A 253289-nucleotide genomic window follows, 5' to 3' on the forward strand; every position below is an offset into this window, starting at 1 on the left:
CGAGTTATGAGAGGTTGTGAAATGTTTTTGTGCTTTTTATAGAAAGCTCCGGAGAGGAATATTTACTCCAAATCTCTTGACATGGAGATTAATCATTTATCAGTCCGGATTTTTAAAATTCACAGAAAGCCAAATGATAACTGCGACACATGCGAAAGCTTGAGCTGTGAAGACAGTGTGACGAGTTAACTTACATCCACTACATGGCCCACATGCTACTCTGGGCTGCAACACATTTATGTTTTATTCTACATTCCATAAGTCCACTCAACAGACTCTAAACCGTGGCCTCTTGGGTTCATTTTCACATGTGTGTCACATACCAAACCCCTCTCCTAGAAGTGCTGGTGATCTCTGCCCCAGAGCCTGAGGACGGAGCTGACGTCTCCATTGAGAAGAGTCCGGCGAGCCAGACTCCCACCCAAAACCCAAACCAAGGAGAGGTTGAGACCGCAGAAAATACCCCAAGCGATCAGACATCCATCCATGGCAATGAGGTCATCACTCCCACTGATGAAGCTACGCCAAATGACCCTGTCGTAGCCGAGCCTACACTTGACAACTCTGTGAAAAATGTTGAGGTTGAAGCCCCTCAGGCGGAAGCTAAGGGACTCGGGGAGGCCAATGAGCAGATAGAGGATGCAGCTGGATCCACAGGTAAAGACCAGAGCAGAAACAAATTCTCTCTTAGTTTCACAATAAAGATTTCAAGGTGAATTTAATTCCTCATAATTACTCTGCAGTGCGGTTTCAAAACTGCTTTTCCAACGTATATATAGAGCAGACTTTCTGCAGCTTAAAACTTGGGTGGAGAAAAGAAGAGGAAAACAGATCAGCATCATGATTCTGCCAACTAAATATGCAGATGGCCAACTTGATGTTGTTCCATTTGAATAAGCAGTGGAGCAGGCTAACTACACACTGTGATATGATGCTCTCAACTTCCCAGTCTACCCCAAACAGTACATGTGATTTTTAGTTTCTGCTTAAGCAAAATGGTGGAGGATTATTAACTTCATACTAATTTTACGCTCTTATTACAGGGTTCCTACAGCTCAAGGCAAGTTAAATTTAAGACTTTGGAGACAACGTTGGAAATCAAATTTAAAAACAAGTTGACAACGAACCACAATTAAAACAAACAAAACTAACAAACAAAAACACCACATGAATTACCTGGGTTAGAGGCAATTTTGACCCAATGTTTATTTTACATACAATATCACTTTTTACCTTTTTACCTAACCCCATTTTTACAACTTTATGCCTATTTTGCCCCCATTCATTTCTTTTGGCCACTGTCACAACCATTTTTGAAATTTTTACATGGTTTTTGAAATTTAATTTCAAATTTAATTCTCAATTTTGCTGCCATAATCAATTTTTCTAAGTCACTTTTGGGTTTTTTTGCCAATTTTTCCTCATTTTTTTCTCTCTCCAGGCACCCTAGGTAGAACCAAGACGTGTCTGTTTTAACAGCTTCTGGTGCAACCACATCACCGTCTTGTTAGTTCCGCTATTGTGGTTACGCGATGTTGCCACGAGAGTAAATCAGGAAATTATTTAGAAAAATAGAAAAACGTTACTTAATATATTTTTTTTACCTCAAACTAACGTAAATCTTACCAATGTGTTAAAATTTTTAAGACTTTTGAAATTTGGATTTAAGACTTTTTAAAACCAATTCAGGCCTTATTTTTAGAATTATGAATTCAATGTCTTTTAAGACTTTTCAAGGATCCGCGGGAACCCTGTATTAATCACAGGAGTTCAAAGCACTTTTCAAAAAGCTTTGTTTTCTGTTGATTCTCAAAAAAAGAGTCATCACATGTGATTTAATGTATCAGATTTGAGGTCCTTATGAGTGAGGTTCAGCTGCCTCACCTCCTGAGTCTCTGAGCCCTTCTTTTTTGCTCTTTCTCTCTCAATGTGTCTCTTTTAGACATGAGTGAGCTTGGCCTGGAGGCATGGAAGATTGGAGCCATTTCTGCTGCTGTTTTCCTGGTTTTGGAGACAGTTATCATCATTTTCTACGTCCTCAAATGTCGAAACAAAAACAGGTTGGTAGCATCTGACTGTGAGCACCTGGGAGCACTCTTTCAATTTGGTCAAACAGTCTGTGTTTCGCCAGTACTTTATTCTTTTCATTTATGCAACCAACAGCCTCATAGAAACACAGATTTCCATTAGAAAACTAATCTTCCTTGTCTGTAGCACAACTTTGCACCGCGGCTCAGTTTTTAAACAAACTCTTGCCTGTTCTTTATATATTATGGGCAAAAATCAAAATAATACTTAGCCTGCACTCACACTAGCAGCAGCCATATCCCAGTGCTTCTTCTCTAATAGCTGAAATAAGCCATCTGATTGCTAGCTGTAGTACCAACAGCGCTACAATCACAGATGGGACTTACAGCAGAGCTGGTACATGATTGCTTCTGATGTTGCCCAGGCTGCAGCTCACATTTCCACAATGATAGATGATGACATGAGGAGACTGCACTCAGCACTGGTCCACTATTTCTCTCAAAAAAGAGGATTGCGTTTCATCAGTTACATGCTGTACTAGTTTTTCATTATTTTTTTGGTGTGGCTCAATGCAACATGTAGTTAATTTGTAGAAGGGCAACAGTCAGCAACAATGGTAATATCTGAGATTTTGTGTCTCTTTGTGTGTGTGTGTGTGTGTGTGTGTGTGTGCGCAGTGCCCCGTCCGTGCAGCGAGCATGTGAGGAAGGGTGTGTTGAGCCAGAGGCAGCTACAGGAGGTGACTGCAGCGACGACACACTCCCTGCAGGCAACGGAGACACGCAACAGTATGTTCACATATAAACACCGTCCCAACATTAATAGTGGTTACAGCGGTATCTGCATGGATAAATTCATACAGATGGGCTATGAATTAAAGGGAAAGCCAGGTGTAATGGCCCGCCACACGCTGCCAGAACAGCTTCAGTGCTTCTGAACATCAATTTTCTTCCACTGGAGAGGTGGACATCATTCTTCCAAAATCTATTTGCCAATTTGGCGTTTTGATGATGGTGGTGGAGAAATCTGTCTCACACATCAGTCTGGAATCTTCCATAGATCTGGGGACTGTGAAGGCTGTGGAGTGGTGTGTGTTACACACACTTAAAAATCTCAGACGAGGTATCCACAGACTGCACCAACAGCTCCTAATGAACTGAATTAGGCACAGCGCTCCTCTCATTGTCAGCCAAGGACAAACATTTGTAAACATCAGATTTATGAGACCTCATCTAAAGTGTTTCAACTTTCCATTTCAAGGTTGACATGATCTCACTCAGCTCAGCTTGTAACTCTCTGCAAAGATTTTTCCCCCTCTTTCTCAGACTCCCACCTGCAGTTTGATCTTTCTCAACCAACACACTGACTTCAACATCATAAACCTCCATGTCACTAACACCAGACAGATGTCAGACGCAGCCAAAGCTGGACAACAAATGGAGTGCACTGACCTGAAAACTTATGGTTCACAGGAACTACCAGTTATGCACTTCTCAGCTGATTCCCTCCTGGCTGTTTAGTAAGCTAGGCTGCTCACCAGATCACATGAAAGTGTGAGTCTCGTGAACCCAAAGCACAACTGGGTAATACTACTATGGGTGCTAATAAGACTAGCAGGCTTGGATCAGTAATAAGCCAAAGGTGTGTGTATGTGCTTGGGGTGTTACCATGTGAAAGAATGGGGTGAGAATGTGGGAAAATATGAGAATAAAACAAGTCAAAAGTCAAGACAGAGACCAAGAGCATTTGAGCATAGGAAAAGAAATCTGTCTGCTGCTTGTGCAAGTGAACGTGTGCAAGACACAAAGAGGGATCGGATGCGTGCCAAGCACAGAAGATAACAAAGCAACACTGAATTATTTAACAGTCGTCAGTGTCATCCTGAAATGTGTCCTTGTTAAGAGATTTTATTGCAGCAGTGACAATCCAGTTGTCATTGGAAGAGAGAAGGAGTAAAAACACTTCCAAGAAACCACAAAAGTCACTGGAATACGAGCTAAAAGTCACATCTTTAGCAGCAGTAGCATCTCAACAATGAAAGCAAAAGCGACTGCTCCTTGTTCATGCAGGGATGCCTGACACCGCAGTGAGCGGAAAGCAGATTCAGTCTATGTAGATGACGACTGTTAGCCAGATAAAAGCTGAATGGAGACTGTGTTTATCTTAGAAATTCTCTTTGACTCTTTTTTTTCTGACAAACACAGATTTGGAATATAGCAGCAGCTGTTTTTCTCAAAAAGATGAATGGTAGTATGAAAACTAAAGATATTAATATTCACACACTACTCCTTTTTTTTCTTAAGGCATGTTGCACCTTTACTGAACTTCATACTGCAATATATCCTAAAGCAACTTTTCCTTCATTACCTCCGCCAAGGAGGTTATGTTTCTAGGAGAGTTTGTCTGCGAACAACATAACTCAAAAAGTTACAAACGGATCTTGTTGAAATTTTCAGGAAATCTTCAAAATAGGATAGGGAAGGAGTGATTATATTTTGGAGGTGATCTGGATCACTGTCTGGATCCAGGATATTTTTTAAAGTATTCTCTATCACTGTGAGATAGGGCCGTTTTCACCATCTGTGTATACAACTCCATGATAAATGGTTAGATTGCTTTGCAAAACAATACAAGACAAGGCCACCATAATTTCTGACAGATGTAAAAGTATGATCCAGATCCTGCCAATATGCTGAATACTAAGATTCTGAATATGAAATATGTACTAGGTAATCATAATTTTCAACACCGTCAGATAACAAATCATCGTACAAACCTGCAACAAACACCAAATAGTATTTCACTGCAACTTGATTAAAAATGTGGCATTTGAAGGATTTGAAATGGAAAACACTGATAATGAAGCAGAACTCATAACATAAATCAAAAAGGTAAGACAAAGCTGATCAATTTAGTAAAGGCCTAAATCTCGTGCGTTAATTAAACAATGAGTCCAAACAGTTCTTACTGGATCCTGAAAGTGAACTCCTCTGAAAGGATTGTGGATGGCAGAGTTTTAATGTGCAACATTTCACACAGCAGCAGAAAAAAGTAATGAATGACCGCACTACATGCTCGCTAGGATAGAGCACTTCATACACCTGAATGGCACACAGGTTAGTGTTTCAGATACCCTTGAGGCTAAATCAACTCGAGCATGCAACACTTTCAGAAATTTGTACATGTGGGACACTGTCACCTGCAATTAGTCAATAATGTCAAGTGATCTATTTATATCTGGTGGTGTCATTGAGTCCCACTGTAGCTTCTTGCAACACAGTTTATAAGCTCCTCCATCTGGTGTGGGAGTCATTAAATAAACAGAGCCTATTCCCATTTTCTCACAGTGCTATACTCAACAGCAGCTCTGCAGCTGTTATGAAGACATTAAATTAAGTTGTGTTTGGCTCTACCGGACCCTTTGTGTCCCCACAGAATGGGCTTATATTTGCTTTCATGTAAAACAAAGCGGACCGTGCCCCTTTATATTTTCCTGGATGAAAAAAAGGGATAAGTCTAGATGGTGTCTATTTATATTTTTACCTTACAATGGACAAATCCTCATTTCTTGCCTTAAAAAATGTATTTTCTTTCAACTATTAATTAGCTGCTGACTGCTCCACTGTCCTCTCTTCCAGGATGATATCGCTTGACGTATCCGGTGAGGCTTCAACTCTGGCCCAAAACAAAGAGAAGCAGGAAGAAGAGCATGCTATAACCATGTCCAATCTCTCGCCAGGCTCCACTGTGGAGTCGGGCACCACCGGAGCAGATTCCTCGCAAGACTTCAGGACTTCCACTCTCTAGGGGTCCAACTGTTCCTCAACCGTATCACAAAACCCAAAAAAGCCACTTACCATGAATCACCCCACATTAACCAAGCCAACACAGACTGCCTTAGATAATACAGAATATGGTACACATTTGTGTGTGTGCGAGTGTCAGAGTGTGAGTGTGTGAGAGTGGGTGGGTGGTTGTATTCAAAGAAACAGATATGATAACTCATTTGTCATGTGTTTGAATGTGTCAAAGATTGCATTGAAAGGTGAGAGCTCCTGTGTGAATAAGTGGTAAAAAAGACAACACTCTTTATGTTTATGTAAGATGATAGTGTTAATGAGGAAAACAAAACATGTTTCCGTTCCTTTTATGAGTTTAGAGGCAAACTCTTAGGCTGAAATAGAACTGTTTAGGAAGTTTTTTTTGTACTTGATACATCAGTGATGTTGTATAAAACTGATGAGATAGATGTAGGAACAGTTGTCCCCTTTAATCAGCAGTTAAACTGGATCTATCACAAAGTGCTTTGTGGGAACCATAGAGGACTTTGCTGAACAGCAGCCAACAAGTTCTTATTTTTTAATGATTGAGATGATGTAGTGTAAAACTTGATTTGTATTCTGAATAACTCCTAAAATGTGTAAGATGATTTGAGAAATTCCACATTAAAGTGATAACACTGAACCTGTCCATCAGTCTGTCTCCAAGAAGGATTTCTTTTATATCAACTTAAGCTCTGTGAAAAAATCACGATGAAGAATGCTAACAATGCTGTCACTTTGCTGAAACTGTATTAACACACTCAATATGACTTAAGCATGAATGCTAGTTCACAGTTAGGTCTTTTACTGTGAACCAGGACTGGCGTCACTGGGTTGGGATCACAAGGCAAATGAATGAGAAAAAGCTACAAGCCCCAAGTGTTTCTATGTGTATTGTGTCTCCACTGTTTTTGTTCATGTGTGTATGTGTGTGTGGCTTACACAAGCTCCACAGGGGTCTGGTCATGCGCTTCATCGCTATTTAAGCCAAGAGAGGGGAGAGGGCCGACTCTTGGGGGGATACAGATCTGCAGACAGAGGAGCAGCATGCACAGTCAGAGGTAGGGGAAACAATGCATTAATGCTTTTTCAATAATAGACTGTAGTATTAAGGGCCTACAGACAGTTTAAAAAATCAATTACAGCGCATGAGAATAATATCCAATTAAACTCTTTCAGAAAATTATATGACAAAAGTGATGTTTCAGATCACACAAGGATATGAAACATGAATGAGCCCAGTTTTCGTTGGTGGTCTATGAGTGTAAAGTGGAGCATTTAGTCATTCATAATATGAAGATTCATGGGAAAAAAAACGTTAAACACTTTTTTCCCACAAGTTCCTTTCTGTGTAGTTATCATTTTTTTTGTTGTAAGATAATTGCTCCTGCCAAATTATTACTCATTCCTTCATTCATTCCTCGTCAACAAGCTTCAAAAGACGAGCAAATCGTCACCAAAATAAAGGGTTGGAGCAGATCATCTCTCGTCGTCTATTGTTGAAAGCATTTCTGAGCTTGTGAGAGTTGAAAGCTAATGGCTTTGTGAATTATGAATAATGACTCGTAGTGCCTGCAGGGGCGTCTAAGAAGTGAAGCTTCAGAAAAATGTTAAGACAATTGGCTTTAACATGAGAACACAAAGCGAGCGGGATGTTCTTGAGCTTAATTGAAGTGTATGTCTGCAGTGTATTGAATTTTTTTGTCTTTATTTTACAAAATGTAAGCTGGGATAGACTCTGGCCCCTTGCCACTGTGAACATGATAAATGGATTAGAAAGGACGGATGGATGGATGTAAAACAAGGAGTCTTCAGCGTTCCTAAAACTTCTAACACTCTTAATTCCTGGCCTTATTCTACTACACCTAATGTACCAAAAATTCCCCCTACTCACACTTTCTCCTGCATTTTTGGCAGCATGTGGACAGCGGGTCTCCTGATGGTGACCCTGTGTGCACCGCTAACCCTGGCCCAGTTCCCCCGAGTGTGTGTAACCCCCGAGGTGCTGCTGAGCGGCCAGTGCTGCCCGTCTCCCACAGGGGCGGTAGGGGATGAGTGCGGCATCAGATCAGGGAGGGGGCAGTGTGTGGCAATTACAGCCGACAACATGCGATACGGACCCCAGTACCCCTATGCTGGGCGTGACGACAGAGAGATGTGGCCACTGAGATTCTTTAACCGCACTTGCCAGTGTAATGGGAATTTTAGCGGCTTCGACTGTGGGAAGTGTAAACATGGGCTTACTGGACCAAACTGTGATCAGAGGATCCCTGTAGGTAAGAAAACCGACGTGCTCTTAACTTTGCATTGGCAACCCTAGTATTTTGTGTTTCCAACTTTCCCCCAACGTACCATTTAACATCTCAGTGGGCCTGAAAATGCACAAAAGAACATCACTACAGAGGAAGAAGAGAACATTTTGTTGGGAAGAAAAATGCCTGTTTTAATGTTTTATACCATTTTCTTTCCCCTCTCTCCTTCCTGATTTCTCCCTCATCTCTACAACACCACTCTCTGTCCTCCACCAACCCATTAACCCTGCTCCAGTGAGGAAAAACATCATGCAGTTGAGTCAGGCTGAGAAGCAGAATTTTGTGAATGCTTTGGACCAAGCTAAGAGGACTGTGCATCCTGACCTGGTCATCATGATAAGACGGTACAACACATAAACTGCATTATTCCAATCATACTGCCAGGCCTGGATCACATTCAATGAAGACATTCTGACTCTAGTTTGGCCTGCCTTTGCTTTTATTTGGGTTATGAATTGAATCAACAGCAGAGTCTAGCCCAAAGACCTACTGGCTCGGTGTGGGTGAATCAGATTTTTAAAAACAAGGAATTATAAATATCAGGGAAATCAACTCATTTCTCATGGTAGCTTTGTGTTAAAGCTGCAGGTGGAGGAGCAAATTATCAGTTTAGGTGCAGGTAAATGGATTTAAAATCTTCTAAGTAACAGTACATAATCTGTGAATGGCATCCTTTCAAGTCAGTTGGGGATTATAGTAGATTAATTTTTGAGGCAATTCAAGTAAGGGCTTAGCTTCAGGTAAGAGAACCCTTTAACCTTTTCACAGACTGATAAAATTCTCCAAATTTAAACAGCCAAGCACAGGATATTAGCTAGAGGCCTTATAGTAGAGGCCTAGCCCCCTCGGGAAGCTAAAAAATGTAATGTACGCATGGTGTCGACTAATTTATAGTCTGACCAGAAGAGAGTCTAGTGCAAACTCCAGCTAATATAAGGTGTAGACTGATGTTTATGGGATAAAATAAAGGTGAGAATGAGCGGGAGGGATCGTGGAGAAGAACAAAATGACATTTGCTCTTCTGTTCTCCACCTGTAGATATCCAGAGGTGCTCGGGCCGGATGGTAACAGCTCACAGTTTGAGAACATTTCCATATACAACTATTTTGTGTGGAGTCACTACTACTCAGTGGCCAACACCTACCTGGGGGCGGGCCAGCCGACATTTGAAGGTATAGACTTCTCCCACGAGGGCCCTGGTTTTGTCACCTGGCATCGCTATCACCTGCTGCAACTGGAGAAAGACATGCAGGTGAGTCTAAGGAGAAGGGGAAAAAAGGAAAGTAAAAGAGGAGGTGAAGGAGGCCTTTAGGGTGATGAAAAGATAAGGGAGGTTTAGGATAGGAGAAGGAGGAGGGAGGGACCTAGGGCAGAAAACCATCCCAGGAGAGAAAAGGAAGGAGAGACTTAGTTTCAAGGGCAAAGAGGGAAATAAAATTGAAGAAAATGACAGTTAGTGTAAAAATGAAGAAGTTATAGAACAGATTATAAAACCAGATCTAACATCCTTTATCCCATGAACTGTTTTCAGAATATGCTCGGTAACCCCACCTTTGCCCTTCCATACTGGAACTTTGCCATCGGAGGCAACGAGTGTGACATCTGCTCCGATGACTTGATGGGAGCCAGGAGCTCTTTCGATTTGAACTCCATCAGCTCCAACTCTGTATTCTCCCGGTGGAGGGTGGTCTGTGAGAGCGTGGAGGACTACGACACTTTGGGCACCATCTGCAACAGTAAGGACGGTTGTGAGGAGTAAACTCGACAGTACACCGCAGCATGCAGGAGCGCAGCGTTGATATACGGCACAGTCTCAGCTGCATTAGAAAAGAGGGCAAAGAGCTCATAAAGGGAGCATGGAGAACATAAGCTGCTATAAATAATACCTGACAGCTGTTGTGCTGCATTGGATATTGTTTGCTATTACTACAGTTTGTTTGAAACTACTCAACTTGTTTAACAACTTCTTGCTGAGTTGCTGAGTGCATCCAGTTTATAGCACACATTTTGATCCTTTTTTTTTTATTTTCACTCAGTGGCTTTAATAACGCTGTGGCAGACACTGAACATGGAGCAGTTTTTTGAGCGTTAATTCCCAGAGGGGCCCGGCAGTTTAAAGCAGAATAAGGCCACTTAGTGTAACCCCAGTTATAAGCTGGACCTTATGTGATCAGATTTACAGGGATTGGACCACATTCCACGCTGGCACAAGATTACACTAAATCACCAGTTAAACGACCAAATTCACACTTTATTCATCTGGTTTTTGTGGAAAAGAAGAATGTCAATCCTCTTTTATTGGGTTACGCTACTATTAAAACATGAAGGCGTCGTGACTTTTAGAACAATTGCTTTGGAACAAGAACAAAGCTGAGGGAATTTGGGAACAGGTAGAACATGTGAGCTGCTAACGTGTGAGTGCTCTGTCTCATTAATCCCCTTAGAGAGTCATGACAGGCCTGGTATTTCCTGCATCAACAAGCAACGTCTCCTGAAATGGGTTGTGTGTGGGGGGGGTTGCTGCCTCATTTGTGCATGAGCTTGTTGAAGACAGGAATCTCGCAGTCTACTGGAACCTTTGATCTGAGGGTATAATCTTCAAACACACAGACAATTCAGTTATGTAGCCTTCTGTTTATGTGCTCGAACGCCTTTGAGTGTTTGTGTACACGTGGGAGACTAAAGAACAAAAAGAGAGAAAGAAAGAAATCATGCAAGCAAAAAGGGGGAGATAACACTTCCGTTGAGTCTCAGAGCTCTCACTCACCACTGTTGACTTTTCTTTAATTATTCAAAAAGAAGGCTGCCAACCTGACATGTTTTAGAATGATCAAACCAGTCTAGACCTCCATGAAGAATTGAAAAGGAGTTTAATAATACAACATTTCTAATTGTCCTTCTTTCTGTTGAGTCTGAGCTGTTATCTAAATAAGTTTAGACTTAGTGCAGAGGGAATTATATTTCTTTGAGTTTGATAACATTATCTATCTCTGACCTTGACTCCTGTCTGCACCACACAGGCACAGAGACGAATCCCATCAGGAGGAATCCAGCTGGAAACGTGGCGCGGCCCATGGTGCAGAGGCTGCCAGAACCCAAGGATGTGCTGGACTGTCTGGAGCTCAAAACCTTTGACACGCCGCCTTTCTACTCCACCTCCTCAGAGAGCTTCAGGAACACAATTGAAGGTCCGCAGTGATGCGTCACGGGTCAGAATCAATGCAGCACTTAACATTTCACATCCTCCAAACTACTGCAGAGTAACAGTCATATTCAGGGTGACAACAGAGCTGCTTCAGTACTGTGAAAATGCATGTTTACAAAAAAGCAAAGTAGACTGTCCACCCACGCACATACACAGCATTTGGAGCGAATTCAAGTGAATCATTTAATGACTGTAACGGTGTGTATCTTCTAGGCTACAGTGCCCCACAGGGTACATATGACCCTGTGATACGCAGCCTCCATAACCTCGCCCACCTCTTCCTCAACGGGACAGGAGGACAGACTCACCTCTCGCCAAATGATCCCATCTTCGTCCTGCTGCACACATTCACTGACGCTATCTTTGACGAGTGGCTCAGCCGACACCAACCAGGTCCACACTCTGAACTAGATCTAAACACAGAAACATAACACAGACAGAAGAATGAACAAATAAGTTAACTTTATATTCTTATTCAGCAGGTCAAGTAGTTTATCCCGAGGAGAATGCTCCCATTGGGCACAACAGGAGGTTCAACATGGTTCCCTTTTGGCCCCCTGTCACCAATGCTGAGATGTTTGTCACAGCCCCAGCAAACCTGGGATACTCCTACGAGGTCGAGTGGCCAAGTGAGTATCAGCAAACACCCACGAAAACAGTACCTAACAGCTTCTGGTGATCTGACTGGTTTTCTCCCACAGCTCCTGGCTTCACCCTGTCTGAGATCATCACCATTGCCATTGTTGGGGCAGTGATTGTGGTGACGGTGGTGGGTGGCATCATTGCCTGCGCCTTGAGGGCCCGCTCCTACCGCTCATCCGAGGCCTTGGAGCCACTGCTGGGGGAGACTTTCAGGCGTTACTCAGAGGATGACAGGAGGTTGGATAAATCACAGTCTGTTGTCTAACTGTACTCCATCATAGCCAGGCCCTGATGTTTCCCCTCATTTTTAAGTTTTTTTAATTCTTTTTATTCCCCCGCTTCTTCTAATAAAGTTGAACTGGCTTTCAACCTGGAGTTTCAGTGTGTGTTTGTATCATTTAGCAAATAGTGTCGCAGAGATGACAGAAGTCACAAGGTGAAGCTGCCTGGAGGAGCTCCTCTTACAATGAACAAGAAAACTGCTTTAAGCAGACAATGTAGGAACTACAATGCTGCCTTTTATCCAGCTCCTGCCATGTTGTGTCTGTATCCATGCAGAGACAGGACATTGACCTTGGAAATGAGCAATCATGTAAGTTTTCATGAATGTTGCACTCTATAAACAGGCTACTGACAGGCCTTTTGCTGCAGGGGCAGATTTGCTTGTCTGCACCCTGAGGGTATGAAGCAAATCAAACGGCAAGTTATATGTGATGCTGCCTCTCATTGATGGGTCAAGTGGAGACCATGCAAATGTCTTTATACCAGCACACACACCACCCCCATGTGGAAGAAGCATATTACTGCAGCAGGAAGAACTAGATCAATTTATGAGTCATGCACTTTTCACCCCATCCTACTCCAGAAAAATGCACAAATCTTTGTTTACATCTCCACAAGGCTGAAAATGTGATAAACACTAAAAAAGCAGTGTGAGTGTCAGTGTCAGGAACGGCCTGTAACAATTGGTGATGAACAATGTCAGTCCAATACACGGATCGGCCATGACATTATGACCACAGACAGGTTAAGCCGGTAAAACTGATTATCTCTCGACTATAAAAGCTGTCAGTGGGTAAGATATGTTAGTCAAAAAGGGAAAACTTGATCCTCAAAGTTTAAGCACAAAACCAGTCAAAAACGAGGATATAAGCAAATCTGTCGGGGGCTGAATTGTAACAGCTTTAAATGACTGTGTCAGAGAATCTCCAAAACTACAGCTTGTGTGGGGAGCTCCCAGTCAGACATGATCATTAACTGTCAAAAGTGCAGAAACAAACCAGCAAGTGGTCTGATCCAGCAGAACTACTGGAGCTCTATATACTGAAAAATAAATGTTTGCTCAAGTGGCATGCACAGACTTTTTAAAGGGCAGGGGCAAAAAGGAAGGAAGTTTATCATGTTTTAATCAGCCAAGGGGGCATTTTAGTGAGTTTTTACCAACAAAGGAGGCACTTTAGTGTGTGTTTTGACTCCCAAAAGGTCACTTAGGAACATGTTCATCAACAATTGGGCCAAGAGGTGGGTGACCACCCCCTGTGCACACCAATGGTTGGCTCTGATGGAGGGGTGTCGGTCGGAATAAAGTGCATCACACAGAAACAAACTGGTCATCCCTGCTGAATTTAAAAAGCTCCTGAGCACAAACATATCAGGATGCAGTTGTCTGATGAGGGCAAGGTATAAACTTGGTCTCCATCAATCAAGCATTTTGGGAAATGGATTGAAGAGCCATGGTTTCTTGCACGTAGGGATGGGTACCTTTCACATTTAAACCAATACGATACCGATGCCCGGTACCTGGCAATCGGTACTGGTACTCAACGGTACCAATTTTCGGTACTTTTTGGTGTTTATGTGGTAAAAAAAATATCAAATTGTTTAATTATTTTTTTTTTCAGTTTAACATATTTATTCTTCAATATATAACCTTGCAATGCTTCGTTCATGTCCAGCATGGAAAATTACCTACCCTTCCCTCACAGTCACAAGGATGCATTTAGGTACCTAAACATGGTACCTTTTGATTGTACATGAAGCGGTACCCGGTACTTTTGACAGAATTCGGTAGATACCTATAAAAGTACCTGATTCGGTACCCATCCCTACTTGCCCCGCTATACGATTACAGTTTTACAAATAGTGTCTTTACTTTAAAAGAGTAGCAGTAAACAATGTGGTAAAAAAAAAAAAAAGAAGAAGATGAAAGAAGACCCTTCAGTCACATACATGTTACATGGTGCTTTGTTCATAAGAAACCGCGGTATTAACGTTAACTTGTTTTATATCATTTCTCACCAGCAGCAGTAGATACTGTAGCCTCCGGTGAACCAGCATGTTGGTTCACCGGAGGCTGCTGTTGTTATATAGGACGTAAAACTGAAATGAAGGTGATGTTTTGCAAATTGTTTTTAATGTTGTGTTGCGGGACCATGTGCTGGTATTTAGACGTGAGATAGAGAAATAAAACCCTGAGTGGAATATTCTGGCTGTTACTGACATTAGGTAAAAGGCAATTTGCAGTTGAGCTTAGCAGTGTGCGTGTGAGTTCGTCACTTACCACTACACGCTGCAGTATTGTCTGTCTACGACTTCGAACTCTACCCACTGTGCTAGTTCGCCTTGCTAATACTGTGTGGAAGTGTTCCTTTATCATTTCTAATTAAGCAAGAAAAGTAAACGCCCTTTCGTAAACTGTAGTCTCATTTAGGTCCTCTAGTAGCCTCATGACCACAAGGAGCCTTCGACACCTGTCAACTATGCTAGCTCAAGGGGCAGCGAGCAAAGCGTCACACGTTGAAGGCCGCGCCCATCAAAGGGAAACTCCACGCAGAAGTGAGCGTGCACTAGTGTAAGTTAGTGTAAACCGTAAACCAGAGACGGAGCCAGGATTTCAGTTTTAGGTGGGCCAAACTCATTTCAGGGGTGTGCCTTAAATTAAAAGAGTTAGTAGATAAGTATTATTGTATAGACATGTGCTGGTACTACTTCGAAGTAGTAGTCTATCGTTTGTCATGCTTCTGTGGACAATGCTCAAACTTTTTTTTTTCTTTTAAGGCCAGTTCAAGAGGGATGAGGACACACCTGACCGGACATGCCTATTTCTGCTCCCATTTTTAAATTTTTATCAGCTAAGAAGGAATGAAGACACCAACTGGGCAAGAAATTCCTATTGCAGCACATTATTTTTATTGCTTGTATTTTGCTATCTTTTCATTGCCTTGCATTGTAATTGGTTTGATTATTTTTTGTTGTGTTAATTGTATTTCAATATATTGTAATAACAAGTCCTACTAGACTTGCATTTTCATCCACTACTGACTTCTTGGTCAAAGTACAGGTAAAAAAAAAAAAAAAAAAACAATTATGGGGTTTTAAAGGTGGTTGGGCACTTTCAATACAAACAAAAGATAACCAAAAACTAACATTCCCTAAAGGTTAGGAGAAGGTTAAGAGATGTCAATTTAACCAAAATTACATGTCGGGGGAACTTTGGGAGAACCAAACATCTAACCAACACAGTACGTTTAGAGAACGTAACGCAAACTTTCCATGGGAATGTAGGGGCAACCTGAAATCAAACCCAAAGACATCTTTCCGGGAACATCAGAGCTTTTGTTCCTAGAACATTCTGGGAACCAAAAATTGTTAGTAGGGTCTTCTAACTACTCCTACTACTACTACTACTACTACTACTACTACTACTACTACTACTACTACTGCTACTACTACTACTTGTTTGTTTTAAAGCAGATTTGGATGCTTTTTACTCCTTTAATATTTGATTGCTAATGTTTGAGTGCATCAGATGATCTTAGTGTCAATTACTCTTCATGCTAATGGCCAAAGAGTAAAACACTAGTGGGCTGCACAGCCTCAACTTTCCTGTATTGAAAGTTCTGAGAGCAGTAACATCCCAGCAGTCTTACTGGTATGACATAAAGTTGAATGTTTCAAAACTCTTTTTGATTTTTTTCCCCCCAACAGGCTAAAGATTGACACAATCAGCTCACAAGACAGGTCATCCAATAATAACAAAATGATGATAATACAAGGACAAAAATTTAGTTTACAAAATTCATTTATAACTGTTTTTATTTCCCGAAAGAAAAGTTCAGGGTGGGCCGGTCAGAAAGTGGGTGGGCTTGGGACCGTTGGGCCAGCATATAACGCTGTAAACTGTTCAACATCCAATCAAACTAGCTTCTTTTGTTGAGTTTAGCCAAGTAACTGACTTAAGGGATAGGGAAATACTTGACCTGGTGCCCAAATTGCTCTTATTTTTCTCTTACAGACGTTTTATTTATTAATAATTTAATTTTGCAATACACTTGCTATTTTCAGCTATTAGCCAAGGGTGCAAGCCATTTGTTGTAGAGCAAGCAAGGAAAGAATTTCAACATAGACAAAGGCTTAATGATGACACCAGTTGTCCTTTGCTGCACTGCACTCATACACAGTAAATATATCACAATCAGAGACTAATGAATCAGAATCAGAAAAAAAAAACTTTATGAATCTGCAAGGGGCAGTTAAGGGAGCAAATTAAAAGCAGAAAGAGAAATACACAAGGTTAAAAGCAGTATGTATGTTGTTTCTTATTTCTTTTATGCTGTTTTTGTTGTTTTACTGTTTCAGGGATTTTTTACTAAAATATTATTATTTCACTGGTTAGCTGCATAACTTGGGGGTCAAAGAAAAAAAAAAGAGCTTCATATAAAAGACAGACCTAATGTTCCAAAGAGCATGTTTTCATCAAGGCTACTGCTGATGTTGCCCTTAAAATATGCATTTTTGAATGTCATGGACATAATTTTAGCATACAGCAATAACAATGCATTATTCAGAGTCCTGTGGCTGCATTTACAGTAGAGATTCTTATTTTCATGAGACAGACTGGATTAAAACTCATACACAGATGATTTAGCATCTTCTCCAGAACTGCATGGCTGTGTCTAATTATTTCTTGCTTCAGGCTTTCCCATTCAAGAAGGCGTAGGCTTGCATTCTTCTCTGTGCCAAAATTTCATTTCAGCTCATTTGCTTGTGTCAGCCGAGACTCAGTGGTGACGTGAAACTGGGGGCATCGAAATGACAACTATAATTTAGTATAACTACACCTACAGTTTGTATGCTGGCCATAGGAGATCTCCCTGCATGAATATTTTTAACTCAAGAAAAGCAGGATTTTGAGACTCAGCACCAGACTAAATTACTCGGGATTGGCAGTTTTGCAAAGCAGGCTGCTTGAAAAAGAATCCCAAGGGACTGGATAAGGAAGAGGGGTATTTTGGATCCCCCATCAGATGACTGTTCACCGACTGCGGTAGCAAGGTGCGGTGACACAAAAAAGACAGTCCTGTGGATTTATTAATAGAGATAGAGCAATCATCCGGCTACCTTCTAAGAAGAGAGGATAGTTAGTGCCTTTCATGTCAAGAGTGCTCTCATGAAAGTCATCTTACTGTCATCCAAAGAGGATTGCAAGGCAGTGCTGCAGTCAGTTGTCACCCTGAGAGAGAAGTGCTGTGTGGACATTGGAGGGAACACTCTTTGTGGCCTGTAAACTGCAGCTGTACTCCTGCAAGAGCTGTGTGAAAGTCTATGATTTAATGAAGAGTAAAAATATTTTGGTTGGTTCTCTAATTGAGAAGAATAAAACTCTGATAAATGCTGCTTGTTTGGCTTTGGAAAACAATTATACTGTAGGTAACATTCTGGTTTGAAGCACAAAAAACTTCTCTTTAAACCCTTGTTATGCCAGCCTGTTGGGAAGCAGTTGTTCAGCTGGAGAAGGATAAACCAGTATGTGATGGCAGGGTTTCAATAAAGCTAGCAATGTGAACAGATGGCTTTGATTAATGCGGAGGCTCTAGACAGGATCTCCCTAGATGCTTCCTATTTTCATAAATGAGACATTTGTGTGCAAATGTATTGTTTGTGAGGTTGTCACTGGTAAATCTAGCAATTAAAGTGAAAGTTGTGCAGAATTCTGAAAACAAAAACACAGGTGTAAGCCCCTGTCACATGATGAGCACACCTTGCCCTAACTTTATGCTCAATGCTAGCAATACCTGGATGATTTACTTCCTGACTCATCCTCCTCCTACCTCTCTGGTTGTCACTCTTATTCCACATATGTGATTTATGCTACCCTGTCATCCTATGATATACCACATGACGTGCACTTCTTCCTGCACCTTGACTAAAGCTGATCCTGTACATGTATTCATGTCTAACAAAGACAGAGAGACAGAGCAAGCGAGAAAAAGAAAAAGAGCATAACCACCACAATAAAACATCTTCAAGGCAAAAAACTCAGCTCACTGGTTTGGAACTAGATGCAGAAATATGCAAAAATTGCAAAAAAAAAATTCTTGCGTCTATCCTTAAAAATATATCTGCAGGCACAGACGTCCTTGCTTAACAGCTCAGGAATCTCAGATTTCTCAAATACTTCTTTTCTGGGCCACATCTGTGGGCTTTGGAAGTCAAACTATGTAATATCCACTGGCTAATCCTTTTAAACACTATTCCTGAGAGACCGCACAGAGCGGCAACGGAAAGGCATCCTGTGTTGTTGTTATCCTAGATTCAAACTCGACCATACATGGGGTCAATGCACGTTTTAGCCCAACATTATACAAATGAATAATAATGTGAGTGAAAAAAGTGCACAAAAAACTCTACCAAATGAGCATTTAATAAGATCACTTACAATATATTCAGTTAAACATTGTTACACAGTGCCAAAGCAGAGCGGCTCTGAGGGCTACAGACTCAAATGAAATAAATAACTGGAGGAAAACATACATTCATCAGTAAAAATAAATTAATAAAAAACAAACATAGAAGTTTTCTAAATAAAGAGTGTTCTAGCACTTAAACAATTCTAATTTGTAGTGCTAAAAATATAACATATTATGTTGGAAGAAGATGAAAACAGTAATACAGTGTAAGAAGTAAGTCAGTCGCTGCAAAGCTGTTTCTTACTTCTTTCTTTGTTTTGTACTATTGTACCTGGCTGAGGAGATAGTCTGTATCATCTTTAGAAGTTGGGTTGTATGAGGTACTTTTCAATAGTAGGTTTATTATTCAGAGATTCAAATCAGCTGGTCTGCTTTATTAAGAAACTGTCTGCAGATCCAACACCGAAGCTACTGCCCCTGCAAATGGGGTCAACTCTATCACACAATGTAGCAGTTTATAAGGAAGTTAAAAAGGCAATAATACAGCCCAACTAAAAGATTTTTGAGTCTCTGGGTGTGCATCATAAGACCCAAACAGATGATCAGTGTGCTGCAGGCCAAAGAACATGAGTGTGTTCAGATAACAGAAGAAAAATGAAAAGCTTTGTGATAGTAAGGTCAGTCACTTAAAACTGCTTTTCTGATACGCTTACGTACACAGTGACATTCATTTTTAGGTTGTACCTTCTTAAACTGGATTTGTGGTAAAGTTGACCCAGCCTTCCTCTCACTCTATTCCTCAGACTAGACCAGTACTTCATACAACCCCACTTTAAAAACAAAACAAAACACTGACCAAACCATCTTCAAAATAAAGTGAACATCTTTGTTGATTATAACTACTTACTTGAGTAACCATGACATACTTGAAACAATACAAATACGTGAGATGAAAGAAATGAAAGACCTTCAAAGCAGTTTTCCAAACTTGATGCCACACAAAATATTGGCAGAAGCACTTGGCATGTTTTGGGTCTTAGGAGGGGTTATTTGTAAATTAACTGAATACCTGTGACCATGTGTATTACGATTTGTTTCTATGGGCGGCCTATTTAGAGAATGAAGGAGGGTAATGTTGGTGTTTAACTGTGACTGCTTGACTAACGCCACTTAGTAATGCATTGTTAGTCAAGTAAGAAGGGTATTTAAGACACATTAGATTTTTTTTTTCAATTAGGACACTGTGGTATGGCGTGTTTAATATCTGCTTAAAAAATTCCAGATGTATGAATACAGAGCTGTTCATGGTTGAGACATGAAGACTCAAGTCACACATTAATTTAAGTAACATTTGTATCAGGATTACTGTGTGACAGTACAGGCCCAGGTTGTGTTTGCAGATAGAGGTAGCTTCCCAAATGTAATACAACATAATGAAAAAAGGTTGTCTGCTCTTCTTACACAACACTAGTATTAGCGCTATAGCCTTCAACATTCTCCTTTAAGATTTGTGTGTAGTAGGCTAACCCAGAGCAGCTAAGACTTAACAGTGACACACAAACAGCAGTGGTCTGTGTCTCAGGAGAGTACAGTTAGGACTACGGTTCCCTTGGTTTTCTTTAGGATGTCAACAGCTTCAGCGTGAGTCACACCCTCCAGGCAGTGTCCATTCACTGCAATGATTTGATCTCCACGTTTTAGCCTGCCATCCTCTACGGCCGCCCCCTGCAGAGTACAAAGGTCCATCAGCATAAGCAGGTCAGATATTGCAATTATTTCACAGCATCATCACAACAGCGAGAGATGCAGACAAAAAGGAGGAAATAACTTCCTGACTGCAACAATTCTGAAGGTAATAAGCTGTGATGAAACGCTGAAAACCTTTATGATATTAACAGAATATCCACACAGTATGATCCACATACGAACACTGTTTGTCCTTTGTATGTGAGTAATTTGGTGTACATACACTTGCTGCAGTTTAGCTACACCCCTGTTGAGCTGGAACCAGATTTCTGTATTCTGTAGATTTTTCTATGGAGGAAGCTTTCTCACCTTGTTGAAGATTGTTTTGACGTAGATGGGCAGGTCTCCATGTGGGCTGCCAAACCCTCCGACAATGCTGAAGCCAAGACCTGACGAGCCTCTCTCCAGAGTGATAGTCTTATACATGCGGAGACTGAGGAAAAAAACATGATGGACAACATAGGTGAGCTACTGTGCATGCTGGTTTTCATACAGCAGAAATGTTGAAATACCTTTTATTATGGGAGGGGAATGTCTTTTTTACTGTGTGGTTCACAATAATGAGGCATACAAAAATTGTGTTTCCAGAGCCACAGACTGTAAAATGCACAGATGCGATCTTTCTGGTTTAAGATGTAATCTTGGGATTCCTAACATTATTCAATAGAAAAGCTTGAAAGAGAAGTGTGGTCAACTGCATCAAATTCTGCTTGGACCAGGACGAGTGCAACAAGGACTATAGCCTCATGGAATGCCAACTGCACTGCACTGAAGGTTTCCTTTTGATTGCAAAATGATGAGGAGATAGAAATACACTGCCTGGCCAAAAAAAAGGCACCACCAAAATGATGAAAAAATGATTATGACACACATTGGCTTATTAATTTCCATCCAGTGTTGTATTAATTTTTCACCAAAATCTTGCATTGATGATGGTAGAGTCCGACCGCTGCACAAAGCCTTCTCCAGCACATCCCAAAGATCCTCAATGGGGTTAAGGTCTCGACTTTGTGGTGGTCAATCCATGAGTGAAAATGATGTCTCTTGCTCCCTGAACCACTCTTTCACAATTTGAGCCCGATGAACCCTGGCATTGTCATCTTGGAACATGGCTGTGCCATCAGGGAAAATAAATCCATTGATGGAATAACCTGGTCATTTAGTATATTCAGGTAGTGAGGCTTGGACAAGAGGCACTAGGCATGATGGGTGATCACTTCATCTGCCTCTCTTCTTACCCTGATGCGCTCATCACTCTGGAACAGGGTCAATCTGGACTCATCAGACCACATGACCTTCTTCTAATGCTCCACGGTACAATCTTTATGCTCCCTAGCAAATTGAAGCCTTTTTTCCCAGTTAACCTCACTGATTAGTGGTTTTCTTAATGCTACACGGCTGTTCAGTCCCAATCCCTTGAGTTCCCTTGACATTGTGTGGGTGAAAATGCTCTTATTTTCACCGTTAAACACAGCTCTGAGTTCTAATGAAGCTTAGCAAAAGTTCAGTCAGGAAGACTGGGTGCTCACACTCTTCTGTTCCTTCACTCACTTTTTCCTGCTTCTCTCTACCAGCTGATCGGGGGGTGTGCCAACTTTTCTCTACCCAATTACAGTGACTCTGCTTCAATCGTAAGCCAATTATTTCATTGCTGTCAAAGTTTAAATGCCTTTCAGGCTCTCATCACGACCCTCGTCCTCCCCAGGCACCTCCGGTCTCCATCGCTCACTTCTGCTCCTCAGCCCTGCAGTCCCCAGCGAATCTTCCAGATCCAGCCTATTCAAGACTCTCACCACCACCACCACTGTCTAGACTTCATCGGGGGACATTCATAATTCTTAATGCTTTTGTCCCCCCTACTTTGATTATTTTGCTCAATGCCTGATGGAGTTTAACCACCAAACTTTCTTTGCATTAATTCATTAAATCTGTTTATTACTCTTTGTGTGTATAAGTCTTTCCTGATTCAACTGTTGTTTTTCTTTGATTTGATTTCACCAAACGTTCAAGTGATCACTGATCACGATTATTCAGGATTTTTTTCTGGCCACATTTCTTCTGCAAAGACGACGGGTCCCCACTATCCTTCCAGTTTTTCATAATACGTTGGACAGTTCAGAACCCATTTTTTCTGCAATCTCCTCAGTTGTTTTCTCTGCTTGATGATTTGACCTTTCTCAAACAGACTAACATCTTTTCCACAACCACGGGATGTGTCTTTCCACATGGTTTAAGAAATGAGAAGCAACTTATTTCACCAGCTGGGGTTAAATGACTTTAACTTTAATAATTATCCATAAGGAGGCTTGTACCTATTTGCTCAGTTGAATCCAGGAGGCAACTTTTTTTGGCCAGGCAGTGTATGTTGTTTTTCTTTTACATATTTATCCCATCACAATGTCGGTATCAAAAATAAAGGAACTCAACTGATTTTGAAAATGTGTCTTTTTGACTCCTCTAGATGAGCTGCAGAAAGAAATGTGTCATTTTCATAATAAAATTTAAAAAAGCAACTCAGTGCCCGGTAACTCAGGCTGAATAAAAAATACACACATACACACACACACACAAAACAAACTCTGCAGCTCATTTTGGACAAATACCCAGTCGTCCCAATGCTACTCACAGTGGCTGCACTTCCTCATTATTGAGGGGACCTGAGTCTGCCTTTCTCCTGATTTAGAGAATAAACCAGGAGGGAGCCAGATAGTACAACAGCAGGAGACTGTCAGGAAACTGATTCTTACCACAGATTGTTGTGGGAGCAGGGCAGGCTGCTGGGCTGGCCTGATGACCGGGCATGCACATCATTGTGGTCCTTTGTGCTGCACCCACCAGAACCTGCTTCCACCTTTAGAAACACACACACACACACACACACACACACACACACACACACACACACACACACACACACACACACACACACACACACACACACACACACACACACACACACACACACACTGATAAACACTATCTTAATTGTGGAAATAAACAAACACAGTTTTGTTCCACTAATGACTGTAGTCAGCCGTGAAATGTTTGCACGATGATGTGAAGTCCTACTCTTGTAATACTGTTCTGATTCTCCAAAAGGTAACAGAAACCACAGTAAAAAATTCTGTTTTTCTCTTTTTACACACAGACCAGCAGATATTTGCCTCCTAATGAAACCTTTTTGTGTTTTAAACAAAAATCAATGAAACAAAGTAAGTTTGAAATGGTTATAACTGTTATATCTGGTTAAAAAGGTCACATTAAACTCATATGCTTAATGTTAAGTTAAGTGAGTTTTTGAACAATAAGAGAGAAAAGATAGAGAGAAAGAGGAGGAGCAGGATATCGTGATACCACCTCACTCTGACAGCGCAGAACAAGAAACTTGCTGATGGTAAAGTAACTTAATGTTTCACAGACACTTAGGCCTAACTGCAGTGTCTCTTACGGTGACATTACCTGCAGAGTGATGCTTCCAGTGGCGTTCTTCAGCAGGGCTCCAGCCTGGACATGAGTCATCCCTTCGGTGGACACATCATTGATACTGAGGATCCTGTCTCCTGTCTGGATGACACACACAGACTCACTTTTACAGCTATTTTTGTGCAGACGTTTGGTGGAATTACAAAAGTGTTTCTCTGTAAATGTTATTCAAGACTGCTATATATTTCATACAAGCTATTACCAGTCCTCAAGTAACTGTTTTTCTTTAAAAAAAAATTATGTAAACATCCCTTCTGTTTGATTTGTTCTAGCTTTTGATCATCTACTTATCCTCCTTGATGAAAAGAAAGGCCTATGATGTATGAACTCCTGATACCACATATTTTGTGTTGTGTCTGTGATGACTTTTAAGGCGCCGTTTTTCTTTATGAATATGACGGATTGAGTGGGCTGAGCTGTATCATGGAAAAAATCCAAACAACACAAGCAGTGACGTCAGATTGGTCTTATCCTTTCATTCATGAATATGAATATGCCATAATGAGTATACAGATTAAGCTTTTATTTCACACAATCATAATTCAAACTCTGAAGTCACGACTAACCCCATCAGGACTGACTTTTTGCCCTCTGATGGAAGTCGAGTTCCTGCAATGAAATGGCCTTTACATGTCTCCACGTATTAATTAACATAGCAGACAGGCATTTATATATATCAACTCTTCTCACCTGCAATTGCTGTGTTTTGGCAGCTAGTCCTTTGGTATCCATGGTAGCTATAAAAAGAGGTATGTTGTCATGGGGACTACCCACTCCACCTGCTACACTGATGCCCAGAGAATCGAATGGACCCTGCGGGAATACAACACAGACACATTGTTGACATGTTAGATGTTACCAGAAGATCAATGGATGGCAGGACTTGCATCTGACAAAGATACCCAAAAGTATGCATGAATGGAGTCCAGTCATGTCAGGATTTCTCTTATTTTTAGGTTTTCACATGAGGCACAAGAACAAAAGCACAAAGATATCACAACATATCAAATATATCAAAGTATTGGAGATCAGTTAGGTAATTTTTGAAGCTTTGGCACTGTACCTTTCTTATTGTTACTTTTTTGATGCCGGAGTGGTCCTTGCAGGCTGGAAGGGAAAGCAAATCACATCACAAGCTTTAGATCTAACCTCCACTTAAGGTTAATAAATATGTGTAGCTCAGGTCAAGATTGAAGATCAATGTATACATATACAGCGCTCAACAAATTTATCAGACCACTGCCCAGTGTGAGGTGTTAGCCACTGCTGCCCTTAATTAACAGCTAATTGCTGGTTACCAAAATTTCTCTTTTTATGTTTCTGTAATGGTTAATCAACCAGTTTGTGTATATATTTAATCAAAATGATATCCTTAGTGCTAAAATATAATTATTGTTGTTATCCATGTATTCTCAAATGTACAGTTCAACAAAAAAGCAGGAAAAAGTATAGCACATTTTTATTTTTTGATTGACTAATTACAGTTAATTACTTTCATGCCTGAGCCAAAAAAAAAAAAAGTTTAAGTGGTTGTTTGTTATCCCTGATTAAATTCTGACACCCTTGGGCATAAAAACATGATTTCAGTTTGAAGCTCCTCACTTCTGTTCAAAATAGTAAAATGCGGGGAACTCAATGAGAAAGACAGTCTGAATTATAGCACTCCATGATGCTGGCAGCTTTACTCATTTTTATGACAGGTGGTTTAATAGATTTTATAAGTACTGTATATATCTAAAAGCACAGTAGGTTAATGATTTCAGATAACATGAGTTGACTCACAGTGGCTTCCAGGTCTGTTATCTGTCTCCCTCTGGTGGCCAAGAGATGCATCACATGCACTTGATGGGGTCAGGGTGGAACAGTCAGAGTCTTCGCTCTGGATAAAACACAACTTAAAGTACTCCTAAGTTCAAAAAGTACTGTTGTTAAAGAGTAGCTAGAACAATGTAGCTGATGATATAAAGTCAAAATATGTAGTTTAATAATGAGGCTTTTTTTTATGGCCTCTCACAAGCTGGACACAAAGTATGACGGGAATCTGTTTACCTGGCTCCGCTGTGTGGACTGCAGACCAGCTTTAAAACGAGCCACCTCCAGGTGGGTGGTTCCACTGCAGCTCTGAGAGCAGAGACACATTAATTCACACAAACACAATCTATTAAATTTTGACTAAATACTTTGAACTAGTAAGCGTGCACATGTCACACCTGTAGTAGCTTCTGTGCATGCTCCTGCGAAGCTGCACGGACATCCTCTCCGTTGATTGACAGAATCTGGTCACCTAGCAACAACCTGCCATCTGCATCCGCTACGCCTCCTCTGATGATGTCTGACACAAAGATACCCGTGTCATTGCTGTTGGAAGAAAACAGAGGTCATAAACTGTCTTCTCCAAGCTTATAGATTTAATTATGTGCATAATGTCACACTTAATTGTGCAAATACATGAAGCCACGTGAATATCTGCACACAAGAAAAGTCTGTTAAAATAAAGTCTTCAATGTCCTCCCCATCTGCACCTCTGACCTTTACAGTGCTCATAAGAGGACTCAAAGAAGTAATGTTGGTATGAAGTAATTTTACTTGTGTCTTTCACCTATTTTCATTACACTAAAGGTCACTGTGGCTAATGAGTCTTTAACTTCTAATGAGAAAGATCACAGCTCAGGAGCTCTCTGATATCCAAAGTAAGTTTAAAGTTAGTCACATCTACAGATTTGTTTACCCTTTTATTACACTTTTGATTCTCCAGTACCACTGAGGAGGAGTTAGGGAAGAACAGACACAGCTGTCTCACTTATTCAGAAAAAAAATCAGCCTAAAAAATGTTCTTTTGAAATACATGAAAGAAAATGATGCCATCTGAAAATGCATCAAAAAGTACTAGAACTCTCACCTCACGGTTACACGTCTCCACAAACCTCTCAACTTTGTGATAACTACTGCACCTTTATCTCTCCTTCTAAGAAGAAGACCTGACAGCGTCTGACAATTCTCCAAAAAGGAAAAGTGCTGCAAAGAAGCTCCTAAGAATTGTGAATGCCTCAAACACATCTTGAGGCTCGCAGCTCGGAATATCTATTAAACCACAACAGTTTCAAGACTGCCAGCCAAGATTAGTGTCTCAAATTCCTTATCTTACTATAGCCAAAATGTAGTCAGAATTTCCCTTTAGCAAGCTTTCTCTGTTCAGAATGGATGTTCAGAGGCTTTATCCAATGGTATGCATTAAGTTTGGGCCACCTGAGCAGCCAGGACCAAACAAAAACGGATTTGCAGGTTTGTACAGTCAAGCAATACTGGTTAATGAAAGCTAAATGTCTATTCTTATATTTTTTTAACATTAAAATACATGGTGTATTTTATTTTAAGTAATATGCAGGCTGTATAAGTCATATTTTATATTATATTTGTTGACTTCTTCTGTTACCATTAAATACTCTTTACATAATGTTGCTTAAGGCTGCCAGGGTCAAAAAGTTATTCTTGCCGAGTCCGGACTTGTAAAGTTACCATCATCTTTTTTTTTATCAAGCTTGTTTGGATGTGAAAAGTGAAAGGAATAATTTTGCACATTCAACAGTAACATGTGGAGCCAAATTGTAATATCATATTTGAGTTCCATAGAGTTACTTAATGTTTATACCTCTTCCCCACTGTGGTGAACCCCAGCCCCTCTCCAGGACGAGGCTTCAGCTGCAGGCCGAACACGTCCCACAGGTCCTCCTCCCTGTAAGCCTCCTGGTGTCTGAAGACACACAGGCGGACACGCTGAGTGGCCAGCCGCAGCACGCCGATGGCTTCATCATGAGTGGCCTGCCGCAGGTCTATACCGTTAACCTGAGGGAAGAGTGGAAAGTAAGATAGGGATGAAAGAAATGTGTAGCAAGTGTGCTTGTAAATCACAGAGAGTGGATGGATTTCATGTTGACTTATTACTTAAATGCTTAACAACGTTGGAGAATAATGCACTGATATAGAAGCAAGTTACTGTATTGATCTCTCAGTGTTCTGTTGCGTCTTATTGCAGGATTTGTGCACTCTTATCCTTTTATGTCACCATCTCAGCTTACTAACTTGTGTTTTTATTTACAGAGTATAATTTTGTAAAACGAGGCTGCATGGTGGCGCAACGGTTAGCCCTGCAGCCTTACAGCAAGAAGGTCAAGATTCAATTCCCAGCCTGGCCAGTGGGCCTTTCTGTGTGGAGTTTGCATGTTCTTCCCATGCATATGTGGGTTCTCTCAAGGTCCTCCGGCTTCCTCCCACAGCCCAAAAACATGCTCACTGGGTTAACTGGTCACTCTAAATTGCCCATAGGTGTGGGTATGTGTGTAAAGGTTGTCTGTCTGTCTATGTATCAGCCCTGTGATTGGCTGGCAACCAGTCCAAGGTGTACCCCGCCTCTCCCCCAATGAAAGCTGAGATAGGCTCCAGCCACACTCAACCTTGGATAAGCGGTTCAGAGGATAAATGAATGAATGAATGAATGAATGAATGAGTTTTGTAAAACCTTTAAATGTAGTGAAATGAAGAAGTTACACCAGCAAATTTATAGTAACAAGTATCTAAATTAATGACACATTCAATTTGAACAAAATTTTGTAATAGTACAAATATGAGGACATATTTCTATGACAATTCTGGGGCAATCTGACTCCCCAAAAAATCGGTATTTATGAGTTTGGAAAGAAAACGGAACACGACATAACAACATTCACAGTCTCATTGCGTAACCTAGCAAATTTGGATACACACACAAAACAAACTTTATTCTGTAAGTGACACTAGAGTCTGTGTGTACGTGTGTGTGTGTGTGTGTGTGTGTGTGTGTGTGTGTGTGTGTGTGTGTGTGTGTGTGTGTGTGTGTGTGTGTGTGTATGTGTGTGTATGTGTGTGTGTGTGTGAACTCCATGTACCTCTAAAATCTGGTCTCCAGCCTGCAGTCTTCCATCTCTCTGTGCTGCTCCTCCATCATTGACTTCATGGACTATTACTGCCCCCTGGTGGAGTAATAAAAAAGCACTTAACATTGCAGAGACCACACTCCCAGCTTCAATGACAATTCAGTGTTGCCCAATTTCAGAATCTTATTCTATATCATTACATATTTTGGTTAATTTTCAAAACTTATAATGTGTTTTTTTTAAAGGTAGGGTTAGCAAAAATAATGTCAAAGACAGCCAGTGTCCCTTTGGTTGATCAGATATTTAATGTCAATGTGTTGCTCTCACCAGCAAAGTGTCAGATCCTCCTACGATACTGAGACCTAGGCCTACATTTCCTTTACAGATCTCTATTGTAGTTTCCCTGCCAGCCACAATCTGACAGCTCACGAGGTCTGAAGTTGAAGCTGCTGCTCCCTCCAAAAGTGTACACCCAGTTTGAGAAGCCTGCGTGGTGGTAAGTGATGAAGAAGTGGAGGAGGAGGAGGATGAGGAGACAGGAAGGGTCGGAGGGGACACAGAAGAGAGGGAGCAAGGCTTGGACAGAGATGATGGGAGAGGTAGAGTGGAAGAGGAGGAGGAAAGACTCTTGGAGCGGCTGATGGAGAGCTTGACAGTGACCCTGTGTCTGAGGATCAAACTGGACACCTGAATACAGAGAAGACAGGTGAGTCATAAATCATCAAATCAGCGTGACCTTGTCAGAGGAAAGAGTGTTTGTGTGTGTGTTTATACCTTGTCCACTGACAGCGCTGCCACTGGTTCATCACCCACAGCTATGATTCTGTCTCCAACCTGTATCCTGCCATCCTGCATGCAGACGGAAACATGAATGAAATGCATGATGAGGAGAAAGTCAACAAGAGAGTGCATCAGAAGGATGAGGAGGAATGAGATCAAAATCAAACACACCCTCTGGACAAACATCTGAATAAGTTTTGCCTGGGGTCCTACATAAAAAATATTAATACATGACAACATCACTTAAAAAGAAGACAAATAGCTTCTGTGGGTTAAACTGGATTAAGCATCATCTGAACTGCTAAAACATGGGGCTATTACACCACAGGTTAAAGCTCTCTTTATGGTCCAGTAATGTGAGGCTCATTTGTACCTCGTTAGTGTGATTGATTATTGATTGCTTCAGTAACCGTGAAGCCATTGGGGCTTGGTAGGTTGGAAAATATGATGAAATTCAGGGTAACCTGTGTGCTGAATTAAAATTGAATCAAGGTTAAGGTGTGAGCTGCTGAAAACACAGAAACTTTAGAACAGTAGAGTGTTTGTAAAATAAGATTTGACTATTTAATGGGAAAAGCTTGGGCCTAGCAAACCAAGTAGTCTAGGTTGCGTGTCCAATGAGGCTTGAGTGAGCCTGGACTGGACTGAATCCAATCTGTGGCACCTTATCCTCTCTAAATAAGCCAGAAAAATATGATGTTCAAATATAGGGACGGTTCATTTTAAAGCTCTGGTGAAGATCTTTACAATTGTTTTATTGGTGGCACCCCCTGTAGACAAAATGAAATTGATCTTTTTGCAGATCTTGCCTTAGCAATTTGCAACCTGCAACTGATTCTTTCACAAAGCATTGTAACAGTATTTACAAACATCAATAACTACAAAGAGGTGATCCTCTTTTGTGGCACATCATTTAGAAAGATCAGTACTGTTTTGAGGTTGTTAGAAACTAAAAACTCCTCAAAGCTTTGAGTTATTCCCAAAAAGCTGTGGTAGAAATATAGTGCAGTGGTTTTCAAAGTGGGGGCTGGCCACTAGGGAGCACAAGGGGGTCCTCAAAAAATTGGAGGGAAGGGGAAAAAGTAGAATCAAATTATTTATTCATTTTTCCATTTGTAATTATGTTTAGGGTTTTTTTGTAAACATTGGTCCTGAACATACAAAACGTAAAGTGCTGGGTTCACAATTTGGATTGTACCTATCCCCACCTTGTGTGACAGCTGCAACTTCAGCATGACGATGTTGTGATCTGTATTGACCTGGCGGTTTGCCCATATTATTAAAAGACTGAACTGAACTTTGAGGCTCTCCCCCTGTCTTACTACTGGGTACATGTAAGAAAGCAGTACCCCACCTTGGCTGACAGAGCCCTGAAATGCCTTCTCCCTTTTGCAACAACCTACTTGTGTGAGTCTGGCTCTTGTAATAATTTCCTGTTTTAAACAAATGTAACAATTATTGAAAAGTTAATCAAAGTTTGAAAATACATTCTCAATGTTGACATTTCGTTACATATTCTGAAGCATTGTCTGTTGGTTTCCAAAGGGGGTCTCTGGCCAGGAGCAAATGGTTTTTGGGGGGCCTAGGCATAGTAAAGTTTGGGGACACCTGATAAAGTGCACCTACATTATAGATGTTAAATTGTACTTTTGACAACTTTTTAACAGATTTTTCACACTAAGTGTGAGTGACCAGATTCTTAAAAGACATCACAATGGCCAAAACTATGGATAATAAACTAATGCCTACAGTACCAATAATAACAATAACCATACAGAGATTAGTGGCACAAGATTATCTAAAACTAAAAAAGGGTCTTATAAGGTTTTTGCTCCTGAAACAATAAAAACATGCGACTGATTTGTGAGTTAGTCCCTGAGTCTGAGGACTGATGCAGCAGAATAAGAGGTCACCTTCACTTTTAAGTTTTGTATGCGGTATCAAAGTAAGATCAAAGTGTTTATCCTGTGATTGAATGAGCTGTGAGAAGCTGTGTGATGTTAACAGGAGCTGAGTTATTTAAAACTCTAAAAGTTATTGAAGTATCCTGAAACAAGTACCTGGAATCCAATCAGGTTGAACAGTAAGAGACCTACATGCCTTGGTTATAGTAATCCAATAATAGAACACGACACTCTGACAGGGCCAACTGTATTTCTGTCAAGTACAATTGAACATTGCATCTCCTCAGTTCAAACAATGACTGCATATAAATAATAAATGAAGAAGTGATGATTCACTCGGGCTTCACTAAGTACTGTTTTTCCTATGCAAGCAGACAGATTCATGTTATTGATGAAGATGTGGAGGATGCTACTGGTGATGTCACACCTTACTGGCGGTACCGAGCGGAGTGAGGGACCTTACAACTACTCCTTCTTTGGACTCGTCTTCAGCCATGCAGATGCCAAGACCAGCATAGTCCTGAGGGATATGAGAAGGTAGAAACAAAAGTAAACAAGAGCATGAGTGAGTGTTTTTTATGGGAGCTGCAGTTCCTTTCAAACAGCAAATACGAAGTGGGCAGGTTTTACACATCTCTTTGCAAGAAGACCTTTTCCACAGTGAGAGTTTGCTCCTACTCTGGTTGTTTGAGTTGTGAAATGCAGCAGCAGGAGGCCTGACAACAGTTAAAACCAAAGTCTAACACCTGAGGTAGGATGATGTGCTGGATGTCTTTGGATAATCCTCCACACCCTGCAGAGTCTCCTCTGGAGTCCACTGCATCCTCACACCTGGCTGCGGATCCCTGGGTTGTTTGACCTGGAGCTGTTTTATTCCTAGCAAGAAAAAATAAATAAATAAATGAATGAAAGAAAAAAGAAATAGCGGAAATATAACACCATCAACAAAACCCCTCTGCATGTTACCTGATGAGAATAATCTTGACCTTAGATGGAGCATTATTGATGATGGTGGATGCGTTTTGATGACTCCGGCCATACAAGATCTGACCGTTGATCTGGAAGGAAATTCAGGTCAGTTTTTGTTTTTCTTGTTTGTTTCGGTTTATTCCATCCATCCCCACATTCTCTTTACTTTTACCATGTTTCTCCTCACTCCCCTCCCCCTCTTTGCTGCCAGCAGCTTCTCGATTTTCCTCATCATCTCTATTACATGGTTCCTCGTTGTGAGAATCCAACCCAGCACCAGCCATCTTTCAAATGGTAATTTGTCTGATAAATTTCCCGTGCTGGTACTCGAAGCTGTCTACTCATCCATGCCTCCTACCCACAACCCACTGCTCTCTTTATGCTGCTCTTAATTTTGACTCTGATATTTTGTCTCTCTCTAGGATTGCATTCCTTCCATCCCACAAAACCCCTCCCCATCTGTTCATCTCCCCCTTACCTCCAGTAGCTCGTCTCCAACCAATATCCTCCCATCTACACCAGCAGGTCCTTGAGGATCTATGTCCGCCACATAGACCGCCATGCGGGCCCTGGAACCCTCCTTGTTCCCTGTGAGGCTGATTCCCAGGCCGTGTGCTGCAGGGTCCTTTTCCAGCTCAATCATATGGAGCCTCCCAGACAGGCTGCCATAACGCTGAAGCATCTTTTCTAGGAGAGGCAGAGATAACCAACAAGAGGTTGTTAGAAAGAAGACATGATGGGTACATAAAAAAAGTGTAGAATGCTACATGTTGACTGACACTTCATGTGGAGAGGAGGCATTACAGCCTAGAGGAGCTCAGTGTGAGGGTGTGATGCTGCAATTTGTCTGGGAGGGATGATGTCAGTCATGTTGAGAGAAAGGTGACAGATGTCTGTGTCTTTGTATATAGCACATACTGTATATAGAAAAACTGGATTAGGCTCATGTGCGAAAGCTCGTGCTCGGTGTGGGCATTTGTATGTGTGCATATGTGATCTGTCATTAAAAAAAGGATGATGAAACTGTAAATCTGTGCCAGAGTGGGACTGGGAGTGTTTGATAATTAATCAGTGTGTTCAAGCCTGCATGCTTGTCTATGTGCTTTTGTGTAGGAGCACAGGTATTTGCATGATTCAGATTAACATTTGAGTAAAATTAGAATGGTTTGCACAGTCTCACTTAAAGGAGCCCTGTGGACTTTTTGACCCTAAGTTTATGATTCATGCATTTATGAGGGAACCGCTTCTCTTTTAAAGCATGCATGTGCACAAGTACGCACCTGAATGAAAGGATTAATGTTGAATTTCAAATAGACATTCACCATCATGGAAAAGACAAGATTTTTTCAAATACTCAAGTCAATCACACACTTGAAAGTGGCTCTCCATGAACATATTAAGGCCTGGGTCAACTTCCTCAGAAGTCTAATTCATCTTTCTCCAATTTATGAGCACCTGGTTGACCTTATTCAAAAGAACACGGGAAATGAGCACAACCATGTCATATACCTCTTTTAATTTCATGAGGCACAGGGGAATTAGCATAATTTAATCAAAGTGATGTCAGATGGGGTCTTAAATACTTTAAACATGATTGAAACAATAGAAAAAATGCCAAGAAAAACAAAATATAATTGTGAATATTTCTCGAAATAAATGCAGTACAATAATACCCAAGACATTTGACATCCTAGGTTCTACTTTGACTTGGGAGACAGGGAGAAGTAGAATAAAGCATGTGGATATCCCTGATCAAAAAAAGTATTTAAAAAAAAAGAAAAAAGAAAAGCCTGGTGCTTTTTTTATATTTAACTTTTTGTCTTCCTGTAATTATGAATGACATTATACACGCATAAAAACAGATGTGTACAAAAAAAAAAAAAAAAAAAAAAAAAAGGTCATGCAGTTACTTGTTTTCACCACAAGGGGAGCCCTCAGACCGTTGGAAAGAAGGAGATGGCTTTGAAGAGCAGGAGTTTATTATCAAAAGATTTCTTGGAGGTCAGCCAGTCTAAATGAAGCAAATGAATGGTTTACTGACCAAAACAAAGATGGCAGCCTCCCATAAGCACTCTCAACTAACAGGAAAACATATTTTTTACTCCAATTTAACAAGAAATCTCATATTGCCTTTGTTTTTGGAGATGCAAGGTTGTAATTGTCTCTGAAAACATTTTGATTTCAAAGAAAATTCTTTGGATTTCAGAGAAACAAACAAAGATTATCATTGGAAAGCCATGGGTCTCATGGAGCAAGGTTTTGACGGCAAGTCCCTATAGCGCACCATTTATGTTGATTGTGCCAGCTTTAACCTTCTGGGGTTACATCAATTGCTTTTTGCACTGATTCCAGTTTACTAATCATGTGTAACGTCATGCATCTTTGTTTATGTTTGACATTCTATATATTGTAGCTCCCAGTTGCACTCCCACAGATATGAACCACTTTAGAGCAAATGAAAAGTATACGATCATGGAGATGTTAATATTGTCCAAAGAACAAGATACCAACAAAAATGAGTTTTTCCTCATTTTGTGGAGTGAATATTTATGCTTACTAATGTAAACTGTTAACTATTCATGTGACATGTAACCATATTCACATCAAGTTCCTGTTTTAGGGACAGTGAGAGAAGTTTCTCCCAAAGCTTTCACCTCAATCTGTTCTGACCACCTTGATAAAGTGTGCTTCATTTGAATGCAGGAGTGACTTCAAAAAGGGTTCACTCTGTGGTAGAGTGGAGGTAGGGAGGCAGCAGTTTGAGCATGAGTGCACACAGCATGTTTTGCTGAGGGCTACACAGGATCCTTGTATATGTCTGTGTGACATCTTTATGCTGCAGACTTACTCCTGCCAGAGTTGTCCTCATCTTCAGCTGTAGCTGCAGTTGGTGTTGTGACCATTATGGGGCTCCTGCGATGCTTTCTATCGGATGTCGGAGAAGGTACCTTTGGGAGAAGCCTTGCATTATTGAACAGGCAGAGTTAGAGATGCCTCAAGGGTCCTTCAGGCATGAGTTGGACTACCCCTGAGGCCTGTTCACTGTGCTTGATGTAGCAGTAGGAAAGCTGATGAACAGGATGAATTAATGAACACAGATTTAATGCTGGCTAAAAATAACATGAAAGATGACCAGAATCATGCATTATTTTGTAACCAACTTACAAGTGCAAGAAAAAATAACATCAAACGAATGTGCCGTCTATTTAGAGACTTAGGCATCTCCACCAAAGAGAAAAAACAAAGGGTTTAAACAAACAAGGTAGCTGCAAGGGACTTTGAACTATAAGGGTTCTATCTCCAAATATGCACGTTAATTAAGTTTTTGGAAGTTGGCTTAGTGCAAATGCTAATGTGAGACTTCTTTTAGGATGCTGCATACCCATGATAACACACTCGCACACAGAGATACACGCACAAACATGTACTAACCTTAAATGGGGTTGGAGTGAAAGGGTTTGTAGAGGGGAGACTAAGGAACAGACCACTGAGCGTTCCTGATTCCTATGGTCAGGAGGGGGAACACAGACGGAGTCCCAAAAACATCAAAACATAGCTCTACCTCTCCAAAAAGCCGTTAAAGCTGTCTTTTTTAGAATACCATGTGGGTGTTTCTGACTCATCACTCTATATATAATGTAGTGTATACCCAACATTCTCCATACAATAGATACACAGCTGAACATCAGTGTGTGTGTGGGAACAGAAACTGACAAAAAGGATTTACAGCTTGTCATCTTTTCCAGAGAAAACTAAAGTAGTGATCACGACTTAAAACCACAAAAAACAAGCTACTCTTCTTGGACTTATAACAAAGTAAGTGATATACATTGCAAGCCATCTATCTCCAGTACTATTTGTATATCATCTAAAACATGCAGAACTTTTTAGACGTCAGTTCATCTTCTTAAAGCAGCGGTTTGAAGCTCAAGTATCCAGTAGATCAGTGTTACCTTGCTGCAGTAGGAGTTGGACTGTGGTGTAGTAAGTCTCTCATGGTTGGTGAGCATAGGGGACTGTGGGCGAAACACAAGATGCAGAGTAGGAAGATAAATATCTATACGACTGTGAAACAAAAATCCTTTAAATGGTACAACTAATGTTATCCAGTAAGCTTTGTGTCCAGAGGACATTATATTGTACTGCTACAGCCTCCCACACATAACCTTACAGAAACTTCTGATGGAGCTGTCCAACAAAACATAAACTGCACCTTCTGTTTGCATCTACTGAAAAATGAATCAGTGTGTAAGAATCTCTGCCCTGAAGAGAACCCAGTACAATATGGAATATTTTACATACCTTAACACACATTACACGCTTGAATCTGAGTTTTTTCCTGTGTTTTGCTGTGAGCTATCTTCTGAGAGACAGTACCTGGGATCTGTGTTTTCCAGACTGTACCAGGAAGACCATAGAGAATCCAGCCCTGCGAATAGCCTCCACTGCCTGCTCATGGCTGGCATCTCGAAGGTCCACACCGCTCACCTTGGAAGTGTCAACAAACATGAAGCAGATATTAAACTAAACACTCCTGTTTGTTTCATGTCATTTACAAGTGTCTCAAAGAAGTGTTACATTTTAACAAAATGCAACACTTTAGTCCTACTTTAATGTTATACTCCATTTCAGTAGAGTGTCTGCTACAATTTGGTGTTAGTTGCAGGTTTGTACGATAATTTGTTACCTAACAATGTTGAAAATGATGATGACCCAGTACATATTTCATATCACGCATCTTAGTATCCAGAATATTACCAGGATCTGGATCGTACTTTTACATCTGACAGAAATTATGGTGACTTTGTCTTGTATTGTTTTGTAAAGCAATCCGACCATTTATCATGGAGTTATACACACATATGGTGAAAACGGCCCTATCTCACAGTGATAAAGAATACTCTAAAGAAGTCCTGGATCCAGATGTTGATCGAGATCGCCACCAAAATGTAATCACTTCTTCCTTATCCCATTTGAACATGTCCTGAAAAATTCATCAAGGTCTGTCCGTTACTTCTTGAGTTATTTTGTTCACAGACAAACAGACAAACTCACCCAAAAACATAACCTCCTTGGCGGAGGTGAAAATAATCAAATCCATATATTCAGCTGAAACTAGTGCACAGTTAGCTTAACAAAAGCTAGACACAATGTTTTTTTTCTTCAAGAAAAATATATGCTAATTTCAAAACTGATGCCAGCAACCTGTTCCCACTGACACGGTTAGCTGAAGGTCTCCAGTTCAAAGGGTCACTCTTCAAACTGAGCTGACAGAGACACGTTCACAAAATGTCAGGCTCAAAGAAGACAGTTGTTAAAGAATTATCAAACAAATCAAATCACAGCTGTGTGTGGTGTTATTGCAGACAGAGGGTGAAATAAAATAACTGCTCAACCAGAAATGCCAAGCTTGCAGACCTTCCTAAACTTTTAGTACCACCCCATTAACCTCCAATCCTAAATTTAGATCCCAGTTCCTCTGGTCAGAAAACCACACGGTTCCTCCCTTTTACAAGCTCTTGCTTTTGCAAAAAAAAAACAGCTGCCATCCAGCTGCATATGTTGCTCCTATGTCAGGTAAAAATAGGACAACATGTCACATTAAAATCTCCAGAAATTGGTCTCCTTGGCTCCCGAGAGATAAACAAGTATTGTTAAAAAGAAGGTGATGCAACACTATGGTAAACATGGCTGTGTCTTTACTCTTCTGAAACATGGTGTTGGGATCCATTTTCATAAAAACAATAAAATCAGTGTTTGATATGTTGTCATTGGATTAATATCAAAGTATATATGGTTGAAATATTTCAAAACAATCAAATTTTTCAATGTTTAAGCAAATATTTTTTGGAAATTGGAGTTGTGCTTGTTTACAGCCTGGTACAAAAACAGCTTTTGCCTCTATGACTCATTTTGTTGATTTTGTCAACCCTATGGGAAGGATCTTTTTTGTGTGTCTCATCGGTATGATGAAATCAGGGCTCAGAGCTATGCAAAATTAGGCATACTTTTATGTAAATGGCTGATTTGACTGACAGGCAGGCACACTGTAGCTGATTGCCAGGTGGCCTCGACACTACCTATTTGTTTCTTGCTTAGCTGGGAGATAGCTCCATCTTTAGCCTTTCTTTCTCCTCAACAGAAGCCAAGAGGTGACGTGGCTGAGATTACATCCATGTTTTATACAGTCTATGATTAGAGCACATGCAGCCTCGAATCAGCCATGGTGAAAAGCGTAATAACAGCTGCCCAAGCTGTTTTGCTACTTTTTAGTCTGTTTGCCACTTACAGGCCCTTATCAAGTATGAGGAGCCATTTATACACACAAACACACACACAAACACACACCCCCACACACAAAAAACACTCTTGCACTCTGCTGTTCCTAATAGTCTGTGCCTGCTTTACACAAACACACATATACACACACACACACACACACCCACTCACACACACCTCGAGTATCCTGTCTCCAGTCCGGAGGGTGCCATTATGTGCTGCTGGGCTGTCGGGGCTGATGCTCTTGATGAAGACTCCCCTCATCATCTCTCCACCGCTCAGTCTGCGGCCCATTCCTCTGCCTCCCATTATGCTGATACCCAGGGACTGACCCGGTGCTCGAGTCAGCTGCACACTGGAACACACAGCAGGAGACGAGGAAAATCCACACATATTCTCACTGAGCTAAAAAAAAGCCCCTTTTGTTAAGTATTTGTGGAGTGATGATAAATGCACTGTATGTCTTCTATATGCCTCATGAGGCACGACTGGGTTGAAGCATTACAGCAAAAATGCACAAGACAGAGAATTAATCCAGTGCTTGTGCCTCTTTTTTCTTCCATGATATCCTCTGCTTAGGGCTGCGGATGGAGTTTCAGAGATTAAGTCAAAACAATAGATTATTATACCTGCCAGGGAGAGACGCACAAAAGCCGATCTTTGCATGCAGTGCAGCTTATGTGATTTATCCGAGCAGGATGCAGTCGTAAACGCGATAAATACAGTGTGTGAAAGTACTTGCTTTCTCTAGGTCAGAGAAATATGAGCGTGTTGAGTCTGCACTGGTGCTACTCTACCCCTCCTGTGAACATAACCTGAGCACATGAGGATTTGGCTCAGCCAAGTAGAGAGAGGATAAAGGACATCATGGGCAGAGGGTAGATAAAGTAGGAGAGAATCTGAAATCTGAAAGAAAATGTATTAAAAGAAAAAAAAATTACTTGATACTTACATCACGGAGTCACTAACCTTCTAGGTTGATCCCAGGATGTTGCTGTATGAGAAAAAAACTCCTCTTCTTCCTGGTACTGACCATCCACTTTTACCTCTGGCTTTGGTACATGCCCACCTCCACTTGTTTTGTCCTTTGGTGGAGATTTTGTAATCTGCCAGCTGGTGGTCAGAAAACAGAAATAATTTTAGGACTTGGACTTTGTGATGTGTTATGGAAAAACAATATCTGTACAAGTTTTCCTCTTTTTTAATTTTACATATTTTTATTCTGTTATCAAAGTAACCGATAGAATAGTAGTACTGTAATAATAATCTGATTTACTAATGGTTTAAAAAAAATCTATTTTATAACTTATAAATCATTCAAGACAATTGTATTACTCAGTGATAAAATATATTTCCTCTAGCTACACGGATGTGAGATTTTGCTGCTTGCCTCTGCTTTTCCTCTTATTTCAGCATAATGTTGTTGACTTTTCTAGTGCTGGTATTAAAACAGACATCTGATGATATTACAAAATATTCTTAGCCATGTTTCCTTGTTTTCTGACATACTGCCATCCTTCTGATCCCAAATTATTGAAAATAATAGTCTCAACCCTTTCTCTGCAAGTTAAGTAGCATCCCGCTCGATCACACTTGCAGAATTTCTGTGGATAATAAGGCATCCTGGTGTACTTTGTAATTTTTCAAACTCCAGTCACACTCTGACACTTGGCCAATGGTGACTTTTATTGGCAGGCCTTGAGAGGATCCACTGCTTTAGGTCCAAATAGCCCTGAAAATGCACATTTTCTGCCAGCAAGGTCACATTAAGGTAGAAAATGTGTGCATGTGTGTGTGAGGGGGTGTTAACACATACATTTATATATAGAGTATCTTTGTATATATACACCGTGTATGTGTGTGTTTGAAAGTGTGAAAGAAGAAGGTAGAGAAGGAGAGAATTTTTCATGAATATATTTAACGGTGGAGGGCTGTAATAAGCCCGTGGAGGTGAGTGATAGTGGTGCTATCTGCACAGCAGGAGCCTATAGCCAGTTAAGTTACAGAAGAGGCCAGAACAAATGGTTCCACCAGGCCTAAAAGAGAGCAGCCAGGACAGGAAGAGCCAGGCAGGGAGGAGGGGCAAAAATGAGGTAAAGAGAAAAAGACCAGAGCGAAATGACCAACGGTGGGAGAGATGAGAGGCAGGATGTAGACACAAAAGAGTCAAGAGAGAAGTCTAGCAGAGGAGGAGACAATGTATTGAAAGATAAGAGTGAAGAAAAGGCTGCTGAGAGAAATGAGAGCGAGGGGAGGAGGGAGAAAGGCAGAGGCAAGAAGATGGAGAGAAGGCAGCGACAGACAGAAGCGAAACAATTCATTTTCGCTGACAGTCAGCACTGAGATCCATAAGTGAACAGCTAAATATAACTCAGAGATTCAACATTCAGAGAAGCTTGTGCCTTTAGCTCAGAGAAGAATGGAGAAAGGGAAATTACAAGCTGGAGGAGCCTCGCACTGAGCTTGTTGCAGTCACTCACTGAAACACACAGTTCCCTCACAGACACAGTTAAGCAATGTGTCAGATAATAACTCAGATCATTAGTACTGTTTAATTTGCAGGGTAATTGAAATATGTGATGTGTTACAGCCATAAAACTATTGCTGTTGTAAAAATCAAAAGCCTGAGGTGAACACACTGAAAGGCAGACTGTATGGTGTATTTCAAAGGGAGAATTCTCTGCAGCCAACAACACGTAATAAACTGGAGCCTTGAAGTCTAATAAACCCTGAGACAGGTTTATCTCACACTCAGGGGCCCGAGTAAGGATTAGGTGACCATAAATAATAGGCTGGGATCCCTGAATCTAACATTACCTTGAGTCAGGGGCGGGCCTGATGGTAGGGACCACAGCTGAACCTTTGGAGGGAGCGCTGAACGAAGCAGAGGCTCTGACAGCTGCTGGATTTGGAGCTGCAGGTTTAACTTTGACCGAGGCCGAGGGTTTGAGGGCAGACGAGGCTTCGGATGGTACCACAGCTCTGACTGGACCTGGGGATCTGACCAAGGCTGAGACAGGCTCTGGAGAAGGTGGGGGTGGAGTGGGTGAGGGGGGGCTGCTGTCAACTAAGATTGATGCCAGAGGAGGTAAACACAGACGGCAGCGGTACTCGTCCACCTGGTGGGCTGGGACATAGGTTATACTGAGGGGAGGGGTGTGGGCAGAGAAGGGTGGGGTGGGGTGAAAATATGAATATTAACATGACTCATCTTTTCTGATTCTGTTTTTTTTTTTACAGTTAAACTTAAACTGAGGAATGTGATGACAAGGCACAGACAAATTAATGGTTTACATGCAGGATGGATTAGTAACTGCTGGAAAAAGAAGGTATAAAATGAACAAGTATCATTTTCATTATCTTAACGTCAATTATAGAGGAAGAAAAAAAATCGTAGTAATATTTGATTAAGAATATTTGAGCCTGACAGACTGCAGCCAGTAGATGGTCAGCTTATCCGAGTCTAAAGGTGGAAGAAAAGACATCTAACCTTGTTCAATCAAAAGGCACAAGACTGTTTCTGCACCCCTGAAGCTCATTAATCAGCACATTGATTTTTGTTTGGCACATTAACTGGGAATGTTTCCCAAAGTGTCAAAGCTGAAATATCTGTTCCTTTGTTACTGAAAACCTCCAAAACAAACAAATACAGATACACCATGATATTTGATTAATCTCTGAAGTTTCTGTAGGTTGATCAGAGTTCTTGAAACAATTTCTCCTCTTCTTTGAAAGGCTTCTTCAGTTCTGACCAGACTAGTATGGAGCTAGAAATATAAGCCTTGAAAATTATGGAGATAAGTGATATCTTCGATGGCTCCTGGAGGTGTCAAGGACATTATTTGTGTTAAGCTTCAACCACCTTCCCCTTACAGAGATGATTGCCTAAAAACTACTTATCTCCAACTAGGGTCGCAAAATTCCCAGAATCTGCAAAGTCAGAAACTTTCAACAGGAATTTATGAAAGTTAACTGGGAATTTATAATGAGGAACTTTGAAATAGCCAGGGTACACATACTCTTGCATAACTTTGGCTATAACAACCACATTTAATGCAAGTTCACTTGAATATCTATGCTATTCCTTGATCACATAGCAGCACTTGGCTGACTGCAGGGCTATTGAGGCTGCCCACAGCACATTATCATTAAAGGCACTACCTGAGGACAACATCGAGTCAAGCAAGTTTTGATAAAAACAGTTCAGAATTCCCTAAGCTTGACTTTCCATGGAAAGTTTCTGTAAATTTACTGGAAATGTTCCATTTCTTCGCAACTCTTACCCCAACATATAACATATAACACTGTTCTGAAGTGTCTACCAAAGCAAGTTGGGTCAAACAAACGGGGGGTCGACAACCCTTACAATAACCCCATGTAACAACCATTGGCACACTGATGGCCCTTGGAGGCATACATTTTCAAACTCCATCAACCAGTCGGTTTGGGAAAAAGGTGAAACGTCATCAAGAACAGTTCAGTTACTCTTTAGGATTAAGCTCATATACTTGGTATACCAGTATTTCTATGATCAATAATAAAGGGGTCACCTTTGCAAATTGGCATTAGAGGTAATATTTGATTGTCAATTGACCAGAGCAGAGCGACCTGAGCTAGCAGGTTAACACGGGCTAATGGTGCTAGCTCTGCTAACAGTAGCCTTACTCTGCTTCACAAAAATTTAGCACAAAAGGAAGGTGACCTGTGTTTGTTAGGTTATTTCTTTGTTTCAACAATACTTCTAAGCATTAAATCTTATACCACTGCAAAGTATGTTTATTACATCTGCCATGGAGGTTACATTTTAAGGGGAGTTTGTTTGTCTGTTAGTATGTCTGAGAACAATATAACTTAAAATCTAACAAACGAATCTTCATGAATTTTTCAGGAAGAGTTCAAAATGGGATAACGAGGAAGTGATTACATTTTGGAGGTGATCCAGATCACTGTCTGGATCCAGGATTTTTTCGAAGGATTTTTTTTATCATTATGAGATAGGGCCATTTCCACCATATGTCATTATAACTCCATGACAAATGGTCGGATTGCTTTGCAAAACAATACAAGACAAGGTCACAATAATTTCTGACAGATATAAAAGTAAGATCCAGATCCTGCAATATTCTGGATACAAAGATCTGGAATATGAAATATGTTCTGGGTCATCATAATTTTCAACACTGTCAGGTAAGAAATTATCGTACAAACTTGCAACTAACAACAAATTGTAGCAAACAGTCTGCTGAAAGGGAGTATAACATTAAAGTAGGACTAAAGTGTTGTGTGACAATCACAATATGCTTGACGGAGGTCTGTGCTCTCTAAGTGCTTTTTTAGTTTTGCTTTTAAATGGTGGGTTAAGATGAGGGAAGTCTTATTATCTTGTTGTGTTGTTGGGCCTAAGTTAACAAAATAAAATTTTATTTACATAAACAGGTTAATAAATTGGAAATTGTCCCAAAATAACATCCGTTGGAGTTTAGCACTGAATGAACATTGATTGATTGATTGATTGAAATGATGCCATATTTGTAAAGAACATGCATTTGTGTGATGAGCAGCAGAGCTGAGTATGTGGGCTGCACCCATGAAAAATTAGCAAAATTTTCTCCGCCAATGCCAAACCGCTTATTCTACCACTTTTTTTATTTCAAAGAAAACTAGTGTGAACTATTGAGTCTTGTATTCCAGATTTTACAGTCAGTCAACTTTTCTTGTAGTCAGGAATTGTCCAGATAGTGATCTGTGTTTCCTGTATGCATTTTTGCACATTTTTCTTTTGTCTCCAACCATTACATTTACTCACTATAGACTGACACCTGAAGCCATTTTTAATAATGATAAATCATTATCCTAGACCTGGAAACATAATCCATGAGCGACCACTCACAGAGGCGACTGTCTTACATGTCAAATGTTTTGAGGTGCTTTTATATTATGAATGTGGCCCAATTTTTTAGCACTGCTTGGGAAAGTGGGGAACGGGAAGAAAAAAATGTAGCATTTAATGTCACAAAGAGTCACATTTTTGATTCATGACAGCAGGTTGGTTAAAAAAAAGAAATTATGGTAATTTGTGTTTTGCATAAGCCCAGATCTATGTGAGCTATGGTGTAAATGATGTCATATACCTCAAGTGTCAAGGACGCCATAGAAGCCTCCCCCTCCTGCTTCCATTTTTGTATGACACTACCAGAAGACATGTTGTTTGGATCAGCTGAAGGAGCCAATCTCTGTCTTCCACTTGTGGTGGCAGAGTGAATATGGAGGTCTTCCACGCTAAGCTGTTGTGACTGAGCTGTATGGACAGCCTGTCTTGTCTCAACAGAGGCAGTTTGATGGTGACAAGCCCTCGCCCTTCCATGTCTGTCTTATTCTGAGGCTGCCAAAGCAACTCATCTGCCTCCACTCCTCTGCTAGTTTGTCTGCAGTGCTATCAGGAGGAGGCAGTGTGTGCGACTGAGTGTTTTTCTGTGTGCGTGTGAGAGAGAAGATACAGAATGAGTGTGTGTTCAGCTGCGTGTGTGTATGCATCTACGAGAGGCTCTTTAAAAAGCTCTTTTATTCAGAAGCACACTGTTCAAGGTGAGATGAGTGATGAATTATTCAGAGATATTTCCCATCGCGGGAAAAGGTGTTTTTGGAGGTTAGACCATTGAAAGTCTGTCTATGTGTGTGTGTTACTGTGCATCTGTGTGCCTGTAAAAGCAAGAGAGACAGGGAGAGAGCGAGTGGGTGTTTTGCAGGGCGGCAGGGTGGTGGAGGTGGGGCACATCTCCAATCAGCCAAACAAGTATTGTCAATGTGGAGCCATAACTGCTGATGTTAGAGCAAGTAATAATTTACCCACTTCCCCCTCGGGCAATCTTTAAAATTTCATCATCTAATCTAATTTAACATGACTGCAGCGCCTCAGTCAACTCTGACTGCAGAGTCAAAACAAGGTGGTGATGGAGATCCAAAGTGAGATCATTTACAGGAGACGATGCAGTGAAAGCCATGTTTGTGACTGTGGAGGAGATGTATTTATAAATTATGATGCACGTATACTCACTCAGTCAGGGCACACAGACCATCAGGATCTGCATGAGTAGATCTAGAAAATGTGAGCAGTATTCAATTATTTAATGTCACTGGCTGATTGTATTACTGCATTACTAAACAACATTACGGTACTTTCCTCGGTCTCTCTGGAAGAAAACATCAGCTGTCATAGTTTGAAGGCGAAGATCGTTTGAACCGTGGGAGAAGTTCAGATAAACAGAACATGACTGACTGACTTGTCATGTTTTTAAATGTAGCTGCTACATCTTTTTCCAAGTCTCAAAATCTTTAAAGAGCTGAGAATCTGAAACCAAGAAGTTCACAGCCCTGGGGCCATTGATACTGGTTCCTCTCTGGCATATATATATATACACAATATATTTATTTATTTATTCATTTATTTGAAACACGATTTGTACTGTAGTCCATTACTCAGCTATATTTAGCGCTACCCACAGTCCGCTCTGAGACCTGTCTGTAACATTATCGGATCCTGGTTATGTCCTACCATTGCTCATCTACCAACACCAACCTCACCAAGCAGAGCTAACGTAACCTCACTCTTCAATTTACTGATTGACTTTCCGGTTTGAACAGACCACTGCAGAATAACTGCTCCATATAGGTTGGAAAAAACATTATAACAAACAGTTTAATCCGTGTTTCAGCCAGTGCTCTATCTATCTCCTGTTTAGCTTTCTTAGATACAGAGACAAAGTGGAAGTGCTAAAATCTGCTGCTTATTGAGTGTCCACTTGAGGCTGGCTCTGGAAGTACCAGAAGTCACATACACACCAAGCCAAAGAAAGACATTTTCAAAGCAGAAATTAACCTATTTACAGCCTGGTTCAAAAAATGTCTCCTGTCTGAGTCGCTAATTTTACTGTCTGCACACACTGTACGGGGGGATTAATTTTTTTTCTAACTCTGCAGTTCAGAGGATATTAGATTGCAAGCCCGCCCAATCAGAGGCACAGCTCAGGTCATGTGACCGACAGGCGCCCTATAGCTGTATGCAAAGCCCTTGCCACTACCAATATGGCCTCAATAGCTGATGTGCTTTATTTTCTGTTTCAGAAACAGACAGGTGACGTCGAGGAGACTACGTCCATGTTTGATACAGTCTATGTATAGTACAAAGGTGGTACCAGTTAAAAAAGGAAATATCTATAGCCACATTTCTTTTACTTATGTCATAATTAAAACAATTCATTACAGGGCCAAACAGCTTTAAGAGACAAAATATGATGAATGTTGCATTTTGAAAAGGTTATTTTAAGATAAATAAAGAGGAACATGGATTGAATAGCAAAACCAGGTCAATACCTTAAACCCATCACAATGTAACAATACCAAGTGATCCCATTGATGTAGCACAGTAAGGGGGAGAAAGGGTGAGAATCATCATTGCAAATCAGATCTGTTCTTCTGTGCCTCTGAAAGCAGTTCATTTCCTGTGATGGGTTTCTGATGGTTTCATAATACTGAGGCGAGATTAAAAACTTACTTTGCCAGCCACAAAGACATATGGGACACACAAAAAATAAAAACAACAGCAAAAATAATTTAGAGGAGGGGAGATGATGTCCCCTGCTAAGCTGAAGTCACATTTCTTGTGATAATGTCATGATGTTATCTGTGTGTGCTGATGTCAAGTTGTAAAAAGGCACAGAAAGTATTATAACCAGTATGCACAGCAAGCATTGTATGCATGTACGAGCTCTGCTTCTCTTATTTTTTGTATTACACCTATTGAGGTTATTTAAATCTACCTGTTTCCTTTGCTGATTTCTTAGAAATGTAACACAGCCTCTTCCAACTGCAGCAAATGTCTAATTAGTCAGAATAAATGATGAAAAGAAGAAACATAAGGCACTTTGACATGTTGAGGCAGCAAAAAACACAGGAGCAAATGAGAAAATAATCACAAGCTTGGATCTATTTGGCCGCTATTTCATGATCTTAGCATTTTCACTGAAATGAATCCAAAGGTTGTTAGGAACACCTGTGCTTTTATAATTATCACAAGTCAAAATGTTGCCTTAACCGTACTCTATGTTTTCAGTTTCTACGAGAAACAAAAGAGGAACTCTGATGGCCATGGAAAACTTCAGCTCACCTACATTAGCTTTTCACAGCTCTCTGCTGAAATGACTACAGCTGTACTTCATAATGTCATTGGCTGCGTCAGAGTCATTTATCGTACTCTGCTTTGCAACAGTTAAGAAATGTGAAAGTTCAAGTGGCACTTGGGCCACTGGAAAGAGGATGACGCACACAGTATTGCGAATCCAGCCAACCTGTTCTCTTTTGATACGGATTAGGGATTATTGCGAACAGGAAATCCATCAAGAACTCAGCTCTTAAGAGTTGTGAGATCCACACTGTGAGGTCACCGTATGAGTCCACTGCTCATTTGTCAGCCCAGAACAAAACTCACACATACTGTAAAGCTGTTGGACAGAGACTGGCTCCTCACCTCATCTCTGGCCCTATGACAGAGAGTCTGCGGAGCATAGCCCGGGCCCTGGCGTTGGTCAGATTGGAGGTAGGTTCTCCATTGATGGCCAAGATGGCATCCCCAACCCCCAGCCTGCCATCCTGGCTAACTGAGCCCCCCTGGACCACACTGCGCACCAGCATGCCTGAGCCGTCCTTGATAGCACTCACCGACATCCCTGCCAACACGCGCACATACATAGACACAGACACAAACACGAGCACAGGTGAGTGGAGGGTTGGCTAAGGCTGCGTTGAATGTATGCCAAACAGACAGTCGCCCCAAACAAACACCTGACAGTGGTATAATCAGCATAATCAAGACAGACACTAGGCAGATTAGCACACAAACATGGCTACACATGCTTGACATTTACACAGCATCATCCTTCAGTCACACTGGCATAGGGTGCACAAACTCAATCGCACGCACACACACAAACACAGGGGGACAGGTGACTTTAGGGTGAACACATGCCAGCTGCACGGACACCTGACTTTGGCATTATCAAATTGGACACTAGGCGGATTACTCAAACACTTCATTAATGCAAACAGGCAGAAGCAGGTAAACCAGACAACACACACACACGCATACTCACACACCCACCCACACATACACACAACATGCATGCACATACACAACCTGCAGTCTCCTGCTATCTAATGGCAGACTATGCACACCCACACACTATGGTCGTACATAATTTGAATTGGTCAAAAAAAGACTTTGAAATGACTTTTTTTGATTAAATGAATAGTTTATTGTATTTTTGAATTACATTCAAATTACAATACAATCATAGTGCATGGAATACATTCATACTAAATACACAAATACTGCTGCTGACGGAAAAAAAAAAAACATGAGACACAAATATCAAAGACACCAGAGGAAGTCTACAGAGGCTAAGATTAATGTCTCTTGTGTTCAGGTCTATTACACAGCATGAAAATACTTCTCCTCTATGGCTAACATTACTGCAGCAAGTTTATATTTTGAGGTGTGGTTTGTTGCCCTCAGTAAAACCTCTCTGGAAAACAAGAAACTGACAATTACTGCGATAAGGTTACAAGATTCTCGAGGAGAAACCTCAAAATGAAAATGTTCATGTTTTCATTAAAACAAGGCAAGAACATTAGATCTCTTTTTAGTCCATAGAACCATTTACTTTTATCAATCTGCTCTGGGATCAATTTAGTCCTTATGGTGCAACCCTACCCATGTCCTTTCTCTAAAGATGGGCGTTACAGTAATTGAAATTAAAGCAAAACAAATGGTATGAAGTTATTGCTCATAAAAAATACCATCTTATGTCAGCCTTACAATGACCAAAACTCAGCCCATACAAAAAATATTACTTCCAAATTTCAATGAATCAAATCAACCCAAATAAATAAAAATCAACAAACCTCTATAAACTGTACTACATGAAATATCTGCCAAAAAAACTACAACATTTAAACAAAACCAAATAATGCAGTTAAATAAGGGCTGATCTTGATTTTCTTCTGTCTGTTTTTTCCAAACAGATTTTCATCCCCCTCACAAACGTACACATGCACACACACACGTACAAATCGCGTAGGTCCCTTTGCTTGTCTGGAGAAGAAAGATGAGCGCCTTAGCCCCTGTTGTGTCCTCTCTGTTATTTTTGAATAGAGAAACTTGCTTTTAGAGCAGCAAGATGATGTTTTCTGAGCAGTGGACAAAAACTGGTATAATGAGCTCAGCAGCCAATGTATATCTACATATTTTTTTAATCCAGCTCTGAATATTGCTTTGCACTATTTTGACCTTCAGACAGAATTTTGACAAACAAATGACTCTCACACAAACACCACACCCACACACTCTTAGATATAAGAGCCAATAACCTTCACCACTCCTCTTCAGGGCAGTCTTCACCACCACCGCCTATCAGTGTCATTAGCGCCATGCCAGTGACGTACACACACCAAGAAACCATCACCATGAGAAAGACGGAGAACATACCAAGGCTACGGTTGCCCCGGACAACAGTGATTGTCCTCTCAAAGCTGGTGCGGGGGGGCAGGGGCGGCGCTTGCTGCCTGCCATTGTCTCCCATGATGCCGAAACGACGATGAAGCTCGCTTTCCTAAAAGAAAGAGGTAGAAGGTACACTCAGTGACAAAGTTCCTGACGTAACAACAAAAGCAAAATAAAAAGTCTACTGCTAAGCTAGCTTTGAGAAATGTGCTAACCTCTAAACGCTAACAACATTGGAGAAGCTAAAATATAATTAGCCTGTTTCTTTAATAAGTTTTACTTTGTAGCATCGATGACATCATCACTTTGATGACATCATCACTTTGATGACATCACTCTTTTGACGCATTCCATGGGTGTGGTAATTCTTCTGTTTTTTTTTTTTTTATTTATTGTGTGGGGTGGCGGGAATTAGGAACAAAGCAGTGCAGACCTACAGAGAACCGAGCTAAGATATTTTTTGTTGACCGTTACTTTTATCATCCTTCACATCTTCTATTTCGCCTTAGTTTTTTTGTTTAGTTTTCATCCAGTGTGGTTTTCTTATTTTTGCCTTAAATACATGTTGGCTCGTTTTGGATTTTTGGAACAGGAAACTCTTTACACTGATCACCGAACCCTTTCCATCTTTGGACGTGTCACAAAAAAGGAAGAGCTTAACGTCGCAGTTGAACTTGAGTGTCTTACTCAAGTTCAACTGCTACGTTAAGCTCTTCCTTTTTTGTGACACGTCCAAAGATGGAAAGGGTTCGGAAAAAACAGCATGCTGAACATGCAAAAGATGACAATGCTAGCAGGTTTCAGTTTCTACCCTGTTAAAAGTCTTAGTTTAGCACATTAGCAAAAATATGCTTATTAACAGAAGGAAATGATAACTTCAGAAATCAAAAACAAAAATCTACACTGACAGAGTTAAATAAATTAATCCATGAAAAAGTGAATATATATTTTTAAATCCTGCTGAAGTAGTTATTTATCCAAGATACAGTCATTCATTCATCAGTCAATCATCAGTCAAGACATTTCAGTCTGTTCAAACACCGATGGGTGTGTACAGTCTAAGGGTGAGCTGCTTATATTGACACATGAGGCTCCATGCTGTTGGTCAAAGTAACAAACGTTGTTCAGCACCTAATGTTCTTACATCCTACAAAATAAAAGTTAAGTCCCCAACTGATGTTATCACAACCGATTAGATTTGTGGTGTGACAAAACATTATATATATTTTTCAAAGAAGTCTTCTGCCTGAGGGCCCTTTGGTATAACTCTAAGATGTAAAACATAAAGGAAACGAGACTTTGTGGTCCCATGTGCACGACCCAAACAAAAAGGTCTCGTCTTTGAACCTTCAAAGATGTAAAAGTAGCACTGAAGTTCTCAAGCTATCTTTGCAACAAGCCTGTCTTTGATGAAAAACTGACACTCTGCGCCTTGAGTCTTCTGAGTGTTGTGTGGGGGATATTGACGCAGTTCTGCGTGCCCTTGTGTTTAGATCAGGTGCCAATGTTGTGTGAGCCGTAAGTGCTTTTCATTAAGAGGCCATTGTTGGTAATTAAGCAGGAGGGAGAACAAAAGGCAGCCTCAATAGGATTGAGTTAAGACCACAATGGATGAACAAGTCTTTGACACGAAGCACTTTCTCTATACCTGACCCAGTGATACTGATACAGCCCGCTCTAAGCTCTCTTCTCTGCAGGATACACAGAGAGGACACACAGTCACACACGCACACTCCTCTTTCCTGGAGGAGCTAAGATGGCTACCAACAGAACGCATGGGAATGAGCAATGCTTCCTGTGTGATGGACTGCAAGGTTCACACCACAGCCGTGTTACTTTAACTGTCGCTGCAAAGATACTCCCTGCTGAGTCTTAGACATCAAACGAATAGAGAATTATAAAAGTATTTTCTCAAACAGGTGAGCAGAATTTTGTAACATGCAAACTAGTTTTTGGGCAAAACGGCACGTTTGAAAGTTTTGAGGAGGGCTGCACACAGCAAGAAAAGAAAATTGTAAAAATTTTGAAAAGCTTTTTAAGTTGCTGAAAATTTAAAGGTAGAAAATACAAAAAAATAAAATAGCACTGAAAGTGACTTTTTGTACAGCCACTGTAGTTTTTTTTTTCACTTTAAATTTTGTCAAAGACGCAGAAACTTTAAAAACAAACACTAAAAATTTGAAGAGATTGAGGGAATGTTGTTATTTGGGTGTAAAGATGGTGTTGTGTGACGTACCGTTGTAGCGTAACACGGGTGAACGATGCTGTTGTCCTCAAAGTTGCAGGTGTAGCTGCTGATGTTAGCCTCCGCCGTCTCAGCTAACAGACCGACCTGAGCGTGGCTTTCTGTGTCATCGCAGGATGCTCGGGTGCTTCTCTCTGAGATGGGTGTCAAGCCACCACACAACTCCAGCTGTGAATGCAGAAAATCCCAAATGTGAAATTCGGAGAGTTGAAAAGTAAACTGTGCTTAAATGAGAACAAATTCATATGGAAGTAAACAGGCTACAGAGGGTGACTGTAAATTAGACACCCTCTTCTCCTCTCCCCCTCTGTCTCCATCTGTGGTGTCGTTCAGCATTGTGTTCCTCTCTCAGCTGCATTAAATATTCAGACGGCCTGAAACTGGATTCTCTGGACCTTGTTACTAAGCCACAGTCCACAACAAAAAGAGGAGGAAATACTGTACTCACTACAAGAAAAAAGCACATGGACAAGAATTTTTCTTGTATACCTGTAGAGTATGTGTCTATTTTAGTTTGCAGATATGACATTCAAACACCTTTTGGTGCAGGAGGCCAACCAGGGCCTTACACCAGTTCAATGAGCATAAAAACCTTGAAGCAGTGGATTTCTATTCTTGACTTTCTTTTTTATTATTTGTGTTAGTAGCCAAAACGATGTCAATGAGGTTATCTCTAAAAATGTTCTTTCAAGTATTGCCCACTTAAACTGAAGAGATAAATAATATTTTTCTGTAACAGCTCCACACAGCACAAAAGGAAGAAAATACACTGAGATCGACCTTTGAGTATTTGAAATAATTAAAATCTTTCAGCATACCGGCAGTGGTTTGGCAACACCAATGCGGACAGGGCCATAGCCAGTGGACTTCAGGATGTGCACAGCGTAATCCAGACTGGAGCCTTCTAGATCAGTCTCATTGACAAACATGAGTCGGTCACCAGGAAGCAGACGACCATCTTGGTCTGCTACACCTCCAGGCACCAAGGACCGGATCACCAGAACTGTTTTTGCAGCATCCTCTGGATCCTGGAGTTATGTCAAATAAAAAGGGAGATTATTTATTGCAAATACATGCATAATATTTTAGTTAACTGACATTTATACAGATCCATTTTGCTAAAAAATGTGAAGCATTTGAAACTTTCATTTAAATCTGTTAAAGCATTCTCTGGTCTAAACTGCTTAGCACACAAACAAACAATTAAACAAGTCAATATGCTGCAGTCGTGTCTAAGTGTTCACCCTGACTAACCCTGCACTGATAATCTTAGAATCCATCTTATTACGGTCTGTTCTATTTGTGGAAAGGCTCAGGGGCATGGATCTGACCTGGTAGTCCAGGATACTGAAGCCCAGTCCTGTTTCGCCTTTCTCCAGCTCGACCACCTGAGCCTCTCTTTCCCACATGGCCAGGGGAGGAGACATGGGGGGCACGCCACGCTTGGTGATGTCCTCAGCTGTAGGACAGGGGATGACACAACCCTGATCCAGCTGGGGCGCGCAGAGAGGGAAGTAAAGACACAAGGGAGAGGGGAGGTTTGCATGAGAGGAGCTGATCACGAAAATAAAATGTTACAAATACAGAACTAACTAGAAAAGCACACAGAGAGCACAGACCTCTGCCAAGCATATTGTGATTGTCCCGCCACACTTTAGTCCTACTTTAATGTTATACTCCCTCTCAGCAGACTGTCTGCTACAATTTAGTGTTAGTTGCAGGTTCGTACTATAATTTGTTCCCTGACAGTGTTGAAAATGATGATGACCCAGTACATATTTCATATTCCAGATCTTTGTATCCAAAATATTGCAAGGATGTGGATCGTACTTTTATATCTGTCAGAAATTATGGTGACCTTGTCTTGTATTGTTTTGCAAAGCAATCTGACCATTTATGGTGGAGTTATAAACACATATGAGGAAAACATGCCTATCTCGCAATGATAAAAAATCCTTCAAAAAATTACTGGATCCAGACGGTGATCTGGATCACCTCCAAAATTTAATCACCTCTTTCTTATCCCATTTTGAACATTACCTGAAAATTTCATCAAGATCCTATCATTACTTTTTGAGTTATGTTGTTCACAGACAAACAAACAGACAGACAAACTCTCTCCAAAACATAACCTCCTTGGCGGAGGTAATAACTCACAACTCACAAACAGTCTCATTACCTTATCATTAAACTCAGCCAGCAGTTCTTTCAGTGTGAGACCAACTTCTTCGTCATCTTCCTCGTCACTGTCAGGAATAACAGGGGCCACAATGCGACAGCACACCAGGCAGACATTCACTGGCAGCTCCTTCAGGATGTTGACCACCTCCTTATGTGTCTCTCCAATAAGAGGGATTCCATTTATCTGCCAGAAGAAAAATTACATAGAAACACAGAAAGATTTGAAGTGACAACAGCTTACAATTTAGCACATGAAAAGAAGAATGATCAGAGAGTTAGCTGTCAACGGCTGTTTATCCTCATGTCAAACTGTCAGTGTGTATGACAGTTTGTATCTTTAACTTCTTGACTGCCCAAAAAGTGGATTTTTTAGTGGTGTTTCAGTTTCGGGTATCATGCAGCAATTAGTGGCTGGAAAACGTGGAGCTGCAGAGAGAACAATTAAAAGCTGAAAGCGACGAATAAATGGAGCCAGGCTCATTTAAAAACGGAGATGAACAATGGCTGCGCCACGCTGATGCCGTCTGAAAGAGATCAAAGGGTTGAGCTGCATTACAGATGTTAGCTGAGCGCTCAGAGATATGAGGGGCACGAGCCTGTATTCAGTGTTTTCTGTACTGCATGCAGAGCTACTTTATGTCCAATGATTAATCAGACTGCTAATCATGATGAGTGATATGAGTGGGTGATGAACTTGCCCAGTGGAGGAGGTGGAGGGCAAGCTCTGCCCCTGCAGCAGAGGAACAAATGCACTGAGGTACACAGACTCACACCCACCTTCTTATGACTGTTTTGCAGCCCTGAGGGAGAAAGTTTCGAACTGCACAGAGACTGCATGGTGTTAACTGAAGTCTACACATCTACAGTGTTCATGCACATGTTTTTAAATCAAACTTGACTATTTGATTCCCTTTAAGACTAAGAATTAATACCACTTTAGCAAAGCAGAACAAACAGCAATTGGCACGAATGGGGCATTTGAATGAAAGATATTCGAATCTAAAGGCTTTTTTTGCATATCATACACCTCATAGTTTTTGTCCATGCTAACCATTTATTCCCAATATTTGTCATCCTAAAGCTAAATCTTCTGGGGCTCAGATGTTCTCATTTTCCTCTCCCTCTGTATCTGTTTGGGGTTTGTAAATAGATCCATAAATGAGCTGCCATATTTACCATCAAATTTAAGACTTTAAAGACTGACTCACAACATGCCGCATTCTCAAGTTTTAAGTTGCAGGCTAGAATTAATTTCTTAATTATAGCAAAACAGACAAAACACAACTATTATTGAAGGTCTACAGGCACAATTAGCAGTTCAAAGACTCCCCACTTTCCAGAATCCCAAGAAACTCTTCTAAAGAGAGTCTCTTGGATTTTTTCTTGGATCTCTAAGATTGCATGTTTTTACAATTTGAACCCTTTTTACGCACAGGAAGATTTTATTAAAACCTACTTCTAATTGTTTAAATGAAAATCAAAGTGTGGGAATCTGAAGTGTAAATAAACCACCAGGAAGCCTATTTGTTAATAAAAGGGGTGATATAAGTCGCATTTACCACCAACTTACCTCAAGTATCTGATCTCCAGCAAAGATCTTGCCACTTTGTCCTACAGGCCCCTCCGGTAAGACGGAGCACAAGTAGTGATGTCCCGCCCGAGCCTCTAGACTTATGCCAAGACCACTTGTCTCAGCAAACCGCTCAACTTGACACACCTAAACAGAGGTGTAAGGAAGAAAATCAACTTCAGTGACATCAAAATGTAAAGTAAACGATTTTCATTGTGTTTTCATTACAAAAAAACATACAATGACTTCATATCGTGGTCCCACTGCATGCTGCCACCACCTCCTCAGATCTTCTGCTTCCCCGGGAGAGAACTTCACACCTGTAAAATATGCACCTGGATGTGACTCTGATGTCGCATATACACACAGAATGACAATGATGCCCGCAACCCACCCACATTAATTCATGTTGTTCCTGTTCTCGTGTCATCCAATCAGTAAGAAAATGATCCTACGAGGTATCATCACCTCTGCTGTTTCATAAAAAGGAGCCAACATTATCATCCTCGTTGCAAAGCAAGATGTCATCCCCAACCACTTAAGACTCAAACACACACGTGCAGGCATATTCACACCCACCATCTTGTGATTTCTTGGCAAACGAATGTTTTTCCCTGTTCATTTATTAGAACCTCACAGCAATCAGGGCATATTTGGCTGTGCTCTCTAATCAAGCCTAAAAATCCTTGTCTAAATAAAGCCATATATGCGAGCGGGACTAAAGACAAATCATCTGGAATGAGCTGAATGAGTTAGATAAACACATGACTGCACATTACTATAAATAGACTCTCATCAAAGAGCATGCTTCATTGCCACATTGCTGTTCCCTGAGCCCAATCAGCATATCAGACTAAGTCCCATGATCCAGTTCCAGACTGCATTGCAGCATGAGAAAGTGGAGCTTACCGTTTCTGGAATCATGTTGGGGTCGTCTGTTAGTGTATGCTTGCCGGCAGATTTCACGCAGCGAGATGATTCCTGGGAGACGGGGGAATTGTGCTTGAGTACACATGAAGAGATCCCAACACTCATGCAAACACTTGGGCTACAAATATAATGATTAGAAATCCCTGGCTAACTTTGTGACAAAGAAAACATGCACAACATAGCAAAGTTCATTACCAGGAAAAATGGAATCAACAAAATATGTTCTGCTCCTGATCTGAATAAATTTAACACGACAGTGCAGGAGGCTTATGTGGATAATTACTCACAGACTGAATTCCAGTGTGGATACCTTTAAATAACATGTCAGCTATTTGTTTAGTTACTTCATAAGCAATCCCCTAATGATAACAGTGAAACAACCACTCCCACACCTGTCTCTTGAATCTTGTTGAGGCCCACTCTGTAGGGATTGCCCTCATGAAAGCTGTGTGAGTGCCTGAGAGGCTGCAGGGGAGGAACTGGAGGCAGGATGTGACTCAGACGGACAGCCTTCCTGAGCAGCTTCAGCCTGACTAAAGGACCTGTCCTCCTCAGCACCTCCATGGCACGCTGCTCACTGCAGCCCTGCAGACTCACCCCATCCACCTAAAAGAGGAGATGGGATGTTAAAGTTTCGGAAGGAAGAAGAATACAAAAGAAAATCAGGTTTAATGGAGACAGAGGAAAACTTTTTTGTAAATAGATTGGAGGAAATGGGGGTACAAAAACTGCAGGTAAATAAAAAAACAAAAATCAATAGTAATCAAAACAAAAAAAAATACAGCAAGATGAAACACACAGGTAACAAAAGATGTTGATGAAACAGAATAAAAGTGAAACTAGACCCATTCCCTTTCATCAACAAAAAAGACCCTAATTGGTGTATGAAAGTACTTCAAGTTGCAAGCTGTGCAGAAATTTCAAGATGCTGAAATCATTACAGTTCAGCAGAGAATATATTTGAGACCACAAGGTATTCATCAACTGAGTGCACTATGAAAAAAAAACATATCTTGGAGCATTTTAAAGGAACTCACGGCTAAAATGATATCTCCAACATGGATACTTCCATCTTGATCCACAGTGCTACCTTTCACGATGCTCTTTACTATTACACCAGCACTGTAGACTAAAGAAAGGATGTATCAGGGGTCAGTAAATTTTGACACAGAAATTATTCAAAACTGTTCCATGAGAAATAAATAATTTAGAATTTCATAATTTAAGGAGGATTTTTTCAAAAGGTTAAGACCTAGAAAGTAATTACCTGAGTTTAGGTCACCGATGTAGCTTGCAATGGTGAATCCCAGTCCCCTGCTGTTTTTAGTGAACTGCACACTGAACTCATCATCATACACGTCGTTAAGCTGATAAAGGGCAGCAGCCAGAAAAAAAACAATACACATCTCAATATATCTATAAATATCCAATATCATTCTCGCTAATTCTACATAAAACTCTTCATTTGACTTGTATCAGATACAGAAACACACATACACAAACCATGTCGTCAGAGCTGTCCTGGCCAAGGGCAGGAGAGGAAAGGTGGTTGTCCTTGGTAACATCCCTGGCGATAAGCAGTTTCACCTTGCTACCAGCATTTCGCAGTACCTGAGCCAGGTGGTCATTTGTGAAAGAATCAAAAAGCAAAAGTGTGTGACATGAATGAAAATGACATTAAATGAAATGTCTCTTCAGGGATATCAGCCCAGAAGAGACAGAGAACTACATGTGGAAATGTCATGTGGACTGCATGGGTGATAGTCCCAAATAGCTGCATGGCATCAGGTACTCAGTTGTCTGTGTGTCAAGAATGGAGTCAGAATTCAGTTTTTCCTTTTTCTAACTTGGGTCATTACTGTTCTGAAGCCAGTGGCAAGCACACAATGTTGGTACTCGGATGCTGGTCAGGAAGGGTTTTTTTGTTTAATGGCCCACAAGGGGCATCTGAGGGCATATTCAACACCCAACTGACACAGCATTGCAGTGTTTTTATACAAAGCCAAAAGCAGTCCCTCAGTTCCAACAGTCAGAAACAACAACAGTATTCTTATCAACCTACTTCCACATGATCACATTGTCATTAGAACAGCTTACCTGTGCGACCTGCTCGCTGTTCATGCCCGCCAAATCTGTATCTCCAATACGCAGGATCTGATCTCCGCTGCGCAGGCGCTTGTCCTGTAAAACCCAATCACACCATTTTTTAAAATATATTCTGCTGTATGTCTCTGGAAAAGAAAAAGGGGTTTCATGGTTCTCATCCAAACAGAACAGTTGTCAAAAAACATCAAGCTGTTCCTTAAAGATGCTATGAGGAGGATCTGTTTTAATTGCACTCCCTTGCCACCTTGTGGCCCGGAGTCTCCGCACACTGTCGCAAACTACTTTTAGCAAGGCATGTGTTTGTGTTGGAATTAATGGAGATTGGATCAAAACAAATTTTCTTTGTTCAAGACAACTTTTTACTGGACACACTGCACCGAGGTAAGGTATTTAGAAGTACAGTTACATGGTGCTACAGTTTGAAACGTGACATCAAGCAAACGTAGCAGCTATGTGTTAGCGACATCCGCAGCCCGGTGCTCAAACATCTCTGTAGGCTATCGTGGCAACAAGTAAACACTGTCAGTTTGTATGTAGCGCAGCTTGCAGTCTGCTGCTATAAGACATGTCCGTAATGTGTAACATTAGTAAATCCTGATTAGCTATGTCCTGCCAGTCATCTACTAAGCAGAGCTAACGTAACCTCACTCTTCATTTTATTGAAAGACTCCCAAGTTTAAACAGACCACTGCAGAATAACTGCTGACTGTGGGTTGGAATGAACACTATCACAAACAGCTAAAGGCTAATTAGCCTCTTGCTCGGTCTGTATCACTCTCCTGTTTAGCTTTCATCTATTCTTCTGTCCTTTTCTGTCTGACATTTAGGCTCCTGTGTCCACCATCACTACAAAATTATTCATAGATATTGTTTCAGCAGAGAAAAACACAGATCTCTGTGTGTTATCACTTCTCACTAATAAACTTTGTCAGCCAGTGTGGTGTTTCATAGAGACCTAGACCTGCTGTAAATCAATCCAGTCCTGGTTGACCCAAACTGGAAGCTAAGAAGTAGCAATTTTAAATAACCTGTAACCAGCAATATTGGCACTGATAATCTCATTTCAAAGTGTGGCTTACGATCAGGCATATATCTAGAAAGGAGACTTTTTTAAAAATTACTTTCAAACCCCTCACAGCCCCTTTGAGTTGACGATTTATGGTTTAGAACTGTGATTGCTTAACAAGTGGATTTACCCGTCCAGCAGCTCCACCAGGAAGAATAGTCTTGACCATGACGCCTGTGCTTCGCCCTCCAATGATGCCAAAACCAAGCCCTTTCCCATCATTGATCAGCTCGATCATTTCCACATGGCGCCTCTAACGTACCAACATGAGAGTACAAGGAAAGGAGCCACCAGAGAGAGAAGAGAGGGAGATAATATCTCTTACTTAGGTGTCACAGATATTTGATTCTGTCGTTAATACACATCCATAGACTCACACTTCGGGAGTCACTCTACAGCTACTATACCTCATGAGCAATAGCAGACAGGTTCCTCCCCATCGACATGGTGCGGGATATCCGAGGAGGAGTGCAGTACTAAAAAATAAATGTCATGTGTAAAACAAAAGCAAACTTGAAGTGACATTGAGTAATCTGAGCAGGCAGTTACGATCAAATGAAACCCTGAGACAATAAAATATCCAACTGTGCTTGAGTTTTATTACACAGTGTAATACTCTCAAATGTAAAATGTGACATTTAGAATGGCGATGTTACACATTTTACAGCTGAGAGGAAAAATATGATTTGGTTGTTTCATGGGGAGAGTGCTTTAAGAATAAATTGTTTCCTGTTACTAAAACCCTCTTTAACGATCCTTTATTTATGATGAATGTTTTACTCACCTGTGATGCTGCATGAAGGCAGTTCTCTGAGTAAAAGTCTGACAAGGACAGTTCCTGCGAGTCCAGAGACGAGACGCTGCTTTCCTTGTGTTGGGATCTTGCGGTGCTGGGCCTCCGGTTCTCCATGGCCCATGTGTAGGAGTCACTGTGGCTCAGCGTTTTCAGGCCCAGCATCATGCCTTTGCAGGTGCCACTGTTCAAGGAAACGGATTTGGAAACTGCCTTGCCCTGGTTGGGCTGACAGAGCAATAATGGACGGATGGAGACAGGAGGAACAGAGAAGATGTGTAAAAATGGTAAGTAAAAGAGATTGATTGTTTGGGATAGAGAAAACAGATGAGTGAGAGGAGGGTCGAAATGTAATGGAAGGAGGAAAAAAGATTGGAAGGGGAATGGATGAGGGAGATAAAGAGATGGGAAAATGGATTGATAGAGAGGTGGAGACATTAATTGAAGAATGGAGATATGGAGACAGAGAGAAATAGGATGGGGGTGGGAAAGTGATGGAAAATGGAAAGGATAAAGAAATTGAGGAAAGGAGGGCATGTGAGACAATGAAGAGAGATGTGGGAAGGAGAGCAGGGAGGGGAAGGGGAGAGATGGTAGAAGTGTGTTAGCCGAAAGAAAAAAGTACAGAAAGACAGGTTTAAAATGGAGCAGGGAGGGAAAAGATAGGAGAGCAGGAACATGAGGATCTGAGATAAACGCTTCAGTTCAATACCCCCAAAACCCACAAAACTGATCCCTTTTGTCTTTTAAGGTTTTAGGTTTCACAGTTTAAAAGTGAGTCTCAGAAGATGCTTAGTTCTGATCTGTATGCTATTCAATTCCTACAACCTTGACACCTGTTAAAATAGAAGTTGTAGAATAAAAGACGAAACACTATCAAAATACTAATGGGCAAATCCACACTCCTGTGATTTGCAGACTTATTCTTAATGCAGAATATTGAAACTTGAGGATTTTACTTAAACATGAACTCAAAAAACTCTGATTAAGAATCCAGGAGCCTTCGATGTAATCCAGTGCCATGTTTCTTGGAATACAGAGGAGCTAAATGACTGCTGGCTCACACGTTCAGCTAATGTAATAATGTAGATCTGTAGTGCTTATGGGGTTTAACCTATTACAGAGCACCACAACAGACTTATAAAGCCAATGATAGCTGTTTACAAACACAGTGAATACCTTGATGGTGACTTATTGTTGTAGCACAATGTGTGTGGGCACAAAATGCACATGTGTTGGGATTATGGTGGAGAAGATAATCATTGTTTGGCGACATTTATGAGCCACCATCAGTGCCAAATCCCACACACATATTGCAACAAAGTTATGACAGTGTAACAGATAACTTGTGCAAACTCCCTGATGTGGTTGTACAGCCACTTTGTCCTTCCCCCATCTCTCTCCTTTCCTCTCCCTCTTTCTCAGGGCTTTAGTGGTAAGCTTAGGTAAGCTGATTACTCATCCAGTTTGGTTTCTGCATTCAGTATTTTGGGAACGATTCCGGCTCCTTTGCCACCATTCAATATACACCAAACACCCACGCGCTCATGCTCACGCTGTACCTTCACTGCCGGGGGCTTCCGCTGAGCTTGCTGTAAGCTGAGTATATGATGGAACAGGGGGCTCTGCAGGACAGTTTTTAGCAGGGAGAGTTTCTCTTGTGCGGGGGCCTCTCCTCTCTCCTTCAGTTTGGCTTGCAGTCTCTCCACAGCCTCCAAGGCACGCTGAGTATCTGCAGAGGGAGTGTGTATCATTTGTGACATTCAGAATCAGCATTTCTCTTATCTGGCTCTGTTTGAGCCTCCACATGTTTTAGCAGTGACTGAGCAACCCTGACATAAACCCAGACCTTTGAGACGAAGTTTTAAACCAAAATTACTTAACTGGGACAAGTGGGAAAAATCATGAAAGTTTTCTTAAGTCTTGAGAAGTGCGTTTTTTAAAATCCACATCTGTCATTTGAATCCAATATGGCATCTTCTGTCAGGATTGATCCACAGTGAGATGTGCAATAAAAACAACCTGTGTGTGGAGGTTTTAAGTAGAATAGATTTGTATTCATCTGCAAAAAATATCCCTGAACTATGGCTTCCAGTGTGAGTTCTTTCAGCAGCAAAGTTTTTTTTTCCTAAATGTTGTTCCACTCCTGTCCTTACCAATTTCTTTGCAAAGCTATTAAATTTCAAACCGCAAATTTTGAGTTTACAAAGCAGAAGCAAAATGATCCTTCCACATGAGACTTACAAAAACTTTATCACGCTACAATAGATAGTGCTAAATGAGGATGTGATATCCAATCTTCACCGCTTAAAGCAAAGGCCAAATCTCAAAGGTTGCGTCAGGACATACTGCCCTTGTTTATTTAGTGGAGCAGCTGCTAATGAGCACAAGCTACAGTTGCAGTAATTGCATGTGGCAGAGGGTTACGACCTTGTAAACTCTTCACCACAAAGTTTTGCCGATCGAGCAGACTGTGAGTCCTGTGCCACCTGCACATGTCGCTTTCCCCTCCTGTCGGGCTGCAGCCGCTGTGCTGAGTAGCCTAATTGTAAGCCTCTGATGGCAGTTGCAGGGAGTCTAACTACGGTTAACGGGAGATATAAGCCTTAAGAACGTTAATACATCTGCATAAACTTACCCATGATCTCCATCATAGTCTGGCAGATTTTTCAGCTTTTGTGCTCTCTTTGCGACAAGTTGTTTGGGTTACATGTTATTCTTCTCTATTTTGCACCTGCAACAAGAACAACAACAAAATGAGTATTATGCTTTAACATGACCTTGTACAGTATCTACATTTCTGACAGTACAGGCTGAAATTGACATTATATTTATGGAATAAAAGTGCCAAGGTGAGAATACTTATTTAAGATCTCTCCTTCTCAGAATAAGACAATTATGACAGATTGTGTACATGCATAATTAAAGCATCGTATTATATTTAACATCTGTTCTGCAGCATGTATAATATAACCTCTTTGCCCTGTCGTTCAAGGCCTTGGCCATGCTTGTTTGCAAGCACCTTGCTTGTGGACTTAAGCTCTTTAGCAGGATTTAAATCTTCTCCAAAAGGCTTTATCAGCCTCTGATGGTAATTAGCAGGGACACATGGCCTCCCGACCATTCTGACTTGAGGGGGAGCCTGTAAAGCATCAAAGCATGATGCCAATGACATGATTTGATTTGCAAAACGATGGGCTGGAAATGACAACGTCTCATCTGAAATCTAATTAGGAGGCATTGATAGGCACGAGGGGTATAGCTATAAGTATGCCCTTCACGGAAGCCTAATGAAATCTATATCTTATACCTGTTGATGTTAAAGCGATAGTGACTGCTTCAGAATAAAAATATCATTACACATAAATGATTTACAGTAATTACACAGGCCTATTAGCAACCAATTTGGTATGTGATCTGGAAGACAGATTGTTAATTTCTTTAAAAATGACCGGGGCGCATTAGAGCTATTACTGTGACGAACAGACGGACATCGTGGACAGCTCAGAATCGCTTACAGAAAGCCTCATCTCACCTCCATAGCAGCGCCGGTGGGCTATCAACAGGTCCCCACTTAGCTCCAAGCACAGCACATCCACCTCCTCCAACAGTCCGCAAGGAAAGTTTACGTGTACCGAATACAGAGAACGACACTCTCCTGACAGGACAAGTCATAACAGCTTATTGAAGGTCGGCAAGATATCAAGAAGCAAGCTGAGCGCTTTATTTTTCAGCATTGTGTCCGCGGCTTCGGAGCACTCCATGCAGTGCGCATGTCACCCTGTGATCTTCAGGATTCAGAGGGTTCATCCCTCTGGGAAAGGAAGTAGCCTCCAGTAATCCTGTAATACATGGCTGAGGGGTACAGTAAATTTTCGTTTTCAGTGGGATTTCAAGCACGATCACTCAGTTGATTTAATCCATCCTAATCATTACTAAACCATTTTTTTTTCTTTTATGAAACAATAGCAGATTTAATAAAAATATCGAAGAATGAGAATATCATTAAAAAAACAGAAAACAGCTCAAAATTACAGATATTAAGCCCACCGGTCATCTTAAAAGTTGCACTGACAGTAAAACATAGTTCATATATTTCTTTTTAAAAAAAAATATTTTTAGTGAATTTACCATTTTTAAAGAAAATATGTCACCGATGAATCGTGATTTGACAAATAATGTACAAATAAATGAACAAATAAATACATCTTTTTGCTGCACCGCGGTCCCATGGTCGATTCGAGTACCGCTACTACCACAATTTGGTAAAAGACGCGCACAAAAATTCTTAAGGGCAGGTAGATCTTCTGCACCACTCCTCGCTTGAACGCCGTCCTGAGTCTAACGTAAAAAGACGCTCCCCTTTACATACCCCACTGAGGTATTGTTGTTGCCTATCTTTATGTTGAATGCATTTCTGAGTAAAGCTGACTGACTGCGTAGCGACAGGTTACTGTAATTCGTCACGGATTGCAGGGCGTTAACACGTATCAGTGTGATTTAGCTAACCTCAATTGCTTGACAGGAAAACGCTGTCCTCGACCGACGACAGAGCCGAAACCTTCTTCATTGCTTGAGGATTACTTTTTCTGGAGTTTCGGAGGAATTTCCGTTCTATATGACGTCGTTTTGGCATTTTACTTTGGAAGTTAGCTGGTTCGCATTTCTTTAGCATGTCACCACTGTTATCTATTGTATGAGTTGAACGGTGAGCGACTCCTGGTGGTCAGTGAAGGAACTGTTGTTTGCCGGGACTTTATTTTAGGGGCAAAGGAAGACAGAAAAACAAAAAGTCATATTTTTTTATTATAATACAGTTTATGTTAAATTCCTTGGGGGGTCTTGTCTTTATATTTGGCTTGAATATTTTCATTAAAAATGAAAAATCCACGTTAGACCTAAATTTGTCCCCTGTTATCTGTTTTTGTCACTAAATTAAGAGTGACTCATGCACCTGTGGAACTGTACATAAAGATATCACTCGAAAATGCCATTATGTTAATTGTTAACCACCCCTGTGTTACAAAACATTTCTCACTCCAGTTCATCCCTATTGAAACTCGTCTGCAGTGGATGTCTGATCCTGTGTGCCCTCTATAACCCGTTCCTACCGTCGAAACTTAAGGAGCCCCTGTGTGTTTTCTCACGGCAGGTGGAGCCCTAGGTCCAGAGATTTAGGAGCCAGATCCAGTTCCACGTTTTCCACCAGACACCCCCACTTCATCTCTCCCTCTTTTCTCTCTCCGCATCCCCCAGGCAGGAATCATCACCCCCTCCCCAACCCTTCTCCCACCCTCGGCTCCCCGCCCGCCTGCAACGCAACGCTCCTTTCGCCGGGCTGCGCTCGATCAACCGAGCATCCACAGCGCCTCCAAATTGGTTTGTCATTTCTGACCCCTCTCTCTCTCTCTCTCTGTTGACCACGGTCCTCTGCTCTGCTGCGCCCTGCGTCTGTGGACTTCAGCAGAAGTCAGTAAGAACATAGAGGCAGCAGACAAAGATAAAGAGAGAGAAAGGAGAGGGAGGAAGGGAAGGATACAGACTGACGGATAGAGAGAGAGAGATACGCCTCTGTCCTCCTCCAGCACTTCACTGGACTTAGTGCATTTGGAAGGACGCGTTACATCCTCCCGTGTGAGCGCTGATCGGGATACTGAGCACGCAGCTATTGGTTTACAACACCCTCAGCTTTATCTCCATCCCCAATTTTTCTCCACGGCTTTTGGTGCGGCAGCAAGACTAAACACAAACCCGGATTCGAGGCGTCAATCAGTGAAATTATTTATCGATTGGAAAAGATATAATTCTATCCAACATACGCTGTGGAGACTGTATAAGAGAGCGCAGGAAGGGTAATTCCTGACTCCTCTGTGCGCTGGATGTGTATAAATGCGCCTTCATCGCTGCGACTGGTGATACGGTAAGGATCCACTCTTTATTCCCAGCACACATGATGTTGATGTTTTTGCAGACGTCGCTTGTAAACGCTTCGGTAATGTGTCAACCTGTGTCTGCCTCTGACCTGTTCAGAAAGCTAGATAACAGCGCCGACTTGGGTTCTCACGGATGCCCATGGGAATGTGGCCTGCGATTATTGCACTTAAGGGGCGCGGAAACTGGCCCTAATGGACGAGGGGGTAAAAATGTAAAGACAGGTTTGGTGTTTGCTCAGATGATGGTCCAGCGACTTGTGGCTGGATGGGCGTCGCTCGGATGGGATGCTGCTTAGGCGAAGCAATATGAAATAACACCCATTATCTCTCCGTATAATAATCTATGCAATCACATTATCCCATGACAAAGGTGTACACATAATTATTATTCTGGGTCCGCGATCTGCCTCGCTGCAGGGCGCAATGCTTTGGCATGATGGATGACAGATAGACGAAGTGTGCACCTCCTCAGTTTTTTTTCTGTCCTATTTTTACGCAGCTGTCACTGGAGCATACAGGAACGCTGTTAGCTTATTTGGAACTGTGCGGGGTTGTCAGCCGCAGTCTAAAATCCAGAGTAAATCCAGCCACTGTAAGGAAAAAGGAGCATCAGCAGGCCAGTGCACCCCAGGATACGTCAATCATGCGGCTACAGGAGTGAAAGCTGTGGCACTTATTTACTGATGAGGCGTCCAGGGTTGCAGATGACCTTGATGTGCGACTGAAAACTACTGAAGGTTGTGCACTTCTTTGATCTTGACCTAAAGTGAACAGAGCTCCCTGTTTCAGCTGTGTGCTACCACAGATGCACACTGTCCTCTTTGTAATAAGCCTCTCATTTGACAAAGAAAAACATCCCCATCCTTTGTGCCCCCATACTGATATTGTACTCGGTGGTTAATCAAAAGTGTACAGCCTGACAAATAAATGCAGGTGTCTGCTAATCAAAGCAGCCCTCAGTAATGATTAGCTCAGTGTTTGTGTGTATGTGTGTGTGAGAGAAAGAGCTGTGTGCTGGCCCATTTCAATATGTACTCACAATATCAGAAAAAAAGCTCTCAGGCAGTGGTATTCTGTTTAAGCTCTATGTAGATTTCATTGTACAGTGGTGGTTTAAATGAGGGCACTGTAGGTCGGAGTGCTTGACAATATGTGGACTCATCTGTCAATGCTGCAGTTAAGACAAAATGCTCCAAGGGATCCACGGAGCAGGTGGGAAAATGGTCAATGTAGGCAGTTATTGGTTTGATTTTTGGAGACATTTTTACATCCACTGGCTCAGCTGCCATTTCAGCAGCATCTGTTAAAGCACAGGCTTGTCTCCAAGGAGATTATTATGTTTGTGGATGAGATGAATATCACTAAATCAGCTGTCATCAGTGCATCTGTTTTTCTCTAAGTGATCCCACAGTTTCCTGGTTGTAGGGAAGTTGATTATTAGCCGCAAATGCTCAGAAAAAAAAAAAACTTGCTGTAGATTTTAGCCGAGTTATCTGTTTTGAAACAGTGGAGACAATGTAGCCCCCAAAAAAGTAGGTGTGCATTGCTGTCTCAACTTGCAGCAGTCACAGTGGATGTGTTTGGTTTACTTTTCTGACAGGCTCACCAGAGAGCCACAAGATGTTTGTCGGGTAACACACCATGAATGCGAGGCATGTCAAAGAGCATTTCGGGTCACAGAAAGTTATGACACCCACACAGCAGTGACTTCGCTACAGCACCTGAAGCTGTTTAATGTGCAATGGCAGCAATCAGGCGTTGTGCTGACTGCAGGTCTGTCTGTCCAACTTTAATTAGGTCACTGATTCATATTGCTTGTGTATGATGCACTAGAAAGACACAGCTCCTTGTTAAGCTGGGACTGCAGTCTGCGCGTCACAATGCCTGCTAATTCAGATTGTTCTGCTTGATTGGCCAAGGGTTGACTTTCCCTGCTTGGAGCTGTCCATGTAACAAAATATTTGCCTAAGATTTGGATGGCTTCAGAAACTTAATCCAGCCCTGTAATGGGAGCAGTCTCTTAAATACGAGATCATATGTTAAACATCTTGTGTGCGCATTGAATTCTTGAGATAATGAACACAAACCCCCTGAAAATCCTTTTCAGGCAAACAAAAACAATCACATACAGGCCTGAATATGAAGACAGGCATGTAATCAGTTGTATAAGAAAGGGAACTGCTGGATACTGAAGTCTCTATTTCCATTGGAGTCGAACTTCAACACTTCTGCAATTATTTCTTTTTAGTAGGCACATAGAACTTCAAGGCTGATTCCCCAGAACCATTTTAACGAGCATTTCCCAAAGAATTTGCAGTTTCCAGGATCCAGTCCTCTATTAAGTTAATTTATGCATAGCAAGGTAAAGGTTTGTGTCCGAGAGCCTTGTAGATAAACAGAAGCTGGTGTGTTTATTATGCTCTCAGAGACAACCAACCCTTCCTGCATAAATAAATTGTCACTCTTGTGGCTTATGCTGTGAGGAATAACCAAAACAAATCATAATGCTGCAATAATAATGTGAAGTTTCAGTGAAAGCAGAGCTGCTGAATTTCACTCCACTCTCCCCTATAATACGATGATTCGCATTCCTAGTCTCAACCCCACTTTGTGCGCTCAGTTTAACCTAATTCAAAAGCCTTTTCCTTTCTTGCACTAGACGAACATCTCTCTCCAGTATTGGAATAATGAGGCCAGATTCTTGCCCGTCTTCCTCATCCACCCCAAGCTCTCGGTCATGTATTAACACATCCTTCCTCCTCCCCTCCCTTAAAGAATAACCCCAGCTTTCTGCCTTTTCCGCCATTGACTGGAGCTATCAGTTCACTTCACCTCCCCTAATGTGTGAAATTCACCTCCCATATCACTCATCCCTATTAGAAGCTAAAGCTATGTGAGAGGACTATGCAGCTACACTGCTACCTGATTGGATGTATGTGTAAAAGAGGAAAAGCTGGAGCAGACGACTGGCTGTCAGATTTCAGGGTATTCACTGACTCATTGCTCTTATGGTTCCGTCTAGAATAACCCTCCAGAGATAGATGTCTTACTCTGCCTAAATATGGAACTGTTGGAAGGCGTCATGCTTTAGCTATCACAGCCTATTATCCGTCTGTATTTTGAGGCAGGTTTAAAGAAATGTACACCAGTGGTGAGTGTGTTCATACTGTCAAAAGATTTCATAATAAGATTAATTTTGAGTTATATGTAAATTGTTATCATAGAGTTGAATTACATTCATGAGTGCAGCGATGATGCTTAATAGCAGTGGTTGTAAAGTGTAGGTCATTGCAGGGAGATGTTTCCTTCAGGCACTGGATGAGAAGTTGTAATTTGAGCTGAAAGAGATGATAGCATTGATAGTATTTCATCCGTTTTACAAGTCAGTTTGGTGCTTTTTTTCTTGATGTTGATTTGCAAAGTGGCATCAATGATTTAATGCTCCAACTTTTGATTATTTGTACCAAATACCAAACCCTCCTTTTGTTAAAGGGGCTGTGAGGAGTTTGAAAGTGATCATGAAAAAGTCTCCCTTCTAGATAAATGCCTGATTGTAATCCACACTTTAAAATTAGATTATCAGCGCCACTATAGCTGGTTACAGGTTATTTTTGAAATGCTACTTCTTCTCTATGACAACACCATGCCAGCTGACAAAGTTTAGAAGAGAGAAGATGGATCTGTGTTTTTCTCTGTTGAAAACGATTTCTGTGATTACTTCTGCAGGCTGGGACACGAGTTTAAGGCAAAAAACAGGGGCGAAACCGTTTGTGATGATGTCCATTCCAACCCACATGCTGCAGTTATTCAGTGGTCTGTTCAAACTTGAGGGTCTATCAAAAAATAAAGAGTGAGTTTACGCTAGCTCTGCTTGGTAGATGACTAGCAGGACACAGCTAACCAGGATTCACTAATGTTAAACTGCCAGCTGCACCAAATATAGACAACTACTAAACTAAATTGACAGTGTTAGTTTGTTGTCATGTCAGCCTACGGCTACGTTGGAGCACCGGGCTGCCGATAGCGCTACACATAACTGGCTACTACATTATTCACTTGTTGACAGGTTTCAAACCGTAACGCTACGTAACTGTACAGACAAATACCTCACCTTGTCATATTGTATCCGGTAAAAAATTGTCTTGAACAAAGAAAATCTGTTTCCATCTGATCTCCTTTAAATTTTGAAACAAGCATACACATCGCTCAAAGTCATTCTGACAGTGTAAGGTGGTGAGCAGTCCTATTAGAACAGATCCTCCTCATAGCATCTTTAACATATTTAAACAGTGTGTTAAAAATGAATCAACAAATTCACCAATTAAGTTAAATTTGATTGTAAAAATGTTTACTTATTCAGTAGCTGTATTTGCAAACTGAATGTGTTTAGGTTTACAGTTTTTGGTTAATCAAACAAGGCATTCATAGTACTGTCAATGAGAGTTTAAGTAATTCTTACCCTGATTGTTTTAAAATAGATGCAGTCAAACTGATAATGATAATGATAAGACTGCAACAATCACAATAATCATTTTAATAATTATGACACATTTGTGTCTCAAAATGCTCATGAAAACACAGCAGGAAGTATTAACAGATAAGCTGTTAAACAAAGTGAAAATTCCTCAGACCTCCTCACAGGTTTGATTGCATCTAATTTTTAATCAAGAGTTTTGTAACAGCCGTATTAAACAAGTCTTAGGACCCGAGGTTGTGATCCATCTCACATGGGATAAAAATTACTGAGAAATCAATCAGTGTAAATTAATCCTCAAAGTACCCCACAGCCATTTATTAGGATCTTAAAATTGTGGTGATGTGTGATGTCTTTGGCTCTTTCCCACTTTACTTTCCAGTTATGAAAATCCTAAAGAGAACAAATACTGAAAATTAGGAACACTACACACACACACTGACAGCTTGTACAGTGTAAGATATCAACAGGATTTTACAGTTTTTAACCGTTATATTTCAAAAGACATTACTTTAATAACACCAGCACGGTTTAACAGTAATTCTATGGGTATGCCAACTTAAAGAATACAACAAAGGGATACAGTTTTTACAGCATAATATGTGCAGTAAATGGTTGCGAAAAGTTTATGATGAAATTGCTGTAAATTTACAGCTAAATATTTTGCTGTGTACTTTTGCTTACTCTCCTTCATTTTCCTTTGGAGTGATCAGTCTGAGAAGCCCTGGAGGGAAAAACTGACATCAAAAATGCATGGTGACTGTGTGAAACTGTTTCTATTTGTTTTTCTTTAACCAATCTGACATTTTAATTTGAGAATTTTAATGTCCAGCTTTATATCATGGTGGAGGATCAAAAAAGCAATTGAATGCTGTTCTGAAGAAACCAAATCTAAGGAAAATTAGGGTTATTATTATCCATTTCTGAAATGGACTGAAGAAGACTGAAAAAGTGAATAGGTTGATTTTTGACATTATCTATGCAATTACACAAGGCAGAAATCAGACTTTGATGGCTGTATGAAGCGCTTGAGACCATCGCTGTCTAATTTTGACATAAACCATGCTGTGCATGATTAAAAATAGACCTGTAAATATGGCAGCTATTCAAGCCCGAGCTGTGAAATAAGAAAAAGCCTTCCTGTTTTTTTGTATCTACTGCTCACTAAACAGATGGCCTTTACCACCAGCTCTTGATTTGTCTCCTAACTACATGTTTAGGCAGCTGCATTCTACATCAGCTTCTATATCCACAGCCTATTGTTCTTTTCAAACCTGTCACTCACTAAGTAGTTGTTATTTTCTGTTTACAAAGGGCAAGATAAAATCGCTTGTTCCTCCAGTCAACACATCTCCTGTCCGCACTTCTCCTCAGTGCCCTTCACCTCACCTCGCCCCTCTGGAAGCTGTCACCACTCAATAAGATGCACATACACACACATGCATGCATTTCTTCCCACTGATACTGTAAACACACATGAGTGTGGTACACATCAATTACCACTCTCTCTAACCCCCACACACCCACACTCATGCACACACATTCACACTTGTATGCAAGCATAAATGTAAACGCTCACACACCCACAGAGAGAGCCGCACATAGACATCGCCTGCAGCTGTATATTTAGTGACACACACAGTGCCATTAGGGAGCTGAATGGAGAATCAGTGTACAAGGCCAGAGTGATTGTAAGAAGCTCACTCAAAGGTCTGCTGATTATTTTGGTCTCCACAGGAAATCATTTACAATAGCACTCCCCCCCTCCTCCCTTTCTTCCCAGTCCCTTCCATTTAAACAGGGTGGTGTTTGTGTGTGTGTAAGTGTGTGTGTGCTGTGCATTTATGCAAGTGTCAAGTCAGTATCGATGGGGGTGAATTCTTTGCTGCGTTGTTTGTGGGGCTGAGTCTATGGCGTGCCGAGGAGGCCACACTTGTTAAGAGAATAGGGTGCTTGGAAGTGAGTCATACACAATGTGATGCAACACAGCGGAGCAGATTTGAATTATGGGGCAATGAACAATGAGGTCATCACAGGGCTCGGGGCATTAATCTCCCTGTACTGTGGCATAACACAACATTTCTTATCAATGGAGGAAACTATAGCCGGGTTTGATAATGCCTTATTGTTGAAGAGTCTTATTCAGTGTTGCAAATAAAGGATGGAGCTAGTTGACTTCATTGGCTGAGACAATGGACGGGAAATTCAATGCTATTGTTTTAAGTGTGGTTTACTTTATAAGTTTACAGTAACATTTTTGTTAAGATCATTTAAAAATATACTGCATTCTTTTTGAATGATAAAAAAGTTCCTTTCCTCAAGCTTTTTGTTTCTTTCTCCTTCCTCCTTCATCCACTGGGCTGCATTCAATGATATTTTCCATATCTTTTCTCTCTTCAGCAGATTGTCCACAATCAGCGTCTGCTGTAATACCATCATCCCCAGGCCCCTCTTAAATTTCCTGCTTACTGGGCTTTTACTTTAACTGCATTACATACATCTTCCACTCCCTGCTCATCTGGTTCCTCTCAGCATAAACCACCCTGAAAGATAGATCTAACGTGTAGTGTCTTTTGATGCGACTGGTCGTTTGAGGGCAAATTTGAGAAAATAATAATATCGTCATTTATTGTGCCAGTTCAGTGGCACAGCTGCGGTCTTGATTGATATCGAATGGTGTTTTCATTCCAAGTCTTTGAGAGTGAGAATATGTGCCAGGGAGTATTGATCTAGAGCTTAGTTGATGGTGCAGTGTGATAGGCTGGAGGAGGGCGAGGATGACTAGATGGTCATGCTTGATGGAACAAAGATATTAACAGACATAGTTGTGATCAATGTCCTTGTAATGTATGTTTACATCATCACACGCTGCTTTGTGTTTTTACCTCCATGTTATTGAGCTGACTGGCCATGTCCCTGGTGTAATTATAGCACCTACCTCCGCCTAAGGTTAAATCCCCTCTGACTGGCTGCTGCTGAGCAATTCTGATGTGAGGACACTGTTCGAACCTGCGAGGCTACAGCGCATTCACAGCTCCAGCCAAACACAATACCACTCATTTGAGATAAAAGCACCGTGTCCCTTTGGCGTGTATCAGCAGCCGTCAATTGGTCTCTGACGTATCTTTCACATTTTGCAATAAAAACCATTTTACCACCTCTGTGTTTTGCAAGGGAGCCTGATAGTGTCACACCAAGACGGATGAGCAGCACTCTGGCCTGTGAGCCTGCAGCAATAACTTACATGGACCGCGTGTCTGCTTTCTAACCATGTAAGAAATTGTGTGCCTGTTGCCCTGCAGTGTGCTTACGTGTGTTTTGAACCCTTTGATTGTGTCTCTTTCAGATGGATTTGTGATAAATGAGATGGCATCCATCACATGTATCAAGATGAGAGTGAGGGGGAATTGGACAAGGCTCTTTATTGTAGAGCGAGGCTGTGCTGAAAGCATCCTCTGATAAATGGTATTTGGTATTTTTGAACCAATCTTTGTGTAAAAATCATGTCAGGCAATTACTGAAGGCTGTTTTTATGGTTAGAATGATATATGTTGGCAGGTTTGTCCCTTGTGTGAATGCGTGAGTGCTTGTATACTTGAGTCCAAGCTTCAGTTGACTAAAGTTCAGTGGACCACAATTCAGACAAATCAACCTTTTTTGTTTCAGTTATACCCCCCCTCTTCCTTATCCCCCTTTTTCTTTCTCTTTTCTTTCAAAGATTTATGTGGGGCCCATAGACAAGAGTCTTTAATTTTACGCCTGGGTACACCATACACACTATTGCTCCATACTCTTCATGCTAGTATTGAATCTGTCCAAGCCCAAGGCGAGTTTGTGGTTTCGACATGAAGATATAGGGGACCCCACCCTTTAAAGGAAGGCACCACATTTCTTCATTTGGGAGCGCCATAAATCTCACCCAACAGGCACCAAGACAATTTCTGGTGTCTTATGGTGCAATATGTTGTCTGCAGCATAATTACAAAGGGTAATACACGGGAAGCCATCGTGAAAGCATGGCGTAGAGTCATCCTAATTACATACAGCAGGCTCATGAGTAATGGGGGTGACACAGAACATCAATACGACCACTGCCTCTCATAATAGAAAATACCATTGTTTTACTGTGAGAAAATGGTCAGCATCTATCATGTAGAATCGGTTCCTTTTTTTTGTAAGAGGAGAACATGAGCCAAGAGACTTTAAAAAAGCTCGTCATCATATCCATCTATTGTTCGGTCACCGTCCGTACAAAGCCCTCTCAGCTCTCACTGTGGTGTGTAAGCACTCACTATTTCACCTTTGAATCTCCTGATCTTCTCCTTGTCCCTGCTCCTCAGCTGGTGACTCCCGGAGGAGCCCTCTCACCTTGGTTTGATTAAAATCTCTTGTCTGCACATGCTGTCTTAGTAATTGTACTACATAGTGAAATTACACATTTTGCCCATTTTAGATTCAGGTGATTGGGGCTGGAGCCACCTGTTGACCTGAGGACATTCATTTTTGAGATAATCCTACAAAAATCAGGATCATGTTTGAATGTTTAGTACCATCTGTGCAGGTTAACACTAGGCCGGGAAAGTGCAACTAGAAAAAGATTGTGCCCAAAATTTAGCCAAATTTACAAAGTCTGGGTGTTAGCTGCAGGCTCCTGCATGAAATATGAATGTGTTGCACTCATATATCCATTCCAATATCAATCTCCACACTTACACACTGCTTCCTGCTGAGAAGCACTCAGTGTTAGACATAAGCATAGTGCAAAAAAGGGCACTCTATGTTTGGTAGATTAATTCTTTGTTCTAACAATGTGTTTTGGCAATAAATCTTACACCATTGTAAAGCCTGTTTATTCCCCTCTAAACGGTGCCACGTTTCTAATGAACATACATTAATGGGATGAGCAGCAGTGCTCAGTATGTGGTTTGCACCCTAGAAAAATCTGCCAGATCTTCTCTGCCACTGCCAAACAGCGAATTCTGTGGCTGCTTTCACTCCTCTGGTACCTCAGGTGCTGCCATTCAGGTGCCTGATTTTCACCTATGAGCAAGGGCTCTGCTGCAGTGATCTGTAGTTTTCATCCCATGTTTAACTGATGTGGATAGAGCCTGTAAGATAAGGAAGCTTCTAACAGACACAAGTTGCTTTACCTTTCTGCTAGAGGTGTGAAAAATTATCCATATGGCAATATATCACGGTACTTTGACCTGTGATAAAATATCTATATTTCAAAATGTCAATACTTTTATTAAAATAAAATAAAAAAATCATAGTTTAGGTGAGCTGGAAGTATATTACGTCTTCCACACCTCCACTGCGGAAGATGACGCCGAAGAGCTGCTTCGCTGCTTGTTGCCCATAAACCTTATAATAAATATAATCTCAAAATATTTTATTCCTAAACTTCATGATGTGCCGTAAACATGAGGTGCCGATTTGATTTAAATTCTACGATATTTACGTTTTTTGGAATTTTTAGTTTGCTTTTTTGACACCAGACCATGTGAAAAAGTTAAATGATGACCATGTCTACAGACTATGTCAGGAGCCATGTTTCCCCATAAAAAAGCACATCAGGAGAGTCAGAGAGAAACATTTCAACCTCTGCTGGAGAAAAGTGGTAACTTTTTTTCCAATCCAGTTTGAAAAAAAAACCAAACAAACCATATATACATATATATATATATATATATATATATATATATATATATATATATATATATATATATATATATATATATATATATATATATATATATATATATATATAGTTTTTTGTTTTTTTTGACAAAGAATCACAATTTCGAAATTGTCAAACACGTAAACATCAATGTTTTTTGCCCTATTCTTGGATCAGTTGGTTTAAAATCATTTTAAGTATAACTTTTACACTGTAGTAGACTGAAAAAGTAATAATCATAGTTGTGTTTTGCGCAATATAAGATTTTTCTGGATTAACATTGGTTACACCAAGTGACATTTTTCAGTTTTACTAACTGACCAGGTCTTTCACCCAACAATTTTTTTGCAACATTAGTTAAATATCACTGTAGTTTAAGTGACAAACTTGACACACTTTATTTTTCAAAGCTAAAAGAATGTTTGAAACTACATCTGACTTTCATTATTTCAAACACAATAAAATAGAATAGTTGTTTTCAATCAAATAGTTAATTGTTTATGTCATAATATGATCTTATTATTGTGACCCATGTATCATGATGCATATCATATCATATTGTGCGAATCTTGCCAACACTGACCCTACCTTCTGCAGAGTATATTGCAGAGTATAAAATCAGTTAATTTTAATGTCATTTCTTGGTGATGTTCTGCTGTTGTTTTGGTAGCATGGAAACCTGCTGGCCTGTTACTTTTAAAAGAAGAAAATAGAACTTAATTAGGATTTAATGAAGAATTCCTCTTAAGGGATGAAAAACATGATAGTGCACTTCTGATGTTTATGCATGGACTCCTACAATGCCTGCATCTTTAATCTGATCTTTCCCCCGCTGCACTTGTTCACATAAATGAGTCCTAATGAAAAAACTCATTCCCTTTTCTTAAACCAACTTGTTCCTTCATCACCCAGCCTGTGCTTCCACATATCAGATTCTTTTCCACTTCTTGTGCTCAATTCCTGGTTCATTGATCCCCCCACTGTTGACCAGCTCGCTGTGAATAATGTATAACGTGTTCTGAGAGAAGCAACAAGGCTGGAGCGAAGGTGCTGTATTGGTGGGGGGAAGGTTAGCTTCTAACTTATTTCTTGCTAATACTCTGTTGCTTCAGGCAATTCTCCCTCATTGTAGTGCATGAATATATAAGATTTAAAAAGGTTGAGCTTATTTACATGCATATCCTGTAAACACATGTAAATACACATGTGGACACAAACAGTCCTCTAAATCTTTCTTTTGTTGCAGTCTCTGACCACCCAGCCATAGAGATATTGCTCATGGCCCCCTGCACTGGCTAATAGACCCAATTACTGCACAGTCCTAGCTGAGAGCTCCATGGAGGTCCGGACTTTGACACTTTGTATGGATGTGTGGGTGTGTGTGTGTGTGACAGTACAAGGATGCGCTTGTTTTTCTGCTCCTATGGAAATCTTGCATGGTGTGCACACAAAGTATGAAAGTGAAAATTCAAGGCCAAGCGATAAGCTGTTGGCACAGTCTGGTCAGTGCTCTCAGTAAACAGCAAAACACACACGTAATAAAATAAAACAAAATAAAAAGAAGTTTGCATGCCAAGAGTTAGACACACACACACACACTCACAAACCCATGCGCATCATCAATCACGATATATACAGAGTCACACCAGGACAAACTCTGGTGAGGCTGCAGAGTTAAACCTCAAGAGGAAAAGATTGTGACCACTGAACAAACTGTAGACAGAAAAAGGGAGATGGAGTAAATTGTGGGGGGATATGTTGATAAAAAAAATGGGAGGATGCAGAAGGAGGTAAAGAAAGAAAACAAAGCACAGATTGAGGAAGATATAGGAGACATTCTAACTGAGCATAACTGCCACTCTGCATTCTAGAAACAGAGCTAACAATTTCCTTTTCTGAAAAGTGTCTCTGGCATTTGGCTGTGAAATGCCACCCATATAAACCAGTTATCATGGCATGAGAGAGCTTTTTAGCTGTAAACTGCCAGCCAGCACAGAGATGGACCATTATAGACTTTGATACCCTGACACTTAAGAGGTCATTACCAAGCAGAGCACACACACACAGACACGGGCGTGCGTGTAAAAGCGTGCACACGGACACACAACCGCTAAACAAGCAATCAGAGGGCGAAAGTGGCTTGTGAACTGTCTGGTTCTTATGTTTGAGTGGGTTATGGCTATTCACACAATCTGGAGGGGGCCATTATTCACACTGCACCCCACATTCACTACATATCATGGCTATCTGTCTCTATTGTGAAAAATGACAGGGACTTCAGTTCACTGAGCTTGAATAACCCCCTCCCTTCTTTTTCTCTCTCCCGCTTTTTCTGCTTCCTCTGTATCTCTGTCTCTTCAGGACTAGGACGTCCAGCTGCCATTGAGATGTGATTCTCTGGGGTTTCATTTCACTTTAACAAAGGAAAGCACACTTTAACAGGTAAGAAAATGTGAATTTGAATACCAAGCCTCCAACTCTCTGATAATGTTTGACCTTATAAACACTGTTTTTGTATTATTTAGAAGGAAACCTTACTTACAGCAGGCTTATTTAGGCCTGAAGCATAGTCATGCATTTACACACCTGGTGTGTTGTTTTTGTCAACTCTACAGTTCCTATTACGCTTTTTTATATCCCAAGTGCTCTCCCCTGAGATCTCAGGGTTCCATCTGTGCCAGGAAGTGCTCTAATTGGCCCAACAAATGTGTCCTCTCGAACTGCTAATCCAATCAGATATGACCCAGCGAGCTTCAAAAAAGAGGAAACGTAACCGCATACTTCATGCACAAATGCAACAGCAGAATGGGAAGAGAATCAGTTGTTAAAAGCCGATCTGAGCTGCTGGCTTCAAACAGAAAAGAAATTGGAGCACAAAGATGAAACATACATCAGATTAATTTCAAACGGCATGCTGTGCCTTGAAGGCATCAGCAGGAGTTAAACCACAAACGTAGACCTTCATCTGCCCATGAAGCTCTTTCTTCAACTTATTTACAGTGTATTTACAAGCTTAGCCGGGCCTGTAAATGTTGGATTTACGAGCTTCCTTTTAATTAGAAATACTGTCTCCTAGAGTAGGGCTGATGAATTACACATTCAGTTTATTGACGATAGAAGAGGGTGCAGTTCTTGGTTATTGACAGCTAGTCAGAGTATCCCTGTTGTACATCAGCTCTTCACTGAGAGGTGAAATATGTTACATTTTTGTTGCATGAAAACCTCAGGCTATGTTCTCGTGTGGGATCATATTCTTCATTGATTAGTCTGGTGGAAAGATGTAAATGAGGAAGCTCCTTCTCTCTGTCTCTCACTTTTGCCCTGATGGTTGTGGTAGTTTTCTCTCCAAGTAGTAAAGTTTTATCTTTTTTATGGCCAAGGTCATGTCAGTGAAGTGTAGTAGTGCTTGAATAAAGCTGTATAAGAAACACAAAAGGACATGTGTGGGACACGGTTTCATAATATCAGCACTTTATAACAGAGAGATGAGCCAAAAAGGAAAAAAACAAAGATTTTCGTTAGGTTTTCTGTAATCTCCAAACATTACCAAAGGGCCTGTGAGGACTTTTAACAGTGATGTTTAATTCAAATCATTTTTGTATATAATTGTCTGTTCATGATCCAAATCTAAAACAAGATTACTTCTAAACAGTATTTCTCAGTATCAGTGGTCAGGATGGATTTTCCCAAGAGAACACAAATAATTTTATGGCATATAGTCCGAAAGTCCCTTTGGCGACACTGCAAAGGCTCGCAAAGTTTAGCCACATCCGTCCTCTCTTTTGAAGAAAACAATTCCTTGGATTCCTTTTGTTGTAATGGTGGAAACTGGAGCAGGACTGGCCAAAAGAAAAAGGACAGAGCAGAAGAAAGCTAAACAGGAGAGTGATACAGCACAGGCTAAAACACGGGTTAAGCTGTTTGTAATAATGTTTGTTGCAACCCACATGCAGCAGTTATTCTGCAGTGGCCTGTTCAAACTTGAGAGTTTTTCAATAAAATGAAGAGTGGGGTTATGTTCTGCTCTGTGAGGTTGTAGATGGTGGATGAGCACTGGTAGGACATAACCAGTAGGGCTGGGACGATATGCTATTCTCATGGTTCAATTCTGTTACGATTTTTGGGGTGTCAACTCGATTCAAATTGCGATTCTTCGATATTTACAATTTTTGCCATCTTTATTTGCTTTTTCAACACCAGACCATGTGAAAAAGTTAAATGGTGATGACAGACTATATCAGGGGTCATATTTGCCCAAAAATGCACATCACGTGAGTCAGAGATACATTTCACCCTCTGCTGGAGAAAAGTGGTAACTGTGGTAAATGAAGAAATTGAATTTGAAAATTTTTCCCTCCCACCCCTAATAACCGGTACAATTGAGCCGCGTTTCCACCAAGCAGTCCAATTCGGTTTATCTCAGTATGCCGCGCATTCGGGGCGTTTCCACTGACTTATCCTGGGAAAGATCCCCAAATAACCAAGAGGAGCCGTCCCACTTTTTGAGACCCTTGGGTGCCAGACTGAACCGATCCGCTCTCGGAAGGTGGAGCTACAACACTGTAGAATCGTCACTTACCCTGTGACAGCGGCTGCATTTCTCCTGGTGGCACACGGTCTTCTCTGAAACAAAGCTTGATTGCACTTTGTATCAAAGAGCTACATGCCAATCACAGAGGACCAAATGCTGGATGTCTTCCATCGTTGCTCTTTGTTTACTGTGTCACATTTTTCTTCTTTGTTGGATTTGTTAGCGGGGTATACTATGCCTGTGCCACCCACCACGAGGGGGCACGGTCGGCTGTGGTAACACAAACAAGACCAAGCTAAACTGTGCCATCCCGTTCCAAACCGCACTGGTCTGAACCAGACTTCTTGGTTGATATGAGGCTTAGGGCTACATAATTGTGAATAAATACATTACCCAGTCACTTTGCATCCCAGAAGAAGTCGCCATTAATGAAGAAAGTAGTGTTAAAAAAACAATCTGATCTCCATTAATTTTCAACAAGAAAAATACGTGCTTACAACAGTAGGTGATAGTGCTCATAGGAACCCAGAAAAATACCAGTTTCTGACCAGTTTTAGTCAAAAGTCCCACCGTGATCAGAGTCATTTTAACTACCAGTTTTTTTTCTCTGTTGTCAATTTATTCATTTATATATTTAATTGAACTTTGACCTAGAGCCTGATATTAACTCGCACATGCACGTTTCTGGCTTACATGTGTGCATGGTGAATTGTATTTGTGTTTCCGTTCTCATACACTTCCTGTTCAGAGTGTGTCACCGAGCATGCTTTCCTTCCTCAACTCTCGTATAACTCTGACCGCTGGCTTTTGAAATCTAATTCTGTGATATCAAGGCTGCACTCGGTCTTTATTTCACTGAAACAATGAGTGAAAAGAAAGAACAACAGGAAAGGGGATATATCATTCTTCATGGGGGTGGATGTGTTTTCTTTTTGTCCATGTGAAACAGGTGTTTCCCGCTCTGCATGCACAAACGCACAACCTTCATTTACCACGTTACTAATGAGAGCGCAGATTGAAATACAGCCCGTATCAGTTTCGTTTGGTTAAGCAACAATTACATGTGCTGTGAGATGCACGGCAGCACAGATCACATCTGTATTGGTAGATAAGCACAAAGATATTAGGCTTTTTCAGTAGGGGTGGTGAGGGCTATGAGAAAGAAACTTTTTCACATGTGAAAAAGGTTAAGAAGTGTTTAAGGATCTGTTTCCTACAGCCCAGGATGATTTTATCTAACATTTTACACATTTTCTACATAAATTATTAAAATCACCTCAGCCCTTTTTGAAATCACCCAACAAAGAGCCCCCCTCCTTTTTTCTGCTGTCAGCTCCCCCCATGAATACAAGCTTTTGTCTTAAAATGTGACCTTTGCCTTGAGTGGAGAGCCTTTTGTCCTAAAACAATAGAGTCCATATTGTGAACCATACCAGTCAATGCCGTCCACACAGCTGCCACAGACCGGGTGCAGATCGTCCAGGGTGTTCATGCTGAAGGCTTTGAAGAAGGCGCTTGTGTCCTACGCCTGTGTGTGTGTGTGCCTGTGTATTTTTGTCTGTACTGTCTGTGTCTGTAAGAAGCTCGCCTGTTCTCCAGAATCAGCAGATGGGCCTGCGCAATTAGACGCAACCTTCCTCCCTTGTGTGCACACATGCACAAATGCACAAAAACAGATACACACAAACCCACACAGACGAAAGTAGACACATACACACAAAACACACACCCTACCCAGGACTGGGCATGAAGCAGATGTCTCTGAAACACTAGACCTGACACATACTGTAATGGATGAGAAAACTGTGGAATGAGAATAAAAGTGCAAGGGCAACCATTACACAAGAGTCAAAATTTAATCTGCCCTGCCTTAGTCTGTTTTTCCTTCTATCAATCCATCTGTCTACATATCTGTAGTCAACTTAGACTGTCTCTGTGCAGCGTTTCCACATTTAGCTGCATCACTCATGTATTGACCTGTACTCACAGATCGGCTCAGATGAAATGTGCTCGTGCTTAAAGGTCACACTTTAAAATCCAAGTAGTACAGTAGCCGTGTAATCCCTAGGCCGTTTAAATGTCCAAACAACTCTGTGACCTCTGGACACCAAACCTTTAACTGTTCCAGCGTAGTAGCTCAGTGGCCAATAGGGTGAGACTGTGTGTCTGGCTGAGCCGTGCAGGTGTGACAGCGTTAATGTGTGAACACGCCTCAGCCCTTCTCCTGCTTAGCCATACTCCATCTCCTTATTCCAAGCCAGTTATCCACCCTTCTTATGACTTGATTGGTTGCAAATGCGAGGCATATTTGATTGTTACAGCTTTGGACTCCTATTTGGCATGCAGCATTGGTATCAGTGAGGATAAATTCACTTGATCTACTTTGTTTCTTGTTGATGGATTGTTATTGTCTGCTGCCTGGTGGCTGAGTATCCTGTTTACTGTTCTAAAGATACCAGCCTGTCCCCAATGAGCCTTTTTTTTCCCTTTCCCTAGATCCAGACAGGCCAGCGGGGGAGCAAACACACACGCCCACACACCTATGTGCACACCCAATCAAATCCACGCCTAGTGATGTCAATGCACAAGCAAAGACTCACACTTACACCCCTGTCACTCACTTACACACCAAGCTACCTGAGCACTGTGGCACAATCCCCTACATACCATCTACAACACACCCGCACACACTTGACAACAGGGAATAGCCCACAGAGATGCTCTTTGTCAACAACTTGGAAGTAAGCAGCTATTTAGGGCCTCTGTATTCCTGGAAGAATAGGCCATCCTATTTGTGTGAGAAAAAAAAAATCCCAGTTACTATCACACTCTTGCTTCCTTCCCTACTGTGCCTTCTCCTGTTTGTGCCGTTGTGTTCATGAACCAGTGCTAATTGTGTGAACTGGAGTACAGCATTGTGAATGTAGATTTCCAAGGGGCTTGTCGTGATGGTGAGCAGATGCATCCACAGATGTTTTTCCTCCGTGTGTCTGTTTACCAGTTCAATTATCCCTAGTGCATACTGCAGAGATTTGTTGATCTATTTAGGTGCTTCAGCATAGATTCCAAAAGAAACACTAGTTAGTGAAGGATTACAAGCTTGTGTTAACATAAGTGGTGCCGGCATCAGAAATTGTTGCTGTTTTGACACATGTAAGGTATGAAACTCGAAAGAAAAAAAGCTGCAAATGTCAAACTGTAATCATAATGTATTCCACCCTGTTGCATTATGTAACATGTTATTTAAGAAAAAGGCATCTGACTTGGTCAGAGATTGCATTAACAGCTCTTGTAAATACTGTGGAAGCATATGCGTTGCTATGCCAACTTTTAAGGAGGCCGTTGAGTTCACGTCTTCAATTTTAAGTAAAAATATACAAACAAAGAAGTCAGTCTCATCCTCCGTGAAAAGGACTCAATCACATTCACGCTTGCTATTGTGAGACAGATGCCACCGGCTTCTGCATGTGACCCTAACATTGTTCTGAACTAGTATCGATCCAGTATTTTAATTTTAAAAAGGAAATCTTTGTTTAAGACTCCCAGCCATGATCTGGATTTGAGATCTGAGCAGCGTATGATAAATTTTTGATCAAATGTTTCCCGCTGGCTCAATTAAGCATTGACTAAAAAGAGGGGTGAACACAGCGGAGCACACCCCAGTTTCTTTTGTTTGAACTTTGTGAAAATGAACCGTGCTCCTCTTTTTACTGTGACATTTTAGAATACAGAGCTCAGTGTGTGTGTGATGTAAAATGGATGTATTTATACAGATGAAATGACAGTCTGTTTCGCTGTTCAAGCCGCGGCATTGTATAAAGCAACAATAGGATGTGCTGTGTATGAAGTGTGACATATTTTACATATGTCAGGGAGAGATACACATTGAAAAATCTTTTACAGAATAGAGATACAGAGTAACATTTGTGGTCCACCCACTGCTCCTTTGAATTACTGTGTTTTTTTTCAGTGCATCTGCCTGCTTCGGTTTGTTGATTGGAATACATCAACACACCAGGGATACGAAACTGCAATAAGATCCAGACCTCCAGCCTGCGTGATTTGAATATGAAATGATTAGATTATTGATTTTGGTTATTTGGGTCTCCCGCCCCGAGATGATATTGTGGCAGCGCAATCACCGCAGCTGACATTTAGCACTGTGTTTACCTTTGCTGTCTGCATTGATTGCTTCAAAATCACCACCCATACATCCCGCTGCAGCTCATTGTAACACCAGTTTTATGCTATTTCAGAAAAGTGATGGATGTAGCTTATCAAAAATGCAACAGTTGTGGTCTGTGCTGGTGCTGAAAATAACCACATTGCCTCGCAATCATGGAACAGTGGTTCTTACAGGCTTGCATTTCAAACACCATTGAATATCACTGTAAAGAAGATGCTTTGCAAATAGGGAGGGTGAAATAGGCCTTTAACATATGTTTGACAGCACAGGGATGATATTTATAGCTTCCTGATGAGGGCTGGAATTTAAATCCAGTGATTTAAAGCTGAAAAGGTACAGCTCAGCCTCAGCCCAGCAGGGAACAGCAATAAGTCTTGATTTTTTATGTATTAATGTTCCAGGTGCGCTTCTTACACTGAGCAACCACCACTGCACCTCTTTAATCCCCGTAAACTTTGAAGAAAATCTCTTCTTCACTTCAGTTTTTTCGATTTTTGTTCCCAGAGAAAAGTGAAAATGTAATATCTTACAAAATGCATTTGCTGACAAATACTCCCATATCACTGTGGACATCTGTCAGGAGGCATTTCACACACATCATCGCTGTGAGCAGCACAGCCGGCAAAGTGACTCTAAAAGATTGTAGCTTAATGCTACTCCTCTATATCTTTGTAGGAAATGTTTCCAACTGTGTGTTCTCCTGCACAGGAGTCAAGGTGAAAGCCTACAAATGATTGCATGCTCATCTCAGTGAGATCTCTGTGTTGATCTGGCGCCACATCCTCAGCAGTTAGACAATCCGGCGTTAAGTGCCTTCTTTTATATTTATATACCAGTGTAGGTGCTTATGCATTATTAAATTATGAACAGGGCCCAGTAAATGCCCAAGAAAAGCCTTTTTGAATAAATATTTCAAGACTCTGATATACACAGTCCATATCTGCTCTGTAATGCAGGAGGAAAAAGTTTTGATATCTTATGAACAAATCCCTGAATCATCTGCATACAGTCAGTTTTGAACTTTAATTAACTGATTTGAAAAAAAACATGCAAAGTTTTCTTGGGTACAGTCCAGTAAAGGAACAAAAAACTCTACCTAACAAAGGCAGATGACTCCACCAAGTCTTTGATGAAAGGATTTTTTGAAATGCAGACCATAAAGTGGAGAGGACCTTGAGGTGGCAAGTGTTTTCTTTCATGGATTGAAAGTGCAGGTTAAAGAGGGGACAAAAGATGCTGTATGAGACAAACAATGAGGAAGCAAAGGGGAAAAAATGGTTAGATGAGTGAAGTAAACAAGACTAAATGGAGGATAAAAATAGGGGGAGTAAAAGCTCAAACACAGGAGTCGGCTACATGTGAATATTTGAGTGCTCTCATTCTAACCCAGCCCCGCTCTTTCATGAGAGTTTAAATCTAGGCCATGAGTGTCAGATCCTGCCATTTTTTCCGTCTCCCCCTTTGATGCAGCATCATTCACTGCTGAGGTGGCTGTTCTCTTTACTGTACAGGACAACTTTCTCTTCCTCTCTTTCTTTCTATCCCTTCTCTCTTTCTCCCTCTGTCTTTCTGTCTCTTCGTCTCTCACAAACACAACCACGCACACACAAACTTTGCCTCTCCCTTCCTCTGGCTTTAAGGCACTGCGCTGACGGATCCATTGTGACAGTACTGGGTTCAGAGCACAGTGACAGTGTAGGGAGAGAGGAAGGGAAAGGGTGGTATGAAGGGGGAGACAGATGATTCAAAGGGAGGACAACAACAGCGGTGGCGGTGGAATCAACATCACTGCGTCGCTAGTTGACATAATTGATTGTATCAGAAGCAGTTTTGTAAACCATTAACTTCCCCCTCATGGTTTCGTCGGCTGCTCTGCCACACAGGAGAAGAGACTGAAGGTGCATGTGTATCACACTGTGCTTCTGTCATTGCATTACTGCGAGCCATAGATGTTGATTTATTTACTTTTGTTTTTTTTTTTCTTTATAATTAGCTATGGATTCTTGAATTTATAGATCCACTCATATTTAACAAACCTAAATCATTTATGACTATTTTTCCACCGCTGATGTAAAGACAAACAGCAGAAAGGAAATAAATATTTTATGAAATGAGGCTTACTCAACCATTTTAGTTAGTAGCAGCTGAAAAAGCATCAGACAAAATCAGATACTGTACTCTGTATCAGTGTTTCATGAATAGGGTTGGCACTGCCACCTTGAACTGAAGGGGTACTTGAGAATTTTCTTTTGGAAATGTCACTCTGAAAATGTCAGTCAAGCACATTCCCACTAAATCTACTCTGTGTGAATCAACAAGAGTGAAATAAACTCCATTAAATTTACAAGCTCTGCTTTCATTGAAATCTTTTACATAGTCAAATCTTAATACAAGTGTGAACATTTATGATGATATATGCTTTGATGTTGTTTGAACTCATTAATTGTGGAGGGAAATTGGACAGCAGGTGCACTAAGTGAGTACACCCCATGAGGTGTTTTTCAATTGCAAGTTTTTTATTTTTTATTCGCCTGCTGCCCATGCAGGTCTTTATGAACTTCCACATTTAGCCCTCACTGATATGAAATCATGGTGGTTGGGATGAACTTGATTGAAAAGATACTTCAGAGTGGTGACATGATCACTTCCCTCTGTGCTTGTAAAATTAAATATCATCATAGCTCAACAGGTTGTCATGAAGCAGGATTCATCTCAACAATTAGTTCTGACTGAGTCTAGTCTATACCAAAGTCTAGACAAAATGAGCTTTTACTGTATACCTGATGTTGTTAAAGAGGGAGCGTTATGTTTTATGGACTTAATACTGTCCCTCTTGTACCCTTGTAATAGCTCATCATGATATACAGCCAAAAAAAAACATTATTTTTCTCTTGCTATAGTTTTAGAAAACCCTTATTGAGCCTCTTTCTGAAACACTTTGTTTTATCTGCTGTCTCTTTAAGGCTCTCCATTCCATAAACCCCCTTCCCTCTGATTGGCCAGTTTCTGGAGGCCTTTTGGAGACCAGGGTGTTTGAGGCTTGCCCCTCTAATGTGTCATAAACCAGCGAGGACATCCTTATGTGATGACCTCATTATTTCAGCAAGTCTCCCGAGGATCCCGCGAAAGAACCGTTTTGATCAGTTTACCAAGAGATTCAGAGAATTATACAACATATGTTTATTCCGTTTATTGAAAATCTGCACTTGTTTAGTAAAGCTGGTGGTAAAACATCCAGCATTGCAACTTTCTATCTATGATTCAAATATAGGAAAGCAGAATAATCCCTCTTTAATATCACAGCAGAGATGTGTCTGGATTACTTTAAGCTTAACCTACCTACCTCTTAACCTTACAATAAACTCTGGTATCACTAGTTTATAATGTGTTGTTGATTCACAGTTTATAACGATGAAGCGCTGCTTGGTGAATTGTTGAATCCTTTGAATAAAAGCAATGCTACAGTCAAGGTCATGATGTTGTTATGATCTTTATCCTGCAGCCTCATACCTCCAACCAAACTACTGCAGCGCTAGTATTCAGGACTACATCCCTTCATTTCACATGATGTTACTTCGCTAGAAACTCAAACTCAAAACTGAAACTAGAATCGGGTCAGAAGATTTGTCTTTTTTTAGATTTTGGTCGGGTAAACATTTAAAGATGGATTTTAAATAAAGTCAGATTTTCCCTATTGCTCAATTGTGAGTAAATAAAGAGCTTGATACGGTGTTTGCAGGAAAGTGTTTTTCCTAATTCAGCTATCATTGAGTTTTTGTTTCATGAATCATCGAGGGGAAATAATACTACTTATGGTTAATATCTTGTTTTTACTCTCCCTTAAACTCATTTTGATCCTTTTAGTATTCCCCTTCCTCCCATCATCTCTGTCTCCGTTTCTCTTTAACTCCACCTTTATCCCATCTCCCCTCTTGTAACATCCTCAGCATTTTTCAATCCTGACCTCATCCCTCAAACTCCTCCTTTATCTTCTCCCCCTTCCTTTTCATATCCTTCATTTTCCCTCTTTTCCCTACCTCTCCCTCTCCTCCCCTTCTCCTCCCTGCTCTGTTCTCCCTCGCACATCTCCGCCTCAGCCAGGCTGTCTCATGAGGGAGGCAGGGCGCGTAGAGTTGATTAGACTGGAGCATTAGAAAGTTCAGAGCAGAACAGAGCGTCGTGCCTAGCCGCCAGGCGGTGAGGAATCAAAACAGCAGTGCCTTACAGACGAGGTCGTCGGCGGTAGATTTTCAGGGTGGTTTTGGTGCATCGGATTTCTGGGAGCGTCCTCAGAGCAGCCAGAGGCAGCCATGCGGAAACAGCAGTGGTCCGGTCAAAGCCGGAGTCTCCCCAGACGCAATTCTCTGACGGGCATAGAATGTCTAACATGGAGGGAGAGGATGAGGTGCACAGCCCAGAGCTTTCAACTACTTTAGTGTGGAAATGATCTTAAAGGGAAAGATCTCTTTAAAATGAAAATGAGTATTCCTTCAAAGGTGCAGGAGAGGCCAGATTTAGTCATGTCTGGTCTTGTAACACCACTGTTCTCAATCAAAGCATGAAAAGATGAATGTTGTCATTATAATATAAAGGAGTACTAAAAAAAAGATGAGAAATTTAAAATTCACGATAAATCAACTAACACATTACATTCAACAAGACAGCCTCATGGTGAAGCTGTTCATTTTTCACCGTTGACTTTGGATTGAGACTACAATGACCAAAACATGTCACACTGATGTAGGGGTGACCTATACCTTTAAGGCTCGACTCCAGCACTCTGCAGTTCTTTGCTGTGAAGCTGCACAAAGGATTTATAACCAGCGCTGTATGAAATAAATTGCCGGCCAGGCCACTTGTCTTCGGGGCACAATGACAATGGCGCACATTCCTACAGTGAAACCACCCCTCACCCCAATCCCCCTTCACACACATGTGTGCACACGCCTGTGTATGTGTGTGCGAATAGACTCTCCATGTTAGAAAATAGCCAGTGGGAGCAGCCTCGCTGCATCTGGCTGAACCAGCAGAAAGGATAGCTTCAGAGTCAGAGACAGAAACTGACGTGACTGTTAGGACTTGAGGTGCGTAAACATGTGACATTGACTCGTCATTAATTATGATTTTAATCTGGAGCGAGAGGACTTGTGTGTGACCCCTCTGCTTCCCAAATCACTCGGTTACATGCAACAGTGCCGATCCATGTTGTTAGTGACATGTCATGACATTTATAGTGTTGGTGGTTGACAGTATGTTTTTCTGAGCCTGCAGTCACACTGTTGGGCCACTCCTTGCTAATCAGCGTCTTCATCTTCGCCTGCAAATTATAAGCCTGGACCCTCTATTCACTATCACTCATGCTGGTGTGAGGTTTCATGTTGTACTTGTGTCTTTTCTGTTCGTACAAATGTGTGTCCAAGGTGCTTGTTTGCACGTGAATGAGCTGCATGTGTTTTGTGTCTGTTATTATAGGCCACAGGCCAGACTCCCACCAAGTCCTATCCTGATTAGTCATCTCTTCAGCTCCACACAGCCAAATTAGCTACCTGAGTATGTGTTTGTGTGTCACTGTGTCTGTGTGCTTGGTCACTCTAATCAACATTCTCTCAGCCTGTCTACCTGTGCTGGTGATAATTTGCTACACTACCCATAACCACTCGCACTCGGTCACCCACACAGCCTCATTCCAACCCTCTCCATCGCACACACGCACACATATACACAAACACAACCTCACACAGAAGCGGTCCGTGGTGGTTAAACCTACCCTAGCAAGCCAACTGGAGGTAATTTACCGTAGCTTGGCGGACACATGCCATTTTAGTGAACACGGTGCATGGCCCCCTGAGCTTTGTTCTGCTCAGACTTCTCTCCAGCAGAGCAAAGAATGAACAACTGAAGATACTAAAACGAGGGAGGAAAAGAGCAGGCAAAGAAAAACTAAATGAAGAAAAATGGCGAGGGCGAAAAAAAAAAAAAGAAGGCGTATGCTGTGAGCGTCTTCCTGTGCAATTACAGCTCCTGCACAATGAAGTGGTATGAATAAATAAATAATGTTAGACGATAAAGGCTTTAGGGTGTTATTATTTTTGGACAAACACATCAGTCGTCACTCTAAACAGTTGACAAATATAACAAAAAATAACAGGTTTCACTTCTGATGAGCAGGCTTTCTTTCAAACTGTCACAAGTGAAAAATTGTATCTCCTTTTCTTCTACTTTAATTAGACTGAACATTTACATACAGTTACACATGGACTACAAAAGAGGAACCTTTGTTTTTTAATTTGGGTAGTTTTTCTTTTGTTTTTGAGACACATACACACACACACGCTTGGGTATGTCCACATGTCTTAAGCACGCATACACGTCAGACGACCGTAGACACATTTGAGGCTCCCCGCCAGGAAGCCGAGGGACTACAGGGCATCTGGCCTCTGAATGACAAGCATGTGTATGTGTGTGTGTGTGTGAATCTGTTTCAGTGTGTGTGTGCATGCTTATGTGTATGAAGGTGTGACATGCATTGACAAGGTAGCCCAATCCGGTCAGCACTCATTAGTGAAAGAGAGAATCCCCGGATGAGGAGTGCTGTGACAGGCAGGACGCTCGTTAGGGAATTGTACACTCACACACACTCACACACACAAACACACACGGGGTCAGACTGCCTGGGTGCACAGAATCAGCCCAGCATCAATTAGTTCATGCGATGTGTAGTGTGTGAGTGTAGGGGCTCCGGCAGCAGCTCTTTAAATGCCCGGCCCTGCAGGAAAAGAAGATTCAGGGCAGGAAAATTTAGGACATAAAACAAGTCGCTAATGTATGCAAGACTATCAGGGAGCAGACTGTCCTAGTGGTACACTAAATAACAGGTTGAGGAATAACTCATCATAATAAGGTCACACTGATACACTCTAATTTAAAAATCCTTTTTCTCACATATTGTGAAATTTATGAACTATAAACTTTGAGGGTACAGTGTTCTGAAAAGAGCATGGTGAATGGCAACAATAAAACACAACACTGCAGATCTAAATTTGAACAATTAGCTTACTCCATAAAGGGCTGTAAACTCTAAGAGCACATTACCAGATGAAATGAAATTAATTCTTGTTATAATATTGTTCATATTAAAGGTTTAGTGCTGGCTTAAAGAAAAGCAGAGCTGCGCTCATTTTTAGCTTATTGTGCTTTAATTTGCTCATTTGGAATCTGTTTAATGTTGTTGTGTAGTTTTTGCTTTCTCTCATCTAGTGTAGTGTTCTTTTGTTGTTGAGTGCTGTATTTTCTTAACTATAAATGTGTTTGAAGTAATGCAAAGGTTGTTGAAAAATATCAAAAGTTACACCTCAGTATTATGTTTTGAATTAGCTTTTTAATTACTCTCCCTATTAAAAAGTAAAGATTAAAAAAAAAAAAAAAAGCCTGCTTTAAGAAATGCACCAAGCAGCTGTAAGTGGGGCAGAGGTGGAGGGAAACAGCAGGTACAGGAGAGGACTTGGATTCAGGGGCAGCTATTTGTTTGGGTCTGATCCTGCTTATTAGTCGATGTTTTGCTCACTTTCAGGCAGATGCTGCTTTTCTGCCAGAGAGGGTCTCCAAAGACTGGCGCAGGATAGGAAATATTGAGTTCATTTAGACTATATGCCTCCATCATTCCTTCATTTTAAGCAGTGAGTAAGCTCAGACGGTGCATGTGACATTCGCAAAACCTTATGTGCTCAAACAGCCGATGAATACAGGGTGTAATCACATCACATATGTTCTGATAATTAGCACCATTACTGCCTGTTTATTCATAATATATTAAGCAGTCAGCGCATTAAGCTAATGAAAGGAAACAGGTTAGAGAAACATGGAGCGCTCAAGGCGATCACCATTGTTTGTGTATTGTGGACTCTGTAGATTAGACATGCTTTAACATTGCTATCTGAGCATATGGGAGAATGCAGCCCTGTTGAATTATGAACACGGCTCGCTTGATTTTATGTTTAGATTATTCCCGGTCAGCTCCAGGCTGTCACGCAACCATTGTCTGTAAAGGCGCTGAGAGTGTGGTGGAAAAGAGAGGGTTAATTAACTGATGGGTGAGATGGTGGCGCGGCATACGGGGTGATGGAATAGCTTTTGAATTATGGAACAGTGGAATGCTGTGGCTGGTGGCGTCCGGCCATATGTCAGCGTATGCCTCCTGTGTCTAGCTGGGGACAGCTGGTCAGATTGCTCATGTTCAACCGAGTTAGGGACCAATCAATCAAAAGGGGGGCAGCTTGTTGAGTTGTTTAAGCAGGGGGGCAAGAAGAAAAGCAAGGGAGTCCATTGTGATTCTATCACTTTGGTGCCAGTATGGATCTGTCAGGAAGTGTTGCACCCCCTGCTATCTGGAGAGGTGTTTTGAAGTTAAGTGTTCCAGGTTATTTTCAAAATGGTGTCACAAAAGGTCTCTGGTCATCCAAGCTTTTATTCTGGAGTGTTGGGATAAGAACTCCTCGTCTTTCTGTTAGTCCTGTTTTATTTGTATTACAAGACAAAAAAGAGCAATTTGACAATCAGCTAAATTGAGGTCACACACACACAAACCAATCATAATAATTAAAGAGACACAGCATCTTTTTCTGTTTCTTACAATTGCAGGACAGTGGTGTTGTTCATTCAAACCTCTCTGGCTCTTTCTTTTACCCTTTTGAGTTTTGCCAAATGAAAATATAGATTTGTGTCCGTCAAAAGGAGGTTGTTTTTTTTTTTGAGTTCAAACCAGTCAATACAAATACATTTTTTTCTCTCCATCTTAAGATAGAAAATGATGCTTTCGATTCTGGTGATATGTTGTACAGAAAAGCCTTCGCAGTTTTCACAGCTTTGACACGGTGCATCACGGTGCTCTAAGAGTTTGTTCTCACTTTTGTTCTTTATATTCCACAAGGCAGCTGCTGGTATGTCTTCATTCATAAAAACAAGTCTGTGCAATTCTCCAGACTACTAAATCTTAAAGAATAAAATTCATATTAGGGGTGCACCGGTCACAATTTTCTGGCTGATTACCCATCTTTAAAAAGCCTGGCCTGCCAATACGGATTTGGGCTGATACAGATTTTTATTTTTTATTTTTCACAAGTGACAGCATATTCATTCAATGTTCCAATCTTATTTTACTTCACAATACCTGGGAAACAATAAAATCTTTATTTTTTTAACTTAATTAACCAATTAAGTGTCCTGAGCTTTAGGTCACAGAGCAAAAAGCAACGATGGCTTGCTGTCAGACCTTTCTGGAGGTGTATAAGATCAGTTTCATATGTAAGGATGGGTTGATCAGCGATCCCCCTAAATTAAGGAAATCAGGACCGATCAATTGATCAGACGGCTGATCGATCGGTACATGTCTAATTCATAACCTTTGTTTCTTGGGCATTAAGGTTGTCACAATAACAGGTTTTCACCTTATCAATCTCATGGACCAAAAACACCCTAATTGGGAAACCACTGATTTTTAATGGAAAACTTGAAAAAACTGTATCGGTCAAAATTAAAGAAAAGGACAGACATGGATGGAGTGACACGTTACTTCTTAAACTCATTATGTTTTGAGCAATATGTATTAAGATTAGTTGATTCACTGATTGACAGTTCATGAATGTCTTAAGAGCTTAATGGTTCCTGTCCTCTGCAGTAAAAGCTGCACACTACAGCAAGGTCTGTCCTTAGTCGAGGTTATCTGAGCATACATTCTGGACATTGTATCATACTTTATTTTATTTCAAGTTGGGGGAGTCATGGTCTTCCTGTAAGCAGATAAAAGGAAGAAAAATCCCTCTTAGCTCACCTCAAGCCACAGGAAAGTCTGACTAGTTAAACCATAAAACCTTCAGATAGTCGGTCCTTTGTTGACTTTTGTGGGAAGGATATAAATTGGTTTAAAATCATCTAAAAGTTTTAAAAGTTAAAGTTGAATAGTTTAACTCCTAGCTCACTAAAACTAACCCCCTTAGTTCCAGTGACATCTGTCTGCTTTTTTTTTTTCAAACACAGCAATTTTGACTTAATTATTTTCAGTTTCATAGACTTGTTTTGACAGCCTTAAAGACCAGAATTGATCTAACCCTAGTTGACTCCACAGCTCTGATCAAGCTGCTGGTCTCTGGTCTGTGTCTGTTTTCTGAGAGCTTCAGATTCTGCAGTGCACATGCCTCTGGGTATATCTGTCTATCTCCTGTCTGCAGTAGGAGGCTTTTTGTCATTGCAGATGATCATAGGATGCATTATGCATGTCTCGTATGTCTTCGGTGGTTATAGAAAACTCTGCGTCATCCTGACAGATTCTAAAAATAAAACTCAAATCTTGTTTTCTTACATCAGGAGTTGTAGTCGTCCAAAAATATCCAAGAGGGGAAAGTGTGCCAAAGCAGCTATTTGCCTTCACAGCGTGGCATGATGGAGATAGCTGGCTATTGTCTCAGCCTCTGCTGTGCCAAAATGATATGGTCACTCTGATCAATAGTCTCTGTTACACATGATGTATTTCCCAGGGCACCGGCTGTCTGCTTTACTCCATCTGTCCCTGGCTGTCGCAAATTTCTGCAGTCCCTTCCTGACTCAGTCACACACACACATACGCGCACACACACACAAAACACACACACATTTGTGCCTGTTTATTTAGAGCTGCTTTAGTTCCCTTGAGAAAAAGGGACATTTATGAGCAAAAGTCCTGTTGTTACCTTTGAACTAAAGCCATGAAAAACAACGTTTATTTGACTTTAGCGAGGATGATTGCATAATGAATTCATGCTGCAGCGACCCCGCTGTAGAAAAGATAAAACACACACACAACAGGGATGCTAAAATGACCAGAAATGTTAGTATGTCTTCATTAAAAGTCACTGTGTGAGTGGAGAAAGTAAGTGGATGTGTTAGTTTGTACGCTGGGAAGAAGGGCGAGTGATTGAACAACACTGGTCAGCTTAATCAGATAAAAAAGATGCAGAAATGATGCTTATCAGTGTGTCACTGCTATAACTAATCTCAGAGACCATCCACTTATTAATTGTTTATCACTGATGGACCATGAAATGAACAATTAGATAGGAACATCAATACATTTCACACTTAGATGCTGATGTGGAATACCAAGTGAAGTGGATCCTAACACAGACAGCAGCATCATTATACAAACATTAAGCACCATTTTATCTTGTTTTTCACTATTTTTCCCCTCTTACAAGGCCAACATTGATCATTTAGTCTTGCATTTCCTTCACAGATTCGCTGTTTATGGATTAATCAGTGTATGGTCTGTTGCAGTGTGAAAAATGCATTTGAACAAATGTTCATTGTCCTTTTAGAATCAGTATTATCCATGACTTCTTCCAGCTGTATCATAGCTATAAGTACCACACGGATCACCTCAAGAGTTGTATTCCATGCGTGAGGATTTCAGGCCCTTAAGACAAAGAACAGGTTTGAGGAAAGCTTAATGATGGATGAACTACTCAATTACTTATCATCAAATTCCCCTTAGCCTTTACATAATGTAAAATGTTTGCATTCTAAACATGCGTAAACATGAACTAACTGTTATATTGATGTACAATATGTTGTTCTTCCTGTGTCACCCTTGAGCTGTTATTGGGTTCCATAAGAAAACACTTCAGTTAATGTTATGCTTCTTAATCACTCTATGCTCTCTATATTTCCCAGCATCATTAATGAAAATTATTGATTCCTGTCTGGTAGTCAGTGACATAAGTCTACAGGAAGCTGCATTGACCCAAGTTAAGTGCTGTTTGTTAAAGCATCAATCTGCCATATGCAAACAGAGTAATAGGATGTCAGAGAAATTATTCTCATTGCATAAGCACAGTTTGTTATTCAAGCAGTTTTTCCTTAATAATCAGGAAGCTAATTTGTGGCTTGAAAGAGAATTTTCTCGGATGCAGTTCTAGAAAACAGTGCTGTTGGGTCTCTGTCATCAGCGCGTGGTAAACTGTTAATAAATCTCAGCCAGTGGTTTTTTGAATATGTGAAAATTCACAGTTTACCACAAATTACAATAATTAGACATCAAGTGTTTGCTGATGATATCCGCATCTGCAGCTGAGGAATTAGAGGAATAAATACAGTGGATGTGACTAATACAGATACGTCAAATACATATAAAGTCACCCCAGTTCGTTTGGCTTTCTGATCTGAATAAACAAACCCTCTGTGTTGCTTTTTGCAGGTCTGTATGGTGTCAGGGACACTGAGCTGTGACAAAAACAGCTCACCACAGGAGCGTCTGGGCTCAGCAGGAAGTACCTCCATATCTACTTCCAGGTCAACCTCAGACGTCATGTGGATCAGATGCCTGCTCTTCGTCTGCACCTTGTTTGCTCCCATTGCCATTGGTAAGAGACAACACTCTCTCAGCACAGACAGAAACACCCATTTACACCAGAGACAGTGACTGACAGCTCTGACCTGCTGTTGTGCTCCTGTTTTACTCAACTGCTTGATTGATCCTTTATTGATTTATATGCCTGTTATAAATGAGGAACCAAAGTGGGGCATTTACTGAAAAAAATCACTCATTTAGTAAGATAAATAAAGGTTATCTGTAAAGTGTTAACAACTTCAGCATTGCAAACAGAAAAACAATATTAGACTTTTTAGAGCTAACTAAGGTGGCAAGTTGCTGTAGATAAGCGGGTTTATAACACATATATATGTTGAGCATCTGGCACTTTCCAGCTTTAAATCCATCCACCCTATATATTCACTTCATGCAACCAATGGTTTAGCCCATAAAGCATCCATCTGTCCATCCATCCATTCTTTCACTCATCAATTTATCTATCCATCCATCCATCCATCCATCCATCCATCCATCCATCCATCCATCCATCAATCAAGCATCTTTTCACCCATCAATCCGCTCATCCATCCATCCATCCACCAACCTGTTTGTCCACCCAAAAATCCATCAACCCACCTGTTCTGACAACATCTTTTCATCCACCCACCTATCAATCCATCTATCCATCCATCCATCCACCCATTGAACCACCCTTTCATCCATCCATCCATCAAACCATCAAACCATCCATCCACCTATTGAACCACCCTTTCATCCATCCATCTATCAACCCATCATACCATCCATCCATTCTTTCACTCATCAATTTATCTATCCATCCATCCATCCATCTGTCCATCCATCCATCCATTCATCCATTCATCCATTCATCCATCCATCCAATCATCCATCAATCAAGCATCTTTTCACCCATCCATCCGCTCATCCATCCATCCACCAACCTGTTTGTCCACCCAAAAATCCATCAACCCACCTGTTCTGACAACATCTTTTCATCCACCCACCTATCAATCCATCCATCCATCCATCCATCCATCCACCGATTGAACCACCCTTTCATCCATCCATCCATCAAACCATAAAACCATCCATCCACCCATTGAACCACCCTTTCATCCATCCATCTATCAACCCATCATACCATCCATCCATTCTTCACTCATCAATTTATCTATCCATCCATCCATCCATCCATCCATCCATCCATCCATCCATCCATCCATCCATCCATCCATCCATCCATCCATCGAGGCATCCTCCAACTCATCCATAAATTTATTCATTCATCCAACCATTTTTTATCCAACCATCTGTCCTTACATCCACCTATTTGCCCATTTATCCATCCATCCATTCACCAGTCTAATGATTCACCCATGCATCCTTTGACTTATCCATTCATCCATCCATCCTCTAAACAGCATTTTCATCAAGAGCCATGGTTTCATACATCTATCTATCCATCCATTTGTCTATTCACCTTTACATCAATCCACCCACCCATTTAACCATCTATTTATTTCTCCATTCATCCACCTATTCCAGTCTACTCACATCCTGCTTGGGACTGTAGTAATCCTGACTATTAGACATGGAGTACATCCTGCACTGGTGGCCTATTACAGGCCCAACATGTCACAATGTGACACATTCATGCTCACACCAGTTGGCAGAAAACTAAAAACCGTATCCTTGGACTGTTGGACACTGGAAGTACCTGAAGGGAAACCACAGATGTAGGAAACAGAAAACTTCACATCGGAAGACCCCCTCCAGGATTTGAAAAAGAACCCTCTATCTGGGAGGAGGTGTTCACAGAAACCACTGTACCATCATGCTGCTCTTACCATCAACAGTTAAAAGAAAAAACTTGACCCAGATCAGCTTCATCCTTGTGCTAAAATTTCAGTTGTAAATTGGCTAATTATCTGTACTTCAGGGAAACGTGGGTCAGACGACCAAGTGCATGCCATGTGCAATTAAAGGTGTTACTTCAAAATAAAAATAACAACATTCACACACAGCAAGCCTGGCCTGGCAGTGAAATGAGTAACATGGAAATGGTCTTCATGCTATAGTGTAGGTTTAACTCTTAAACATAAGAAATGGGGCATTTTTAATGAATGAAATAAGTTTTAGTTGAATTTCTTTGTAGGAGTCGGTTAGTAAAATGGTATATTTGTTTTTTAGCCAGACTTTTGATGAGTCCAGAGAAATGTAGCACAAAGCACAGGTACACTATTATTTATTTTAGATTCTCTAACCTTAAAAGAATTTCAGGCATGGTTTCACTGCACCAAAATTCAAACATATAGTGCTTACCTGTGATAAACTTCTGTTGAAACATACATCCTCTGTCAAAACCCAGGCCACAAACACCCTCCTATTTAACCTCTGGAGCATACATTTCTTCTGAAAACACACACACGCACAAGGTGCAGATGCAGCCCCAGCAGGTTGTCTGTATGTTTCCTCCTCTCCCTTGTGGTGGTGGGCTTTGAAGACTCCAACAGGGAGCTCTGGCCCACTTGGACTTAATCCTATTAATGGCTACTGTCAATCACACTGTTGAGAAGAAAAACTGCCGCACATGTGCAGCCACATGGAACTCTCTCTCTCTCTCTCTCTCTCTCTCTCACACACACACACACACACACACACACACACACACACTCACACACACACACACACACACACACACACACACACACACACACACACACACACACACACACACATAGTCAAGTATGTACTTGTCTGTGCTGCTGACATGTGCACAGTTTACATACTGTTCAGCAACATGGATGCAGAGTAAAATCCACTTGCATTAGCACACTGCAGCACACAGAGGTAGTGCTCACGGGCGGCTCCTCAGATGCATGAACATTACGGGCTTTGCTTCAGCACCAAGAGATGAGTTTCAGTCAAAGGTATTTGCATCAGTGTTGAAAGAGTAAGTCGACATATGCAAATCGCGCTGTTTATACTTAGCAAGGATTAGCTGAAACAAAGACAGTTTAGCTTGAGGACACACACCAGCAAGCACTCCATCTTTCCCACCGAGCCGTGCCTTGTCATTATTTCAGGGTTATGTGAAGACAAATAAAAGGGAATAGAAAAGCAAGGATGTTTGGACCGAAAAAATTACATTTTTTTCCTGCAGTTGAGAGTTTATATCTGGCAGGAACAGGTTTTAACCTGATAAGGTGGCCTTGTTGATCATGTTTGTTCTCGGAAAAATGCTACTACAGCACAAAAGTTATTGTCACTGCAGAGGACCTCAAATAAACTGTGGTAAATATATGAGCAGTTTACAGAGTTAAAGCTAAGGCTGTTATTGTTTTATACTGTATTTATTCTGTCAACAGATACCACAAAAAGACAACAAACAACAATATATTTGTCCCTTTCCTTTGAAATTTCCTCCCTTGTCTTTGGAAGTCGGCCATCTTTTCTATTTGTTCCCCCTAAAACAAACATACTAGATACAACAGACTTGGTAACTTTTTAAAGCAATTGGGAACTTCAGTTTTAAGCTAATGCTACTCAAACGGGAATAAACAGAGCATTCCTGGGAGACCAGTTTTAGCAGAGGGATAAAAAAAGCACATTCATGGTGACTAACATAAAACCATAATAGCCACTCTACCTTTGAAGCTTATTTATGTGTTTTTAATAGATTTCAGGCAGTAACCAGCTTACAATATCTGCGAAATCCATTATTTTTTTTCTCTTTAGTCAGATACCCTTTTTTACTATTCCAAAGGGAAGAGGGTCCCTGACCATAACTTTGCCCCATTAAAATAGCCAGTCAGGACTGTGTGAATGGTTCTCCTATCATACATCAAGCACTGCCCAGCTTCTCCAACAAGCCTCATTTGGTGAGCACTGATCTTTATACTCTTGACATAAATTGTTTTTGGACAACAGTGGACTTCTACAAGGGAGGGGAAAAAGCCATATCAGGCTCTGTTACACAGGCCGTAATTGTTTGTAGGGTGGGATATTTTTGTTTTTTGGGGATTTATTGCCAGGAAGGGAAAACAAAATTTTCTCTATTCTTTTAAAAAATCTTTTGCACTTTAAAAATTATCTTGTTTTCACTTTAACTCAGGAGACCCACATTTTAGACAGCAGCGACCAAACGCTTTGGCAGTTCAAGTGAGAGATCACCTTTTAAATCTCTCTCCTCTTCCCTCTCACCCTCTCCTTCTCCTTCTCTACATCTATCCACCTCTTTCGCCACTCTCTTGTTCTTGGCCCAAATGTAAAAATCAATATCCTTTTGTTTCTGCCCCCCAAGGCAATGAGAGTGTCTGAATAAGATTGTCTGTACAGTCCAGCGGCTGCCAACTTTCTGTCACTACTTACACAACTAATGATGGACACATTAACATGCACTTGTCAGCTGTGACATTATTGCACACGTGCAGACAACGGGGGCTAAATATTGGCTCTCGGGTTGGTCGTGCGTTTGTGTGGCAGCTCATGCTTGTTTGCAAAAAGCGACAGGGTTATGTGCAGAGGAAGTCGTTTGGTTTAACACTGCAAAGTTTTATAGGTGAGGCAGCTGATATAAATGCATGAATTATGGGGTCAAGACAAGACAAGCTAGCGTATGCAAGAGGAGCATTTACTGCTGCTTATGGAGGCAGAGTGGCTTTTAATTGGAGGACAGATAGACCCGTTATTTGAAGTGTGTGTGTGTGCATGCGTGTGTGTGTTTGTGTCATAATGCTCCCTTTATGCCCAGCAGGGACCCTGTAAGGCAACACTGTAAGACATCTGATCTGAAGCCAGTCTAGACAGCTGCCTTACAATACTGTGTATTGATCCCCGCACGCTTCAATTAACCCTCTCTTCACAATTTACATTCATGCTCAGGGAAGCAGACGTGAGGCAGCCATTGAAAAACTAATAAACTAACACTCTTATTAACACAGTAACGACCCACTGCCCTGAGCACTGCCCTCTTACATGCACAAAAAAGTCCTTCAAGTCTCTGGCTGCTGCTGAGACACACATCTAATCAGAATGTGTGCTTACAGTCTCATCACAGCCCGGGGTGAAATATGTTCGTTCATGAGGGGGGAACATTTTCAGTAAATGTCATGTATATATCAGTCTTATCTCTAAGCTAGAGCATGCATTTAATAGAGTAGAGCCCTCAGGTAGCACCACGCAGATATTGGGAACACTTGCTATGAATTTAAGCATTTACATGTAATCTCAGAGTATTTCTATGCATATGTGAGTGTCTGCGTGCGTGCCTGTGTGTGTGTGTGATGTAGTGAAGGGAAGTATTAAGTCGAGCCCGGGCAGAGTGTCACTGAGCTCATTCAGATTCTTTGCTGCACCCGTGTAACCATGATGCTCCTCTCGCCAATCAGAGAGCCAAGGGAGGGAGGACGGGGTTGCTATGGTTATAGTGACAAGGAGAGCAAGGTAGGTGGTGCTGTGACATGCTTTTCAGGGATGTTGCAGGTCTGTTTTTGATACAGTGTAGCTCATAATGCACATGTGAATGTCTATGTGTTGATAATGATTTGGACGGTGTTGACTGGATTTATTCTTCAATAAGAATGAAAGTGGCACAGAACAACAAGCAGTCCCAGTTACTGGGCCAGCAGCCACATACTACAGGCTATATCAGATTTAATATACTTTATTAGTTTATTCAGCTGAGACAATGCATATCATATTTACTGCTTCAGATATAACTAAAGCAGACTACATAATAAAATCTCAGAGAGAGTCTTCTGGCAGGGGTAGTGGACGACATACAGTATGAAGCTGTGTGAAATAAAATCTACTTTACAATTACAGTGCTGCTCGGTGAAAACGAAATAGAGCAACACGACTGAACACCTCAGCTGATAAACAATCTATCAAGGGATGAAGGCTGAAGCACACGGGGATCATTGCTTTCCAGAACAGAGAATAACAACATCCAAGCTGCACCACAACAACCAAAACCCCAGGGGGCCACCAGCCCCACACCATCAGTATCACAGCAGTCCTCTGTAATCACAAAACTCTACAGGACAAAAAGACAGAAATCAGAGTCACATCTTTGTTTCTTATTTTTTATTAAGTTGAAAATGGTCAGACAAACAGTATGTTCTTGGTATGACATTGGCGACAACTGTACAGACTGTAATTGTTCAGCAGGATAGTAGTTTTGATATATTTTTCTACCTTGATATCAAGGTAAGAAAAGATAAAGAACTGCTCGTTCTCCAGTATCAAAAACATGAAGTGAGTTAGAAAGAGAGTAAACTTTTTTTTGGTTGGCTTTGCAGTAGTGTTGTTCCCACTTGCACTAAACGAGCATACAGAGCTACATAACCCATGCATGAACAGAGATTTTTACATTCACCAGCCAGTTCATATGGTACACCTTGCTAGTACCTGGTTGGACCCTTTTTTTCAGAACTGCTTCAGTTGTCATAAATTCAATGAGGATCTGAAAACATTCCTCAGAGATTTTTCTCTATATTGACTTGATAGCATCACACGGCTGCAGCAGATGTGTCGGTTGCACATCCATGATACAAATCTCCCACTCAACCACATCACAATGATGCTTTGTTGAATTGAGATCTGGTGACTGTGGAGACCATTGAAATACAGCAAATCATTTTCATGTTCAAGAAACCAGTTTGAGATGATTTGAGCTGTGTGACATGCAGGTATACAGCTGGAAGTAGGCATGGACATCCTCTGCAACAATAGTCCTGAACCATTGATACAAGGCAGGATGGATCCATGTTGTTTACCTCCAATTCAATCTTCTATCATCCAGTTCTGGTGATCCCAGTTAAACCCCAGTTTCCTGTTTTTAGCTGACAGGAGTGTCACCTGGTGTGGTCTTCTGCTATTGTAGCCTGTCTGCTTCACGGTTGACCATGCTAACATGACCAAAAGCACTGGGTTTCTGTCATCTGATTGGCTGATAAGTTGCTTGCGTTATCAAGCAATTGAACTTATTGAACATAAATTTTGCAGTTGGTTCCTGATCTGCTGGAAAAACTCTGTGACGATACTCTTAAGTGATACACAAAGTGTTGTTTTCTGCTTATTATGTTTAGTGAAATAATTCCTACTGACTAATCACAAAAACAAATAAAAATTCTGAAATATATCTAAATTGCAAATAGCAGCTGATAACTGTCATACAGTACATCCAGTGGGATTTAAATTCCAGATTTAAAGTACCTAACATGCAACAAAAATTTTCAGATTTTATAACAATACTTTGTCTGCAAACTTAAAAAAAATCCCCTGACCACACTGATACAGAAAGAAAATCACACCTGCTACTGCTTTCTGTTTACATGACTTGGTCTCAGGCTTTTGCATTTTGCATGTTGGTGCTCCATCATCGTTTACTGGTAGACATGATGGAGCTGAGAAACACGCTCTGTATCACAAAATATGTGTGTAGTCATTGTACCTGCAGCAAGATAATTCATCACAGAAAGAAAGAAAGAAAGAAAGAAAGAAAGAAAGAAAGAAAGAAAGAAAGAAAGAAAGAAAGAAAGAAAGAAAGAAAGAGAGAAAGAAAGTAAGAAAGACAGCTCATACTCCACGCCTCTCTGCTGCTCCTTTTTGAAGATTGCTCTACAGCCCATAAGATTGCCAGACATTGACCTTATGGGATATCAAGACTCATTTCGACAAAATTAACTTGATTTCTGTTTAGTCTTGCAGATGTTTCATCATCCACGGGGGCTTGGTATTATTGGAATTAATGGCATGTTTCCTCGTTCAGCACAATAAGAGCGGAAGCATACATTGAATTTGCAACTTCTGTGCATAATTAGGCATTGCCATCTTTTAATAATCTTGCACAACTAAATGCTGGTTGAAGTTGCCAGGCAATTACTCTCTATCTAGAATGATGTCTAAAACTGCTCACTGCAAAACAGTAATTACCAAGTGGGTTCACTTGCAACAGTGGACATGGCCTTATGAAAAATCTTCTCTGATGCTATTGTTTTCTAATACTGTGGATAATTAGTCTATATGGCAAGATTACAAATGCAGATTCAGTCAAACACAATCTGTGCCTGTACAATCCAGGCCTCCGCTGCAAGAATTAAAAGGCCACCTCACAAGATGTCTGGTGTTCTAGACAGTTCGAGAGACAGTTGTCATTCATTGAAAAACAATCTTTGTACAAATGCTTTGTTTGTGTGTCCAGCCTACGGCCGTGCCCCCATCCCAATGGCAGTGGTGCGCAGGGAGCTGTCCTGTGAGTCTTACCCTATCGAGCTGCGCTGCCCAGGGACTGATGTCATCATGATTGAGAGCGCCAACTACGGCCGCACAGATGACAAGATCTGCGACTCAGACCCCGCCCAGATGGAAAACACACGGTGCTATCTGCCTGATGCATACAAGATCATGTCACTAAGGTCAGTATGAATACATCTCTCTGGATTGATTCGCAAAGCACCAACAGGGTACTGCAAAATCAGAAAATGAGTGAGAGTTTTAGCAACTGTGGGAACTCTGAGAATGATTTACTTCTTATAAGCTCAGAAAAAGGCATCAAAGAGATAACAGTTACAGTAGGAGTGCAGCTGTTTTTCTCCTTGGAGTGTGAGGTTTTACATTATTCACATGTTGACCCACTTAATAAAAATCTGACATCAAACCACATGAACAGCATCATAATACTGCAACATGCCTGACTGATGGCAGCCAAAAAAAATGAATTTGTTAAAAACTGGTGTAATCTGTGCACTCAACACCCCTCCCTGCTGTTATCACATTCAGAACATGCAGTACAATGTCTCACAATTGCAAAACCTTATCAGACAGGGGAAATTACTCGGGTAACACTTTCTCAGCTGGCCAGAGCGATGGCCTCCTCTACTCCGTTACAGCATGGCAAACCAAGCTACAAAAGCTTGTTCTAAACTAGCCTCAGTATCTCATCATGCTTTACTTTCTATTCGAAGAAAAAAACAAACCTGATGTGCTGGGGAATCAAGGTTTTCACACGTTCAGCGTCAAACATAATGGATGTGTGTTCTTTTTATTCAACTTGGTTAATTAGAGCTTTATAGAGCATGTTCACGTGATTTTAGGATTGTGGATTCAGGCATTTGTAATTGCAGTGTCAAATTACTGGTTGAATGTTTAACAGGAGAAAGAGCGCTGTTTAATTTAGTGCCTGAGTGTTGGAAGTATTTTGTTCTTGATGAACAATGTTAACACTTCAGTTGACAAAGATTTTTTTTTGTGTGTGAAGTCTCAGTGGTACAAGACACAATAAGACGGAGGAAGTTTTATGAGTAGTGTTTGGATGCATGGTCTTTATGCTTCTACTGGGGATGTGTGATGCAGGTACGATGATGAAAACTTACTGAAAATAATAGAAGAAACAAAAATAGCAACCAGGGGAAGGAAGACGCTGTGTAATGAGAACGTCGGGTATGAATAATTCATTAAAGTCACCATTAGTATCTCAGTTTTTCACATCACATGTTTCTGACTTTGAGTGTTTTTTCCCACTGTCCCATTATTCCCCCACTCATCTTGTGTTCATTTCACCCACTCTTCCTCTCTTTTTCTTCCCCCTCAGCCTCTCTATCAAACCACCTGTCCATGTCATGCCGCTCGGCTCTGATTGCGATTGCTTTGGCCTAGCTTGGGCTCTCCACTCACTCTGGCAGCTGCAGCTTGTGTGGCCACTCTCCTCCTACAGCCCTTGCCATCCATAATTTATACACACACACACACACACTCACACAAATGCGGATACACGCAGCATGTGCCACACACAGCATCCACTGCCCAGGGGCTACAGCAGACTTTAAGCTCCAATTAGCAGAGCCAGAGGCCAAACTTAATCTTAAACGATCCTCTGTGGAGGTGACTCAGACCAGAAACAACTGTTTATCACTTATATATCTGTGCATGTGTGTTTCAAAAACCAGTGAGTGAGCTTATGTGAGTATCAACGCACTCCATACTCTATTAATGCAGTTAGATATGCTCATACACACTGTGTGTTGTGTTTTTAAAGTGCACCCAAATGCACGCAGGGAATCTATTACTGTGTGCTCTTGCTCACATCTAATGTGCGTTTTTCTGCACTAATGTGTGTTGAAAGCTGGATTGGGGGTTTTGCACACTTCGCAGTGTGTGCTTTTGGCTCTTTCCCAGACTCACACAGCCGCTGTCTTCAGTCTGTTTCAGCTCGTCTAGTTTCCACTCTGTCACTCCCTCTATGTCTGTATCCTCTCTGGTTTTCAGGCCCAGCTCGACTGGCTGATAAAATCAAGAGCATGTTCCGCCTGCCCAGTGTTTCCTCAGTATCACATTCTCTCTTTGTTTTCCTCTCCACCACTCTCCAAGGCTAGGGAATGTGTGTGCGCGCATGTGTGTATGTGTGCGCACGCCCATACCACATAATTGGTCTTGATATCAAAGCCTCATATCTCCAGAGGGTCTCACAAGGCTTCTCAGGCAACCTAGAGAGGACCTGATATCGCTGCATTTCCCAGATTATCTCCCCATTGGGATACGCTGGGTTGAAGGGGAAACAAAGCCGTGGCCATGAAAGTTACGCTTAATCTGTTTTAGCGATATCCTGGCCCCAGTTCAATGACTCACTCCGTTTTATCGTGTTTTGAACTGAAATGCCTCTATTCCAAAATGGCTACCGAGCACTCTTTGTTTGAAGGTCTGCTGTAGCCTAGTTTCCTTTTGTCCTTTTTATTTAAAAATGTCCGTATGATTACAATCGTTGATGTTCCAACAGCTTACCCCAGTTGCAGAGTTGTCCTCCTCTCAAGCTCGATGTCATTGTATTTTTCAAAGCCCAGTCGGCTACAGACAGGGTGTGGTTGTGTTGAGTGTACATTAAAGTGTCACTGGGGAGAGTTATATGAGGACAACAGAAGCATTTGGGGCTCTGGGTTGTTCTGTTCTGCACAGACGAGAGGAGCTACAAGCCCAAATGGTGGAATGCCTGCAAGTTAGAGCGATCCATTGACATGAAAGTGACTTGATGGCTTCTACCGAGATGCTTCACAATGCACTCCTTGTCCCTCACCGATACTTGAGTGCTTCATGGACTGAGTACCTTTCAGCGCACTCTCTCCCTCATTCTCTCCCCCTCCATGCAGCACACATGCATTCTGCCACTTGAGGCTCCAAGTGTGGACGCCGAAGAATGTGTAGACATTTCACAAAAGCACACAAACTCTGTTTTGCTCTCCTCTGCCACAGCGACCATGTAAGAAAATTACTTCTGCACTTCAAACAGACTGGCCCCCCCCTGACACCTCTATACCACCTGTCCCACCTTGTCACCTTGCTTGCTCTTTCTCCTTCCTCAGTCTCTGTTGCTCTCCTCTGTTTCCTCCACCTTTCCTCCTGAAGACATCCCTCAGCGCAAAGTGAAACTGCTTTGATAAGAGAGACGAGGATAGAGAGTTATACCCCCCTCTCTCATGATTTCCCTCTCTTCTCTCTGGTGTGTTTTAATAAATGTTAAATAAGAATATGCTTCATCTAATATTCTTCTGACTGCCACTGTTTGATATCACTGTTTTTGTATCTCCATTTTCATTTTTTCCTCCCACCTCAAATTACTTCTCACCGTCACTTCTCACCCTCACTGTCACTTTTCCTCCTCCCTCACCTTCACTTTTAGTGTTATCAGTTATCACCCTTTCCTGTTTTTTCATTCGCTTTTCTTTTCCCTGCAGAGGGTAAAGGTGGCACCTAGAAAAAAGTGCAACAGTTGATGAGGTTCGCACATGTTAGCTTTACTTTCACAATATGTAAATATATCCATTGCTTAACAAATGTATCAGACTACCTGTCTTTAAACCAAGAAACCCATTGAGCATCATGAAGTGCTTTCATTCAGACGCTTTCTTTCTCAGTCAGTATGTTTACATGCACAGAGCAGCCCAACTAAGGTCGTAGTTTGATCGTAAAGTCACAGCTGGGGATCTCGTCAGTGTATACATGCAGAAAACAGAACAAGAACGTTTCACCTCGTTTCGAATGGTGGTGCCATGTTCTTTTTGATAAGCAAAGCTTGGCTTTTTGACTTCTTTGCAGTGGCTCTTTGTAGCTTTAAAAAACACATTGAAATAAAAAGATTTATCTTCCTCACAGAGGGTATTGATTATTAAAGACCGTGACACTAAATACAATCTTGCATTAACATTTTATTGAACTAAATATCCATCATATCTTGAAATAAAGCCTGCCACCAATAAACCTCACCTCCTGCAACATCAACAGCCCACCAACTTTCCATGCACCTGTGGCTAACCCCTAGTTTTAAACCCCTAGTGAGATAACTAAATCAACAAAGAGACAAACTTGGAAAAAAATACAGATTTTAATAGATTCATTTAACTGACAACATGCTGGCTTAATAAAAACATGCTTGATATGTGGCAAGACATTAGCAAACAACAAAAAAAGTAAAAGTTGAGCCATTTCATCAACATTTGTTATCAAATTTAGTTATTTGTTTAATTTTTTTTTTCTAGGAAAATTTTTGTTATTTTAAAAGTCATTCATTTTTTTGCAATTTTTTTTTTATTTTTGCAAATGTTTTAAATTTTATTTTTTTGAATTTTCTGGCAAATGTTTGAAATTTTAAAACTGAAGACAACTGAAGCAAAATTTTTGCTTTTTTTAAATTGCAAAATATTAATAGATTCATGCAATTTTTGCAGTTTCAGAAAATGTCTTCAATTTTTGCAATTGCATCACAAATAAAAAAAACTAAGACATAGCATGTACTCATCCATAAATTAGAAAAAAAAGATAAATCTTTGTTTAGAGAAGTGTTCACTACAATTTAACTATTTAATGAATTTTATCCACTTTTTTGTCTTCATTGTGAAGATGAAGCGTAGCAACCAAATTTGTCATGGTCATCTGCTACCTCTACCAGCTGAATTTGCTCACACTGAACGCTGAGGTGTACCGAGACCTGCCGAATACAACCACAGTCTGATAGCAACTACATTATCTAGGTGTCAATAGAGCTATGCTTGCTCCATTTTCAGTTCGGACTAAGCTGTTTACATGCTTCTTAAATATTTGATCTTTTGTCGACCAAGCTCATCGTCTGATTTCTCAAACTGCATGTAAATGTACTGAGCGAGTTCCCTGTGCCTTATAATTTTGAACAGGAGTGAGGAGTTTTAAAATGAATTCACCTTTTTATTCCCAAATTTGAGATAGCTCTCAAAATGTTCTGTTCAGGATTGAAAGTAAAAAAAAAAATCTGTCATGTATTCCTCCCTTTTTTGTGAAACACTACATTTGAGAATTTATATATAACAACACTGATTGTATTTGAGCACTAAAGGTATGATTTTCAGTGAATAGCTTGCACATACTGGCGGATTAACCGTTACAGAAGCATACAAATTATGTTGGTCTTTAGCAATAGATACTGTTTATTAAGGGCAGTGGTTGCAAACATCTTACACTGAGTGGTGGTCTAAATTTGTTAAGCACTGTGTTAGCCTAGTTTGACAAAATATGCAGGCTAAAGGCATAAAGACACAAAGGTCAGAATAACCACTGTAAACCCACATCTGCACCAGCCATAGCTGCACACACACATACACATACTCACACCAATAATCACACATGCATGCATTCAAGAACATTCTTCCCTGCTCATGTGAGCATGCTCAAACACTTTGTTATGCTCACAAGCACACATTCAGAGACACACTGAGCGAGTTTCTCATCCGTTCCCAAGCTTTGTCAACTTCTTCTGGCAGCCTGTCTCTTCAGAACCGGGCCTCAGCCTTCAAAGCACCAGGCTAGTGTGTTACTGTGCGCCCTCATTTCTGTGTGTGCATGTGTGAGCGTGTACAGTGTGGTACAGTATGGTTGTGTGCCTTTGTATGTGTGCACGTGTGCGCCAGCATGTTTGAACCATTCACGCAAGAGACTGAAAGAAAAGCCTGTGAAGTTCTTCTTCTTTGACTCTCTGAATTATGAAAAAGCACATGAATCATGGACTGCAATCTGGTGCTAGCCATGTGTAGAAGTCCAAGACTGTGTAACCAGTGAACTATGCCATACGGTCTGGCACCTTTTTTATTTTTTTTTTCCAGACATACCTGCACTTCATCTGTCTCATTCAGTTGAGTCTAATCAGTAAACACAGGAGGAGAGGAAGGAGGGAGTGAGGTGTAACGGATATAAATAAATAATCTAAGTGTTACATAAATCTTACATTTTTAGTCATTATTCCAGCTCTGTGACTCTAAGCACAAAAACAACATTATGTTCTAAATTCCAGTTTGGCACTGAGGCATTGACTACTGTGTGTGTGTGTTTGTGTGTGTAAGGCTTTGCAGAGGTGGACTCATGGATATTTATAACAATTATGTCTGGTTATTATAGCCATCCATCTTTTTTCTTTCTTTATCTGTTCACTTTCCTCTCTCCATTAAACCTTTCTGCTTCCCATTGAATCAGGTCTGGATATGTCCCACTTAATGTGTGTCTGTTGGTATGTGTAGGCGTGTGTGTATATGTGCGTCCGTATACATGTGTGTTTGTGCGCACTGCCATCCTCATAAGTCTCCACGGTTACAGGAGATGCCCTGAGGCACCCTGGGGGCCTAACTGTCACCCTTGCTCGGTGCGGTAATTAGGGCCCACACACACACACACACACACACACACACACACACACACACACACACACACACACTCACACACACGCACACACACACACGGATAGATAGCTTATACAACAAGGTATGTACAAAGATGGATGGATTTTGCCTCACTATCGGTCCTAAAACAGAATTTTGAATTTTGAGATCATATTAGTACCTTTGTATTCTCATTGAAAGATATCATTAAACTTAATTCTGAATCAAACGTTCCAGTGTCCAGCTTACATTCATCCTGACCGACAGCTGTGCTGCTCACCTAAAACCCAAACATGCCAGCATGTCAGAGTCTCCAGTGTCTGACCCTGTTCTCCTGTCGCCACAGCTCTGCTAACCTTAGTTATCATGCTTCACCAAGCACCTAAGCTACATGGCTGCATGATGATGGTTTCAGAATGGTCTAGACAGCTCACACTCCCTCTACGTCTTGAGTGCGCGCACACACACACACACACACACACACACACACACATATACAAAAACACACAAAGCCTGACACTTCCAGAGACAAGCATGTGAGTCAGTGCGTCAGACACAGAGTGACTTCCTGTCTGACTTCATGCTTTGACTTTGACATTGAAGCACAAAACCAAAGCAGGACAAAAAGAGCAGCCTTCCTCCCCCTCTCCACATGCACATACATGCATGCACACAATGGCGTGCCTTTTTTTTTCTTTTTCTTTTTTCTGTGCCATGAGGTGAGGCTGACTAAATCCCACAAGACAGTGTCTCGGTGTGGCGTGGCTCCGTCTTCTTGCCGGCGATGGTGTTTTACACGCTTCTCTGCGTTCCGCCAACCAGGAGCGACAGCCCAGCTGTCTGAAACGCTACTCGTCTTTTAGCTTTTAGGAGGATTTGGAGTTTGTGCTAGCAGGTGGTCTTGGATTAAACTGTGGAGAGAGAGGTGTCACATAGGGAAGTACACACAAATGCACACACGGATGTAAGCCGAGAGAAACACAGGGATGACAGCACAGGAATGTTGCTAGGTGGAATCAGGAGGAAGACTCCCTGAGTGTGTCCTGGAATTGGGCGACGTGGAAGTTGCTATGGCAACCAGGGGAAGAAGAGAGGGGAGGAGAGAAGAAATGGTGGAGCTTAAAACTGTACTTGGATGTAAGCCTGCTTGCAAAAAAGAGGACATAATGTGTTTGTGTGGCATCCTCATGAGCCGTTGTGTGTAAGATGAAAAATACAGCAGAGGAGAACTTTTCTCTGTGAAGCAGTTCCTCATCCTAAAAGCAGATGTCCTGTACTATTCAAATTTTATTAAAGCCTCAAAAGATCAATTTCAGGGAAAATTAAGCAGCTAAGTTAAGTTCTTGTCATAATTAGCCTTTCTGAACAATTTCTATGACATCTGAAATTTGATGTTAGATCTTGTGACATTCAGTAAAATTTTCAAATCAAATGGCATGGGCAATTGCTAAAGTGTTAGCAACATAGTACTCATCATCTGTGTAAACAGTTGATATCATTAGGTTTACAATGTCTACACGTGTGCCACAAGTTATATTTGAAAGTATGGCTCTGCTCTTGTGGTTTCCTGCCCTTCCATGTGCCTATGTAGAGTGCAAAGGCCAGAGGTGGGAAGAGCACACCGACCCTCTCTGTCACATGCTTATATTAACAGTAGGGATGGGTGAATACTGGTATGTGGTATCATGTTGATACCAGTTTTATTTCAAGGAATCAGTACTTGTGAAGACTGCTGATACCATAATCAAGGCAACAAAATCTTACGCCGAGTAAGTTCTCTCCACCGGTAGCTGGCGCTACATTGCTGCAGTTTGTCACTACAGCAAATGTGTGTCAGGTCTTTTTCAGACAACATGAGTGAACCAGGGAGAGTTAACAATTAAACTGTTTTATTTTTCACTTCAGTTTATATAGAAAATCACTAAAACTCTGAGAGTTGTTATTTTTAGTTTGCACTTTTGTTAATCTGTGAAAAACAAATATTAAGCTCAGAGAGATTTGTTTGTGTTTTATTTTGAGCTCAGTCGCAGAGTGATTGTGCTGCCTTTGTTAAGAATGATTTGTCACTGTTAATTGAAATTTTGTGGTATCAAAAGTTGGGATGTCCAGATCAGATCACATGGTTGGAAATCAGAGCTGATCACGTGGTTACAGACTCGATCGGAATCAGATATTATGTCTCGATCAGGTTTGGTTGTGTATATATAGATATATATAAATTTGTATTATTATTTTTTTTATCAAATCGGTAATAGTTTAAAACAAATGGGAAAAATAACATCTTAGTATTTCCTATGGCTGTGTGGTGGTACAGAGTCAGACCGTCTCAACCCCGCACAGAAATAAGGCAGGGCATGACATCACAACCGTGACACTATTGGTTGAATGCTGTAAAGTAGAGCAGAACATGGCAGTAGCTTTAAGCTGGTAGCCCGATGTATCAGAATAGTAGTATTGGATCGGAACTCTGTATCAGCAGATACTCAAAATCAAATGACTTGGACTCAGACTCAGGGGGGCAAAAATACCTGATCGGGACATCCCTAATCAGAAGTACTAGTGGTGTAGGTGAGTACCCAAGAGGGAGCACTCATACTGGTATTGGGCTGGAAATTGTCCTATCAAACATCGCTAATAAAAATTCAAGGAAGGTAGAGCAGCAGCACATCAGAGCAGTGTACACACCACTGACAATACGTGTCATTCAATCTGTCTTTATTTATATTGCACCAAATTACAACATGTGTTATCTCAAGAGTGTTATTTCCAACAGGTCAAGGCCTGCTCATGTTATATTATCAGCAAAGAGTCTTATCTTATCCTAACCCACCAGAAGTGGAGCACTTTGCAGCATTTATCAAGTTACACTTGTACTGGCAAGGGCAAACCCACTTTTAACAGGCAGAAACCTTGAGCAGAACCAGACTTATGTTAGACAGAAAGAGAGAAGTGAAGAGTAAATATGACACTGGAAAAATCCAACAACAATAAAAGAGGAGCGGGGGTGGATTGCAAAGTGGTTTTTGAGGAGAGCAGCAAGAGTAGGCGGGCCGAGGCACTTTAAATAGAACACCCATTTAGCTATTTGCCAACTGGACGCATAGGCTCAATATTTGAAATTCAGAATCTGCTTTTATACTTCCCCCTGATTAGAGCTGTTGACTCATTCAGTGCCTAGAGTACAGGTATGGCAGTGCGAGGTAAACACACAAAAGCTAAAGACAGGACAAGCATCATATACATGCTGGTGGTACACACATTTATTACATGTCGAAAAAGGAAGTTGACTTTCTCAGAAAGAATGGGAGAGAGTGACATCCTCCAGCCAAATATTAATAATGTAACACATCTCAAAGCTTTTTCCCAGTAGGAAAAACAACATTATTTTACCTGTGGCTTGTTTGACAGCCAGCTCGAGAGCTGACAGAAATGCATTCAGGGACCGCACAGGAGTGCGTCAGTGTTTGTGTGTACGTATATATGTGACGGTGTGTGTATGAGTATGGGAGACAGAGAGACAGATCTGTCACAGTCCATGGCAGACATATATAGAGACTCTCTCTCACACACACACACACACACTCAGACACACACAAACACCTGTCTTGTGCTCCTCTTCTTTCACCCCTGTCAATCACACACTCCAGCATCCATCTTCAATTACTTATTACACCTACTTCCTCTACATCCTTTCACAGTTTTTAGTCCTTTGCCTGGACATCTGTTCTTACCCCTCCTTTTCTTCATCTCCAAACAGTCCTATACTCTATATATGTGTGTGTAACTACATAAGGGAGCTAATAAAGCAGAAACAAGGCCAGTGCCAGCAGAATCTCATATGTGCTGTGTGTATAATGTATGTGTGTATTTGGAAAGGGGGGGAGAGGAGTGTGTTGCCGGCTTAACAGCTTTTTATCCTGTGGCGAGATACAGTAACTTCACTTTGTCTGCTGCTAAATGGGTTTCCTGAGCTCCCACAGGACATAAAGAGCCCCACAAAATCATCCCTACTTGCTTTCTTGTATTTTTACAAACTGTCTTTTAATTTTTGTTTTTCAACTGCTCAACTCCCTGTGCTTGTGTTTTTCCAGCATTGGGATTTTATTTGGATTCATGATCAAAATATGCTGTATCTTTCAAAATCTGTTTTCAGTCATCAGGAATATTTTTAATCTATTTTTTCCTTACATTTTTTTGTAAGAATAGTTTGATTTAGTTTTGAATCTAACCTAGTCATTAGCAAAAATGTATAAAATAGAGAAATATATCAGTGATCAGAATGAACAAATGGCTGAAGAAAGGTCAAATAAACATTCAGAACCTATTTTTCCTGAATGGGTCCTCGAGTCAAAAGCAGAAAAGACGTTTTTCTTCTCTGTTACCTCACAGTGGGGTGGAGGAGCTGAGAAAAATAAAAGGCTGACTTTTCACGCACCATTAGTCCATATTGCATGTTACAACAAAAAAAAAAAACTCTCAGAGGAACCTATATAGAAACGTTTTTAAACCATCATTGTGTTCCTGCTGTGAAAATAGATGTAAAGATGAAGCATGCACAAGTTCAAACTTTGTAAGCTTCAAAAATGTGAAATGAATTAAAAAGAACAGTTAAAGTAAAGTATAGGCTTCATTTAAAAGTCAGTGCTAATGTGTTTCAGCAGCACACTGTTGTAACACATAATTATAAGATTTTTATTTAGCCCTTCAAACCGTCAGCACAATAAAAGTACAAGTCTATTTAACAGCTTACTGCAAGAGACAGACATTACAACAATACAATTACAAGAAAATATACAGTTAAAAATAGCATAGGCTACTTTATTAGGTAGATTGGTTCAACTGATTGTCAACCCAAATATCTAATCAGCCAATCACATGGCAGGGTATCGGTTTATATTAAGGTCCTGTAATAAGCATAATTAAGACCTTTGTAAGTACTTAGAAGATGCTTATTAACATTATTATTTGTTTATAAGACTATATAACTGCGTAATAAGTGTTTGATAAGGGTTAGGCCCCACAGGTTAGGTTTAGGCATGGGGCCCTGAATGGTTAGGTTTAGGGAAGGGCTGGGGTAGGGCTCATGAGAGACAAAAGCAGAAGACAAAAAACAAAGAGGGTTAGGGTTAGGTTCCATATAGCTTATAGATAAAGTTTTCTTGTAGTAACTATTACAATGACCTTATTAAACACGTATTAAGCAGTCATATAGTCTTACAAACAAATAATGTCAATGAGCATCTTATAAGAAAGGTCTTATTAATGCTTATTACAGGACCATAATATAAAGCGTTACCCATGGCAGCAACTCAATGCATGTGATCATGTAGAGATGGACAAGACCACCTGAAGTTTTTACACACAACCACCTCTAGGGTTTACAGAGAAAGGACCAAAAAGGCCTTGTTGATGTCAGAGGTCAAAGGAGAATGGTGATGATAAAGAGACAGCAGTAAGTCAAATAACCACTTGATATAACCAAGGTATGCAAAAGACCATCTCTGAACACACACAACAATCCAATAGAGCACCTTTGGGATGTGTTGGAATGGGAGATTCTCATCATGGATGTGCAGCTGACAAATCTGCAGCAACTTCATGAAGCTAGTTTGTCAAAACAAGTCTGCTACTTGTGCCTTACATTCAAACTTTGAAAAGCATCCACACCTCTCCCTCAAGTTGGTTTGATCCAAAGACGCTGCAGGTGCATTAGATTCTCTCTGACTTCAGGTTACCCAGAGACGCACATATGTGGCTGTTTGATGTTTGTTGCCGAAAAGTTTATTTGAGTGTCGGCTCTGTGTTAAAGACGTGTCAACATGGTTGCCCTCATCATTACTAGTGTGTCTTCCCACTTTCCCCCACATTTTATTTGCAGCTCCTCTCTTGTGCCTAGCTGAGTGAGCCAGGTTGGATAAATAGCAACGCACCTCATTTCACTGTCAATAACAGGAATGGTGTTTGAAAGTTTCAAAAAGTAATTAATTAGAGTACCCGTTACTGGAAAAAGTAACGGTGTTAGTCACACTGTTAGTTCTAACGTTGTTATTACCAACACTGGCCATGAAGAAATAAGGCCGTTCTGAGGCAGTGGAGGCTGCTGGTCATTCAAGGAGGGGAAGCTCATTGTTTTCCAGCCTACATCATAAATTTGTTTATTTATTTAAACGTAATTTCTACCCTCCATTCCTTTTCAAGAAAATAATCTGTGACCCTCGTACCAGCCATGTGTTTTTTCCAGGGATTTTACCAGTGTTCTCTCAGTGCTCGTTGTTTTTGAGAAAGGTAAACTCGCTTGGGATCAGTAAAGCCTCCGGATCAGTCCAGAACAACTAAGAAGATGCTCTGGTGGAGGTTTATACTTCAAGATTGCTGACTGGCTCATTTCACTGTCAATCAAAAAGGGATTCGGCCTCAAACAGATCATCCAATCATCATGCAGAAGCCCAGCGTCCAGGCCAGCCTACTGTCTTATAGACCCCCAGAGACGCTAAGTGTCAGATGGGCAGGACAAAGCCCAGTGTTTATCCAATGACCGTCCAGTTTCCACAGTGGAACAACCCACTCTGCGCTTCCCCGCTGAAGTCAGAAGACGCTGAGCGTCCCACTATGTTAAAGCGCTGGGAGTCTGCGGGGGTGAATGAGAAGGAGGTCGAGCCAGACACCTGTGATAGGTAGCTGATTCTGAACAAAAGATGAAGGAATTCTAGCGCATATTTTGTCAATGAAATGTACACACAGCAGTACACATCACCACTTTTTTTGGAGAAATTTTAGGGGAAGCTGAGCTTCCCTTGCAGTCTTAAAGCAATCACCACTATTTTGAGGCCACCATGACATGAGCAGGGTGCACCCACCTATTCATAGACAAGTTGCAGCCCAGTAGTAAAAACACAACATATTTGAAGCAATCATGTGTGTAGCTACCGAAAGTATTGGAAAGATGCAGTGTATTTTTTATGTGCAGGGCTTTACATGAGCAGTGCAATAGGAACTCAGTTCTGAGATGTTATTCCAGCTCTCTAGAAGGTTAATCTGTCTGTTATTGGACTGGATATGCTGTAAATACTTGTGTCTGTTTGTGTGTTTGTGGGTTAGCGTGTGGGTTTGCGTGTTTACAGCCCTCAGACACAGTTTCAGAAAGTTTGCATGTGTTTAGGATGTTCACACGGTGCGACAGATGACTCAGACAGTGTTACGGAGCGGTTCGACTGTATTCAAATGTTGATTCCAGAGGACTGTGCTGAGGCTTTGTGCGTCACTCACTCTCAGACACCTCTTTCAACTCATGAGGATTAGTTCCCAGCTCTCACTTGCTCTGTAATTATATACTCCTTCCACACATCTGCAACGGGGCGCATAGACACATGGTGACAGAAACGCACACTTTTACTGCACACAAATATTGATTCCTTTCTGCATCTGCTGCACAGACACACGTGTGTGCTGTCACAAATGCACACATATACCTCACACACACACACGCACATGCACGCAAGCTCTCCATCAGCAAGCGTCAGCCTCATCAAATCATCAGTCAGTTATATTTGTATGAAGGAGAGAGACAGAGACGGAGTGAAGGGAGGTCTGCCAAACAAAGTGAAAAACATCAGAGACAATAACAACAGCAGCACCCGCTGCAGCATCGGAGCTCTCTCTCCCTGCCTGCCACAGCTCAGCTTTGTTAGTGAAGAGTTTGTTTGTGTGTGTGTGTATCTGAGCGTGTGTGTGTGTTGTGCGTTGCAGGGAAGAAAGCCAGCAGGCAAGGCGGTATCCAGGCCACTGCCTTGTTTTGATGTGGTCATGCTAATTAAAAAAAGGGAGCTTTTCTGCCAACATAGAGAAAAAGACACAGGGAAAATATGAACTGTACCGGTGTTAAATGCGGATAAAAAAGGACGAGGTTCCAAAGGTGTGTGGTGGGAGTACAGATATGCATTTCTTCATCCATATTCATCGTGCAGCGCAGGAGGAACATGAGTTGTGCATTTTTGCTGATGTTCTTCTGTTTTGCTCCCGTGCATGAACACATTTTCAGAGGCAGAATGAAAGTAAAGGAGAAAGAGAGGGGGGGAGAAAACAGCGTGGATGCTGGGGACATAGGGGAGTCTTTTTGGATCTGACTCAGACTACTGGCTCAGACAGAATGGTGACGTCAGCACACAGGCTCAAGGAAGGACGGAGGAGAGATGGAGGGAGAAGCAGAGGGAGGCTGGAGATGACACCCTGGGGGAGGCAGGGATGAGAAAGATATTAGGAAAGGAGAGAAAGAGAATATGCAAGGCCCTACCACACATATATCCCACATATTGAGAAACTGCAGCTAAGTGGGTTTTAGGCAGATAAACAGACAGGAGAAAAAAAAACAGGCTGGCAGAATGAGGGACAAAGAAGAGGGAACGCAGAGGAATAATTCCTTGGTGGGAAGGATGGAGACAAAGGCTGAGGAAAGAAATTAGTTTATTATCTGGGCTTAGGGAGTGTGGGGAGAAGGAAAAGAAAGGTAGTGCAGACAAAAATAGGCAGAGAGAGGGGGAAAGCACATGAGAGATTATGTCAAATCTTTACTCTATACCCTCTGTTTAAACCAGCAGTCAATAACCTTCAGTTCTTTATGACTGAGGCGTGAAAGTCCCCAGGATTCAGGCATTTCTGCTGTATCATAAAGTAGAAATGGACACACACATACACACACCCCCACACACACACATTCCCCTCAGCTAGAGCACAACTTACATTTTCTCCTTCTGATTCTTTTCGAACACATTTGCATCTTCCTCCTGCCCTGTCTGCTCCCTGCACCAGGGCTTTTTTTGTGTGTTTTAATATATTATGTTTTAGTTACTTATTCATTTTGTTAGCTTTTTGCGATGACTATTTGATGTCATGTGCTTTCACTGCCCAGCTCACAAGCATCATCTTTTGTCACTTGGGTTTTTTTCACAAGCTTTCTCTTGTGGGATTTGCCATTTCTTGGTGTTAACAGGTTTGCGTGTGGAAATAATTAATACTTTTGCTTGGTTTTGAGTAAGACTTGTCTTCATCATCTTGTCTGCTGTGCTGGGAAATAACTAGATGGGACTTCTTTCTTGTAATTTTGCAGGGTCATTAAATGGTGGTTAGGGGCTCTGATTCAGCACCGTGGGCCAGCCAGTGGCATTCAATGGTGGGTGTTGTGAGCAAAGTTGCGGCCTGTGTCAGTTTGTGTCCCCCCAAGTCCATGACTTGCACTGATGACAGGTGACCGATGATGAAAGCACCGGGGCAAGAAATTAAAAAGCACAGAGGCGAGAAAAAAGAAGGGAGGGAGGGAGGAGAGAAGACTGGTGGGTATTGTTATTAGAATATGACAGACATTGCCCCACATAAGAGCTTTAAAGACCTCACTTGACCATGCATAGATGCGTTGGTCAGCGACAGACACCGATATAGGTCACAGGAAGTGGAACTTGTTGCCCGTGTTAGTACTCTGTGTCTTATGTGAATATTAAACAAAAAAATTAAATTAGCTCTCATGCATATTTCATTATGCAAATTGTTGAATGAAACTGTAAGAGAAAGGCTAGAGGGGTTTGCCGTGCTCATTAAAAATATCTCAGTGGGAGAATCTGAAGTTTTAATGTAAATGTCACCTGTTTGACAGGTGCGCAGAGAGGGAGAAGGGGAGCGACAGAGCAGTTGTACTAATTGAAAGAAAATATTCAGATTAGAGGAGAGATAGATCCTCAGCCCTTGTTCTTCTTTGTGTTCTTTGTATCTCCAAAGCACATTTCTCATTCACCTCATTCAGATAATGTATTCAAACCGAGACAAAGTGGCACGGCACTTCTCATGGGGTCGCATTCTGTGTTATTACATGCATCTATCATGAAAGTATATGCAGTCAACCCTTTCAAAGCATTATTTATTAGATAAATGATATAAACATGTGTTTTATTACATCTTTAAACCTACATGCCTACGCACCACCCAGCACTGTCACATAGAGTGCTGACTGCACATGACCTGTGTTAATAAGAGTGAGAATTACTTACTTTTTGTGTGTCAGAAGAGTGGGCCCCTGTGGTAATTAAGATTAATTATATGTAATCTGGGACAAAATACTCTGAAAGCCAAAGGTTTTCTGCTGCACACACACACACAAACACATGTAGTGTTTTTTCCACACCATCCCAGTTGTAAACCACCTGGTATACAAGGTCCAACAGTTCCATTAGTGTAATACTCTCCCCAGGTCAACCACCATTCGCATATTGTCTGCTCTTTTGTCAATCCCAAGGGTCTTTGCGTTCAGATGAATCTCAAGTGTCAAGTTGAATACAGCAAACCCTATGAGTGGATAGTACATCTCATTGTATTTCACATTCACACTCTTCATGTCACAGTCTTCGTGCTGTGACCTTCAAATACGCATGTGTGGATTATTCAGTGAATGGATGTTTGGCTGACAGCCTGTGTCTTTCCTGCGCAGATGCAACAACCGTACCCAGTGTGCAGTGGTGGCTGGACCTGATGTCTTCCCTGACCCCTGTCCTGGGACATACAAATACCTGGAGGTTCAATATGAGTGTGTCCCCTACAGTAAGTACCTTTTGAAAAAGAAATTCCACACATTTTATATGAGGTTGATATTAGCAGTGATAGAAAGGGTTATCTTTTTCTACTGGTGCCTGGCTGTAATACAGTAATCCCACCAGAAGGTGGTTGAAGCACATCCTAAAGCTGTGAGCCTACAGGAGAAAAAGAACGGGGACAACATGAAAAACTTTTTGCTACAGTCCCTGGGAGTGCCCACTGATTTCTGTGAAATCCTGAGTAAAGTTTGCCATCCTATGTATCGTGCCAGTTCAGCTTGCAGTGTTTCTCACAATGCACAGCTCCTAATGTTGTTAATCTTCTTTCTCTATGTGTTGATGGTGGCTCTCAGTTTTAGGCTTAGTACTGCCATCTATTGGGATGAGTTAGTATTACAACTACGAAACAGCAACACTATTGACTTACGTCGCACTTTTTTCTGTAACGACTAATCAAACACGTTACTTTTTCCAAACCAGTAATCAGATTAAAGTTACATATCCAAGGCACTGTCTGTTACACTTTTTCCATTTTTCTTAGAAAAAAAAATATCTTTTTTTTTTTTTTTTACCTTGGAAGTGACGGGAGTTGCGTATTCGACAAGTCACGTTTTCAGCATAAACAACTCACATGCAGCCAGCTACATGTAAACACAGCAATGGAATTGGAGAGAGATGCGCATTTAAATTTGTGTAAGCTAAAGATGATAGTATTAAGGTTTGTTGAACACCCTGTGCTGCCAGTTTGCTTGAGAGAACTCCCTCTATTCTATGAGCTGAACCCTCCATGAAGCACAAACCCATCATTAAAATGACCAGAGCAACATAACGTAGCCCACAACGAGACACCCAGTGGCAAGCAGGGGCGTGCCTTGACTTTTTAGATTGGGGTGCCCTGAGCAGGGTACTGAGGATTATGCAAGCTCTCTAACTCTTTAATACCATTTATTTTTGCTCATTTGTACTGCAACTACAGGTTCAACAGGCTACAGCTTTAACAAAAATGAGACTGATAAAATCCAAAGCATTTTAAAAAATAATTTAAATCTAAAATTTAACTGGACAGTTCTGTTGTGCACCAAAATAGTGCTGTAAATGCTTTCTTTAGTTGTATTTTGAAATTCAAAATTTATTTTAAAAAATAATATTTTTATTTTTGATATTTTTAATATTTCATAATTAAACAAATTGATATTTTTTACCATATAAACACAAACTAGTACCGAAAGTTGGTACCATTGAGTACCAGTACCAATTGCCAGGTACCGGGCATCAGTATTGTATCGTTTTAATTGTGAAATATACCCATCCTTACTCTGCATATTTCTTTAAAACAAAACATGTAGACTTGTTATTTTTATTTATTGTAATAGTAATCACAGTTTTGCCAAACCATGCAGCTGAATATGTTGTTGGCGTCGCTGAATGTATCTATTTAAGTAACTTGTAACTAAATTAGTTACTTTTTTAAATTAAGAAATCAGTGAAGTATCTAAGTTACTTTCTAAAGGAGTAATCAGTAATCAGATTACTTTTTCAAGGTAGCTGTGGCAACACTGTTTCTGACAGTTGTAGCCCTGAAAGAGGTGATAACTATCTCACAGGTAATTGTTCACTTCTGCAAAATAGATAAACCAGTTATTGACTTTTTCAAACTTTATGTGGATTCTACACATGTTGTTTAAGTCTGTACGTAAATCATATTACAACCCTGTGCAATACTAGCCACTGAATTATATTGGAATACATCAAAGCAAAAGAAAAAATAGTGCCATAAAGGCGTTGAATGGTATTGAGGCTTGAAATGAAAATACTTTGTCTTATCCCCAGTAGATATATCTGATTGTGGAAAATGTGGTTTGGAACAAATTTGGTGCTATACTTCCTGTGAGAGACTTTCAGTTTGAGTTGAACGTGGACTGTTTTTGTCCTCATTGTGCTTTCTCTTAACAGCCAAACAGTTCACTCACCATGAATCTTTGCTGTTAAAGCGTGTTTTTACACACTTTTCTGACACTCTCTCAGCAGAAGTTATAAGCATTTAAGTACAGTTAAATACAGCTTGATTTAATTATTCAGAAAAGTTCTGGCACTGATGACCCCATGTGCTTTTGTCTTATCTGTATTCAATGTGAAGTTTTAGTTACGTATTAGATTTATTGTATTGTGTCCCATGATTAAATTGTGAAGAGCCTGTTTCATGCTGACGTTTTAAAGACACAGCACTTTGAATGACATCGTTCATCGCTGGGAAAGTCCGTGGGAGGAAGCACAAGAAAAAGGGTTGGGACAGGCTCCAGCAATGACAGATGGTGATATGACCTTTGACAATGTGATAACAGACTTGAGAGGTTGTATTCACTGGGGTACAACATTCATGAGACACAAGCACAAAATATCTCAACAACAAGGAAATGTTTTTTTAACAGTATAGTTTCTCACCCAAATCTGGGTTACAGCTCAGTGCACAATAAATATTTAACGTTTCAGGGCTGTGACTTAGTGGATTTAGAAGAACTTAATCGTCCTTAATGTTTATGTCACTCTACATTCAAGCTGACAGGGTTTGTGGGCCGCAGCTTCTTTTCTGTTTCATCGTTGTGAAGTGATTTTTCAAGTCCTGACTCTTTTGGCAGTTACCCCTCTCTCACAAGAGGCTTTAGAATCTAACAAGAAGTGATGTTTCTGAGGGTCACTCTCCTGACCACAAGACTGCCAAATGAGAGAAAGTCACTCGGTAAAGTAAAAAGAGAAAAAAATCTTTGTGTAAATATTTTAACACATTTAAGATATAATGAGAGAGGATACTTGTCTCGTATTGTGAAAAAACACTATCTTCAGTGCAGGAGACCTCATGCACCTCTTTCTTGGCAGATTAAATTTTTGTTTTATAAATAAAAGTTGAACTGAACACTTACTACTCCATCGTACATGACCTTGATACTTGGTCTTTTTTGTAAAGATCACACAAAACGTGGATTCACAAAGCAGCGTGGGTGTTGGGAAATAAAAACATGTCCATTTTTGTCCACATGATGTGCTGAACAACTTATTGTTGCCATCACAAATATCTCTGCAGCACAAAAACAGGAAATGAATTGGAATGGAGCAAAAATGTTGTTTGCTTTTTGTTGTTAAACGTCAAAGAAATCCATCTTCAAACGTCGATTAAGTTCTGTCGGTAAATTTTATTGCTGCCAAAAACAATTCAATCAACAATGAAATATTGGAGTGAGACTTTCATGTTTTGAAAGGATTTTAAGAAAGATTTTGTTTAAAGAAATATGCCCAACTGTTTGAAGGTAAATTGTGTATTGGGGAAAGTTTTAAGCTTGAATATTGAACACTTTTTTTTTTTTTTTGCTGTCTCTGTTCTTTATTGTTGAAGGATTAAACCCCATGTCAGCAAAGATGAAATTTAAAGTTTTCCTGCTTCTTAAAACGACATGTCCTCCTTGAGTGAGACCGATAACAAAGATACTCATTCAGACCTTTTGTCTGAGAGTTCAGCCCTGGCACCGCGGTCCATACAGGCGGCCAAGGTGATCTCTCACACTGAAGCATTCAATTATGTCTGGCTAAACAGCTCTTGCCTGGCGTCTAGAATGACCAGCAGATTAAATAATAGGACTATCAGAGCCCTCTCTGGAGCAGATGGAAACACAACCTGATACCTGCTTAATGCCCCACCGAGTGCGCGTGCACACACAAAAACACCGCACACTTGCATACTTAAAAACCTGGTGTGTGTGCATAGGTGTGTGTTTTCACTCTTGCCTCATCCATTCATTTGAAACTTGTCTGTATGTTCTGCCCTAATTGATGTTTTAGCTTGAAAATACAACGCTTGGTTTGCGCAGATGAATCACGGTGAAACACAGCGGTTTAGGAACAGCTGTAGGGAGATGAGTCGCATTCTGATCTGATAAACAATTGGTTGGCTGGGGTAACGTTCCAGTCCCCCCCTCCTCTTCCCCCTCCTCCTCCCACGGCAAAAAATAGACAGCATCTGAAACCAAAGTCATCAGAGAGCTCAGCTAACAGAGGGAGGGACACAGAGGGAGCGATAGCAAGGAGAGACAGAGAGAGATGGAAAGAAAGACAGGGATAGAGGTAGAGAGCCTCTGACAGTACATTAGCAGCTTCCGTGTACTGACTAAGTGTTCAGGCTGGATCAGGTAGCGCTGTGATACACTACCTGGCTCCTGTGGGTGTTTGGCCAAGAGAAATGTCGCACAATGTATCAAATAAAAGTGTTAATAAAGCTGGACGAGGATACCATGAATCCATATTTTTCCATATCACCTCTGGGAATACCTTTACTTTTACGCCCTCTTATGGCATCCATCAGGTATTCCTTTAAATTCAAAAATACATGAGTCACAGAATAAGTTACTGTTGTTTGTCGATGTTCAGACCCGCAATCCAGATGGCTGTGATCAAGCTGGCGTGCTTTAACACAGCAAATCAATGCTGTCAGCTGCATTCCTCTGAAAGATACATTTTGTAAGACATTAAGTGTTGATATATCTTCAAAATGTTTTCATAAATCAGGGCGGATCAATAATGGAGGCTTGTTTTCTGAAATATATGACAGTGTACTCAAAGTGTCGTATTCCTGAAACACTCACAAGCTACAACTTTAACAAATCATCTCATTTACATTTGGCTTTAGTGCTGTAAATGGCTGTAACATCGAGGGACCACAATAACTCAAGTAGTCGTCCCTGGACATTGAGTGCATTGGTAGCGGTTGTTGAGTGTAGCCACCTGACCTGGAGCCATCACCTCTGCTAATCAGAACCTGATCGCACTGAGGGAAAATAAGCAGAGCTCTTCCTTTCATAAGTCTAGCTGTTATGTTTCCCCACCACATAGATATTGTAAACAAATCGCAAAGTGGGTTGTAAAACAGGTAATTAAATTATGTATGCTTGAGTTTTCAGGGAAATGTTGCCCCACCACCTCCCTTCTCGTTTTTTTTTTTCTTGAGGATTTTTGGCTTGCGATACCTTCACAGCTCTTCATCTCTCCTCCCTGCACTGCAGGTTTCTGGCTGTTTTCCAGAGCTAAAAATCAAGTGTTCGCTCCCCCTTTCTCTCGCCTTCCCTCTCACTCTCTGGCTCTCTCTGTGATATGCGAGTGTGGCAGTCATGTGCCAAACTAGCCGGCTAGCTTTGGCGGTAATTAGCCACCTGTGTATTCTTGCTCATTGCACTGCAGGCAGACTATAAATATCCATACATTAGAACAGGACGGTATAAAGTAATCCATCCCTGACAGCTCTTATACACCGATACATTTAATCTCTAAAAATCTGCTCTCTTGCAGCAAAAGATACAAGATTATCTGCATTGTGGCCATCCATTAAACGCAGCTGAATTATGTCCTATCTGCTTCCTCATCTTGGTGCAGTAGGTGCAGGCTCTCATACTGCTGGTATGAACTAATTATCCCACTACCACATTTAGTGTATTCATCAGAAAAGCAGTGATATGTTATGCAATACCCATGTAGTCTATTTTAGACAAAGAACTTGGCTCAGTTGGAAAGCTAATTAAAAGATAAAATCACCTTCTTGTTTGTCCAATTAAAGACTTCTGTCAGATTGGACCCTTGGAATAACTTCATCATGATAACATGAGGAGCAGCACAAGTATGTGTGTGTTGCCGTGGAGACTCTCAGCTAGGATCATGTCCTTGTGTGTTTGTGTATCTCTCCGTATGTGCGCGCACTCATCGCTGTATATGTGCGCTTGTGTGTGCACATATGCAGACGATTTTTTATGCGTCTCCCAGAGAGAAGGAGGGAGCGAGGAGAAGATGGAAGCGAACCAACGGGACAGAAGGACGGAGACGGAGGGAGAGAGCGACAGCTGAAGTGGAGATAGAGAGAAATAGGTTAGACGAGGCCGGCAGACGAGGAACAGAGAGAATGAATTAACTGATAAAAAGACACAGCATGAGGAGGTGGTCGGAAGAAGTGGTGGAAATACATGCGAACGAGGAGAAAAGCACAGTGGTAGAAAGAGGCAGGTAGGGACGACAGGATTTGGAGGAAGAATAAAATAACGGAGGGTAAGAAGTTAACGCCTGTGTCCATAAATGACCTTGAGCTTTAGCCGGCTGAGCTGATTGGAGATCAGAGATAATGGCGGTAAGGCTGCTGTCGCCACTCGTCTGCAACAGCACGTACGGGAGCGTGCCCAAACCTTTCCTATACACACACACACACACACTCACTTATAAGCACACACACACTGAATTTCCTCCTAGACGAATACCTCCTTAATAAAGCATATGCTTTCAATAAAAATGCTAATTATCTTTACACTGCAGCAGTCAGGTTAACACTGCGTCTGTATGAGAAATAGAAATGGAAAGAGAGAGGAATAAAGAGTCAGAGCTGCTCATGTGATTAAAGAAATTTGGAGGAATTGAGAAGATCCTAGCGCAGATATTAATGAATATTTAAATGATTTTTAATGAATGTGAAACCAGACAGGCGACACATTTTCACAACAGAGCATTTCTCAGGGTGTTTTTGTTCTGCTATTGTTTTCTAATATTCACTCGAAACCTCACTCGGAAAAAACGAGAGTGCCTCATTTTTTTTTAGCTGCTCAACTAACTATCCAGTGGTGCAGTCTTAAGTGCTTTTGTAAATGATCAGTCAAAGATACACAACAGATAAAATCACCGGCACCTCTGCAGGATTCAATTACGAGAAACACTGAGAGGAGACGCTTTCTTGTTGACGTTTTTCATGGCAACAAGGACATTTTCTGGCAACTTGTCACAGTCCATATTTTACCTCCTCTTCTGCTTATAGCCACCCTCTGTGCTGAACTAGCAGTAGCTCAAAAAGACTTCTCATCTATTTCATCATCTTGCACGCTCGAGCTAACCTTGGGAAGACCTTTGAACAAAAATCTAACCGACCCACTCCGGCGAATCCTGAAAGATGAATGACTGTGATTTGAGAAGAGCTTTCTTTCCTTACCCTCGTCATGGAGAATAAAAATAGAGATGCCTCGAAAAAGTATTGCAATGAGGTCACCGACGAAGGCATCTGCTAATCTAGTGAAACAACGAGCAGCAACACAAATTGAATGACATTTGTTTGACATTTTGTGTGCCATTCGGTGCACTTGTTGCCGCTACACTTTTTCATTTTAAATCTATTAGCTGCTGGCAACCTTGAACTCGGCGCGCTTTTCCTTTGTGTCTGGGAGGTTCTGTAATACGCTCAGGCGGTGTGAAGTCCTTGCTGTTCGGTGTCATTAATCCTCGTCTCCTCAACCACAATGTGTCTCTTTGTATTGTTTAAACGTGTGAGTGCCAGTATGTGTGTGTGCTACATCAATATCAGTCGTTCCATCAAGCACACCGCCCCGCTGCACAGACACACTATCTGCTTTCTTTTCCCAGCTTTTCTCACAAGGGATCTGCTTCTTTCCTTGTGGTGAACCATTTTATATCTTCAGCATACACACTCACACTCTTACACACATGCATGTACACACTTGTTTTAGGTTTAACACGATCTCCTTCCAGAGATTGCTTATTTATCGGGAGTTGTGCTAAGCCGCACTAGTTACCATGCATTTTTCATGAGTAGAGGATTTAATGGTTGCCCGTGTTAGTGTGTGTGTATGCGTGTACTTGTTTGTGTGTGTACATCTGTGTCATATGTTTGTATACATCTCAGCTTCTGATGAGTTTTCGCTGTAGTGTGTTGGGGAATTTATGCATGGACTGTGCAATATGGTGTACACTCAGGCTATATATATGAACATGTGGTACCCGGAAGTCACTCCAAATGTTTTTCCCTCAAGTGTCAGTCTCTCTTCTTTCCTTTCCTCTCCTCTTAGCTTCTCTCCTTTCCTCTCCTCTCCTCTCAGCTCCTTTACTCTCCTTCCTTTCTTCCCTATCATCCTCTTCTGTCCTCCTTCCTGCCCTTTTCTCTTCTACAGTCTCCTATCCTTCTCCTCTTCTTCCTCTTCCTTCCTCTTCTCTTTTCTTTCTGTGTCATTTCAGCCCTTCTTCTTTCCTGTCTTCTTCTCCCTCCTCTTCTTTTTTGTCCTCCCCTCTTCTGTTCTTTAGTCTCATCTTCTCTCCTCTCCTTGTTCCTCTTCTCAAGGGACCAGTTCCATTCAGGAGGTCTCTAACGGCCTCAAAAGACACAAGGGCACCGCCTGCAGGATTAGGTTTCTGCCGTGTTCACATTCCACACAGTCCCTCTGGGAACACGCTGGAATGGAATTCATATGTTTAAGAGCCTCCGAGCAAGTGTGCGCATTTCATCGTGGGGCAACATGTACCACCTACTGTCGCAAGCTCTGTGGATAAAGCTTTGAATATAATAGACAGGGAATTGGTGTTAGGGTTGAGGCAAACCTAGTGGATTCAGCGCGCTCCCACCTCCACACAGATGATTGCGCTCTCATACACAGAGTCACACAGAGTAGGTGACACACAAAGCATTTTCTGCTCCCCTACTTTGCTTCAGAAAGCATGTTAATGTGCTGCTTTTGACTGGCCCAGTGAAATGCAATCCTAGTAATGAAATCAATTTTCTCTTTTTCGATCACATGTTGCTGTTGGCACATACAACAGTTTATTATCTCAGGTCAGATTGTGTCACTGTGTTTTATAGGGATAAGGACCATAATAGGGTTTTCCATGTCTTGGCTTTGTGTGTTTGCTCACCCTCCTCCTCTCTCAGTGTCTGCTTGGCTGTTCCCTCCGTGTGTGTGTATGACATATGTGAGATGCATTACTGTCAGATAGCCTCCCCTTTGCAGCGTAGTCTCCACAGACGCTTACGTAATGCTATTACCAATCACACATAGAGAGCATCCTGGCGCTCTCACAAGGTTAGGATGAAATATGAGAACGATCATGGAGATCTGAGATTGTATTATCATGATTTCCTTATTATTGCATCATTAATCTATTTTTGTCTCTTGTCTCTGTCTCTCTTTTTTCCCACCTCCTTCGTATCTTCCGCCTATGGCTCACGCAGAAGTCGAACAGAAAGGTAAGTCTGTAAAACAAGCACAGCTCACTCACAAATGCACGCATGCTCCAAACCTGGGGGTTGGGTGTCACTTATTTGATGGCGGTGCCTGGAGCGTTTTGTACCTCGTGGCAGAATGACATCTCTTTCAAAGTCGCTGCTGCTATTTTTAAGACAGCTTGATCTCAGCCTATAGAGGCAATTTTGAAACACTGGTTCTCATTAGACACACTCCAGGCCTATATTATTCCATGGTATCGTGTAGAATGTCACTTAACAAACTCTCCCTGGGTCGAGCACATTTTCATGATGAGCCCATGAACAGAGAGTTACATTGACATTTATTATTTCAAATGCCTCCCTCTGATAGGGAAATTATGCCCGTGCTTTGAATAGTCAACGAAAATTAAATCAATATTCCCAGCTCTTTCTTTCAGATGTGGATTTGTATTATTGAGGCGAACAGGAAAACCTCAATGCACATCTGGCCTGTCTCGCTTCGCATATGTGTGTGTGTGCGTGTGTGAGACATTCCAGTTAAATTACAAAGGTCCCTATGACTCTGGTCGCACCGACTTCCCAGAATTTACTGCGTCCCCCACATCACTCATAAAAACTGACCCCAGTATTCCAAAATGGGAATACCAAGCACGGAGTGGGGAATGAATTATCGTAACAATTGCAGAAACAGCAGGCGATAAAAGACGTGTTCAGTTCTGCAGCCGCTCCTTCCTGACAGAGACAGAAAGGAGAGAAGAGAAGAAAGAGCTATGAGACTAATGAGGAGCCAGGGAGGGAGGACGGGAGGGAGGAATGGGAATAGAGGGAAGGAGGGAAGTAGAACAAAATGTGCCATTTTCTCTTTTTCCTCATAGCAGTGAGAGCAGGGTATTATCTGTTGAATAGGAGGCATGCTGTTGCTGTGCTCCAGAATGACAGCAACTATACAACATCCAAATCACAACACAGTAAGCCTATCATGTCATCGTCACTCACTGGCGGTTAAGGTTAAGTTAAAACACAATGTAACATTTATGAAAAGAGGCAAACATCTCACAGGCACTGTCAGCAAACCCAGAGAGAGTGGCTGACATTTTACAGCGACTGCATTTAAATACACCTAATGTGAAAACTGTGCCTTTTGTTCCTCAGTGTTTCTGTGCCCTGGCATTCTGCGAGGGGTCTACCAGAGCGAGCACCTCTTTGAGTCGGATCACCAGTCAGGCGCTTGGTGCAAAGACCCTCTGCAGGCCTCAGATAAGATCTATTACATGCCCTGGACGCCGTACCGCACAGACACGCTGACAGAGTACTCATCCAAAGAGGATTTCATCGCAGGGCGTCCCACCACCACCTACAAACTCCCGCATCGGGTAGATGGGACTGGTTTTGTCGTCTACGATGGCGCGCTTTTCTTCAACAAAGAGCGCACCCGCAACATTGTAAAGTTTGACCTGCGCACTCGCATCAAGAGCGGTGAGGCTATCATTGCAAACGCAAACTACCACGACACCTCTCCGTACCGCTGGGGGGGCAAGTCGGACATTGACTTAGCGGTGGATGAGAACGGACTGTGGGTGATCTATGCAACAGAGCAGAACAACGGGCGTATCGTTGTGAGCCAGCTCAACCCGTACACCCTTCGCATCGAAGGCTCGTGGGACACTAGCTACGACAAACGCTCAGCTTCCAATGCTTTCATGATCTGCGGCGTCCTGTACGTGGTCAAAACAGTTTATGAAGATGACGATAATGAAGGGACAGGGAACAAAATCGACTATATGTACAACACAGATAAGAGCAAGGAGATGACAGTCAACATACCCTTCCCTAATTCCTACCAGTACATCGCTGCAGTGGATTACAACCCCAGAGACAACCTTCTCTATGTGTGGAATAACTACCATGTGGTCAAGTACTCACTGGACTTCGGCAACAATGGTAAGTTCCGCTCTGTCGTCTTTCACTCCTGCTCTTAACTTCCTCCCTTTGGTGCTATTTTGATATGTCAAAACAAGGGAAAAGATGCAGGTTTGGTACCTTTGCCCATCAAATTAATGAGACAAGCTGTGATGGGATTCTTTTAATCTTCACATGAAATACCTTGGCATATTTGTAGTGCTTTTAATATTCATTCATTTTAATATTCATAATGATAAACGAGTTTTTTTGTTGTGACATAAGGAATACTTACAGCCGCTAATCTCCTTCAAATAATTAATTTTGCAAAATGACTTAAAAGAGGAAGAAGAAGAAAATCACCATCTGTGCTGTCACGATTTCTCAATTATGACTCCTCGCTCAGCACCACACCCATCAAATCTGCATGTTTGAAGAAGTACAAACAGACAAACTTTGTTCTGGATCTACCCGTGATTGTTTTATTTGTAGACTTCCTCAGAGTTGCTTTTATTTTTATCCCTAATTTAATCAAAGAATTACTGCTAAAGACATCCTAAAGTTTACCTCCAACTCTAGCTCTGGAAAAATGTCTCTAATGAGCCTTACATACTGTCAGTGACTCTGACCTGGATGCCTGTTTTTTCAATGCCTTCTTATACTTTTTTTTTTAAATAATAATGAATCTCTAAAGAAGGTAGGGAAAATAAGCAAATAATGCTTTCTCACAGAGCTAATATAACAATCGGAGACACTTCACCCTGTATTTGACTCATCCCTTTGTTGTTTTGTTGCTGGCTGCGGTCAAAGGTTGTCATTCACTGAGACTCAAATCTGGAAATGTCAGCTCTTGTATATTTCTGCTAACAGGCAAAGAGAAACCTGAACTTTGAATTGAATCGCACATTTAATTAATAAGGATGATTGAAGTTTGGATAGAAAATCAGCTTTAAATCTTCTTATCTGAGATTTGCAGTGTCTGACCCATTTTTATCACAGATGTAAAAGCTCCTACATACATTTTTTAGTTTGTTCATTAAATTAACCAATAATGGTGAAATGGTAATTCTTTGACATTTAAATCATTTATTAAAATCTGTACTTTAACCTCTAACTTTGAAGCATTTTCCATTAATTTTAACGATGCTCAAAAAGGAATGCATAATTTTTATAACTTCATTTATATAGCAGATGTTTGCAAAGTGATTTGACAGACAAAGCATGGCAGAGATAAAGGAGGAAAATAAACTTTTAACAGAGAGAGACAGGCAGTCATTGGGTTTGGACATAAAGAAAAAAGTATTGAGGGGGAGTGAGGGAGGATTTAGGAAAAAGATGAAGAAGACGACAGCACATCAGGTGAAAATAGAAAAAGTTAAAAGTAAGAGTGGGCGATAAAATCAGGATTCTTTGCCATTTTTTTTTTCAAAATCAAATCTTCATTCCAGTCTTTGTTTATAATCTGGATTGGAAAAAAGTTACAACTTTTCTTCAGCAGAGGGTTTCTCTCTGACTCATGTGATATGCATTTTATAGGAAAATATGTCTCCTCATATCGTCTGTAAACGTTATCATCATCATTTCACTTTTTGACATGGTCTAGTGTTAAATAAGCTAACTACAAATCTCAAAAATCTTAGATATTTAAGAATCTTAATCTAAATTGAATCTGAACCCCAAAAAACGTAATGGAATCGAATCGCAAGAACAGCATATCATCTCAGCCCTAGTTAAAGAATGTGGATCAATGAGATAAAGATGAACAAACACAATGATCAGTAGGTGTATAAATAAACAAAAATGTAATGAATTTAAATCGGAGAATAAAAACAGCAAATAAAAGAAATCTAATTATTACAGTGAAATTAAAAAACAAGGATTTAGAGGGGAAATTACAGAAAAGCAAGTCTGTAAGCGAGTTTGATGAAGAACCAGACAAACTCTGTATATGGACCTCGGGCTGCATGGCTGTTTAAGTTTCAACATTTCTACCATATTACTCTGAGCATAACGCAAACAAGTTTAAAGATTGATCAGTAAATCTTAAGCTCAGTTCATAAACATGCAGGGAGCCAGGACAGGAGTGATGGGATGTCACATAAAATGAGTGTGTTGTGCTTTACTCTTTTTTTCAGGGCCTGTATCCGTCAAGAGATTTGGAATGTTCAAAGTTAGTGTATAATTTCTGCGTCCATCTGAGTCCAGTTTGAGATTTGAGCCCGCGTGCCCCTCCCTTTCCCCTCTGGCTGGAAGGGCTTAGGCCCCTGGAGCCTGAAGGGCTATTTGCCCAACCTAATTGCCTTTCAGCACCTTTCTATGGAGTGGTCAAGGCAGTCTGGCTGCGTGTCTTATTAAATGATGTCTGAATTAATGCATGCTCTTACACGCAGTTAGAAACGCAGTACAAGGAATTATGGAGAGAGGCAGTGAGAAACTAAGTTTCTACCGATCAGAGTGTGTGTGTGTGTGTGTGTATGTGTGTGTTTGTGTGTGTGTGTGTGTGTGGGATGGGAGGCCATGCTGTGATGAAAAAAAGTGTCTGTGTGTTCATGCATGCATAACGATGTGCCTCCCTGGGTTGCAAAGAGCTAATGTAGTTACGTATGAGTTTGTGCTTCTTTATTCATGAGTGTGCATACGTGTTTATTGGTGTGCGCTACAGAGTGTGATCACTTTCATAATAGAGCTCTGGGTGTCTCAAGAGGCTCTAACGAGGAGATCAATGGGGATTCAATGTGGAGAATGACCTCCAGTGCACAGCAACAAGCCAGACTGCTGACCAGCAGGAGATAAATACATACAATCAATGCTGCCCCACTCCTTTACTCTCCTCCTCGCTGCGCTCCCTCACTCAATGAAGACAAGGAATAAATTAACTCCCTTAACTGCATGATTTTCTCATTCTCCAGTAAAAAGTCGATCCAGTCAAGTTTGTAATTTTTGTTGTAGCTGGACGCTCTATTCCCCTTGTTATACCTCGATTACTTACAGAGACAGGTGCCTTTCTGTGTAGGATCACTGTGACGATATGCAGCATATCCTGTAAGGTGACTGTGGTCAAACTTATCCAGCCCTGCTTCTTTTTCTTCCCTTTCCTGTGTCAGTACAGGAAACAGGCTGAAGGAAAGGGGCCATTCTAAGGGTTTCCACTCATTACTGATGCTGCTCGCCCTGCTTTTGTTTCAGCTCATATGGACTTCTTAAACGGCAAAAAAAAAAAATGAGACGGGAAATGGGCCGTGGAGTTAGGAAAAGGCCGAGGTAGGCCACTGAGGTTTTAGTGTAATTGGAGTACAACGGAGAAAAAAAAGCACCAATTACTGTGTTTTGTCTCTCCAGCTAGCTCACAAAGCCGCAGCTCTGTGGAAGGTTCAGAAGAGGTCTCGGCTACACTGTCACAGTTTGGACAATTTGAAAGTTTGTACAAATACTGATTGTTTGGGTTACTTTGGTAAACTCAGATACATCAAAGTTTCATAAATTGATCAGATAGCTATTAAATTCAACTTCCAGCATTGCAACACCTTTTTGACAAGGTCTGGCATTGCTGTGTGGTGAAATGTACATGTGTTAAAAAAAAACTCAAATATTGACCCAGCCTTGAAGTTTGTAAATGTCTTGTCAGGCCCATTAAATTATATCAGGTTTTTCTTCGAGCAGGAAATAAAGCATTACAGGGGGAGAAATGGAAGAACAAAAGTAAGGTTCAGTTCACCTTAGGCCAGCAGATAATATAAAGGATTACTCTGTGTATTTCATCTCAGCATTGATGCAGCACACAGGAGTAAATGTCTTTTTGAAATGCATATTCCACCTCCCTTGGTACTTAAGAAGAAAGCAAACTGCCTCCTCACATTTATTGTCTCCTATGTCGGTTTGTGTTTCTTCTCTGTCTGTTTAACACCCATTCTTTTTCTCCTTGCCTCTCACGCAAAAACACACTCACAATGACAGGAATCTTAATATTTCCCCTTCCGTATCCCGTATATCTTTTCTCTTTAACATTTTGTTTTTCTCTGCCAGCCTTATCTCTCGTCTAATCTGCCCTCCTTTTCTGCACACAGCTCTATTCCCACATCACAAAAGGCTATTTCATCAAGTGTCCTTAGATGTATATATTATAGAGTCCTGGTGTGTGCATGCCTTCACAGAGTCGGAGTCAAAGTCACTTGTCTCCGTATTACCCTTTCCTCCCACCCCACGCTCCCTAAACACTCCCCCACTCTCTCTACTGTTTATGGAGCTGTTTCATCATGTCTTCTTACATGCATATTATAGAGGCCTGCCCCTACGCAAGCGGCATGGCTCCGATGAAACATTTGAATAATTTATAACCTCAAGTCTGCCTTGCCACACTTTAAAAAGTTTTCCCAACAAAGTCGCAAAATTATTCATGTTATCTGCATCTTCAGGGAGGGAGGGGTGAACAGGAGGAGAAGTGAATAGTACAAACTGAGTTTCCTGTTTCTTTCTCACCCTGATTTTCTCTTTACTCATCCCCTCTACTGATACTCATTTTCTCTGTACTTTTTGTTCTTACTTCTTTTAAACTAATTTCCCTATACTTTAATACAACCATCTCTTAGTGCTGGCCCACTTTAGCCCTTTAAGGTGATCATCTACTTAATTTCTTAAGTTCAGGTGAGATAATATGAATGCATATCCTACAGGATGAAGCCAACACGCTGAAATTAGTGGAACAGGAAAGGAAGGTAATTGTAAAAGTTTCCTGCACAACCCTGGAGGAACTTTTGTTCTGTCATATATAGACGTTGTAAAAAAAAAAAAAAAGTTCATCAGGGGGAGACAAAGGGAACACTGTTTCACTCCTGGTCACCTGCATTTTGTAGGAATGGCTCACAATGACTGTATGTACGGTCAAAAATCTCAATTTATTCAGCTGTAAGAGAAACAAATGCTGTAACTTGACATTATGTGTATTGTCTGTGTTATCGGTAAACCTGTTCTACTTATTGAGATCAAGCAAGACCACAACTTTTGAATCAGTTAGTCTTGTGTTGCACTAAATTACTACAAATGTTAGCTTGAGACACTTTCCAAAACCATCAGTAGGTCTAGGCCTAATATGTGTAAATCCTGCTACCATTTGGTTTACTGATGTCTAAGCCTAGACCAGTGACAGGCAACCTTTTCCATGACTCGTGCCACTTAAAAATAAAATCGACAGTTGATAGGAAAGTCTCCTTTATTGGGTTTCCTTGCTGAGCGATGCAGTGAGAAATGGTATAACTCCCTCCCGTTGTCTGGTTTTTAACAGTACAGAAAGTTTTGAATGTATTGCTTTGTTTCACATAATTTGCTAACACTGTTTTTGTGTTTCTCTCAAAAAGACTCACAAGATTACAAGAGATTTGTAGTGATGCACTAGCAAGACACATTTGCGCACTTGTAACGTCATGATTTGAATTTATTATTTAATGTTATTTGTTAAATTGTTACGCAAGAACATTTATAGTGTGCTTAATTTCTTGTTAAGTGTTAAATAGAATACAACACAATAGTTTTATTATTTATTTACCACTGAACATCCGTACCTGTCCCAACCTCTCCACCTTCAAAAAACTCATCAAAACCCACCTTTTAAAGACGCTTTTAATGTCTGATTGCCTCTGAATTTACTTTGTTGTTCTTGTCTTTTTTGTCTGGCTTCTTCCTGTTTTTTTTCGGTGTTATTTTATATGCTTTTTTATTATTTACCTGTGTAATGCGTCTTTGAGTACCTTGAAAAGCGCTCTATAAATAAAATGTATTATTATTATTATTATTATTATTATTATCTATTCATTTATTTTGTCTTCTGCCTCATAGTAATTACTTTTAGCGTGCCAAGCACCCATGCCCTAGGTTGCCTACCCCTGGTCTAGACCGTCCACATCAAAATAACTAACTAGTTATATTCTGAGGTACATCTCTGCTCTGGGATCTTTCTACCCTTCCACATGCCTACATGGAATGCCTAAGCCTGAGGTCAGTTAATCTTAGTATATGCCACTTTTCAACAAATGTTATCTCAAACAAACCTTCTGAACACATTAGCAGGTCTGGACCTAACATCAAGAGAAGATAAGGAATCTTATCTCATCTTAATCTGCCATAAGTAGAGCACTTTGCTGCATGTCAGGAACAACTTCCTTTAAACAGGCAGAAAACTTGGGCAGAACCAGACTAATGCACTTCAAGTAGATGACAAAATCTAGAGATGAAAAAAAAAAAAACATTAGTGTTGTAGCAGAGATGATGACGGGGATGCTGCAGTAGCCGTAGCAGCCAAAGTCTGGCAGGTCCAAAGCAGCAGACTGTCAACAGAAAAGATCAAGTATTAAAAAGGAAAGCTTAAGCTTATTAGTAAGGACGACACACCTCCATCTTCTCCTATGGAAAAGTGAAGCCAAAGTTAGGCGATTGATTGGTGCTGACACATTGGCCTATTTTAAGACAAGTCTATTCTCAGATGCATTTGATGTGGTGGAGTGTGGAGGGGACTGATGTCATAACCCTTCTGCTAATCACTGCAAACACTTGACTTCAAAGGACCATCAGATTGGAACAGTCCACAGCAAGATAGTTTCTTGTGTTGATTTGAAGTGCTAGCGCTATTTCTCATAATCAGCCACCAAACTTTTACACAACCACTGCGCAACTCCTTCTCTCCAGCCTTGCATGTTTTTCAAAGAGTTTGCCTTTTTAAAGCTAATAGAGGTTGACTTGCATTTGATTTTAATGATTTTGGAGTAGGTGCTTGAAGAAAATGCAATTAACTGTAATGTTTACAAACTCAGAGGTGTTTGAAGATTTATGTAAAAGACTTAACTATACTTGTACATTATTTACTTCAATATATTATAGGTGCATTATGAGTGTCAGCAGTGATATCCTCAATCCTAATTAGAGAGTAATCACACGCTGGCGTTCTCCTCTAATCTATTGAATACACAGTTATATAGGGGTGACCTCTATTTGCCACTCTGTCAGTTTACGGGAATTTAAAGGTTAACCTTTGAACTCTTAATGGTTGGAATCACAGAGTTCCATTTCCTTAGGAAGTCAAGCATGGACTATCTATTGTCTTAACCCCTCTCCTCTTATTTACACCCACCTCCCCCTCTTCTCCTTTTAACGCTCTTTTCCTCTCATCATTTGTCTTCTTCTCTCCTCTCCTTCATACTTCTCTCCTTTCCTCCACTCTCCTCTCCCCTCTCCTCTCCTCACCCCTTTTTTTCCTTCCTTGGCAGCAGATTGCAATCAAGCGACAGGCCAAAGTAGTGCAGGAAATGTTGGAATCAAACTAAAGTGGGGAAGAAAAACAGGAGTTAATGGCTGAAGTGGGGACCCTCTTTCACCAGATCACTGATTAGTACAACCATCAGCATTTCTGGCTTTTGTTGAGAGTGTGTGTGTTTATTTGTGCATGTGTAAGTGTGCATGCTTTCTGTGTGTAAAAGCCCTTGACAGACCTGACGGGAACCACTCATGATAATTCAGCTCTGTCCAAAATGAAAGCAGGTTTACTTGTTTATGATTGTCTGCAAAACATTACATTAGAATTTGAAATTTGCTTCTCCTCATCCAGAGCTGTATTTGTGTCTTGCTGGCTAACTGCTAGTCAAACAAGTCAAACTGCTTCATACAATAAACACCTGCAATCTGCAATCCCCTAAACAGTATAATACGAGGCAACACAAACACATTGTGTATTTCACACCTTTGTTGAAACCCCTGCTGTCAATTTTCCCCTTTCTCCTCTTTGTATTGTACCGTCTGCTTTCTACCTTCCAGCCTCAATCCCTCTTGCACAAATAGATTTCGACACGGCCGTCTCAGCAGAGACTGAACTCTGCCTCGGAGAGTCTGCAGCACCTGTTCCCTGCCTGCAGTGTGTCCTTATCGATTGGATTGCCCCAGCCAGGCACTCTGTGTGCGTTTGGCCTTGGCACCTCTTCTCTTCTGCCAAAAAGCAGATGCCAAATTAAGCGGGCCTGGCCAGGACAACAGGGTGGAAGGGAAACCCACAACCTCGCAGGAAGTAGATGCAGGCGAGAGTAGCAGGGGGATTGTGTCACCATAGCTGTGACACTGTGTATTTTTCTTAAGTTGACAAAAATGTCCACAAAGCCACCAACAAGGGTGCAATCTTCATCTCCAGATTATAGGCTGTGGTGATAAATTATGGAGGGCAAAGTATTCCATAGCTACAGGCTTCACTTCAGTAATAGGATCTTGTTGGATGCTGACTATATATTAATACTAAACCTGCTTTCTGAAAAAAAGCACTTTCAATATATGTCTGGAAAAAGAAGGTAAATACTGATTATGCCTGCCTTATCATACAGAAAAACAGCCAAAACCAAATGTGTCTGTCCCATTAGCTTTCTTGCTTTGAACGGGGGAGCTTCCCCAGGATGAAGAGAGGAGCATGTAATTGGCAAACATGCTGCAGGTGTCTCTAACCTCAGCGGGGGGATGTCGTGATTATGCAACTAAGCCAACAGGACTGCGCGGTGATGCGTCTGTCTGTGACACATTAGCCGTGGAACGTAGTGGTGCCTGGTGGCCATTTTGAGGGAGGTTCTATTAGTTGAGGTTGTTTTCTATCTGCAAGTATCACTGCTTTGAAGTGCTCCATTCTGTCTTATCAGCAGGCTCGAGCCGCTCGCCACGAGCTCTGTGTGTGTGTATGAGTGTGTTGCAATGGGTACAAGTTGGTGAAAAGTAAATTTGTGCTCAAGTGTGTGTATCTGCATGCACGCATGTGTTGCTTGGTGCACAACTTAGCTATAAGTGTGTGTGTGTGTGTGCTGCAGGCATAAGGGGAGTGCGTTATCGCGGTATGCAGCCATATTCAGTGTCTGCGCTGCTATCCAGCCTAGAAAGCTTTGTGCCCTCCAGATTATCATTTTGCTGTTACCCCTCTGGATTCATCCCTCCTAACTGTTCAGGATGGTGTTTGTGCATGTGTGCGTGTGTGCACACAGTGGCAAGCAGAGAGTAAAGGGAACTACTAAAAGAAACCATCTTGCATATGCGGAAAATGATCCAAGTATAATAGACGCTCAGTCTCAGTTCTATTAAACTTCTGTCTTAATTTAAATCCCTCTTCTCGTTGCTTCTCTTCCACTCGTCCTCCCTCTCACTCTGGCACTTTTTCTGATGATGTGGGAAACTTGCCAGGGGAAGTTCATTTTCCCTCTCCTCTCTCCCCTCTCCTCTCTGCCTTCTACCTTTTGTGTTGTGGATTTACGATCCCTCTGTTTACCGAGCGAGAAGTCAACAAGAGCATTCTCGGCAATAGAGCAGAGGAAGAGACAGGCTGTCTCACCCACACAGAAAAACTTCACCACACACAGCCATATAGACACACACTCACACACACACACACGCACATCTGTCTACATGTCGGATGATCATGTGCTGGTATCCCAGGCTGACTGACATCCTCTCCATGGCCCTGTGAATGTGGCGACAGAAAGACAACTCCAGGAACAAGTTTACTGCCTGCCTGCCATTGTGTCATCCTCCCCTGGGCTTTCTGCAGGTCATGAAAACAAACAATAGAAGAGAATAGAAGACGGCAGAAAGAAAGGGTGATTAAGACTCAGTCTTTATTATTAAGTCAATACCCAAGCTTCCTTTTGTCAGCTCTCTTTATTTACATATCGCATTAATAATCCAGAGAGTTGGCCTTTGGGATTAAGAATAACACTGGTTGTTCTTTTAAGTGTAATATGGTAAATAGGGAATAAGAGATATTGAATTGTAAGGCCTTACATATGATATTTTGCTCACTTATTTTACTTTACATGTCTAATCTAGTTATCAAACATTAATATATTTTTAATAACATAAATTTGATAGGGGCTCTGTAATAAAAAAAAGTCAAAATAAACCTCAATGTGGCTGATTTTTGCTCCTACACTAATCCACTGATTCTGATTTCCCATGTTGTGAAATTCAAGGACTTATTCTAATGCTCAGACTTGCTTCTGTGTTGACATTTCTGTATTAAAAGCTATAAAGGTGATGTGTTTCTGTTGTTGCGGTTAAATTATGGAATGATTCCAGTAAATGTGAAAACTTGTGATTCATACCAAAATACTTTTTCACAAAGCTGTTTTTCAGTTTTATGAGTCTAAGTGTTGTGATCTTGAACTCAACTTTAGGATCAGAGCCGATGCAACTGCTGATAGTTTTTAGAGTTCAGTATGATTTACATCAGTTAAAATTGTAATCCAGTTTAGTGCACAATAAAAAATTGCAAAGAAAAAGGGGGAAAAACACAAGATAGTCTTGTTAATGTCTACTGTTTACATCTCTGCCATCTTGAATCAGGCAATGTCTTGTGGAAGTTTGGGTCAGAACAGTGGCGATTGCTCTAACACTGCAAGGGAAGCTCAGCTTCCCCTGAAATGTCCCCTAAAAAAGTGGTGATGTGTAATGCTGTGTAAATTTCATTGACAAAATCTGTGCTAGAATTCCTTCATCTTTTGTTCAGAATCAGCTACCTATCACAGGTAACTGGCTCGACCTTCTTCTCATGTATCCCTGCAGCGTCTCAGAGCTTTAACACAGTTGGACGCTGAGTGTCTTCTGACTTCAGCGGGGAAGCGTAAAGTGGGTTGTTCCACTGTGGAAACTGGACGGTCATTGGATAAATGCTGGGCTTTGTCCAGCCCATCGGACGCTCAGCGTCTTTGGGGGTCTATGAGGCAGTGGGCTGGCCTGGACGCTGGGCTTCTGCATTATGATTAGATGATCTGTCTGAGGCCGAATCCCTTTTTGATTGACAGTGAAATGAGCCAGTCAGCGATTTTGAAGTATAACCCTCCACCGGAGCACCTTCTGAGTTTTACAGTCAGTTCTTCTGGACTGATCCGGAGGCTTTATCGACCCCCAGCGAGTTTACCTTTCTTAAAAAAGACGAGCGTTGTGTTTAATGTTTCTGTCTCTTTTCACCAATAAGCAGCTACAGCTACAGCTGCAGAACTTCCCCCCCTGTCACTCACACTTACAGCCTGTCTTAGGCTCATGTAGCAGCTCCAGCTGCTAGCAAGCTTGCACCGAAGGTAGAATTTACGTTTAAATAAACAAACAAATTTATGATGTAGGTCGGAAAAAAATGAGCTTCCCCTCCTTGACTGACCAGCAGTCGCCACTGGTTCAGAGCAGCCTGAGAGTTAAGCTTGCTGTAGCACATGCACACAAGTTTGAGGGTCTCATACAGGTAAGCATGTTAAGTAGATTAGAATGTTTTTACAGCAGAACTAGCTGAGCTAAATGAAATAGGCTCAAGACACGTTTTAGAATCAATTTTGAATATTTGTTATTGTTAAAGCACAGAAAAATCCGTCAGCACTTATTGGGGCAAAACTGCATTTATTGGCACATCCTCAACCCTCTTTGAAAGCTGGAGAATATCAAGGTTAAAAAAAAATATTGTCTACTAAGCTTAAGTAAGGATTTTGCTTCTGCAGGGGCTTGTTCAGTCACTACTTTCCAAAGTGAATGATTCCTCAAAAACTGCATGGAAAATCAATACAGAGGTGGCATTAAAAATATGTGACCGTGTGTGAACAGAATCTTAACTGAGTCTGTGACTGTCTTTTGGCCTTGTGTCACATAATTGCTCCCGTGGCATCAGTCTTGGCAAAGAGCACAACGTTTAGGTTAGCTGACATCATGAAGTTGTCAGAGCGCATTTACTCATGGCTTCCAAAGCTTAAACGCAGGAAGATATGTCAGTCCCCTTGAGTACAACCTCTAGCCTTTTTTCCCAATAAATGTTTCATGAAGCTGTTATGTCATGTTCCTGTAGTTCCCTACAGCATCGTACACAGCATCCTCAGCGAGGGTTTTGTCACGTTCTTTAATTTAACTCATTTTCATCCAAAGTGCTGCAAACGAGTCAGCAAAATATGAAAGACACAGGCAGGCGTATTTTAAACTTGGAGTTTGGACAGAAAAAAGTGGGTCAAAAGGGGGAAGAAAGTTATGAGTGAGCAATGAAATCATGTGGAAAATGTCAAGCACAAGAACAGAGAGGAAGAGCGATAGGGATGTACGGGCAGCAAAGAGCTGTGGCCACTTGCCTGTGATGCTCGCAGGCTTTTGTGTAACTTCACCTCAAGCTGCCAGCCCCTGTGTTTTCTCCCCCTGTACTCAAATGACAGCAGACATCAACCTCACACACACTCACACTAACACACACACACACACCATTACTCCTCTATTGTTGTGGCAGAGGCCCTAATGGAGCTTCCCGTTTGAGTGCAGATACACACGCACACACACACACACACACACACACACACACACACACACACACTATTTCATAAGTACACACACACAGATTGACAGCTAGTCCCTGGGCCACTGCTGCTACGCATGATTGATGGCAATGTTCCGTGGAGAATGCATGAGGCAGGGCGGCAGTGATTCAGGAACGAGGAGCAGCACAGTTTAGGTACGGAAACACTCCATTGAGTTGTGGAAGAAGAGAACAGAACGTACAGGAGAAGAGGGATGCTGCACGGCTGTCAGTCATCCAGACGGACAGACAGACTGACAGAGAGAAAGTAGGGGGGGTATACTGTCTTTAATTAAACTTAAAATCCAAAAGAAGGGACAACTTCTGTTCACAGTAAATAAAATAAACACCCACTCTTCCCCAACACCCACACTCTCACACATGTCATTCTCCACACTTACACCTTCCCTAACCAGCCCCTGAGGAACAAAAGAAAAAAACATCAAAAAGTGACAGCAATTAACTAAACGCTGCAATGAAGCAATTTTGAGCACATCACACCCCGTATCAGACATCATGGAAATTAAGTCCAATCAGATCAAGCGCCTGTTTACAACCAACACAGCCTCACAGTTTACAGCACAGGATGCCAAAACTGAGTCCTGTCTTACCTCAATGTAGTCTTTACATTCAAACAGTCCTACCACACAGCTCCATGGAGAAATCTCTGTAAAGCTGTCAATGCCAATGACCAGACTGTGTTACATATTTTGGCCTTAGGCACACGAACCCAAAGAAAGAAACACAAGTACCAGTGCTTTTTCTTTTTCTCTGAAAATCATATATTTTACAGATTCACCAAGAGCAGGGGTTCTCAAAATTTTTTGGTTTGTGCTCCCCCTTTCAAATACAATTTCAGCAAAGTACCCCCTTGTATGGCTGAGAACATTTTTCAAGAAATGAAACAGGAAAGTAACATGAGCAAAAAGAATATATTCCTCTAGATATTGAGAGTGTTTTTAAAAATCACTTTTTTTTTTTGATGGTTTCTTCATCATCCACCTCATTTTACTTAACTGATTTGTCTCGCTTCAACCACCTGTCCACTGTTATCCTCCTGGCCGCGCTATTTTTAGCATGCAAATATACCAGCTCGCCTGCCTACATCAACAGAGAGAGGCTGTAAGTCCAAATGGTTTTGCAAGTAATATTTTTTACTTTATAAATGAATGTGCCTAATTTGGAAATAGTGCCCTATTTGATGTTGCACAGACATAAAAGTAAAATGTTGTTGATTAAGTTGTTTTTAACTACATTTTTTTAATATTTGGTGAGGTGCAACTTTTATATTTTCATCTGTCAAGTACCCCTTGCAGTACTCCTACGTACCCCCATTTGAGAATCACAGATCTAGAGGAATAACATACAGCTGAATTTTCGGCATCTGAGGACTTCAGTTCTTAAAATTGTATAAGCATGTTGAAAGCTTGTTGCCCAGAAAACCAAATGAAAGTTACTGCTTGGCTTAGAAATTGTAAATTCAGCCTCATCTTCAGTTTTTTTGCTGATCTTCTCTGTTTGCTTGGCTTCAAGTGTTCTTTAGAAAGTCCACAAAGAGGCTCCCGATGAGTTAAATACCAAACAGCAGCCTCCAGTTTTGACAAATGAAGCCAATGCTGATGTACAAAAAGCTGGATTTTCTCAAGTGACCTTGAAGCTGAATCCAAAAGCCAAGTAGATTCCATTAACACTTGTTTTTTACAGCGGAAATAAACGTGTGCACAGGCTGTTGCAGTTTGTGATGCATCCCTTTTTGTAGATATTGAGGGTAAATTTTGCTGAACTATGGCTGTGGCTTGGCTGACTGGTTGGGTGCATGGTCTGCTCCTATCTGTCTTTTTCTCAGTTGAGAGATGGATACCAACACCATAGGGCTTCAGAGTGTCACCTCAGAAAACTAACGAGTGACATCACTAATTGTGCCATGTTTCATGTTTTCAACCAATCAGTCTATGTTAATTACTCATGGGACCCTTCATGCTTTGGAAATGGAGAATAGTGAGATCAAATAAAACAGTCATCATCACCTGTAGAGGGTTGCAAGCGAATTTTATTTTGATGCACTAGAAAGACTGAACTCAAAATTAAAAAGAAAAAAAGGAAGTGTTTGTTTTGTTCGTATCGACAAAGTTCCTTCTTTTGTCAAAGAGTGTTATCAAGTGAAGCTGCGTCTTTTGAATTGGGCTTTAGCTGTTTGTGTTATTACAGGTAATGACTTTCTAATCACTTGATAAAACATTTCTGAGGAAAAAAAAAGGGAAAATTGTAGATAATTCCTTCCTTTTACAATCTCTTGGATGCTGCGGTATTGATTTGTTCCATATGCAGTAAAAAGAAACGAGGTGCCCGCGCGTGGACTGAGACGCGTATGTTCACCGTAACACTTCACGAACACACTCTTTGTTATTTTCCCTTCCCTTCATCTCATCCATTCATTCTCCATCTCTGTCCCCTTAAGAGGGCCGCTGTGAATAATTGAGCCTTTTTACGATGAAATATTGACAATAAAGAGTGTGTCATATGCATTTTAGTGGCCTTCCTGCCTCTGTGATGTCATGGTATTGTAAATCATTCATGACAGTGTTTTTTTCTGCCAGATTAGGCAGCGAGAGTCACTTCTGTGTTCCTGTCCCTTGTGTTGGTTCATCACAGTTTGTGCCCTCTCTTGAGTTATTTTGTGGAGTTACCTTATTGCTGTTTTTGGACCAACACTTGTGGTTTTCTGCACCAAATTTTGGTTACAACTGCTGTAATAAGGACCAGCTTATGAAAGCAGAAAAAGCAGACATATCTGGCAAATGACAGCGTTGAGGATGGATGAAAGACTAACATTGGGAAGTCATCAGAAACATGAGCTACTCCCTTGTCAAAGCAATTTATTTCTGTGTAAATGAATGCCCGCAAATGTGTTTGTGTCTGTCACTATAATACTATTTACGCTTGTGGGCCATGGCTCACATCTCTGGATGTTAAAAGCAGACAGTTTGCTTGATCTTGCTTCTTTTTAACTCTTATCTTGGGAGTACATTTTGAACTACTGTCCTGGCATGAGGAAACATAGGCACTCCTGTCATGTTTGGACTCAAAACCCTGCACAACACAGTTTGGATCCTGGCTCTCACTTGAAGAACTCATGTGTTTTCTCTTTTTCTCTTTTATCATAAGACTATCGCCCACCTCCCATGATGCCTCCAAACCGAGGAGGAGGAGGAGTTGGTGGAGGAGGAGGCTCAATCGGTGGTGGTGGTTCCTCATCTTCATCTACCAGCCGCACCACCACCACTCGTTCCCCTCCCTACTTTACCACACCACGGCCTCTCCTCACTACTTCACCTGGCCAGCGTTACCGAACCACCACCACAATCCGCCAGCCCATCCTGATTCCTGCAGGGGGCTCATCATCCGACACCAACCAGATCCCGGATATCAACCAGAAAGCTGGAGGACGCTCCCCTCCGGTGCAGCAGGTCCCTCCTGTTGCCCCACAACCTCCTGCTCTGCCTCCTCAAGACTTCTGCAGTCCAAGGGTGACGGCAGACATATCATGGCCCCGGACGCAGCAAGGCCAGACAGCCAAGCAGCCATGCCCTGTGGGGACTCTGGGTAAGGAAGCTGCAAGAGAGGGTAGACAGCACATGGCAAGAACAATGTGAGGCTGGACCATGGAAAAGTGCTGTTTATCAGCATCATTTATACAACGGAAAATACTTTATTGCCTATAATCTCTGTATCAACTGTGTGTTTAAAAATTCAAACAGTGCAGCACATTTTTTGAGAGTTGTGTGTCACATAATTCAATTTTCATAATCAAATGCAGTCAGGTAAAATCACAATACTTAACTAGATTTGAAAATGTAATTATTCTTAATTTGATACCATTGTAATTGTTTCATTATGTTTCAAATTGTGCCAGCAGAAGTATGTGGATGTTATATTTGAATGTGGCTTTTCTCTGCATCAACTTGAAGTTTCAGCTATTATAAGCTGAAATAATAGAAGAAAGATAGATTTAAAAGTGAAAACATTCAAACATTCTTTATTGCAAAGTCAAACATTTAGATTGAAATTGGATAAATAGTAAATTAAAATGAAATATGATGCATCTTTATATACTGTTTAATTATATTATTGAACTTAAAATATCTAGTAGAGTACATGTATTTAGTCTGCAGGCATATGCAAACCTGTTTCATAAATTAGCTCATATTACAAAGGCCGTTCTTATCTTGTCGCACACACACGCACACACACACGCAAACTGCAAAGAGAGCCCAAGGTGCCCCAGGAGTCTCCGTGTCTCGCGGTGAATGTCAGCGCTGTCTCACCCTGTTTGTTTTGCCTGTCTTCCAGGCGTAGCCACATACATGTGCGTGGCCCACGTGGGCTACTGGGATCCCCAAGGCCCTGACCTCAGCAACTGCACGTCGCCATGGGTCAACCACATCATGCAGAAAGTAAGTCTGAATGCCCCTGCTGGCCCTAGTGGCTCTCATTGAGCCCCAGTTTAAGGCAAAGTGCTATGGATATAGCTCTTCAGCAATTTGTCATGCATGAAGACGCACTGACCACAGGAGGAGATTTAGGCCATGCATCCATCTTCATTTGTTAACCCTAACTACTGTTTGAGATTAGAGGGATCATGCCACCATGGCTGAAGGCGGAGAAAATGTCCAATCAGGTCAGTCACTGATGCTGTAGTCTCATCATGATAGGGTAACAGGCGTCATTATAGGCTTGTTTGTGTTCAAAACGTTGCTTTTGCAGTCAAATGACATGTTATATGAATCTTTGTGTGGGTTTTCTTATGAGCTACAATGCTTTAAAGGTTTTCTTTACAGGAAAGAATATGGTAAAGTCTTCCTCAGTGGGGATGTGCTTTTTTAATTTTAATATAATATTCTCAAGAGGCTGATCTGAACAACGAGAAAAACTGAACAATAATTCCTTGCGTCTCCATGTTCTCTGGTTTTGATTTCCACTTTGTCTGTCCTTCACCTCTCTTGCCCTTTCTTACTCTCTTATTCTACTAATCACACCCTTTTTACTGTCACTCTGTTCTTAATTTAATATGAATAAATCTCTTGTTTCCTGCCATCCCCTCTTTCAGCTCCGCTCTGGAGAGACAGCAGCGATCGTGGCTCGGGAGCTGGCAGAACAGACCAAAGGGCTTCTGCGTCCTGGCGATGTTCCATCCACAGTTCGTGCCATGGCCCAACTGGTTGAACTTCTGGACGTACAGCTGAGGAACCTCACCCCTGGGGGAAAGGACAGCGCCGCCCGCAGTCTAACCAAGGTACTGCAGTGTGGATTATTTGGGTCAGCGCATGTTGAGTGAAATGTAGAGGAAAAGGGATGATATAGAGAGCAAATTGAGAGAAATTACATACCAATCACTGTTTTCCTCAGACTTATTCCTTGAGTATTACAGAGCCACTGTTTCTCAGTTTGACTGAGAACCATACATGACACTGAAGACATCTGGATGAAAAATAGCAGCTTTTAGACATTGTTTATCCACTTTTGTGTGTTTGTCTTGGTAATAATTTTAGCTCAGCGTTACGGTTGATAGATAACTGCTTTTAGTTTTTGGCAGGGTTCCTCCCTTCTTTTTCAAATCAGGACTTGAATTTAGTAAAACTCTCCCTCACCCTGGGACTTCTTCTCATTTAACATAGAGTACTTGAGCTGAAAATAGGCCTGGGAAAAGCTTTACGTCATAGCTCATTGTTTAATCAACTTCAGTCTTTGAGCTACAGCCATGAAGATGCTGTTGACATGCAGGCTTGAGTGCTTACTTCAGGGTTACATTAATGGAAACTCGATCCCAGGCATACAAAGGATCTGTTTTACTACAGTGGTAGTGAGGAACAGAATTTAGTCCTGTACTTTATTCCTATAGGCTTTCAATTAAAGTGAGTTATATCATCAGGGAACAGCTGACTGGCTGTGTTGGCCAATTAACAGCTGATGGACTGGGCACTGTTTTCTGATCTCTGCTGAGGTCAACAGTAATAGGCGGGGTTTAGCATCCAGATTGACAGCTTATGCCACCTCTTATACCGTGAGAACTTTTCTTTCAAGCTTTAGCCTTTGAGACACTGCCTCTCCTTTTCCTGCCTCTTTGTGACTCACTTTACATCTCCTGTGCTCCCCCTTAAGAGGATTCATTAACACATGTGCGGTGAATACATAGTTGAGCCCGTGTAAGTGGAATCAATTAATCTGTGTTGGGCTGTTGACCGAATGGCCTGTTAAAGGTTGAACGTGTAGAAAAAGTCCTCGGCAGAATGGGAAAAGCATTCCTCCTGATTCCAGTAATGGCCCAATTATAAAAAACTAATTGAGTAATATGCTGGCTTATTATGCAAATTTTTGTTAGGAAATCGAATGTGACCAATCACGCACGAGTGGCATTGTAATTAATGCCATCAATTCACTTGACAGTAGATGCAGAGAATGAGTCAAAAGGGAACTGAGGAACAGAGGAAATAATGAAACAACTGGCACGAAAAAGGAAGAAGTTGATGAAAAACAGATGCAACAAAGATGGTTATGGGAAAAGGAATTAAACATGAGAGAATAAAAAGGTGATAATATATTTCAGCAATGCAAGTTTTTAATGTTATGACAGTGAAGTGGGCGTGCCTGCTTTTCTGCTCCCTAGTGCATGTGTGTGTGAGTGTGTGACTCCGTGATTTGAGGTGTTATCTCGCTAACAGCTGAAATGTTTGGATTTGCAGCTTCAGAAGAGGGAGAGGTCCTGCAGGTTTTTCACACAGGTATTTCTGCTTCCTGGTATTGTTGATTACTTTGCAACTCCATGATCACACTTTTTTTTTTCAATTTTTTTCATGGTCAGCATGTAGTCGCAAAGCAGGCTGAATGTATGCGTGTGATCACACATGATGATGCTGTGTGGGGGGTTTTAATTGTATGCTGCAGTGGTTGTTTCACTGTTTGCATCCAAACCCTTTGAGGAGGACTGTCACCAATGTTTATTCCTGTCCTGAAATGGATTGTTCCAACAAAGTTTAAGTCTCCTCAAAGGGTTCGCTGGCATTCTTTTGTTTTTAATCTTTCTTTTTTAACATTCAAAATAAATGAAACTGAAAAGAGGCTTTGATCAATAGCAATAATAGCTCATCTATTTTGCAGTTCTGTCTGCAGAATTGTAAACAGTCCTGCCTGCAAACAAATGACTTACTATCCATCTCCATTCAACAAAATGCCCTCTCTGCTGCTGTATGAGAGAAATAACTGAGTATGATGGATACTCTGCTGCTTATTGCTTGGTCACGGCCTTAAATATTTCACCAGCTTGTGATCGTGGCTCATTATTGCCTCGTGTGTCGTCCGTGTTGGTCTGCTTGTGTTGATGTTTGTTCATGTGGATGCCACAGGTACGTTGTTCAGGCATGTTCCAGGTCAGCTACACTGCCTATTTAGAACATCAAAGGACCCCACCTTCTTCATCCATGTGCCGGGACGGACTGCAGAGTCTTTCTTTTTCTCATTCTGCCTTCTCCGCCGCACACATACTCTCACACTCACACTCACACACACTCACATGCACACCCCTTGATAGGCTCGCTCTTTTTCTCCTGATGCAGCCTTTTTCCACTCCCCCCTGAAAAGTCTTAACGTCAGCACCAGTCAGCAATGTCACATCATAGAACATGGCTTAGGAATATATGCAAGCTGACGCACATATACACACATTGGGATGCACACTTGTGTATGCTACAAAAATATAAATATATATTCAACAATGATCTTATGCCGTCACATCAAAACCATTGGACTTCTTGATGTCTTTTTAATCCAATAAATTCTGCAGCGATGCTTTAAAGAAGAGCAGCTTTCAGACGGCTGGTTACAGGTTACAATCGAAACGTTACACCCCACACCTTTGGTACTGCAGGGGGCTGCAAATGATTGATTATGTAATTAGCCTTAGTTATGTGAAACAAAATTATACCAACAGTCTCCCTGCTCAGGCAGATAGAAATGTGCATGATTAGGGATGTGGTGTGGTGCTGCCCTCTCCTCGTTAATTATCTACAGCACTAATTGTCAAGTGAAGAGAGTGGGCAGGAGGTTTGGGTTCTTAATAGAGACAAAAAATAATTGAATTCTCTTCCTCTCTTTTTCTCCCTCCTTCTCACTCATCACCCCTCCTCCTCCTCTCTTACTTCGTTTGGGGAACTGGGGACTCGTTTCATGTATACTAAATTGGCAATTTATTCATGATGAAGTTGGTGGTGTGGAGAGGCTTTGATGCTGTAGGGTTGGATTGATGGAGGGAGGGTTGAATCTGCAAGGTAGAAACTGTGGAAGAGAGAAAGGGAGGGAAAGGGGGAGGAAAAGGGAAGGGAAGAGATGAGAGTCGCAGAAACACAAGTGGAATATGAGTCGGAGAAAAACAATAAAAGGGGCAGCAAGGAGACAGTGATGCTCAATGACAATGTCTAATTTGCCCTCTATTTATGGATGACGGGTCAGAACACGGCATGCTGTGAATTTAAAGCCTGATTTAGCTGCAAACTCGTCCTGTCAGGGAAGACAAACTCCAACAACAGCTGACAGATAAGCCTGCTCGTCTGATGAAAACATTTTGAAAAACACGCACTCTTCTCTGAGCTTATCCAAGCAGGCAAAAGAGAGAAGAAAACTATTCTTTCTTCTCCTCTCGCCCCTGTCCATACTCCTTACATCCCAACCCTGTCATTTCTCAGAGTGTGTCCTGGTGTGCATGAGTATCCACATACTGTACATTATCCATGCACACGTGCTTGTGCGTGTGCCTGGATGTAGCTGGGAGTAGTAGAACAGCCCAGCTCTAGTCTGTCTTCCTGCTGCTGTTTACGCTGGATTACCCCAACGCTTCAAAGCATCTCACTTCTGCCCCATTTACTGGTGCGTGTGTGCGTGCACGATGTGGGTACATGCACACAGATGCACATGCCTGTATTACATAGACACACATACACACACTTAAATGACACCCTTATCTGTCTGTGCAGAGTCTCTCACTCCTCTTTGAAGACCCCTAAAAAACCTGTCTCCATTTTAGCCCTCAAGTCCTCATACTTGTGCAGATAGAAATGTCACCAACGGCATAAGAGCTTTCAGGCACACCAAACGACACACACACACACAGTCATGCACGCACACACACACACAAACACATTTATTCCATCTTTGAGTTTCTGATGTGGAGATTTCTGGACCTCAAGGAAATCACACCCCTTCTTCTCCTTACCTATCTCTCCTTCACAGATGCAATCTCAGCGCCAGCGAATTAACTTTCAATGAAAAAATTATACGAAATTGAAATTGTTAGATAATCAAAAGTTCAATAAAAAGCAATGAAAGGTTTAATGAGAGTAGAAAAGAGGGGTTATCTGATGCACATCAAAGTGAAGGAGCAGCCCCACTAGCATGAGGGACCGGGAAGCAGCGCCACCGCTGTCATATCTGTCGTGCCTACAGAGCATCCTCTGTCCCTGTCCCTTTCTGTTGCCTGCACTGCTACTGTAAAGCAAGTGGAGCAGAATGATGCACTGCAATGCTTCCCCCAGCCCCTTGTGCAAGCTCACACACTCACACACACTCACGCCCGGACACACATTTTAATGCCAAAGCTCTTAAGAGCACACATGCATTCTATACACTACGAAAACACATACCTGCACATTAAACAAATGCATTGTATGTACAGCCAGCATATGTCAGAGCATATGGACTTCTTCAGGCAAGTCTCCTGCAGCACAAACACCAGAGAGTATAATTATTTCTACGGTAGAAGCTGTTCGTCCTACAGCTAGATCCAGCCAAATGCACTTTAAGCATTATTATGTACATCAGGATTCAAAAAAAAAAAAAACTGACTTGTTTTTTTTCCAGTTTCTCAGCCACTCAGGTCTGTCATAATGGCACTCACCTCATTATTTCAAGAAACCTGTAAATGCTGCAGCCTTTCAGATGTCCAGCAATCAAACAATCATACTTTACAACCCATTTTCCTGTAAAGCTTTAAACCTACTGTTTTTATACAGTTTCACTGTATTGTGGGACTACTCACAATGCTTTAACCCAAATAAAGAGTGGTTCAGGTTGGGCTCAGAGAGTTAAAGTTAAGTCTTCAACGGATAATTGATTGAAAAAGTAACAAAATAGTGTCAAGGATTCAAATTGCAATTTCCATTTGCGCAAGGAAACACAAATTGCTTGTTTATCAGACCAATGTTAAAAAATACGATAAAATTACAATTTAGCAAGCAGCAGCTGAAATGATTACAAACTGTTATTGGTTGTCTTTCAATTGTCAGACCACAAGTGAGGACTTATCTCATTTCTATTATCATGGTAATTATTTTCAAGTTAGTCAATTACTTGTTCTTTTTTTTTAAGATGTCTGTGCTGAGCAGAAGTTTCCCAAAACCTTTTCTTCAAGTCAAAATCAAATCTTTATATAATTTCGTCCAAGTAACAGTCCATACCTCAACCTGAAGCATTGTTATACTGTCATACGTTGCAAACACAACAGAAAATCAGCAACAAGACAAACAATTTACAGGTTATTAAAATATTTTTTAACTTGTTTGCTGTACTAACCAAGATGCAAGATGACCTTATTCCATGATAAATGTGGGACGTGCTGGTTTGGGAGTAGTTGAATGGCATGCTCAGTGTAATAGGATAAAGTGTACAAGGCAGGTGGTCATGAGTTTGATTCCAACCTTTGCCCTTTCACCTAATCTCTTCCCAATTTCCTACTCTGGCTGCTGTCCAATTAAAAGGCATAAAAGGACAAAAAATGTAACAAAAACAAAAGTAAGGGTTGTGTGCTCTAAACCTTGGATGCCAATGTTCATTCGACACAGTAGACAACAGCCACTCATCTGAAAAATGAGCGTACCTCTCATGACTGGGACCAGCTGTCACTCAAGCAGAGTCCCAGCAGGGGAGAAATGAAAGAGGGACACTGTGATCATCCAGAACAATGTAACTCAAAAGTAGGCGAGTTATTCAACAACTGATGCGAAGTCATGATGCAGATTTTAGGATAACAGTGTGGCATTAAGGGACGCTGCGCAACAGTCAAGCTACCAAGAAATATGTTGTCTAAGCAGCTGCTCCCAAATTGTTGATAAATTTGACGGAGCATGGAGCCAAATGGTGGGTTGGAATAGTGTCCACGCTCAGAGCAGTGAATCTGCTTGAGATCACCAAAGAGGCTACACAGAGTTTAACTAAGATTGATTTGTTATTGACTAACAAACTACAGGTTATTCTGATTTTTTTGGTATTAATGATTAATACTAGGGGTGGGAGACAAAACCAAAAATCGATATATCAGGATTTTGTTTGGCAATACCAAAATCAGGATTCTTTGTCAAAAAATCGTTGGTTTATTTTTTTATCAATTTCAAATTCTTCATTTCAGTCTTTGTTTTTGAACTGGATTGGAAAAAAGTTACCACTTTTCTCCAGCAAAGGTTGAAATGTTTCTGTCTGACTTACATGATGTGAATTTTATAGGAAAATATGGCTCCTGATATAATCTGTGGACATTATCATTTAATTGTTTCCCGTGGTCTGGTGTTAAAAAAGCAAACTAAAAATCCCCAAAAATCATAAAAATCGAAGAATCACAATTTAAATAAAATCGGCACCTCAAAAATCTCAAAAGAATCGAATCACAAGAGTAGCATATTGTCCCAGCCCTAATAAATACTGGTTCCACTAGTGCCTGATTTATGCATGTATTTACATTTAATAAACGTTAAGTGAATTGCTTTGACCTAAAAGATGATCTTGCACGGTAATGTTAAAAAATCTTTAAAAATATGCTTTATTTCACTGAATTTTCTTCTTAATTTCCTTTTTTTTTTAAACAGAAAAAAGATTTGATCCTCAAAAATTGTTTTAATCTGACAATACTGTATTGATTTTTATTTGCCTAATCTTGCCTATCTTTTGATTCTTGTGTTTCGGGTCTGACTTTTTTGTGCCAAATTTTATACCTCAATTTTTTTTTAATTGCTAAAACACTAAACCAAAACAGACGTTATTGTAACTTAGAGGTTTCCTTTTCTCCCACTTTTGATGCTTGTACTTTTCAATGAGGTTAAATGATAAGACGCTAATGGAATAAGCTGCTCATGTGTGTATACAGTACCTGTGTGTACAATATGCTTCATATCCAGTCCCTGGTTGTTTGCTGGAGAAGTGGATTAATTAGTTTTTGTTTACATGTAGCCCCCACCAAACTCATCTGATATGCATCCAAACTAATTAGCTGCTTGCACTAAAAGAGGACGTAATATTATCATATTAGCTTGTTGGCAAAGCATCCATTTCATGCGTGATATACTGTATCAACGTAGGAATCACACTCCCAAAATAAACAGGTAGGATTAGCTCCATTTCCAGAGGCCGACTGCACGTTTTGTAACACATGCCACAAACACTTCCATGAGTCATCATTACAGTGTTACAGGCTTTCCTGCTCAAACTACGCACATAAACACAGTTTCCAGAAGAATCGTGTCTTGTTGTTATTCTGCTGACGTCGCTCTGAGTAAAAGAGGAAGAAAAGAAAGTCAAATGGTAGTTGTGTGGAAGCCAAAAAACTGATGTCTCTTCCTCTTCCTTCTTGCCCTTGCAATTCCCCGTCTGAGACCCCTTTTCTTGTATAATGACACCTGTGTTTCTCTTTTTCCACTCTTCCATCCACCTACCTCAAGAGAGATACATGTTGAAAGAGAAATGTGAGGGATGAGAGCCCGTTTGTGGAAAAAGGGCGGTTTATAGTCAGAGCAAGAGAAAGAGAAAATAAAGAGACAGAAAGGAGTGTGAGATGTGTGTGTTTGATAGCACCTGTATTCGCTTTTCCGCCTCCCTTGTTCCCAGCGGATGCCTGTCACCATGGACTCACTGGACTGTTTTATCGCTCTCCCATGGCTCTCCCCTTCTTCTCCCCCTCTCCCTCTTCCTCGGCGCTCTCTTTTTCTCTGTGTTTCTTTATCTCTCCCAGGGTCTTCTGAAAGATGTGTGCGAGTGTGTGTGAGTGTGGTGTTCATGACTGAAAATGAGAAGGTGAATTCTTAGGAGCATAAAAGAATGTGAGCTGGAGACAAAATAAGTATTGTTTCACTGAGAACATTTCATCTATGCGAGCCAACTCTTCTCAGTTTGGTAATATTTTTGGATTCAGAGCTGCTCTGCGCGGCTGGATGTGACCCAGCAGACATTATCTGATAAAACTCTAATTTCTTCTCACTCCCTCAAGCACAAGTTTTCCAACTTAAGATAAGACTGTTGCTTTAAAAAAAAAATGAACCAGGTTTGGGGGTGTAGACACTTGGTGATTGCAATCAGCTAATTAGCTTAGTTTTTTTTTCTTTTTCAGAACATCTGTGATGGATTTTCTATCAAAACAACCCTTTTAAGGACAATTTTGTGGGAAAATGTGCTAATGAACTTGAAAGTGCAGCTCGCAACTTAAGAATTGCACCTTGTCTTTAACAGCTTCTGTGTCTTACCTTTTTTGTGCCTGCATGGGAATGCCCCATTTGCATTGCTATCATTATTTGTTGTCATGACTTATCAACATGATAAATGAAAAGTCATTGCATTCTCAGTGTTGCATCCCACTGACTACTGTCTTCAGTAGTTACGGTGTGAGGATTTTATTCACACCATGAATGGATTTGCATTAATTTTCACATTAGCATCATTGACTGAGAGTGATAAAAGTGTTAGCACTGGCTTCCTCCTTCTGACCTCCATGTTTCTGCCGCTGCTCCAGGCTATGGTGGAGACTGTGAATAATTTGCTGCAGCCACGAGCCCAGGCGGCGTGGAGAGAGCTGCCCACCAGCGAGCAGCTGCACTCGGCCACTCTGCTCCTTGACACCGTGGAAACTGGCGCTTTTATGCTAGCTGACAACCTCCTCAAGACTGACACCGTGCAGGAGACCACTGACAACATCCGTGAGTACTCTTTATCTTTTCTGCCTCTGTCCTGTCCTGCAAACTCAGTTGGATTTTAAGTCTGTGAAGGAGCATGTTGAGATCCCCTTAAGCAAGGCACTTAACCTTTTTTTGCTCTGGTGGAGCCACACAGTTGTGAAGTGCTGTTGGCTAATGCTGCACTCGGCAGGTGTTGAATTGTGGAGTTTAGAGCACAGTTTGGTACAAAGTTTTGTTTAACTTCCCCTGAATACAGTAACTACAGCATCACAGTATCCATAGAAATACGGTTCCTGGAATTCCCTGCTTTTTTAAAATTTATTATTACACTGACCCAATGAGAAAGCTTGATCAAGCTGTTATAAAGATCTAAGAATCTGATGTAACATCACAGTAAGAGCGAACAGTGGGCATTATTGAACCGTCTGCCTCTGATCAATGTTTCATTATACAAACGAGAAGCAGAGAACGCTCTTCAACTTCAAAGTGCAAAAGATGCCGTCATCCTTTCCATGTGCTATTAGTCATACATGATCTGTACATGGTAATGGGTAGTGGGAGAAGAAGTGGTGGAAACTACAGGAGCAACTCAAGAACAGTGTGTACGTATGTATAATATATGTGTATATAATAGTTAAGTTCTGTATAGACCCGATGGCACCAGGGTTCTGTTCATGTACTAAAAAAGATCTTATTGGTTAATCAATAACTTGCATTTGTAATCTCAAAAGTCATTGAGCCCGCTGTAAAATAGAAAACAGGGTGTTTTAAACAATCAGTCAGTAGGAGTTGAAACTATGAGTTTGTACTTGGAATGTCCCGATCCGATCACGTGATCGGAATCGAGGCTGATGAGGTCATTTTTTAACGATCAGGGGAGAGGGACTCGGAAAAAGCCTGGGGCCTTAGTTCTTGTTCTTAATTAAAATGTGTATGATAGCACATCATCATTCATTTTAGAATAGAACTTTGTTTGTCATTATGACAAGTTTTTTTCTTTTTTTTATTCTTATTGCATTGCTGAAAGATCGGGATCAGGAAATATCAGGATCGGCAGATACTCAAAATAAAAAAATCAGAATGTGATCGGGAGCAAAAAATGTGATTGTGACATCCCTAGTTTGTACATTGTGTAAAAGCTCCCCTGGATGCGAGAAGTATTCTTCAGACATTTTAATTTCATGTCTTTTGTTTGCTTCCCTTGTGAGGAGATAATCTGTTTTTTGTGACATAGTGGAATCAACACTTAAGACTTCTTTGCAAACTATAAAAGCATATGTGACTTTAATTGTCAAAATATTTTACTGTTATTTTGTTATTATTAACATCTAAAACTACTACCACCTGAAGGTTCCAGATTTTGTTTTTTCTACCATAAAATGACAAATAGATGTAGCCTCGGTGATGTCACCCATCTGTATATGCTGTGGCGTTTTGAAGTCAAAACTGGAAATGATGAACTCAACCCAGCTTTTGATAAAGGTAATATGAAAAAAAAAGGCAGGCCTCTAACCCCTGGTAGGGATGTCCTGATCTGATTACCCGAAATCTGGGTGGATCATGTGGTTATCATGGTGCCCCACCTGTCAGTCAGGTGAGCTGTGATTGGGCAAACTAAACCCTCTGATCTGCTGAGCATTAAAAACATTCACCCCTGTAAAGTGTGTGCCGCTAGAGAAATGAGCTTTTTTAGACTGGGGTGATTTTTTTTTTGTACCGGGCTTAAAACATCTTTATTTCTGCTCGAAAAAACAGCTTTATTTGGACTGGTGTGGTTTTTGGTTCTACATCAGCCTCAAAGTTTCTGCACACTGTCAAAACAGTCTTTGTTAACATTTTTAAAGCAGGAAAGAAATCAATGAGTGTTACTTTTGACTGTTGAAGGAAAGCAGGATGGAGTTTTCTACCTGGAAACGTATGTCTTACAATTTCAGGACTCAATTAGCACAGAGATGAGAAGACTACTATTAACTACTATTAACTACTTTGTAAAGATCATCACAGTTTTATGCTTTAGTAGAAAGAACAGAAACTTAGAGTGACAACAGAGACTGCTACCATCAGTAAAGACAGCTTCATTCTTGCTGTATTTTTTAGTATGTTTGCAGCTCGTAGCTAAGTGTGCAAGCAGGAAGATGAAAGGAACCGCAGCACTATCCAATTTTTTTATCAACATGGTTTGATTAAAAAGGGCAAAGTGGAATAAATATAATATCGTAACCTTAGGAATTTAAGAGAAAATATTGAGTAGTTCCACTACACTCTAAATAAAACGCAGCCTCTGGCCTTCCGCCAACGTGCTGGCTTTTCTTGACTCAACCCTGAACCTTAAGCTCTAACTCTTTCAATACTTGAAGCTATCAATTAAGACAAAGGATTAATTTGTGAAAATGTCCGACTTTAGTCTTTACAGCTGTGCGGCTCTAATATGACACAAACATTAAAAACAATTCATAACCTAAGCAGCACATGTACGCCAGAGTTTATGTATTCACAGCTGTACAGCTCCTGAGTGGCCTCTTCTATTATGTATATTATTCTGGTAAAGCTGTCAAAGAGAGGTCATGGCGTAAGGGCCAAGCTGTTGTGTGCGAGGCTTTGAGGGGTCAAATCCACAGAGATGCATCCTTGTTTGTATAAAAAAAGCAGGAAAACATCGGCCTTGAGGCTTCAGAGGCAGGGCTGAATTACTTGCCAGAGATATTCATTTTTTATTTTTTATTTTTCCCGTATTTTCTTTCCTCCACTTGTAGGCGGAATTGACAAAGCAGAACAAAGCTAGTTATTATGGCGATGTGCACATCACTTTCCTCCCGTCTCCTGCTTCCCCCTCCTTCCATCATCTCTCCTCTCATCTTCTCGCACTGATCCCCTCATCATTGGGCCGTGGAATAAGGCAAAAATACTGGAGAGAGAAAAACCACTTTGCTTTTCATGCCTTTGGACGATGATACATCTATGAGCCGTCGTTTCATGCACACCCAGACCAGCGAGTTGCACTCACTTATGTTTCCTTTGATTATCCTCCTGTTTACTCTCCTTTTCATTTGATTTTCTTCAAAATTTCCAGCACATGCTATCTCCTCAGGATTCTCTTCTATGCTGCTCAGTCAGGAATGAAGTCATGGTAGAGGAGGAGGAGGAGCAGTAGAAGAAGAAGACGACTGCATGCTTGAGGGTGATGGTGGTGGTGGAATGTTAAATTATGCTCTAAGGGGTTTCTTTTGCTCACTTTCACATCACTAGGCAATGAAATCACAGTTATTTAAGCCTCACGACACGGTGATAACATTTCCGAGCGTTTGCTATCACAGACAGTCGAGACAGGTTCACCAAGTCAGTTGGAGCATCATGGTGTGCGTTATTCCCACTTGAGCTTAAGTAAAAATGTCGACTCTCTCCAGCTGCCATCCTACAGATTTCCTCATTATGTAATTTGAGACTGAAATTATTTCTTCTCTTCTTAATGCGCCTCATAAATAACGTTACATAAACAGTGATCAAGATGTAGGCTAGGCACATTTCTGAAGAACTTAAATCAGGAAATTATCTTTTTGTGGAAATTTTTGTCTCTGCGTTCCTCTCCTTTCTGTGCCGTTAATCTTCCCTCCCAGCTAATCCAGTGGGCAGATCCAGCGTGATTATCTCTTCCTTTTATTCATAACCGGCCCTATACTGCCTCTCATCTCTTTTTTTTATACTTCTCTTATCCTCACTTCCCTCTCTTCTTCTTCTCCACTTTCTTCATTGCACATTTTAAGACCCCCTGTTGTCTTCTCTGAGCAAAGCGAGCGATCGGAATAAATTATTTGAGTGACGCATTTTTAAGAAGCTAGTGCAGCTACTGTAGGTGATATGATGGTGTGAGATTGTGTGTGTGTGACTGTGTTCTAAGCAGATGAACAATCAGTGTTATTATTGGAGTCAAAACAGTGATTTAGAAGAATAACACAGTGTGTGTGTGTGATAATGATAATGAAGAAGTGTGTTTGTAAGGAGGAGGATTGTCATGACAGGGATGCTTTAATTAGATTAAACTCAGTGTATTTTAATACCCTGCTGTGTGTGGGCGTGAATGTGTGTGTGCATGTGCACAGGAGTGGGTGGGTGGGATGGTGTTTGTTTTGTGTGTGTACACAGCTCGGACATTTATTTTGGCTCTGGTGGAAGTCAGGAACACTTAACCAGTGTTTCTCTTTCCTTATGCCAGTATTTGCATATTATCAGTGTCTGTGTTTGTGTCTGCTGGCCTCACTCTGCCTCCGTTTCTTCTCCCAGACCTCAGTATCTCTCGCCTTTGCACCCTATCTGTTGCACTCTGCAAGAGAGCGTAGTCTCCCCTCTACCTATCACCACTCCGGCCTTTTCCTCTCAATGTATCTGCGTGTTTCACATCTCCTCTGCCTTCTCCTCCTCTCACTCTATTTTTTCTCTTTTTATTTTTACCTCTTTCAAGGCTTCTCCTCGACCTCAACTTGCTTTCCTTTTACCCTCTTCTCCCACTCCTCCTCCTCCTCCTCCTCCTCCTCCTCTGCTCTCATTTCCATCTGAGCATGTCCTTGTGTTGTTTATTTGATCAGGGAGCTGTTTTCTCCATGAAAGCAGTGTCTAAATCACCAAATCACTGGGAAGCACAAGATAGCGATACTCCAAAGGTATAATTAGTCCTTAATTAGAAACTTTATCTAATACATTACACGGCCGTAATCGGGGATGCGCTAACGAACCAGGATGATGAAAATTAGATTCCCACAATACAACGCAGAGCGGATTATCTACCTCCATGTGCTGGACTGCTTGCCTGAAGACATGCTTGGCTTTTTAGTATAAGAATCCAAGTTATTTCACTTTGATGCATGTCAGCTTTTTCTTTTTCTTTGTTAAGAAGGAGCCAGAAACGGCTGCAGGATTCATGCTCGTGTTCTGCTGCAAAGCACTTACTGAAAAAACACAGTTATTACAAGAGGCTGCAAAACAAACCTGATGCAACGGGCTGTGCTGAGACTTGACATTGGACTTTGTGTGTTCATGTGTGTGTGTGCGTGCGTGTGTGTGTGTGTAACAGAGCTGGAAGTGGCCAGGCTGAGCACGGATGGGAACCTGGCCGACCTGACATTCCCTCAGTCAGAGCTACACGGAAACTCCATCCAGTTGTCAGCCAGCACTCTCAAACAGCACGGCAGAAACGGTAGGAGAAAAATCTCACACTCCCCCTCTCCCTCTCCCTCTCTGTATGACATGAACAACCCCTTCTTTCTCTCCATCTTTCTCCCTCTCTTTGTTTAACCTACTTACAATATTCCTCCCTCATTCTATCTTTTTTTTCCCATCCTCTGTCTATTCCTGTCATCATTGTTTAATCCAGCAATTATCAAGCGCACCCTTCTCTTTGTTCCTGTGTCTCCTTACAGGTGAGATCAGGATGGCCTTCGTCCTGTACAGGAACTTGGGTGCCTACCTGTCCACAGAGAATGCCAGCGTCAGACTGAGCAGCGAGGCCGTCTACCCTAATTACTCTGTGATCGTCAACTCCCCCGTGATCACAGCATCCATTAATAAGGAGAGCAATAAGGTTTACCTGTCTGAACCCGTGGTCTTCACTGTCAAGCACCTACAGGTGAGAGGGGTGAAGGTGCAAACAATAAGATAATAATTTTCTTTTAGGTAATGGGATAGAAATAAAGGTTAAAGGGTAGTACTACTGTTGTTTTATATTCCTCATTAAGAGAAAATTCCCTGAAAGACTAAAACCAGCATTTAACTAAGAAGACTAATGAGAGTTATGTAAGATGATTTATTCCTCTCAGTCGATGAGTCAGAGATAAGAGAAATATTCCTAAAATGAAAGAGAACACCTCATTTTTTGTATACACTCACCGGCCACTTTATTAGGTACACCTTACTAGTACCGTGTTGGACCCCCTTTTGCCTTGAGAACTGCCTCAATCCATCGTGGCATAGATTCAACAAAGTACTGGAAACATTCCTTAGAGAGTTTAGTCCATATTAACATGATAGCATCACACAGTTGCTGCAGATTTGTCGGCTGCATATCCATGATGAGAGTCTCCTCTATTGGAGCTCTATTGGATTGAGATCTGGTGACTATGGAGGCCATTTGAGTACAGTGAACTCAGTGTCATGTTGAAGAAACCAGTCTGAGATGATTCCAGCTTTTTGACATGATGCGATATCCTGCTGGAAGTAGCCATCAGAAGATGGGTACACTGTGCTAATAAAAGGATGGACATGGTCAGCAACAATACTCAGGTAGGCTGTGGTGTTTAAACAATGCTCATTTGGTACTAAGGGGCCCAAAGTGAGCCAAGAAAATATCCCCCACACCATTACACCACCAGCAGCAGTCTGAACCATTGGTACAAGGCAGGACGGATCCATGCTTTCATGTTGCTAATGCCAAATTCTGACCCTACCATCCAAATGTGGCAGCAGAAATCCAGACTCATCAGACCAGGCAACGTTTTGCCAATCCTCTATTGTCCAGTTTTTAGTGAGCCTGTGTGAATTGTAGCCTCAGTTTCCTGTTCTTAGCTGACAGGAGTGGCACCCGGTGTGGTCTTCTGCTGCTGTAGTCCATCTGCCTCAAGGTTGGACGTGTTGTGTGTTCAGAGATGCTCTTCTGCAGACCTCGGTTGTAACCAGTGGTTATTTGAGTTACTGTTGTCTTTCTATCAGCTGGAACCAGTCTGGCCATTCTCCTCTGACCTCTGGCATCAACAAGGCATTTTCACCCACAGAACTGCTGCTCACTGGATATTTTCTCTTTTTGGGACCATTCTTTGTAATCCCTAGAGATGGTTGTGGGTTAAAATCCCAGTAAATCAGCAGTTTCTGAAATACTCAGACCAGCTTGTCTGGCACCAACAACCATGCCACGTTCAAAGTCACTTAATTCACCTTTCTTCCCCATTCTGATGCTCAGTTTGAACTGCAGCAGATCATCTTGACCATGTCTACATGCCTAAATGCATTGATTTGCTGCCATGTGATTGGCTGATTAGAAATTTGCATTAACGAACAGTTGAACAGGTGTGCCTAATAAAGTGGCCGGTGAGTGTATATTACTATTTTATCTTATATCTTGTCTTTTTTTTGCTACAGTTACATATTTTTGGTTCCATTGTCAAAGCGGCACACATCAGCCAGCTAAAATGAGCAAGTTTATGGAAAATTTGTGGCTGTTTGTGCTCAGGCGTCTCTGCAGACTGCACCCCGCTCCTCATTTGATATTTCCACATTCAGGTCATCCTTTCAAGCCTCAGGTGTTGATTCTGAGATCATAGTGAAGCCAGTCATAATCCGGTTATAGAGCAGTGAAATTAAATGTCTGTTCAACTTCTGTTCACCGGTGAAGTTTCTGGTTGAGAGTGGATGATGTTTTGAGGAAATAAAACTTCTTATCCACAGATATTTCCAAAACAAATTCTTATGTTTCTTGAAATCAGATGTCATAAAGACAAACCTTCAAGTAGAGCTTTTAAATCAGAAACCCTGTCATACTCATCTGGTATAATTAAATATTTTCTGGATTGGGTCAAAGCTAAAAAGACAGTTTGATATACCTTCTGTTTCTTACCCAATTCTTGATTTTATTACTCAAAACTGGTTGAAAGGTATGCTTTCTTTCCTCTTTTATTCATTCTTAATAAAACTTGCAACCAAGTTGGATGTAATGATAATGATAACAAAATTTATCTAGGTAGCACTTTTCAAAACAGGGTTACAAAGTGCTTTAAAAATAGAAATTAAAATACAAGAGAAATGTAGAGAGGATGAAATTAAAACTACAAAAGTAACAGAAGAAAATCTAACAATTTAAAAAAGGCTAAAAACCGCCACCAGTTAAAAAGAAAATAAGTCTTCAGAAAATGATATGACTGTTGAGGTAAATGAAAGAATGATGCTAAAAAAAGTTACTGGATAAAAGCTTCACCTCAGAAATAAAACCTGGGTGTTCTCAGCTGAGCTCCCAGACAACACTGTTGGAGGTTTTGGCACTATAGCCCCTCTCTATCAATAATATTCTCTTTTTTTTCTCTAATGTATCTCTATTGACTTTTTGTGCAAAATACACAAATGAAAATAAACATCTAATTTATTCTTTTCAAAACCAACAAAAAAAAATCCCCAAAACATTTGATCTCTCTGAGCACATCAGTAGTTTTAATTATACACCACTTTTAATGCATCAGACACTTCATAGGGCATCAAAATGTGCATTGATCTATTTACAAAGAGTATTTAAAGTCTAAACTTTTTTCTTAAAAGTTTGTGTTTTATGTTAGAGTTTAAAGGTATTTGATTTATAGACATCTGGCCTTGCACTTGAGTGCCACAGACTTGCTTGGTGAGCTTCTTAGAAATCAAATACTTTTGCTGACATTGGGCAAAAATCACTGTCCTTAGGTTACTAAATGTTGTAATAAAAAGAAGAGGGGGAAAAGGACTTGAGACCAGTGGCGAATGCTCTAAGACTGCAAGGGAAGCTCAGCTTCCCCCGAAATGTCCTCCAAAAAAGCGGTGATTTGTACTGCTGTGTGTACATTTCATTGACAAAATACGCGGTAGGATTCCTTCATCTTTTGTTCAGAATCAGCTACCTATCACAGGTAACTGGCTCCACCTTCTTCTCATTCATCCCGCAGCATCTCAGCGCATTAATGCAGTCAGACGCTGAGCGTCTTCTGACTTCAGCGGGGAAGCGTAGAGTGGGTTGTTCCACTGTGTCCCACCCATCGGACACTGAGCGTCTCTAGGGGTCTATGAGGCAGTGGGCTGGGCTGGACGCTCGGCTTCTGCATGATGATTGAATGATTTGTCTGAGGCAGAATCCCTTTTTGATTGACAGTGAAATGAGCCAGTCAGCAATCTTGAAGTATAACCCTCCACCGGAGCACCTTCTGCAGAGAGGAGCTTCTCCTGTTTAAAGCGGCTCAAGTCTTACACCCGCTACACAATGGGCCAAGGCTGTTTAAGCAGTCTAGCTCTGCTGGCCTTTGAGAGAACACTGGTAAAATCCCTGGAAAAAACACCTGGTTGGTACGACAGGGTCACAGATCAGTTTTTGGAAAAGCAACGGAGGGTGGAATTTATGATTAAATAAACAGACAAATTTATAATGTAGGCTGGAAAAAAATGAGCTTCCCCTCCTTCACTGACCAGCAGCCGCCACTGCTTTAGACACAAGATTTTAGATTTAATTGGCACAGATTTGATTTAACATAACCTTCAAGAGATACTAGCCGTGTTGAAGTCTTACAAAACAGAGAGGCTTACATGACAAGTTTTGAAAGAAAAGGTCAAACGCTGATTCTTTTAAAAGCTGTTCTTTTGACTTCTTAGTGTCTTGAACTGACTTCCAATTTGCTGAGACAGGTTGCGTCTGACTGATGTTGCATTTCCCCAAATAATGTATAACATCAACTCTGGTCTTGACAATACATCCAAGTTGCCTCATGCTGTGAACTCATTTGTGTTGCTCAATGCAACACTTTTAAATTGCTCATTCAACAAGCAAATGTTGATCCAGTTGGTGATCCAGCTTGTTGGCAGAAAAAAAGATCCTCACTGTCTCACTTGCTCAATTTTTGAGAGTAACTGTACAAGCCCAACACACACAGCCTCATCAGTTTACACAACACCTACACTCCAGAAATCTCGCACAACAAGCGCGGACACATCGCCGCCACCTCCTGCCATGGCTCCATGTTTATTTGTTGCTGCATCCTGTCCCTTCTGTTTGTTGTCTTGTTGTTGTGTGTGCTTGACTCCCTCTCTGTGTCTCTTCCTTTCTGTGCTTTTTTTTCTCCTCCACTTCCTCCCACTTTTTTTCTCACTTCTTTTTTGGCTCTCCCACCACTCCATGCTTCTACCTCCCACCTCCCCATGACTAAGTATCTGTTCTTTCTCTCTTCCTGCTCCCCCATCCCTCCTCCCTTTTGGTTCATTTCTCTTTCTTTCTTCATCTCTCTCTTTCTTCCTCCTCATCCTCCTCCTTTGCTCCCAGCATTCGGAGGAGAACTTCAATCCCAACTGTTCGTTCTGGAGCTACTCCAAACGCACCATGACGGGATTCTGGTCGACACAGGACTGTCGTCTGCTGGCAACGAATCGCACACACACCAGCTGCTCCTGCACACACCTCACCAGCTTTGCAGTGCTCATGGCCCACGTGGAGGTCAAGGTAGGAGTTTATTTTGCCTTCCCCGACTGGGCGAGTGGGGTGGGTATTATCAGGGCTCTGTTTTTTCGTTATTTGATTAGCGATGGCTGGCAAGGCTGGCCAACGGTTTCTAAAAATGTAAAAGGCAGGAAGAGGAGGAGATCCCAACATCTGGAAAATAGATTTGAAATCTCCAGACTCTCTTGCTGCGAGTAATGACATTTGGCAGAGAGAGTCATACAATTGATTCGTCAAGCCTGGTGATGGCATTGGGTTGACAGAAAATATGGATCTCAAGTATTCAGTTATGGAGTTTTGCTTAAACTCAGCAGAGAATCTCACACCAGAGATAAAAGCTGCAAGCCCTTTTTTGTGTGAAAATGATATTTGACTGACCAGAAAGTGAAGACAGCTCATTTATTTTGATGTCCTCAAGCTACAGTAGGCAGTGTATAAAACCTTATTGTCCTGCTGTGTGTGGGATAAGTACTCTTTGTCTCCTTTTTTGTTCGTTAAGACTTCCTTTCTCCTCACAAATCAGCTTGTGTAACTCTGAATATTGCGTGACACCCAGTGTCCCTCTCTGGGCCAAAGGATGTGTGTTACTTCCAGAGGGGTCATGGTCAGAGCTGGCTTGGCAGCCCTTAGTGAGCACAGTGAGGGGGTTTGAGCAGTAGATCCATCACAGCAGTGCTGTGTTGAACATTGCTCTGGCTGCCAGGTTGCAGGACACTGATGGATAGAGCCAGCACACCTGTGCAACACAGCGTAACACTGTGGCCCTGAACGCTCAGCGACACACAGCCTGACTCACATAAGTCAGGAGAGAGGAAAGTGTCTGCTCCTGCAGTATGCTCCATGTTACCACAGGATGACTCGTGTGTGTTTACAACAATTTGAGGCTAAACATAGATGCTTTTAAAGAGTGCTTAATTGTCCACTCAGGCTTGTCCTCTTTTCCTCCACTCTCCACAGAAAGCAGACAGCATGCATGACCTGCTCCTGGACGTAATCACCTGGGTGGGGATCCTGCTGTCGCTAGTCTGCCTGCTTATCTGCATCTTCACCTTCTGCTTCTTCCGGGGACTGCAAAGTGACCGCAACACCATCCATAAGAACCTGTGTATCAGTCTCTTTATCGCTGAGTCACTGTTCCTGGTCGGGATCAACAGAGCTGATCAGCCGGTAGGAAGGGCGGGGGCTTTGCGCGGGTTCTATGTGTGAATGAGACGGTGCAAAGCTTGTCCTAAAGTTCTACAATGCCATGTGAGACTTTCTTTAAATCTGTTTCGAACCTCTTGTTTTTTTTCAGTGAAAAATGTCTTTTTAGACTTAACATCAGCCACTATCACTTGAGCAGTCCAGAAAAATGTCTTATTTCAAGACAAAAATTAGGTCTGAATTGCTTGAAACAAGTAAAAAAGTCTGAAAAATGTGCTTTTATTAAGACATTATTCTAATCTTGACAAGCACATTTCTCTTACCCCACTGGCAGATTTTTTTTAAGTTGTTACAAGCAATTCAAACCTTATTTTTGTCTTTAAATAATTTGAAACAAGACACTTTTCTGGACTGGTCAAGTGAATATAGCTCATAGTCTAAAAAGACATTTTTCACTGAAATAAGACAAGGACGCTTGGCAAGGTTTCAGTTTTTTGCAGTGTACGCCTGAACTCATGATAAGCATTTGGTCAAAATATAAGATCTTGTGACTCTATATAAGATGAATATGACTAACCTTACACATGGAAAATATGCTGGAGTGATCATATTTCCAGCATTAGGCAGTGAATCACAGGCAGACGGCAAATAGTGAATTAATTATTTGAATAAACATAGTGATAGGAACACAAACAGATAAGAATTAGATGGGGTGTGATTATCATGCATGGTTGTGTAGTGTGACAAAAGGATGTTAAGGGGCTGAAAACAAGCAACACTGAGCAGGAGAAGAGGGAGAGCATCAGACCAGGTTGCTTTCAGATGCAATGATCAGGACTCAGATGTCTTGATTAGTGTTGCATTGTTTTTTTTTTTCCATCTTGACATAGTTTTTTTATAACAGTATTTTTGTTTATTTTCAAATTTTAGACCAACACACAAACAATACAACGATACATCACAATGAACAAACAAGTTAACCCTGGCCACAACAAACACTCACATACAACAGATAAAGACATCCCACCCTTAAAAACACAATCCCAAATGTCAGCATCAAAGTGTCCATGTGCTAATTGCTCCCAGCTCAATACCCTAGCACCGCGACAGAAGGACATCGACTCTGGGGCAAAACAAAGACCAAGCACACCCAAAAACCAAAACAAAAAAAAGAAACTAGATAGGTTAAATTTACAAAGTCAAATAATGAAAGAAAAGAATGAGAAAAAAAGGAAAATTCTAGTTCTAAACTCCTCACAGACCTATGACCCAGGATTGACATTTTGCCCACTTTGAGGGATGCAATCAATCATCCTCTTTAAGATGACATCTGTAAGTCTTTTACCAGCATATCTTAAAAAAAGGGCCCAATGAAAAAATCCCTAATCTTATATTTAACCCTAAAAGTAAGAAATTCCATAGGAATGATATTAAAGGAATAATCTGTACCATCCTGTAAATGTAGATGGTGTATTATCAATCCATTTGAGCAGCAAATATGAGAATAATAAATAGCAGTCTCTGATACAAATCCTTCATATGAGGACTTGGTAAACCTAGTAAAAAGAATCTGGGGCATTAAAAATTAAATTGAGTTTTTCAACATTTTTTTTGCCAATAATCTTCAATATGGATACATGACCATGCACAGTGCCTCTTAGTGTTGCATTGTAAAAAAAACTGCAAAACACAAGATAAAGTCTGTGCCTAAATAAATAGGCTGAATTTCTTTTTTGGCTAACTAGAACTCAGATACAAGAAGCCAAAATGTTGCCATATTTCACACTCTGATTAAATGAATTGTGATGAATGTTCACCTTTAAAACTAATAATTCTCTGACGTTGAAATTGAATTTGGAACACACACACATTTTGGTATCTACGGCAACTTTGCAGTCATAGTCATGTTTAAAGCAGTGACTCCTGTTCTGTATTGAGTTTTCCAGCTTGAACTTACTTGACATGAACACATCCAAGGAATGGGCCTCTGTTTTTTGTCATCTCATTGAATTTACTCGATAATAGACGTACAGCAGAACAGGAGCAGCAAACTTTAACAAAGTCACGTCAGATCAGCTTGATTTCTACATATCCCTGTACTGCAAATCAAAAATTTCTCCTCAGGGGAATAATTTGCACAGAAAATGATCTCCACTGTCCTCTCTGGAGAGAGTGGAGCATTGGTTTTCTCAAACTTGTCTGCTTGGCAGAGGCGTACAACCGGAAGGCAGTTATCCGTTTTTTCATTCTGTCTTGGCGCAGCTTTGGTATAACTGTCCACTGACCAATACCAGTGATCAGACTGCAGCTTTGGCAGAATAAATTTGTGAAATGTTTACTAACTTGCTGTCTGAGGCTGACCACATTTGCCACTACATGAATAAGAAACAGCAGATTTGCTGCATGCAGTATTCCCAGAATAAATGGGAAACAGAAGTTAGTCTGGGTGGCTGTCAAATGAAACCTTACATGTGTATCCAAAGCAGCCTGGATGATGAAACCATGTCTCATAAATTACTGGCATTGTTTACAGAAAGCACAGTTTAACATGATGTCGGATGGTTTGTGTTCCAGCTTGAGGCGAAATTAGGAAAGATGGCCAACCTTGTTAGAAACCATAACAATAAGCAATGAGGCTATTCTTCTGTGTTAGGTTATCTAAACATAATAAGCATGTAGAGAACAAAAATGTCTGCCCTCCCGTCTGCTCCCAGGTGCAACAGAGAAAAATTAACTAAAGAACTAGATTTTTGCTTCTTGGCTGGATGTTGTGTTGCAGCTCATGTATTAGCTTTGTTTTTAGCTGAGGTTATATTTATGCTGTGCTTCAGTGTTCAGTTGCTTTTGTTAGTCTTTCCCCCCCTCAGGCTATCGTTGCTGCAGTCTATCACTTCTGCCAGGGAATCCCTGTGGTTGTGAGGAGGATGTTTGTAAAATAATAACACGTTCACAAACAAAGCCCATGTGAGGCGGGATTGTGAATATGGGTTCAACCTGTATTTGCCAAAAGAATGCTGTTGTGTTGATTTAGACAGGACCCGAGTGAGCACACATCACTGCTGGACTGGAAAATCAACTTGTTTGAATCTGTCCTGTTCGGTAAACAGTATTATGGATCCTGATTTCTCTTAGAGTGGTGTAGCAGTGTTTATCGTGGATAGTGATTGTAAAAGTGCTTGAAGAGATGAGTAATTTTTCTTTGTTCATATTATAAAAATGTCATGTTTTGCAGGGACAGTTAAATCTGGACATTAGGACGGACAGTTTTCTGATGTAAGGTGGTTGTGCTCATTCTGGGTTAGTGTGTTAATGTGAATGAGCTGTATAGCATGTTTGAGTGAGAATCTAAAAAACCCGAAGCTCTTCAGAGTCAGCTTTGCATTAAATGAACACCATGCGTGCTCTACATCTCGATGGTTGTAGTAGTTTTTAATAATAGGCGAACCTCTCAAAGCCCCTCTGCTTGTATCAGTGATGCCCTCTTTAGAGAAGCAGGCTGATTTGTTCAAATAGACTCTTAACGTGTGATTTCAAAAGTGCTTCTGCTCTCTGCTGCTATTGAGCCTTGTGCAAATAAAACTAAAGCAGACTCCACAAGTTAAACCCTAATTTGTCATTTTCTGTTTTTCTCTCCCACAACCCAAACCTGACCAGATTGGGACTTTCCTTTACAGTTAATGAGGCGTGACGCTTGCTGTTCATGTGGAACTGTGCTCAGCTTTTGCCGCTCACAACTGCAGAAAAAGAGGATGAATAAGAGAATGTGCAGCTAGGTGGAAAAAAAGACCTTACCTGACCTCTCTTGTGGACAAACAAACCCATTCGTTAGCTGAGGGCTTGAGGCATTACCTTGTTAAACAACCGAAAGTGGCGTGTGTGCCCAGTTCACGGGCAGTGGAGATTGAGAATTGTTCCACGTAAATTACAATTCATGAGCTCAATCTGATGCCTGAGGCTGCTTTAACTAACAGTTTGTTCATTTAATTTTGAGTAAAATTGTGTGTTTTTTATTTTTACATTTGAAATAGCAATGTGTACTTTTAGTTCATCAACCTGCAACTTCAAATGTTCCTGATGGAAACAAATAGAAATACTTTTGTGTCGAAGCATCCTGCTACAGTTACTAAAGCTACTATTAACTAGAAAAGCACTCAAAGAGCGCAGACCTCCGCCAAACAAATTGTGATTATCACGCAACACTTAAGTCTTACTTTAATGTTATACTCTCTTTCAGCAGACTGTCTGCTGCTACTATGATGACCCAGTACATATTTGACATTCCAGATATTAGTACCAGAATATTGCCAGGATCTAGATCATACTTGTACATCTGTCAGATATTATGGTGACCTTGTTTTATATTGTTTTGCAAAGCAATCCGACTATATATGGTGGAGTTATATGCACATATGGTGAAAACAGCCCTATGTCACAATGATAAAGAATCCTTTAAAAACAACCCTGGATCCAGACGGTGATCTGGGTCACCTCCAAAATTTAATCACTTCTTCCTTATCCCATTATGAACATTTCCTGAAAATTACATCCAGTTCCATTCATTACGTCTTGAGTTACATTATTCACAGACAAACAAACAATCCCAAAAACATAACCTCCTTAAATGTAAGTGTTCTAAACAGAAGGAAGCTTCATCTCTTGTGATGTGTACTGCAGCTTTTGCTTAAACATCAGTTGACATTGCATTCCAGTCACAGCCAATGCTCTTCAATCCATACTCTCCCATTCAATATGCCAATCATGGATTAGGACTTGGAGGCAGGCTCTTATATAAAACCCTTTGGGTCAAATACTGTGATGAGACATTGTCCTTTAATTCCTCTGGGCAAGGTCTCCCAAATGTAATCAGCATATATTGTCAGGGACTTGGACATGCAGTTGTACCATCACACTGGCGTATGCAAAAAAAAAAAAAAAAAAAAAAAAGTTAGATTTTGTGGAAGTACTTATGGTTGCATCCTGTATCTCCTTCACAGTGTTCAGGCAGCCACAGAGCAGCATTAGCCCTTCACATTGGTCTCATTTTAACTGCAAATGAAGAGTCTAAACCCATTTAATTGAATGTGCTTTGACATTGAGGCTCCCACATTTGTCTTTGTCTGTGTGTTTGTGTTTTTGTGTGGGAGGGATCATGTTTCTTTGTATGAATGTGTGCCGCTTTATTTGTGCATACCATTCTCCTGTTAATTACTGGTGACTATTTGTGACCTCCATTAACTTCCTCAGCGTCACTTTGCTTGCTGCCGGTTAAGCCAGTAATTCCAGCAGGAAATCTAAATGACTTTGCATGAGCAGACGTGTTTTTTTTCCTTTTTTTTCTTTTACCTATGTATGTGTGTGTGTGTGCACTTGTCAGTTAGCAACACTGCGTGATCATTAGAAATGGAAATGAGTGACTCCCTTGCCCCCTCAAGTCATTGTCTCTCAGACATTAGGTAATTGTCTTTCTCTGCAAACCCCTCCATTATAAAAGTCTGTTAGCTCTCCCATTCAATGATTTAGGAGTGACTCTTTGGATTAGAACGTATCCATGAAGGGCCACATCTAACCACTCATTCTTCTCTCGCCTCCTTTTCTTAAGCACCCCTCTTTTCTTCCCGTCTTATTGCCTACATTTTTAATGCAGCTTTTGCTTTGATTACTCTCTTTTATTTCCCTATCGTTCACTTTGGATCGCTGTTTTCTGTTTCTGAGTATTTCTCATCTCCCTCTTGCGTTCTTGTTTAGTCTTTCATTTTTCAGTTGGCCGCTAAAAAGGTAAAATGAAACCCTGTTACCTGTTTCATTGCAAAATTACAGTCATCAGGTGGTGATATTTGCAAATGAAGACTTTGCTTGGACCTCATCAATATTTTGATACGTGGTTTGCTTAATACAGCTCGCCTTATGACTCAAAGTCTGTAATAGTCCCCCTCTCTATATATACAGCAGTATATACTTTATAAGTCCTATCTAAAGTGATGTAACTGCCTGTTTAAGTGCTCCCTAAAATGTGTCAAATTTTATCTGTGCGTTGTCTTTTTCATAAAAAGCTGCTGAGTCATTTTTGCTGCAGCTCCCCTCAGTTTTGCTCGTCCTTGGTGTTTGGGAAAATCATTTAGTATCTTCAAGTGCTCCCAAATAGTTTGTCCTCCCAAACCTCTCTTTCTCTCCCTCTTTCCCTCCTTCTTAAAGAGCTCTGCTTTCTTTTTCTAAAATTGTCATTTAGCAGAATCTGCAGCTGTGTCGTGTCACGTATAGTTACTCATTTTTCATCTCACATAAATGCACATGTGAGAAAGAGATTCAGCTAATATTGCTATCATCAGGATTTTGACTCGTTCTGTCACCTGTAGTCGCTGTTTAATATGTTATGGTTGTAAGTTCCATCTGTTTCTATCTGCTTTCTGTCTTTTTGAGTAATAGCAGCCATTCTTTAATTTCTCACACTTTCTTCCTCATGTGAATATGATACATGATTACTCTGAGTCTGACTCATACCCTTATGGCCTGCAGTGTTTGTGTCTTTTTCCCACTTTCTTTCTCATCAGTGTAAGTGTCCACTAGATTAAATATTTCCTCAGTGTTATTCTCTGTGTGGTGTTAGTGTATTTTTTAAAATCCTCTTCATCTTTTCTCATCTCAACAGATTGCCTGTGCCGTCTTTGCAGCCCTGCTCCATTTCTTCTTCTTGGCAGCCTTCACCTGGATGTTCCTGGAAGGCGTGCAGCTCTACATCATGCTGGTTGAGGTGTTTGAGAGCGAGCACTCTAGGACTAAGTACTTCTACCTGGCAGGATACGGAGTGCCGGCTGTCATAGTGGCTGTCTCCGCCGCAGTGGACTACAGGAGCTACGGCACCGACCGAGTGTAAGGATGGAGGGGTGGTGGTAGAGAGAGAGAGCATTGCGTGGAGGAAGGATGGATGGATGATGGGAGCAAGGGAGGACAAGGGAGAAAGGGTCGAGTGCCTGCTGTCATTTTGGCTGTATGTGCCACAGCGGACTCGACAAGCTGCGGCACTTCTGAAGCATCGACACAGAGAGGTTGAGAGGGGAGAGAGGCAGCGAAGAAGGGAGAAGTAGGGGAGGACACACCACTGAGTGCCTGCATGAGCACCGCAGCGACAATGTGTGAATATGGCAGGGTTTAACTGGCGGGTGGAAAGGGAGCGGTGCACAGGGCGGCAGATTGAGGGAGAAAGAGTGATTTGAGTGTGTGTGAGAATGAAGGGATGGAGCCCATACTGGTTCCCCCTGGAGGGAGAGAAGAGCAGCGCGTGGGTTGAGGGCATACATTAAGAGCACATGGTGTCGTGTTCATGCTGTCTCGATGCTTTCAAGCTGAGACACAGGAAGTAAGAAAAGGAAGCAGGGCTCTCATTCATATTAAATATATAAATCATAATGAGCCACATACAAAAACACTGGAGGGAACCCAGTAACATTTTCAGATGGGTGACCAGTCTACTCTAATCATTCCTGGTCTCTGAAAGGAACTATTTATGCATATAAGGTGCATAATATTCACCTAATGTATACGTCTGCTATACATGTCAGTGACCTCTCCTCTACTTTGTGACTGTATGAAATCATAATGGCTTAAAAGGTCTTTGTGTTTCCTTGAAAACCTTGTAGGTAAAAAGTCTGCCTCTTATTGCTTATAAATGAGCCTCTACATATAGAGAATGGAAAATGACAGGACACTATAGGATTGTTAAATGATTCACAGGCTCAAACATTCATGTTTTCCTCTGCTCAAGGGGCTCTTTGTAGCTAAGACCTCACAGTGTTCCACAAACTGGGGAAAAGGTTGAATTTAGCGGTGTTGTAGCATCAGCCCAAACCAATCCTTATGCTATTGAAATCAATATTTTATTGTGGGATGATCATTAAAACATGAGATTGTGAATGCCAAGCTCTGGATGAATAATCAGGTGACATCATAGTGTTAGTTTTCTTAGCTATCTTCTCCTTGGATGAAAGCTTTTTGTCAAACAGACATATGAAGTGAAGTGCTTTTCTAGGGTCCTTGCCCAAAGAATGAGGGCACCTTCTAGCAAGAGCGAGAAAAACTATTGTTTTTTGTCTATTTCTTTCTTATTATCCCCGCCTCCAGGAAATCGCTTATTAGCTCCCCTGAACATGCTCAATAACTCACCAAAAATTGGCACAGACATTATGAGCGCCGAAAATTTCAGTATGATACCAACCATAACCCTCCAACATCCCATAATAGTGCCACCCAGGAACTCAAAATCACACTAAGATGGCTCTAACGGGCGGTAGGAATGCCCTAGAGAGATGAAACCAATGTCAAAATGTTCATCTCATTGAGAAGCACAAAAAAAGTTCTGGCACCATGGCCCTATCTCACACAGGAAGCCAGCAATTTGCCTTTCAAAATAAGTTTCGCTGCATTTTTGTGGTATTGGCTCCAGAATCGCTCACATGACAGACTAGTCCCTGCTTTACAAAAGCTTCTATGAAAGTTGTTACTTAGGACCCGGTTTTCGAATGGCGCGCCACCAAAGTCGGTGTTCCCCAAAGAAGCCCTCTCAGGTCCCTCCATTAGAATCACTTGGCTTGGAGCCTCCACCTTGCGAAGGGGTTCTGCATTTCGGCCTCTAGACAAAAAAGTAAAACTCATACAGCTTTAAAAATGACATGAATGGATTCCTGACAAAAGTCCCTACAAGAATATTATATTTTTACACAGATTAGATCAATATTCTGGCCTGTATAACCAGTTGTTTCTAAACTTTTGTGAATTTTAATCCTTCCCCTGCTGCAGCAGTTCTGTGATGATGTCACACACTGATTAGGAGTTCCGTGCAGCTGGTCATGTGACTCTGCATAGGAAATAATACATGGTATCAACTGTTGTAGCACTAAAAAGGCCAGAAAGAGATGAAACCCTAACAGTGGAGGTAATAGGTAATATTTCACTCATAAAGTCAATTTTTTTTTTTACTTTGAACTGCCTTCTCCTTCGTCATGCACCTCAAAAGAAGTCGAGTGAGAGAAGTATTTTTAAAGCAAAGTTTCTTCCTTAAGAGCGCAAAATAAATCGTATGACTCATTCATCAATCCAGCCTTGAAATGCCACCACTTATCATGTTTGACATCACACATTGAGACAAAACCTCTGAAAATATCATCTGCCATCCCTGCTGTGTCACCTTGTCACAAAGCGCAGCCCATTCTCTCTCACACTAGCCAGTGGCACTGAGTCTCATTCACCCCCCATAATGAAGGTTGCAATGACTTAGCAAAGGAGCCCTAATGGAGGATACAGTGACACAAGCAGGGACCCATAATGGAGGACTCTCTAATGTGGTGGAAATTGAAAGATTAATAATTCAAAAGCAGCTGGTCATGAATCAGTCGGCCATTTTGCTCCAGTGGTTTTTCTCAGGCACCTCTTTTTTTCCTGCAACCCGTCGGGTCTGACCTCAGTGGAGGGCACTCTGGGACATTTTTTTCTTCTTCTTCTCTCCTTGGCTTACAGCAGGATGATAAGTGAAGATGTTTCTGGTGATATAATTTAGCATACAGCAGTATATCTTTTACTACCAACGCTAAGGTTGTGGTTAGAAATGAACCTGTGTGTGCGGCAGGGTATGTGTGGTCATGCATGCCTTAAAACTCTGAGTGTGTAGGTTGGTGTGTGTGTGTGTGCCCCTCTACTCCCCTCTAACCTCTGCACAGCCGTTCCCAGACTCCATAAATAGCCTTGTATGAGGGCTGCATCCATAACTCAGTATTCAAATGAACTCAGGCATGTCATATTTTGTGCTAGCACAGGATGTGGCCATGTCATATATCTGGGCCCTAAGGGGGAAGTAAAGGTTTATTTATCACGGGTGCTCATCCCTGGCTGTCTCCCACAACTGTGTGATGTATGTTTGAGGTGTGTGCAAAGTCTATTTCCTTCATCCTGCAACACCTTTTTACTGTTCTTCATCTCTTTCACTTTCTTAATCCCCCCTTCCTTCCCTTTTTGTCCTCCCTTTATCCCTCTATGCATTTGATATACTGTATGTCATGTAATGTACTGCTCTCTACCCCCACCATGCCTCTTTGTGCGCTGTGCGTATGTTTATAGGTGTGTGTCACTGTGATGCATGTCCTGTTCTCTGATGGTAAATCCTTGCCACCCCACATCCATCTAAGAGTGGAGCATGTTTTTAATCCCTGTGCACCCCCCCTTGTTTGTCATGCATGATGTCTTTCTCTCACTCACTTATCCTCTGTCTCCCTCCCATCTCTGTTTCTGTAGATGCTGGCTGCGACTGGATACCTACTTCATCTGGAGCTTTATAGGCCCTGCTACACTCATCATTATGGTAAGATACATGAACAATAGGGATGGAACGGTTTAAGGAAAAAATCGGTACCGTTTGGTTTTCCTCACTCGGTTTGTTTGGTTTGTGTTTTTCTTTTTTCTTTATTTTACAGCTCAGTCTGAAGTGAATATGTAGCTCTGATCATACCCATGCGCAAGGCGAGGAGTACAGCAGAACAGTAGCAGGGAAGTGTGTGTGTTGTGTACATGACAAGCATAGAAGACAGAGTTGGAGGGTGTACCTGTGGCGTTGAGTCGTTCTGTTGTCACAGGGCACTGTTGATTCAGTGTGAGCTCTGATGGCAGTGGTAAAAAAGTGGAGGATAAAACCGTGACTGAGTGTTGCCAACTTAGAGGCTTTGTCACTATATTTAATGACTTTTCAGACCCCTCTGGTGAGTTTTTAAAGACTACAATTCCTATGACTTTTTTGTGCTATTGTGAGCCCCTCCTCTGTCCAAAACACAGAGACAGTCCTCCTCGCTCGCAGCAGATGAAATCACGCAAGTGCATGTCTCATTATGGTCACTTCTACCGGTCCCCAGCCCAGATAAAAGAGGGGGGCTGATATTTTGACATAAAAAAACATAGAATGACAGAAAGAAGTTAATTTGTCGTTCTAAACATATTTATGATGTTTTTGCTTTTCTGTCTCTCCCACGTTATTTCTCTCTCCTACAGAGCCCATGACAGTAACATGCAATTGGATTATTATTCAAATTAGACAGCAGAGTCATTTAGTGACTTTTAGTGACTTCTGAGACAGCCAATAGTGACTTTCCTTACTGAGGAGTTGACATGTTGAAAGTAGCAATATTTCACTCAGCTTTTATGACGTTTCAAATGGAAAACAGCCTCATTCTTTCTTTTTTTGTCATGACTATTAAAAATATAACTGATTGAAAATAATCTGTTAATGGTGGATTATTAGGGTATATGGTAATCTGGGGTGTTAAAAACAACAACATGCACACCGAACCGAACCAAAGCTGTGTTAAGAATCAAGCCGTGGATTTTGTGAACCGTTCCATCCCTAATAAACACTCACACACATACACACATACATACACACATGAAAAAGTGTCAGAGTAGACTATCTGCTACATGTTGGTGCAGATGCAGCATTGTTGCATTACAGCAGGGACTTGTTTTGGTGAACTGGGCACTAAACTACAGTAAAAGCTGATTTTACAATATTTGCTTCTTGTCTCCTTTCAAACAATAACACTTTGTTACTTTAAATAAACACGCAACAACATGTTGCTTTGTATCCTGTACACAAGGCGTTATGAACAAACAAAATAGTGTTAAACAGAAGACAGATCTCCATTCATTTGCTTCAAATGCACACTTTGACAAGAGCCATATTCTTACAACAGTAGGTGATCATGGGAAACAGAGTCTTTGTCCTGGAAAAAGAGTACCAACTTTGGCCAAAGATGTGACTGTAATTAATGCTGAGTGAAAAGTTCTTACAGCCCCTTTTAGGAATAAAGATTGAATAAATACTAGTATTGGAGTTTATCAGTATCAATATCAGCTGAAATTATTGTTATCAGTTTTGGAACTCCCTACATTACATTATTTGCTGATCTTCTTAAAGTTTTCCCCAATTTCCTTGCAGCGAAGAAGGATTTCAGTATGGCATAGTTAAAAAAGGGGCAGATTATAATAACTCAACTAAGAGAAGTTGATGTCAGCAACCTTTTTGATAATCCAGACAGAGTATTTCCCCCTGGCCTTATTACCTCAAACTAATTAAAGTGCAAAGAAAGGCAAACACTGTCAATGAACTCAGCCAATGTCAATGACTGATGCTTCATCAGTCAGTGCACTGTTTTGAAGAGCAGTCTCAGTCAGCATACCTTGAACAAGTAAACAGAGACACAAATAGAGCTAGACGACTAGGCAGACACTGGCACAGAAAAAGGAGAAATATATAAAAAAGGCAGGGTTTGGGGAAAAGAGATGTTCCCAATTAGGTGAATGTCAGCGCACACTGAAGCTCTGTACTCATTTAGGGAATGTCAGGCAGGCTATCAGTGATCTAACCGAGGCTGTAAGTGGCAGCAGTGCAGGTGGGACTGCTCTCTGTTATGACTCTTTGCCCACTGGTAACATATACAGACTCAGAGATCCAGCACACCAGCCCAGACAGTCATTATAACACCACCCTGTCTATGCATTAGCAGGCCGATGGGAAAGACAGCATCAGTGAGAATTGGATTTCTTTTGTAACAATGATCCTCAATGGATATAATGACTGCTGTGTTTTCCCTCATGCTCAAGCTGCTTTTTTTTTGAGCACATAAAGAGATGCTGATTGTGGGCTGATACTGTGTCCCCCAAGCCAATTACAGCAGGAAAAGAGAATGAAATGATATGCACTGTTTATGAGTGAGTTGTTGTGGTGACATTGTGTCTTTAATTAGGCTTGTTGTTGCAGAATATTAACTTGTACACGCCCGTTTTCCTGTGTCTTTCAGCTCAATGTTATCTTCCTGGGTATCGCTCTGTATAAGATGTTTCATCACACAGCCATCCTAAAACCAGACTCTGGATGTCTGGACAACATCAAGTAAGTGCATGCGTGCTGTCACACCAGCACTGGGTTGGAAAATGGGTGTGACTCTGCATGCTTGTGGACTTGGATTAAGTTAAAGGAATGATTCAGCCTATTGGGAAATACATTTATTACCTTCCTGCAGAGAGTTGAATCAGAAGATTGATAGCACTCTCATGTCCATCCAGTCAATATGGCAGCTGAAGCCAGCAGCCTGTCAGTTTAGCTTAGCATTAAGATGAGAGCATGGAGTGTATGTAAGAAGTGGATGAAGCCTCTTGTTTTAATAGTAGAGCCAATGCTTTTAGAGCAGCAGGAAGGGGATTCCACTGGTTGCAAAAAAATAAACAAGATGGGAAAATGAATGGGCTTCTCACTTAATTTATGACCTCAGAAACATCTTCCTAATGAGCTAATGGACATGATTCCTCGTGTAGGTTTAACACTGTGGCGCCAGGAGTCCTAATACTGTGCACTTTGTGTGAACATGTAATTATATTTTTCTGTTTCTTTTTTTTGAACTTGTTAAAAATCAAACTGCCTACTAACAGATAAACTACTTACACAGTGGCACATATTCAAATGACTACTATTGATGGCTGGTGTTGACATCACTAGCACCATTTCCCGTGCTTGACTGTGAAACTCTTAAAGTAGCTTGTTTAGACAAATAAATATCGGCAGACTTGAACTTGTAAATAATTTATCTCAGGATTTTTGGATACAGCTTTGAGTTGGCAAACATGAGTGCATGGTCATTATAATTAAGTTCTTGGAGGAATCTATCGTTGTATTTACCTTCATTTAAACACTGTCAGGGAGTTTCTCTAATGATGCTGGGGTCTATTGCCAGAGCTGTTCCCTCCTTTAGCTGTTTACATCTCATATACTCCAGGAATACATTGACTCTCAAACAACTGATTGGAGTTGCTCTGATGAACAAACATTACAATATTTTTAAAGTATGCTGATGCCATTCTGTAAGAGTCTGATAAACAGCTCGACCTTGAATTGATTTTACATAGGTGGGAATGCTTGATCTCATTTTCTCTTCTGGCTTTGTTTTCTTGCGGCTGCAGTCATCTCTTTTGCCTGTCCTTACTCACAGCAATGTAATAAATAATGAAATCAGGCACCTCCTAAAAACCAGACGCTTTTACTTAAATCCTGGGCATTTCTTAAATCATTCATGTTATGGTATTGTTCATCATGTATGCTCAAGTGTTGCCTGTCTGGGTGTACTGATGGACCGTGGATTACATGCAGTTGTCAGTGTTTTTTGGGGGTTTGTAATGATAGCGCATAATAAACATGGATTAGTGTCAGATCAATATAATAATAATTCAGTCAGGAACACTCTTGTCATGCATTGAACCATTTATTGCCAAATGGATACAGTTAGAATTGGCTCTACAGCTCTGCTTTTCAGAGTACTCCCTGGGTTAGATGAGCAGCCTGCTAAAGCTTTCCAGGGAGTGCATAGCAAAACCCCCATACGTATATACAGATTAAAATGATGCATACAGATCAATAGGATACATTCAGAGCCTTAATAGGAGGAAGCTGGGGTGGAGGAGGAATTATAGCAAAGAGGCAGCAGGGATAAGACAGAGTGAAGACATGTTTTAAATATGCCGCCTTGTCGTTAGACACACGCTGTGATTGTGATCACAGCTGGGCGTATGACTTCTGTGTCTTGCATGAACTTAAGCTAACTCCATTAATAATAATAATAATAATAATAATGCAACACAAGAACTAAACAACATGAACTGAGATTAATTTGAAATGAATAAAAAATTAGAATATAAATAAGGTAAAAATAAAGTAAATAGGATTGAACTAAAAAAGAGACTTTAAAAAAGAAATCAACTTAACTACAAAGCTAAAATTTGTCAAATAAAAAAGTGCAACATTTAGGTTTTAATAGAATATTATATTAATATAAGCCAGCATTTATATAAGCCAGCATTACGCCAGAACATAAAGGTGATCTACAAGTAGACAGACATTTCTTGAGCAATCTGTGATAATTACTCAGTTGGATTTAAAAGTGAAATAAAGACAAGTAGTAGTGGAAAAGACCATTTATTTAAAATGAAACAAAAACAAAGGAGTGATGGAGCAGGGATCTGAAGACAGGATCTTTCTGAACAGTGGTGAGTTGGTGAAGTGCAGAGAGAGAAGTCTGGAGGACACTGGAAGGCAAAGGAAACAGAATTAGCAAACTCTACTGAGACACTTAGAAAATCTTTGAGCAGCTTACCAGCATGAGAGCCTTGGTACCACTAGTGGCTGGCTGGAACTGGCAGCTATCAGGAGACAGAGCCGGAGAATAAGAGCAGCCGCTGATTGCCACTGATGATGGACAGCTGTGAGTAATTAGAGAGGCTCCTCTAAACACCACTGTTACAGTTACAAACTGTAACTCTGAAACAAACATAAAACTTCCTCACTGAAACCCCTCAAAAACCCAAAGTGCTAACACAGGAAACACTGGAGTACCTCAACCCATTTAAAAGTCATACATAAGATAAACAAGTATCCAGACCATGTCTCAGTGAAATTGTCTGAAGCTTAAAATGATACTTCCACCAGTTCCAGTGCCTGTTTAATAACACTCATAGAAATGCACAAAATTCAAAAAGAAAAATAACACAAAAAAGTTATTTAGCCAGTTGTTATCCAGTTTCTGACTTTCTTCAATAAAGTGATATTTGTCCCAATGTAAAACCTTTTTCATTAGCTTTCTTTGTGTTAGCTTGTCACATCAAACACATTCCTACTCTGTCTTACACCATTTCAAGATGCCCCCCATTAAATCCATCACATTATTACTCCCAGTCTATCCATTATTACTCATATCACCCTTGGCGAGTGTCACTAAAATATGACTTCATTTCCACTCTCCACTGAAGCTCTGTCTGCTAAGCTAGCTAATCAGGACTGTGCTGTTTGTCATCTGCAGCTCAAGACAAAAGGCTTAGTTTAATTCAAACAATATGTCATGACTCAGAGCTCGGTGCCTTACAGAGGAAAGGAGAAAAAAGTGTCTCACTCTGTTTTATCATTTAAATATCGCCATGATGTTTCTTTCATGGCGCTGGTTTTGACTGAGACATCAAGAGGAGAAAGTTGAGGAAATAAAGATGAAACCAGATGATCTTTGCTTTAGAGCAGCTCAGGAAAAAGTGATCAAAAACTTCAATGAAAGATGAAAATTGAAGACTGATTTGAAATTTGATGCTTAAAGAACTTTTTTTTCCTTCATTTTAATGGCTTTCCTACTTCAATTTGAGCACTCTGGGCTGAATAGATTTTAATCTATTTCACTTCATTAGTCATGTCTCATAGTGGTTCATTTACTTGTTAATCATCATCATGCCCTTTTCTTCTTATTTTTCCTCCCTTTGTTTCTTTTGTCTCTTTAAGTCCCTGCCATCATACGTTGTCTGTGTTGTGGATTGGCTCTGGTAAGGCCACTCTCCAATCATGAAGCTTTTCCTCATCCTGGAGACATTTTGATTGGTTCGCTTGTCGTCTGATTTGTCTGTAGAAACCTACCTAGACTCCGTGCATACCCCTGAATTAACCATTAACCCTCCTTGTTAGAGCTGAATTACTTGTTGACGTGTGATTTGTGAGCTCCTGTGACCTATAGACTTTATGTGCTATTGAAATATTCCAACGGTGTGATGTGAATGAGGGCAAACAGAGCTGAGAGAAAAAGCCATGACTCAAGGGAGCACTGGAGGAGGGGGTGAAACGAAGGGATGGAAAGGAGAGGGATGAGTGTACCCTTTTATTGAAGAGGGTCGTCAGACGAGCTTTATTGGAGGTTCTGTCTCGCCTGAATGGTGCCACAGAGGGCAACATCGAATCAATCACCCCAGTCTCACTCACTTACTCTTCCCCTCTCTCTGCTTCTGCCTTCCTCCTGACTCTCCTAATATCGCCCCCCTTTGCTCTCTTCATCTCTTCATCCCCTCCTCCTTCCTTTCCTAACTCTCTTGGAATTATTTTTCGTCTCCATCCCTTGTAAGAAAGGTGATCACTGCTCGGTCAGCCAATCAAATTAACAGGCATCTTCACGGCTGTGTCAGACCTGAAACTGTGACCTTTTGTGGGAAATGTCATTTATAATGGCTCTAATGTCCCTCTACTTACTGCCCAGTGGAGCCACTCACATGGCTGCACACACACACTCACACACAGGGGACATCTTACAATGCATACACATGCCTCGACACCATCAAATTTCTCCGACATTTGGCCTTTGTGACTCATTCCTGCACTGAATTTATTCAAAATAGAGGTCCAGAGCCTTTAAAACTTTGACTTAATTCCATTTAGCAGGTATAGGCACACTGACACTTCAGTGTCTACTTTTGTCCCTAAAAACATCTTCCGACCTCTGCCTCATTCTCATGGCAGAGGCAGTGATAGAGTTTGGATGTAACTTAGAAAAAGTCCTGTGTGCTTAACTTTCTTTCGCTGACGTCAGCTAACTTATGACCTCCTCCTTCCCTGTTTGAGATTTCATCTAAATGAGCAATCTACTTTTCAATCTTTCCTCTCCCATTTTCTGTAAGAGTATAATTCTTTGAGGCAAAACCTCCCACTGTTTTCTCCATCTCACTCCCACAGCTTTGGGACTTGAAATGAACCCTCTCTAACCCCTTTCTCCCGCCTAGTGCTCCCATATGCAGCAAACTTGGCTTTTCATTAACAGGGAAACCTTATCCTTCTAGATGTAGAATTCATAATATACTTTTTTGTACTTTCTTCTTGTGTTCTGAATGTTGATACTGCTCGTTGGACTCACACTTACAGAATTCTTCATCCATAGGTCTTGGGTGATCGGTGCCATAGCCCTGCTGTGTCTTCTTGGTCTGACTTGGGCGTTCGGGCTGATGTACATCAACGAAAGCACCGTCATCATGGCCTACCTCTTCACCATCTTCAACTCTCTGCAGGGCATGTTCATCTTCATCTTTCACTGCATACTGCAGAAGAAGGTGAGGAAGACAAACTGAGACAAAGCTGAACATAAAGAGACAAGACATGTGACAGGTGGACAACAATAACAAACACACATATACACGCACACACACACATACACACCAAGGCTAGCACTGATCAGCAGGGACACCAGGAATATCTGCCGAGCTGTCACGGCTTTGATTGGTCAGTCAGTAACCCCCACTGGCTGCTCATTCCTCTCACTTTTTCTTTCTCGCTACCTTCCTGTCTCTCTGATTCACTGTAAGTCTCGCCTCGTGGCAGCAGGTAACAAACTGAGCTGCCAGTCTAACAGTGTTTCTGTTCAACCCATGACAGGGAGGGAAGTTTTCATCATTAGGTGGAGTCCTAAAACCTGAAACAACTTGCTGAAATCTTCCAGTCAGTCCTGCTTGTTGAGATTTGTTTGCTTTATTGTCATCACCTTCTTGTGTTGATTTTTCCAAAGCTGGTAATCACACCTTTAAATGATCAGGAGAGTGATTTATGGTGTTTCCTTTAATGTAAACTTTTACTGTAATGAGAGAAAACAGTGCAAATCAGCCCTCAGGATGTGCAGAGCCAAGAGCAATCGATCCCAGATCATAAGATCGACCCTGCTGAATTAATCATTGTGCATTATCATCAGTTTACAGGTTAATTAATTCAATCAATCAGTCTTTATTTGTATAGTGCCAAATCGTAACAAACATTATCTCAAGACACTTTCCAAAAACATTAACAGGTCTAATGTTAGTTTGTCAGCATCGCTCTGAGACGAGATGTGTCTAATTCTCTTGATATTACGAAGATGAAAAAATGCCGTCCTGTTGGATGTGAGCATCAAAGGAAAGGTCCAGATCGAAAAGAACTCCCAGGTTCCTGACAGTGGTGCTGGAAGCCAAGGTGATGTCGTCCGAGGCAGCGATGTTGTTTCTCGGAGATGTTAAGGTCCAAGAACAATGACTTCAGTCTTCTCTGAGTTCAGCAGTAAAACGTTTCTGCTCATTCAGGACCTTACGTCTTTGAGGCATGCTTCAAGTTTAGATAGGCCGTTGGTTTCCTTAGATTTCATTGACAAGTAAAGCTGAGTGTCATCTACATAGCAGTGAAAGTTTATGGAGTGTTTCCTGAATGTAGTGCAAAGAGGAAACATACACAAGATAAAAAGAATCAGTCCGAGTTAAACAACATTTTTTAAAGTTTAACAACTTCTTTTAACATAGGATGAATTTAACCAATTTCATAGCTCAGTTTTTAAAAACCATTTAACGATTCATGAATATTATTTATGCTTTTTTTAAAATCCCATTTTGAAGACCATGCATTACACATTTCCTTTTTGACTTCATGTGCGATCTTATACTTGTCAAACTGAAAACATGAATACACATAAAGTGTAAAAAGAAGTGCAAAAATACAACATCAGTAACTACACAGAGACGGAGAAACAAACTCCAGATTTTTCAAAACAGAGGCACCATCTGAATCCTCTGGTTACAACTGAAACACACTCAATTTAGATATGTTAACATTGATATGCGAATTTATATAGAAATAAATTCTTTTTTTGTATGCATAACAAAGATACAATTAAAGAGAAAGACACACAATGGAAAAAAAAGAGATTCAGACATGATCCCCTTGCATCAGTCTCACCTTAGCTAACACACTGCTCCCCTTGGACAATGCTCTGGGACATTTCTAGGAACATACAACATGGATCACTTCCTATATTTGAATTATGAGTGTCTTCCAGGAAGAGCCTACACATCCTTGAATATTTTTTCAGGCTCTCCCACACACTCACTGTCAGTGCCTGGAAGTGCAGAAGAAGGGTTGGATATGGAAAGAAAATTCATCAAACGCTTAATACTCTTGTCTGGCAGCGGTCCCACAGAGAGTTTTTAGTTTTAAGTGTATGACCTGTAAACAAGTGCAGTGCTGTGTGTGTTGGTGTGTGTATTTGTACTTAGGTATGTGTGAGGCCAAGGGATCAGGTATCCTGAGAGATGTCCTCAGAACAGTGCTGAGGTTTTCTTTGGCTCAAGCCCAACCCAGTTTCTCCCAAGATGCATGGAGCAACTCTGCACACAGCTGTTCAAACAGAGCATGTGGCAAAACACGTCTGCCAGTCCAACAAGCTTGTTAAAAAGCAATTACTGCGCTATTTGTTCTAACTTGATTGGGATCTAAATGCAGATGTTCTGTGTGTACAAGTGCATCATATATCCCTCAAAGGAATATGTCCATTTCAGATGGATGTGTAGTAGTGATAACATTTAGGGCGAGTGGTGATACGGGGAATTTTTATGGAGTTAATCCTTTAACATCTACATATTTATGGAGACAGTGTTAGCACAGGGAAGTATACGCAAAAGAGGAGTTACATAGGGCAATATTTCAACCTGAACCATTTCAGTCTGTTTCTCTTAGGCTGCGTCATCCTCAAGATATTTCTGCAAATGTGAAGTCTGTCATCAATCACTTCTCCTTCAAACATCCCTTTCACTGCTTTCCATTATCATCAAAGGAATCTGTATTAATCTATGATCCAGGCTTATGTTGGGAAAGGGATCAACTCTTTAAAACAGGCAAAGCTGTAAGTTACTTTGTGATGATAGAATTAAACTTTGCTGTTTTTAAAAATTCACCTCTTGCTGTCCAGGTACGTAAAGAGTACGGCAAATGTCTGCGTACTCACTGCTGCAGCGGCAAGAGCGTGGAGACGTCTCTCTCCTCCTCAAGCAAGACCACCACCTCGCGGACCCCAGGCCGCTACTCCACAGGCTCACAGGTGAGCTTACCTGCCTGCACACCTGGACGCTACAGCACAGCAGATTCTCAGGTGAGAGTGGAGCACGTTGTGAGGGTTTTGGGTTATCTGTCAACACTTTCGTTACTTCGACTTAAAAAACAAACCTGAAAGTGAGATAACCCAAACCCTGGCGCACATCTTTATACATTGATGCTGGCACACAGGTGGATTGGGTGTAAATGACATTGACAGGTGGTTACTTTTCCCAACCTATTTCTTCTCCTGCTGGTCGTTGCTTTGCTTTTTATTTTACAACCTCTCCCGCACTAATTTCCCCTTCCTCTGCACATCACGCCCCGTTTATATCACATTTATTTTACCTTATTTCTTACCCTTTTTTTGTCGTCACCTCTTTTCCTCCCTTGACTTGTCCCTTCACCTCCCTTTTACCCCCTCCTCCCCCACGTTTTTGCTTCTCCTCTGTGTCCTCCCCTCCCTTCCCTTCCCTCCTCTCTTGCTTTCTTTCCTCCTGTGTACAGAGTCGTATCAGGCGGATGTGGAACGACACTGTGAGGAAACAGGAGTCTTCCTTCATCACAGGAGACATCAACAGCTCTGCCACGCTCAACAGAGGTAACCACGGGATACCTACCATTTGCATCCTCATCACTGTCACCATATCAACTTTACTAATAGCAGGGGGCTCAGACAGCACACACTGTCATTTAGTGAAGTGGTAGGAGTCTAAACTTTGGATAATGGTACTGTGTTTTTGAAAGGAGGGAGATTAGCAGAAAAGAGTGTTAATAGCATTTTTTCTTTTTATTGCTTCAAAAAGACGACATTACAAGAGGAGAGTTAGGAGCAGACTCTTGTCTAAACTGAAACATGAACCAGTTTTTGCCTCTATTAAAAATCTACAAAGTGCTAAAGAGGGCTTCTGTACCCTTTCTCAAAGGATAGTCATCTTTTTTAGCATTTAAGTTAAAGTATGCATGCAAGTCTTGCACTAAAGCCAATGGTCCCTTTAATTGTACTTTAAATTATGCATAGCTGCCTCAGATTAACGTTTTATTAGACAAAATCTGGAGGTGTTCCTGTTAAGAGGGAGTTACTGCTTTTAAAAAGTACTAAAGTAGAGTAAAAGTTAGACATTTTACTACACAAGAATCTTTGTATGCAGCCTAGCTTGTCTGGTATTGTGATGGAGCTGTAACCAAAGCTAGCAGCAGGTGAATGTGTTTCTGCTGCAGTCTGCTCTGTCTTCTGCTGTCCTCCCAGGAGTGAGCCACTGTTAGAGTGGATTCATGAGTATGGTCGTCTCAGGGCTAGGGTAATGAGGACATAGACACCCAAATGGCTGGACTTTCTGATACACAGACACGGTAGAACGCACACCTGCATACACCGCCGTTTGTTAGTCTCCAAGTCGAGGCGTGGCCCTTACTTCCTCCAGGCCACTAATAAGCTGTTAGCATGACAGATTGATGCTAAAGCAGACACGGTGTGTGTCAGCGTCTGAATTATCACACACTTAGCGAGGCAGGCCTTAAGACACCCCCCACCACCTTCTTCTCCTCCTCTTTGCTTCTACGCTGTAAACCGTGGTGCAAAGAGCTACTTAGCCACTAGATTTGAAATGACTGCATACTGTGTCTTTGTCAATACGAACGGGGGTGGAATAAATGGAATATTTTGAGGAGAGTTTGAACCCTTGAAACACTAAGGGAAAGTAAAATGTAGAAGGAATTAATTTAACTTTTCACTTTGAAGTCAAATTTTACACTCTCAAGTCTCAAATGTGTTATATTTTTCAAGTCTTATTTTAGTGTTACGGACATCATAGTATGAGTGATTTCCTTCGTACTCTTACATCCCCTCCAAGAAGACAAATATAGATATTTAGGATAAAATTCTTAGAACATTCTACATTTTTAGTAGAAAACTAACCCTGCTGCCAAGGCAGCCACTCAGTGAGCTTCCACTGTGTTTTTTCTAACTTCTTCTACCTGGAACTAAGTTGAGTCTGCCAAGTTCAGGCTGCGTGCCAACCTCATGTTTCTGAGAGGGAGGTTTTAATAAGGCATTACAAGAATAGACTGACCTATGGTTTCCTCAAACACTGGATTATGGTGTTCTAAAATAAGTTGGTATGGTACTTTTTTGAGCCAAAACTCAAAACTTAAGAGTCAGAGAAACTTCATGTAATGGTTCAAATGTTTAAAAGATAACCAGTTGCTTATTAGAGTGCAAATCAATTTTGTTGTCTGCCATCCAAAGGCGTCATTCTTTAAAAGCACACTCTTTAACTTATAGGCCATTACTCCTCCTTATCCTCTCAGATATACAGAGTTAGAACAGGTATAACCACCTTGTCACAGCAGATAAAGTTGGCATCCCAAAAAAGTTTACTCTGCTGCTGCTGAACAATACAGAAAAATACAGTTTTACTTCACCTCTTTCACATAATGTCAGTGAACAACCAAACAATCAGAATCAGGCATCGTACATAGTCAGAAGATCAGTGAGAAAGCATGGTAACAACTGGTGTTAATGACATAATGATAAACGTAAAAATCGCAATTTAAAAAATGGTAATGGAAACGCCACATTTTCGAAAAACTCTCAAATTTCAATAAAAAGTTTTCACGCGCTTATGAGGTGGTTTTTCAGAAGTTTCGATATTGAAGTCTCTCGCAAAAGTGCAATTGAAACACCGTTTTCGCAAAAATGTCACGTTGTCATAACAACGCACCTCCCTCACCTCCTCGTATGTGTCCACTGCCACACAAACAGACTCTTGCATGGACGGCTGTGAGCGGGTCAGAGAGCAGCAGGAGGGAGGGGCGGAGGTCTGTGTGCTCGAGTGAGAGTATGTGAGCTGGAGATGATGATTTTCATTCAGTTATTTGTTCGTGCCTGTTGTGAGTTAGTGTGATCACGGCAGCGTGAGCAATGAATAAAAAGCCTAATGTTCAAGAATCAGCATCATCATGAGTGCAGCGTCCGGACGGACATTATGTTTTACTTTACTCAAGTTGTGCGCAATTCTGGTCGTAATGGAAACACTGGCAAGGCGAAATTGTTCTTAATCCAAACTTCGGAAATATCGCTTTTATTTTGTTTTATTAAAAAGTGTGACGGAAACGCAGCTATTGTCACTTCAGAGGTGATTTAACCAGGCACTAAGTGTTATTTGTGAGACCATTTTCACCAGTCTTTCTGAATACAATGACTTTTATCTGATCCTATTTCGCAGTCTGCAGTTTGCAGTATTGCCCACGAGGATGCCCCGCCCCCAAAATGACAGAATTCTGACTGTATCTAAACATTTTCCTGCTCATTACGCAGCAACCAGCTAAGGCACAAGATGTTGATCCATTAAATATTGATTTGAGAATGAATTTTTGTCATTTTAAAAATATTTTTCCTTTTTTTTCTCTCAAGTGAAATAATCTAATGTTTTTTTTATATCTTACAGTTAAAACAGTTCTTTTGAGTCTTTGCTCATTAGAGCCTCCATGATATCACACTTTCCGCCTCCTTACAGGGCTAATTGACGCTAGATTGAACTTTTTAACATACAGTGCATTTAAAATATCATAACACTAAACTTAATAAATTCATTGTATTATCAGACGAGGTGAGCTTTAGCCCAGCAGGTATATTTATACGGATATTTCTGTCCTCATTTGGCTCTCGTCTTCTCACTAGCTCCTCAGGCTGCTCTCACATCTGGCCCCATTTACTGTTGTTATCTTTCAATTTTTATGACCAACTTCAGATGGAAAGAAACATTTTGCTATATGTTTACCAATTCTATGAGGAATAAACTTTTTCTCTCTTAGAGGCAACAGATAATATGCATTCTAATAAGCAACTCCAGTCATGGCAAACCTGTTTATCTTGATATGACAACCCATAATATAAAGCTAAACCAGAGACAGGCTCAGAAGGAGTGATATGGAGAGGGTGTTTGATTCGTTCCAGAACTGAACACGAGGGTGAGCTGTGGGCGCTGTCATGGTCATTAGTCTTCCTCTTTCTCTCTTCAGTGTCTTATGTGTCCATGATCTGTCTTCCACCAAGGAGGAAGACGCACTGAGAGCACTTTTTGTGGCCTCTTTGTCCATTAACTCTCCTGAAGTCATGCTACTCTGCTCAAGCGTATTGAACTGCAGCACTATCTTCTCCAGGCTCTGCTCTTCTCTTTCTCTCTCTGTCACTTTCCCCCCTTCCTCAGCTTGTATGCAATGGCTGCCAGAATGACCTGTAAAGCTTTTTTTTCTGCTTTCACCTCAAACTATGTTTGCTTGTTTGATTTACTTGTCCTCCTCTCTCCCTCTTTCTTCCACACACTCACTTTCCAATCTCCTCTTTTTCCTTCTTGCTAACTTCCACTTTGCAACATCTACACGCTTCCTCCTCCAACCTCTATCTCTGCTTCTTTTTTTTTCTTGAATGCTTCTCTCTTTTTTTTTCTTGACTTGGCTGTTGCTTTCCCTCTCCCTCTTTCTCTCTCGTCTTGGCTCTTCCTCTCTTTCTATCTCTCCCTTTCTCTATCTGCCTGTACCAGGAGCCATGGCTAATCATCTTATAACTAATGCTCTCCTTCGTCCCCATGGTACTAACAATCCTTATAACACTCTCCTGGGGGATTCGGCAGTCTATAACAACCCAGCCGTGGGCATGTACAACACTCAAGGTGTGCCTGATTTTCCTCATTCAAACATTTTATTCCAACATTTGGAAAGTTAACTTCAAGTTTCACTGCATCCTTTTTATTCTGCATGCTTATTTCATTTTCAAATGTTTGCTGCTTTCTTACACTTTTGGCTGCATATCTGATCGCACCTTATTATGGCTCCCAAGTAAGGCGATCAATCATACTGCAATAATATTTCACAAAGGACACCCACTGGGCAGTTCTCACTGCACATAAATGCAGAGAGGAAATTCTGTTGATGATTTATCGAAACAGCGTAACAAGTTTGCATTCTTATTTATTGGATGCTATAGATGCAGGCTATATGATTTGTTGTATTTTTTATAAGCTACTTGGGAGCCATGAAATGTTTGGACTGTTTTGTGGTGAATGTGGTTTTTCAGTGTGTGCCTCATTTTGAATAAATTTTGTCTGCATCAGTTGGGACTTGTGTGTGTGTGTGTGTGTGTGTGTGTGTGTGTGTGTGTGTGTGTGTGTGTGTGTGTGTGTGTGTGTGTGTGTGTGTGTGTGTGTGTGTGTGTGTGTGTGTGTGTGTGTGTGTGTGTGTGTGTCTGTGTGTGTGTGTGTGTGTAGTTTGTGTAACTGCACGTTGACTGTATATAAGCCGTTTTTCTGTGATTTGTGAGGTGCGTCTTCATGTTTTTTTCTGTGTTTTATGAATTCAACGCGGACAAAAGCTGCTGGTTTACAATGAAGCCCTGAAAAAAAACAGACTTTGATTTTCAGAATCAGACAAAGTTTCTTTGTTCAACATTTTTCATCAGGCCTCCAATTACTGTGCAAACGTTGATTTGTGTAGCTGCTGAGAGATGTTTCTCTGAATGTATGAACTCACTTTTGTCTCCTTTTCTCTCTTCTCCCTCATGCCGTCCATTAGCACCTTACCGAGACACAAGTACGGGCTAAATTAATCCTCAAATACTTCAATAACATCGACTTTCTCCCATCTTTTCTTGCCTCCAAAGTACTCTGCCTAACACTTTTAGTCCAATCTCCATCCAAACAGTTGTTTTGTTTGGCTGTCAGCCATGAGAGCCACCCACCCCCCACCCAAACATCAGTCAGTGCATGAAATATACTCCTCCTTTTCAGTTTTTCACACATTTTAAAGATTTATTTCCCTGCAAACACTATTTAAAGAGCCTCTCCTTCCTGAGGGCAACATATCTTTAATTTAAAATCATTACTATTGAATCTCATTAATATGTGCTAGATCAAATGCAAATTGACATTAGAGCTGTAATTGTGATTCAGAGGGTTTAGGCCTAAAATTGCTTTAAATGTAATAACTTGGAGTGTCACTTCAACCCATCTATCTTATTCTGCAGTGTAGCTCTATTACTGTGAGCACTACAGCAGCACAAAAAGAAGTATTAGAGAGAAGAAAGTACTTCTGAGGTTGCTCTTAAATGAATTATGGATGCTCGCAGCATTTTTTCCTCGAAACTTATCATTGCTACTTTTTAATCCTCAACTCACAGAGCAGGCTCTGATATCAAACAATAATTAAAATCGCTCTTCTGAAAATTCCACTTAGTTTATGTAAGAATCCCAATAATTCTTTTAATTATTTGTTCCTCAGAGGGCATCCTGAACAACGCAAGAGACTCCAGTGTCATGGACACCCTCCCTCTTAATGGTAACCATGCCAACAACTACAGCATGGCCAGCAGCGAGTACTTGAGCGACTGCGTCCAAATTCTGGACCGCAGCGGTGGCTACGGCACCCACAGCAACCACAAAGAGACGACCCTGGAGAAAAAGATCCTCAAAGAGCTGACGTCCAATTACATCCCGTCATACCTCAACAACCATGAGAGAGCCACCACGGAGCGCAATCACAACCTGATGAACAAGCTGGTCAACAGCAGCATGGCGAATGGAGGTGACTGCTTTCATTAAGATCATCCTAGGTTTCAGATGTGGATGTACTTTCTGATTTTCTTAATGAGGTTCATGCACATGAGGCCTAACTTTGGGGATTTCTGATCCCACTTTCTTTAAAATGGAGCTGAAACTCTGAAACGATTTTACTTAACTTTCATCATCCCCCCAACACTTCAAACCAGGAGAGAGTGTTTCACTCCTGTCTTCAACAGAAGTTGCTGTAACTATTTATTTGTCCATTGTCTTTACCACTTTTCCTTTTGGGGGGCTTGAGCCTATCCCAGCTTTCATTGGTCGCAAAGCAGTGAATCACAGGGATAACATGTAGAAACAGATGACCATTCACACGCACACATTTAAGATAGATAGATAGATAGATAGATAGATAGATAGATAGATAGATAGATAGATAGATAGATAGATAGATAGATAGATAGATAGATAGATAAACTTAAATGTTCCAGTTGGGACATTTTTCTTGGGCAAAGTGCAAGTACTACATCAAACAGATAAAAGACAGAACAATATATATATATATATATATATATATATAATAACCATATAATAACCGTAATAATATATATGTATAACCACTGCACCTCTCAGACTCTCTTTCTACAGAACACAACACACTCCCTCTGCTCCACACACTCAAACCTCCTCCATACACCCCTCTGCCACACGTCTGTGGAATGACCTCCCTGACACTCTAAGAGCAACGCAATCCACGGACTGTTTTAAAAAAGGGCTAGAGACTTTTCTTTTTAGCAAAGCTTTTAGCCACCTCTAATGCTCTTAAGATTGTCTGTTTTCAGCTGTTTTTAATTGTATTTAATTTGCTCTTTTTAAACTTTCTTATTGCCCCTTTTTATTTTTTCCAATTTCCTATTCTCTGTTTTCATGAAGCTAAAGCACTTTGAGATTTTTGGATGAAAAGGGCTTAGTGAATAAGATTTATTATTATTATTGAATGTATTATTTATCTCATTAGGGATGCACCAATATGAAAATTTTGGCTTATATTGGTATCAGATTTTAATATTGCTGTTATGGCCAATATTTACTGATATCAATACTAGTTTAAAAAATACAAAACAAAAACAATCTGAGATGATGTGTTGAGTTAATTCATTGAAAGAGCAGCACGACCGTGAGAAAAGACGACCATGGAGAGGATCAAAGGTTGGATGGTCCAAGATGAACGCGATCAAAAAATGCGTTTTGTCTGTTTTTTGGACCAAAAATAGGAAGAGAGACATGAAAGAAGAGAGTCCACTCTTCTTGGGTAGTTTTTGTGTTTACTAAGTCATAGAAAACAGTATTATTTGAGTTTTAGAAGATCATTCAAGATCAGCTGATGCCAATGTGTTAAAAAAATGACCAACGTCGGCCGATATTGATACCAATATGTCGTGCATTCTTAATAATCACTCACGCAGATTTTGAGCAGACATTGTACCCTCTCTGGTCACTTTGAGGGCACCTGAAGCAAACTTTAACAAAACACTCACAAACCATCACCTTTTAAAGTTTTTTAGAAATTAGATAATCCTGCAGACAGAAACAAAAGCACTCACACAGAGTTGTGTTTCAGTCAAATGAATACCATGTACTCATTTTCTTTTTTGCTGGAAATAATTCATACCAAGAGGAAACTTTTATTGCTGCAAAGTCTTGTAATTTTTTCCACCTACTTGTTTGTCTGCCTCTTGGTTATTGTCAGGTAGCAAAAAGTGTTTTATACCTGCAAACACTACATGTGCCAGAGAAGTTAGCTGAAACTGAAGGATTAAGATGCTTTTTGTAAAAAATAGAATCCATAAAAAAGATGCTTCAACCTACTGTAAAAGCTGAACAGCACTTTACAGTCGAGTGATGATGCTTTAAGAGTTCATCTCCACTTTCATTTGAATATATTGATTAGAGAAACTTTTTATCAGGTGTTACATCACTACAGATTCCATGGATGTTTATATGTCTCTTTACTTTTTCAGTATAATTGCGTCTTGTTAAAATAGAAATGCTTTAACTGTTTTCTTGTCTGGTGTTTCAGGGAGCATGGCAGGAGGCAGCAGCAGCAGCAGCAGCAGTGGAGTGAGTGGATGTGTGGGCAGCGGTAAAGAGGACAACGGTCCCATGGTGATGGACAACCCTGCAGCCTTCCCACATGAGGAGAATCTGGGTTTGGAGATCATTCGAGAGGAGTCAAACGCTCCTCTGCTGCCCCCACGGCCTCCCCCGCCAGATAGCCATCCCCCGCCTCCACCACCGCCCCACAGCTTCGCACGGCCAAGGCGCATCCCCCAGGAGACCAGCGAGAGCTTCTTCCCCCTGCTGACCAATGAGCACACTGATGAGCACACGCAGTCGCCCAACCACAGAGACTCGCTGTACACCAGCATGCCCGTGCTGACGGACCTCCCAGACGGACAGATGAACGGTTTAACGGACGGAGAGGAAGACAGCTCGGGGGAGCTGCAGCCTTGTAAGAGCGCCACGGCTCCCGAGCTGGATGACGTCTATTACAAGAGCATGCCAAACCTGGGCTCCAGGAATCACCTTCATGAGCTGCAGAGCTACTACCACATGGGCCGAGGTGGCAGCGATGGATACATGGTGTCTGGAAGTAAGGAAGAATCAGATTCATCACCTGAGGAGCCGCCCATAGACCCTGCTCACCTGGTTACCAGTCTATAGAGCCAGTCCAGAGACTTCTATCCCTCCCTCAGCCCACCTCTCACACTTCAAACTCTCCAATGAAAACATTCTGTGATACACTGACAGACTGTGCTGGCCCAGACCTGAATTGATATATTGTTAGACATTAACCGTGGTTCATGACAATATGGCTGAGATGTGGCTGGTGATGGAAGCAGGAGCTGAATGTATTGTCATAAGTGGTGCAGACTGACAGGGCTGTTCTGAGAGAAATGGAGTGTTTAACCTGGAGGAGAGAGGAAAGGGGGAGGGATTCTGTAATTTTACTCGACCTGTTACTTCAGTTTGGATTCTTGGATTGACAGAAGCCCTACAAGTTCCTCAATATGGACCTCTAGCAGATCATAGCATATAGCCTCCACTTCCACAACAACAGGGGTTGGAGCTGCCTGTTTGTCCGTTTGTCTGTCTCTTTGTCTCACTCTCAAAAAACACCCACAGGGATACTGTCTCCAACTCTCCAAATGGCAGAGCAGGATGTCAAACTCTGGTGTTCACGAAATAAACTGGCCTTAACGAGGCCCCACCCCCACTACCTGCCAATCAAGTGGAGGATGTATGATATATGCCCTCACTATGGATCATCCCAAAAAAACTTTTTTATTGGGCAACCAAACTGTAACCATATCACACTGATGTTCTGAATTCTCTTCCTGTTCGTATCTGCTAAACTGGAGTCGTGTCTGGGCTGGTGTAACATTCCTGCAAGTTGTAGTGACTGCGGCTACTGTGTATTTCACTGAAAACAAAGAAGGAAGACCATATTACAGCAGACTGAATTAAAAAAACAAGGTTCTGTTTCTTCTTCTTTCTTCTGTAAAACTTATTTCAGTTATCAAAGGATTCTGAAGAAATCACAAACTGTTTCTATGTATTGTACAGAATACAGATTCAAATGTTGCATATGACCAAGTCTTTATTTTCTAATTTTCAGTTGCAAACCTTTTGTCTGTGGAACTGTTCGGAAACGTCATGAAAACCTTTGGTCATGTGTAGACCACGGAACAAGCAAGGAACAATCTTTCATGTCACTCTTTCTTACATACAGAGACAGTAACGCACTCCTTCAGTAACGCGCTTATAGCCTTCGCACACTTCATCCTGGTCCTTTTATAGCAATGTCACCGGCACTTACATTTTGCAAATCAATTGTTTCTATATACTTTACCACTGTGTAGATTAAAATAAAGGGAAATAAAGTTGTTAGGGGGAGGGTTGATATGGTCTTTGCTGGCAGTGGCTTTCATCCCATTTGTACTTGATAAAGCATTTCCCTCCTCAAGGCACAACAATAGTTTACGAAGCATATCCTCTCTGTTGCCAAATATTTTACAAATTGACATAACCTTGCTGTGCCAGTCGAGTTCTTCTTGTTCTAAAAAAAAGTGAGAAAAATAAATATTCTCTAAACTTAAAAATGTTCCATTGAAAAAAGAACGGGTTTCACTTGTGAAATGCCATGAAAACACCATTTCTGTGTACTGAAGATGTGAAAACTCTGCACACAGCTGCACTGTCCGATGTGGAAAGCTGATGTTAACTTATTTAGGAGGAAAATTTTCTAAGTGTATGAAGTGTAGCTTGCACATGTATCCCACAAGCCCTGTTCATGTCCCCAAGAGAGAAATTATTTATTTATCTGTTTATCGGTTTAAAGACAGCAAAACAAGTTTAGAGGAAAGAACGCTGGCTAACGGCAGGAGTAAATAAAGTGGCACTGGGTTTGGCTTATGGTTCTTTTTTTAAATTATTATGATCATGATTATTATTACAATATTATTGCTAATTATTTATTCTTTTTGTATGGGTTCCAAGTTGAATGATCTCATAACTAATATTTGTTGTAACAGTGAAAGTTGTTTGCCAACAAATAAATTACTGACATAGCTTTGCGGTTTGACGCCTCTTGAGTTTTATCAGTTGTTACATCAAATGAAATGCAAACATGAGTTAAACTGTGGAACCTCAAGTTAAACAACCAACATTGTTTTCACTTCAAATATGCATTTCTGATTATTTGAGAGATAATTGTCCTTATGTCAATATTTTGCTTGATGCATTTCATCTGGGATGAGATGCTCTCATCTGGAATCATTTGCATGTGTTAAAGACAAATTCCTACTAAAACAGACTGGCAAAGAATAACATTTAGATTGCACAACCGTCCACGTGTGTCATATGGTGTCAGTGATGTTAAGACTCATTTAACCTGCTGCTTGTTTACAAATCCCACTCCTTAATGCTTTAAAAGCAGCAAAAGGGAAACACACAGTGGGTATCACAAATCCAGTCTATTTGGTTGTTCCCCTTGATATCATGGTGGTGTAATGAGCTTATGGTGTGAGAGTCGGTGCAGGGGAAGCACCTTCGGGAGGTTGTTAGTTTGGCAAACATAAGTGGCATTCTTCATGGATGAGTAGTGCTGCTGGTGAGAGGTCACGTCCTTCCACTAGAACTTGTGAATGAGGCCTGTTGGTCTTTTCACACCAGTGCTGTGGCCAAGAATGGAAGTTTTGACAGGAATGACTGAGGGAATTGGCTGCTTAGGTCGAAAAGTCAAAGAAACAAACAGTAGTGTGGTCTTCCAGAAGTTGCCAAATTTTGGCATTTGCTGAGGAGTTACTGACAGCTTGGTGCTAACTAAGAGTTGATGTGTATACATGCTGCAGTTTCTTCAGCAATCAACATATAAACTTAGCAAAACCAAGGTCAATTGTGTTTGGTTACTTGCTTCTTTATTATTTATTCTTGGCAACAACTGTTATACCATTGGAAAGTCTGTTTCTTTCTCTTTTGAATTGAGCCACATTTTATGAGGAACATACACTTCAGAGATGAGCAGCAGAGCTGAGTTTGTGGGTTGGGCCGATGAATAATTTGCCAAATCTTCTCTTCCAATGCCAAACAGTTTAGCTTCATACCTGCCTGCATGTGCTGAAAATCAGGTGCCCAATTGGCACACTGTCAGCTCTGAGATCTCGATATCTTCTACAGAGATATCCAAATGAGATTCTGCAAGTCAAGCCTCCAAGATGACAAGGCCTGCCTCTGCAGAGTGGGGTTTCTCAGACTTCCTCCAAAATTTGGGAGTGGAGAGAATGGAATGACCTGTCAGCAGTGCCGACCTTGACCCCAGTTAACACTTGCAGGTTTAGCTTGGGTATGCATTTTTTTTTTTTGTACCAGAGTGACCAACACAACCACATTTGCTGACTTGCCACAAATGCTGATTGAAGGATGGGTTGCCAGCATGAGGAGGGGGTGCCAGTGGCTGTGAATGGTTCTTCCAACACCCTACTGAAGCTATTTGTTTAATGGAAAAAAGGTTAAATCACCAATATATCAGGTATCTTCAGACTTTAATCAGCCAATCCACCAAACAACACCAAACTAGAGACAGAATAAGCTGTTTGGCACTGTCAAAGAAGATTTGGCAAATCTTTTATGGATGCTTATAAATGTGGCACAGTTTAAAGAGAAATAAATGGTACGAGATTTATTGCCTTTTTGTCTTTACTTCTCCATGCCATGGCTTCAGCACACTGATCCAAATTTCAGTAAAAACACCTGTTTTATGGCAGCTACAGCAACTCTCTGGGAACATGTCATTACACCAAAAGCAAAAGCATAACAAACTCAGAACTTTCTGCAACCCCTGCAACATGTCAGTCAAGAAAAGCGATGCCTGGAAGGACTTTGACAAAAATGATGAGGTTAATGTGCAGTGCAACATTAACTAGTTTGATGCTGAACCACTTGCCTTCAAAGCACAAGGAGAAAATAGCAGAGATACACTGCAAAAAACTGAAATCTCATCAAGTGTTTTTGTCTTTTTTAAAGTAAAAATTGTCTTATTATACTCGATATGAGCCACTTTCAGCAAAATGAAAGAAAAATGTCTTGTTTCAAGTTACCAGAGTACAAAAATGAGGTTTGAACCGCTTGTAACCAGTAAAGAAAACTGCCAGTGGAACAAGAAAAAATTGCTTGAAAATTTCCTTGAGACTAGAACAATGTCTTAATACAAGCAACTTTTCTCTTGTTCCATTAGCAGATTTTTTTACTGGTTATGAGCAATTCAGATCTCATTTTTTGTCCTTAAATAACTTTAAACAAGACATTTTTCTGGATTGGTCATGTGAATTTGGCTCATATTAAGTCTAAACAGGAATTTTCTACTGAAAATAAGACAAAACACTTGATAAGATTTCAGTTTTTGCAGTGTAGAAAACAGTTTCGCATTACGTCAACTGCTAGCCACCTTGTGGCGTGGAGTCTCAGTACACTGTAGTAAATTACTTTGAGTGAGGCGGTGTTTGCTATGGAATTAAATGGAGATTGGATTGAAACAAATTTTCTTTGTTCAAGACAACTTTTTTCAAGGTAAGGGACTTATCAGCACGGTTACGTAGTGCTGCAGTCTGAAACGTGACATTAAGCAAACATTGTAGCAGCTGGCTATATGTTAGCAACATTGGCAGCCCTGTGCTCAGACATATCTGTAGGCTAACGTGACAACAAGTAAACAGTGTCAGTTTGTATGCAGTGCAGTAGCCGTTCATATTAAGCTCAGCTGACAGTCTGGTGCTCCAAGACATGCCCACAATGTGTAGCGTTAGTAAATCCTGGTTAGCTATGTCCTGCCAGTCATCTACCAAGAAGAGCTAACATAACCTCACTTTTCATTTTAATCATAGACTCTCAAGTTTGAACAGACCACTGCAGAATAACTGCTGCATGTGGGTTGGAATGGACATTACCATAAACAGCTTAGCCCCTGTGTTACAGAGTGATACAGCCTGAGCTAAAGGCTAATTAGCCTTTTCAAGATCACTTTCAAACTCCTCACAGCCCCTTTAAAATAAAAATGATCTGCAAATGTTCAAATATTCTAGATATTTAAAGTGTTGGAATAAAGGAATTACTGTAAATTCTGACCCCTACCAGTAATAAATTTCCTTACTTTTTGTGCTAAGTTTATGAGTAATTAATTCTCCTTTTGTGACTCTTGGCCAAGGCCTGAGTTAAACCTGGAGTTGTTCCAGTGTGCTGCAGAGTGGTTACTGTATGCTTCGAGTGGATTAAAAGCAGAAAATGTATTTCCCACAGGGGATCAGTTAAAGATAACTTTAACTCAACTCAATGCCCAATGGACAAATTCATGCATTAAATAAGATGGAAACTCTGCCTGCTATATTTTTCCTTGATATTATATCAACGTCTCTATGGAGCTGAGGTCAATATATTTAGCCCTGTACCATTTCTTTCTGAGTGCAAGGCCACCATGGTTTGGTATGTGGCTGTGATTATGACTGATGGAGCACACATCAACAAGCATGGTAGTAAAGGTTTCCCTGTGCTTCTGCAGAATGGCAGAAAGATTCTTTGAGAGCACTCCTTGTGCAAGGTGATTTAGCTGTCCTTGGAGGTTCCCCGCTTAGGAACGCATAAGGATGGACTGCTGTCTGTTGCTCTCCTCTCACAGAGATGAGAGGGGATTTTCTCCTTGAAAAATAACTTTCAACCCACTAATGGCCTCCATCTTTTATTCCTGGACACAGTGTATTAAGACAGGCTGAGCTTTGGCACTGACCACACATTCCTTGAGTCTTGGGAAGTTGAAGATGTTAGATTAGACCATCTGTGGCCCTCTTGCTTTTCAAGACTTATAATCACAGAGCAAAAGTGAGGTGAACTTGAATTTTGACCCTGGCCTCCGAGTGATTTTCATCTTCACTTTTGCAACATGTTTCACTCCACAACTGAAAAAAAACCTCAGGGTCCTCAAGTCCTTGTATTTCTGCAATCCAACCCAAGGCCAACTAAACCCAAGGATGTCACATTCCACATTTAACTAAATTCTTGGTAATTGTATGTAATACAAAGGCAAGCCAGTTGAACTAGATTTTTTTCTACCATTTATGGCTGTTGTTTCAATTTAAGACATAAACAAATGCTGCTTCATAACTCAGTTATTTCAGTGCTCTAAGGTGTTTTCTGTCTGTTAAGAAATAATTCATCAGGAAACATTCCAGTGGTTTTTTTCACACCCATGAACCCATAAACCTATCACCATTAAAGATTAAGTCCACCAGTAAGCTATACTGTAGATCCCTGACATGGTAAGAGCGGTGGCCTATATCTGCTCCACAGAGATATGTGCTTCTTCCACTTAGCCTGTCCCTTTTATATATATTTACACAGCCTTACCCAGTTAATGTATTGTAGTGGCAAGGACCTCTTTTGTGGAGAAAGCGCTTAGTGTTCCCCAGCAATAAACCTTAATGATTCCCTGGGTGGACTGTGGTAAATCCCTGCTGAGGGATACCCTGCTGGCTTCTCTAGTCACTGTTGCCTCCAGAGGGCAGGGCTGAGAAGTACTTGTGCTCCAACCATTTAGGTGTAGTTTTTTTTGCAAGACTATTGTAGCCTTTGACAAATTTAGTGAAAGATTTTTGGATTTCACTGTGGAAGTGCTTGTTGGATCAAGACTGATGAGAGTGATGTTAACTAATTTTGGGATGACCATTGGCTAAATTTCTGAGTACAAAGATAACTCTCAGATGGTTTGTCCCTTATATCAGTGACACCCAGGCCAACAAAACCTTGGTGTTCAGCTCCTCATACCACTCTTTATATTAAGCACAGTGGTGGTTGAGGCTGACCAAGGGCTCAAACTGCAACCACAGTACATCAGCAGCTCTTAACTCAAGCCGCTATTCACTAACAGATAAGCTAATTACAACTACACATCATACCATTTCTTCACTGCGAAAAACTGAAATCTTATCAAGTGTTTTTGTCCTATTTTAAGGGAAATATTGTCTTATTACACTTGATCTGAGCCATTAGTCCAGAAAAATGTCTTGTTCCAAGTTGTTGAAAGACAAAAACGTGGTCTGAATTGTTTGTAACAAGTAGAAAAAAAACGTCAATAGAACAAGAGAAATTTGCTTGAAAACTTGCCTAACACTAGATTAATGTCTTATGACAAGTAAATTGTCAATTTAAGTCTAAAAAGACATTTTCTACTGAAAATAAGACAAAAACACTTGATAGGATTCCAGTTTTTTGCAGTGTTGCTGCTTCCCTTGCAAACAAATTTAAGTTTATTCAGACAAACTTATTAACTGAGCAAGAAATAGCAACAAAATAACATGGTAATCTTATGGATTGGTAGTACCATATATTAACTTGAAATCTGACAAAAATTAATGAAAAAAAATTAACATGGCCTTATCTGAACACAAACTTTAATTGGATTTGATATATACTCTGCTTTTTGTGGTAGCTTAGATTTAAACATTTGTTTGGTACAAGCTCTGCATGTGAAGTTTTCATGTCTTTCAACATCTCCTATAGACCATCATCAAAGATTCAGTTTATGAAGAGAAGGGAATAGGGAAAAAATGTAAGTAAAGATGCAAAATAATGAAAAAGGCTTTGAGGCTGGTGTAAAGGATAGAGCACAAAGAACTTCACAGTGAGGGATGGGGGAGAAGAAGTGTGAAAAGAAAGTGCATTTTTTAGACATGTATTTTAGCTTTCTTTAAAACCAGCTGGAGCCACCTCCTCCTGTCCCTCCCTCTCCCTCTCCCCCCGCCACGCTGCCAGTGGCAGGCTGATTAAACGAGCATTGGTCTATGTGGGTCATATCTCTGCTGGAGTGCTCTGATCGGTTAGTGCTGCCTGGCTGTGTTATCTTCCCACTCTCTCTGTTTCCCTCCTTCAAGGGGGAGGCATTCGGGATGTCTTACAAGGTGACATGTCTCTCAGACTCAGCTCATAAGCCAAATGCATAAGGTTGAGAGGGTGAGCAGGAGTAGAAATGAAAGGAGCTCCATGTGTGTAATTTATATGATTAATTAATGATGGTGGCATGCTGAGGGAATCTAAATGTGGAGACTGCTAATGTGGGTCTATAAAAACTAGACAGAGCTTGGAATCCATGATGACTTCCTGGAAATCAACTCATAGCTAAAAGGTGTAAGTTAGAGTAGAAGAACATGTTTGTTTTCAACCAGTGGTAAAATTCTGCTCAGATACACCAGCATTGTTGAACTTTAGACGATTCATTCAAGATTCATTCTTCAGGAAGAAGGAAAAGAAGAGGGACCATCATGTAAGGGACAAGCCCCTATACAACTTGTGCCGCTTAGAGATAGAGGACATAGTTAATATTGAGAAGACACACCAGTGGCTGGAAAAGGCTGGATTGACAGACAGCATGGAGGCATTGATTGTATCTGCACAAGAGCAACTGTGGCCAAAATCTACCATACTATATAGGACCCCTAGTGCACACAGCAGAGGTAAGATGCAAGCAGGTAAGGCCTACACGGTGGGCCATAACCAAGTGACTGGCATGACAAATAGAATAATCTGTTTGGGGAGGAGGTCTGGGTATCTGCAGGTTTAAGCAGGTCAAAATTAAGACTTTTTAAGACTTTTCAATACCAACTTGAATTAAATTTAAGGCTGAAAACGATGTAAATATAGGCGATGATCGGGGGATCCTGCTGTATCGCAACCCTAACTGACATCATCCAGCTAACTTTCAATAAATTTGCACACACTCATAATCCCAGACTGGCTAGCCAGCATGCAGATAAATTATATCACAGGATTTAAAGCACAAAAAAGACTGAAAATGGAATTTCTCAAAGAGAAAACAACAAAGTTGTTTCATTTTATTTTAGGAATCAAACTGACACATTTTTTCTTTTTTTTTTGAAGCCAAAGATCTGGGCTGACGGATATGAGCTTGCCTCAGTTTTTATTAATAAAAAAATATAACATTTATAAAATATTTTTAAAAAAATAAAAATAAAATATATATTAAAAAAATTCTAGTCCTGCCCCTACCCCAAATAAATAAATAAATAAATAAATAAATAAATAAATGAATAAAAATAGAATAAAATAAAATAAATTATATATATATATATATATATATATATATATATATATATATATATATATATATATATATATATATATATATATATATATATATATATATATATTACAACCTCAGCCAAGATCCTGATGAACTTTCAGCTAGTGGTGGATAAACAGCAGATGAAGGAAATCCAAAGCAGCAGAAACATGAAGAAGAAGGAACACAAAGAGCTAGAAAAATATCAAGAGATAAGACAGGAGCGACAGAAGATGTGGGGGAGAATACTTGAAGCGGTGACCTCGAAACTAGCAGAGGAGCCCCAGGAACAACATCTGAGATCCCTGTCCAATTTCATAACATGCTAACTACTTTGGCCACAAAGCACTCAAGGAGTGTTACAACGTGCCACCATTATTCATCCCAAATAAATGGGATAGTGATACCCAGAGAAGGTGATACCTTAGTATATCTACTAGAAATCTCCCTAACAAAGGTAATGATAAGGACATGAAATGAGGTGCTGGTGGAATTCATTTGTCAGTGGTCTCCATGGTGCAAAGCAAAAATATTTAAAAAGCACAAATAAGAAAGAGAAAATATGCTGTGTGCTGTCCTTAAAGCAACTCTCTGTTGGGTTTGGAATCAGTAACAAAGTGACCGCTCTGTATTTTTTTCTTTTGTTTTGGTGTTCAAAGTAACAATAGTGTGAACGCCGCTTTACTTTCCATATGCGCTCTTTGACGTTTCTTTTGCTTTTTCATCTCATGTGTAGTTCAGAGACTGCAGAGATAAAAAGAGCTGAATTCACCACGTTGTTAATGTTTTCCTATAATGCGTCAGCCTTGGAGACCTTTTGTCTTTGTGATGGTTCAACCACAAGCAGTAAGTAAAACACAGAATATGTTCTTTCTTGAAGACTTTGGAACTTTGTCAGCTAGCTGTCAAGCTGTGTACAAGTACACACTGTGAGGGCAGCAGAAGTTGTCATATAGATATATGAAACATTAAGTCAGGAGTTCCACAATAACTCATATATTCACTGGGAGGACAATGCAAATAGAAATGCATAACACAACTATCTCTAGTCTAAAGAGCTTCAACTGGTCCCCTCTTAACTCCTGTTGGCCCTCCTACCAGGTCTTGACTTGGGAGGCGGTCACACTGGCAAACATTATCGTACTTAAGCATGCTTCAACCCAATCATCGTAGTCAAACTAAATACAAACTGATTTTAACACAATATGTTTTATCTTGGAATTCACTGGGTGTTTTTAGGTAGTTTCCAGTCATGACTTGCTGTCCCTCTCAATCTTCCCCACGCTGAATTTATGCATAACAGCTCCACATTCGTCAAAAATAGGATAGCTGCATATTACCTGCAACACAACGGACCAACCACACAGACGTATTGCAACAGAGCGATGCCAGTGTAAGTTGGCACTCTCATTTGAATGGAACCTACTTTATCTGATCGCTGTAACAGAATGGGGTGCACTACAGATGCATCCATTGTATTTTGGCTAAAGCCCAGTTTGTTAGGCCAGTGTTACTGCAAGTGTGGTGTGCTGAAGCACGTTACTTCTCTGCTTTGGCACGCTTTAAAGAGGTGGGCTTCAGCATGGGTCACTTCATGCATGAGCTCAAGCACGCAGACAGATCCATGATGTATGATCGCCGCGACCGCTTTCTGAGATTCATTTTAAACAATAGCGGGAGTGCTAGGGGGGCTGTGTCGGACCCCAATGGCAAAACATGGAAGTAGCCTCCACAACGTCATCCTGCTCCTGAAACGGTGAAATGAGCCAATCCGCGGATGCAGCCACATTTTCTTTGATGCCGGCTGTGAGTTTTTCTTCGAGCAACTACCGGGCGCCCCGTGGTCACGTGACCTGAACTGTGTCTCTAATTGGAAAATCAAATGATCCTAATAACTTCAAATCCACAGAGATAGAAAAAAATCACTCACCATACAGTGTGTGCGGATAGCGAAACCAGCATTCAAGATCCAAGCTGTTTTTTTAACCAGGCTGTAAATATGCTTTTTAATGCCTTAAAAGTCTGTTTTTATGGCTGGATGTGTACGCGACTTCCGGCCTTTCTGCAGCCAGCCTTAAGCAGATTCTCAACGAACAGCGATACGTGTGCATGTGTGATACCTACTAAGGTCTGGTTGGAGTAGTGTGACTGCTAGCTGTACGCCCCAGCAGGGGGCATTTGTGCTAGCGTATGAATGGCTACATTGACGGGGACACTTGTCACAGGTAAGTGGACAAAGTATGTTTTGGAGGGAAAAAATAGACCTCCAAAGTGTGCACCCTTTATAACTCTATGAAATGTAGGAACCATAGACTACAAAACATGGTCGTTGTCTCCCTGAAATCACCTGTCTGTGCCTGAAACAGTGAAATGAAACCAATCCGATGATACCACCTTGGATATGATGCGGGCTGTGAGCTTCCTTTCTAACAGCTGTCAGAAAGTCACATGAACTGAGCTGTGTCTCTGATAGGACAATTGGACAATCCTAAATATCTTCTAAACCAGATAGAAATTCAACACCTGTACAGTGTGTGCCAATAGCAAAATCAGTGTTTCAGACCCAAGCTGTTTTGAGCAGTTTAAAAAAATATATTTTTATAATGTTTACTTTAAATAGATTTTTTTATTGTTATTATGTTAGGAAAGTATTCCTACTTCTATGTGGGTGAAATAAAAGGAGGTGTATTCTTGCCACTTCAGTGTAGGATACAATGTAAAGATTTTTCCAGAATAATTCCATTTAAAGTTGGGCTCTAAACCACATGTAACAGTCTTCCTCAGCAGATGGAGTTTGCATATTTAATACAGCTGTTTACATTTCATCCACAGATTCAGTTTGAAGCTGATGTGTGTGCTCTCTTCCTCTAGCAAGTCAGTCCCCAAACACTTGGTGATGGATGCAACCTGGTTGTGCAAGTGAAATCCAGCGTTAAGGCTGAATGTGAATGAATGGCACGGTAACAAGCAGCCCTCATTGTGCAACTGATATTACAATGTGGTCTGTGTTAATTAAGGAAACAATGACATTTGACGCTAAGCGTGGATTTGATTAAATGCAGAAAATCAGCCCATCCATATGCGGTATGACATTTCAAGATTTCCATCCCATTTCCTCCCTATGCTCTGTTGGGCATTAGAAAGCACACGAGGCATATTTCGCTACCATTCTGCCTCCGGTATCTTGTGCGGCTTCTGATGGGATGGGATGAAACGGAATGGAACACATGGCCTCACATTCGAGAATTCCCAGGCTGTGTTTGAAATTTATAGAATTAAATTACACATTTTTAATAGTATTGTTTGAAATTCTATCTCTCACCATGCAGCCATTCCTGAGCTGATGAGGTCTTTGCAATTTGAGAAACCTAATTAGTCGTCCTCTGAGTTGCATCATATTAGCTTATGAATGGTTTGCCCTGCCCTAGCCTGCGAAGACACATCAAAATGCACAGGCTTCCTCTTCTGCTCCTCGTCCGAGTGCATTGTGGGGCCTGTGTTGCTTATACAGACACTCTTTCTCATCATCTCCTTACCTTGGTTCTCCATGAGTGTGCTTATTGGAAGAAAAACACTTGATAACACACAGACCACCCTGAATAATTAACTCTAATTGGAAGAAAGGGTGAGAAAAGGCCTTAGAAGAAGAGTGTCAGAGAGGGGGGAGAGAGCAGTCATCCATCCATCCATCCACCTTTTTTTTTTTTGAGGTCAAATACACCCCCATGCATGTTTAATTGGCTTTGCGGTGGCTTGGTGTCTCTAGCTGCCTCTGCTGTGAGTCAGACACGGTGTGCTTTTTCTAAAGAGAGCCTTTTCACCGAGCCTTTAGCTGAACAGATACTATTTTAGGAACACATTAGGAGCCTAGAAAATAATGACATTTACACGGGGAGGGGAAAAAAGCACCAGTCATTACTGTATACAACATATACACTCGGTCACCAGGAGTGCTTTTTTACAGAGGGAAAGTAAAGGAGGCTAGACTCATTGTTAAGATAGCCTAGTGGTGAGGCAAATATCCCTAAGCCAGGTAAACTTACCACTTGCTGCTAGAGAGAGGTCATGGTGCTTTTTTAGGCTCTGGGGCCCCCGTAGCAGCTTTATACCATTTACAGCTCAAGGAATCCCTATTTTTCTCTCACTGCTGTCTCAGAAGAGCTTTATTTTAGCCTCTGACTCATTTAAGCCTCTGTCTCTGTAAAGGCTGTATCACACTTTCCGTACAAATGTGACGCACAAATATGAGGTGCGCAAAACCAGCACAAGGGAATTTTATATTTATATTATATTTATATTTTATATTTTTTAACACCCTCCGTTCCCAAACTGCAGGAGGCTGTATATCACAAGCTATATATCCCTATTCATTTTATTTAAAATTTTCTACATACATCCTTTTTAAGACCAAAACAAATATAATTTAAGACCCTCAAATTTCATTCTGTTGACGAAAAAAGTCAATTTATTTGCTGTAAACACAATCACAACTCACAGTTGGCATTTTTTCTTTTTTCCACCATTTTTTTTTTTGATTGTGATGCAGAAAAGAGCCAACGTAACATACAAAAGTTGCATTATGGTAAACAACACACTGCATTGCACTCAAGAACCATACACAAGACTAAAAAAATCCATCCATTTTGGGTTGAATTTACATTTTCCCATGTCTGCATCCTTCCCTTTGACAACCTTTAACGGCATTAGTCATGCAGACTGACGCTGACATCGCCGTCGTACTGTATAACATATATTAATTGCTAACTCTCCTATTTACTGCAATTTAATTAGTGAAACAAATCGCAACAAATACACACCATTAGAAGTTTTACAGCAGGTCATATAGTGCTTTGGCATCAGTATTAAACGTCCGAAAATACCTACAGCAAATTTACGGTAAATTTAAGACAATTTAGGACCTTAATTACCCAGATTTTCATTTAAGACTTTTTAAGACTTTTTAAGGACCCGCAGGAACCCTGATATATTTTTGTATACTTGTATATTTTATATCTTAAATTTTTCTATATTCTATTTTACAGAGTGTACAGCAAGTAATTCTGTAATGAGTAATTTTCTTGTTAATTGTTAGCACCAACACACCAAGTCAGATTTTTTGTATGTGCAGATGTACTTGGCGTGACGAATCATGTATATACCGCTACTTTTTGTATTCCAGACACAAGGAGCTCAGGTAAGTCCACACATCTAAACAGAGAGGTTAGAAATTTTCAGAGGCACCCCATGTGGAAGTTTATTGCTTGAAAAAAGATGTGTGGGGTGGGGCTTTTGACCACATGAAGCCGGGCAGACCTCGCGGACATGTCAAGCCTAACCCAAGCTTAAAGCCATGTCAACACATAGCTGGGTGTTCTCAAAAAACAAATATTCCCCCTCGTTCGTTTTAAAAAATGCTTTTGTCCACACGCAGCTGGCAAACCTACCGATACGTGCAGCTTGCGGCATGCCAAACCTATATTTGGCAGTGTTTTCCAGACGTAAAACCTGTGCCAGCCAATCTGAATGAGCCTCTGTCATTCAGCTGTGAATGAAAAACAATGTTTACCGATGTCCACCATGAAACCAGAGTTTTTCAAAAGCTTCACTTTGGCTGGAGTTTTCAGAAAACATTTTTTTTAGTGACCTTAAGCTCTGGTTTTGTGTGGATGACGGGTAAACGTATAAAAATATAAGTGGTCTCCCAAATATCTGGCTATGAGTAGACTTAGCCTAAGGCTCAGGCTAAGGCTGCAGAAGCCCCATTCCCTTTGATTGGCCCGCTCTCTGGAGTCTAGTTTACTTGGAATCCAATCCCAATAAAATTATAAATATAAAAAAATATGATGGTGATTAAAAAAAGAAACTGAAAGTCTTTTGCCAAAGGATGCAAAACAATGATAAGTAATCTAGACACAATGACAGATAAGAATGAGTCGATGAGAAGCTACCCAGCAACAAAGGAATAAAGAAAGAGAGATGAGATGTGAATGATGTGCAAGCAAAGAAAATAAGACAGCACTGAGCATAATCTTTTCTCCACACACTCCACAGTCAAAACTGGTGTCTCCCAGGGGCCCTGTCTTCCCCTCTCTTCTGATTGGTAATGAGGCACAGCTGCCTTTTAGTGGGCCCAGCAGGCAGGGCCCTGATTGCTGCTGCTCACTTCAGCGGGCTAAGGCCGACTGCAATGGAAGCACAAGAGGACTTCTGGTAATGTGGAGATTCCAATCTGTTTTATTCTGATACCAAAACCCATACTCAACTTGACTAAATCCAGTAGAAAAAAAACTGTCGTTTTTGTAATGGGACAAAGTGTTTCCTGTAAAAGCAGTACATGTTTCTAGATTATACCTTCAAAAGAAAACTGAAAACAGTGAGTGACTAAGTGGAGTGAAACTGTTGTTGCATTTTGTTTTCTGACAAATCATCAGGTAGTGACCCTGATATAACTCAAATCATCATCTCCTCTGAAAATACCCATTTGTATATCTGAGTGAGTTCCCACATTTTAACATGACTGAGATCCCTAGAGATGAAAAATCAACAACAAAATCACATAAAAGAAAGAAGAAAACAATGACCACTGCAGGTGAAGTTGGAATGAAGAGGGAGAATGTGATTACTTCTGTTTATTTGTTTTCTGCTTAGCCCCTCCCCCTCACAGCTGCCAGCCATACTGTCTGAGGGTGTCAGTTTACCTCTGTATATTTGGATTCTCAGGCTGTTGTTGTTTGGATATGAATCATGAGTCTTTCTCACATCCCTTTCTAGAGATGTTGGGTGCCAGTTGCTATGACTACAGCACACGATGGCAGAGAGAGAGAGAGAGAGAGAGAGAGAGAGAGAGAGAGAGAGAGAGAGAGAGAGAGAGAGAGAGAGAGACACCTTGTGAGATTAGTTTAAAATGATTCGAACTCTTTCTTTTGTCCAGTTTGTGTTTTGCTGATAAGTTGGGAGGTAACCTCTTTGGCTCCTTTACATCTTGTAAGCACACCTTGTGTGAAGCTGAGGAGGCTTTGAAAAAATTGTAGGTCTGAGTGTAAGTTTGTGTGCTTCCTATCTTCAAAGTTTCCTTTTTTGAATTTAGAGTTCAGCGCTTTGTCCAGAAGTTCAACTTTGGGTTAACGCAGAGTGTGATTTGTGAAAAATACAGAGGAGGTGATGTGTCCAGAATGTAAATTCTAGGAGGCTTCAGAATGGTCACGCCTCTTTCCTCAGCTAAGCTAATGTGTCTGTTAGTCTCTTTAGCTATTCCCCTGACAGTACTTATTAAACAGGAAGCAGACTGTTCCTAAATAAAATGTTCTCCACTAGGGGGCGATATGGGGAAATACACTCAATGGCCACTTTATTAGGTATACCTTATTAGTATGGGGTTGGACCCCCCCTTTGCCTTCAGAACTGTCTTGATCCTTCCATATTGACATGATAGCATCACGCAGTTACTGCAGATTTATCGGCTGAACATCCACGATGAGAGTCTCCTGTTCCACCACATCCCAAAGGTGCTCTATTGGATTGAGATCTGGGGACTGTGGAGGCCATTTGAGTACAGTGAACTCATTGTCATGTTCAAGAAACCACTCTGAGATGATTCCAGCTTTATGACATGGAGCGTTATCCTGCTGGAAGTAGCCATCAGAAGATGGGTACACTGTGCTCATAAAGGGATGTACATGGTCAGCAACAATTCTCAGGTAGGCTTTGGACTTTAAACCAGGGCCCAAAGTGGGTCAAGAAAATATCCCCCACACCATTACATCACCACCAGCCTGATCCGTTGATACAAGGCAGGATGGATCCATGCTTTCATGTTGCTGATGCCAAATTCTGACCCTACCATCCAAATGTTGCAGCAGAGATCGAGAATCGTCAGACCAGGCAATGTTTTTCCAGTCTTCTATTGTCCAGTTTTGGTGAGCCTGTGTGAATTGTAGCCTCAGTTTCCTGTTCTTAGCTGACAGGAGTGGCACCTGGTGTGGTCTTCTGCTGCTGTAGCCCATCTGACTCAAGGTTGGATATGTTGTGTGTTCAGAGATGCTCTTCTGCAGAGTCGGTTGTAACCAGTGGTTATTTGAGTTACTGTTGCCTTTCTATCAACTCCAACCAGTCTGACCATTCTCCTCTGACCTCTGGCATCAACAAGGCATTTTGGCCCACAGAACTGCCGCTCACTGGATACTTTATCTTTTTTGGGACCATTCTCTGTAAACCCTAGTGATGGTTGTGCATTAAAATCCCAGTAGATCAGCAGTTTCTGAAATATTCAGACCAGTCCGTCTGACATCAACAACTATGCCATGTTCAAAGTCTCTTAAATCACCTTCTCCATTCTGATGCTCAGCTTGAACTGCAGCAGATCGCCTTGACCATGTCTACATGCCTAACTGCATGAGTTGCTGCCATGTGATTGGCTGATTAGAATTTTGTGTTAACAAGCAGTTGGACAGGTGTGCCTAATAAAGTGGCCGGTGAGTGTCAGGTGCATTTTTCTATGGCAGTTTTTAAGATGTTTTTCCACTTTGCCAACATTTTGAGCCCTAAGTATTTTTTTTTTATCTTGCATCCTGAAGACTTTAAAGCACTACTTTTTCACATTTTCCCATCATGATAACTGCAATCATTCAAATTTAGCAGCTGTAGGAGTTCTTGAGATTCTGCAGAATGAAAGCTTTAGCTTTACACAAGCAGCCAGTGCACAGTCCAAATATGGTTTAATAAGATGTTATTAGATATACTTGGGTTTGGTTTACGCACTTGACAGAAAATGTCAATGCACACACAATTTAGAACATTATTAATTGCAGTGCCATAATTAATACATCATAAGATGAAAGCTGAAGGTCTTATTAAAATGGACCTTGGGCCATGATTGCCTCCCGAGCCTGACTTTGGAGATAAAATTTGTTATAAAACCGATACCCCCTGGCATTTCACAGCTCAGGTTAAGACATATATAACATATACATCACTTTTGGAGGAGTTTGTTAGATCATGGTATGCTGATATTCACTTCAGTTGACTTAAATAATTAGCTCAATGAATGAGTGCAGGGTCACTTAACACCAACAGAAAACTCCTGAAAACAAAGTGCTTGGCTTTTGGCTCGCTGCTAGTGAAGTATATGATTTGAAGAAGTTGTGCAAACATTGACAAGGCCCGTATCTCAGCTGTGCATGTACCTGCATCGTTTGAATAGATCACAGATATTTGCACAGAGCCTGTGGATGAACTGGTTAGGTACAATAACCAATGGGTGTTTGGTGTGAGGACGGGGCTGGGTAAATGTTGGAGTTTACCGTAGAAATTGCAGAAGCATCCTCAAACATTCAATTTGATTAAAATTTCCTCTAGCATGATTACTTGCCATAATGGATGTGCCTGATTGAAAGACTGGTAATTAATTTCCACAGACTGAAAACTTCACACACATACACAGACACACAAACAGGCACACACACACATATTGCACCCTCCAAAAAGGGCGCAAAAATCCACCAGCCCTGATATGGGTGTGGTGTTTAATCAGGAAGTACTGTGCATTTTTATTGGTCCCTCTTGGTTCCCCCCCTCTATCGACCAGGACAACACATTTGTCAGCTAACTGAAACAGCTCATCTAAATTTAAAATGTAATTTAAGAACCATTCAAATGTATAAGCTGCAATGCACCTCACAATATTACAAACAATTTACCAACACGCTCTCAGCATGAGCGCCGCTCACCTGGGGAGACGTGTGTGTGCGTGTGTGTGTATTGTTTTTATCTGGATGCTCCGTATCTGTATTGTGTTTTGATGAGCTGCGGTCTGTTTTCCTACTTGTTCAACATCCTCCTGATAACTGGCCGAATTCACACACACTGGCAACACTTTTTTGTTGGTGGATATTCAACCTTCAAAGAGAGGGATCAGGATTAAAAAGCTGGCGGTTTGCTGTAACATCCAAGGACTCTTCATTATGTATCTGCTTCCTCTCTTCGAATCACTGATGCAAGAAGTACGCTCTCATATGACAGAGAGAAAGAGGGAAGGAGAGAAAGAGAGGAAGAGCATACATGTGTGTTGTGTGCAGGAATGAAGATCCTTGTACTGTTATGTTCAAACAAAGGTTTCCACAGCAACCACATGCACCATTAGGCCCCTTATCAAAACTCAGGGATGATGCTCCTCAATTACCCTTCACTTTCATGCATGCTGACACATATTCGTGCACACATATATTCGTGCACACACATACACACACACTCTTAACCCTCAGATCTGGGAGGAGATCTCAACCTTTGATTGAGGATCGCTTTGTACAAATGGTACCCCTGTACGCCGAGGGACAATATGAAGGGGTTTTGATCTCTTAGCTGTTTGACTGAAGAGGAGCCTCTCAAGGACGAGCGCCAATGCTTGATTTATTGGAAAACAATGTTTTGAGAAAATAAAAAGAGACCCTTATGCGAAAGAACAAGCACTCCACACTGGAAAATGAGAGTCAACCTCACAGCGTTAGGAGGAGTTGATTCTTCTTTGAGTCTTTTCAACCACAGGTACCACGGCTTTGGATAAACTTTCAATGGTCTTAACCAACAAACAATGGTTTACTTGTTAACATTTTCTACACTCCAGCTCTGCAACACTTGTCTGAGTGCAAACAGCGCTGTGTTTATTCAAGAATAGGCAGAAAAGGGCTTCATGATCATCAGTCACGCTGTGGCTCCTCACTTCACTTCCACAAACTACATCACTTCTGGCTCTGTAACCTTATAGAAAATTGTGATGATGTATCCTTTTAAGAAAGACAAATACAGTCAGCAATCCTACTAATATGTCCATTATTAATGCTTTTAAAGCTCAGCTTCAGAAACCATGTGACATCACTGATATTACATTCATGTTTCATACAATCTGTGACTGATCCCACCTGAAGGGAAAATTTAGACATACATACAAAAATGACCTTCAAACCCATGAATACTGAACTACTGGGATTTTCATACTCTGTGGGAGGTGGATATGAAGGTCAAAGTTTATTTACAGACCATTAACTGAAGCATACTGAGTGCCAGTATGAATACCAGTGGGCATGCAGTTATACCTTTCTGAATAACAAGAACTTAGGGTTTGCCTCACAGATGTACTCTGTGAACAGGTTGAAAAATATTCTCTTGTGTACCCACAGTATTTCTCCCGACAGCATGCGTCTGGTTCCTTTTATTGTTATTAGCATTCTATCTCTCTTTTCCTGCTTTTTTAGAGCAGACAGATGAAGAAGACTGCTTCTTTTGATCTTTTCACCATTACAGCTTCATTTAATACCCCCCTATTGTTCCTATGCTGTTGCTCTATGAGTTCCAGGGTCTGTTTTTGTAGACAGTCAGTTTGATAAGCAAAGAATTTATCCTAAAGACCTGGCAAGGACTTGGCTATAATACACAGAAAGAATGCCAACACCATCAGGAAAATACATGCAGTAATATCTAAATCCTGGAAACAAAAGAAAACAATCAGCAGACGCAGATGTAACACTTGATGTAGATAATGAATATGTCCATACAGCAAAGAGGAGCAGGCAAACACTGGATTTTTTTCATGAGTGTTTCAGTAAAATATCTTTGGAACCATTATATGAATTGACTTCTGTACAGATATTATTGTTCCCTGAATCAACAGCCTAATTACTCAAGTAATTTCTGCCAATTTGTCCTGCTGGCTGACATTTTTGCTCCTCACTGAAATATCCTCACTGAACTGAATGGGTTCACATAAGGTGAGGTGAAACAGAGTCTTCCTGAAGATGGATTAGATTACGTTTGCTGACCTCATATTTATCACAGGGGACATCATCAGGCATCTATTTTCAATTCAACTTGTAAGGGTTGTTATCATTTCAATGTTATCAATTCTGGTTTAGTTTCTAGTTCTATTTATCAATTCTTTTTTATTTCTGATCCAGATTATAATTGGAATAATGAAAAATAAAATAAATACATAAATAAATAGATAAATAAATAAACATAACCTACCCTTGTTGATCATTACTTTGTATTGCTCATTTGCTAGTCATGGCCACATTGTTTACATGGGAACTCAGCTGAACAGCCTGTAGCATGTCAATGCTAACTGGTGTAAGGCCTGATGTCTCCCCACAAGGTGAGGAGAAGGAGGTGAGGACGACGCGCTGGTTCTCAGGTGTGAGCTAAGAAGTGACAACAACAACCTGTCCTTCCATCCATCGCTGTTGGGAATGTAAGATCAATCTCCAACAAGATGGACAAGCTAGCTGTGCTAACCCAGCAACAGAGGGAATGCTAGAAGGTAGAGTGGCATCATGCAATTCACAGACATGGCTAACAGAGCTAACATCAGACACCAACACCACATTGGAAGAGCTTCACCTGCTGTGAGCAGACAGGATACAGGAGACAGAAGAAGCTCAGTCCTGGACCCTGTGGAGGTGGAGGCTGGCTGAACTGGACAATGATGGACAAGCTGTCATCATCTATTTTCTCATGGACTTTTTTGCACTTTCTAAACACTTTCTTATTTTTGTTTTCTTGATTGCTGCTGTGACCTCAATTTCTTTGTACTTGTTACAATGACAATACAGTTCTAGTCTATTCTATGCCATTCTTGTTGAGAAATCTGGTCTCCATGAAGTTAAATTTGGAGATTAAAGGTTCTCATTTGATCTTCTTAAAAGCAGTTTCCCTTTTAGGACAGAGCAAGGAAAATAACAACCCTAGATAATTAAATAAACATAAAGGAAAAAAACACATTATAATCTAAAACATCACCAACATACAAAATGCACTTTGCATACCTAAACGCAGGTGACTCAGCAGGGTCAAAGAGGTGTAACCTCATCACTACAAATCTATCCACTACACAGACTTAACTCCACTTTCTCCTCATACATGTCGCCCTTCATGTCTTAACAAGTGAAGAGAGTTCCTGCACCACAGGGACTCCTCACAGGAACCAGTGATGGAAATGAGCTTTCTGAACTTGAATACATTTAAATTATATCTAAACATGATTTGTTTACCTCTATAGAAATGTGATAGTGAGCTCACTTAATGTGAGGAGATGTTACTACAGCTGTAGCGGAGGCGTTGTAATTACCGGCAGACTGCAGCACATCGATGACAGAATATTCCCTTAAAATCAGGCCATGCTGAAGGAATTGTCACAACAAACATGCCCCCTCTATGTTGTCATCATTTATCATGAAGTTCAGTCAAACTTTAGATTGTTCGTGGCAGCCTGCCAGTATCCTCTTCTTGTGACTTTGTTGACAGGTTGTGACACATGTGACGTATTTTTACAGCAGGTCCTGGAAGTTCAGGAAAAACATTCTGAGGACACAAAATTCTCACAGAGGATTAATCCTGAAAGATTTACGAAGCTGTTAGGTACTGAAAGGTGGAACTGCAATGCATCTGCCTTATCCGATGTTCAAATCTTGGAAATTGAACTGAGTCCAAAGCCTCCAACTGTCACTTTAACTCCACTATTCAAATGTGCAGCAGCAACTAACATTTAAGTATCATACAGGTATTATATTCCTGTGTTATAGGGATGTAATTTGAAGCATTTCCAACATTAACCATCTAAATGCAAATCTCTCTAATTTGCACAGCAACACCATGCATATACCTGATGGCACTGAATAGCCATGGATCGTATATAGGTGCAAACAATGCTTATTGTATTGTATTGTATTGTATTGTTTAGGAATCTGGCTTTATTCCATTTGATTGAGTCACTAACAGAGTTCACATACTGATATCATCTGACATGCTGAACAGATGCTTTTGTTATTATCTTTTTCCCAGTTTGGCCTTGAAATGTAGACAACATTCGATAACACAGTGCGTCCTCTTTTGAATCTGAACTCTTTGCTTTAGCTGTTGTGTGATGTCAACAAAGATATTCTATTCATTTAATCTCTACTGTTGAATCTGACCAGGTAAACAATTTAAAGAAAGACCCAAACTCCTGTTGAACTCAACGCGTGATACAATGATTTCTCATTTTTCTGCTTGTGTCTGTAAAGAGTAAATGCAAGTGAAGAGGAGGGCTTACAAAAACAGCCAACGCAGCACGGTTATCGAGCTGTGTGACCTGTTGACCCAACGCCATTGTTGACCTTCCTGTCAAGATCTGCAATTCTATTCAAGTAGCCTTTTTCACATCAGGATCACTCAGCTGCGATAACAACATTATGCTGGTGTCAGTCTTTGTACAGCATGTTGAGGAAACAGACTTGAAGATTTTTGGAGCTAAAGGGAAATTTGAGTGGCACAAAATCTGTTTCAGAAATACTTTATTGATCCCTGAGGGGGAAATTGCTTTCCATAATTAACCTAGAAAAAAAATAAATGAATAAAATAAAAAACAAACACGAGAACTGTTTGTGTATCTAAGGCACTTAAATTTGACATACTCTTGCACTCACACACGCTTACACACATGCTGGTAGCCTCACAAGCTCAAGCTATCACTATGGAAGCTCCAGATTGATTGATGGCTTACAGCTTTGCTGCGCTAAGCTTCAAATATTTATCATACACTACTGTGGTCTCTCATCTGCTGCCACATGTTCATCGACCCTGTGCCCCTGCTGTCATTCACGTGTGTGTGTGCATGTGTGAATGTGTGTCACCCTTTGTCTCTCTGTTTCAGTAGATTTCAATCTACAGGTCAGAGTTGCTGTTTTACAATATTCAATGGCGATCTCATCATTATGTTATTGCTGAAGCTTATTTAGGCCTCTGCTGTTTATGTGTTATTCATTTAATGCAAAGTATAAATAAATGAGACCATCATGAGCAGAATGAGGACCTATTTGTGTCTCATAGATCTGGATTTAATAGGAAAATGTCTCCTTTTCCATTATATTTGCAGCAGGGGAAAAATATTTTGCTTTGTGTCAAAGAAAAGAAATCAAGCTTAAACTTATTTTTCAGATCTACATATAATTTTAAGGAAAACACTTTACTTTTGAGGTCTGCAAATTTCATCACACTTGGGTAATAATTAGACAAAGTTTTTCTTATTTCTTTGAAATGAGCACATAGCTAAAATAATTTCCAAATTTATTGTCGCAAGTCACAACCAGTTGGTCACTGTTTTTTTCTCAGTTTCTTCAATATTTGAAATCCAGTTTTTTAGAGGTATCCCAATGTTTCTGCTATTTCCAGAGAAGCAGGTGATAAATAGCTGCTTAGTTCTTGAATACAGAAGTTAGATTCATTGTTTCCTCTGGTAATTACCTTTGAAATGTTAAGTGAATAAGCAGTTGATAGTTAGCTATTTGTTATTCAATTTCACCAAGTTCTTTAGTACCAAGTTTGTTGATATGCATAATTGAGATCACATGCGAATTAATATACCTTAATGATTAGGCCAATAATGTTTTACATGATACAACTGAAGGCCTCAGATGTGATATTCACCAAAAGTGGGGTTGTAAATTGGCCTTACCTTGCCTTACCTTACCAAATTTAAATAAAATTTCAGGGGTAATTTCAAAGAAACAAGAAAAAAACTTTGTCTTATTATTACCAAAGTGTGATGAAATTTGTGGACCTCTAAAGTAAAGTGTTACCAATTTTTATCAAGAAAAGGAGACAATAAATCTTAAAAAGGAGGTTTAAACTGATGTTCTTTGTAGTTGGCACCAACTGTTTGTGAATCAAATCCTCCAGAGTGTTTGAAGCTGTTGCCATCGCTTCACTGGGCAGTTTACCAAACTCCATGACCTTGCAACAGTCTACAGGTTGATTAAATGGCCCAGGCTCTCACCTACACACACATGTAGTAAGTGTATGTGTCTGAACTTTGTTTGTGGATTTGGTTTGTACGCTTCAGGTGCGTCCTGCTGGTGGAAGCCTGTGGGTCCAGCATCTGCTCATTACTGATGGAGATCTGCAGAAAACCCCCTCAATGTCCCGCCTACTCTCTCTTCATCTTCCATCCACTCACACCACGGCTCCTCCTCATTTCTTTTCATCCCACCTTTTCTTTTAATCCTGGATTCCTTACGTTTATCAAAAAACTTTCCCCATGTTCTAACTTCTCATCTTTTTTTTGGCCATGAGCTCTGAAGCTGTGCAGAGACGTATTACGTTTAATGACTCCACAGGGGAAAAAAGGATTGGAATTTGGCATGAGAAGTTTAAAGAATTACAGACAGCAGGTGACCTAACAAATTGATGCTGTAAGAAGCCTTGGATTGGCTCTAAATTCTCTATGAATATTAAAATGAATTTCAAAGAGCTGTTTCATTGTAAATGCTGTAAAGTGGATTTCAAAAAGGTTCTTGATTTTCAGAGCATTTCAAGTTTGACATGGTCAGTAATTAAACTTCTTTAGATTCCCCTTTAGACTATAAAACTGATTCATCAACCACTTTACATCTCCACATTATGTGCGTACTGCAGGGCAGGCAGAGAGGCAGTTACAAGTGTTGTGTGTTAAGTGCCCTTTAAATGTGTACAATAACCAAACAAAATGAGCAAAAGGAGAAAAAAAACAGCCATCAATTCAAAAAGCAGCAGTAAGGGAAGAGCGCATCCAGGGAGGTTCTGACACTCACTGATGATTGGAGGAACGCTTAAGCAACGCAGTTTCAAATCTAAGATTGGATAAGAATGGATTGTGGCGGCTCATATAACCAAGAATTGTGCATCATTTTCCCCGCTTCATCTCAAGGTCTATTTTTCCTCCAGCTTAGCACAGGATCGTGACTGAGATGAGCTGCCATGTTTCTGCTCTGTGCAGCACTGAGCTGCACTGTGGTCTGTCATCCTGACGGCACCATGCTCTATATATTCTATTCACATACATTAGCCGTTATACGATAAGGTGGAAAGAGAGCGTTTCCATTCTTGGAGTCTATTCAAGACAGATGTGACAGAAATTTCACTAACTTCCTGGTTCAGAGCTAGCAAGAAACAACTCATTAAAAATGATAGATAAATAAAACTCTCCTCATGCATTGCTCAAATGTGCAAGGGTTACCTTAGACAGATCCAGACAGATTTTACTCCTCATGTTAACATTCATTTCAAAATAATACAACAGGCTTTGTGTACAGTATTCATAGCTGGTTCATTTGAATGAAGGGGCTCTTTGCTCTGGAGCATTTGACCCTTTCCACGTGCTTTGTGAAGTACACAAGGTCTTTTTGGCTCTTATAGTGAATCAGGTCTTGAATTTCTCATATTTTACAGCTCCTGGGAGAAATTTGTTCTGAAACAAAAAGGAAAGAGCATTTGAAACTAATTATGACCTACATCATGAGGGAGACTTTTTTAAACTTAGCACAAAAAGTAAGGCTGTTTGTGTTTGGTAGATAATTTCTTTGTTGTAACAATACTTCATGGCAATAAATCTTATACTGTTAAAAAATGTGTCTATTTCTCCTTTTAATTGAGCCACATTTGTAAGGAACATGCATTTGTGTGATGAGCAGTACAGATGAGTTTATGGGTTACATCCATGAAATATATGCCAAATCTTCTCTGCCAATGCCAAACAGCTTATTACCTCCGAGGTTATGTTTTTGGGAGAGTTTCTTTGCCTGTTTGTTTGTCTGTAAACAACATAACTCAAAAAGTAATAAATGGATATGAATGATAAATTTTAGGAAACGTTCAAAATGGGATTAGGAAGAAGTGACTAAATTTTGGAGGTGATCAGAATCACTATCTGGATCCAGGAATTTTTTTAAGGAATCTTTATCATTGTGAGATAGGGCCATTTTCACCATATGTGTATATAACTCCATGATAAATGCTCGGATTGCTTTGCAAAACAATACAAGACAAGGTCAGCATAATTTATGACAGATGTAAAAGTGCGATCCAGAGCCTAGCAATATTCTGGATACTGAGATCTGGAATATTAAATATATACTGGGTCATCATCATTTTCAACACTGTCAGGTAACAAATTATCATACAAACCTGCAACTAACACCAAATTGTAGCAGACAGTCTGCTGAAAGGGAGTTGAGTACTTTTCTAGTTCTGAGTCTGTTATGAGCTTCTGGTACTCCCTGATTCTGCTTTAACAGCCTTTGTCACTTTTTTTTTTTTGAGACAAGTTCAGAGAAATTACAAGTTTGATTGGAAGACCATGACTTATATATCTACACATAATAAAAATAAACATAATAAAGCAATAAAAGGCACTACTTGCTACACAGGGGGCCAGAATCAGAGCCAAAAGTTCCTCATAGAAGCTTTCACTCAAAAACACCATCTGTGGAAATGCATTTCAATTCCACTCACTGTCAGGAGACCTGGGTGATTTGGCCAAAGCTTTTAGGCAAAGCAAGTGTCAGTCAATTGATAAAAATCCATCCAGATACTGGGCACCTGGCTGAGTGTTTTTAGATGTAAAGAGAAAAAAACTCAACCAGTTTTTTAAATGAAAAATTCATCCAGTCTTTGATTTTCGCTGTTTTCTTTCTGTCTTTTCTTTTTACTGTGTTTTCTTTCTGTCTGTCTTGGCCCCACTGACCTCCACCCACTCTAGTGAAATGTCCCACGTCATATTTTGTTTCTTCCTCTTAAATGGTGTGACCCTGGATGGCAGAGCCTCCAATCAAAAACATGCCAAGCTAAATTTGGCCATCTTGATTTGTTGTTGGCACCACAAGCCTGAAGGGATATTTTTCAAAAATAACTGGTGTGATCTGACCGCTTAATCAGATTTGCTGTCTAGTGCCATGCTAATTTCCATTAGTAACCTTGAGAAATAATCACGTACACATAAGAGAGACATACATTTAAAAAAAATATGAGCAAAATGTTTTACTCATCTACTCCATAACTGTTTTAAATCTCATTTAGAAAATAACTCGCACTTGATTAAAGAAACACAGATTTAACAATGTTGTTGGACATTTCAAATACAGTGGAATACTTTCACCACTGTCTCAGGATTGAGCCCCTACCCCTCATAGAAAACCTTGCATACAACTTGATGCTGTTTTATTTATTTATTGAATTTATTTTACCCAATTTGTATTCTCACAGTCCAGGTGGTGGAATACACCAAACAACTGAATTCAGAGTTTTTCCTCTCCCAGACGCTTTCTGTTGCCCACACATTTATTCTATGTCACACTTTAAGTTGGTCTGTCCACCAACACACATATAACACCTAAGGCCTGAAAGAGTCACACCTACAAACACCATGGATAGCAGCAGGCATGTTAAAACAGTAACGACTTATTTCTATACATAGAAAAGGGATGAAGTGAGATTCATCACAGCCACCTACTGCTCTCAGCAGAGTTTATTTAAAGGGGATACGAAGTCTTTCTGGAAAAGTTAGTGTTTTTTCCAGGAAAGACTTCATTTCCCATGACCACATGCAACCACTGTTGTGACCATAGACTGTATATAGAGTGAACAGTGCGGCTCCGCCATTTATCATTGTAAGGTTTTGAAGCCAAAATACCCCCATCACAGCCATTGCAGCAGTTGTGCAGCCAGAGTCTGTGCAGTTGAAACAATGAGGGATTCTGGGAGAATCTGGGTGGAGCCAGGTGACAAAAATGATAATTATTTTTTTTCTTTTGAGAGTCTTATCACTTCTTGACTCTACCTTCCGACATATTTTACAATCCCCCCCCAAAAATACACGAGAACAGCAGCTGCCAATCATCATTGAACGTTACATAGAGCCTCGTACGCGAGAAACATTTCTACAAGGAGTATTAATTTTTTAAAGTTTGACCACAGCCCATGTGGAATGGCTGGAAAGCTGGATTTTTTAACCTATACTACAGCCAGCCACCAGGGGGAGCAGATTTGTGGAGACCTCACTTAGAGCCGAGCAAGCGGACGTCCAATTTTTTTTTACAGTCTATGGTTGTGACTCTTACCAAGGCATGTGTTTGTTTTGAAGCATAAGATGATAGAGAGCAAATCTTTTCTTAAGGCCCCATTTACACGACCTTTGATCTGAAAACGCTAAAACGCAGTGAAAAAATCTGTTTACACGGAAACGCAAAGGGACTGAAAACACTGTAGTAAGCATGCCAGGCCTGTAGGTGGTGCTATAACTGTCTTGTCCAGAAGCCGCTTTTGGGAGATCTCAACTAAAGTAGAGTCGAGCCAGTCATCTGGTGTATTGGTAAATACTAAGTGCAAAAGTGAAGCAACAGATGCACATTTTGTTGAAAGACTGTCAGCAGATTCAACAGACTGAGCAGCACAAGCACAACATGGTAGTTCGGTTTGCGACAATCGTAACAACGGTACTGCTGAGCTGTTGTATGCGCTAGTGGGAAGACAAAACTTTAGCGTTTCACCCTAAAACTGTTGTTGCGTAAACAGCCCATAAATCAACACTACTTTTCTTCTGGATGCAAAGCAGCAAGATAATATGTTTATTTATAGTTACATAGTGTCATTGTTTGAAATGTGACACCAAGCAATGTTTGTAAACTTAGTCTGTGGTGTAGTTTAGCAACCAGCTGTATTTAGCACTACTCACAGCCCAGTGAGACCAATCCGTGACGTGTAACGTTGGTGAATCCTGGTTATGTCCTACCAGTGCTCATCTACCAACTCCAACCTCACCAAGCAGAGCTAACATAACCTCACTCATTTTATTGATAGACTCTCAAGTTTGAACAGACCACAGCAGAATAACTGCTGCATGTGGGTTGGAATAAACATTATCACAAACAGCTTAAGCTTATGTTTAGCCTTTAGCTTGTGCCCTATTACTCTCCTGTTTAGCTTTCTCCTGCTCTTCTGCCCTTATTTTCCCGACAGTTCAACTCCAGGGCCCAGTATTGCTTAAGAATTAATCCAAGAAACTGTTTCCAGCAGAGAAAAACACAGATCTCTCTTCTAACTGCTGAACTTTGTCGACTTGGAGTGGTGTTGTCATCGGGACTAGTCCTGTTCGACCTCACAGGGAAGCTGAGAAATAACATATAGAAATTACCTACTTTAGTGCTGATAGTCTCATTTTAAAATGTGAATTAGGTTCAGGAAAATATCTAGAAATGACACTTTTTTTAAGATCACCAAGAAAGTCCTCATAGTCCCTTTTAAAAATTACATTATAATACAACATTGTATTACATACAATGGTAAAATATACAGTCAATATAAATATTAAATGTGGGTCTAAATGTTGGATTTGTAAGCATTAATTTTAAACAAGATGCTTGGGGTTAGGGTTACATAATTATTGTTGCATTGTTAGCTTAACTATATATAGCGTGAGTTTCCCCTCAGGCATGCATGCTTGTGTTCATGATGAGTGTTATACATATTTAAGAATTAAAGATGCAACTGAACTGAAGTCTCTTAACTTTGTGCAATTTGGCTGAAAAAGTGCCTAAATGCTAACTTTAGCTGTGCTCAGATGGATGGTTCAGATGTATTTTAACTTAAAGCACGGCCACATTGTCCTTTTAGATTCACAGTTTTTATTGTTTTTGCAGTTTATGATTAATTAGGAAATAATATTTTGTCATATTCTCAAAGCCTAACTTACTTTTTAGCTAGGACATCACAAAACTTCCATGACACCTCATGAAACAAAGGTTGGTTCCTCCTATTGGCTGCAAAAAAATCAGCATATCAGCCGAATATCTGGCAACATATAAATATCCAGCAATATTTCAGCAGGCACAGATTCTGAATCTGTGAGCACAGGTTATAAACTATGCTCATGGGTATTTGAACTGGGAGTATGGATTTACACTATGTTATTTATTTTCTAGCTGACACCAGAGGGTTAGTGGAAATGAAGCTCAGAGGATGTGAGATGCAAAAGTATTTTTAAACTCTCTACAAATAAAAGTTATGTGTTAAATATTCATAATTAAAAGTGACCTTGCCAGTATTCACAATCTATTTTTTTGTAGTTAAACAATTTAAAGCTTAAAGGGTAATTTAATTAAAATACACCAATCTTCTTTTCTTCTAACATCTGACATTCTTTCAGGGGGTAGACTTTTTGAAATGGCAGAATATCCCAGTGGTTGATTTCTGCCATCTTTCCCAGAATTGATGTTCACTATGACACGAGTTGATTTTTGGACACTCCTCTTGGTGTATGTAACTGAGTGCAAGAGGGAAAGAATTCTGTAAACAAAATGTCCCAGAGTCAAGAGGACTTCTGTGCATGAGCACTCACTCACATACACAGACACACACTCCAAATTTGATGTAACCTGCATTGCTATGCACTTCTCTCCCTTTCTGCCTCTCCTCATTTCTGGCTACCTCTTTTCCATCCATCCCTGTAAAACACCCACGTAGTACCACACTGCAAAACCCTGAGTTATCTGCTCTACACCAAATAAATTTATACCGCACAGAGAGAGGGAATGCAGGTATAAAGGAACAGACGCCTACATTACATGTAAACATAAAGGCAGAGGCACAGGCAGAGATATTGACACCCACATACCATCTGTCACATGAGAACCTTGTAGGGGTAATGACATTTTTCTTTTGTTATGACACTTTTAAAAATACAGCATGAGGAAAGTTTTCTCAGTATAAGGAATGAAAAACACTAATACACGGAAACATGTTGCACAAGGAAAATTTCTATCTATCTATCTATCTATCTATCTATCTATCTATCTATCTATCTATCTATCTATCTATCTATCGTGCGTTCAAGTGTTTACATGTGTTCAGGTCCGAAAACCTCCTCACATTCACTCAGCATGAAATCTTCGTGTCTGTCCTGCTTGTCTTCAAAGATACAGCAGCGTTTCGAGTGTCAAGATGTGTGTAAAAAATTGTCACCAGAAGGTTGATTCCTGCAGCGAGCTCTTCTTTCTCTGTCAGCAGAAGATAATCTTGTGGTGAAGTACACCACCTCCAGAACCACTCAAGAACATGGTGAACATGGACTGATTCCCAGTAGAGTTATCAAAGCAGTGAGCACACAAAGTGAAGTGACTAATAATAAAAAAAAAATCAGGTTGCTGACAGATAATTCACAAACAGCCAAATCCATCATTCCTGAGCAAACAGGAAAATGAAAAAAAAAAAAACTGTGAAAATATTTCACTGGGTTAGAAAATGCAACAACAAACACTTCAAAAATATCTCAAATAACCAAGAGCACTCCTGCAGAGCTCTCCACAGCACAAAGTACATACTTTAGAAACAGAAAACAAAAAAGTTCGCCTTAACTACAGTTGGTTTCGTCCAACAGTCTGGAATCTGTAGTGTTTTTCAAGGATAAAGACTGCATTTCCCATGAGCACCATGAGCTGGGAGTGCTTAAAAATAGTTTTTGTTTGTTTCTTGTGGGGGTTGCAACATTATTTTTCCTGACTCTCGTCACATTTTTGTGTGTCTGTGCACGCATTAGGGTGGAACTGATGATGCATGATACCAAGGATAGAAGAGAAATGTGAACGTAGAACCAAGTAGAGACAGAAATGACACCCCGTCATGTAAATAAGATAAATAACATAAAGACAGTCTTTTACAGTTTTTGTAGTCACTTAAGTACATTTCTCAAATCGTCCTCGCCATTTGCAAAACAGTAAGTACGTTTCTCATAACAGTTTGTACAAATAGCACAACACCCAACTAAACTCAAATCAGCTCAGTGCTATTTATAAAGCACTTTAAAACAACCACAGCAGTAACAAAGTGCTGTACGTAAAGTACAGTAAAAAGTCTTTAGTTTTTTTTTGTCTTATTGTGGAGGTGGAGCTTGTTACACAATTTAGGTACATCAACAGAAAAAAAAAACAGAAAAACACCATGGATTACCTGCAAAAGCCAGTCTCTTTCTCAAAATTCTTAGTTCATCTCTCAACTTTCAAAAATAAATATCTGTGTCAGTAAACATGTCCGTATGACGACTCCTCGTCTCATTGTAGGACAAAGTGCTAAGTCATGTTGTCAGTATAACAGTGTACTCTGGAGGGACGTTCCTATGTAAACTATGCTTAAAGTTTTGATGACAGTTACTGTAAATTGTAAGCTGCAACTTAGCGTATGTGGGAGATTGACTGCAAGAGACTGGACGCTGTACACTCTTTCACTGTTTGTGCTGCAATTTGTTGACTGTACATACAGTGCTGTGGGAATTACAGGGCAGTGCAGTCTTCCTACACCTCCTTTTGTTCCTGTACGTTGGGCCACAAATTCTCATCCACATCACAACAGATATCTCCTCTGTCAAGAAAAGGTCTGAATGATTGAGGACGCAGTTCCCACAACCTTTTGGTTGCATCCTTTAACCAACCTGAGCCGTTGTAAGCTTATGTTTGAGGACATGGTTCACAATCTTGATAGATCTTTATTGTCCTCTACAGGAAATGTGTTGCCACTGTCTGTACAGAAGAAAGTACACATACATAGATGCTAGTTGATGGTTCATGAGATGAACCTTTGAGAAATTTCAGAAAACTAGTTGATTATTGGTTCATTTAATGCTTTACATATTTCCATTTGTTAGAGCAAGTCATGATTGATCAGAAACTTGTATGGAAAGATGCTTGACATACTATGAAAACTACAACCTTTTTGCATGTAAAGACTTAAGCAATGAACTCATGACTAAATGTTGTGGGGGATGAGACTGTTCAACAGAGACCCATGAGAGTCCATTTTGATCAACATGACATAAGCAATTGATAATGCAGGACACAGCAGAGAATTGTACATCATCAGTTGCATGGATGTTCCACAGCTTTTGCAACTTGTTCAAAGAAATGATAAACTGCTTTTTGATGTGCACAAGAGACACAATGATGTGAAGATTAAACAAGTTTTGAAAACTCAGTTCTGATTGGAGAAATAATCCAAAGCAACTGAGAAAAACTGAAACTAAAAGAACATAGTACAGACCTGATCTATAAGAGAGGAAACCTTAGATTACTTCTGCTTTGAGCTGGGGTTGTGAAGAAACTGAAATTACTTGACTTCCAACAGTCTGCCTTATTTTATCATCATTTTTCTTCATTATAATGTGAGCTGCTTTATGATATTCCACTATGCAGATACAAACAACATCCTGCCTTCTTTTACATTCATTTTTTTAATCAATGCCTCATAAATTTTCAAATATTTTTTTTTCTAAAAAACAAAACAAAAACAAGATCTCGTCATCAAATTGCCTTTACCTGAAAAATCTGTCTTGAAAAAAGGTGGTTGTCCTTTATCCAGGATCGTCCTGTTTTTGGATCAATGAGGTAAGTTCAAGAAACCATATTCTTTAAGAAAAAGAGGCCAGCTCTTGCTTTGCGCTGGGTAATCTCACTTCTTACTAAACTTTACCAGCCACTGTAGTGTCTTCATTGGGATTTTTGGTCTACATACCAAATTGGGTTCGTTATCTGACCTGACCATGGATACTAAGAAATGGCATTTAGAAATAACCAAGTTTGGTGCAAATAAGCTCATTTTAATTTGTGGATCATGAACCGGCAAATATAAAAGTGAGACTGTGTCAAGATTACTGATAAATTCCTCACAGTGTATTTAAGCATTAATGTTGTGAATACACATTTCAATGGAAAATAAATGTTCTGTGAATTTGGGGTTTAGCAGTAGGTTTGCACACTTGCAAGTATCTCTTCACATCACAATTTCTCTGTGGGCTGAAAAACGAATCCCTAAAAGTCTGATCCCAGATTCGCTCCTACCTCATGTAATAACCTCGGACATTTTGAGACAGTTTATTAAAACTCAATAACATGACCACATTTGTCAGGAAGCCAACTCTGTGAATACCCCCTGTAGAAAGCGGAGGCAGTTATTTGCAATTGGGTGTGTTCAATAGAAAAAAAAGATGGTGGGAGTAGAGGGAATGAAAAAAAAGATGGAGAGAAAATGAGCAGCAGCACCCACGCTGCACCTCATTAAAGTTCTAAAAGGGAGAAATCAAAGGGAAGGAAAAGAAGCCAAAACAAACTTTAAAAAATATACAAATTGTTATGGACACAAGTATTTATGTGTGCGATTTTTGACACAGGGTGGTGAAAATGTTTTGTTTTCCGAGAAGCTGGAGCTCATTGTATCTGTTACCTGGAGCTCAAGTCTTCCCATGACAGCGGCGCTGAATAATACTGTTGACTCACTTGTGTTCAAGTTATTGCATTTGAATAGAATTTACATAATGTAACACACACACAAGTCCCTGTTCATCAAACCAACAGTGAGCCACTATAATGTTATGCAATTTGTCGGCTCATGTACAGTGAGAAGCGAGGATGTCATATGTCCAAGGGAACAACAATGACACTTTGTAAAAGCAGATGTGGAAAAAAAAAGTTCCTTCTGTCAAGAGACACTTCTTCACCTCAAAACAATAGACAATCAGAAGCATATTTGCAGATGAGTGCCTCGTGGAATTTAGAAAAATCAACATAATCCAGTTTGTTTCTGTTTATTCCACTTGCACAAATGTGTGTATTCACTTGCGCGTTGAATTGAATTCACAATGTGTTGTTTGAGCTGACAAATCCCCCAGGTCGACAGTTTTATTGCACTCCCCCTCCGTCACACACACACATGCACACACGCACACATTCAGGTAAACACACACACATTCAGGTAAACACACAGATGCATTCTCCAAAGCACACGTGGCATGGCGATAGTTTACTCACTGATCTTCCCTGCTCTTTTGTTCCTGATACACCTGCTCAATTTACCACCTCCCACTCACACACGGACAGACACACAGACGGAGACACACACAAACTGGTAAACACTCCCAGCACCTCCAAACAGCTCAACCAACTCAAAACTTGGTCCTGATGAGAAAAAGCAAAAAAATAAATAAAGAGACTGAATGAAAGTGAGAGTAACAATAAAATGATTAAAAATACATTTAAAACAGGGATTAACATTTTCTACACATCTCATCTCCTGTTTTCCCTTTTCCCTCTTTTCTTTGTCTCCCCTCCTGATCCCCACCTTGCCTGCCTTTCTACCACACATCTATTCCTCAACATCCACCTCCTTCCCCTTCTGCCTTTTCTTGCACATCATTGGGTTACCTCTTGTCTGCTGGTTATTGCATTCTTCCATGACAGAGTTATTGTTTACCCCTGAATCTGGAGGAGTCCTGCCCAAATTTAGCCACTTCTGCCTCCATTTTTCAGGATAATAAGACAAACGTGTACACAGACAGAGAGCATCTCTACATGAAGATGTCATCAGTTTTATTTCAGCCCCTGTGGCCTGCTGTTTTATAATATTGCGTGTGTGCAGCCTCTGCACCGCACACAGTAGCCAGCACACTCTCTTTGTTGGCTGCCAAACAGTAAGATTTGCTCCCTGAGCACAGATATTTTTCCCCTGCCAGCACAGTTTGTCCCAGTTTCCCACTGAGAACTCTTGTTGTTGGGAAATGTGTGTGCACGTGTGGGCATGCACAGGCATTTTGATGTCTATATATGAGTAGATGGATATACTCTGAGTTGTAGCTGTGTTCCTCTCTGTGTGTATGATATCAGGTCTGGAGTCTCAAGGGGAATAAGGCAGAGAAGGCACGAAGCGACGTTTCCTGTGGGTAAAAACAGCCAAACTCTCAGAACCTCACAAAAAAGCCCTGTTTGTCACTTCTGGTTGCAGGGCTGTCTGTAAGGCTCATAATTATGACTGGCTTCAGTCCATACAAACACTTATATACTTGCACCTCTCTACCTCACGTTTTGTGCTGTTATACCCCAACATCATCCTACATTGCCTCAAGGTTGGCTCATTACAGGTCTGATTCAGTGTTTCGTCAGCCAAACTTGAATTGTGTGATAAAAAATTGCTTGTCACAAAGGTTATCATGCTACTTTTTCATCTCAGGAGGACAACTGTGCACAGCAATACTTCAAAATATGTCCAGTATGTTCATCAGAGAAAGTCAGTTTGGGGATGCCATCGGCAGGGCATTTGCTGGTTTTACGGTTCATCTCCAGGCCATGTCCATTCACTGCATGCCTCCCCCTCTCTTCTCTTCTCTTCAGCTCTCTCAATAAAAGCAAAAATACAAAATAAAGAAAAGAAACCCCTTAAAAAAGGAAACAAGTTCATTTTGACATATTGTCTTCGCTGCTTGAAATAAAGAGAAGACCTTGATGTAAATTGGACGTGTGCCTCTTTAAGTTTTAGGGGCTGTTTACACAACAACAGTTTTAGGATGAAATGCAAAAGTATTGTTGCATTTCAGCCTCGCAATTACACGAAAACAGCGTTTTAGCCAACCTAAAATGAAATCTTTTGAAACGGCCTCCTGAGTACAGCCACCATTGCCATGCAAACAGTAAGCTGGCATTTTTCAGTGGACGCCATGCTCTACTTCATGCATGCGCATACAAGAGTATCGTTGTTATGATTGTCGCAGAGTACAATGTTGTACTTGTGCTGCTGAATCTGATGTCTGCCCTACAACAAAATGTGCATCTGTTGCACCACTTTTGCACTTAACTTTTGCCAATACGCCGAATGATCGTCTCTACTCTTCTTTGGTGGAGATCTACCAAAAGCAGCTTCTGGAGAAGACAGAGTGCCAACTACAGGCCTAGCATGCTTACTATAGCATTTTCAGTACCTCAGTGTTTCTGTGTAAAGGCATTTTTTTTTCACTGTGTTTTTGTGTTTTGAGGTGAAATGATGTGTAAACGGGGCCTTGGTGAGAAGCTTCTGTTTATCTTGGTGACTCCTGTTTTTTTCTCTCAGATCTTGTCCAAACTGTATAGATTCTTACAATTTGAGGCAAAACAGGGATTTAGATGACACATGCCCCTTTTCCACCAAACTGGTTCCAAGGATGGTTCGGAGCTAGAGCCAGACTTAGCACAGACCAAGCACTGGTTGCTGGCTCTCAAAACCGATGCTTGACAAGCACCAACTCTTTGATGGGCCAGCAAAAAGAACCACGTTCCGCTGGTGGCTATGGGCTTACGTCAGGGGGGTGGGGGAGGGATTATTGACCAACCAAAGCAGAGTAAAAACACGGAAGAGCGCCATCTTTAAAAAGACGAGTTTGGGGTAAGCAAAACAACAGAAGAAGAAGATAAGTTAAGGCCAGCACCTGTTTGTGGAAAAGCAAACAGTTCTTAACTGGTTCGCACTTGAACCAACTGTGAACCAGCACCAGCCCTGGAACCAGCTTGGTGGAAAAGGGGTAACAGAGAATAAGATTGAAGCAGGCAAACAACTCCCAAAGTCCAATTCCCAAATCCACAGTCCAATCCAATCCAATTCAAGTAGTCAAAAAAAGGGGGGCAAAAAAAGGTAAATAAGGCTGGAGAGCATGAAAACACAAGGGTGGCCATGACAATCTGGCAGAGGACTAGCGAAACACGAGGGGTTTATATACAGGGCTGACTAACGACAAAGGAGGTACAGGTGTGGGACTAAAAAGGGCGGGAACCAGAACAATGGAGGGAAGTAAAAACTAACAGAGATAACAACACACCAGAATACAAAATAAAACAGGAAGTTAACACAAAACACAACATATGGCTCAAGATATAACAATAGGTAGCGGGTGAAACAACTTGGACGTAGGTTTTGTGATTGCATAAGTTTGTTACTTAGCCTTCATCATGTTGGTTTTCTGGTACTTGGGATGACCAAATTTAGAGGAGAATATAGTGCTTGGCCACCAGGAAATTATCAACACCTGTGGCCAACTCAATATCTGGAGAATGAGATGGTTTACCCTTGCATCTCCTTCAGAGGAAATTGTGTTTGTATGTCTTAACACAGGTGCTGGTTTCTCAATCTTTCAATAAGAAAGATAAGAAAGTCCTTAAAAAATAATAGATTTGCCACTTGCCGTCCCATAATCTCTGTTATGAGAGGGTGGTTGACTGACATGTACAATTACTTTAACGTGAAATTACTTCAACACTTCCCCTCTTATGCAAAGGGTTATAAGTATATATACAGAATCAGAAAACAAACAAGTAGGCAAGGGCAGTTTACCTTGTACTTAGTGCAAATAAATCAGTTTAATAAAACTAGAATTTTACTCACTGCAAAAGCAGGAGCATAGATTTCTTTGATGGTCTATTGGTGCATTAAAGTTTAAAGAAAGCCAAGTGAAATTCACAGAATTATCCTTTAAATTAAGAGATAGAGCATGGGAAATCCAGTTTCTTATGAAAATAGGAAAGAGGTGTACAGAGTGAAAAAGTTGTGCTTCTCTGGAAAAAAAAACTAAACAAAACAAAAAACATCTAAATAAATGCTATATTAAAACAGCTACAGATTTACACACTTCTGCTTATTTAGTTAACGCCCAAAGTTGTTTATGTGATTTAATTGATGTTATCTGTTTTCATGACAAGAAATATCTCATCCCTCGTTAGTAGAACCATAGACTAACATAGACCAAGTCTCTGTGATGCCAATATGTGGAAGTAGGTTGTGCTTCTTATTATGCACAACATGTAATATCAATATTTTCCAAACTACTGAGTAACAGGAAAAATTCACCCCTGTAGAGTGCTGTCAGAGAAGTAAACTAATCAGCAGTCATTTCGTGCCAGGCGGTAAACATGTTTATTTTTGTTGTAGAGATCAGTTTTTAGACTTGGTATTTATGTGGTTTCCTGTACTTCCAGCCTCAAGCCGGGGCTCGATGAACTACAGTTTTGAGAACTTCTTCAGCTTCATTTCTCTCTGGAGCTGGGGGTTGCTGCTTAGTCAAAGATATCAGTCACTGTGAATTTGTACCACAGAAAATGGGCGGTTTTGGCGAAGTGTGGTTAATAGCCTCATCTAACTCTCACCCAGTGGCAGCAGTGCAGGCATTACTAATGACTGTAGAGATAAACTCTATCTTCTCACTTCTGTCTCGTGTGCCTTTGTGGATTCATACCGGGGCATCTTTTACTTTTTAATTTCAGTCTTTTTCTTAACAAGCAAAATGTCCTCACAGGAGCCTGGTAGAAGAACCTCACATTTAGTATACCTGAATCCAGTTTAGAGCAGCCTGGTGGCTCTGGTGTTTAAGATGCTCATTGTGAAATCGAAACATCCACGGTTTAAATCCCTCCTCCCTCCCTGCTTTCTCTCCCCCTCACTGCCTGTCTCCCCTCTCCTGTCAGGATCAAAACAAATGCCGGTCCTCCTGTTAAGAATTGTCTCTCCACTGAAGCAAACTCAGCCAGCAAGCTGTTGAAGCACCTCATCAAAAATCAGGTCCACACCAAAGAGCCTGGCCCTGTAAGGGATAACAGTGAGGATTCCTCCAGGCCTATCAAACAGGCTAAGATCAGTTTTTGACAGGCAGAGCAGCATTAACACAGAGAGAAATGATACCTGGTGTCAGATTGTGTTGAAAAAGCTGAGCACGTCTACATCTTCTGTCAGACTCAGAACAAGATACCCCTGACAGGTGATTGGTTAAACTATTATAAGTCAGATAGTTGGGTAAGATTACAAATTCTAGATGTTGAGATCTCACAGATATGTAGTTTAAAGCAATGAGGGTTCCTCAATGGATAACCTCTGAATTCTATTTAAAAATTAATTGGTTGTGATGAGTTAGAAGTTGTCAAACACAGTCACTGACATCTGCTGTTCTTTTATAACAGATCCTAATGAGCAAGAAAAGACTCCTCAAACTAATTGAGGCAGAAAAAGTCTGAAATGCTTTGGACTTTAACAAACACTTGAAAATCACCTTGTGTGTCGTGGATATCCATGATCCAGTGGGCTTGTTTGATGCGCAGTTATCTGCCTTTACATCATTATTATTAATTATGGCATGTTTTGTCTGCGTCAGCTGGGTAAAGAGAAAGGAAACATGCAAGTGTAAATGACCACCATTCATTTGTAGTGAGTTATTCAAGTTACTTTGTTTGAGCTGCTTTGACAGGAATATATACACCAATTAACAGCATCTCATGCCACATTTTCACTGATGAGGTGTCCCCAAGCAGATGGGCATGTTGCATTAGGAAGTATAACGGCTAAATACACTGGATGCTTCTGCAGTGCGTTTGTGCTCCGTTACAGCAAACGGATCAAATGGGTTTTATTCAAATCAATCTGTCACTTACGCAGGATCTGTTCTGTTGCAGTACTTCTGTGTGGTTGGTCATGTTGCAGGTAATACGCAGCCATCCTATTTTTGACAGACGCGGAGCTGTGACGCATACATTTAGCGTAGGGAAGATCGTGCAGGACAGGAAGTCCTGACTGGAAACTACCAAAAAGTGGGTGTTGGGTACACTCAAATCCCACGCCAGGTCTAAGTTCGTGTACGCAAGTTTCATTGCAGTGGGCAGCGGGGTGTGGCGAGGGAAATCCGTCTGTGGAGGAGAGTTATAAGATCGTCTAAGGGCAAAACATTTTAAGACATAAAAGCTGAACTTCTGAGATTAATATTCAGATCCTTGGGTTGGATATGACACCAAGAATGTTTCTAACAGTTCACTATTCCTCCGCTAATCAATAAAATACATCTCTATGAAAGCGTGAGGTGTCAGCTGATGTCTCCCCATAAACAAATGTGTTTACTTTAGAATAATAAAATAGAAACAGAGATGCTGTCATCAGTTTTTAATACACTCCCATGTCCATGATAAAGTCTCCGCAGAGAACATTCAGATGATGCTGGATCAAACTTTTAGCCTGGACTTTTTAAAGAAGCTGAACAGTGCTGCTCCTAAAACTGCATTAATCGTCCAAAATCTCATGTTTTTCACCAATATTCCATCATGGTCCGCTCCGAGTTAGTCCTTTGCTGCAGTCTGTGTCACTCCAGACAGCGCTGTGTGGCTGTACTGACCCCTGAACTCATGAAGACTTTGTTTACGTTTGTCCCTCAAAGAAAGGAGTCAAGAAAGGAGCATGCGCAGTACTTTTTGGAGAGCTGACTCGACACACATCCCCAAGCAGGATTGATAAATGAGAGCCAATGAATGGAGCCAGACCAGGAGTCAACTGGTTTGAGGTTTTAGAGCCCAACATAAATTAATGAAGAGAGGCTTATCAATGGAGAGGGAAGAGCAGGAACTCATTGGTCTTGTTACTCCAGCTATCTTTCAGCCGGTGTGAGTTGACAAATGAAGTCAAGACGCAGCGCAACGGAGTCGCACTGCAGACTATCCGGTGTATTTCAGATGTAACTTTCTGTCATGCTTACTGCGTTATTTGCATGTAAGGTGACACTAAGGTGGGCTGATTGTGGACATGTTTTGTCTCATCCCTGCTTGGAGCATGCATTTATGCAAATGTGACATGATGGTACAGCCAGGTTCACAAAGTCTTGCTCCCAAGGTTAGCATAGAGGAGTAAGCAGTTTACATTGTATTCGCTTAAAGTGAACTGAACAGTTTTTCGTAAGGCAAAGGCTTGTTGAGTTTACAGTTGATATAAAAGCTGTAGTAGTTTTCTCCTAAGTATAAATGCTAATTCAGCAGCATCTGAATGTTAAATATTGTTGGAATATTTGTTAAAGCAAATCCTTTGAATGAATAAAGAATGTGGGGTTAGTACAAATGCTCAATCGTCACAATCAATGTGCCTGTACTGTTATTGCCTTAGAGTTTACTTTGGCATTATGTACTTCTTACTTTCACAGTACTGAAATGTATTTCAGTGAAACATTTGCACTTGTCAGAATCTTATGTCTCATTTATGCCAAGGGCCAAAACAGTTAACAGTTTCTTAACACTGGAAGTTTCCCTGTTAACTTTTTCCAAACAAATCAATTTATCTAGGTGGACAACTTCTAAGTGCAAAGTGATGGAGTGGCACTGCCACCGACTGCAGGCACACTCACACTGACTCACATACATACACACCAAACTTTTCACTCTCTGCTTCTCTGCCTGTCTGGGATCATCAGCAATTCTCTGTTCCTCACTCACTGTGTCAAAGCCCAATCAAGGCTGCACACTTGGGAGCTCTATGTTTAACCAAAACATACATTTACACAGCATATGGCTTTGGCTGATGAAAGTAAGGACCTCTTTGGAAGGGGTCACTTCAGTTTATCTCCATGGCTACACATATCTCACTTGTGCTTCCAAAGGGGAAATGGAGCACATCATTTCTGCAGCTTAAATTGGAAGATATGATGTGTGTTTTTAGTTGAAATACAATGCCAGTCAAATGTTTCGATGTGATTGTAAAGGGTTGCTAGAAAGTTTAAAATGCTTTGAATAGAAAGATTTTTTTCTCAGTTATGAAGTCAGTCTTTCCTCAAGGGAGGGGCTGCAGGGGTTGAAAGAGGACAGCTGAGAGCTTTCTGCTAAGTATTGATTTGGTTGCACTGAAGGAACTGTTCAGCCTTGTATTAAGCGACTGCCATTTTCCATTGCCATGCTGGTTATCTCTTTGTGAATACCATTTTCACATTTGTGCTGTGCTTGGCAAGGTCAGCTATAAATTAATTCCTCCACCACTGCATCTTTTCAGACTACACCCAGGCCCCAGAGTCTCACTTTTGATTCCTGCTCATCAGACATCTGTTCAAGCACCACACTGCTCAGAGAGAAGACCCAGAGCGACAGTTCACACTCCAGTCCAGCCCGAGTCAGCAGGGAGCAGGAGAACTCTAGTGACGGTTCAAGAAAGAGGAATCAAACAGCTCCTGATAAGACCTGCATGCATTTAACACACAAACCATTCAGTGCCTTGGCAGACGCACAGATGAAGGAAGATTCAGATTCAAGGAATCACTGAAAGACATAGCTTGTGTGAGATGGCCCTCTAATTATATATAGAAGAAGTTTGTTTGAAATGACTTTAATTGAAGTAACTTCATAAAGAAACAGTAAATTAGGCATTGTTCAGCTAAGAAATGTGTTTCATAGGCTGTATAAAATATGTATGTTGTCTCCGCAATGTCACCCACCTGTTCCTGACACTAAAATGAAGTCAATCTGCGGATGCAGCCACATTGGATAAGATGTGTGCTTTGACAGTGGACGTAGGTTTGATTTTGACATTGGTGAGGACCATGGACTGTATAAAACATGGACGAAGTCTCAACATCGTCACCCGTCTGTTTCTGAAACGGTAAATGAAGCACATTGGCTATTGCAGCCATATTTGTAGCGGTGAGGGCTTCTCGCATAGCTATAGGGTGCCTGTCGGTCACATGTCCTTGAGCTGTGTCTCTGATGGGGCGAGCTCGCAATCTTAATATCCTCTGAACTGCAGAGTTAGAAAAAAATTAACCCCCTGTAAAGTGTGTGTCGATAGTAGAATTAGCCATTCAGACAGGAGACATTTTTTGAACCAGGCTGTAAATAGGTTAATTTCTGCTTTGAAAACAGCTTTTTTTGCCTTGTGTATGTGACTTCCGGTACTTCTGGAGCAAGCTTCAAGTGGATGCTGTAAAAACAGCAGTTTTTTTTTTTTTTTCCAATTATCACATTTTTAAATTAACCACTTCATAAACTTAATTCAAGATCTCCTGTTGCTGTAACCCTGCCACTCCACTGCTGTCTGACAAACAGGACAGATCTGTTGCTTCTTCTGTTGCCTGAGAACAGCAAAAGTAACAAATCGATGGTGTTTTGCATTCATTAGTGGTTGCCTATGAGGAAGGGCCTGTTTTTCTCAGGTGCCTTACACTTTGTTTGGTGAAACACAACAGCCAGACTGATCTCAAAGTGGTATTTGTGAGGCGGTAACAAAGCGGGAAAGGACTTAACCCATGAGGCGCATTTTTCCCCCTTCAACCTTAATATTGGTGGGGACATTTGAGCCATCGTTTAAGGCCATGTCTGCATGTAGCTGTGTACTTTTAAAAATGAAAACCCCCATTCATATTTTTTAAAAATACTTTCGTCCACACCCAGGTGGCAAATCCACGGGTGAATCCGGCCTGACGCATGCCAAACCCATAATGGGCAGTGTTTTTGCGACGTAATACCCGTGCCATCCAATGAGGCCCCGTCATTCAGCTGTGACGTTTGGGAACTGAAAACTCTGTTTACCAGTGTCTACACAAAACCATGAAACCAGAGATTTCCTAAATCTTCACTTTGGCTGGAGTTTTCAGAAAACATCGTTTTGAATTATGCAAAACTGTGGTTTCATGTGGACGACAGGCCTCAACATACAAAAATATATACGGTTTGCCAGATACCCAGCAACATGTGGACACAGCCTGAAATCGGTGTGGAAATGTCCATTTGGTCCGTATGCAATTCTCCACCCTTGGGCTTTGAGCTTCCTTTCTAACAGCTATAGGGTACCTGACAGTCACCTGAGCTTAGCTGTCTCTGATTGGACAATGAGACGACCATAATATCTTCCAAACCGCCAAGTTCAACCCCGCACCCCACAGTATCTTTACATGGGGTGCCTACTCTTACAGAGCTTAACTGGCCTCTCAGTCACATTTCCTACTTTACCTACATCTATCAATAAATCAAGACTATTCTAATTATTGCACATTTAAAAAATATTGTGCAGCAAATAGTCTTAGCAACCCAACCGTAGCAGATTTCCAGCAACAGTGCCTTACTCTTGTACATCTCTCCTGCGATTTATAACCAGGATATTAATATCACAAATGCTCCTGAATTTCACAACATTACTTTTTTGTTTTTCTGCCCGCTGCTCTAAATTACAGAATTTTACCTTTCATCGCACTGAAATGGTGTCGTGTGGGTGAAACTGCAGGCAAAAACAAATGGGAAAAAAAGACAATAAAATCTCATATGCAGCCGCACTTACCACAAAAATGCTTCATCAAACTTTTCTCACACCTGAAATGAAGTCTCCTCAAAAAGTTTCTTCCTTTTAGTACATGATATACTGACCCCAACAGTGAAACTGTGTATGAAATAGTTTGAAATGAGATAATGAAAATGTCAAAGACACACAAATACACACTTTACACACACGATAAAAAGTCAATAGCTTGATGCTGTTATTAGTCTGGCTTTCTGTGCCTCTCGCTTACATGTCTGTTTTTTTTTTATCCATCTTCACTTAAGGTAACTGAGCCCTCTTGTGGGTGTCTGATTGTAGCCATGGAGATGAACTGAAATGACCCCTTCAAAAGGAGCTCTAACTTTCATCAGCCAAAACTATCTGATGAATAACAGTAACAGCGGCTTCAAACTTGACACTTACACACACCCCAACCTGAGTGTCCCATACACCCAAACACAAATGCCCTCAAAATTAAACACCGATAAATAAGGGGGAGAGAGAATGCTTGGTGTTTATTCATCCCCTAAAGCGCTGCAGCATAAAGAATTCACTCCCCGACACCCCTGTACCTGACCTTCAGTGTTATTAAGGGGCTTTCTTTATTCCTGACACTCTCACAGCTCTCCCCTGAAGAAAGAAATTCATCCATTTTCCAATAACTTACCACCCCAGGCAATTATGTCTGTTTTTCTGCCACCTCTCTGCTTCTCAATAAAGTGCTCATAAATGGGGAGGGCAGAGATGTGAATCAAGGAAGTGATTTTGAAAAGATTGCTGGGTGTGTGAGGAAATGAGAGAGAAAGCGAGAAAGGGAGAGAAAGATGGTTGTGTTGAGAGATTCGTGAGGATAGGAAAAAAGTGATATTAAAAAGCTTTAAAAGCAAAGTGTGAGTTGGGGTTGGGTGGTAGAAGTTGTGAATTTGACATGTCTGAAGCACAGGCCGTATTTAGCTCTGCTGGGTGCACCCACAGCTTTTGCCTTACATGCAGTCACAGGAAAATAAAAGCTGTTAGCTTTGTGAGTCCATTAGTGTCATGACGTGCTATGAAATACATATAATTCTTTTTTTCCCCAAGCAATTACAAACAGCTTTAGCAACCATGTATTTACCACGTCCTCACTGAACTTTAAAACTGTGACATGTAATAAAGTTCTTATAGATGCAATGAACCTAGAGACACAGTGACAGTCAAGTGCATACTGATTCAATCCCAAATGCTGAAGGATGTTGTTAATAAAATTAGTCCTGTTAGTTCAGCCATGCCCTTAATATGCAACTTTATGAATTACTCCTTATTACATAATCTCAACAAATGGATGGGAAAAAGCTTTCCCCTTGTACATTGTTTACTGATATAGAAATGAGCTTCAAGGTGCATAACCTTATGTCCAACCAAACTTTTAACATATTGATTACTGTCTTCAGGTTTGAAATTTTAATATGAGGCCTACAGAGGAAGACCCTGCAGCTTTTTCTCATGCGTCTGCTTCATTTTTTTACGCTGGCAGTTGCAGCTTTGGCATCTCTCTGTGATGATATGTCGCACTTAAAGTTGCAGAAGAAAAAGCAACTCTTACGAATGATACAACTGCCTCATATGGCCCAAGTCTGACATGTAGCACCTCTAGCTCAAATCAAACTTTAAGAAGAGCCTACTTTTTACCTGCACTGTGTTGCTAAAAACTAGACACATCCTGTATCAAAATAATGCAGCAAACTCCATGCATTTGATACCTTGAGGCTGGATTACTATAATTCCCTTTTATCAGACTACCATAATAAGTCTCCAAAGGCTCTTCAGCTGCTGCGTGAGTATCGACTAGAACTTGGAAAAGAGAGCACAACTCTCCAGTGTTAGCTTCTGTATGCAGGCTCTCTTCTTCTTCTACTTTCTTTACTTCTTCTACTTCTCTCCACTACTAATAATGCAACATTTACCTCTTCTTGTTTTTCCTCTACTTCTTCATCTACAACTTCCGCTACTACTGAAGGAACTGTGGTGGCTGCTGAAGACCAGTGGCGGCTGCTGGTCAGTCAAGGAGGGGAAGCTCATTGTTTTCCAGCCTACATCATATTTATTTTAACATAAAATCCACCCTCCATTCCTTTTCAAGAAAATGATTTGTGACTCTCGTACCAACCGGGTGTTTTTACTAGGGATTTTACCAGTTTTCTCTCAATGGCCAGCAGAGCTATACTGCTTAACGGCCTTGGCCCATTGTGTTGCGGGTGTAAGACTTGAGCTGCTTTAAACAGGAGAAGCTCCTCTCTACAGAAGATGCTCCTGTGGAGGGTTATACTTCAAGATAGCTTACTGGCGCATTTCACTGTCAATCAAAAAATGATTCAGCCTCAGACAGATCATCCAATCATCATGCAGAAGCCCAGCGTCCAGCCCAGCCCACTGCCTCATAGACCCCCAGAGACACTCAGCGTTCGATGGGTGGGACAAAGCCCAGCGTTTATCCAATGACCATCCAGTTTTTACAGTGGAACAACCCACTCTACGCTTCCCCGCTGAAGTCAGAAGACGCTCAGCGTCCGACTGTGTTAAAGCGCCGAGACGCTGCGGAGATGAATGAAAAGGAGGTCAAGCCAGTTACCTGTGATAGGTAGCTGATTCTGAAAATAAGATGAGAGAATTCTAGCATGTTTTGTCAATGAAATGTAAACACAGCAGTACATATCACCATTTTTTGGGGGACATTTTAGGGGAAGCTGAGCTTCCCTTGCAGTCTTTGCGCAATCGCCACTGACTTAGACTTCTACTTCCACTTCTACTTCTACTTTACTTGTTGTTCTTCTTTTTCTTCTTTATGTCCTTCTATTTTTTCTCCAATTTTCTTTAATTTCACATTTTAGATGTTTTCAGCCTTGTTTCACTGCTTTTAACAAATGTATTTTATTTTTCTTCAGTTCAAGCCTTCAGCTTCAGTGTTTCAACGCGTGCTCAAAGGAAATGCATTTTCTCCAGTCGTATTAAAGTTTCTAAAAGGAGAGCCTTTGGTCATCAGACACCCATTCCACTTTTAAGAGTAGGACTAAAACTTTCTTTTTTAAAACACTTATTGCTGGAGCTGTGTTAGGCTTGGACCAGCTCTTAGTTTTTGCTGCTTTTGGCTTAGCCTGCTGGGGAAACTGGTACACTGAGCAAAGCAAAGAAATAGACTACTTGCTTACTGGACAGCTCCAATATTTTGGCTAATTTAACTGAAAGTAGTTGCAGTATGTGTTTGTCACATTTTCTCTGTGACAAACACAAACAAACAAAAAAAACCCTGAAATTGAATTTATGTATATATAAAATTCCAATTCAGTGCCACATTCTTCTCTAACAGCTGGTGTAGCCGTGACTCATTAAGTAACCTGTAGCGACCTAGTGTTAAAGCTGACGGCAGGTGGTATAGGTATGGCTTGTCCTTGAGGGGCAATTAACACTGAGCCCTTAGTAAGCCATTAAAATGATTATAGATTATTTAATTGCCTAATTATAACTGGATTATTATTTATAACAGAACAAGTTGGCATTTACGTTTTGTGATAATTTATTAGTTTCACAGTTTGTGTTCTTTATCATCAACAGCTAATACCAGAAACTTTTCATCCCAATCATTTAGCACAAATCCCTCAGGATGTTTCCTTTTTCTTGATTTACATGTTGCAAAATGAAGCAATCGGGAAAATTTTACTATATTGCACAGTCATAAGATAAAAAGACCTCTATATCAACTTAACACCCATTTGCTGCCACAGTTGTAGGCTGTGTTGCTGAATAATCTTGTGATCTGGTGTTTCATTAACCTTAGTAGAAATTAATACAAATATGAAAACTTTAGGATCAAGAATTCATCTCCTTTGTTGGTATTTTCTCATCAGTGTGTAACTGTCACTGCCAACTCCTCCTGTCTCTGTGTTTCACAGCATTTTTTTGTACCTTTTTTCCCTGACTGTGGTGTGACTTGTTTACAGGTGGAGCTCCCCAGAGAGACTAATATTATCCACAACTGAAATATCCCTGCAAACCTCCCTGCACACTGACGTCGGTTCATCAAGTGAGGGTGAGATGGAGAGAGAAAGACAGAGGAAGGGAGGACAGGATTTGAGGTGTTAACTTTGCAAAAATGAAGGGAAAGTTGGAAAGTTTGAGTGACATAAAGAATTGTGTGAACTGTAGTCATCATTTGCTCTAATAAACATCTAGTGTGTGACTGTTTGAAGGGGACAGATCCTACAGACATAGCAAGTGAAACACATTTTAGATGTTAACTAACTCATCCATATGTAGGCATGGATTCAACCTTTTTCTCAATTTGTATAAAAAAGTTGAGACCTTTATCAAAAACTTAAAGACTCTATAATGTCCAAAACACACAAGATGTGTTTGTCTCCACTCTTTCATAGTATAATATCTGGTAGGTTTTGATTCAAGTCAATGTGTCATCTTCAAGAGGCTCACTCCATTGCATTCTGTCTGCATCTTAGCACCAGCAGGTAGAATCAAGAACGCAAGACTTCGTGCCCTGAAACTTCATTAAAACATCCACTGACTTTCAAATAAAAGGAACTGTGGCAACACCAGATCGTATTTAGCTTTACTGTAACACAAACCAGCATATCGAGCTGAGCCAGGCCAGGTGTCAACAGGCTTGAGGTTCTACAGCCCAACATGAAAGAGGAGAGACTCATGATTGACATGGAAAGTGCTGGAACCCCTTGGTCATGCAACTCTGGTTGTGTGGTGGTCCTGCTGTGTACATGCAGCTGGATTGAGTTGAGGTATGAGAGAACATGCAGTCAACACGCAGCAGAGGGGAGATGAAAAAAAAAAAATGAATAAATAAATAATAATACCTAACTATCAATGGTACCTCATTGCCTTTAGGAAACATACCCATTTTTTTGGTCTTTTACATTTACACAATACATCCCAGTTGTCTCTTTTGAAAAAGAGAAAAAACCTTAATGAACCAGTTACAGTGTTTGAATTTGCCACGTGACCCTCTGGAGGTCACACAGAACCCCTTTTGTTTATTAACTTTTTTTTCCAGTCTTTTCAACATGTAAAAATGCAAAGTTGCCTGAGCAACACTGTGTCGTTACGGATTCACCACAAAAACATTTTGGTATACTGTCTTTCGGTTTACAAACTGTTCAAAAATAAACTGGTCATTCAATTTCTTTTGGACCTCTACAGTTTACCTAGATAAGTTTGATGTTCTTTTTAGTTAAGGTCAGACTCACACAGTAGGCTCTGGTCTACTACAGTGAACTTTGTGAGCTTCTTTACACAGCACATGCTTCTTCCTCCACTTATTTTTCCCACAGTGAAAAGTCTGTCTCCTGAAAGGAACAGAGGTGAAGTCTTTTGTTAAATAGTTTATGAACCCTTGGATAAAATATATTAAGACTCCTTGACACATCCATTTCCATAGGGTGTTCCTCAATGGTAAAGTGTTGGCATACATTGTTACTGTTGAGGCTATCAAGAGTTATCCACATTTTTTAACAAAATGT

The 253289-nt window shown here is 40.8% G+C and overlaps 3 protein-coding genes across 4 annotated transcripts; 2 read left to right on the top strand and 1 right to left on the bottom strand.

Moving 5' to 3' along the window:
• Positions 1 to 7767: 7767 nt before the first annotated feature.
• Positions 7768 to 12273, top strand: tyrp1b (tyrosinase-related protein 1b). The gene is made up of 8 exons (XM_074695430.1): positions 7768 to 8125; positions 8397 to 8505; positions 9200 to 9413; positions 9693 to 9897; positions 11182 to 11349; positions 11580 to 11759; positions 11846 to 11995; positions 12068 to 12273. The coding sequence occupies exons 1-8, from the start codon at positions 7768 to 7770 to the stop codon at positions 12271 to 12273; spliced, it is 1590 nt and encodes a 529-aa protein (XP_074551531.1).
• A 6538-nt stretch (positions 12274 to 18811) lies between these two features.
• LOC141803374 (multiple PDZ domain protein) lies at positions 18812 to 65890 on the bottom strand. The gene is made up of 46 exons (XM_074687359.1): positions 65723 to 65890; positions 64749 to 64871; positions 63852 to 63947; positions 62776 to 62945; positions 61205 to 61441; positions 60828 to 60896; positions 60551 to 60673; positions 59346 to 59429; positions 58746 to 58859; positions 58516 to 58615; positions 58286 to 58377; positions 57641 to 57854; positions 57228 to 57299; positions 56559 to 56638; positions 56319 to 56465; positions 54747 to 54932; positions 53899 to 54060; positions 53386 to 53595; positions 52559 to 52735; positions 50308 to 50431; positions 48292 to 48490; positions 45823 to 45864; positions 41586 to 41912; positions 39738 to 39881; positions 38946 to 39123; positions 36867 to 36977; positions 36443 to 36505; positions 35922 to 35993; positions 35338 to 35437; positions 32968 to 33176; positions 32487 to 32578; positions 32267 to 32396; positions 31948 to 32040; positions 29611 to 29685; positions 29164 to 29523; positions 28849 to 28932; positions 27576 to 27769; positions 26137 to 26284; positions 25976 to 26047; positions 25709 to 25805; positions 24990 to 25033; positions 24617 to 24739; positions 23903 to 24007; positions 23191 to 23294; positions 20753 to 20876; positions 18812 to 20422 (listed from the first exon to the last, which is right to left on the bottom strand). The coding sequence occupies exons 3-46, from the start codon at positions 63865 to 63867 to the stop codon at positions 20276 to 20278; spliced, it is 5814 nt and encodes a 1937-aa protein (XP_074543460.1). The 5' UTR covers positions 63868 to 63947; positions 64749 to 64871; positions 65723 to 65890; the 3' UTR covers positions 18812 to 20275.
• adgrl3.1 (adhesion G protein-coupled receptor L3.1) lies at positions 65499 to 204098 on the top strand. Of its 2 annotated transcripts, XM_074687372.1 has the most exons (27): positions 65499 to 65594; positions 66366 to 67133; positions 79662 to 79742; positions 98241 to 98406; positions 106582 to 106795; positions 123519 to 123628; positions 132650 to 132664; positions 133796 to 134584; positions 150030 to 150467; positions 151215 to 151318; positions 151972 to 152157; positions 153605 to 153643; positions 160681 to 160864; positions 165909 to 166031; positions 166255 to 166460; positions 170871 to 171047; positions 172002 to 172211; positions 178834 to 179054; positions 182466 to 182532; positions 185018 to 185109; positions 189944 to 190112; positions 192764 to 192943; positions 193393 to 193486; positions 197520 to 197558; positions 198457 to 198474; positions 199162 to 199464; positions 201520 to 204098. In XM_074687372.1, exons 4-27 carry the CDS (start codon positions 98247 to 98249, stop codon positions 202161 to 202163), a joined length of 4782 nt encoding a protein of 1593 aa, XP_074543473.1. In that variant the 5' UTR covers positions 65499 to 65594; positions 66366 to 67133; positions 79662 to 79742; positions 98241 to 98246; the 3' UTR covers positions 202164 to 204098. The 2 variants fall into 2 exon arrangements, with proteins under 2 accessions (XP_074543473.1, XP_074543482.1); XM_074687381.1 differs by lacking the exons at positions 153605 to 153643; positions 197520 to 197558; positions 198457 to 198474 and having other exon boundaries at positions 192764 to 192892.
• The last annotated feature ends 49191 nt before the right edge of the window (positions 204099 to 253289 follow it).

The sequence above is a fragment of the Halichoeres trimaculatus genome, unplaced genomic scaffold (assembly GCF_033239565.1).
Source record: "Halichoeres trimaculatus isolate MK-OKI-2021-1 unplaced genomic scaffold, fHalTri1.1 fHalTri1_scaffold_2, whole genome shotgun sequence".
Lineage (NCBI taxonomy): Eukaryota > Metazoa > Chordata > Actinopteri > Labriformes > Labridae > Halichoeres > Halichoeres trimaculatus.

What these genes read in the sequence shown, in the direction of transcription:
- adgrl3.1 (XM_074687372.1), top strand. Translation starts at nt 98,247, where the DNA reads ATGGTGTCAGGGACACTGAGCTGTGACAAAAACAGCTCACCACAGGAG. An exon ending in CAAACAGCACGGCAGAAACG is followed by an intron (nt 166,032 to 166,254) that starts GTAGGAGAAAAA and finishes GTCTCCTTACAG; the next exon opens with GTGAGATCAGGATGGCCTTC. An exon ending in CAGCAGCATGGCGAATGGAG is followed by an intron (nt 199,465 to 201,519) that starts GTGACTGCTTTC and finishes CTGGTGTTTCAG; the next exon opens with GGAGCATGGCAGGAGGCAGC.
- LOC141803374 (XM_074687359.1), bottom strand. An exon ending in TCAGTATCCTGGACTACCAG is followed by an intron (nt 53,596 to 53,898) that starts GTCAGATCCATG and finishes ACATAACTCCAG; the next exon opens with GATCCAGAGGATGCTGCAAA. An exon ending in GAGGATCTGACACTTTGCTG is followed by an intron (nt 28,933 to 29,163) that starts GTGAGAGCAACA and finishes TTACTCCACCAG; the next exon opens with GGGGCAGTAATAGTCCATGA.
- tyrp1b (XM_074695430.1), top strand. Translation starts at nt 7,768, where the DNA reads ATGTGGACAGCGGGTCTCCTGATGGTGACCCTGTGTGCACCGCTAACC. An exon ending in CTTCAGGAACACAATTGAAG is followed by an intron (nt 11,350 to 11,579) that starts GTCCGCAGTGAT and finishes TGTATCTTCTAG; the next exon opens with GCTACAGTGCCCCACAGGGT. An exon ending in CTACGAGGTCGAGTGGCCAA is followed by an intron (nt 11,996 to 12,067) that starts GTGAGTATCAGC and finishes TTTCTCCCACAG; the next exon opens with CTCCTGGCTTCACCCTGTCT.